The sequence below is a fragment of the Eutrema salsugineum genome, unplaced genomic scaffold (genome assembly GCF_000478725.1).
Source record: "Eutrema salsugineum unplaced genomic scaffold, Eutsalg1_0 scaffold_6, whole genome shotgun sequence".
In the NCBI taxonomy this organism is placed as follows: Eukaryota; Viridiplantae; Streptophyta; class Magnoliopsida; order Brassicales; family Brassicaceae; genus Eutrema; species Eutrema salsugineum.
In genome coordinates this window covers 469,584-729,539 of record NW_006256547.1, presented here as the reverse complement: position 1 = coordinate 729,539, position 259,956 = coordinate 469,584, and the positions used below count along the sequence as shown (strand labels likewise).

The 259,956-nt window shown below is 36.6% G+C and overlaps 67 protein-coding genes, 1 long non-coding RNA gene and 3 other non-coding genes across 88 annotated transcripts in view; 40 read left to right on the top strand and 31 right to left on the bottom strand.

The window, feature by feature from the left end:
* Positions 1 to 272, top strand: part of LOC18013367 — a 2,658-nt gene extending 2,386 nt beyond the window's left edge. The window contains exon 2 of the mRNA XM_006393937.2: positions 1 to 272. This exon is cut by the window's left edge and continues 1,781 nt beyond it. The gene's annotated coding sequence lies outside the window, so the exon portion shown is untranslated.
* Positions 273 to 3,749: 3,477 nt separating this feature from the next.
* On the top strand, positions 3,750 to 7,299 carry LOC18013366 (phosphoenolpyruvate carboxykinase (ATP)). The gene is made up of 9 exons (XM_006393936.2): positions 3,750 to 3,827; positions 3,930 to 4,237; positions 4,707 to 4,882; positions 4,986 to 5,139; positions 5,275 to 5,359; positions 5,479 to 6,297; positions 6,383 to 6,552; positions 6,644 to 6,812; positions 6,945 to 7,299. The coding sequence occupies exons 2-9, from the start codon at positions 3,939 to 3,941 to the stop codon at positions 7,086 to 7,088; spliced, it is 2,016 nt and encodes a 671-aa protein (XP_006393998.1). The 5' UTR covers positions 3,750 to 3,827; positions 3,930 to 3,938; the 3' UTR covers positions 7,089 to 7,299.
* A 475-nt stretch (positions 7,300 to 7,774) lies between these two features.
* LOC18013399 (probable sphingolipid transporter spinster homolog 1) lies at positions 7,775 to 10,868 on the bottom strand. The gene is made up of 13 exons (XM_006393935.2): positions 10,663 to 10,868; positions 10,219 to 10,350; positions 10,009 to 10,110; positions 9,784 to 9,888; positions 9,617 to 9,692; positions 9,454 to 9,528; positions 9,258 to 9,360; positions 9,057 to 9,156; positions 8,693 to 8,969; positions 8,483 to 8,602; positions 8,254 to 8,382; positions 8,087 to 8,165; positions 7,775 to 8,001 (listed from the first exon to the last, which is right to left on the bottom strand). The coding sequence occupies exons 1-13, from the start codon at positions 10,746 to 10,748 to the stop codon at positions 7,898 to 7,900; spliced, it is 1,488 nt and encodes a 495-aa protein (XP_006393997.1). The 5' UTR covers positions 10,749 to 10,868; the 3' UTR covers positions 7,775 to 7,897.
* A 166-nt stretch (positions 10,869 to 11,034) lies between these two features.
* On the bottom strand, positions 11,035 to 15,134 carry LOC18013351 (probable starch synthase 4, chloroplastic/amyloplastic). 3 transcript variants are annotated; one of them, XM_024151852.1, is made up of 19 exons: positions 14,970 to 15,134; positions 14,645 to 14,678; positions 14,500 to 14,569; positions 14,280 to 14,408; positions 13,973 to 14,180; positions 13,745 to 13,879; positions 13,559 to 13,663; positions 13,385 to 13,483; positions 13,165 to 13,294; positions 13,028 to 13,078; positions 12,827 to 12,937; positions 12,617 to 12,729; positions 12,345 to 12,513; positions 12,160 to 12,246; positions 11,995 to 12,066; positions 11,789 to 11,902; positions 11,629 to 11,690; positions 11,454 to 11,547; positions 11,035 to 11,350 (listed from the first exon to the last, which is right to left on the bottom strand). In XM_024151852.1, exons 1-19 carry the CDS (start codon positions 15,083 to 15,085, stop codon positions 11,246 to 11,248), a joined length of 2,004 nt encoding a protein of 667 aa, XP_024007620.1. In that variant the 5' UTR covers positions 15,086 to 15,134; the 3' UTR covers positions 11,035 to 11,245. The 3 variants fall into 3 exon arrangements, with proteins under 3 accessions (XP_024007620.1, XP_006393996.2, XP_024007622.1); XM_006393934.2 differs by having other exon boundaries at positions 13,973 to 14,177; XM_024151854.1 differs by having other exon boundaries at positions 11,068 to 11,347.
* A 3,738-nt stretch (positions 15,135 to 18,872) lies between these two features.
* LOC18013350 (leucine-rich repeat receptor-like serine/threonine-protein kinase BAM1) lies at positions 18,873 to 22,350 on the top strand. Its single transcript, XM_024151147.1, has 2 exons — positions 18,873 to 21,556; positions 21,656 to 22,350. Exons 1-2 carry the CDS (start codon positions 18,958 to 18,960, stop codon positions 22,078 to 22,080), a joined length of 3,024 nt encoding a protein of 1,007 aa, XP_024006915.1. The 5' UTR covers positions 18,873 to 18,957; the 3' UTR covers positions 22,081 to 22,350.
* A 7,492-nt stretch (positions 22,351 to 29,842) lies between these two features.
* On the top strand, positions 29,843 to 32,407 carry LOC18013438 (LRR receptor-like serine/threonine-protein kinase HSL2). The gene is given in 2 exon segments (XM_024151563.1): positions 29,843 to 31,785; positions 31,788 to 32,407. Coding segments are annotated over 2 exon segments (1,863 nt in total). The 5' UTR covers positions 29,843 to 29,972; the 3' UTR covers positions 31,838 to 32,407.
* Positions 32,408 to 33,938: 1,531 nt separating this feature from the next.
* LOC18013437 (cysteine desulfurase, mitochondrial) lies at positions 33,939 to 35,798 on the top strand. The gene has a single exon (XM_006393931.2). The coding sequence runs from the start codon at positions 34,120 to 34,122 to the stop codon at positions 35,497 to 35,499; it is 1,380 nt and encodes a 459-aa protein (XP_006393993.1). The 5' UTR covers positions 33,939 to 34,119; the 3' UTR covers positions 35,500 to 35,798.
* A 1,338-nt stretch (positions 35,799 to 37,136) lies between these two features.
* LOC18013377 (probable xyloglucan endotransglucosylase/hydrolase protein 6) lies at positions 37,137 to 38,618 on the top strand. Its single transcript, XM_006393930.2, has 4 exons — positions 37,137 to 37,411; positions 37,532 to 37,632; positions 37,754 to 37,950; positions 38,074 to 38,618. The coding sequence occupies exons 1-4, from the start codon at positions 37,216 to 37,218 to the stop codon at positions 38,456 to 38,458; spliced, it is 879 nt and encodes a 292-aa protein (XP_006393992.1). The 5' UTR covers positions 37,137 to 37,215; the 3' UTR covers positions 38,459 to 38,618.
* Positions 38,619 to 39,338: 720 nt separating this feature from the next.
* On the bottom strand, positions 39,339 to 41,576 carry LOC18012871 (E3 ubiquitin-protein ligase FANCL). Of its 2 annotated transcripts, none has more exons than XM_006393929.2 (11): positions 41,394 to 41,576; positions 41,244 to 41,315; positions 41,069 to 41,139; positions 40,860 to 40,938; positions 40,700 to 40,774; positions 40,492 to 40,606; positions 40,353 to 40,410; positions 40,195 to 40,275; positions 39,952 to 40,088; positions 39,746 to 39,869; positions 39,339 to 39,646 (listed from the first exon to the last, which is right to left on the bottom strand). In XM_006393929.2, the coding sequence occupies exons 1-11, from the start codon at positions 41,460 to 41,462 to the stop codon at positions 39,562 to 39,564; spliced, it is 966 nt and encodes a 321-aa protein (XP_006393991.1). In that variant the 5' UTR covers positions 41,463 to 41,576; the 3' UTR covers positions 39,339 to 39,561. The 2 variants fall into 2 exon arrangements, with proteins under 2 accessions (XP_006393991.1, XP_024007475.1); XM_024151707.1 differs by having other exon boundaries at positions 41,244 to 41,305; positions 41,394 to 41,413.
* Positions 41,577 to 41,672: 96 nt separating this feature from the next.
* On the top strand, positions 41,673 to 46,160 carry LOC18013355 (2-oxoglutarate dehydrogenase, mitochondrial). The gene is made up of 9 exons (XM_006393928.2): positions 41,673 to 41,748; positions 42,079 to 43,723; positions 43,850 to 44,076; positions 44,174 to 44,506; positions 44,592 to 44,838; positions 44,920 to 45,048; positions 45,149 to 45,364; positions 45,455 to 45,578; positions 45,668 to 46,160. The coding sequence occupies exons 2-9, from the start codon at positions 42,164 to 42,166 to the stop codon at positions 45,907 to 45,909; spliced, it is 3,078 nt and encodes a 1,025-aa protein (XP_006393990.1). The 5' UTR covers positions 41,673 to 41,748; positions 42,079 to 42,163; the 3' UTR covers positions 45,910 to 46,160.
* A 175-nt stretch (positions 46,161 to 46,335) lies between these two features.
* LOC18013240 (lysosomal Pro-X carboxypeptidase) lies at positions 46,336 to 49,254 on the top strand. Of its 2 annotated transcripts, none has more exons than XM_006393927.2 (10): positions 46,336 to 46,809; positions 46,885 to 47,071; positions 47,177 to 47,310; positions 47,402 to 47,514; positions 47,597 to 47,720; positions 47,931 to 48,080; positions 48,162 to 48,317; positions 48,411 to 48,490; positions 48,585 to 48,634; positions 48,881 to 49,254. In XM_006393927.2, the coding sequence occupies exons 1-10, from the start codon at positions 46,378 to 46,380 to the stop codon at positions 49,033 to 49,035; spliced, it is 1,581 nt and encodes a 526-aa protein (XP_006393989.1). In that variant the 5' UTR covers positions 46,336 to 46,377; the 3' UTR covers positions 49,036 to 49,254. The 2 variants fall into 2 exon arrangements, with proteins under 2 accessions (XP_006393989.1, XP_024007541.1); XM_024151773.1 differs by having other exon boundaries at positions 48,585 to 48,637; positions 48,885 to 48,964.
* A 444-nt stretch (positions 49,255 to 49,698) lies between these two features.
* Positions 49,699 to 54,426, top strand: LOC18013255 (protein CROWDED NUCLEI 4). Its single transcript, XM_006393926.2, has 9 exons — positions 49,699 to 50,067; positions 50,558 to 50,767; positions 50,851 to 51,104; positions 51,201 to 51,471; positions 51,585 to 51,668; positions 51,781 to 53,489; positions 53,588 to 53,813; positions 53,909 to 54,069; positions 54,162 to 54,426. Exons 1-8 carry the CDS (start codon positions 49,858 to 49,860, stop codon positions 54,002 to 54,004), a joined length of 3,060 nt encoding a protein of 1,019 aa, XP_006393988.1. The 5' UTR covers positions 49,699 to 49,857; the 3' UTR covers positions 54,005 to 54,069; positions 54,162 to 54,426.
* Positions 54,427 to 59,423: 4,997 nt separating this feature from the next.
* LOC18013254 (transcription factor RAX3) lies at positions 59,424 to 60,902 on the top strand. Its single transcript, XM_006393924.2, has 3 exons — positions 59,424 to 59,646; positions 59,815 to 59,944; positions 60,047 to 60,902. The coding sequence occupies exons 1-3, from the start codon at positions 59,511 to 59,513 to the stop codon at positions 60,900 to 60,902; spliced, it is 1,122 nt and encodes a 373-aa protein (XP_006393986.1). The 5' UTR covers positions 59,424 to 59,510.
* Positions 60,903 to 65,634: 4,732 nt separating this feature from the next.
* On the bottom strand, positions 65,635 to 66,650 carry LOC112083361. The gene is made up of 4 exons (XM_024151022.1): positions 66,224 to 66,650; positions 65,864 to 66,004; positions 65,742 to 65,815; positions 65,635 to 65,649 (listed from the first exon to the last, which is right to left on the bottom strand). Exons 1-4 carry the CDS (start codon positions 66,648 to 66,650, stop codon positions 65,635 to 65,637), a joined length of 657 nt encoding a protein of 218 aa, XP_024006790.1.
* A 769-nt stretch (positions 66,651 to 67,419) lies between these two features.
* Positions 67,420 to 68,334, bottom strand: LOC112083360 (glutathione S-transferase T3-like). Its single transcript, XM_024151021.1, has one exon. It carries the CDS (start codon positions 68,332 to 68,334, stop codon positions 67,420 to 67,422), a length of 915 nt encoding a protein of 304 aa, XP_024006789.1.
* Positions 68,335 to 73,095: 4,761 nt separating this feature from the next.
* On the bottom strand, positions 73,096 to 74,735 carry LOC18013230 (1-aminocyclopropane-1-carboxylate synthase 5). Its single transcript, XM_006393923.1, has 3 exons — positions 74,457 to 74,735; positions 74,165 to 74,325; positions 73,096 to 74,068 (listed from the first exon to the last, which is right to left on the bottom strand). Exons 1-3 carry the CDS (start codon positions 74,733 to 74,735, stop codon positions 73,096 to 73,098), a joined length of 1,413 nt encoding a protein of 470 aa, XP_006393985.1.
* Positions 74,736 to 79,240: 4,505 nt separating this feature from the next.
* On the bottom strand, positions 79,241 to 81,465 carry LOC18013280 (uncharacterized protein At3g49720). Of its 2 annotated transcripts, none has more exons than XM_006393921.2 (7): positions 81,208 to 81,465; positions 80,552 to 80,711; positions 80,416 to 80,455; positions 80,298 to 80,336; positions 79,790 to 80,161; positions 79,636 to 79,691; positions 79,241 to 79,542 (listed from the first exon to the last, which is right to left on the bottom strand). In XM_006393921.2, exons 2-7 carry the CDS (start codon positions 80,672 to 80,674, stop codon positions 79,390 to 79,392), a joined length of 783 nt encoding a protein of 260 aa, XP_006393983.1. In that variant the 5' UTR covers positions 80,675 to 80,711; positions 81,208 to 81,465; the 3' UTR covers positions 79,241 to 79,389. The 2 variants fall into 2 exon arrangements, with proteins under 2 accessions (XP_006393983.1, XP_006393984.1); XM_006393922.2 differs by having other exon boundaries at positions 81,204 to 81,336.
* Positions 81,466 to 81,539: 74 nt separating this feature from the next.
* Positions 81,540 to 83,525, bottom strand: LOC18013279 (putative pentatricopeptide repeat-containing protein At5g65820). Its single transcript, XM_006393920.2, is given in 2 exon segments — positions 81,540 to 81,590; positions 81,592 to 83,525. Coding segments are annotated over 2 exon segments (1,893 nt in total). The 5' UTR covers positions 83,443 to 83,525; the 3' UTR covers positions 81,540 to 81,548.
* A 263-nt stretch (positions 83,526 to 83,788) lies between these two features.
* On the bottom strand, positions 83,789 to 85,160 carry LOC18013176 (inactive LRR receptor-like serine/threonine-protein kinase BIR2). The gene has a single exon (XM_006393919.2). The coding sequence runs from the start codon at positions 84,823 to 84,825 to the stop codon at positions 83,995 to 83,997; it is 831 nt and encodes a 276-aa protein (XP_006393981.1). The 5' UTR covers positions 84,826 to 85,160; the 3' UTR covers positions 83,789 to 83,994.
* A 437-nt stretch (positions 85,161 to 85,597) lies between these two features.
* Positions 85,598 to 87,302, bottom strand: LOC18013175 (thioredoxin-like protein AAED1, chloroplastic). The gene is made up of 7 exons (XM_006393918.2): positions 86,917 to 87,302; positions 86,760 to 86,806; positions 86,555 to 86,669; positions 86,273 to 86,317; positions 86,130 to 86,189; positions 85,944 to 86,039; positions 85,598 to 85,841 (listed from the first exon to the last, which is right to left on the bottom strand). The coding sequence occupies exons 1-7, from the start codon at positions 87,238 to 87,240 to the stop codon at positions 85,722 to 85,724; spliced, it is 807 nt and encodes a 268-aa protein (XP_006393980.1). The 5' UTR covers positions 87,241 to 87,302; the 3' UTR covers positions 85,598 to 85,721.
* Positions 87,303 to 87,457: 155 nt separating this feature from the next.
* On the bottom strand, positions 87,458 to 89,021 carry LOC18013078 (protein arginine N-methyltransferase 2). 2 transcript variants are annotated; one of them, XM_006393917.2, is made up of 2 exons: positions 88,986 to 89,021; positions 87,458 to 88,530 (listed from the first exon to the last, which is right to left on the bottom strand). In XM_006393917.2, exon 2 carries the CDS (start codon positions 88,508 to 88,510, stop codon positions 87,530 to 87,532), a length of 981 nt encoding a protein of 326 aa, XP_006393979.1. In that variant the 5' UTR covers positions 88,511 to 88,530; positions 88,986 to 89,021; the 3' UTR covers positions 87,458 to 87,529. The 2 variants fall into 2 exon arrangements, with proteins under 2 accessions (XP_006393979.1, XP_024006678.1); XM_024150910.1 differs by lacking the exon at positions 88,986 to 89,021 and adding an exon at positions 88,780 to 88,977.
* LOC112083786 lies at positions 88,737 to 88,843 on the bottom strand. The gene has a single exon (XR_002897914.1). It is a non-coding gene; the product is annotated as a small nucleolar RNA snoR126 (small nucleolar RNA).
* Positions 89,022 to 90,192: 1,171 nt separating the features above from the next.
* On the bottom strand, positions 90,193 to 90,289 carry LOC112083785. The gene has a single exon (XR_002897913.1). It is a non-coding gene; the product is annotated as a small nucleolar RNA snoR8a (small nucleolar RNA).
* A 2,534-nt stretch (positions 90,290 to 92,823) lies between these two features.
* Positions 92,824 to 93,504, bottom strand: LOC18013077 (basic leucine zipper 4). The gene has a single exon (XM_006393916.2). It carries the CDS (start codon positions 93,453 to 93,455, stop codon positions 92,874 to 92,876), a length of 582 nt encoding a protein of 193 aa, XP_006393978.2. The 5' UTR covers positions 93,456 to 93,504; the 3' UTR covers positions 92,824 to 92,873.
* A 3,205-nt stretch (positions 93,505 to 96,709) lies between these two features.
* LOC18013076 (phytosulfokines 5) lies at positions 96,710 to 97,349 on the top strand. Its single transcript, XM_006393915.2, has 2 exons — positions 96,710 to 96,964; positions 97,088 to 97,349. Exons 1-2 carry the CDS (start codon positions 96,839 to 96,841, stop codon positions 97,202 to 97,204), a joined length of 243 nt encoding a protein of 80 aa, XP_006393977.1. The 5' UTR covers positions 96,710 to 96,838; the 3' UTR covers positions 97,205 to 97,349.
* A 686-nt stretch (positions 97,350 to 98,035) lies between these two features.
* On the top strand, positions 98,036 to 99,041 carry LOC18013257. The gene is made up of 2 exons (XR_002897675.1): positions 98,036 to 98,279; positions 98,719 to 99,041. It is a non-coding gene; the product is annotated as an uncharacterized LOC18013257 (long non-coding RNA).
* A 930-nt stretch (positions 99,042 to 99,971) lies between these two features.
* Positions 99,972 to 103,095, top strand: LOC18012960 (ACT domain-containing protein ACR1). 2 transcript variants are annotated; one of them, XM_006393913.2, is made up of 7 exons: positions 99,972 to 100,293; positions 100,867 to 100,951; positions 101,053 to 101,098; positions 101,185 to 101,299; positions 101,380 to 101,447; positions 101,544 to 102,019; positions 102,284 to 103,095. In XM_006393913.2, exons 2-7 carry the CDS (start codon positions 100,878 to 100,880, stop codon positions 102,930 to 102,932), a joined length of 1,428 nt encoding a protein of 475 aa, XP_006393975.1. In that variant the 5' UTR covers positions 99,972 to 100,293; positions 100,867 to 100,877; the 3' UTR covers positions 102,933 to 103,095. The 2 variants fall into 2 exon arrangements, with proteins under 2 accessions (XP_006393975.1, XP_024006668.1); XM_024150900.1 differs by having other exon boundaries at positions 100,830 to 100,951; positions 102,284 to 103,094.
* A 430-nt stretch (positions 103,096 to 103,525) lies between these two features.
* LOC18012959 (DEAD-box ATP-dependent RNA helicase 27) lies at positions 103,526 to 106,807 on the top strand. Its single transcript, XM_024151156.1, has 13 exons — positions 103,526 to 103,632; positions 103,735 to 104,197; positions 104,283 to 104,468; positions 104,555 to 104,740; positions 104,834 to 104,917; positions 105,072 to 105,113; positions 105,194 to 105,262; positions 105,350 to 105,652; positions 105,751 to 105,789; positions 105,870 to 105,974; positions 106,053 to 106,121; positions 106,242 to 106,367; positions 106,507 to 106,807. Exons 2-13 carry the CDS (start codon positions 103,829 to 103,831, stop codon positions 106,669 to 106,671), a joined length of 1,743 nt encoding a protein of 580 aa, XP_024006924.1. The 5' UTR covers positions 103,526 to 103,632; positions 103,735 to 103,828; the 3' UTR covers positions 106,672 to 106,807.
* A 60-nt stretch (positions 106,808 to 106,867) lies between these two features.
* LOC18013035 lies at positions 106,868 to 108,975 on the bottom strand. Its single transcript, XM_006393911.2, has 3 exons — positions 108,335 to 108,975; positions 107,868 to 108,055; positions 106,868 to 107,641 (listed from the first exon to the last, which is right to left on the bottom strand). The coding sequence occupies exons 1-3, from the start codon at positions 108,897 to 108,899 to the stop codon at positions 107,060 to 107,062; spliced, it is 1,335 nt and encodes a 444-aa protein (XP_006393973.1). The 5' UTR covers positions 108,900 to 108,975; the 3' UTR covers positions 106,868 to 107,059.
* A 775-nt stretch (positions 108,976 to 109,750) lies between these two features.
* Positions 109,751 to 110,451, top strand: LOC18013034. Its single transcript, XM_006393910.2, has one exon. The coding sequence runs from the start codon at positions 109,829 to 109,831 to the stop codon at positions 110,294 to 110,296; it is 468 nt and encodes a 155-aa protein (XP_006393972.1). The 5' UTR covers positions 109,751 to 109,828; the 3' UTR covers positions 110,297 to 110,451.
* Positions 110,452 to 110,705: 254 nt separating this feature from the next.
* On the top strand, positions 110,706 to 111,878 carry LOC18013118. Its single transcript, XM_006393909.2, has 4 exons — positions 110,706 to 110,941; positions 111,032 to 111,077; positions 111,163 to 111,429; positions 111,676 to 111,878. Exons 1-4 carry the CDS (start codon positions 110,840 to 110,842, stop codon positions 111,789 to 111,791), a joined length of 531 nt encoding a protein of 176 aa, XP_006393971.2. The 5' UTR covers positions 110,706 to 110,839; the 3' UTR covers positions 111,792 to 111,878.
* Positions 111,879 to 111,959: 81 nt separating this feature from the next.
* LOC18013117 (ruvB-like 2) lies at positions 111,960 to 113,864 on the top strand. Its single transcript, XM_006393908.2, has 2 exons — positions 111,960 to 112,797; positions 113,086 to 113,864. The coding sequence occupies exons 1-2, from the start codon at positions 112,049 to 112,051 to the stop codon at positions 113,744 to 113,746; spliced, it is 1,410 nt and encodes a 469-aa protein (XP_006393970.1). The 5' UTR covers positions 111,960 to 112,048; the 3' UTR covers positions 113,747 to 113,864.
* A 1,717-nt stretch (positions 113,865 to 115,581) lies between these two features.
* On the top strand, positions 115,582 to 116,815 carry LOC18012809. The gene is made up of 3 exons (XM_006393907.2): positions 115,582 to 116,122; positions 116,205 to 116,380; positions 116,584 to 116,815. Exons 1-3 carry the CDS (start codon positions 115,870 to 115,872, stop codon positions 116,695 to 116,697), a joined length of 543 nt encoding a protein of 180 aa, XP_006393969.1. The 5' UTR covers positions 115,582 to 115,869; the 3' UTR covers positions 116,698 to 116,815.
* A 1,276-nt stretch (positions 116,816 to 118,091) lies between these two features.
* LOC18012461 lies at positions 118,092 to 121,049 on the top strand. Its single transcript, XM_006393906.2, has 10 exons — positions 118,092 to 118,253; positions 118,584 to 118,797; positions 118,966 to 119,123; positions 119,242 to 119,387; positions 119,494 to 119,553; positions 119,660 to 119,752; positions 119,849 to 120,010; positions 120,099 to 120,205; positions 120,339 to 120,487; positions 120,575 to 121,049. The coding sequence occupies exons 1-10, from the start codon at positions 118,148 to 118,150 to the stop codon at positions 120,835 to 120,837; spliced, it is 1,458 nt and encodes a 485-aa protein (XP_006393968.1). The 5' UTR covers positions 118,092 to 118,147; the 3' UTR covers positions 120,838 to 121,049.
* A 401-nt stretch (positions 121,050 to 121,450) lies between these two features.
* On the top strand, positions 121,451 to 122,175 carry LOC18012462 (cysteine-rich and transmembrane domain-containing protein WIH1). The gene is made up of 3 exons (XM_006393904.2): positions 121,451 to 121,607; positions 121,700 to 121,856; positions 121,975 to 122,175. Exons 1-3 carry the CDS (start codon positions 121,562 to 121,564, stop codon positions 122,018 to 122,020), a joined length of 249 nt encoding a protein of 82 aa, XP_006393966.2. The 5' UTR covers positions 121,451 to 121,561; the 3' UTR covers positions 122,021 to 122,175.
* A 59-nt stretch (positions 122,176 to 122,234) lies between these two features.
* LOC18012758 (NADH dehydrogenase [ubiquinone] iron-sulfur protein 4, mitochondrial) lies at positions 122,235 to 123,886 on the bottom strand. Its single transcript, XM_006393905.2, has 5 exons — positions 123,661 to 123,886; positions 123,359 to 123,447; positions 122,970 to 123,099; positions 122,861 to 122,890; positions 122,235 to 122,490 (listed from the first exon to the last, which is right to left on the bottom strand). Exons 1-5 carry the CDS (start codon positions 123,814 to 123,816, stop codon positions 122,434 to 122,436), a joined length of 462 nt encoding a protein of 153 aa, XP_006393967.1. The 5' UTR covers positions 123,817 to 123,886; the 3' UTR covers positions 122,235 to 122,433.
* Positions 123,887 to 124,815: 929 nt separating this feature from the next.
* On the top strand, positions 124,816 to 127,279 carry LOC18012953 (telomere repeat-binding factor 2). Its single transcript, XM_006393903.2, has 6 exons — positions 124,816 to 124,989; positions 125,650 to 125,861; positions 126,000 to 126,223; positions 126,330 to 126,414; positions 126,488 to 126,571; positions 126,658 to 127,279. Exons 2-6 carry the CDS (start codon positions 125,712 to 125,714, stop codon positions 127,003 to 127,005), a joined length of 891 nt encoding a protein of 296 aa, XP_006393965.1. The 5' UTR covers positions 124,816 to 124,989; positions 125,650 to 125,711; the 3' UTR covers positions 127,006 to 127,279.
* Positions 127,280 to 127,316: 37 nt separating this feature from the next.
* LOC18012952 (pentatricopeptide repeat-containing protein At5g67570, chloroplastic) lies at positions 127,317 to 130,647 on the bottom strand. Its single transcript, XM_006393902.2, has 9 exons — positions 130,011 to 130,647; positions 129,720 to 129,911; positions 129,503 to 129,584; positions 129,197 to 129,388; positions 128,994 to 129,107; positions 128,784 to 128,877; positions 128,533 to 128,690; positions 128,044 to 128,451; positions 127,317 to 127,961 (listed from the first exon to the last, which is right to left on the bottom strand). Exons 1-9 carry the CDS (start codon positions 130,616 to 130,618, stop codon positions 127,374 to 127,376), a joined length of 2,436 nt encoding a protein of 811 aa, XP_006393964.1. The 5' UTR covers positions 130,619 to 130,647; the 3' UTR covers positions 127,317 to 127,373.
* A 140-nt stretch (positions 130,648 to 130,787) lies between these two features.
* Positions 130,788 to 132,667, bottom strand: LOC18012378 (ADP-ribosylation factor-like protein 8b). Its single transcript, XM_006393901.2, has 6 exons — positions 132,427 to 132,667; positions 131,806 to 131,887; positions 131,696 to 131,728; positions 131,476 to 131,597; positions 131,212 to 131,373; positions 130,788 to 131,129 (listed from the first exon to the last, which is right to left on the bottom strand). The coding sequence occupies exons 1-6, from the start codon at positions 132,462 to 132,464 to the stop codon at positions 131,012 to 131,014; spliced, it is 555 nt and encodes a 184-aa protein (XP_006393963.1). The 5' UTR covers positions 132,465 to 132,667; the 3' UTR covers positions 130,788 to 131,011.
* A 1,098-nt stretch (positions 132,668 to 133,765) lies between these two features.
* LOC18012266 lies at positions 133,766 to 136,437 on the top strand. Its single transcript, XM_006393900.2, has 9 exons — positions 133,766 to 134,222; positions 134,301 to 134,488; positions 134,652 to 134,927; positions 135,028 to 135,086; positions 135,220 to 135,256; positions 135,358 to 135,429; positions 135,508 to 135,658; positions 135,757 to 135,933; positions 136,054 to 136,437. The coding sequence occupies exons 1-9, from the start codon at positions 134,037 to 134,039 to the stop codon at positions 136,435 to 136,437; spliced, it is 1,530 nt and encodes a 509-aa protein (XP_006393962.1). The 5' UTR covers positions 133,766 to 134,036.
* A 542-nt stretch (positions 136,438 to 136,979) lies between these two features.
* LOC18012267 lies at positions 136,980 to 139,404 on the top strand. 3 transcript variants are annotated; one of them, XM_024151197.1, is made up of 3 exons: positions 136,980 to 137,339; positions 137,843 to 138,363; positions 138,450 to 139,404. In XM_024151197.1, the coding sequence occupies exons 1-3, from the start codon at positions 137,297 to 137,299 to the stop codon at positions 139,278 to 139,280; spliced, it is 1,395 nt and encodes a 464-aa protein (XP_024006965.1). In that variant the 5' UTR covers positions 136,980 to 137,296; the 3' UTR covers positions 139,281 to 139,404. The 3 variants fall into 3 exon arrangements, with proteins under 3 accessions (XP_024006965.1, XP_024006964.1, XP_006393960.1); XM_024151196.1 differs by having other exon boundaries at positions 137,774 to 138,363; XM_006393898.2 differs by having other exon boundaries at positions 137,204 to 137,339; positions 137,754 to 138,363.
* LOC18012360 (peptidyl-prolyl cis-trans isomerase CYP65) lies at positions 139,373 to 142,392 on the bottom strand. Of its 2 annotated transcripts, XM_024151195.1 has the most exons (12): positions 142,348 to 142,392; positions 142,086 to 142,257; positions 141,945 to 142,007; positions 141,731 to 141,834; positions 141,552 to 141,643; positions 141,380 to 141,469; positions 141,213 to 141,288; positions 140,748 to 141,112; positions 140,406 to 140,662; positions 140,030 to 140,318; positions 139,843 to 139,953; positions 139,373 to 139,742 (listed from the first exon to the last, which is right to left on the bottom strand). In XM_024151195.1, the coding sequence occupies exons 2-12, from the start codon at positions 142,211 to 142,213 to the stop codon at positions 139,521 to 139,523; spliced, it is 1,797 nt and encodes a 598-aa protein (XP_024006963.1). In that variant the 5' UTR covers positions 142,214 to 142,257; positions 142,348 to 142,392; the 3' UTR covers positions 139,373 to 139,520. The 2 variants fall into 2 exon arrangements, with proteins under 2 accessions (XP_024006963.1, XP_006393961.1); XM_006393899.2 differs by having other exon boundaries at positions 142,086 to 142,392.
* A 202-nt stretch (positions 142,393 to 142,594) lies between these two features.
* On the bottom strand, positions 142,595 to 144,515 carry LOC18012359 (adenylyl-sulfate kinase 4, chloroplastic). Its single transcript, XM_006393897.2, has 6 exons — positions 144,147 to 144,515; positions 143,721 to 143,852; positions 143,346 to 143,614; positions 143,172 to 143,256; positions 142,997 to 143,043; positions 142,595 to 142,915 (listed from the first exon to the last, which is right to left on the bottom strand). Exons 1-6 carry the CDS (start codon positions 144,385 to 144,387, stop codon positions 142,799 to 142,801), a joined length of 891 nt encoding a protein of 296 aa, XP_006393959.1. The 5' UTR covers positions 144,388 to 144,515; the 3' UTR covers positions 142,595 to 142,798.
* A 1,091-nt stretch (positions 144,516 to 145,606) lies between these two features.
* On the bottom strand, positions 145,607 to 147,708 carry LOC18012277 (mitochondrial outer membrane protein porin 2). Its single transcript, XM_024151759.1, has 6 exons — positions 147,546 to 147,708; positions 147,235 to 147,302; positions 146,681 to 146,791; positions 146,509 to 146,595; positions 146,198 to 146,406; positions 145,607 to 146,127 (listed from the first exon to the last, which is right to left on the bottom strand). The coding sequence occupies exons 1-6, from the start codon at positions 147,592 to 147,594 to the stop codon at positions 145,821 to 145,823; spliced, it is 831 nt and encodes a 276-aa protein (XP_024007527.1). The 5' UTR covers positions 147,595 to 147,708; the 3' UTR covers positions 145,607 to 145,820.
* A 278-nt stretch (positions 147,709 to 147,986) lies between these two features.
* On the top strand, positions 147,987 to 148,553 carry LOC18012030 (succinate dehydrogenase assembly factor 4, mitochondrial). The gene has a single exon (XM_006393894.2). The coding sequence runs from the start codon at positions 148,030 to 148,032 to the stop codon at positions 148,339 to 148,341; it is 312 nt and encodes a 103-aa protein (XP_006393956.1). The 5' UTR covers positions 147,987 to 148,029; the 3' UTR covers positions 148,342 to 148,553.
* Positions 148,554 to 149,463: 910 nt separating this feature from the next.
* Positions 149,464 to 152,145, top strand: LOC18012286 (BTB/POZ and TAZ domain-containing protein 4). Of its 3 annotated transcripts, none has more exons than XM_006393892.2 (6): positions 149,464 to 149,893; positions 150,368 to 150,654; positions 150,747 to 150,877; positions 150,988 to 151,294; positions 151,384 to 151,697; positions 151,811 to 152,145. In XM_006393892.2, exons 2-6 carry the CDS (start codon positions 150,406 to 150,408, stop codon positions 151,953 to 151,955), a joined length of 1,146 nt encoding a protein of 381 aa, XP_006393954.1. In that variant the 5' UTR covers positions 149,464 to 149,893; positions 150,368 to 150,405; the 3' UTR covers positions 151,956 to 152,145. The 3 variants fall into 3 exon arrangements, with proteins under 3 accessions (XP_006393954.1, XP_006393955.1, XP_024007107.1); XM_006393893.2 differs by having other exon boundaries at positions 149,485 to 149,893; positions 150,350 to 150,654; XM_024151339.1 differs by having other exon boundaries at positions 149,486 to 149,893; positions 150,365 to 150,654.
* Positions 152,146 to 154,386: 2,241 nt separating this feature from the next.
* LOC18012029 (formin-like protein 6) lies at positions 154,387 to 158,243 on the bottom strand. Its single transcript, XM_006393889.2, has 4 exons — positions 156,620 to 158,243; positions 156,331 to 156,530; positions 155,538 to 155,779; positions 154,387 to 155,446 (listed from the first exon to the last, which is right to left on the bottom strand). Exons 1-4 carry the CDS (start codon positions 158,128 to 158,130, stop codon positions 154,643 to 154,645), a joined length of 2,757 nt encoding a protein of 918 aa, XP_006393951.1. The 5' UTR covers positions 158,131 to 158,243; the 3' UTR covers positions 154,387 to 154,642.
* A 4,155-nt stretch (positions 158,244 to 162,398) lies between these two features.
* Positions 162,399 to 163,918, top strand: LOC18011984 (glucan endo-1,3-beta-glucosidase 12). The gene is made up of 3 exons (XM_006393888.2): positions 162,399 to 162,510; positions 162,583 to 163,668; positions 163,754 to 163,918. Exons 1-3 carry the CDS (start codon positions 162,459 to 162,461, stop codon positions 163,783 to 163,785), a joined length of 1,170 nt encoding a protein of 389 aa, XP_006393950.1. The 5' UTR covers positions 162,399 to 162,458; the 3' UTR covers positions 163,786 to 163,918.
* Positions 163,919 to 164,817: 899 nt separating this feature from the next.
* On the bottom strand, positions 164,818 to 164,889 carry TRNAM-CAU. The gene has a single exon. It is a non-coding gene; the product is annotated as a tRNA-Met (tRNA).
* Positions 164,890 to 166,532: 1,643 nt separating this feature from the next.
* Positions 166,533 to 167,684, top strand: LOC18011983 (zinc finger protein AZF1). The gene has a single exon (XM_006393887.2). It carries the CDS (start codon positions 166,638 to 166,640, stop codon positions 167,361 to 167,363), a length of 726 nt encoding a protein of 241 aa, XP_006393949.1. The 5' UTR covers positions 166,533 to 166,637; the 3' UTR covers positions 167,364 to 167,684.
* A 2,671-nt stretch (positions 167,685 to 170,355) lies between these two features.
* LOC18012070 (BTB/POZ domain-containing protein NPY3) lies at positions 170,356 to 174,005 on the top strand. 2 transcript variants are annotated; one of them, XM_006393885.2, is made up of 5 exons: positions 170,356 to 170,953; positions 171,745 to 171,865; positions 171,950 to 172,022; positions 172,121 to 173,269; positions 173,343 to 174,005. In XM_006393885.2, the coding sequence occupies exons 2-5, from the start codon at positions 171,804 to 171,806 to the stop codon at positions 173,820 to 173,822; spliced, it is 1,764 nt and encodes a 587-aa protein (XP_006393947.1). In that variant the 5' UTR covers positions 170,356 to 170,953; positions 171,745 to 171,803; the 3' UTR covers positions 173,823 to 174,005. The 2 variants fall into 2 exon arrangements, with proteins under 2 accessions (XP_006393947.1, XP_024007339.1); XM_024151571.1 differs by having other exon boundaries at positions 170,356 to 171,587.
* Positions 174,006 to 174,903: 898 nt separating this feature from the next.
* On the bottom strand, positions 174,904 to 176,420 carry LOC18011982 (probable N-acetyltransferase HLS1). The gene is made up of 3 exons (XM_006393884.1): positions 176,256 to 176,420; positions 175,998 to 176,170; positions 174,904 to 175,735 (listed from the first exon to the last, which is right to left on the bottom strand). The coding sequence occupies exons 1-3, from the start codon at positions 176,418 to 176,420 to the stop codon at positions 174,904 to 174,906; spliced, it is 1,170 nt and encodes a 389-aa protein (XP_006393946.1).
* A 4,683-nt stretch (positions 176,421 to 181,103) lies between these two features.
* Positions 181,104 to 182,668, top strand: LOC18011981 (LOB domain-containing protein 37). Its single transcript, XM_006393883.2, has 3 exons — positions 181,104 to 181,121; positions 181,441 to 181,781; positions 181,883 to 182,668. Exons 2-3 carry the CDS (start codon positions 181,598 to 181,600, stop codon positions 182,455 to 182,457), a joined length of 759 nt encoding a protein of 252 aa, XP_006393945.1. The 5' UTR covers positions 181,104 to 181,121; positions 181,441 to 181,597; the 3' UTR covers positions 182,458 to 182,668.
* Positions 182,669 to 188,585: 5,917 nt separating this feature from the next.
* Positions 188,586 to 190,219, top strand: LOC18011739 (scarecrow-like protein 32). Its single transcript, XM_006393881.2, has 2 exons — positions 188,586 to 189,505; positions 189,765 to 190,219. Exons 1-2 carry the CDS (start codon positions 188,610 to 188,612, stop codon positions 190,171 to 190,173), a joined length of 1,305 nt encoding a protein of 434 aa, XP_006393943.1. The 5' UTR covers positions 188,586 to 188,609; the 3' UTR covers positions 190,174 to 190,219.
* A 254-nt stretch (positions 190,220 to 190,473) lies between these two features.
* LOC18011738 lies at positions 190,474 to 192,233 on the top strand. Its single transcript, XM_006393880.2, has 2 exons — positions 190,474 to 190,592; positions 191,039 to 192,233. Exon 2 carries the CDS (start codon positions 191,058 to 191,060, stop codon positions 191,997 to 191,999), a length of 942 nt encoding a protein of 313 aa, XP_006393942.1. The 5' UTR covers positions 190,474 to 190,592; positions 191,039 to 191,057; the 3' UTR covers positions 192,000 to 192,233.
* Positions 192,234 to 192,324: 91 nt separating this feature from the next.
* On the bottom strand, positions 192,325 to 193,718 carry LOC18011935 (peroxidase 73). Its single transcript, XM_006393879.2, has 4 exons — positions 193,455 to 193,718; positions 193,162 to 193,362; positions 192,872 to 193,037; positions 192,325 to 192,749 (listed from the first exon to the last, which is right to left on the bottom strand). The coding sequence occupies exons 1-4, from the start codon at positions 193,668 to 193,670 to the stop codon at positions 192,343 to 192,345; spliced, it is 990 nt and encodes a 329-aa protein (XP_006393941.1). The 5' UTR covers positions 193,671 to 193,718; the 3' UTR covers positions 192,325 to 192,342.
* A 4,718-nt stretch (positions 193,719 to 198,436) lies between these two features.
* On the top strand, positions 198,437 to 200,142 carry LOC18011850. Of its 2 annotated transcripts, XM_006393878.2 has the most exons (3): positions 198,437 to 198,572; positions 199,363 to 199,536; positions 199,639 to 200,142. In XM_006393878.2, the coding sequence occupies exons 2-3, from the start codon at positions 199,456 to 199,458 to the stop codon at positions 200,083 to 200,085; spliced, it is 528 nt and encodes a 175-aa protein (XP_006393940.1). In that variant the 5' UTR covers positions 198,437 to 198,572; positions 199,363 to 199,455; the 3' UTR covers positions 200,086 to 200,142. The 2 variants fall into 2 exon arrangements, with proteins under 2 accessions (XP_006393940.1, XP_006393939.1); XM_006393877.2 differs by lacking the exon at positions 198,437 to 198,572 and having other exon boundaries at positions 199,266 to 199,536.
* A 697-nt stretch (positions 200,143 to 200,839) lies between these two features.
* Positions 200,840 to 204,006, bottom strand: LOC18011849 (BTB/POZ domain-containing protein SR1IP1). Of its 2 annotated transcripts, none has more exons than XM_024151188.1 (5): positions 203,704 to 204,006; positions 203,503 to 203,572; positions 202,784 to 203,401; positions 202,088 to 202,618; positions 200,840 to 201,586 (listed from the first exon to the last, which is right to left on the bottom strand). In XM_024151188.1, exons 1-5 carry the CDS (start codon positions 203,757 to 203,759, stop codon positions 201,047 to 201,049), a joined length of 1,815 nt encoding a protein of 604 aa, XP_024006956.1. In that variant the 5' UTR covers positions 203,760 to 204,006; the 3' UTR covers positions 200,840 to 201,046. The 2 variants fall into 2 exon arrangements, with proteins under 2 accessions (XP_024006956.1, XP_006393938.1); XM_006393876.2 differs by having other exon boundaries at positions 200,851 to 201,586; positions 202,088 to 202,615.
* Positions 204,007 to 205,241: 1,235 nt separating this feature from the next.
* LOC18011916 (casein kinase II subunit alpha-2) lies at positions 205,242 to 207,703 on the top strand. Its single transcript, XM_006393875.2, has 10 exons — positions 205,242 to 205,611; positions 205,944 to 206,073; positions 206,160 to 206,354; positions 206,423 to 206,580; positions 206,662 to 206,752; positions 206,846 to 206,911; positions 207,004 to 207,086; positions 207,179 to 207,242; positions 207,322 to 207,390; positions 207,487 to 207,703. Exons 1-10 carry the CDS (start codon positions 205,271 to 205,273, stop codon positions 207,544 to 207,546), a joined length of 1,257 nt encoding a protein of 418 aa, XP_006393937.1. The 5' UTR covers positions 205,242 to 205,270; the 3' UTR covers positions 207,547 to 207,703.
* A 310-nt stretch (positions 207,704 to 208,013) lies between these two features.
* On the top strand, positions 208,014 to 210,190 carry LOC18011695 (protein CONSERVED IN THE GREEN LINEAGE AND DIATOMS 27, chloroplastic). Of its 2 annotated transcripts, XM_006393873.2 has the most exons (9): positions 208,014 to 208,032; positions 208,117 to 208,434; positions 208,529 to 208,681; positions 208,774 to 208,851; positions 208,954 to 209,049; positions 209,353 to 209,388; positions 209,453 to 209,637; positions 209,729 to 209,934; positions 210,038 to 210,190. In XM_006393873.2, exons 2-8 carry the CDS (start codon positions 208,183 to 208,185, stop codon positions 209,889 to 209,891), a joined length of 963 nt encoding a protein of 320 aa, XP_006393935.1. In that variant the 5' UTR covers positions 208,014 to 208,032; positions 208,117 to 208,182; the 3' UTR covers positions 209,892 to 209,934; positions 210,038 to 210,190. The 2 variants fall into 2 exon arrangements, with proteins under 2 accessions (XP_006393935.1, XP_024007361.1); XM_024151593.1 differs by lacking the exon at positions 208,014 to 208,032 and having other exon boundaries at positions 208,100 to 208,434.
* Positions 210,191 to 213,222: 3,032 nt separating this feature from the next.
* Positions 213,223 to 215,884, top strand: LOC18011694 (subtilisin-like protease SBT1.7). Its single transcript, XM_006393871.2, has one exon. It carries the CDS (start codon positions 213,310 to 213,312, stop codon positions 215,584 to 215,586), a length of 2,277 nt encoding a protein of 758 aa, XP_006393933.1. The 5' UTR covers positions 213,223 to 213,309; the 3' UTR covers positions 215,587 to 215,884.
* Positions 215,885 to 219,319: 3,435 nt separating this feature from the next.
* On the top strand, positions 219,320 to 220,494 carry LOC18011734 (histone H3.v1). The gene has a single exon (XM_006393870.2). It carries the CDS (start codon positions 219,424 to 219,426, stop codon positions 220,354 to 220,356), a length of 933 nt encoding a protein of 310 aa, XP_006393932.1. The 5' UTR covers positions 219,320 to 219,423; the 3' UTR covers positions 220,357 to 220,494.
* Positions 220,495 to 221,271: 777 nt separating this feature from the next.
* On the bottom strand, positions 221,272 to 224,567 carry LOC18011733 (U-box domain-containing protein 2). The gene is given in 6 exon segments (XM_024151668.1): positions 221,272 to 221,513; positions 221,602 to 222,360; positions 222,362 to 223,360; positions 223,572 to 223,688; positions 223,783 to 224,070; positions 224,315 to 224,567. Coding segments are annotated over 5 exon segments (2,211 nt in total). The 5' UTR covers positions 224,059 to 224,070; positions 224,315 to 224,567; the 3' UTR covers positions 221,272 to 221,453.
* Positions 224,568 to 225,896: 1,329 nt separating this feature from the next.
* LOC18012572 (metal transporter Nramp4) lies at positions 225,897 to 227,872 on the bottom strand. Its single transcript, XM_006393868.2, has 3 exons — positions 227,291 to 227,872; positions 227,072 to 227,208; positions 225,897 to 226,982 (listed from the first exon to the last, which is right to left on the bottom strand). Exons 1-3 carry the CDS (start codon positions 227,809 to 227,811, stop codon positions 226,108 to 226,110), a joined length of 1,533 nt encoding a protein of 510 aa, XP_006393930.1. The 5' UTR covers positions 227,812 to 227,872; the 3' UTR covers positions 225,897 to 226,107.
* A 743-nt stretch (positions 227,873 to 228,615) lies between these two features.
* LOC18012571 (WD40 repeat-containing protein HOS15) lies at positions 228,616 to 232,943 on the bottom strand. Of its 2 annotated transcripts, none has more exons than XM_024151726.1 (14): positions 232,460 to 232,943; positions 231,893 to 232,038; positions 231,282 to 231,792; positions 231,060 to 231,148; positions 230,881 to 230,927; positions 230,649 to 230,796; positions 230,433 to 230,496; positions 229,929 to 230,087; positions 229,723 to 229,844; positions 229,546 to 229,620; positions 229,389 to 229,442; positions 229,231 to 229,304; positions 229,055 to 229,129; positions 228,616 to 228,971 (listed from the first exon to the last, which is right to left on the bottom strand). In XM_024151726.1, exons 1-14 carry the CDS (start codon positions 232,518 to 232,520, stop codon positions 228,752 to 228,754), a joined length of 1,845 nt encoding a protein of 614 aa, XP_024007494.1. In that variant the 5' UTR covers positions 232,521 to 232,943; the 3' UTR covers positions 228,616 to 228,751. The 2 variants fall into 2 exon arrangements, with proteins under 2 accessions (XP_024007494.1, XP_006393929.1); XM_006393867.2 differs by having other exon boundaries at positions 231,060 to 231,154; positions 232,460 to 232,939.
* Positions 232,944 to 233,369: 426 nt separating this feature from the next.
* LOC18011522 (transcription factor MYB44) lies at positions 233,370 to 234,612 on the bottom strand. The gene has a single exon (XM_006393866.2). The coding sequence runs from the start codon at positions 234,526 to 234,528 to the stop codon at positions 233,623 to 233,625; it is 906 nt and encodes a 301-aa protein (XP_006393928.1). The 5' UTR covers positions 234,529 to 234,612; the 3' UTR covers positions 233,370 to 233,622.
* An 8,716-nt stretch (positions 234,613 to 243,328) lies between these two features.
* Positions 243,329 to 245,227, top strand: LOC18011521 (putative oxidoreductase TDA3). The gene is made up of 2 exons (XM_006393865.2): positions 243,329 to 244,310; positions 244,683 to 245,227. Exons 1-2 carry the CDS (start codon positions 243,449 to 243,451, stop codon positions 245,051 to 245,053), a joined length of 1,233 nt encoding a protein of 410 aa, XP_006393927.1. The 5' UTR covers positions 243,329 to 243,448; the 3' UTR covers positions 245,054 to 245,227.
* A 3,062-nt stretch (positions 245,228 to 248,289) lies between these two features.
* On the top strand, positions 248,290 to 251,276 carry LOC18012815 (probable LRR receptor-like serine/threonine-protein kinase At4g37250). Its single transcript, XM_006393864.2, has 2 exons — positions 248,290 to 249,986; positions 250,420 to 251,276. The coding sequence occupies exons 1-2, from the start codon at positions 248,372 to 248,374 to the stop codon at positions 251,049 to 251,051; spliced, it is 2,247 nt and encodes a 748-aa protein (XP_006393926.1). The 5' UTR covers positions 248,290 to 248,371; the 3' UTR covers positions 251,052 to 251,276.
* Positions 251,277 to 251,731: 455 nt separating this feature from the next.
* Positions 251,732 to 253,790, top strand: LOC18012260 (microtubule-associated protein RP/EB family member 1C). The gene is made up of 6 exons (XM_006393863.2): positions 251,732 to 251,903; positions 252,181 to 252,336; positions 252,441 to 252,547; positions 252,846 to 253,074; positions 253,156 to 253,269; positions 253,360 to 253,790. The coding sequence occupies exons 1-6, from the start codon at positions 251,796 to 251,798 to the stop codon at positions 253,624 to 253,626; spliced, it is 981 nt and encodes a 326-aa protein (XP_006393925.1). The 5' UTR covers positions 251,732 to 251,795; the 3' UTR covers positions 253,627 to 253,790.
* A 382-nt stretch (positions 253,791 to 254,172) lies between these two features.
* Positions 254,173 to 254,500, top strand: LOC18012259. The gene is made up of 2 exons (XM_006393862.1): positions 254,173 to 254,193; positions 254,282 to 254,500. Exons 1-2 carry the CDS (start codon positions 254,173 to 254,175, stop codon positions 254,498 to 254,500), a joined length of 240 nt encoding a protein of 79 aa, XP_006393924.1.
* Positions 254,501 to 255,751: 1,251 nt separating this feature from the next.
* On the bottom strand, positions 255,752 to 257,382 carry LOC18013024 (cyclin-D3-2). Its single transcript, XM_006393861.2, has 4 exons — positions 256,762 to 257,382; positions 256,442 to 256,643; positions 256,230 to 256,360; positions 255,752 to 256,141 (listed from the first exon to the last, which is right to left on the bottom strand). The coding sequence occupies exons 1-4, from the start codon at positions 257,275 to 257,277 to the stop codon at positions 255,887 to 255,889; spliced, it is 1,104 nt and encodes a 367-aa protein (XP_006393923.1). The 5' UTR covers positions 257,278 to 257,382; the 3' UTR covers positions 255,752 to 255,886.
* Between the last annotated feature and the right edge of the window lie 2,574 nt (positions 257,383 to 259,956).

Here is a 259,956-nt window from a genome sequence, read left to right as displayed (position 1 = left end):
GATATGGTATATAATTATTATATCCAATAATTTAGTAAGATAGTATAAAAAAGTATAAAATTAATTATAGAAGTATGATTTTTAGAAAGGGACCCAAGGTGCATGATAGCGACAAGCAGTAGCCGACGGGTGTGGCCTTTTGTAATGCAGAGATTGGAACCCTACATGAGAATTAATTGGTCTTTCCACTCTTTTATCTTTTTATCTTTTTTCTTCCTTTTTGTAATTTTCAGAAAATCCAAATTAATGACTGAAAAAGTGGAAAAGATTGTAGAGACAAATAAATGAAGTATGCTTTTGGTATATAAAAGGAAGTAAAAAAAGGGAGGTGTTACAGGTGTAGTGGATTATTAGAGGGTGTGTTTGCAACGCTGGACTTCAAAATCAAAAGTAAAATATGTATATACTTTTCCTATTGTATTATTGTATATGATTTCATAGAAATGATCATCATTAGTCATGTGATGATCATCATTATTGCCTATTTGTTTATCGAAAACCTCAAAAAGAAGACGAAAATGTATTCTTGGTGGTTCTATAATGGTCCCGTTCTATATTACTGATAATGTGTGTTAGGTGATTCCTCTACATAATAAACCAGATTATAAGAAGTTGATAAATTCTTTATCAATATATTAACATTATATATTCTTTTATCAATATATTAGAAAGTATAAAATTGTAACTCTTTGGAAAATAAAAAACAAATCTTAAATGATAATTCAGATACTAATATATTTTTGTGTGTTATTAAATGGATTACATGATTAACTATGTGGAAAGTCCACCTCTCGACGTGATTCCAAACTGGCTAGTGGCCGAAGAATCTCGAACTAATTGTCAAATTTCACTTAAATACTATTATATCTTTCATACGCAATTACATACTGCATACAAATAATGACCAAATTCTAATTTTCTACTAATCAAGGAGAGAAATAATACTCTACATCAATTAGTTGGAATATCTTGCTTCAATGGTTAGATGTTCATTTATTACTCAAAAATCAACTTAACGAGAGTAGTATTAGGTTGGGTATGGTTTGAAGTTTTAAAACTCGGATATATTGCTTACAATGTTTAGCCGGAGATACTTGAGCATCCACGAAATGTTGGTGAAGCTAAGGTGTCCAGACAAGAGTCACAAGACATAACTGCATCATTGTTCGGATCGGATGGGTAACATGGGTTCCTTTACAACAATTCTCAAAACTATATCCGTTGAATTCGCTGAAAACTTAGCTGACACAACTCCGATAGTGTTTTTGGTTGTGTAAGCCATCATCGTATAAAATTTTGAGCTGAAATTTCTATACCAAAACATGTGTAAGCCCGCTAAGATAAAAATGGATCTAAACCCATTAATATACTCCTTCCGTTTTATAATAAGTTATGTTTTAGATTTTATTTTTTGTTTCAAAAAGAGTGTCATTCTGCATTTTTAATGTAATTTTTTACTATTATTTTCTGTTTTATCCCTTATTTAAAAATAATAGTCTTTGTAATTAAATGTTATAAAAATATATTAATTAAAGGTATATTTGTATATTTTATTAATTTATTAATCTGTGTGAAATGTGTCAGGACACTTATTATAAAACGGATGGAGTATGAGTTTCAAGCTTTAACTTAAATATATACGGGAGTGAGACATTAAGACCCACCAATAAGATGACCCCAACAAATAAGATAACGATAACTGCATGTACTTTACAAACCAATTGCCAAATAAATGGACCTAGCCCTAACGCATGTAATTTAAGGCTAGGCATTAAGAAAAATAAGGGTTTTGTAAACCTTTTTTCCTCAAGCCTTTAGCTAAGTATGAAAATGCTTCTTAAATGTAATATTTTGTTGAGCCTAAGTTATGACGATAGATATTAGAGAATCAATTTTTATGTTGAACATATATTGATTTTTTTATAATTAATTTTAGATAGTAATATAGTTGAAAATAATAGTTTTTACAAATATAGTTTATATATTTTCGTTAGTTTTATAATTATAATAGTAATTTTCAGGATAATAAATAAAACAAAACTTAAAATATATACGTAGGAACATCCAAAACATTAGGTTGTTTTAAAAAAAAAAAGCTTTATCTTCCTCTTTATAAAATGCGATGTCGATGTTACAATTTTTCTCACATCATATGATGCATTTTTTTATTAATTAAATGAATGTGTTTAATTTATGAACAAATAAATTGATGCGATTAAAGTATAATCTTTCTCTAACGGATAAGGATAAATTAAAAAGATAATAACTTTTTGTAGAAAAAAAAATCTGTTAAAAAATAAAATTTGGTAGGAAAATAAAATAAAGTTTTCGAAAAAAAGCTTGGTCAGGTCCACGTGGTATTACCGTCCTCGTAATGCGGCATAGAGATAAGGCAGCTGACGTGGTTGTGAACTGCGAAGCTGTCAAACATTGACCTTCCGATCGCCGTCCCTTGAAATCAACGGTTCAGATCAGCCTGACACTTGGCTTTCTAAAAGCTTAAACTATATAAGGGATATAATTCAATTTTGTCGAATTTAAGTAAACTTTGGTTTACTACAGCCCACGTTGGATCATCTTTCAAGTTTAGGTAATCAAGAAATTATTTCTGATATTGTTTATTATTGATTGCTTGTGCTTTGCAACCAGCGATATTATATATTCATATTAAAATATTTTTACATTAAATACAAAGAGAATTTTATACATATACTGATATACATTGTAGCAGTATGATCCCTAATTTAAAAATACTCATATTAAAAAAGGTCATACAGAGTACAGACATATACATAAAATACAAGATCGTAAAAGAATACGGGTTTCAACTTTTGCGTCATAAAAACTGAAGACAGTCCAAATATCCAATGAATCCATATAATTAATCACTGTTCACTAACTTTGGTCAACTACTGTTCATCTATTTTTGCAGTTGACTTTTAAAGAAAATGCAGTTGACTTTTAAAGAAAATATCTATTTAAATTATGTATTCTATCACAGTTATACAATATTGTTATATTTTGATTTGATATTCTTTAATCAAGTTTTCCTCTCACGAACAATATTTAGAACTGATCGAATCAGTTAAACAATGTATTTGTAAGAAAAGGAAAAAAACAATTTATATCAGGCTCAAAATCATATCCATAATGTAGACCAAATTTGTTTTTTTTTCATCATGTTAATCAAAACCTGAAAATTTGTCGAAAAGCACAACTGATCAGGAAAAAAAAAATCGTGCGTTAGATATATATGTTTGTACTCTGTACGGAACAGATTTTTGGAAACGACATTAACATAATTTCTTATTATACATTTGAAATCCAACAACATACTTAATCCAAGCGCATTTTAAAACAATGTAATGTATTTGCTGAATGTTAACGGAATTGTTTCTTAATTACAAACGTGAAGACATGTATACATTCTAATCCATCGGACAACGAGTATAATATATATGCAAATTAATCCACCCATGTGCGCAAGTCATTATCTAGTAAGCTAGTGAGAATTGTAAATCAAATCAACGTAATGTCTAGTCATCTTATCACATTGTAAGACTAATTATAGTAGTATGATCTAGCTAGATATAAATGAGTAACGTGATAATTACCATGTAATTAAAGATAAACCAGTACTATTCGTTAAATAAAGACGCGTATGTGATCGATCTAAAGAAACCGAGTCAAATGGAGGCTATAAAAGCGGCTCCTTCATCCTCTTTTTCATCATCAGCCATTAATCTCTCTTTCAGACAAATTTTGTTTTGTCGTCTAATCTAATTCTTTACTTTTTCTCCACACAAAAAGAAGAAGCAGACATTCGGGTATTAACATTTTTCTTCATACTTCTCTATAAATTCATATACGTGTATATGTACGTGTGGCGTGCTAATTAATCGTGTATATTGATCTTAATTAATTCCAAGTTAGCGGAAATGGCGGGAAACGGGAACGAAAACACGACCGATGGAGAATTCAGTTTCTCGGCAGCGGCGGCGCGTGATGCGCTTCCGAGGATCACGACGGAGAAGGGTGCCAAATCTCCGACGTCGAGAGACGTGTGCCACGACGACACCGCATCGAGGGTCAACTTTCAGACAATCGACGAGCTTCACAGCCTACAGAAGAAACGATCTGCTCCGACCACTCCTCTGAAAGAAGGAGGTGGCGTAGTGATGGGAACCAGTGGCCCTACCACTCCTGTTTCCGGCGAGACCATGCTTCAATCCGTCAGGTGTGTTACATTTCTTATTATTTCTACCATAACGTTCAAACGTTTTTAATCCTATGGCTATATATGGGGATGGAAAAAAAAAAAAGAAGTGATTATTAAGTCAATAAATATTTGGATCTTAACTGATGTTGATTCACACAAGAAGTTTGAATAACAGATCGTTAAAAATGATTATAATTGACTAAAACGAAACAAATTGATTATAGTTGGATCTTAATTTTTTTTTTTTCCGCCTAGTATTGTTTTTCGTGATTCATCGACCGTCATCATGTAATATATATGTTGTATACGCGTACTAATCAGATTCTTGATTTAATCAAATTAATTAAGAGACCTGTGATTTTGGTAATCAAACTCGTGAAACCACGTTAAGAATATAGGAGTTAATATAACGTGATAATATGTTATATATGAAACTTGAGGAAACAATGATAAATGAATATTATATATCTTGTTGATGAATCAACAGTGCATCGTTGGCTTCGTTGACGAGAGAGACAGGACCGAAGTTGATCAGAGGAGATCCGACATCGGCGGCGAAAGTGGCGCACGTGCCACACACTCCTACGTCGTCACTTCCGGCTGCTGACGTCAGCGACAGTGCCTTGAAATTCACTCACGTCCTTCACAACCTCTCTCCCGCCGGTAACCATCCAAAAATAAAAACGACACGCCATCCTTTTTTTTTCATTAACCCCATTTTTTTACACATTTCACATTTACGAATTTTACGACCGGTTGCATGCAGAATTATACGAGCAGGCGATAAAGTATGAGAAAGGATCGTTTGTGACGTCGACCGGTGCGTTGGCGACGTTGTCCGGAGCCAAAACCGGTCGGTCTCCTAAAGACAAGCGTGTGGTTAAGGATGAGACCACCGCCTCAGAGCTCTGGTGGGGAAAGTGAGTCCCTCTCTCTCTCTCTCTACATTTCACATAATGAAGATCTTTAGATTTTTGACAAAAAAAAAGAAAGATGATCTTTGGATTTAGTATTACCCACTTCTAAAGTTCTAATACATAATATTTGGGGAACAGAGGATCACCAAACATTGAAATGGATGAACAAACCTTTTTGGTGAATCGAGAAAGAGCTGTTGATTACTTGAACTCTTTGGACAAGGTAACCCAATCAAACAAACATATACATTTTAACTAAAGATTGTAATTATTGAAACCAACTATATGCACTATATTATTAGATGAGAAAACTTTGATTATATTATATATCTTTGTCGTCAGGTGTTTGTGAATGATCAATACCTAAACTGGGACCCAGAGAACAGAATCAAAGTAAGAATCGTATCAGCGAGAGCATATCATTCACTATTCATGCACAACATGTGTATCCGTCCAACACCAGAGGAGTTGGAGAATTTCGGAACACCCGATTTCACGATATACAACGCGGGGAAATTCCCGTGTAACCGTTACACTCATTACATGACATCGTCGACGAGTGTAGACATAAACCTAGGAAGAAGAGAGATGGTGATCCTTGGGACACAATACGCTGGAGAGATGAAGAAAGGACTCTTTGGTGTGATGCACTACCTGATGCCTAAGAGAAAGATCCTGTCTCTTCACTCTGGTTGTAACATGGGCAAAGATGGAGACGTTGCTCTGTTTTTCGGGCTCTCTGGAACCGGAAAGACAACATTGTCGACTGATCATAACCGGTATTTGATCGGAGACGACGAGCATTGCTGGAGTGAGTCTGGAGTCTCGAATATCGAAGGTGGTTGTTACGCGAAATGCATTGATTTGTCGAGGGAGAAAGAGCCTGATATCTGGAACGCTATCAAATTCGGAACAGTGTTGGAGAATGTGGTGTTTGATGAGCACACGAGAGAAGTGGATTATACAGACAAATCGGTGACGGAGAACACACGTGCGGCTTATCCGATAGAGTATATTCCGAACTCGAAGATACCGTGCGTTGGACCACACCCGAAGAACGTGATCCTGTTGGCTTGTGACGCCTTTGGTGTGTTGCCGCCAATCAGCAAGCTCAATCTCGCTCAGACTATGTATCATTTCATCAGTGGCTACACTGCTCTCGTAAGTCTTTCTATAAATATTGTTCCGGTTTGGTTCGGTTTGGTTATGATATTCTAACAGATGAGCAACTGATTTTGTTTTGCAGGTAGCAGGAACAGAGGAAGGAGTAAAGGAGCCTCGAGCGACATTCTCGGCTTGTTTTGGAGCAGCTTTCATTATGCTTCACCCGACAAAGTACGCAGCTATGTTAGCTGAGAAAATGCAGGCTCAGGGTGCCACCGGTTGGCTTGTTAACACCGGCTGGTCCGGTGGAAGGTAAACCATCCACCATAGACAATTATAAAAACGCTAAATAGACAAAAAAGAGGGATTAGACTTTTTAATGATTTGATGGTTGTTGTTGCAGCTATGGCTCTGGAAGTCGTATTAAGTTGGCGTACACACGAAAGATTATTGATGCTATACATTCGGGAAGCCTCTTGACTGCAACTTATCAGAAAACAGAGATTTTTGGTTTGGAGATTCCAAATGAAGTTGAAGGAGTGCCTTCTGAGATTCTGGAGCCTATGAACGCAGTAAGTTAGAGAGACGAGGAAAATCCTTATTTTTGTTTTTTTATTAATCAGAATAACCCTAAACCATTCCCTTATTTTTTCTAAAAAGGCTAAGAAAGCTGACATTTCTGTTTGTTTGTGTTTTGGGTGCAGTGGGAAGACAAAGTGGCTTATAAGGACACATTGTTGAAATTGGCTGGTTTGTTTAGAAACAATTTTGAGACATTCACAAGTCATAAGATTGGAGAGGATGGAAAGTTGACTGAAGAGATTCTTGCAGCTGGTCCAAACTTCTAAAGTGATGGATGATGATGATGATGAAAGATAAAAAAATAAACAATTTCCCCATTTTTGAATGAGAAAATTCAGCAAAAGTGGTAAATCTAAAACTAAGCGAATAATGTTTAGTAGACGAATTTCAACAATCCCATTTGTTTGGTGTCTCAATTATTTATCCGTCATATTGTTTTCCAATTGAAATGAGAACTATTCTTTTTCTTTTTCTTTCATGAATGTTATACCAAAAAATAAGTTTCCATCATCCTCTGTTCATGGAAGCCCTCGCTACAAATGAATCTAAGTACTTCTTTTTCAACTCGATTGTATTTCATGAAACTTCAAAAGAAACAGAGCAGAGCAAAATTGGCTTAAAAACAGAGCTTTCGAAAAGCCATAAGAATAAAAAGAAAAAAAAAAACACAATTGCCTATTACACGGAGGAGGTAACTGGCTTCTCCGCCGCCAACATGTCCCGAAGTGCTTCTGAGAGTTTTGAGTTAAATCAGCAATTTAGGATCTGAAGGCCGGCCAAGCTAGTGGTTTTCTAATCAGCAAAGACGACATGATCCACATGTATTCTATTTAGTTTTTGTTCTTAAAATGATTAATGTTATTATCAGGACCTGTATATAGTCTGAAAGGCTGAAAGGGATAAAAAAAAAAACAAAATTTTATTCCAAAAATTAGTTTATGTACACAATAGAAACTGAGAAGCTAAGTGAAGAAATTGAATCAAATGAATTGTTGTTCAATTGAACAATGTAGAACAAAATAATTTAAAAAATTGTTTGGTCATGGAAGAAAAAAATCATCAATGTCTTCAAAAATTAGACGAGAGTAGAGGCGTCTGTTTTGCTTTCAAGTTTCTCTTCTTCGACCTCATCATCGTCACTCTTTTCATTAGACCGGTCCACACTCTTCATACATATCCCTGCAAACAAGCATACAAAATTACTTAGAAAAATTATATATACAGAGAGATAAAAGCTTATGAGATGAATAAAAAATGAATTTACCAATCCCCCATATAATAGCTGCGAGGAAGAGGATTGAAGTAATTATAAGAGTTGATGTTCTCCAGTTTTTGAGACGATCCTGCAATTACAACATTAAGAGTTCGTAAATCTAATTCTGAAAAGTGGGGAAAAAATAAAATCTTTGTCAAAAGACAGAATATGCAAACCTGCATTTTTCCAAAAAGTGGGGAAGAAGGGACATCGCCTAAGACATGGATCAAAACAGTTGAAACAGCCATTGACAATGGTCTTAAGTTTGGTCTAACGCAATGGAGACACACAAAGTTAACTGGAGCCTGCAAAAGAAAACAACAAAGAAACAAATGTTTCAAGATCAAACTCGTCGTTAAAAAAAAAAAACCAGAAAAGTCTCAAGGATTCCCTTGATTATATTACCTGCGGTGCAAAGATTAGAATTTCTCCCACTGCGAACAGACCAATGAAGGCATACATATTCTTCATGCAGAAAGCAGCGAAACAGAACGCTGCGCCGAATAAAGTAGATGCTGCTAGTAACTGTATAAAAAGATCAATAGAAGTAATAATCAGAGAAAAGAAAGGATTATTCATTGTAATAAAAAGGTGTTTAGTGAAAAAAAAAAATACCTTGAAGGTGTTAGAAAGTGTAGCGTTTATGCGATCAAGCACATAGCTTCCGCCTAATGTTCCAATGATCCCACAGATGATTGTAAGCCCTCCAAAAATCATGTCTGCATTTTTCATTTGGTAGATGCCAAAACCAGCTTTTGGTCCCCAGTATGAGTAAGCTCCGATTACAAAGTTGTAGGTTATGTAACCAAGAACATTTACTACAAATACTTTCTCGCAGAAAAGAGTCTTCAAGTCTTTTCCAAATACAACTAACAGGTTCTGACTCTTAGATCTGCCCAAAAAAATAGGAGAATATATTAGTATATGTAGTTGCCATTTGCATAGGCCAGGACAGTGAAGAGAGGATAGAGCAACTCACTTGGGGGTCACGGTTGTCTGCTTCTGTGAAGCTTCTGCATCTGTAAGAGCGACTGTTTCAATAGATGTAGAGGGTTTCTTCGAATTTTTATCAGCAAAACCTATTACACAAAGAAGAGGAACACTTTAGTAAGAAACTGGCACAATTTCCAGAAGAAACTAGAGATGATACAATGACGATTAAAGGGTTTGATTACGATACCTTTTAGCTGTGGTGGTTTGATACACAAGGACAAAAGAACAAAGCAAGCCATTGCGATTGCCTCTATGTAAAACGCCCAACGCCATCCGATATGGTCTCCCACCTGAACATGGAAGCAAATAAAATATAAACATACATACATTCCCTCAGACTCAGAACACTTATAACCAGAAAAAGCGTCAAGCATTATACTTACATATCCACCAAACACGTAGCCTAGAGCAACTCCTGCTGGTATACACATGTAGAACAGTCCAAGCCAGAGGTTTTTCTGGAAAGAAAAGCACAAAAATCAGATAAATTTTAACGAGTAAGCTAGCTCAAAACGTAACAGTAAAGTAACCGAGTTAAATACTAACCCGTGCAACAGGAGCACTATCATCGATGTATGGTGCTGCAAGACTAATAAAGGAAGCCTCACCAACCCCAACAAACCTAGGCGAGTTATGAAAAGAGAAGATTTTAGTTAATATACAGAGACCAAACAGAAAAGGCTTAGAAAGAGTAAATCATAAAGAATACTCACATTCGAAAAACAGCAATCATCCAGAAGTTGTAGGAAAACCCGCAACCAGCAGCAGCTATAGTCCAAACAGATAATCCGACACCGATTAGTTTAAAAGGGTTGAATCTGCAAATCAATTATAGAAAGACAAGATAAATCAAAAACAATGACTTTTAAGTAATATACCCTTAAACAAGAAATTCGTGATTCTTCTGTCTGTTTACAAAGAAGAAAAAAAAAAGTAACCTTTTTGATAATCCAGCGAATATTGGAGAAGCCACAAGAAGGCCAACCATAAACGCAGATGACAAAAGACCATCTTGGAAGTTGCTTAAGTTAAACTCTCCTCTGTATCAAGACAAAACAAAAGTGTTTTTTAAGTCTTTCGTAATCGATCAAAGTCAAATAAATCGAACATTAGAAATCAGAAAGAAGGAAAAATAAAATCTTTCTTACTGTATTCCAGTTCCTGAGGAGCAAAGCCCTTTGGCATCACATGTTCTTGAGCTTCCGTTAACACCATTACTTGCGATCACTCCTCGATCCACGTAATTGATCAGGTTTACGATACACAAGATCGCAACGAATCTACAAATAGAATCAGTCAAGAGTTAGAATCAAGCCCAGAAATCTAGGGCAGAATTCGATTTTGGGAACCTAGACGAAATCCTCAATTCACTTATTTAGCTACTTCCCTAAACATGACAACGCTTAAAGATTCAAATCACGAAATTCTTGCCTTTAACTTTTTTGGAATACTAAATTCGCACAAATCCTAGATTTTTGTTTTTATCACGCTTTAATCGTGTTCACAAAACCAGAGAGGGAGGGAGAGAGAGAGAGCACTATCGTCATCATCGTAATTAGACTTAAAAAAAAGGAAGAAGGCTTCATTGTTACCTTCCCGGAGTCCAAAATCGTTTTTTAGGGATCGGCGTCGAAGCTTCAGCTATAGCCGGAGAATCTCTCTGGCCAACTTTCGTCATTATCTCTATCTCAGATTTCAATTTCCACACTCTGTCTCTCTTTACTAAAGGAGAAAAAAGAAAATATTTGTATTTATACAGCTCTGTAATTCCGATTCCTGTTTTGATTTGGAGTATATTCTCCTCTTCTCTGTTAACAACTTTGGGTTTTCAAACTCGAATTTCTATTCAGATTTATTCGATTTTTTTCAATTTATTTATCACTTCGAAATAACAAAAAAAAACAGCGATATCTTCTCTTCCTGATTTTCCTTTTTTACTCAACAGAATTTATAAGGATAACTGAAAAATGGTTTAATTTCCTTTTTTTATTCGCTGGTAACAAAAAAAAAAAAATTACTACAAAAAGAGTCAAATGATTGTTGGAAAAAAATCAAACATTACAACTAATCTCACTAAACACACGGCAAATACGCACGTGTGGGATAATTTAAGATGATAATTTTCCAAGTTTTATTCTATGATGACATGGACACTCACAGCTTCTTCTTCTTCTTTCACAGGTTCTTAAGTGAAGTATATGCAGACACGTGAACGTCACAGCACAAATCTTTCTCCATTGCTTCCATTATCTTTAACTTCCACAACCTCTCATTCTTCTTCTGCAATCATCATCCATCATTACACAACATCCAATCACCATCTCACCATTTACCATATAATAGATACTATATATTACTAGATGAATCTTCTCCTATTACTCACAATAAGATCCAATGCTTGACTTAAGGACATGCTTCCGAATAAGGAATTGATAAACTTCTGAGCGGTGGCCTCTTGTTCATGAGTTCCAAAATGCCTGAAACAAAGACTTGATCGTTTCTAACTCTATATTGACAAAAGAGCAGGTCACTACATCATACTCAAGGCATATTCTTACCCGGAAGCTTCGGTTTGGGGGTTAAGTTCGATTGGAGCTGTTCCGTATCTCAAAGCTTTAAGCTGCATCATAAAAAAACAGAGAGCTATATGAGAGAAAGCTGTTAATAGATTTTGCCAACTCCGATCTCAGAGAGCAATGGTGGAGTGTGGAAACCTACATGGACTTGGAGAACTGGATCATGGAAGTTCAGGCACAGCATAATGTCTGATCCCGCAAAAATCAAATGCGAAACAACTTCATTGTTTTCTGTCACAACCTTCAAGTTTCCTCCCTGTTGAAAGATTATACAAACATCTCTTTTCTAAGTGAAAGAATATAATAGATGAAAAGCAACAGAGAATTGTGGAATGAAAATGTCTTGACCTTAATTTCATCTTGAGTTTTCTCCAATTCCCTGATTATCTTCTGATCTTCATTCGTTAACATTATAACAAACTGTTCCGGGGAAAACAAAGGAATAAGAGAAAAAACGTATAGTTAGATTCTTGGAAAGTGCATTGCAATCCATGGAAAGATCGAGCAAATAACCTGGACATCAATCATAGCTGTACTCAGTACAAGTGACTTCAAGCTCTCAAGATCAACATCTGATATATCTGAGAAGATGCACCCTACCTTGAAAAAGTAGTAAATACGTTGTAGTTCTGATAATCACTATGAAATAAGAGCTAATGCATCTAGCTCCACTTATATCTTTGATCTTAAACACATACTATGGTGACTGAAGCATCCTCCACTAAACCAAGTCGACGTTGTAATTCAACTTTGCAGATTGATTTTCCCCGTATATCCTTAGAACTGTAGTTTTCAGGGAGATAAACATCTCTTGAAGGATCCCATGTTAAATTGTCCAATCCAAATGGAGCAAAAAACAACTTCTCCCTATATTTTAAGAGAACACAACACAATTATTACATACCGCGATCCGATAAATTTTAATTAAGATAGCTAAGCTAACAAAAAAAAAAAATTGTCAGGAACTAACTTGTGAACAGCTAAAGTTGGCTCGAGACCAGGGATTGATCTATGATAGAGTGTGCTTCCCTCAGAACATGAGGATGACATTATTACAACTTTGTTCGAGTAGACAATACCTCCCTATTTTAAGTAAGAACAAAGTAAAGACTATGTGAGAATAAGAGTGTAACTTAGAGTGATAACTAACTCTTGTGAACTGTATTTTACTTTCACTTACCTTCAAAATATTAACCACCTGAGGATTCGTGTTATCTTGTAAGCGATCAGCACGATGAAGGCTAGCTGGATCAAGCCCACACAGCTCCAATTTCTCAGGAGGCACAAGACACTAAAACACACAAGAAGACCATATGCTACACAAGTTCTTAATCGATCTTGCCAGTGTAGGATGTATAAAACAAAAAGGAAAATGGCTTGCCTTTGAGTCAAACTCTTGACATGTCAAGAGTATTCTAGTACCTTCAAGTCCCTACAATTCGCAAATATATGATGGCAATGAGAAAATTAAGGCCTGATGATCTTTTTAATTGTTTGAAGCTTTTTTCTTTTAATTACCTGATTAACAAAAACATCCCAGAACAGCGGTCCAACTATTGCAGTTTGCCAGTTGTGAATGTGTAACACATCAGGCTTCTTTCCAGATTTTGCAATGTAATCCAACGAAGCACGAGAAAAGTAGGAAAATCTGATTTTTTTTTTAACAGATAATAAACCCCCACAAATAAATCAAACTAGTCTAAGAACAAATGTAGATCAAGCTAATGAAAGTACTGACCTATCAATATCGTCAGGATAGCCATATACTTTATCACGGCTAAACATTGACACGTTATACAATGGTTGAATAAGTGTCACTCCTATTCCAGAGACAACTCTGCATAAACAAGGTGACCATTAAAACAGAGGAAGAATACCAACTTTACCAAAGAAAAATATCTCACTCACTCACCCATTCCATATTCGGTTTCCATGCAGCTGACCATTGAAATAAGAATATGCATCAGCTTCGATTTCCCTGAGCCCTTCAATTTCGTCCAAATCAAGTGTAGAATATCTATTAATGAAGAAAGTATTCATTAGTAGGATGCTGCTTCACGATTGAAGATGGTATCTGAAGGATTTGATTCATTCATACTTTGGCAATATGACTTCAACCAAGTAGCCCTTTCCTTGGAGTGCACAAGAAAGTCCTGTAATATATGAGGCTAAAGGGCCAACAGAAACTAATGGAGCCATTTCGGTGCAGATATGAATCACGTGGAGACCATTCCTGGATTCGAATGACAAATACTAACCGAGCATAAATTTTAAAAAATCCGACTTCAAGAGTTTGAAAATAAAGTACACTAGAATATAAATTCACCTTTTGCCTTTAGTTGGGAACCGTCTAATTTCTGCTAGAACTTCGGCATCTTCTTGTTTCATAACATCAAGAGGAAACTCAGAGATGTTCACTTCATGCTCCCTAACCAGATTCCTCATGGATGAAGCTTCTTCAATGCCGATTAACCCATTGATCACCATAGAATCAATACGAAGAAGCAACTCCCAGAGTAGAGAAGACTTATCTGCTTATATATATATATATATACATGGTAAAAGATAACTTCAGACTTATCCGCTTACATCTAATGAATCATCAAAAGTAGGACTTGCAGAAAATTAGAAACCTTTCTTGGTTACAGTCTGGCTTTCTGCTTCCAATTGGTTGATCCTCTCTACTAATTCAGATTTCTGTTTCTTCAGCTTCTCTAACTCCTCAACTGCAGCTAGGCGTTGCTTGTTTAAGAAAAGGATATCTAAATACACAACAAAGACGATACAACGAAATCGGTGAGTTAACTTTTAGAATATGAAATCAAAACCAATAGCATCCAAATATTAATTTACTTTGTTGAGCTTCTTTAAAGAGGTTCCATATGTCCTTATGTTTTGTAACAGAAGATAGTCCAAGATTTTCCTGTAAACTTACCAGTTACACACTCTGTAAGAAAAATCAGGCAAGATAACATACTTGAAACCAAAGAATACTAACCTGAGAATTCTCAAACTCTTCATGCCCTTCTGATCTGGAATGAAACCCCCAAAGAAAGGAAAAAAATATTTTTTTAAAGAAAAATTCAACAAAAACCATTAAGATTGAGACTTCATTGCATAGCTATCTAATAGTTTGTCATAATTCATGAAAATTTGCCGGCTGTTCAGTAAAATCTACATTTCAAATCAAAATGTATATAAACTCAATTATGCAAAAATGTTAATGAAATGATAAATGTTACTATCAACGTGACTAATACGGACCAAGCAGAGCAGAAGTAGCAATCTCACAAGTAAATAAAGAGACGAAACTCGAAATCAACCTCAAACAATGAAGTGTGTGAGCCTTTCGAGGCTTAAGGTTCAGTATTTGGACTCTCGAGGATGACCCGCGCAGCGACAGATTCCATAACACCGGAAGATTCGTCGCTGATTGCATCGTCGGCCGAGCTCGAATCGCTGGCGACAATTCTAGTGACTTCGGAAAATTTGCCGGGAACGACAAAATAGAAAAACCAGTATTATTGGTATCTTCAACATTCACCGCTGAACTATCATTACTTTCAAATTTAACCCCATGGTCAAAATAATGACGCTTCAAATATATGGAAAACTCGGTACTTACCCCGATATTATTGTTATTTTCAAAAAATCACCCCGTAATTTAAAATGGACTACATCTCACTGTTTTAAATCTTTTTGATGGAACTCTAATAAAATGGAAATTCGAAACTCATCCCTTAATTTTTGTATTGTGTGGCCAGATTACACATTACTTTGCCAGAAAGAAAGTCCACAACCCTTCCCAAAACAAGAAAGTCCACAATTTTTCTCTAATACTCATGGAAGATGAAGTTAAAGGAGGGTGCTTATGTGTTAACTTCAATCCTCAGTCCAACATGATCGTCTCTGATTGCTTACTGCTGTCGAATTCTTACGTAGTTGAATCGAATCAAAACAAAAAGTATTGTATTTTTGTACTATGAATTTACTCTGAAGAAAGACTGAACAAAATCACTTTCTTTTAAAATCCATCAATAGACCCAAGAAATCTTTGTATTTCTGTTTTGATTGTCTGATTATGATGTACATGTACGACACAGTTTTAAAAGAGACACAAGCTCAATCTGAGACCATTATGTCTAACTAACTGAGTCCTGCAAATGGAAAATGACTTCACAGAGAGAGAGAGAGAGAGAGGTAATACAGAAAATCTTAAGGACATGTCTCCTCTCTTCTTCCACAATACAAAATTACATTCTTCTAAGTATTTATGTGTTTAAAAAGGCTTCATACTATTGTGAGTAGCTCGCAGAGATAAGTTATGGGGATTGAGTCATTGGACCATGTTTAAGTCCGTGATGGTCGGGCTCAGAAACAGAGTGGTGATGTGAAGATGACAAGTTTACGGTCCCATTTTCACCTTTTATTGGGTACTCTTTCACCTTTCAAATGGACCACTGCAAACAATTGGAAGGAAAAAAAAAAACAAAAAAGCCTTTGGTTCTAATGACAATTTTCAAACCAAAAGAAAAAGATGACTTTGTTTAGACTTTCTAGTGCGTTTTATTTTCTTCGTCATGCGTCGCTTTCACAACATGTTGTCTCTATTATTACGTGGTTTCAAAAGAAGCAAAACATAACCCTTCCTAAATCTCAATTATGGACCAGAACAATACACATTTTCAAATTCCTAACTTTATCAATTCAACTATGGTTTTTGAGCTTTTTAACACTCTTTTTTCAACTATGGTTCTTGAGCTTTATTCTTCCGTTTAATCTTGGTTCCGTTTAACCCGAATATTGTTTTTTTACAATTTAAATAAACTTTACGTAATTACATGATTAACAAAAAGCTACGAACTATTCACCTATATATTACAACTAATCAGAATCACCTTTTTGGTGATCAAATATTTGCATCAAGATTATTTGGTAGTAGTAACCAGTGATAAGAATCCTTATAGAGGTCGTAAAAAAAAAAAAAAATCCTTATAGAGATGCGCGTTTAAGGAGACAAAAAGGAACAGTACACGAGACGATGCGATTAGAGAATAAGCAACAAAAATAAACAAAAGCTTGGTAATGGACACAACGTGCTTCCATGGTTGGATTAACTTATCTTTTGGCTTTGGATACTTCTCTTATTTACTCTTAACCCAATGTTTTTTCTCTTTATGCTTCATCTCATATACGTATATTTTTATGTTCACTTAAATTTCAATTTTCAAGGCAATTCAGATTTTAAAATGTTGGAAACAGGGAAGAGATATAAAATCAAGAAACGAATCTCCTTAAGCACCTACTTCCCACAACTTTCAGGTCGTCATCAAACCCACTAAGTTTTTCTTACATAAAGTTTCATTCACACGTGCTTAGCAAATCAGATTATAGATAATTTTGGCTCAGTTCCGAATTTGTTTTATTAATCGACTGACAGTTTATTATGATATTGCAAAGAAAATGTCCAAATCTAAGAAGAAGATTACAAAATCAACTGTATAATGTCGGAATCTATATATATATTTAGCCATTCTATTCACATGAAATGTACTATAAAATTGACATTGCAAGGAGTATTTAGTAAAAATGTATGTACATATATAAATATATCGACTGTGAAACGAGAATGCAGAAATCATTATAGATAGATCAGTGACAGTGGACTGTAGCAACTGGCGAAGAAACCTCGTTAGCTGGACTACTTACTACTCCCTCCTTTCACACTTGAAATTTACTATCATACCCTTGGCTCGTCTCTTTCAGACGGCTCCATTGATGGCTGCGAACGAATTAGAGGGTATGTTCGTCATTTCGTATTATCCCCAAAATCGACGAAGACGAAGGCTGATTTGGTCATTCCTCGCAGTGGACGACCACTCCATGACTCCATTAGAGTTCAAGGTCTCGAATGTAATTTTACTCCTTTTACCAGTCAAAACCAAGTAATTTGACCAAATGTTTTTTTTTTTGGTTATTTTATACAACCAAATATCATTAGCTTTTTAAATTATCAATCATATGCTGTATCTTTTTTTTTCATGTAGCTTTTTACTTTTAACCTTCTTTTTTCTACATATCTGAATTTCTTTAATAATGAGAAGAGATGGCATTGTAACGTGAAAAGGCACAATTAAAAAAAAACATAATAATTCCCTATCTGATTTTCAGACACACGGGCCCAAAGTTTACGGCCCAATTACTGTAAACCTCTCTTTACAAAGTGGGTCCTAGTAAACTTTTTGACTGACCATTGGATCCCCTTAGAAGGATAGCATCTGCACCGTTAAATCTATTTTAATTATTGGTTTATCGCTTTAAAGTTTTAAAGCATCATTAACTTCCGTATGGGATTAGATTACCAATAACGATCTTTTTAGCTATTGTCGTTTTCCTAAAAAAACCATAGGTTTAAGAATATTTACCTGTTATTTGACCAAAAAAAAAAAAAGAATATTTACCTGTCCTTTTTCGTTTTTCCGAGTGATTTTAATTTGCCCTACAATTACTCTGTTTATTTGCTTTACCAGATACTTAGGATTTATCATGTGCAGAAATTAACTGAGAGAAAAAAACACATGGACACATCGTTATTAGAATCTACAAAAGTATGTATTCGTATGAAATGGGAATTGATAGAATTTGGCATGACTTGGAAGACATCACCTCTCAAATGTTTCAAGAACAACATAGTTCCAAAATCAAATAAATGAACCTTCCTGCATAATAATATATTCTCCATCGTACAAATTTATAAATTCTATTCTTTAGTCAAAACATAATGGTTCGAATCTGAAATATTTGCAAATTTTACCCAGTTTGATTATTACACTGGATGACAAAAACCTTTTTTCTGTTTTTAAATGATGTAACCACTAAACGAAATAAACATAAAGCCAGTTTTTCTTATAACTCTGTTATTAATCTAGTAGATTAAAGAAGTGATATCGCTTTAATATCATTCACTGTTAATTAATCAGGACTACTATTCGAAAAAAAAAAAATCATCCAGAAGACTTTGTGTTAATCTACGTCCAATAACTATGAACACAGTTTATTAAAGTTAAGAGTCATTTATTAATATGGAAAATCTGACGTGGCTCCTATTATCTCCTTTTATACTATTCACCTTCGATCGCAGAAAAATACAATAAAAATTTTCAAAACATAAAGTAAAGTAATTTACAATTATAAAATAAAATCACTCCCTCCTCATCTTCTTCTTCACTTACTCTCACCACACTCACACCAATCTAAGTTCATAACTATAATCTCTCACAGAGAAGAGAGAGAGAGAGAGAGAGAGAAACAATGAAGCTTCTTCTTCTTCTTCTTTTTCTCCTTCACATTTCTCATTCTTTCACCGCCGGCCGACCAATCTCCGAGCTTCATGCTCTAATCTCACTTAAATCCTCTCTCACCGGCGCCGGAGAAGACCCAAACTCGCCTCTCGCCTCCTGGAAATCCTCAACCAGCTTCTGTACATGGACTGGTGTCACGTGCGACATCTCTCGCCGGCACGTGACCTCTCTTGACCTCTCCGGCCTCAACCTTTCCGGTACTCTCTCTCCAGACGTATCTCGTTTACCTCTGCTCCAGAATCTGTCGGTAGCTGATAATCAGATCTCCGGTCCAATCCCGCCGGAGATCTCGAATCTCTACGGGCTTCGTCACTTGAATCTCTCAAACAATGTCTTCAACGGTTCGTTCCCCGATGAGATTTCATCTGGACTAGTGAATCTCCGCGTTCTCGATGTCTACAACAACAATTTGACCGGAGATTTGCCGCTTTCCGTCACAAATCTGACTCAGCTCCGTCATCTCCACCTCGGCGGGAACTACTTCGCCGGTCAGATCCCATCGTCTTACGGAAGCTGGCCGGTTATCGAGTATCTGGCGGTTTCCGGCAACGAGCTCGTAGGCAAAATCCCTCCAGAGATCGGGAACTTAACGACTCTCCGTGAACTCTATATAGGCTACTACAACGCTTTCGAGGACGGTCTTCCTCCGGAGATCGGAAATCTATCGGAGCTCGTCCGATTCGACGCCGCTAATTGCGGATTGACCGGAGAAATTCCACCGGAGATCGGGAAGCTTCAGAAACTCGATACGCTTTTCCTGCAAGTAAATGTGTTCTCAGGGCCGTTAACTTGGGAGCTGGGAACGCTTTCGAGCTTGAAATCAATGGATTTGTCTAACAACATGTTCACCGGTGAGATTCCAGCGAGTTTCGCTGAGCTGAAAAACCTCACGCTCTTGAATCTCTTCAGAAACAAACTCCACGGCGAGATACCGGAGTTCATCGGAGAATTACCGGAGCTGGAAGTGTTGCAGCTTTGGGAAAACAATTTCACCGGAAGCATCCCGCAGAAACTTGGGGAAAACGGGAAACTCAACCTCGTCGATCTCTCCTCCAACAAACTCACCGGAGCTTTACCGCCGAACATGTGCTCCGGTAACAATTTAGAAACCCTAATCACTTTAGGAAACTTCCTCTTTGGTTCAATCCCTGATTCTCTGGGCAAATGCGAGTCTCTGAGCCGGATCCGAATGGGCCAGAATTTCTTAAACGGGTCAATCCCTAAAGGGCTATTTGGATTACCAAAACTAACTCAAGTAGAGCTCCAAGATAATTACCTCACCGGCCAACTACCGGTGGCCGGAGGTGTCTCAGTCAATCTAGGTCAGATCAGTCTGTCAAACAACCAGCTCTCAGGTCCATTACCTCCGGCGATCGGAAACTTCACCGGCGTTCAAAAACTTCTCCTCGACGGAAACAAGTTCGAAGGTCCTATTCCTTCAGAAGTAGGGAAGCTCCAGCAACTATCAAAGATTGATTTCAGCCACAACTTGTTCTCCGGTAGAATCGCGCCGGAGATCAGCCATTGCAAGCTCTTGACGTTCGTTGATCTGAGCCGAAATGAGCTGTCCGGTGATATCCCAAACGAGATCACTGGTATGAGGATATTAAATTACTTGAATCTGTCTAGGAACCATCTCGTCGGAACAATCCCTGGTTCGATCTCGTCAATGCAGAGCTTGACATCACTGGATTTCTCTTACAACAACCTCTCCGGTTTAGTTCCTGGAACAGGACAGTTCAGCTATTTCAACTACACATCGTTCTTGGGCAATCCTGATCTCTGTGGTCCTTATCTTGGTCCTTGCAAAGACGGTGTTGCTAAAGGAAATCACCAGAGTCATGGTAAAGGACCTTTATCTGCTTCCATGAAGCTATTGCTCGTTCTTGGACTACTTGTTTGTTCGATCGCATTCGCCGTTGCAGCCATTATCAAAGCTAGATCCTTGAAAAAGGCGAGCGAGTCACGGGCTTGGAGATTAACAGCTTTCCAAAGACTAGACTTCACTTGTGACGATGTCTTGGATTCTCTCAAAGAAGATAACATTATAGGCAAAGGAGGAGCTGGAATTGTCTACAAAGGCGTGATGCCTAACGGTGATCTAGTCGCGGTCAAAAGACTCGCTGCAATGTCTCGTGGTTCTTCCCACGATCACGGATTCAACGCCGAGATTCAAACCTTAGGAAGGATAAGACACAGACACATCGTGAGGCTACTCGGTTTTTGCTCTAACCATGAGACGAATCTACTCGTCTATGAGTACATGCCTAATGGTAGTCTCGGTGAGGTGCTTCACGGAAAGAAAGGAGGACACTTGCTTTGGGATACACGTTACAAGATTGCTCTTGAAGCTGCAAAAGGACTTTGTTATCTCCATCACGACTGTTCTCCATTGATTGTTCACAGAGATGTCAAATCAAACAACATCCTCCTCGATTCAAACTTTGAAGCTCATGTTGCTGACTTTGGTCTCGCCAAATTCCTTCAAGATTCCGGTACATCTGAATGCATGTCTGCAATTGCTGGATCTTACGGCTACATTGCTCCAGGTAACGATCAAATACTCTAAACAAAGAAAAAAAAGTTTCTAACTTTGCTCTGTATATGTTCTGTTTCGTAAGTTGTTTCGTTGTTTTGTTCTTGTGTAGAATATGCGTATACATTGAAGGTTGATGAGAAGAGCGATGTGTACAGTTTCGGTGTGGTTCTCTTAGAACTCGTCACGGGAAGAAAACCAGTCGGTGAATTTGGTGATGGTGTCGATATCGTGCAATGGGTTCGTAAAATGACTGATTCGAATAAGGAATCGGTTCTTAAAGTGTTAGATCCGAGACTTTCTTCGATTCCGATACACGAAGTGACGCACGTTTTCTACGTTGCTATGCTCTGTGTCGAAGAACAAGCCGTTGAGAGACCGACGATGAGAGAAGTTGTTCAGATCCTCACCGAGATCCCTAAGATGCCACCGTTGAAAGATCAGCCGGCGACGGAATTAACCGGAGTCGAGAAGTCAACGGCGGAGAATGAGCTCTCCCCGAAGTCCGGTGGTCCACCAGATCTCCTCAATCTCTGAGAGTTATTCCGAGGTAGAAAATTAGGGTTCCGGTAGGAGAGCAAATTTGTCCTTTACTTAAATGTTTTTAGCGTTGAGGTTTGGTTGTTAATTTACTTATTTACCGGTTTAGTTTGGTTTGTGCTTCGTTCCGGATAGCTAGTGTGTTTCAATTTTCTCGGGTTTTACCTCTTTTTTTTTTTTTTTTTAAATTCGGCTCTATTTAGTTTTGTAATCTGTATGAATGAAGATGTACAGTTGGTTGGTTTATTTTAAGGGGGGAAATGCTAATTTTCGGAGTTTAAAATTTTGTCTTGAAAACAGTGAATCTCAATGTGTAATGTGGTTACTCTTTGCATGTCTTGCTGTACCGCCACGCATCTGCAGCTTATCTGTAATTTTGTCTTATTTATTGTTTTCGGGTATTTTATTAACTTAGTTAAGAACCATCGTAAATACTTCGACCAAAAAAAAACCATCGTAAATACTTCGAACTCCGTTGCGTATAGCTACTATACAAAAAGTCTGGTATTATTAAGAAAAAAGGGATCTAACAAACCTTGATCAACGAGATGGTACTAATTTACCATCATTTTAAGTAAGAATTTATGTATTATCTTTTATTTGCAAATGTACTCTTCTAATATATAGAGGTTTGATGATGAATATATACATGCACGAATTGACGTATATATGTTTGAGAGCGAATATGATTGCGGTTGCGTTAGCGGTTTCCATGAAGTTTGAACTGAGAAGAATAATTAAAGAGAACAATGCATGTGAAAAAAGTCAGTCAGAGAGATCAAAGGTATAAATGTAGAGGGTGAATAATGATTGGTAATGAGTTAAAGGTAAGAAAGTGAAACCTATCTCACTCACCAAATTTTTCTCCCACATGAAAAATATATATACTATAAAAATCTAAAGTCTTAAATGTTGTTGATGAGATCTCCTAGTCTAACTATTTTCCCTTCTCATGAAGCAATTTCTAGTCTATGTGAAGCATTTATGGTTTCTCTATCATCAATATATATGTTAGCCACACCTAACTTACATTTATTTGGTCTTCATTTGGGTGTACGTATAGACTCCATCACTCCAAATTTCCAATGATGATTGTAGATCTTATAGTTCGTCTAGGTTATTTTAATCAGAAAATTTGGGTCAGACATACGAAATTGCAGCTATCATAATGTTTGCTCACATCTTACTGAGGTAATGCCCTAATTGTTGGGTTACCTCTTAACGACGATATTTTGTTTTTAGAAATTAATAATTTTAAAAAATAAATCGTCGTAAAATCGTTTTACGACGATTTTACGATGATTTACTTTTTTTAAAAAAAATTTTAAATTGTTTTTTTTTAATTTTTTAAAAAATTTGTTTTTTATTGAAAAAAACATCAAATCGTCGTAAAATCGTCGTAAATTACAATGATTTTACGACGATTTTTTTATTTTAATTTTTTTTTTAAAAATTTTGTTTTAAATTTTTTTTATTAAAAAAAAAATCAAATCGTCGTAAAATCGTCATAAATTACAACGATTTTACAACGATTTCATAAAATATACAAAGTCCCACATCGATAGTTTTGGAAAATTTGTTCTAGTATATATATACCTACTCATAACTATTAAACAATCAGTGTATCACTATCATCAGAGTAACCACCGGCCACCACGGATCACCAACGGCGACCACCGGCGACCACCACGGCGACCACCACCAGCGACCACCGGTGACCACCACCGGCGACCACTAGCGACCACCGGTGAGCGACCACCGGCGACCACCAGCGACCACCGGCGACCACTGGCGCAGAAAGAGCCACCACCGCCGGAGGAGCCACCACCGTCGGAGGAGCTATCACCACCGGAGCCACCATTGCCAGAAAAATTTAAAAAAAAAAAAATAATCGTTGTAAAATTGTCGTAAAATAAATAAATAAAAATAATAAAATAATAAAAATCGTTGTAAAATTGTTGTAAAAATAAAAAAAAAATAATAAAAATCATTGTAAAATCGTTGTAAAAAATTAAAAATTAAAATTAAAAAAATATTAAATATCGTTGTAAAATCGTCATAAATTAGCGACGAATATAAATCGTCGCTAATTACAACGAATTTCCGACGAAATTTGATTTACGACGATCGATTCACGACGATTTGATTTTCGTCGTAAAATCGATGCAAACACTCAATTACAACGAATTTACAACGAATATGGTCGTTGTAAATGATGTGTTTTCTTGTAGTGTTCCGTATACTGCTAAGTAAATAAACCAAATGGTTTTGTTGGTCGAAATCATACTAAAACGTGATGATTTATCTACATGCAAGTTATTATTCTTCTCTACATTCCTCAAGCACGTATCTGACTAGTAATACACTGCAAAATTGTTATATGGAAACTATAAAGTTGAGCTCACAAAAAGTATTATTTGCACACAAAAAAATATATATCACAAAATGTATTTTTTTTCCTTGATATACATGTTGGACCTAAATTATTACAAAGCTCAAAAATAAAATTTTTTAAGGTAATTTAAAATGTGAGGAACTTCATTTTATCCCACATTCAAGGATTGAAAAAATTTAGAGTCATATAAATATAGACACACACATAACATAGTTTAAAGTGTGTGAAGAGAACCAAAGACCCCTCGCGCGCCGCCGCTGCCGCCGAGCCGGGCTTGGGTCTTGTGGGCCCACAAAAGATGTTCTCTTTAAGCCAAATTTTGGTCAACATTTCTGGTCCAAATTGCTAAAGTTTTCGATTCAAATTCTTAACAGAATCACGACATTAAACTGCAGTCAAATGTCTATCCCGAAAATCACATCAAGATTAACGCCCAAATCATGTTATTAGCGCACAATTAATCACGTCATTAACACGCTGATTACGTGCGACGTTCCTCTCTCCTTCGCTATAGATATGACTTCTCCTCTTCCATTTTTCACTCATTGGTCTCAAAAATTTTACAGACAAAAAGTCGTTCACACTTTCCTTAATCTCTCGCATCTCTTTTCTTCTTTCAAGAGTAAGTGTCCAAGAGTATATCGTAGTTCGTCACATTCTATAATCGGGTGCTGCGACTATACGAATACTAGTGGTTGTATCCTGAGATTCATTATCTCATCCAACTGCCACACTGCGGGAGATATTTTAAATTAAGAAAAGAGATCATCTCGTCTCCACTTTTCATTTTCCTTAATCCGCTTTTATAAAACGTTTTTCTGTGTCTCAAATCATTTTCTTATATTGTAATATTTGTCTCCTTTAAATTTACTTCCTACAACACACATCCCTTGCGTGTGTGATAACGATTGCATCACATAACCACTATTCCCTTTATACTATGCATCCATTGAAAATTCATGTTCGATGGATCACAAAGGTGAAAAAGAAAAGGAATAGTTAATGTCTTTCCATCTCAGCTTTATATCTCACGTTATGCGTAATTTCCGGACAATGAAATAAACTATTTTAAACAACATTGCAAGCTTTCTTCTCTCAAAGAATTTTCGTCTGTGACAACTCATAAGCACTGAAAATAAGACTCTTTCATTTACCCTGTATCTACTACTACAGGCCTATCTGTTATTTAGGCGCATATAAACAATCCAACATTTTGATTCTTATGTTTTAGCTTTCTAGTTTTAGGGACGAAAATGCCACGTGAATATATGATTATGAAAAGACAGAGACACGTAGAAAAGAAAGAAAGGAGTGCACTGTGTTTGAATGGGTCCGTTTTGTCATTTTCTTGGTTTCATTGTTTTCCCCGACACAGTTATGTCCCATCCCTCGTAGTTGCTAAGAGAATCCTTACACAAAGGAAAATTACAATAACAAAAAAAAGTATATAATAAACTAAATTTATCCGTTGATTTGATCTGTGAAATACCGTCTATAGAAACAAGTAAAGTTTTGGTATTAGCCTGTAATTTTCTGAATCAAATTAGAGTGTATGTATCATTAATTGTTGGTTACCTTCTTTTCTTTTGGCAAAAATTGTTGGTTACCATCCACCAAAAAAAACTTATCTTAATCTTACATGCTACCACTAAGCCTACATATATATATAATATGCGAAAAAGTCTAATTAACTAGATAAAGTCATAATAATGGTCTTACTTATATGATTCATGTACTACAGCTAGTCCTAATGGATGTTGTGTTGCCCCAAATCTACCAATTAGTACTCTTTATATTTCTTCTTTTTATGGGGGTCGAGATACTCTTTACATTTCCTCAAATTACAATTAGTTGAGTCCAAATGCAATTAAGTTCTTAATCTTACGTCCATATATATAATGACATTGTTTTTCCGTGAATTGTGACTGAACGAAGTAAAAGAAATGACGTGAACAGCTAGTAGATGAAGTGATTCATGGTACGTAGGTCAAAAACAAAATCAAAAAATATTTCATATCGCAGCACATAATGTTAGGTAGAGATTCGTCCTTATATTTGCAATATAACACATTCATTTCGTTTAATCGACAGAATATCCAATAAAAAAAATTTGAATAAGAAGTTAGACCATTATAATTAATCAATGCTCGCAAATGAGACGGAACAATTCATTCTTCCATCACTAGTAAGGAAGCTAAATTAAATTATTTCATTTTGATTCAATATTCATATATTTAATTTTAGAAGATTACGTTTCTACATCAACCTCAATAAAATCATTTTGTGTACTTCAGAGTTTCATATGAGTGAGTAATAATGTACTTATCTATGTCATACTATTATGATTATAGTATTGGAGATGATTGTAACCATATATTTATTTTCTCCCAAAATAAATATATTGTTAGAGCATGTACATCAGTAAACTCTTAAGAGAAAGGTTCATCAGAATATAATAATTTTTTTTTTGGATTTTAGTTTTATTTTTTTTTTAATTTGAAAATTATAATTTTTGACCAATCAGAATGTTTCATTTTGGGATGATACCGTCTCGTAAATATTTCTTTAATATTAAAATTTTTTGTCTATGAACTATTCTTATCATCCTATGATGTACATGCTCTTATGCTCTTAGATGTAAGTAAAGTTGAAATAGTGAGGTGACGTTAGAAAAGACAAAAAAGAAGAAGAGACATTGGTTAGGGGTCCTCTTCTTTTTTCTTTAAAACTGATATCATGTCTTAACTCATATCGTAAATTAAGATAATACAAAATAAATTTAAATCAATCGCAGTTGTTAATGTTCGTTTTCGCAGATCGAAAAAAAAGACGCTCGTTTTTCTATCTCAATAACACCCTAGGTCCCTAGCAATGAAGAGAAATTCACATATCAGCTAAGAAAATAGATATTAAAACAACAAAAAAAACTAAAATTCGATTGACAAAAAAAAAAAAAAAAAACTAAAACTCCGTATTGTCTTTTATACTCAGTATAGTATTTTATCTTTTGCTGCATAGCAGTAATAATCACATATTCGATACTCTGCCAGAGAATTGTAGAGTATTTTCTATTAATTTATCAGCTAAAACAGTTAGTTTTAACAACAGAATTATAATTGCGAATCAAAAAACTTAAGCTTTCTTTGTCTTTGATTCCAAACTCCATCAGTTAATACTTAATATCCTCCAAAAAAGGAAGACAACCAACTTAAAACTTAAACGTATGTGGCCACACGTGTTTCATAAAACATTCTTTTCACCGCACGATAAATCTTTAAGCATCACAAGACTAATAATTAGATTTGGGTTTCTCTTCTTCTTTTTTTTTTTTTTTGTAGTTCTTCCCTTTTGCTACTATTTCAAGAATGATCACAGGAGAATAATGTACCGACACGGAATATTGTTTCTTCATATGGTGCCTATTTAACTATATCAAAACTTTAAATCTTGAGTTTGAGTTATCCTGATAAGAAACTTTCAATGTTTGATCCTAACACATACGACACTTTGTAGATTTAAATTATTACCTCGTCGTTTTTCATCTAAAAACATATCCTATATCCGTAATTTGTATATTTAAATTATTCTCTTGTTGTTGTTTTTACAACACTTTTTGTGTTTCGTTTTTTCTTTTGTTATTTTAGCGTTCGTATAAAATCAGTTCGGGTTGTCAAAGAAATTTGTTTTCGCAGACGGGCCCTAAAACCCAATAACTAGTATACTAATGGGCTATACTTTTCAAGAAGAAAGCCCAATAGATTCAGAAAGTGTCAGTGTCAGTGTCCCATCATGAGTCACACGACAATGGGGAAGCTCTGTTCTGTGCGGTTCCGTTCCGTTCCATTTTTTTTTTCGGTTCCGTTCCGTTTGTATCAGTTTCGAACACCCAGAGATTCAGGTGGCTACTTTTTTTGTTTTGAAACGGTTCAGGTGGCTACTTTATAAAAAGGAAAAATTCAAATGATCTTTTGGAGGAAATAACTGAGTTTTTTTATGCAACAATAATGGAATGTGGTCTTAATTATGTGTTGAAAAGATACGATAGGGGGCAGTTCAACAACCTTCTAAAGTTATGGTCTTAATTGATAACCACAAAGTATACATTATTATATTCTCTCACCAGTTTTCTTAAAATCCACACCACGAGTTCTTTTTCCAGCCAAATTTGCACTTTTTTTATTCAACAAAATTGATTCTATAATACTGTAATTGTTATTGTTAAATGACACACCGGTTATTATAATTAATTATTTTCTATATATATTTCCTCGCGGATAATATACTTCTTACTTAAAATGACCAAAAACGCATTCATTTAAAGTATTTTTTTATACGTAAAATGGTTTTTGGGAAAGATAAATGTTAACTAAAGTACACTAAATTCAGACAGAAGAGTCTTCACGGCGATTGCATATTCCAAAGCAAAAATAAATAGATGAACCGGTAGTCGGGAATTGGTAGTTGAATGGTAATTAAGTAGAAGCCTCAAATCCCGATGAGCCCGTGTGTGAATGTGGTTCTAGTGTCTCCTCAAATGGGTTCATTCCAGTTAATTACGTAATTATTTACACTTCCCATCAAGTTATAACATTTACCCTCATTACTTTTTCTTTTAGAAGATCGTTAATGTTTATATAAATTAAACTAAATAAAAACAACTTGGGGGTTGAGAGAGATAGAAAGAGCAAATTGCAAAGAAGTCTCGTTACAGTGTTAAATTATTAATCTTAGGATTAGACATTAACTGCGCCTAACTGAAGACCAAAGAAGAGTTGATCAAAGTCTACACAGAACCTAACATTCTCTGTTACCCATGCATCCATCTAAGGGACACTTACCATCCTCCAAGTCAATGCTACTGTTATTTAGTTTAAGTTTTTTCTTTTCTTTTCAAAACCATTGCAAATATAATTCCAAGCTTAACATAACAAGTCTTGAATATCGAAATATACAATTTTTAATGTTTGACAAGAATTATATTCGTTTTTTATATCAAGCATATGCCATCTAACAGTTTTTAGATTACTGATTTAATTCATACGAAGTAAAACATATAATTATTTTAAAATGTACATATCTACTTCTAGTAGAATCCAACTCTGATTATATAAATCCTGTTAGGTCCACCAAATTTTGCTTAACACCCAAAAAAATCTTTTGATTACATTGGGGTTTTGAAAGAGTGAACACTAAAAAAAAAGTTTTCAAGATTCCTTTTCAATTTATCTTTAGAATCCAGACACTTGAAAGGGGGAAAAAAAACTGTCACTAGACTGAACCTACTTCCCATGTGAATCAAGTAAAAAGAAAGAAAGTAAAAGAAGGAAGAGTCATTAGCAAACCTTTAGATCCATTCATCTTTAAATAACCATCTCAAATCTTTAATCGTTACTTAACTTTCTAACCCATCAAAAACCCATGAAAAGTTTATGAACAGATTCTCTCACATTCCATTGCGTTTCTTCTATCTCTCTCTCTTTCACTTCCCAAAACGATGATCACCATCACTACTCTTCTCTTCTTGTTTCTTCCTTTACTTGTTCTTTCTTGTTTTCTCCAAGTTTCTTCCAATGGAGACGCTGAGATATTGAGTCGGGTCAAAAGGAGCCGGCTTTCTGACCCGGATGGCAAGTTAAATGATTGGGTCATAACCGGAGATAAACGGAGTCCGTGTAACTGGACGGGAATCACATGCGACGTCACTAACGGGAATTCCATCGCCGTCACTGCCATAGATCTCTCCGGTGATGGAATCTCCGGTGGATTTCCTTACGGCTTCTGTCGTATCCGTACGCTCATCAATATCACTCTTTCCCGAAACAATCTCAACGGTACGATCAATCCTGCATCTCTATCCCTCTGTTCTCAAGTCCACGTTTTGATCCTCAATGTAAACAACTTCTCTGGGAAGTTACCGGAATTCTCGCCGGAGTTTCGTAATTTACGCGTCCTCGAATTGGAATCTGATCTGTTTTCCGGCGAGATTCCTGAGAGATACGGGAGATTCACTGCTTTGCAAATTCTAAACCTTAATGGCAACCCGCTCAGTGGAACCGTTCCGGCGTTTTTGGGTAACCTGACTGAGCTGACTCGTCTTGAACTCGCTTACATCGGATTCGAGCCTGGTCAGATTCCGACAACATTTGGAAATTTGACGAAGCTGACTTACCTTCGGCTAACTCACTCGAATCTCGTCGGTGAAATTCCAGATTCGATCGGGAACCTGGTTTCGCTAGGGAACCTCGATTTAGCTATGAATGGTCTCACCGGAGAAATACCTGATATTATCGGGAGACTCAAATAGATTTATCAGATTGAGCTTTTCGATAATCAGTTGTCTGGGAAATTGCCGGAGAGTATTGGAAATCTAACCAACATGAGAGATTTTGATGTCTCGCAGAACAATCTCACCGGTGAATTGCCAGAAAAAATCGCTGCTTTGCAACTCGTCTCTTTCAATCTCAACGACAATTTCTTCACTGGAGAAATACCAGACATCGTAGCTCTGAATCCTAATCTCGTCGAATTCAAAATATTCAACAACAGCTTCACGGGGACGTTATCTAGGAACTTCGGAAAATTCTCCTGAGTTTCTGAATTCGACGTCTCGATGACCAAATTCTTCGGTGAATTGCCACCGTCTCTCTGCCACAGAAAAAACCTTAAATGGATGATAAGTTTCAGCAATCAATTGAGCGGCAAAATTCTAGATTCTTACGGTGATTGCCATACGCTTAATTACATCAGAACGGCAGATAACAAACTCTCCGGCAAAGTTCCAACTGGGTTTTGGGAACTCCCTCTTACTCGTCTCGAGCTACCTAATAATGAGCTAGAAGGTTCGATTCTGCCATCGATATCCAATGCTCGTCATCTATCTCAACTCGAAATCTGCGGTAACAACTTCTCCGGTGTGATTCTCGCCAAAATCTGTGATCTCGGAGACTTGAGGGTAATTGTTCTTAGCCGCAACCGTTTCTCAGGATCTCTTCCATCTTGCATTAACCGATTGAAGAACCTGGAAAGAGTGGAGATGCAGGATAACATGCTCGACGGCGAGATTCCGAGTTCAGTGAGTTTGTGCGTCGAGTTAACGGAGTTGAATCTCTCGAGTAACCGTTTCCGCGGCGGTATACCACGAGAACTCGGTGACTTACCGGTTTTAAACTATCTAGATCTCTCCAACAACGAACTCACCGGTGAGATTCCGTCGGAGCTGTTGAAGTTGAAGCTAAACCAATTCAACGTCTCCGATAACAAACTGTACGGCAAGATCCCTTCTGGATTTCAGCAAGATATTTTCCTACCGAGTTTTTGGGTAACCCAAATCTTTGTGGCCCGAATTTGGATCTGGTTTAAGGTTTAGGGTTTAGGGTTTAAGGTTTAAGGTTTAAGGTTTAGGGATCTGGTTCGATCTTGCCGGTCCAAACCCAATACTCGGTATTATTTATTATCTCCGTCATTGGCATAGTTGCACTCACCGGAGCTTTAGTTTGGCTGTTTATCAAAAACCAAACCGTTATTTTGGAGAAAACCGAACCAGACCAACAGAGTAACCATTTTCCAGCGGATCGGGTTCACCGAGGTAGACATATACCCGCAATTAATAGAAGATAACATAATCGGGTCGGGCGGGTCGGGTCTGGTTTACAGAGTAAAACTCAAATCAGGTCAAACACTCGCGGTGAAGAAACTCTGGGGAGGTCTTGGTCAAAAACCTGAATCTGAATCTGAATCAGTTTTCAAATCTGAAGTAGAGACTTTGGGTCCAGAGCCGTGCTTACCATGTAGTGAAAAAGGCTTTTGTTTCAAGCCCCCAAAATATATTAATATTTCAGAGCCCTCATTTTCTTAAGAGGTGGTTAAGTGGTTTATGGTTGGCATGAAATCTTTTTTTACATAAGATGTTTTCTTATTTTTGTTTATAAAAGAGAAAAAAAGGAATAGATATAGGAAATAGATTAAGATTACATTCTCCCAATTGTTTTAGGAAATTGATTAAGATTTGTTTAGATTATCGGCTTTATAATATCTTAAAATAAGACCAAAACCCTAAAGTCCAAGAGAAAAAAAAATTCATAGATTGCTTATCAGATATTGCTGACGATTCCAGTTTCAGTTGCCTTGGCTGAAAGAAGTTTTTTAAAGTTGAAGTTGATAAAATCTTAGTTGCGATCAACTATGTCACAAGAAAGATTGAATGGCCTATCTATCATATCTATAGAAAGAAAACTAGTTAAGAATCTCGATTATGAGAGTTTGGTGAAAAAGTTTATTGAAAAAGAAGGAAGAAAGATTATGTCTTAATTAATTTTTTAGATTAAAATTTTACTTTTGAATATTTTATATGATTTTAAAATTATATTATATTTTTTTGTTAGAAAACTTTTTTTTTAAATGAAAAAGGTCTTATTTTTTTAATTTGTCCTAAGTCCCTATAAACCTTCGCACGTCATTTTTGGGTCGGGTCAGACATGGAAACATCGTGAAGCTTCTCATGTGTTGCAACGGCGAGGAGTTTCGTTTCCTTCTGTGCGAGTTCATGGAAAATGGAAGCTTGGGTGACGTTTTGCATTCAAAGAAAGAACATGGTGCCGTTTCACTTGATTGGACGACACGGTTTTCGATCGCGGTTGGTGCAGCTCAAGGACTTGCTTATCTACATCATGACTCAGTTCCGGCAATCGTCCATCGTGACGTCAAAAGCAATAATATATTACTGGACCATGAGATGAAGCCACGTGTTGCTGATTTTGGTTTAGCTAAACCGTTGAAAAGAGAAGACAATGATGGCGTTTCCGATGTTTCTTTGATGTCGTGTGTTGCTGGATCCTTCGGCTACATTGCTCCAGGTTAGAATTCAAAATTCTTCTACTATTTCATTTCTCATAAAATTCATGAGTTATAGGTTTGATAAACTTAAAAATCAAACCAAACCAAAATTACTTAAACTGTTGAGTAAAATAGTAGAGTTGCTCAAAGATAAGAAATCACTTGAGTGAATAATATGGTATAGTTTTCTTTCATCTTATTTAAATCCTAGGAATAGGATTGTGACTTTATTATATAGGTTGAATTTTTCTTGAAAGTTTGGGCTTTTAGAAGACTAACTTAAATAGCTAGTATTTCTTTTATTTCTTACTTAGACTTTTTAAGATGGAGAAGGCAAATTTTTATGCCATTTGTTGTTTTTTTCCCGAAAGTATCAAAATTAAATCTAGAGGAAAATCTGATGTTTATGTGTATATGAATGTCATTATCAACATAAGAGTAATTTATCTTCATTTTTCTAAATTCAACGAAAGATATATTTAAAACTAACAAAACTATAAGGAAAGAAAACTCTTCCGCCAAAGAGTATTGGATGGTATTGGGCATTTATATGAGGCCCATCATATATTAACAGGCCCAATTTTCTCATATCGTCTTCAATTTAGGGTTTCAGAGACGACCACGTCGCATTTGTCACGAAACCGACAGTGACGCTATCAGTTTTACCTCCGATAAGCATAGAACCTTTCGCATATTTTCTCTTGACCTCAGCTTCTTCTTCCTCTTCATCAACACCGAAAGCAATCGAAAGAGAAACCAATCAAACAACTAGGATAAAATTGGAAAATTCAGTTTGAGGTCTAGAATCAATGGCGTCTAAAGTTATCTATTCCACAATCCGCCGAACCCTAACGAAGCCACACGGCGCTGTTTCCCGGCGTCATCACTTGTCTACCGCCGCCGCTGCTACCACTACCGCGACGGCGGTGGATAATTACAACGATAAATCGGGGATCGTGATGAAAGGAGTTCGAATTTCAGGTAGACCTCTTTATTTGGATATGCAATCGACGACTCCGCTTGATCCTAGGGTATTCGACGCGATCAATGCGTCTTCAATCTATGACTATGGGAATCCTCACTCGCGAACGCATCTTTACGGCTGGGAAGCTGAGAACGCTGTCGAGGTCGCACGAAACCAGGTCGCGAAATTGATCGGCGCTTCGCCGAAGGAGATCGTATTCTTATCTGGCGCGACGGAGGCGAACAATACCGCGGTGAAAGGGGTGATGCACTTTTACAAGGAGAAGAAGAAACACGTCATAACCACACAGACGGAGCACAAGTGTGTCCTTGATTCTTGCAGGCATTTGGAGCAGGAAGGATTCGAGGTAACTTACTTGCCTGTGAAAACTGATGGATTAGTCGATGTAGAGATGCTGAGAGAGGCTATTAGACCGGACACAGGGCTAGTTTCTGTTATGGCTGTGAACAATGAGATTGGTGTGGTCCAGCCTATGGAGGAGATAGGTAGGATTTGCAAGGAGCATAAGATTCCGTTCCATACTGATGCTGCTCAAGCTATAGGAAAGATACCTGTTGATGTTGAGAAGTGGAATGTTAGTTTGATGTCAATGAGTGGTCATAAGATCTATGGACCAAAAGGAGTTGGTGCTCTGTATGTGAGAAGGAGGCCGAGAATCCGTCTCGAGCCACTGATGAATGGTGGAGGTCAAGAGAGGGGACTTCGTAGTGGCACGTTGTCTACACAACAAGTTGTTGGCTTTGGGGTTGCTTGTGAACTGGCGATGAAGGAGATGGAGTATGATGAGCAGTGGATTAAGAGGTTGCAGGAGAGGTTGCTCAATGGGGTTAGAGAGAAGCTTGATGGGGTAGTGGTGAACGGTTCAATGGAGAATCGTTATGTAGGGAATCTGAATCTGTCGTTTGCTTATGTCGAAGGAGAGAGTCTTTTGATGGGTTTGAAGGAAGTTGCAGTGTCTAGTGGAAGTGCTTGCACAAGTGCGAGTTTGGAGCCTTCTTATGTGTTAAGAGCTTTAGGTGTGGATGAGGATATGGCTCACACTTCGATTAGATTTGGGATTGGTAGGTTTACCACGGAGGAAGAGATCGATAAAGCGATCGAGCTTACGGTCAAACAAGTTGAGAAGTTGAGAGAAATGAGTCCCCTTTATGAAATGGTTAAAGAAGGTATTGATATCAAGAACATACAATGGTCTCAACACTGATTCAACAGTTCTACTGAAACCGTGCGGTACAAGAGGGAAACTCGGGTCTGTGTACGGCCGGGTATGAGCCATGCTGAGATGTGAGTATGACCCGATGATCTGATCCTGAGTTCTTACTATGAACTTGTTGGTAATTTATCTATATTTGCTTTTCTAGATAGTTTTCAAGTGAGAGTTTCTTGTATGGTTTTGTAATAAACAGAGCAGGAACAAAACTTGGGTTGGATTGTGATCGTTTGGATGATTAATTTCTAGGTGTTATGAACCTTAATAATAATAGCTATTTTTATTTTATTTTAGTTTTTACTGCCTTTTTGGTATTAGCTTACTACTATCCAGAAGGTACTACAAATTTTGTTGTTTTTTTATGAAAAAATAAAAAGCAATTATACATATATATATATTTGTATTCCGTTTTTAATCCAGTTTTAGTTGTTTAGCATAAATGGTTTAGATGTTTTCCGAGGATAAATTAATTTTGTTATACTAGTTGCGAAAATTCTTTAACCCAAATTACATTGAGTATTATGACTATTTTCACCATGTTTACCTGTTTATTTAACCTGGTTTATGGTTTTTTTTCCACCTATTAGGTGTCGGGCGACTCACCAAGACTTCGAAGTAACAAAACATCAAATGTAAATTGATTATATGGTCTAAACTAAACATCACGATTACTTTGGGCCGATATACTATTAATGTTTTGAGTCGAAGTATACCAAAATCCCACGTGATTTGGTATGATAGTGTATTTTTAAATCTACGCTCGACCTGACCTTTGTTACAAACTCAAATATGATCCGAAATATGTAATAAACTTTAATATTTTTTTATTTATTTATTTAGGCAGTTTGATAGAAACAATTTAGTAGGTTACAACTTCCAGGAGGCCCATGGGAGACATGAATTGATACAAAATCCCATATTATAAATTCTCTACGTCAAAATAATAAGAACCATAGATTATGTTACGTACCACAACCATCATTTGATTGTGACATCACACCCTTTCAAGTTTGTAAACCACACGTTCGTATACATTTTCTTCCCCAACGTTTCTTCGCATTGTTTCTTATATAAAAAAGGAATTGAAATATTTAATGTTTTGCAATTGCACGTTTTTGCATTGAGTTTAAGGAAGACTTTAAGTTAATTTGTTAGAAAAAGGTCATGATTAGTTAATTTATTAGAATATCTTATAACATATACTAGGTTCTATTTTTAGGCGTGTCAATAGTGTATATAGTCTACTAGCTTTAGTTCAACTGGTAAAAACGTCCTCAATTTTATCCAAATATCCCAAGTTTTAAGTCGTTAAGCTTATGTACTGCTTGTAATTTGAGTTTTTTTTACTGAATAATCTATTATAAACTTCCGATGACAAAAAAGGCACTTGCCGAAAAATGACATGATAACATAATTTGATTGGCTTCAAAATTTAGGTGTTTTGAATAAAAATTTAGGAGTAGTTTATTAAATGAGTAGGCCAAGAGACGGCTCGCAATTAGCTGTGTGGAAAGCTAAACTATGTCTCCTTGTGTTAAAATGCTACCGTCCACGTCATCGTCCTAAATACTCAATTCCATTTGGCAACAAGATTTGTGTATATAAATACATGCACACTTATCATTCTCTTCTCATCAACTCAAAAACAAACAAGTAAAACACAAATAAATATTTTCTTTGTCATTTTTTATTTTAATACAAAATCCCACCATGGCTAAGAAATGTTTCCTTTCTTTTCCCGAAGCTCATTCTCTTTGCATTGTCACCCTCTTTACGCTAATGTTCATCCAGATTTCCGCCCGGCCAGCAACATTTGCCGATGATTTCAAAGCCGCATGGTCCGAATCTCACATCCGTCAAATCGACGGCGGAAAAGCTATCCAACTTGTCCTCGACCAGAGCACAGGTAAACCAAAACCATATAAAAATAAATGAAACTAAAACATTATTAGAATTAATTAAGAGGCTTAACTTAATGTAAGACACTCTCACATGTTCATATTTTGTTTCCTTCTTTTAATCAAAGGATGTGGATTTGCTTCAAAAAGAAAGTACCTATTCGGAAGAGTGAGCATGAAGATCAAACTCATTCCCGGCGACTCTGCCGGTACCGTCACCGCCTTCTACGTAAGTCTTTTATTATAATACCACGCCACTAGTTTTGAACATTTACATTCATCAACCAAACATACCGGATTCTTGAAACATTAACGGTCGATATGGGGATCATTCATGTCTGTCTATATAGATGAACTCGGATACGGACACCGTGAGAGACGAGCTCGACTTCGAGTTCTTGGGAAACCGAAGTGGCCAGCCTTACTCGGTGCAAACAAACATATATGCTCATGGTAAAGGAGATAGAGAACAAAGAGTTAATCTTTGGTTCGATCCGGCTTTGGATTTCCACACTTACACTATCCTTTGGACACACAAACACATTGTGTAAGCTTCAACAAACAAATTAAAGATCCCTCGTTAATTAAATCGAATCATCCCCAAAAGTCCTTTTTTTCCACTGTCTAATAAAGCCCTTAATTTAACGTGGGGATATTTGGTTTTAATCAGTTTTTACGTAGACGATGTGCCAATAAGAGAATACAAAAACAAGGAGGCCAAGAACATAGCCTACCCAACCTCACAACCTATGGGAGTTTACTCAACATTATGGGAAGCTGATGATTGGGCGACACGTGGTGGATTAGAGAAAATTGATTGGAGCAAAGCTCCGTTTTCTGCTTATTATAAAGATTTCGATATCGAAGCTTGTCCTGTTCCTGGACCCACCTTTTGTCCATCGAACCCTCACAATTGGTGGGAAGGTTACGCGTATCAGTCACTTAACGCCGTCGAAGCTAGACGTTACCGTTGGGTTAGAGTAAATCATATGGTCTATGATTATTGTACCGACCGGTCTAGGTATCCGGTCCCACCACTCGAGTGTCGTGCTTGAAAAATAATACCATGTCCATACGTACGTACAATGATCATGTTTCTTCTTGTACGAGATTTTATCTATATAAATTGTGGTAAAATGTGAATTCTGTATTATCTTATATGCAATTCTGCATAATACATAAGTAAAGTGGTGTGTAATGGCTAACCTGTGGTTATTTGAAACTCTTTATATATAAGTATAACTGATTTTGTAAGAAGAAAACGTAAAATTATGTTACAAGGATTGGTTGCACGAAGAAGATATTATTGATTTGGCCATATGGTCCCATTTCCAACAAAGGAGTCAGTTTTGCATTAAACCGTAAGAAGAAAATGTCTAATCAAGTTCAGAACTTGTTGAAATAATGTTTAACTCATCGAGAAATGCCAAGAAGACCATTTAAAAATTAATGGGCGTTGATATGGTATCTAAAATTTCAACTTTAGGATCGAACTAGTTCTCATTTACTTATATTTCTTACAAGTAATACATGGTGTACGAAGTCGTCGTTCATACACAGGCCATATTTATCTGGTTTTTTTTTTGGTGTGCATAGTCGAGTATACTAGATTAGATTTTGTAACTTGTATGGGGTCAAAATAAACTTACTTGTTACAAGTAACCACATGTTATTTTGTTTTAATGGAATTTGGTTGGTTTGAAAAAGGAGAAGGCGAGAAGCTATTTTGTTTAAATTAGTTTCGTAAACACAGATTGATTAAGCCACCGACACTACTACAGCTGGAGAGGAAGGCTTGTAGCCATGGAGAAAAACTGTTTTTATTGGTTTTAATTTAGTTACTAAGTTAAAGAGTTATTGCGTCAAACTCCACATTGATGGTGAACTGGTGATTGATACATCAGCTTTGGAATTGAGTGGCCACAAGTGAAAAAGAAGAAGGTACATTCACATTACTCATTTGAAAGCTACATGAGTTCTATCTTAAACAATACATAACAAAAATAGTAGAAAAAAGGGAGTTTTGTCCTCAGTCCTCACTATTCATCAGTCAACAATACTAAGTCTCTTTTAAATCATGTTTCATTAGACCATCAGAATAAAGCTAATTAGGAAGTATGGCTTCAAGTGTTTGAGCCTAACTAAGAGAGTGGTTTGTCTAATCTATTTTGTTCACGTTACTGATTTTGACTGCGACTGGGTCTGAACAGTAAGGGCAGTTCCCAAACAGAACATCAAATGACCTGCAAGAAATTGAATCATACTTGAGCCTTAGAGCATAAGACTTTTGTGCGTATGTGTGTGTGTGTGAGAGAGAGAGAGAGATTAAGGTTCCCACTTACTGTCTTGTTGTTGTGATAGACCTTAACCAGTCTGTGAGGCAAAGGCTATGGAAAGACTTATTGCAACTGGTGTTTTCGCATGTGTAGTCTGTTGGTGTCCCACTTCTAGCTCCGAGCTCCACATCTTTGTTCAAGTAAACGAGAAGTTAGTGAACTATACTACTCTGAACTATGAAGAGTTGATATTTTGGCGGTTGAGAAATCACCGGTGGGTAGAAACTGAGCATAGCAAATTCCGCAATCAACTTGCTGTTGATCGTCTTCATCTTGGAGACCTTGAGGTCTTGGAAGCTCCGTACCTAGAATACATTCGAGGTTCTCAGGAAATGATTTTTCCTTTGACCTGTGTGATCATAATTAATTAAACGTGATTCTTGCTTTCAACAATCCATAAAAAGCTCACTTCTCTGCTGATTCCATGCTATAAGCTATCGAAAGAGAAATTTTACCATTTTTTGCTATTTCTTCTCCATAACATATGTAAGTTGTTCATATGCATAGCTGAAGGCACAGGACCAATAAACCGGCACCTGTCTAAGCAATTCACTAGTGGGATAATGTCGAAAAGACGAGACAGTCGTGAGAGTGTATTTGACTAGAAACATACTCTGGAAGGGATTTAGGGTCGTCGAAGTTGATATGAACGATGAGGATGCAATCGTTTCCTGTGAGCCAAGTAGATAGATAACTGTTAGAAAACATAATTTAAATAGGATAGATAGAGAAAACAGATAAAGGTGTTAAACCAGCATGAATTCGACGGACAGGAGAGGAACGAGATGGTTGCTTAGCATCAACAACACAGAGAGATTTGTCGATATCGTCCAAGACAGACCAAAATTCCTGAAGATTGTCCAGATGCTGTTAACACACACAAAAAAGAAAATCCATTATTTGTTTGCTGATTAATGATTACTAAGAGAGAATGTAGCTAAGTCTTTATAAAGCTGAAACCTTTTGGAATTGGTGCATCACATCCTTCAATCTTGAGCTTGTTGACCATTCTAGAGTAAACATGTACGGCACATCCTGCGTCAAGCAAACGTTAATCCCAAAGAAAAAAGGCCAAGGAGGAGAGTGGAAAAGTTGAAAGAGAAAGCATTTAACTACAAACCGCGGAAACAGAAGGTGGGGTTTTAGGATAGTCTCTATTCAGTTGAATCTCTAACATGTGTGCTCTTCCCTTCTTATCTCTGTTTATGATGATGATGATGATGATAAAATGTTGAGCATACAAACAAATATAACAATGGCCAGATAGAAGAGTAATCACATTCTCCGAAGAATTCGAAGAAAAGCCCAAAGAGTTTCTGGGGAACTTACGAAATGTGAAAGCTGAAAAACGTTAAATCTCCACCTAATCTTCTTAGCGGTTCCCATCCAACTTCCTCTATCTACAAACCCGATACATAATAATCGTTCATCAACCAAAAAATTGTCTAATGTGAGAAATTCGATCTTAGAAAGGAAATTAGAGAAAAGACCGATGATTATTAACCTCCGAGTAAACCTTCTGGTAAAACGAAGACGACTTTGCTAATTCCTCACATCTCGCACGTCCTATAGATTCCTGAGAAAATTTATTTCCAGAAGCATTCATGAAGGCCTACTTCAAGTATGTAACCTACTATAGATTCTGTTTCTGTACTCTAAAATCATCGAAGATCATCTTCAAGCTCCGAAACTTCTGCATCTCATCGAATGCTTGCTTCTTCATGTTGTAGGAAGAATTCGAGTGTCACGGTTTTGGGTCGAACAGCCCAATATTTTATAAATCTTATTTAGGCCCCAGTTAATTTTCTCGTTTTAGAATATTATCTCTCTCTCTCGACTCTCGAGTCTTCGACTTTTCATATCTTTACTCCGTGCTAAGTAATATACTTATCCTTGTAGCCAAACGTGGCTTAATTTAAGGCGGTGCACTTTCTTACTTTTCCTTCTTTCTCTGTCTAGTTTTCGAGGGGTAGGAGCCACTTCACTGAGCCTCCCCATCTTTGATCTAGGTTCGTCTTCTTCTTCTTCTCCGTCTTGCTGAATCATCCTGCTTAATTAATTTTTGTCTCTTTTTATCATTTGTATACTCATTTCCTCTGTTGCCTGTTGGAAATACTGAAAATTGTTGAGCCGATTGTTCTGTTCAAATTTTTTGGGGATTTTTCGATCATCTTACGGTCAGATCGCTGATAATATATGGAATTAATTGGTTATTTTCGTTTCAGATTTGCTTGCATGAGATATAATAACTTATCGTTACTCGTTTATCCATTTTTTTCTTACTTTATCCACTTTCTTTTTTGAGTATTTTATTGTGTTGTTTAATGGATCGTTTCCAGGTTGAGAGAAAAAAAAAGACATTTGAAAAAATTCGGGAGACCTGGGGTTTGTATGAATTGTTGTTGCACATAGAACACTTGAGCTATGGCTTGGTTTAGAACTGGTTCCTCTGTGGCAAAGCTTGCCATTAGAAGGACACTGTGTCAGTCTCAGTGTGGCTCTTATGCCACTAGAACAAGGGTTTTGCCTTCTCAAAGCAGATATTTCCACTCTACGATACTCAAATCAAAGGCAGAGTCTGCTGCACCTGTTCCACGTCCGGTCCCACTATCTAAGCTGACTGATAGCTTCTTAGATGGAACTAGCAGTGTGTATCTAGAGGAGCTACAAAGGGCTTGGGAAGCTGATCCCAACTGTGTGGATGAGTCGTGGGATAACTTCTTCAGGAACTTTGTGGGTCAAGCCGCTACATCGCCTGGAATCTCGGGGCAAACCATTCAAGAAAGCATGCGTTTGTTGTTGCTTGTCAGAGCTTACCAGGTTAATGGCCACATGAAGGCCAAGCTGGATCCTTTGGGTCTAGAGGAGAGAGAGATTCCAGAAGATCTCACGCCAGGTCTTTATGGATTTTCAGAGGCTGATCTTGACAGGGAATTCTTTCTGGGTGTATGGAGGATGTCCGGGTTTCTGTCTGAGAACCGCCCTGTTCAAACACTAAGGGCTATACTGTCGAGGCTTGAGCAGGCTTACTGTGGGACTATAGGGTATGAGTACATGCACATTGCTGATAGGGAAAAGTGTAACTGGTTGAGAGACAAGATCGAGACCCCAACACCTCGACAGTACAATAGTGAGCGACGGGTGGTTATTTATGATAGGCTTACCTGGAGCACACAGTTTGAGAACTTCTTGGCTTCTAAGTGGACCACTGCCAAAAGATTTGGACTCGAAGGTGCAGAGTCTTTGATCCCTGGTATGAAGGAGATGTTCGATAGAGCTGCAGATCTCGGGGTAGAGAACATAGTTATCGGAATGCCTCACAGGGGTCGACTTAACGTTCTGGGTAATGTTGTGAGAAAACCACTACGTCAAATCTTCAGTGAGTTTAGCGGTGGCACTAAGCCAGTAGATGAAGTTGGGCTTTACACCGGGACAGGTGATGTGAAATACCATTTAGGTACATCTTATGATCGTCCGACTAGAGGAGGCAAACATCTTCACTTGTCTTTGTTGGCAAACCCCAGTCACTTGGAAGCAGTTGATCCTGTTGTGATCGGTAAAACCAGAGCGAAACAGTACTACACAAAAGATGAGAACAGAACAAAGAACATGGGTATTTTGATCCATGGGGATGGTAGCTTCGCCGGACAAGGTGTTGTATATGAAACTCTGCATCTTAGTGCACTTCCTAACTACTGTACTGGTGGAACAGTGCACATTGTGGTGAATAACCAAGTGGCTTTCACAACCGATCCCAGGGCAGGAAGGTCTTCTCAGTATTGCACTGATGTTGCAAAGGCTTTAGATGCCCCGATTTTTCATGTCAATGCGGATGACGTTGAAGCAGTGGTGCATGCATGTGAGCTTGCTGCGGAGTGGCGCCAGACCTTCCATTCTGATGTTGTTGTTGATTTAGTATGCTACCGTCGCTTTGGACATAACGAGATAGACGAACCGTCATTCACACAGCCAAAAATGTACAAGGTCTGCCTATTTTACTGTCCATCTCTTGGAAATGTTTTAAACCAAATTCCAGTTTCATTCTGAGCTCCTTCCAATATTATTTTTCTTCTAATTTCTCTTTATACGGATGTCACCTGTTGTTGGTAGGTGATACGCAGTCATCCCTCGTCGCTTCAAATCTATCAGGAGAAGCTTTTGGAATCTGGACAGGTAAACCAAGGAGATATTGATAAGATTCAAAAGAAAGTAAGCTCAATCCTCAATGAAGAATTTGGGGCAAGTAAAGACTATATTCCACAAAAACGTGACTGGCTGGCAAGTCATTGGACTGGATTCAAGTCACCGGAGCAGATTTCTAGGATCCGAAACACTGGGTATAAACTTCTTATTTTATATAATTTGCCATTGCTTTTAACCTTTTTTGTTTCATTGTAACATTTTACTGGGTACAATTCCCTTGATTTCTTGCAGTGTTAAGCCAGAGATTTTGAAGAATGTAGGAAAGGCAATCTCAACCTTCCCAGAGAACTTCAAGCCACACAGAGGAGTGAAAAGAGTTTATGAACAGCGTGCCCAAATGATTGAGTCGGGAGAAGGCATTGACTGGGGACTTGGAGAAGCTCTTGCTTTTGCTACACTAGTTGTGGAAGGCAACCATGTCCGGCTAAGTGGTCAAGATGTTGAAAGAGGGACTTTCAGTCATAGACACTCAGTGCTTCATGATCAAGAAACCGGCGAGGAGTATTGTCCCTTAGATCACCTGACCATGAACCAAGACCCTGAAATGTTCACTGTCAGCAACAGGTATATGTATTTTTTAAATCTCTAGAGATCATAACCACTCTTCATTTGTTTTTACATGATCTTCGTGTTGTTTTTTTGCATGCAGCTCTCTTTCAGAATTTGGTGTTCTCGGATTTGAACTGGGTTACTCTATGGAAAATCCAAATTCTTTGGTAATATGGGAAGCTCAGTTTGGAGACTTTGCCAATGGCGCACAGGTGATGTTTGATCAGTTCATTAGCAGTGGGGAAGCAAAATGGCTCCGTCAAACCGGGCTAGTAGTTCTACTTCCTCATGGATATGATGGTCAGGGTCCTGAACATTCCAGTGGAAGATTGGAGCGTTTCCTTCAGGTAATGTTTATTATATAAAGTGATACTTACCATTAAGTTTCTCCCCACTTATCATAGTTTTTTTTTCCCTCTCAATTGTAGATGAGTGATGACAATCCTTATGTTATCCCTGAGATGGATCCAACTCTTCGAAAGCAGATTCAAGAATGTAATTGGCAAGTTGTTAATGTAACTACACCTGCCAATTATTTCCATGTTCTGCGTCGACAGGTAAATTAATGAGACGATGTAAAATATCTATCCTTGGTATATAAAAGATTGCTGCTTTACTTGTCGGTTTTTTCACACACTTGATGTCATCCATTTGCAGATACATAGGGATTTTCGCAAGCCGCTTATAGTGATGGCTCCGAAAAACTTGCTCCGTCACAAAAAATGCGTATCAAATCTCTCTGAATTCGATGATGTTAAAGGACATCCTGGGTTTGACAAGCAAGGAACCAGATTTAAACGGTTAATTAAAGATCAAAGTGGTCACTCTGATCTGGAAGAAGGCATTAGACGTCTAGTCCTCTGCTCTGGGAAGGTAAAAACAAAAGATGCAATCTTTTCCTTTTTACTTGGCTTAAAAAAAAAAACTCAGGTACTGTGAGTTTATTGGGATTTGTTGATCCAGGTCTACTATGAGCTTGACGAAGAGCGACAGAAGTCTGAAACAAACGATGTAGCCATTTGCAGAGTAGAGCAGCTATGTCCATTCCCTTATGATCTCATTCAAAGAGAACTAAAGCGATATCCAAGTACGGCTCTTAAAAAAATATCGAAACTCTTGCATTGTATATGAATTCTGTTAAAACCTATGTGACTCTTTGGTTTTGTGTTCTTACAGATGCAGAGATCGTTTGGTGTCAAGAAGAGCCAATGAACATGGGAGGATATCAGTATATAGCACCAAGGCTTTGCACCGCCATGAAAGCAATGAAAAGAGGAATCTTCAACGACATCAAATATGTTGGTCGTCTTCCTTCAGCTGCTACAGCCACAGGGTTTTACCAGCTTCATGTTAAGGAGCAAACCGATCTTGTTCAGAAAGCTCTTCAACCTGACCCCATCACCCCTGTCATCCCTTAGATCCGTTAAATAAACACAAAGAAAGCTCCCTTGAGACTCTCTGTATAAAGAAGAGAGTAAACAGAGATTCATGAGAATCTTTGGTTATCAAATTGGGAAAAAAAAAACATATGTTTGCTAGACATTCACACCGCTGTTTGCTAAACATATGTTTGGTTTGAAAGTTTTTCGGTTCAGGTTCATATTTGAGTTTAGTCCGGTTTTGGATGATAAAAATATACAAATTCAAAATAAAAATTCATAATTAATGTCTTGCTTTGTTCATCAAAATTTTTAGGTTTGGTTTATCCTTTTTCTACTTGGTTCTACTATTTTACAATTGGTTCGAATTCGGATTATTGACTACGGTTTGATGAAAAGTTCGGTTGGTTTATGCTCTCACAACTGGCACTAGTGACTGGTAATATATCACATTTGGTGGCGGTTGCTATCTTGTAGTTGTTGAGAAAGCTTTCAAAGCTGAGAAAAATGGCGAACCATTTCCGATTGCTTCTGATCATCACTTTACTTTTCATCATCGTTTTCTCTACTATATCGTCTCCGTCAAACGGATCGCCACTGTCTTCTTCTTCTTCTTCAGTGTTGTCCAAGCGTTTGCCTCGTTTTCCTCGCCACACTTTCAAGAACCCAACTAGAATCCAGCGGTTCCGGGGAGATGGAAGCGGGTACAAATACGAGACTAAGTTCTTCTCCCAGCAGCTTGATCACTTCAGCTTCGCCGATCTTCCGAAATTCTCGCAACGGTACTTGATAAATTCCGATCACTGGCTCGGTGCTTCTGCGCTCGGGCCTATCTTCCTCTACTGCGGCAACGAAGGCGATATCGAATGGTTTGCTACAAACTCTGGATTCCTTTGGGAGATCGCTCCCAAGTTTGGCGCCTTGCTTGTTTTCCCTGAGGTTCGTTGATGTCTTTCCTCTTTGATAGCCAATGAGATAAAGCAATTCGTTGCTGATTTTAAGGATTTGGTGTAGCATAGGTATTATGGAGAGTCGATGCCTTATGGAAGCAGGGAAGAAGCTTACAAGAACGCTACCACATTATCGTATCTCACAACTGAGCAAGCTCTTGCGGATTTCGCTGTTTTTGTGACTGATTTGAAACGGAACTTGTCTGCGGAAGCATGCCCAGTTGTGTTGTTTGGAGGATCATATGGTGGAAGTAAGTTAAAGGGAATCATATTTGATTATTCTGTGCTCAGTGGAATGACTTTGAATGAGACTTTGGAGTGACTTGTTTTTGCGTGTGTTGGTATTGACGCAACAGTGTTAGCAGCATGGATGAGGCTCAAGTATCCTCACATTGCAATAGGAGCATTAGCTTCCTCAGCTCCAATTCTTCAGTTCGAAGATATCGTACCTCCTGAGACGTTTTATGACATTGTCTCGAATGATTTCATGGTATTGATTTTTTTTTTTGGTTTTTCTTTGCTAGTCATTTGGCTTTGTCTTTTCTTATTGTGACTGTCTTTTTGGCTGGCAAACTTTGTAGCGTGAGAGTAGCAGCTGCTTCAACACCATCAAGAACTCGTGGGATGCGATAATAGCAGAAGGTCAGAAGGAGAATGGTCTTCAGCAGTTGGCCAAAACTTTTCACTTTTGTCGGTAAGCAAGAAAACTGGAGTTGGTTTAATGGTTTGTTATCTATTGTGTTTGAGCTAAATTGAGTGGTGAGCCTGTTTTGCAGGGTGTTGAACAGTACTGATGACCTTTCAGACTGGCTGGATTCTGCTTATAGTTATTTAGCAATGGTGAACTATCCGTATCCCGCTAACTTTATGATGCCTTTGCCTGGACATCCCATTAAAGAGGTATATTTTGCGAAGTGACGCTTTATGATATGCTAATGATATTTTCCCCTAAGATTGATATTTCGGAGAAAATCATGCATTCGTTAACTCATGTGGATTGTCATCTTTACATCAATGACCCTAAGAGCTTTAATTGCATCCGTTTATTGTTCAACCACGTCCGTTGAAGTCCTGATCATTTGTTGTTCAATGTGATTTATCTTTCTGTAGGTCTGCAGAAAAATCGATGGTGCTAGTAGTGATGCTAGCATCCTGGATCGCATATTTGCAGGAATAAGTGTGTACTACAACTATACTGGTGATGTTGACTGCTTCGAGTTGGATGATGACCCCCATGGTTTAGATGGATGGAACTGGCAGGTCTGAAGAACAACTGCTATATTTATCTTCCTTTTCCAGAAAATTTTGAATTAATCTCCTTTTGCCTTCGGTTTCCAATAGGCGTGCACGGAGATGGTAATGCCCATGTCTAGCAGCGAAGAAAACAGCATGTTTCCAGCTTATGCTTTCAATTACTCATCATACAAAGACGAATGCTGGAATACATTCCGAGTCAATCCAAGGCCTAGATGGGTCACAACAGAGCTCGGTGGACATGTAAGACATCTTTTTAATAAACTCATGCTTCTTTCTATGCCATAATCTGAATCTGTACTCTCTCTCTCTCTCTCTCCCCCTCCAATGTAAAAGGACATAGAGACCACCTTGAAGTCGTTTGGAAGCAATATCATTTTCTCTAATGGTCTGTTAGATCCTTGGAGTGGTGGCAGGTAAGAACATTTCTTGCTTTTACTCAAATCCTGAGAGCTATATTTCAAAACGTATCTCGTAATCTCGATGAATGATTGACTCGTAAAAATGCAGTGTTCTCAAGAACTTATCCAATACCATTGTTGCTCTTGTCACTCAAGAAGGTATAACTAAAAGCCTCAACTATCTTTCACCTGACTTATCTGTTCTTTCATTTGCATCGACTTTAACTTTTTGATCGTAGTAGCAATAGTCTACATTTCATATAATCACATGAACTCACGATTCAAATCAATGCTTTGAACTAATTTTGGTATTTATCTCAATACATCATAAATCATCATCATCATCATAAATCCTCTTTGAAACTCGCAAACTAAGTTAATAATGGTTTGTTTTTTTTTCCTCAGGTGGACATCATTTGGATCTACGACCTTCAACTCCAGAAGACCCAAAGTGGCTTGTGGAGCAGCGAGAAGCCGAGATACGGTTGATCCAAGGATGGATCAGAACTTATCGACTAGAAAAAGAAGCTCAATTTTCTCTGTTAAAACGGTCTTGGTAAGAGAGCAATGTAAAGAATCTTCTCAGTTCATTTCATTCCCACGAAACACAGAATCTGCAATCTCTGTAACACATCTTGTTTGGAAAATCCTTGTAAGCTCTCAATGTTCACTAGTCTTTTTTTTGTACTTGCTTGACTTTTTGGATTTTAGGAGTTTGTTGAAGTGATTATATACTGTACCTTGTAAGATTCAATAAAAGTGATTGTTTGATAAAAAAAATTTGTTTTCGATTACTGAAAATAATTATTATCACACACGCAAGAAGAAGGCCAAAATAAGATTTATGGGCTGGCTACAGACACAAACACATCTGTCAAGTAAAAGAAAGATCTTAAAGAATCATAATTTCTCAATATTTAATTTTCAATAACATTATGGTTTAAGTGAAGGACAATGAATTAAGAAATTAGAATTTTAATTACTATATATAGTCTTGGGAGACTCGACAAAAAAAAAAAAAAAAAAAAAAAAACTATAGTCTTGGGAGAAATCGGCAATTTTAATTACCATATATTATCACCTCTTTTAAACTCCAATGAAAATTTGGTTTTGGCCGCTTAAAACGAAATTGTGAGGCTTTAAACGCCATCGTTTTGATATTTTGACTGGTCGAATTTAAACCCTTTTGACTAAATTGTCGACCTAAAAAGCGAAGAGAGAGACCAGACTTCTCTGCGACGCAGTGTCACAGAACTCGTCTTTGCTTTGCGAGAGAGAGACAGAGAGAAAGCGAAAAAGTGAAGAGACTATTGTCGTGGTTTTGATCGGAGATCGGAGGAATTTGGGTTCAATTCTCCATCTTTGTAAGATTGATAGAGGGGATGGCGACTTCTCGTTCGGAGCGATTCCCGATAACACCGAATACGGCTTCTAATAGATTGACGATTACGCCTGGTTCTAGGGTTTTGAAAAGCCCTCTTACTGAAGAAGTCATGTGGAAGCGTCTCAAGGAAGCTGGGTTTGATGAACAGTCGATCAAGAATAGAGATAAAGCTGCCCTAATCGCTTACATCGCCAAGCTAGAATCTGAGGTTTGCTTCTTGATTCTTCGTAAAAATTCTCGAATTTTCGTTCTGTAAAATTACCTTAATCTTTAGGGTTAGCTAGTGTTTTGACTAGAGCAGTACGCGGGAAAACAATGGAATCAAACTAGGGACTGTTATAATTACTGGGAGTAGCTTGTGACCTAGAAGTTAAGTTCTAAGTTCTTATGAATTTAATTCTTCCGGGTATAGAGGAATTACACGACCGTTCGTTTTTCTGAATGCCCATGGTTTTTATTTCAGTCATAGTGTGTACCGTTTTGTTGCTCATGGGTCAATGCTTATAATTTATTGAATGGAATTAGTTTGCTGGAGTTATTGCTTTGCTTTTAGAACTTTAAAAGTCTCGATTTTGTTTCTCTTTTGAGCTTGATTAGTTGTGATTGTTATATTGTCAGTTTTTTTGTTCTTTCCTTTCGCGTGTTTCTTTATCAAATATCATATTGACATTGCTATGTTGATCGTAATTTGGATGTAGGTTTATGATTACCAACACAACATGGGTCTTCTAATTCTGGAGAAAGACGAGTTATTGTCGAAGTATGAGGAGGTTAAGGCCTCTGTGAATGAAGCCGACCTAGCACATAGGCGAGATCAATCTGCCTATGTCTCTGCCTTAGCTGAAGCAAAGAAACGAGAAGAGGATTTGAAGAAGGATGTTGGGATTGCAAAAGAGTGTATTTCTAGTGTAAGACCTTAACTTTGAGAGGGCCAGCAAAATACGTTCTTACAGCCTTTTTATTGATTTTCTTATTGTCCTTTTGTCCTCAGCTGGAAAAGACTTTGCATGAGATGCGTGCAGAATGTGCCGAGACGAAGGTTTCTGCTGGGAGTAAAATGTCTGAAGCTCATCTTATGATTGAGGATGCTCTGAAGAAATATGCAGATGCTGAAGCAAAAATGCGAGCAGCAGAAGCTTTACAAGCAGAAGCTAACCGGTATCACCGAATTGCAGAGAGAAAATTGAAGGAAGTTGAAAGTCGTGAAGATGATCTTGCTCGGCGCCTTGCATCTTTCAAGTCTGAGTAAGTCTTTTTGTCTCTGTTAACTGGACTACATGACTTGTAATATTAAGGTGCCGTATTAAGTTGTTGAGTTGGTTCTTTCATTCCATGGTTTAGTTCTGAAACGAGAGAGAACGAGATTGATATTGAACGGCAGACTTTAAGTGAGAGGCGAAAGAGCTTGCAGCAAGAGCATGAAAGGTTATTGGATGCACAAGCTTCACTAAATCAGCGAGAAGATCACATTTTTGGTAGATCCCAAGAATTAGCTGAACTTGAAAAGGGGTTAGAGTCTGCAAAGACCACATTTGAGGAGGAACGTAGAGCCTTGGAGGACAAAATCTCCAATTTGGAGATCGCATTAGCTTCGCTTGCTAAAAGAGAAGAGGTTTGTATGCACATAAATATCTGTTATTTCTGGTTTTGCTATCAGGTCAACCAAAAAATGTTCTAGGAGACGAGATAGTATTGTTTCATGTTTCATTTCCTTGCAAAAAACAGGCTGTCTCTGAAAGGGAATCTTCAGTACTTAAGAAGGAGCAAGAGCTGCTTGTTGCTGAAGAAAAAATTGCCACCAAGGAATCTGTGAGTTTACCTGTTCACCCTAACAAATTCTCTACTTATCATACATATGTTTCGTTGTGTGCTCATTTGTTTGTGAGAGTTCACAGAAAATGCTTTTAAACAACCTCCACAGGAACTGATTCAAAAGGTCTTAGCAAATCAAGAAGTTATCCTGAGGAAAAGAAAATCCGACGTGGAAGCTGAGTTGGAAAGTAAGTGCAAATTGGTGGAAGATGAAATCGAGAGCAAGAGACGGGCCTGGGAATTAAGGGAGGTTGATATCAGGCAGAGGGAAGACCTAGTTGGTGAAAAGGAACATGACTTGGAAGTTCAGTCAAGGGCAACAGCAGAGAAAGAAAAGGATATAACAGAGAGGTCTTATAATCTTGACGAGAAAGAGAAGAATTTGAATGCTAGAGAGAAAGATATTAACCTTAAGACCACTCTGCTGGAGAATGAGAAGGAACGGCTTAAACAATTAGACCTAGATTTGCAGCAGTCTTTGATGTCTTTAGAAGAGAAGAGAAAACGTGTTGACTGTGCAACAAGAAAACTTGAAGCCTTGAAGAGTGAAACAAGCGACTTATCTTTTCTGGAGATGAATCTCAAGAAGGAGCTAGATGACTTGAGGGCTCACAAGCTTGAACTGTTGGCTGAAGCAGATAGATTGAAGGTGGAGAAAGCTAAATTTGAAGCTGAGTGGGAACACATTGATGTGAAAAGGGAAGAATTAAGAAAAGAAGCGGAGTATATTACTCGTCAAAGGGAGGCTTTCTCGATGTATCTCAAGGAGGAGCGTGATAACATTAGGGAGGAAAGGGATGCATTGAGAAATCAGCACAAAAACGATGTGGAGGCGCTAAACCGAGAGCGTGAAGAATTTATGAATAAAATGGTGGAGGAACATTCAGAATGGCTCAGCAAGATACAGCGCGAACGCGCTGACTTCTTGTTGGGCATTGAGATGCAGAAAAGAGAGTTAGAGTATTGCATCGAAACCAAACGAGAAGAATTAGAGAATTCTTCGAGGGATAGAGAAAAGGTATTTGAGCAAGAGAAGAAGTTGGAAGAGGAGCGCATACAGTCCCTCAAGGAATCTTCGGAGAAAGAGTTAGAACATGTCCAGGTGGAATTAAAGAGGTTGGATGCTGAGAGGCTGGAGATCAAATTGGACCGCGAAAGGAGGGAGAGAGAGTGGGCTGAGCTAAAAGATTCGGTTGAGGAGCTAAAAGTTCAAAGAGAAAAACTAGAGACGCAAAGGCATATGCTTCGAGCTGAGAGAGAAGAAATCAGACGTGAGGTTGAAGAACTGAAGAAGTTAGAGAATCTGAAAGTTACACTAGATGATATGTCCATGGCTAAAATGCAGCTGTCCAATTTAGAGCGTAGCTGGGAAAAGGTTTCTGCTTTGAAGCAGAAGGTTGTTACTCGGGATGATGAATTATACTTCCAGAATGGAGTCAGCACTGTGAGTAATAGCGATGATGGCTATAACTCTTTTATGGAAAGACAGAATGGCTCAACGCCGTCATCCGGCACTCCATTTTCATGGATAAAACGATGCACTAATCTGATATTCAAGGCTTCTCCAGAGAAATCACCCCCAATGGATCCTCATCAAGAAGGAGGATTGCCTTTAGAAAACTTGAAGCTAGATTCATCGAGAAGAGAAGAAAGGGCTTACACCGAGGGTCTTTCTATCGCAGTTGAAAGACTTGAAGCAGGAAGGAAACGACGTGGTAACACTGGAAGGGACACCAGTGGGCCAAGCAGTAACAAGAAGAGGAAGCATGATGATGTTACCCAAAAACCAAAACCTTCTGATGAAACTGATCCCCACAGGTTAGGTTTAATCTGATCGCTCTATAGCAGATTTTATGCATTTTTCTCTTGCTTTTTTTTGGTATTAAAGCTTAATCGTGTATCTTCATTTTTCTCAGTGTAATTTCAAGCCCTCAAAATGTGCCTGAGGACAAACATGAACTGCCATCAAGCCAAACCCAGACACCAAGTGGTATGGTAGTCATCAGTGAAACGGTGAAGATCACAAAAGTAACATGTGAGACAGAGGTCATCAACAAAGTGACAAACATTGACTGCTCAGAAAATCCTTCTGAAGCAGGAACAACGATGGTAGAGGAGCAACATGATAGTGGTTGCAATGAGGTTGGTTTCACACACACCCTCTCGAAAGCAAAATGTCTCTAATAACTTATCAGCAAACAGGATAACGAATAAATACTCTTTGCCTTTTGCTGTAGACCGTGGTAAACGTTTCTGAAACAGTGACGCGGAAAGAAGCTGAATCTGATAACAGAAAGGAGCAGGATTCTGATGATGGTGGCGTTGTAGCATGAGTTAGCTTGGTGCAGAAGGAACAACCATTTTAGGAAAGCTGCAACCGAAGATATATGCATATAAGGTACATCTCAGTCTTCATCAAATAACCCCCCACATGTGAGACTGAGTTCAAATTCACTAACAAGAGTTATTGTTTCTTGTTTGTTGATGCAGAAACTCTATGAATCCTTTTGGGTTTGTTTTTAGATAAGATTTTAGTATGTAAATTGATTTGATTTGTTCTAAAAACTCTCTCTCTCGATGCGATTACTCAATAGTCATTTTTTCTTTCTTTCAGACTTCAAGTGAGTAGTGTTCGTAGGTAAGGCAGGTAGGAAAGAACTTTGGTTTCTTGTGTGTTGCAATGTGTGTGCGTGTCTGAAGATAATTTGTCGGTTTCAAGACTAAAAGTTGAAATCAGTTTCGGGTTTTATTTGTATTTTCCTCTTGTTGATGATGTCTTTTAGCTCATCAGTTAAGTGTCAACGTTATCATTATCTTCCCTTTTGTAACACTCGTTCGTCATTTTCAACTACTAAAATGGGCGTACCCGGCCCAGCTCAGTTATATACGTCTAATTTCTGGCCCATTTATATAGGTTCGAGTTAAACCCAAAACGAAGAACATATCAAAATAAATGCTAGTTTCATGAACTTTATGTGTAGACGCAGACGATCTTCAAATTTTATGCTTCTAAGGTTTCAATTTGATTCTTTAAAATTTAACAATATGCCTTCTGTCTTTTTAAACTTGAACATCATTGAGTTTAAAATCTTGTTAGAATATATTGTTCTCCATAGTCCAACTTTAAACTACAATTTTAAAGAGGTATTATTATTTATTTGGTTGATGAACCTATTTTAAAACCAGGAAAATTTTGATTTATCATATTTGATTGATCGAATATCAATTTCTATAAGTTTTACTGTAGTGTGCAAAAGTACTTTATCGCTCTTTTTAAAAATTGTTTTGTTAATGAGATATATGAAGAATGATGTGGCTATGGTAAGTGGCTTAACGGGTGAAGAATTGGAAGCAAATTGCGTGTGAAATGGGAGAAGAAATCGGCATTGATTTGTGGGGTTTTTTTTTCGCTTAATGACTGACAGCTTAATTCTACTTTGCAACTTGACGTGCATTAATTTTAATCATATACTAATTAGTATTTATTTACCCAAAATCAAAATCTAATTTAAACCCCACTATCTTTGTCTTTGGACCGACACATTTCCCTCCTATCCCGGTTCAAACCCTTAAGATTACTAATTTCTGAATATAATCTCCAAATAATCAAATTGTCTTTTCATGATTTAAAAAAAAAAATGTTTTCCTGATTTTTTTTTTGGAAATATTATACTAAATGCTATATACTTGAGGAAGATCTTATTAAACTCACTAAGCTTCTGGCGACAAGAGGAGACGTAGAACTTTATGCAAAAGGATGTCATGATTATCTTATGATTACGATATAATAACCTGTTTTATGGTTATTAATTATTTTTTAGAGTAGTGAAACAAAAAGAGAGTGTATACTTGTCACGAGAGTCATATCATAGAACTCACTTTTTTGGGCAAAATAGAACTCACTCATTTTTTAACTTTTGAATACTTCCAAAAAGTAAATGGATCCTAAAAAAGTATGAGCAAAAAAGAAGAAGATAAAATCATAGAAGAGAGAAAGATGCCTTGAGATATATATATTACAGTGACCTTCCTCTTCTCTACCTTTACCTTTTGTTTGACCATTATTTTCTCCTTTTCACTGTTTTCTTTTTTAGAAAATTTGTTTGTTTAATGGATCATTCCATTTTAGTCAATCATATTTGTTATCATCGAAAATATTTTAAAATTTGAGTTCCATTATTATTATTTTTTTGGAGAAACTTTTAATTTCCAATCTGGAGATAACTATTTAAATTAAACTGGAATTCATATGATTTGTTCCTGTGTGATTTCACATATGATTTTATTTATAATATAACTTTTATAATGAGTTTATACTGAAAAAAAAAGTTTATCACTTTTTATGGGAAAATTGATAAAAGAAGGGATGGCCTACGCTGCAAGACCAATTCCTATTTCCTACTAGTGTTCTTGAAATCTGAATACACTGTTTTTTATTTTATTTATTTTATTATCCTAGCTTCAAAGTTCAGACTTTATTTAACTTTTCCATAAATAAATATATTTTATCCATGACGGAACATATTTTATTCCACAAAAACATATAAACACAGTGATTTCTAGCTCAATAATTTGAAGACTTTATATTTTTCCAAGTGCTTTGACTTTTAACGAATTATTAACAATCACAAGTCAAGTCAACCTTTTTGTTTCCTCTAGAAGCCTTGGGTTCATGTATTAAACTAGAAAATTAGCCAATTTTTACCACTCAAGATTTATTTGTTTATGAGTTGCAAATTATGAATAGAGTTTTCACGATGTTAAGGAAGTATATTCAATCTTATTTCACTTGTTTTGCAAGAAGCTACATAATATATAATAAACAATACACCCAAATTGACCAACATTTATTTGACATAAAAGATTAAGATAAAAAATAATATTAACCATATACGTTTATACAAGAAGGTCCAAACATTGTGACGCCACTTAACAAGAGGTAGTGGGTTTTCTTGTTCCTTAATCTCAGCTGCCGTGGGAAATAAGTGTAATTAGTAAATTTATTATTAGAACGTAATTGTTAGATTTATAACATCCTACATCCCTATCAAATATTTAGTTAAATGTTGATTTCGGGTCCATGGGACAGGCGTCATTAGGTTCTATTTTAAAACTGCATGATCATTAAGTGGCTACATTTTTAAATGAATTAAACAATATCATATATCAAGTCATTATTGTCACCGTGAGTTTGAAATTTGTCATCTTATACCTTTTATATTATAGACAAATGTTTTGTGTTAGGAGATATCGGTAGATTATATCATACTTGATCCAGAAAACTTATAATATATAATATTATTTGAAACTCAATGTTTTATATAAAAATACTGCAACATTTAGAAAGGAAAATTAGGTGTTATAAAAGCTTATTATTAAATATAAAAAAACAACAGTTTAAAGTAACAAAAAGAGACAATATTTAAAAAAGAAAAACGTTTATATAATAATTACATTAAAAATAAATTACATATTCCCTCTCATCTTTTTATCATATATTTTATTTTAAAAAACTAATCAACATATCATCCATAATAAAAATATAGTACTATCAATAAAAAATTGTTTTATCAATCATCTATTCCACACAAAAAAAATGAAAAATAGTATAATTTTGTTTTACCGATCATCTAGTATCCATAAAATAGTTAGTGGTAACTTTTCTTCGAGGGTTGGCAAAATTTTGTTCACCAACCATAACGGAATTCACTCTTACAAATTTCAATATCTCTACCTTTCATTTCATCTCTTTTGGTACATATCATTAACTCCTATCCTTTTCAGAAGGCAAAAATATATATTAGATAGCTAGTGATTCATCATCCACCAAATGTGATCCTATGATTGGTGATATTTTGGAAAATTCTATTGATGTATTTGAAATTTATCTTGACTATTTTGATATATACACTGTGGATAAGTTGGATTTGTATTAGTATTTATTTATCCACAAACGTTTACGACAATTAGTCGTATAAGAATGGACAATAAGTATTCGATTACGATGCTTCTATTTTGTTAAGTTTATGCTTTGTTTTAAATATTTTTATCTTTGATCAAAAAAATATTTCTATGTTAATGATTATTTTTATTGGTATAACAAAGACGTACGAATAGTCTATATATATGTATATATATAGTAGATATAGATTGTATATAGATATCCATTATAAAAATTCAGTTAGGTTAGATGATACATAAAATATCAAGTCTTCTCATGTTTAATATATATATTGATCAGTGAGATATTGCTCAATTTATGTATATAAAAATGAATTATGAATTTTCTTAGTTGATTCACACATTTCCATCACCAAACATTCGAAGTATTTGTCTCTATCTCGACAACATATAATACACTCCTTAATTTGTACTATACTACTACGTACAAAATCAATTACTAAACAATATTGATATATATATATATATATATATAACTGTCTAATTTATACAAGTCTAATTTAACCCATACCCATTAGGAGTACCCTCACGAATGATTTGGTTTCAAATTTTTGGAGAGTATTGAATTGTGTTATTATTCTTGATGATCAATTCCATCACATGTAATAGTAGTACACATAATTGGTCTTTCTCTATTATTCGTACGCTGCCATGCAAGTGGGGCTTCAAGCTTTCGTAAAATATAGGTAATAACCATATATGCAGTTATATACACTTTTACTAATTAAATTATATGTGTTAATCACACTCCTAAACCTAAACTGCAGATTAGAAATGATCAAAATATTAAGTATTATAAAATAATAATCCACTACTTGCTATATAGGACATGAATCATGAGGAAACCTATAGCGTGTAATATCATACAACAAATCATAATTATGCGTATACATTTACTAGAAACATAGAATGGCGGATTTTTTTATTTTTATTTTTAAGAATAGCAGAAGTTAAAAGATTATTGACTGTAAATAAAACGATAGATTTCTTTGAAAAAATATAAATAAACAGTGATAGCATAACGATTAATTTTCAACAATAGGCTAGAGCCTATATAGTATACATTTCCGAGTCTTCTTAAGACAAAACTCAAAAGTAAAAATAAACTTAGAATTTGGTGCAACTCATGCACTCATAATATCATATTATATACATATGTTAACATGTATGTCCATCTTGTTCTTTCAACTTAAACTTGTTCACGTTCATTAATTGCTTTTTAAAATAAAATAAAATAAATCATCCTTATATGTAAGAAAATAAATAATTGAAGTTAGATTACCACAGCCTAAAATCGAGAATAGAAGGAAAACATAATTGCAAAAACAAAAATCGGAGAAGAGGAAGGAAGAGAGAAAGAGTCAAAGGGTGGCGGGCGGCTATGCAAACATTATCTTTATGGGGTTTATGAGCCAAAATTTTTTTTTTTTAAAAACTAAATGCTTTTCTTTGTTATTGAATCTCTAGATTCTGATGTAAGAGCAAAGACAAAGGAGAAAAACATTAGTCTCCCTCTTCTCTGTCATTTCTAATTCTAATAGTAGTTTATCACATAATTATCATGGCATTTTCCAATTCCATAAAGTCACTTTTTGATTGATATATATTTTTCTAATTCACTACTTTTTGACATCTTCAATCACATGAAGGACTCTCTCCTCCAGCTATTATATACATCTCTCCTTTTTTATTTTCTACATTCACATATACTTTTCTCCATTACACATATTTCCGTGTATGCATATATAAAAACCAAACACACACGCACCATCACACACCATCAATATCCTCCACCTCTTCATCATCAACATAATTGAGAAAGAGAGAATTAAAGAGTGAGAGAGAGATACAATAAGAACAAGATCAAGAATCAAGAAGATGGGAAGAGCACCGTGCTGTGACAAGGCCAACGTGAAGAAAGGGCCTTGGTCTCCCGAGGAAGATGCCAAACTCAAAGATTACATCGAGAATAGTGGTACAGGAGGCAATTGGATCGCTTTGCCTCAGAAGATTGGTATATATTAAATTTTACTTTTGATATGAAATTCTCACGAATTTCCAAATAGTTTGAGACGTTTTAATAATCTTAAAGTTACTTTTGATTTCAATATTAACCGTAAGTTTCATATAGTTACAAATTTTTATTTACTGGACATATAAATGTGTGTTGTTAATGCCTTAGGCCTACGGAGATGTGGGAAAAGCTGTAGGCTAAGGTGGCTCAACTATTTGAGACCAAACATCAAACATGGTGGCTTCTCGGAGGAAGAAGACAACATCATTTGTAACCTCTATGTTACTATTGGTAGCAGGTACGGTAATACTTATATATCATATGTGAATATTATCAATCAACACACTTAATCTTGAATTATAGTTTCATTATGTTTATATGTTCAATGAATTTCTTTAAGGTGGTCTATAATTGCTGCACAATTGCCGGGAAGAACAGACAACGATATTAAGAACTATTGGAACACGAGACTGAAGAAAAAGCTTCTTAACAAACAAAGGAAAGAGTTCCAGGAAGCTCGAATGAAGCAAGAGATGGCGATGATGAAGAGACAACAACAAGGACAAGGCCAAGGCCAAAGTAATGGCAGTACGGATCCCTACCTTAACAACATGTTTGGATCATCACCATGGCCATTACTTCCACAGCTTCCTCCTCATCATCATCAAATACCTCTTGTGATGATGGAACCAACAAGCTGCAATTACTACCAAACGACACCTTCTTTCAACATAGAACAAAAGCCATTGATCACACTCAAGAACATGGTCAAGATTGAAGAAGAACCGGAGAGGACAAACCCTGATCGTCAACATCAAGATTCTATCACAAACCCTTTTGATTTCTCCTACTCTCAGCTTTTGTTAGATCCTAATTACTACTTGGGATCAGGAGGGGGTGAAGGAGAGTTTGCTATCATGCGTAGCAGCACAAGCTCTCCATTACCAAACACAGGTGGTGATCACCATCAACAGCAGCAGCAAGACATTCTTCAATGGATCGGGAGTAGTAATTTTCAGACCGAAGCAATCGACGATATGTTCTTAAACAACAACGACAACAACAACATTGCCAATCTTGAGACCAACGAGAACACAAAATTCTATGTAGACTCATCAGTAGTTGGAGCTGGAGCAGCTTTGGCTGGAGGAACGACGAGTACATCGGCGGATCAAAGCACAATAAGTTGGGAGGACATAACCTCTCTTGTTAATTCCGATGATGCAAGTTACTTCAATGGGCCAAATCATGTGTAACTTTTTTTTATACAGTTCTATTTTTACTTATATATACATATATAAAGAGTTTTTTTGTATGAACTTATGTCTTTATGGGGTGGGGGGGGGGGTGGTCGAAAAATTATATGGACTGGGATTAATATTCATGCAGAGATTTGTTTATTTTAGTTTTAGCTTAGCTTTATTAAGAACAATGTATAAGGATGAATGGATCTTTTGAGGTGAAAGAGATTCTACCTTTTCGCTTCTTCCTTTTTTCCCCTAATTAATTAGTTCTTTAGATAATTTATAATCTTTTCAAATAACAATACATCTGACACATAAATGAAGGAAACAGCTATGAATCTGAAATTAAGAGCCTAAAAGAGGATTGTCTTTTAAACGCACCAACATGGCAACATAGATCACCAATTACTCATTATAAGTTATAAAAGTTCATTTATATATTTAAATGTACGTTAACATTATTAATTATCTTATACAAGCGGCATAGTCTTTTTATAGAGTAAACAGTAATTGTTAGGTGCCTTGTAATGGAGAATCCAAGGAGGATTTTCTGCCCTGTTTCCTATTCAACCCCACTCGAGTCAATATATATTATACACATTATATACATAAGATTATACATATATGTAGATGTATGAATTTATGATACAGACAACCAGTTTTTGCCAAATCGTTTACTCATTTATAACAGTGAAAATATTTATGACAGTCAAATTTTGCCAAATCAAGTGATATATAACCAACCAGTTTTTTGTTATACATATAACTATGGCTTCGGATACAGTCCTCAACACTTGAAGATATTAGGAATTTTAATCTATTATTAAGGAGCGACGGATCATACAAAATCACATAAATAAAAAAGAATCAACGTCGTCTAACTCGTTTCTTAAACTTTCTACCGCTATATGGTCAGAAATTAAGTAAAACCTAACTTATTCAATAATTTATATATTTTTTATGGTAATGCTCATATATGTTTATAAATGCGTACGTATATATAGTTGAATAATCATAAAGGGAAATTAGGAATTATTAATCAACTAAACAATATGGACACGTTCATGGTCGGATCTATATGGCTTCGTCTGATCAGAGATACTCCGACAAACACTCGAATACACATAATTATGTGTGTGTATTTACAACTAAGTATATGTTAGTGTTATCATATTTTTTTTCTTACATAATTAGTATTTTAGACTTTTAGTCGTATATACTTACTGTATAAAGGTATCTTTTTCCCCACGCTTAAGTAGGACTATTACTACTTGGATCTCTCCGGTTTGCAATGCAAAATTATGAAATGTTCCTCTTTTATAAACTGTTAGGCAATGGTAATAAATAAATAAATACCTCACAAAATGAAGAAGAGTTGTCTACTTGTCTTACCAATTCAACGCAAGTGTACGTACAGCTTCGAAACTCTCTCTAGTCAGTTTGGTTTTAAAGATCACAGAATCAACTGATGTCACTCAAAATTCTCTTTCTCTGTTTGAGTTTGGCACATATCTTTGCCCATTCAAACCTCCAAATAAAATAATTTTCATTTCTGCCCATTTTTATCTTAGAGTGACAAAGTCCTTCAACGAAAAAAATGTCTAGAGAAGAAGTCATGTACCACTGTTTTCATTTACAAATTGAAGGGGAAAAAATATCTTAACCATCATTTATTTTTCCATATGTCGTTATCGTTATTTGATATAATTTTCTATTAGAACTTGGACTTTGTCATTAAGCAATTTTATTGAAAATAACCTATAATTACATTTTCACTGTAGCAGACAAATATTACAGTCATACAATATTCAATTTTGATAAAAAGAAAATTGGACAAAAATATCAGCTATAATAATTTACTTTTACCAAATATTCAACGTGCCATCAAACGTTGGATATCTTGTTTATTAGAAGTTGAAACTCATGCATGTATAGTTAATTCTATATTTTAATGAGTATATAGGATTTGTGCTTATACCTCACGTAAACCAAAAACTTAAAACATAAAATTATCCACTAAATATTTAATTGATCATAATCTATGTTAAGGGACGAAATATTCGTATTCTACATTGACTTTGATAAGGCTACGCATGTAAATAGATAGGTTTATCATCCCACTCAAAGAAAGACCATAATTGTTTATAAATCTACGAGATGTAAACTTCAATAGTTCACATGATCTAATCTGTATACGACACTAACATGGTGTTCACATTTTATGTTATTTGTCTTAAAAAAATTAAAATCAAAATAATAAATAGCAAGTTTAAATTAAATTCAGATTAGGATATAGGATGATACTAGTACAAATCACTGTACTGCAAATATATTTTATTTGTATAGATTTTATGTATGCACAAAACAAAAACGGTAATGATATATGACGACCCGTTAACCAAACAATGTCGAAAATTCCAATACATTTAAAACCTTTATCGATGTTTTGAGTGCAGAAAAGGACATTTTTAATTCTGTCTTTTCAATCCGTGCTTGATTGATTTGTTTTTGTTAATCCCTCTCTCTCTCTCTCTTTTTTGTACATGCATACGCTTAAAGACAATAGAATAAAAGTGTGTTTTGAAATATTAATTGAAAAACTAGTAGTCTCTGAGAGACAAGTCATTGTGTATGTTCCAAAATCCAAACACTCTCTACAAACAGAAAACGACAAATCTTATGGAATTATCCCCCTCTAATTAATATACAAATTAAATCCAAAATTAGGATATCAATTACTGATTAAATAATCGTAATCTAGGGAGGAAAATTAGGAGATTCTAGAGATAGCGAGGAAGATTATGTATGTAAGCACTTGCATCAGTGGATGGCAAGACGTGGCATGGCCATGGACTTGTATGCTATACTTAGCTTAGCCGTATAACCTTTTTAGGTTTATTAAAGCGTTTCTCATCTGCCTACCAAAATACCCTATTGGACTATCATATACATTATATATAATTGGCCAGTGTGAAAAGCGTTACTCGTATTCCAGCTAGTTATTTAGAAAATACATCCACAGATAGCCATTCCAAAAACGAACCGTTCATAATTCAAATAATTCGGTTTTCTTTTCTATATATACTAACAATACGTAGTAAACAAAAAGACTGAATGTAAGAAAGTTATATTTAGTCCATGCTTAGTGAACAAAAAAACATATATAAAGCTGAATGATCAAATCGAAATTAAAGCAATATAAGGATGCTTATCTAAACCAGATTCAATTTTTTAATCTTTCTTACAGAAAAAGAAAAATTGAACCGAAATTTAACATCATTTAGTATCAAGATGAACTAATTATTATTTCCTTATATCCTTTTTGGGTCAAGATAAAGCAATTTATGAAAAGAAGGAAAAAAGAATAATTATCGTTGAGAAGAAATCAAGGAACAAAACGATATATGAACGAGAGACTGGTGATATGTGAATTATACAGACTCTCTTATGATTAATAATTTAATCCATTGAATACTGGTACATTCTGTCAAACCTCTAGACGATAAGTAAAACAACACCATATAAAACCTTGATTAGCCTCACGACAATTCGCCCCGCGACGACCTTGTTGTATAATTTTATGATTTATATTCTTTGTTTAACCTTTAAAATCGGACCATTGTCAAAAAGGAACCAACGTACTTAATAATTTATAATTTTCTATAATGCAGCTGATGCTGACACTCACTAACATGTTACTATTATTCACCCTGGTTTTATTTTGCATTTTTATAATAATAACAATCATCTTTCCAACTTTGTGTTTCTGTGTTCTGTCCGTTTAAAAGTTAGGAAATTTGTTTTTATTTACAGAAAATAATGAATTGTTTTATTGTGGAAATGGGAGTAATGTCGCGTCCGCCTGATTGTTTTCTACGTGGTGTTAACTTTTTATCAATTGATTTATAATATTGTTTCCATTACGTAGATGAGATTTGGCGATTTCTTGTTATCTGCTTATGGAGAAATGATATATACGGGAACATTTTTTTTAATAAAATAATAGTAATCTTAAAAAAATTACTAAGTATTTTCGCAAATATCTTTCTGATAATATTAAAAACAGCCAGATCAAATAATCCCCACAACCTTTTGTCTTTTGACTTCGCTTCAAGAGACTTGTACGGCCCATTAAAGCCGATTTAGACGGAAAATATATGGTACCTTATAAGATTATTATCAACAATAAATGTCTCATAACGCCCATAAAAGCCCATTTATGAGTTGACAAAAACTCATCTGCGATGGCTTTAACGAAAATACTCGAGTGGTGGTTTTGTTTGAGAACCAAGCATCAGACCATCTTCAATGGTGAGAGATCCATAGAGATTCTCATCTTGTTTTTTAATATATTTTATGTTATTTACACATATATATATATTTGTGAGAGATTTTTAGTTTTGAAATCTCCAATAGTAAGCTCTTTAAACAGTGTTTCTTTAGAAAAAAATTAATTATTTAAATTATAAAAATATTATAAAGTAAATTTAATTCATTAATTTAAATTGCAAACACATAGAAAAATACATTAATAAACACAGAAATACAAAACAGAAAAATCGAAAAAAAAAGTTGAAATTTTAAATTCCTCCAAATTTGTTCCAAATGTGCTCCACTAAATCATTTTTCAATCGTTCATGCGTCCTTCGATCACGAACATCGTCTCGAATGCCCATCAAATTATTGATATTTGACGGCATATCTGTTTCATATGCTAAATCCACTTGCGATGTTCTGTTTGACTCTACTTGTGTGAATTCTTCAACATTAAAACGAATGTACCCATTCCGTTCATCTTGAACTATCATGTTGAAGTATTATACATGCTCGCATGATCTTTCCAATTTTTACCTTATCCCAAATAAGAGCTGGATTTTTGACAATAGCAAAACGAGCTTGCAAGACTCCAAAAGCACGCTCAACATCTTTACGGACAGATTATTGACATTTAGCAAACAATTTTGCTTTTTCACCTTCTGGATGTGTAAAGGATCGGACAAATGTAGCCCATTTTGGGTAAATCCCATCAGTGAGATAGTACGCCAAACGATACTGATGCCCGTTAACAAAGTACTTCACTTTTGGAGCTTTGCCTTGTAATACATCATCAAAAACTGGTGAGCGTTCAAGAACATTGATATCATTTAAAGTACCTGGAAGTCCAAAAAATGCATGCCATATCCATAGATCATGTGAAGCGACAGCCTCTAAAACGATTGTTGGTTTCCAGAACCACGTGAGTATTGCCCTTTCCAAGCCGTGGGACAATTCCTTCTACAAATATATGATTCCTTCTACAAAATTTTCCAAGCATGAGATTGCAGTACTCTCACCTAGGCGGAGGTATTCGTCAACTGCATCAGCCGCACAACCATATGCCATCATACGAATTGCTGTAGTAGACTTCTGTAATGCGGAGAGTCCGAGTCTTCCGGTTGCATCTCTTTTTTGTTTAAAGAAAGGAACTTCATTGGAGAGGCGATCAACAATATTCATGAACAAGGGATTGTTCATTCTAAAACGACGCCGGAATATATGATCAGGGTAGATTGCATCTTCACTGAAGTAGTCGTTCCATAAACGAATATGCCCTTCTTCTCGATCTCTATCAATATATGCTCTTTTTTTCTTGGGTTTAGGTTGAGGAGCACAACTTTGACGCATAAGATTTTCAAACGCTTGGTCAAAAAATCCATCCCATTTTTCATCAAATTGTTGATCCATCATATCGTCGGTATTATTTCGGGAAGATGATGCCATTTAGACAAAATAAAGATTCTTTGATGAAAAAGAGGTTGAAGATTGTTTGATGAAAAAGAGAAATAAAGGAAGCAAGAATATTGAAGATCGTTTGATGAAGAAGAGAAAAAAAGGAAGCAAGAATAATGTGAAGATCGTTTTGATGAAGAAGAGAAATAAAGTAACCAAGAAGATTGTTTGATGTGTTTTAATTTATAGAAAAGAGTAGTATATATAGTGAAATATGTAAGAGAGAATTACACATGTGGTCTACAATTCAAATAATGTGAAGCCACAAGTATCTGTCGGCACATAAAAACAATGGTCGGCACATATGGACAACCAGCTATTACGGTCCCCTAAAACTTGATATCCTCGACTAAAAAAAAGGCCCAAGGAGTAAAATCTCCGACCAAACCAAAAAAGAAGGCCTAAAACTTGATATCCTTGACTGAACTTGATATCAACACATTTTTGGCCCAACTTCCATCTCCATGGTAAACTGCATAAAAAAAAAAAAGTGAACACTTAAAAACATGATATCAAACTTTAATCAACCACGAGATTGCCATATATAGAGACTAAACATGATATCAAACTAATAAGCATACTAAACATATGCAACAAGTACAAATAACACTACTAAACAACAATAACCGATCCTTGAAACAGACAACAACATAAAGCATTTGAAACAGAAATAGATAAAAAGGAAAACATCAGATAAAACATCAGCTAAAACATCAGAAATAGATAAAAAGAACACTACTAACCAAGAACTATATGCGATTTACCCATCTGCTAAAACCTCAGCTATGAGCTTGTTTTTTAAAACCACTTCCACCTCACTTAAAGGATCAGTTCTGGCAAGAAGATTCTCCAACATCCTCTTGTTACTTAACTTGTTCCTGCTGTCTAAATCCTTTTGTCTGATATCCCAGGCTTTTTCAAAGGCTTCATAATCCGGCTTAGTAGTTCCTTCGCCACTGGTCACATGCTTCTTCCCTTTTGCCTTTGAAGCTTTTACACCGATTGGACGCCTTTCAGCTTCATCTCCTCCATGGGTATGCGCAGCTTCCGACGGTGAAGACCCATCTTCTCTTCTTCTTCGTTTAGAAACACCATTGCCTTCCTTTGGAGCCCATTTTTGTTCATTTCTCAACTCTCGCCAAGCATGTTCCAATGTGAACTTTTTCTTTGTATCATTCAAGTACATCTGATTGGCAAGCTTCATCACATCATCCTCGTTTTGACCACTTGATCTCTGAGCCGATGCAGACGCATAGCAGCCGGCGAACTTGCAGAGAGCTTCATTGATTTTTGACCACCTTTGTTTGCAGTTATTTGGGTACCTCTTCTCCATGCCGACCAACTTTTTACTTGAGCCATAATATGTGGCTATCCTACTCCAAAAAGCTTCTAATCTCTGCTCATTCCCAACTATGGGATCCTTACTAGTATTCAGCCAAGCGCTGATGAGGACTAAATCCTCTAAAGGTGTCCATTTCTTCCTTGAACATTTCTTTGCTTCTTTTGGCCTGCATTCACCATCGCTTCCACCATCTTCCCATTGTGAACCAAAGACAGAATCTTCAGCATCACCGAGACAAATACTTGGTGAAACAGGTTCAAAGGCATGTGGTGTTTGTTGACTGTGAAGAAACTCCATGAAGCCAGAGTCAGGGAATGGATTAGTAGAATCCATTTGTTTCTTTTGAATCTCTTAAGGAAAGAATAAAGGACAATAGATAGCTTACTAAAGGATTACAAGGAAATGAATAAAAGGAGAAAGAAAGAGATGAATAAAAAGGAGAAGGAAAGAGATGAATTAAAGGAGAAGAAAAGAGATGAATAAAGGAGAGGATTAAAGGGTTTTGAGTTTTCTTCTCCTTGGTGTTGTTAGATAAAACAATCGGCCAAGTGCTTTAATAGAAAATGTTATTGTCTTTGTTGTTAGTTTTCAAAGCAATTCATGAACCTTGATGATGTGTGGTTACCAGTCTTATCAAACTTAACACTACACCTAACTACCAAGCATTAAACAAAAAGCTTCACCATCACACTAAGCATTGATTCACTATCCTACCGTTAACCTACCTCTAACTCTAACACAATGCATTGATTCCCCTAAACACTAACACAGCATCGATTTAAACAATCCATCACAAGCATCACTCAATCGATCATAACAATATATCAAGTGGTCCTGTAAAGTTCAGATAGGATTAAAATACTTGCGCATCATGAGGAGACACAACACGAGGAGAAGACTCAGTTCACCGCTTCCCACCGTGAAGAAGACTCAGCCAATTGCTTCTCATCTCGCCGCCGTAACGCCGCCGTTACACCACCGGAAAAAAAAAACACAAAAGAAACCATTCAGCGACGATTCCCTAATCACACCCATCCTAAACCTTTGATTCAACATGCATTTATAATTGAGAAAGTGTAATCGGATCCATGACCTTTCTTATATGTTCTTTGGATTCTGGAACGAATTCTTAATTCTCACCTAACGTCAACTCCGATGAGTTTAGGAGCCACAAGGTTGTTGATGTTTCGAATAGCCTGTAAAACACCTTTACCACCATAGACGCTCTTATCACCATCTCTAAGCTCGAGCGCCTCATAGATCCCCGTAGATGCACCACTGGGAACAGCCGACCGGTACAGATTATCAGTAATCAGGTCAACCTCGACCGTCGGTTTCCTCTACTATCAATAATCTGCTTGGCTTTGACTCCTTTCACTCTACACTCCTTAGCCACCACCGAGCATTGCACACCGCTGCGGCGGAATCTCAGGCATGACGACGGCGCAGATTCAAAATATCGCTGGCCGGAAACACGATGATGAGGACAGAGGAAAGATCTCTGAAGATGGTGAGGTTTTGTAATCGGACCCGAATCCAAAAAACCCAATTCATCTAATGATGAACCAAATCAGAAATTGTTTATAATTGAGAAATTCTTTGGGCGTCTTCTTCTCAGGAAGAGAAAGAAAAAAATAAAAAAGAGAGCATCGAGAGAGAGAGAGATAAATGAAAGTGTTTATAATTGAGAAAGTGTAAACATGCATCAATGAGAGCATCGCACGAAATCCAGGCTTCTCTCCTTTTTTTTGCCCTTGTTCCTAAACGAAGAAGAAGAGAAGAAGACTAAATGAAAAATGAAAAAAAAAAAAAATTACTCTCAACCAACCATATGCAGCCACGTCACAGTCTCTCATAGGTCTCTCAATTTCTCTCAAGAGAAACGGTTCTCTTTAATTAAACCATTTAATCTTTTTTTAATGCATAATTAACATGAGAAACCCATGAGAAACCTGCAATGGAGATGGTCTCATATATTCATATATCATTCATTAAATTACTTAGGTTGCGCAAGAAAGGAAGAGCCAACTAAATTAATTATCTTTATAGAAACAATAAGCAAAAATTCAATTAAAAGAATATATTATAAATAGAGATTAATTTGGGAGTAACAATGTTCGAAAATGTGGGTAGAAGAGGATGAACATTGATAGACTCCATGAGCATTATATCGACTTTATATTATAATTCATGACGGTGCATCTAAGCCAAAGAAACAAATATTTGTGCGATTTGATACTTGTTTCGTAAGTAACAAATGTGCGATGAATCTTCTTAATCGTGCACATATTAAGTAATTTAAGTGGATGTATACACGAAGCATCATTAATTTAAGTTATACTGTAAGTTTATATATAATAAAATCGAAAATATGCTCGTCTATAAAACAACAACGTTAAGTGACCGTAAGCTATATATGCATCGAGTACGAGAAAAGCTAACGTGACCCACATGCCATATTAGAGCTCATAATATACGAAATTCTTAATTCCGATTAATTCAATATGTTTATGTATGCATCAAGTATGTATGTGTCATGTGTAAGTAGCAATGCCATGCGTAGATGGCCCCTCATGCATAGATGAAGAACATCAGACGGGTCCACGCGTGTAATTTATGTAACTTGTAATCCAAATGATTCTTTTTTTTTTTTGATGGAAATTTCGATTTTGATGGAAATTTGTCCTATTGCTCTAAGTCAAAGATGGAGAAATATAAATCGTTACAGTTCATTCTTGTTATCCATGTGAAAAAAAAAAAAAAACCATATATAGGAGATGTTGTATACCAAAAAAATAAGAAGAGATGTTATATGTTTTTGTATCATGCCATGTGCAGTTATATGTCCTTACTCGTGAAGCCCACGTGTCTGAGAGCTTGGTTCAAACTTGTCATGTTACATAATCTATATCAACTTTACAATACGTGGATATATATAAACTTAAATTTCACTATACGCTGTTTTAGAAAAATTAGTACATTTTAACTTCTTCCTTTTTTGGTGGAAAACTAAATTTAATTCAAAGCCCTTGATGGGTAATAATCTCAAATTCTCAACAGAAGTGCGAAGGTTACTTTCATAAAGTTATATTTATCGGTTTGTCCCCAGTTTAGGGAGATTAAGTTGACGTACCAATTTATTTCTTATAATATCATATTATTATCATTCCATGTTGCTTAAATAATATTTTTGAAAGTAGTTCTACGACCATGACAAATGGCGAAAAACTTCTGGTACAACAACTACACAAATCTCAGCTTGTTTGTATACTCATGGTCGGTCATATGGCAATTAAGACTTTTAAGTACAGTACTCAATCAGTATTAACTCATCACGGATTCTCAAATCCAACCAAATTCTCAATCCCTTATTTCTCAAAGTACATACATGTCTCTACTACATTTTTTAATCGAATTATTAATTAATTTTGACAGATTTTTGGGGACTAGTACTCAACCACCACATTAATGCTCCTCACATGTAAGTATCATTAGCCGTTACGGCCGGTATAGCCGCGTATCATGCTCAAATTAAATAAATTTCGGTTATTGAAGTTGTGTTTATATAGTTCTTAATCTTCGTAGTACCAACAAAGCTCATGGCATTTTTCGATTTTTATTTTATTTTTATGATATTATTTATTCTAGTTATAATAATAGGCTTAGCATCATGATAACCTTTGACCGGTATCATATATAATGATTAGGCATTTAGCCTATGATATGACACTTTATCCCTCCGACAAATAATTACACGAAAGAAATAAAATGGTCATAACGCCTTTCTCTTCAAATGATTGGAGCCTTTTAATTTCCAAAATTTTCAGAATCATTGATTTCGGTACCCATGATTGGAATTGTATTGTATGTATAAATCTCTAATCATTGGGAAATATTAATCAACCATGGTATTTGTTATAGCATCGCTTTAAAGCCTTTAATAGTCGATCATTGTATAGGTTTTAGACGGTAGTAAAACGATCCACATATAGCATTATAGCTTTTGAATGGAGTGAACATCGATTAATGATTCATCTTATCATTTTGCTATATTAAAATTCTATTGTTACCTTTTAACTGATGTTGTTCTTGAAGGACTTAATTAACAGCACAAAAAGTTTAATTAGTGTTGTTTTTTAACACTTATGGCTTATGCCTTTGGGTATCTACAAACGGCCTTTGTTAATCGAACTGTATACACATCGATTGGCTGTTTTTTTTTTTTCCTTTCAATCCTGATAAAACTTAGTCAAATACTAGTCCAAGACTTTCACTGCGGTAGAAGGCTAGAAATTACCTCCCCCCCCCCTGTTATAAATATAATGAAGATTTATCCGTAAATTTATTCATTTCATTTATTCATTTGGCTTCATGGCACATTTTGGGCAAAGAGATCATGCCCTCCTCTTTGATTCACATAACAGACATTACAATTCTTCTTTTTTGAAATCACCTAAAAGACATTAGCTTTGCCTTTTCTCATTTGCTTTCTCATGAGTTGACCAATTCCCGCCATTGCTTAATTAGGTGATTGACATTAATTAAGCCTCCTTGTCAGATGCCTTGACTAAAACGTCCTTAACGAACTTTAACGATCATTATAGTCAAAGGAGAATGTATCACAACCAATTCAGAAATTATATCAAATGAAAGCTACAATTAAAAACTAAATCGTCAGAGAAAAGTAGAAAACACACACATATATATATATGTAACATATATAAAATATATATATATATATTAAAAAGAGGGAATTACATCTTATGGGTACAATAAATGCAAACTTCTCAATAAAATTACAACGGGATATATCTTTTATGTATATAGCCACTGCAAATCCACATTCGGACTGAGTGCATTTTTAACACATAGAACAACACTTATAGTAACAATATTACACCCGAAAAATTGCATAAAAACTCACCCAAACATTTATGAATATTACACATACATATATAATGACATTATACATATCTTGGAAAATGAAAAATACTTTTCCAAAATATAAAAAAAAAGAATGAAGGAAATAAAGAAGAAGAAAAAACCTTGAAATATTTTTTGTTCGTCGTCTCAAACTTAGGGAGATGAATAATTTCATCGCTCATCAGGTACACGGTCGGACCATGAAACCCGGAAAACCCAGTTAGAGACTGTCTTCTTCCTCAAACTCTTGAGCCTTTCATGGCTGCTTCTTGATATCATCCGTCCACAGTCTGTGGACTCTACGAAAGTTTTGAGCCGCTTCAAGGCCAAATCGAGTGTATCCTCGCTCAAATTAGCGAAACAGACCCTAAACCAACCCGGTTCGGTGCAGTGACAGGACGAACCGGGCGAGATGTTTAGTTTCACGTTGTAAACAATCTTTTTCCAGAGGTCAAGCTCAGCTTCGAATGTGTTTGTGTCCAAGAGGTGTCTCATGTCGACCCAACAGAATAACCCCGCGTTGCTTCGCAGGCAAGTGATCCCCGCGGACTCAAGACCAGACACGAGGCGTTTCTGTCTGGACTTGAGGCGTTTCTGGTTCTCTTCGAGGTATTGGCTTGTGAACTTCTTGTCTGAGAGCAATGCAGAAAGAAGGTATTGTGTTTGAGAAGAAACAAGACCGAAGCTTGACATTTTAGTAGCCGCGGAAACGATCATTTCATCGTTGGAGTAGATCGCTCCCACGCGGAAACCAGGAAGTCCCAAATCTTTTGAAAGGCTATAAACGACGTGGACTCGTTTCGAAACCTCGGTGTTCTCTAGTTTCTTGTCTTTCAAGACATCCATTACGCTTATGAACTGTTCAAACCCGTACATAGTGCCTGAGTAGATCTCGTCGCTAATGAGATGGATGTTCTTGGAAGTGATGAACTCAACGAGAAGGTTAAGTTCACGTCTGGTCAACGCAGTGCCAAGTGGGTTAGATGGATTCGTGACAAGAACTCCTTTGACTTTGAGATCAAGTTTCTGGGCTTGTTGGTAAGCTTGTTGCAGAGCTGATTCCGTGATTTGGAAGCCATTAGAGCTTGAGCAATGAATTGGCACAATCTCAGCTCCGGTTCTCCATTTAAGATCTCTATCAAATCTGTAATCGTCAAAAAAGCCAAGACGTAAGCAAAGAGTTTCAATGAGTTTACTTGGAATCCAAGTAAAGTGAAACTAAGTTAGAATTGTAATTTACCCAGGATAGTAAGGAGTAGGCAAAAGGAAAGCATCGCCTGGCTCTGCGAGACAAAACATGAGAGTTTCGTTTGCAGAGGTAGAACCAGCTGCTAAAACAATCTTTTTCGGATCGAACGTTACTCTGTTTCCTCTTATCTCTTCCATAAAATCAGCCATAGCCTATAGGAAAAAAAAAACAGAAAATGTTCATGAGAATGAGAAAATGACTCATTACTTGTCATACAGTAGAAGAAATTAGGTTAATCTATATTTTTTTTTTATCGACTTTGAAGAAAACAAACGAAGCTTACTTTTTTGAATTCAGGCATGCCGTGATAGTCTTGAAAGAGAGCAAGCTCTCTGAAAATGGATTGACCGTTCCTCTTTAGACTAGCTGCGTCTGGGTTTTTAGCTAACCATGACTCGATTAGGTCGAAACATAGCTGATTTTCGGCAAGACCCATCTGGATCATTCCATTAGGATTTTGGATCTCGTCGTAAGGATTCTTCTCGTACTCTTCCCATCCCAAAAAATAGGATGAGTCTTGTCCATGACCATTGCTTGTCACTTTTGTCGAAAGCTGTTTCATATTTCGGAGTTTATTTGGAGAGATTTTGGCCGAAGAGAATATTGATATGGGAAGAGAGAGAGAGAGAGAGAGAGAGAGAGAACTTGAATTAGGGTTTAAGTTGGTGAAGAGTGAGATATGGTTGGAGAAGCAATGGGTATGTTGAGAGATATATATAGATAAAAATCTTACGACATGTTATCCTTAAAAAAAAAAAGTGTGACAACAACAGAATCAGAAACTAGAGAGACTTTTTTGACCGCCCAGACATTAACATAGTTTAGTAAAATTATTCGTTAAGACATGTGAAATAACTTCTTTTATTGTATCTTATTACGTCTCTAATAATCATTCAGCTATTATTTGATGAAAAACAATTATGTAGTATATTGCAGAAGCTAGTTATATAATTTGAAATAAGAATGATCCATTATTGAACTTCTATTTATAATAATAGTTTCCACACACATCAGCAATAAATCTTAGTATTGGATGTTTTCAAAAGCATTCACACATAGTTACATACAGAATTTAAAAATTGAGTTTATTTACCTAATTTATTTCCTTGTTTTCTAAAAATAATGGGAACGACTGATGAGAAAGGTAAAGGAGAAATAGGGACGGATTTAAATAATGGTATTTATCGACAAAGAAAATTTTAAAAATAATGGTAGTTAGTATAGTTAAATGATTAGCCTTTACGCGTTTCCGTCACCGCCGGACCGTCCTTATTATGACCATCCTTTAGAGACCAAACAATTAAAAAAGCAAACTCTAAATGGTTTGATTGTGAAGCGTATATTATGACTGTAATTTTAAAATCCACTCATGAAGTCAGCACAAAGAAAAGCTTACTCTGTGGAGTAAAATATAAAGTCGTGAACTGATATCTATCTATAGACTATAGCATTTGTCCAATATTAATGCCTCGTAAATTCATAATTACTCTTATAAGTAGATGGTAAAATCATTTCACAAATGGTTGTGAGCATATAATTTAAATTTTCTTATCAAGATCTGTAATTGAATGTCAACAGTTAGACTTATATAATATGACTAAAATAAAAGGGTAAACGTAAAATTGAAAAACAAGGAAATGGCATACAAGAAAAGGGGAAGAGAGACAAGTGGGGATAAAGTGTAATGCCATACCGACATCAAATCGCTTTAAGAAGAAATTGGATTGGCTCATTAAACTGATCATGTATACGTATGCATATACGTATGTATACATTTGTACATCTAAAATACATTTACGGAAAATGGTAAGTCAAATAGGACCATTTATGCTCCCTTAAACTAGTAATCCCAAATGTGTTGGTCCGCCATTAATTTTCTTTATATATTTATTTCTCTACTCATTGACGTAAACATATTTCTTTGGTGTGATCATTTTCGATTTCATGCATAAACACTCTTTCACTGACCAATGTGACCATTATGGTTTCAGTTCGGTGATTTACTGATTTATCGGTTTATATCGATCTTCGATATCAATAGAAATATAAATCAAAAGACAACTTCTTAGCATCAATATATTGATCAACCAAATCCTCAGTTTGAGTAAGATCATTGACGTCTATGATATGTTGATATATTTTTAATCCTGATAATTAAAAAAAGTATGAAAAGAAGAATAAGATTATTTTAGGGAAAAACACTTTTACTGGTTAAATGAGGAATTTATATATTTTATATGGTTTTTGTTGATATTATTTTCTTCTTGAATGTATATAAATTATAAGAAAAACAATCGGAAAATTTAATCATATATTTAATAATCATTTATCTGAAATAAGCACCAGTCCGATGCGCAAATACTTGTGTGAAAGATGGGATTTAGAATGGCTAAATGAGTTAAGTGATTCGGACTTATATTAATATTTTAATAACTTTATCTAATCAGGTGGATGATATAAAAGTTCATGTTGGTAGCCGTTGGTTATAACTTACGCCCCCCGATTTTTAGGCGATGTTGTTCGATTTAAGTTTGACTCCAACTATTAACTGACTTAACTGGAATATTCTTTGGTAGGTAAGAATATATTTAAATTAATAAATTTTGACGTCAGACAATCGTTATATTATTTCACAATTTATAATTTTATATAATACTGCTTTCTTTGATACAATATTTTTTTTAATTAATTAATGAGACGATGTGATATTCGCAGATTATTTTCAAGATTTTAGAAAGCTCAAATTGATTTGATTGGTGCGACCAGAATGGGTCCTCGAATAACAACTCTTAATAATGATTAAATGAATACGACTCATTGAATATAACATGTGAAATAATATTGATGATGATGAAGCCCTATATTTCGGTATTTATCATATTATTCTTGATTGCGTTTTCTGAAACAATCTAAAAGATATCATATCAACTAATAAATGCAATCATATAATATATATCATAGAACATTTAGATTCTATTATTTCGTTAAAGTCATAATCTCTATTTTATGATTAATAATCGATGAAATAAAAAGGGACCCCGATAACAAATTAAAAAGCGCTTGAAAAATATATATAGGATTTCATGGTTACATACCATTTTGTACTTCATGACCATAATAACATTTTGTCTAAATAGCTTTAAAACAAAAAAATTCAGACTTCGATCAAAACAAGAACTGCAGACTATTTGTGAACAAATCGTAGTCAGATATTTTGATAATTAACCATGATAATAGTTCAAAAAATAATTATCTAAGAAAGTAATAGAAATTTCCAAATTGGTATGTATATGGAAATATTTCTATAATATTTTAGATGGTTACAGATATGAGAGAAAATTTATATATAACGCAAAAAAAAATAAAAAAAAAAAAGAGAGAGAGGAGGAGGTAGAGACGTGAGGGGAGGCACATGGAGATGCAGTAGAAATAGGGTTTAAGAATGCATGTGAAAAGTATAGGTTACAAGACCCTACCCACCCCAAAGTCCCTACATCAAACAACAACATTTTGTGACAACCATCGTGATCTTTCTTTTTGCCATTTTTGTTTTTCTTAATTTCCACTATTCATGTTCCAAAAATTGAAAACGTGGGTCCCATTTAACCTGTTTGGTGGTCGAATCTTCATTCCAGCTGATCTCTATCGTCTAATGTCAAATGAGATTGTTTATTAAATGTATACCCATAATGGAGTGATGATCAGTGCTAACTCTAAAAGCAAGATTTATGAATTAGAAACCAGTTCTTGGAGCCGTGGTTTGAATCCTCCTCCTACTACGTCAAGTCGTCAATCATGTTTTGAGTTTAAACTCCAATTCCAATCATGTATAGTTTCTATAAATGTGTTAAATATATAAAAATAAAATATTTGGTTTTCCCACAGATTTCAAAAATTATTGTAGATTTTAAAGATTCGCTTGTTATATATAAAAAAAACTTTGAGTTTAAGAAATGTATCATGTCATATGGCGAAACCGTTTAATTAAAATGATAGAAAGGATTCTCTTATGATGTTAAGAGCTCAACCAACGAATGAATAGTGGTTCAATGGAAGATTTTGAGTGGTGACAATTTCTTATAAATGTTAGTCAATATCAGGGATTATAAGGATTTTCTTTTTAGCTCTTTTTGCCATGGTTGATGTTTTAATTGGCAAGATATTGATTTTCTATATGTTTCAAGGATTACATATGTGCTTTGGTAACTGGTAAGAAGAAATTTCTCTATAGTTTAAGAATCTAGGTTTAGAGAGAGAGAGTTTAGTCTATAAACTGTTGATGTGTATATATATATATATACAATTTGGTCTTATATTACAGTTTGGTAGGTCATATGATCATATAAAAGCCAATAATAAACCAAAAAAATACTTGACAAAAGAAAATTCCCACCTGCATTGGATACCAAGTTAACAACAGTATGGTCGACTTATGTTTATGTCTTTATACCAGTCTGTGTTTGTCTCTCCCCTCTCGTTTTCCATATTTATATTATCTATGCTGTGTTTTTTGTTTGTATGTTATTTTTTGGCAAATGGCAACCAATTGTAAATTGTAGACATATAGGTTATCAAAAAATAAATTAACAAAACTAGCCCGTCTAGACTAGCTCAATTGATACCAAATAAGTAAAAAAATATATAAAAAAATTTGAAAACTTATGTATCGTGCGATACGTGCCCATGTATGTCTAATGTAACGTGGGGCACTGCCCATACATATCGAACGATCTAATTAACGTCTGGACCTATTATTGGGCTTGGCCCATTTTAACAGAGGGAAAGTAGTCGCGACTTGTAGAGTTGTATAAGTTGTAACCTTATTAGAAGTTAAGAACAAAACAAATTAGATTGCGAGAAACAGCGATGATGTCTTAATGCTAGAACAGAAAATACATAATATCTGTATACATACATGATTTTTTAACTTCTGTAATTCTCCTATTTTTTTCAACTTAATTTTATTTTTCATCTAAACTTTGATTTACTCGGCCAGAGCTATAGTTTATACTTTATTGAGTAGTAGATTCTATCAGATGATGTTAAAATCATATGAATGCGGGCTAATTTATTAAATAGTTAAATTATAAAACAAATAGTTGAGAATGGGTTACAATTTTGTATTTTCTTTCTATAGTGAAAAAGAAAAAGCATATAACAACGAGGAGATATATCTGGTTTGGTGCTTTAAGACTAGTAAAAGTAACAATACTGATCTAATGTAATGGCTTGAGGTGGAAGACTTGACAAGATGGTTTGTATGAAACCTTGGAAGCTGCTTGTTCGAACTTCTTGCTTGCTGCTTCGTTTTCCTCTAAACTCGTCTGTGAGAAGAAACGGGTCCACCACGACGAGCTACGCATTTTAGCCTGCAAAACAGCGAAATTGCATAAAGTTAAGCGAACGGGGAAACTGTAAACCTAAGCCATAACATTCATGAGAAGAACATTTAGTGAACTTACCGGTCGTCCAAATTTCGACAATTCTGCAACTTTAGCCTTTTGCTGACCAGGATTACCTATAGTTGATGAAGATTAAGTTCAATCAGAATAGGTTTCTATCTCTTCGGATACTTGACCTTAACCTTTTTTTTCTTAGAGGCCGGGTTTTAATTACCTGCAAAAAGAACGACACCATCCGAAGCAACCCGTGCAAGTTCAGGAACGGTTTTGTTCAGATACTTGGGTGAGAGGTAATCCAGAGCATCGGAGACGATCACAAGAGAAAAAGACTTTGACCGGTAAGGCAGAGGGAATTTGATGTCAGCCACACGTACAAGGCCTTTATGCAAAAGACTTTTGCAATTAGAGTCTGCATCCTCTACATCATATGGTTCAACGCCCCATGCTTCAGTCTCTTCTTCCATTAACAGACTAGAGACCACTGAGCATGTTTCAGGACCCACGTGCAAAACTTTTCGCATGCTATCTCCATAAGCACTCTTAAGAACAGGAATGGCTCTTTGAACTTCTGATGAAGAATAGTCACCTGTAGAAAGTTGTCAAACAAATTCGAGAGTTTATGTCAAGTGTCACGCATTCTTGCAGAAAAAAAAACGATATTGTTTGAGTGAAGACTAGCACTATCTTAAGCACATGAATTGAAGATGAGAAACAATAATAACCTGTGATCTTGCTGACTTCTCTGATACTTTTAAACATACCTGTTATTACAGGAATCTGCAATTAGGGTTTTAAAGTCGAAATCACAAGCAAAACATACTCGGTTGAAGATAAACAAACCTGGACCACTGAAAGCATAACCAATGAGAAGGCATGCTCCCTGGAAAGAAAAAGGATCATATTTTAGAAATGAGTCAATTTGTCTCCCATGAAACGAATCACTTAAGAGATTAGAACGAATCACGAATCACCATACCACGAGAACAAGGCAAATAGATACTAGAGGAGAGGAACGTGATTTTGAGTGCAAAGCTCCCACAAATGGGAAGCTTCCATTATCCCCTACACGCCTTGTCGAACCTACTTGCCTTCTTGACATGACTAAGAAGTAAGATCCCTCAAAGCTTTTCTTAGACCTTCAAAGCAAAATAGACATTAAAATAGATTCGTCTGTTTTTCTTAACTTTAATGTCTGTAAAACAACAAAGAACACATCCAACTAGGATAATCGCCACTCTCTACGTGGTTACAGGATTACCGACAAATTTCATACAGGGAGGTTTAGGAATTTAACGTTCGCTACTTCTTCCCTCAAAAATTTTACCAGATATGGAATAAATTTATTAAAAAAAAAAAAAAACAGATCCATGAAAATGAGCATCCCGAATCTGGATAACAAATTACCAGACGAACAAAACAGGTTTCGCGCAAGTTCATTGTAACATTCAGCAACATAATAGCAAGAAATCACAAAGCCGAACATGAATCCAGAGAAACAAATCAATGCCATCTATTATTGATCCATGGAACAGGGAACTCACGCTACCGAGGAAAACCGATAAAGCGGAAAATAGAACCCAAAAACTATCAACGAGAAATCAAAAAGGGGAGAAGGGAGGCATACATACCTACCTTGAATCAACGTTTTCGATTAAACGATGTTCGGATCTAAAGATCTCAGATCCGAGAAAATTCGTGTGTGAGCTTTCTTCTGTAGCTCTAAGCTAAAACATTTTACTAACGGAGAGCTTCGTCTTCTTGTGTTGTTATTGTCGAACATTCACATTAAAAAAACAAAGAAAAAAAAAAAAGCGAGAGAATGCTCCTCCAGACGGCGTCGTTTCTATTCTGCAAGTTTAACTAACAATAGACTTCTTGCCGTTTTGCCGACACTTGAAACTTTCAAAAATCAATGCACTGTACAACAACTCCTCAACAAACAAAAAAAAAAGTGTTTCCTTTAGAACTCACAGTTATCGAGTCCTCCGCTTCAACTTCCCTTCTCTATCTTTTTTTAGCTTTAGCTTTCTTAGTCAAATCCTCCACACCTCTCCTCTTATACATTTTAAAACTCAGCTCTCTTTCAGCTGCCATATTCCTCACTTTCTCAGTAATCTCAACAGCGAATTCTCTATTATACAGTTTCTTTAAACCCTTCATAAGCTTAGCAAATGTGTCGGGTTGAAGCATGAAGTCCATTTCCATCATTTCAAGACAATAAGAACACGCATCCTTTACATAACCTTTAGAAAACAATGCATGGATCCATATTGTCCAAGACGATACATTCAGCTCGCAACTGCCTTCACTCATGATGCAACTCCAAATATCTTTAGCCGTTTCTAGCTTCCCGTCTCTTAAGAGTGCATTGAGCAATGATTTCAGAGTTCCGTATTGTGGAACGGAGAACAGTCCTCGACTTACCATTACTTTGAAGTGATCGCAGGCTTCGAGGAGACAACCTTGGTTTGTCAATCCATCGATCATAATAACAAACGTATCTACTCCTGGACTCAAACCGCTTGCTTCCATTTCATTCCACAATCGAACAGCTTCCTTTACTTCTCCCAACTTGCAGGCCAATCTGATGACGACATTGTAAACACCAAGATCGAGGTGATAACCTATCTCCTTCATCTTCTCCATCAGCTCCAAACACTCTTCAAATTTTTCTTTCTTCTCATGAGCCGCCATGATATGCATATAGGTGAGTTGGGACGGCATGAGACATTTCTTTATCATATCATCCAACACACTATAACACTTATCGATCTTCCCCCATTTGCAAAACCCACTAACCAAAGCATTGTAAGTCACAATGTCAGCCTCACATTCATATCTCTCCATCTCAACAAATACTCTCATTGCTTCTTCCATTCTATCTACTTTACACAACGCCTGGATCAAAACAGTGTAACAATTTGCATTTGGTTCAAATCCTCTTCTTCTCATATCTTTCAAAAGATCATAAGCTTCTGCCATCTTACCAGCATGAGCATATCCACTTAGCAAGTTAGTGTAAACAACGACGTCAGGCTCAAACCTAGCTTCCTTCATCTCAACCAAAACATGTTCAGCTTCCATCATCTTCCCTTCCCTGCACCAACCATACAACAATGAAGTAAAATACCGGAGATTAGGCGGAAACCGCAATCTCATTTCCTCGAAAAGCTTTGCAGCATCCTTAACGCTACCGTTCTTGCATAGCGCATCTAACAAACACCCGAATACATACTCGTCCGGTTCTAAACCAAACTTAGGCATTTCGTCGAGCACCTCAATGGCTTTCTTCACCATATTCGAAGACGCAAATCTCCGCACCAGAACGACAAACAATTCCGGCTCAATCAACTGCGGATTCTCCTTCCTCATTTCTTCGATTAAAGCCCAGACGGCTTCAAAATGCCGCATTTTGCTTAGAATTTTCACCATTGATTTGTACACTTGATAGCTGTGGCAATAACCGGGTTGCTTCGCCGCCCAGACGAAGAATCTGTAACCTAGATTCCCAGCATCCCCGCAACGATTCAGAACCCGTTCGATTAACCCGGGTCGGAGTTCAACACCGGATTCGTTAAGCGCGAGCTCCAACTTCGGAACCCTAGAATGAAATTTCCGCAAAATTCTGTATGCCTTTTCGACGTCACTCGCGAATTCATCGTGGTTGGAGTTTTTCGTACGCTCTTTGTGGCTCTTGTCGAGACAAACTAAGCCGGTCCCGTTACTTCTCCGGAAATTATCTTCGAGAGCTCTAGAAACGTGAAAACTTCTGTGAAGCACGTCAAACCGAGACTTGAATTGGGAAGATGCTAGGAAGAACTGGCGTTTGCTGAGAAAACACTCGAGTATGTGAGAGATTCTATGCATCTCGTAACCGGCAGCATTGCATTGATGATTTTGCCTCCACTGTCGCAGTTGCTTGATTGAAAACGTTTTGAAGAAAAGAAAGATCTTCGGGCCTGGGTCAGATATCCGATGGGCTTTTATCAACACTTGTGCGGCCCATTAAAGTAATTGGAGTCATGAAGAACCGATGAAGCAGCTGGATGAGTCAAATGAAAGTTGACAAATGTTAGGCAACTGGTCGATAGTAGAAAAATAGAAATCATCCTTCTCTTCCGGTTATTGTTAAACTAATACAAAGTACAAACTGTAAAATGAGAAGTTTCCACAAATCAATATTTTTCTTGTTTTTGTTAATAGTATACCCAGTTACAAAGCATATTTCTTTTAGCCGAAGTAAACTAAATAAGGAGAAATTCCTAAAGATGAACAAAAACAAATAATCTAAATATGATTAGAGCATAAAGTAACCGTAAATGCGCATAATGAATACTCTAATTTTGTATATTTCCGTTTTGGTTTGTTGAAGTGAAAAGACCTAACTAATAAAACCATTAATTGTGTAATAAAAGTGGGTTAGTAATCAGGCATAGAGTGACTAATCTTTCCTTCTTCTTCCTCCATTTTCCGCTCAGTGATCTTCAACCAAATACAGACCCCTGTGAAGCTAATCACCAAGCTCGCGATCCCACTTCCAAGCCCAATCCCAACAATCGCCATTACTGATAATCCTTTGCTCTTCATCTCCTCCAACGGATATCCAAACAATTTCTTGTTCCCTACGAACGAGCTCGAGTTGAATCTCGGCAAGTTTCCGTTTCGCATCCCCAGGTTCGGCGGAATCTGACCGGACAATTTGTTGTTGGAGACATCGAACGTCGATAATCTCGCGAGAAGCCCCAATTGTTGCGGGATTTGACCGGAGAGACGGTTATCGTGGAGATCGATGACGTTTAGATAAGCGCAGAGAGCGAGCTGAGGTGAGATTTGACCGGAGAGACGATTAGAGGAGAGATTAAGCACAGCTAGGTTGGCTAAGAACTGTATCTCCGACGGGATCTCACCGGAGATCTGGTTGGAAGATAGATCTAGGGACTGGAGATTTGTGCAGTTTGAAAGGAAAGGCGAAATGGAGCCACGGAGAGAGAGATTGGTTAAGGAGAGTTTGTAAATTCTGCCGTTGTTGCAAGTAACACCGTGAAGATGAGAACTGAAGCCGGAGCAAGGATTGGTGAAGAATGGTTTAGTCCAGTTATGGAGGTTATTCGCCGGATCTTCTAAGCTCTGACGGAGGTTCGTCAGACACGCCTCGTCGTTTGAGTCACCGGAAGCCAAACGCCGCGCCGTTTCGAAACTCAGAAGGAAAAGTAAGAGTAACCGGCGGCTAAACCGGTGATTCGCCGGCATTGAAGGGATTTTTCCAAAAAGGTTGAAGAAGACGAAGAATTCAAAAATATTTTTAACAAGAAAGAAGGCAGAGAGGAAACAGAAGATGTGCTGTTGGAAAGAGAATTTTTGCTTGTCGGAGTGATCGTCTTTCGGCCGGATATTAATGCGCACGTTAGTAGTAGAGTCTTGGGCTGAGCGCAATATAGAGAGAGATTTGATTTTCTTTAAGTAGAAGTTTTGTATCAAAATAATACAGTCAGTCACTTTCAAAATATTGCGTTTTCATCGTTTTCAGCCTTTAAAAACGTTATAGGTATAGACCAAGGTTTAATGCTTAGTCATGTCACACCGCATTCGCAGTTTAATTTTACTATTTGACTATACTTTGAATTCGGTATTATTTTAATCGGAGGCGTCAAAGTATTTTTCGACAACTCTTTCTCTTTTTCTTATATAAATAATTAAATACTATGGAATTATATTTATATTGGGTGGCTTCCTAACTTCCTGCTAGAGCCAAGATAATATATGTTTCTTTTTTTTAACTTTGCTGATAACCATCAGTTAATTTTTTTTTTTTACTTTGATGAGAACCATCAGTTTATTCATTCATATGGAGTTCAAATACATACAAACACATTTTGTAAGCACGCACTACAGAAAAGACAGGATTTTTATTCCACTAACACACCAAACACTTGTCTTATCTTTCCCCAAAAAAAAGATATAGGTGGTTCATTGAATTGTCGACATCTTCAAAATCTACACGAGCGGAGAGAGATTGGACTTGTACATGTGGCTCTTCCAATTTATTTAGAAACTTGAAAAAGTATAGTGTATAGAGAGACATTAATAGCTGCAAATATACAGTGATCTAAGTATTAAGACAAATCAGAGAGACTTTAATCCAATGTTCAAGCAACAGTGGCTTTGCAGCAGACATTGATGACATCATCTATAGATGGATGATCTCCAGTACCTTCATCTTTTCGACCATACAACAGCTTCTTGCCTCTGAAAACAAACGTACCTCCCTAAAAAGAGAAGAAGAAAGAGAAAAGGATCAAACAGAATAAGTAAAGCAGCACCTATATCTGTTAAAAATCTTGTCTTGCGAAGAATCAAACAAAACAAACCTGTTGCAGCACACTGCTTCTGTCTTCAGGAGTGGCTTTGATGGTGTAATTCTTTGTAGCTTCTCGTAACTCATCAAATCTCGAGAAGACCTTAGCCTGTATTAATCAAAGTTTTTTAAAGATGTTCCCAGTTGGCATTAAAGTATATGTACAAACAAAGCCTTAAATAGTGGAGGCGGTTCATACACTTGCTGGGTTGAAGAAAGTGCGGCCTAAACCGTAGTATAAACCAAGAACATCATATGCCTGCAATCCTCTTAAAACTTCAATCACCATCTTCTCAAGACGAAAGATATCTCAGAAAAACAAGGTAGGTTTTTTCGCTTTACCTTGCGTTCAGGATCCGCGTAAAGACATTCCATGGGAAAAGGTAACTAAAGCAAAGAGAACAATCCAATTAGACTCATTATCTAAGTTTGTCATTCAAATTGTCGAGTCCTTCGGATTCTGTAAGTTTTCTTTTTGGGAAGAAAAACTTCCATATAACAACGACTTAACTAAAGCGAAATGTTACATATCTCTTAATGAACGTACATATTAATTAAGCTACTGTGACAGAGTAAGTCAGTATAAAATCTAAGAAGATGGAGAGGCAAATAAGGAAAATTTACCCGAGATGCAAGTATACGAGCCTTATCAGGAGTTCCAACACCAACAGCCACCAATTTAACACCAGCCGCATCAAATCTTGGCTTCGCCTCTTTCAATGCAGTAGCAAGTTCCCAGCTTTCATATTCATTGTCAGTAATTTGAAAGAAAAATCCTAGCTTTGAGAAAGAAATTGATAAGTTTGTTAAAGGGTTTCAATCAATTTACCAGCAAACGCATCCGAAATGCCTCAAAAGAACAACAGCGGCAATTCCCTGTGTATAATAAAATAAACTAAATTCAAACGCTAACATCCTGACAAGAATTCGTCATATGGATCCTCAAATACGGTTACTTGGATAATTAAGTTACACAGAAAACATACATCTTTCTGATCCCAGAGATCAGTAAATTGCACGCGCTGGCCGGAAGCAGTAAAGATGGAGACATCGCCGAGGATCTCGCCGATATCTTCTCTGTACTCAGTAACGGAACCAGCGGCTCCGGTCGCAGCGTTCGCGAAAACTAGACCGTCTCTGAAGATCGGTGAAACGCAAGTATTGTTGGATTTTAATCTGGTGGAAGGAACAGAGGCAATCGAAGATGAAAAATTGGATGGTAACTGAAACAAGGGTTTCGAGCGCATAGGAGAAACAGATGAACAAACGAGCTGCAACGAGCTTGGAGATCGTAGAGAGAGTATCGCCATCGGTGAGACAGAAACCAAATTCAGAACAAAGATGGAGGACAAGAGACGAATGTGAGAATTAGACCCGAGGAAAACGATAACACGTGGCGTTAAAATGACCGATAAACCATTTGACGTCGTGTTATTAAGGGATACGCACATCTAAAACCCATGTTTATTTTTGTAGTTCATTTCAAACTCTCAAGTCCATTAAAACTGGTTGCAAAGAGAGAACTGGTTAACAAACATTTTTTCTTTTCACTAAAAGTATATCAAAAAGAAAAAATTACATGAACTGTTAAGTTTAACTTCACTCACTAAACTGACAAACAGGGAGATAATAAGTATCAAGTTGCCAATACTTTTGCTTCACACCTTCCCAAACTTGATCCCCAAGACAATCCTTAACCGGCAAAGGAATCAACTGAGTGGTAAACCCTAGATTCTCAATCTCCAATGTCACCAGATTGCAATACACCACGTGAAAAAACGCATTGCTCCCACAAAACCCATTGAAATACGAATAAACCCCATCAGGCTTCAACAGCCTCGGAAGATTCTGATGAAACTCCCACAAATCCTCGTAATACTCTCCATAAGTATCAAAGAAGATCCCATCATAACCAGAGTCATCAAGCTTATCAAGAACATCTTGCCATCTTCCAAAGACAATCTTCACATTCTCTTTTTCACCCCAACCAGACTCGATCATGCGTTTATAGACTTCAGGATGAGCCTCGATGATTGTGTGTTTCGTTGGATTATACTGTTGGATCGCTGTATCGACGAGTCCCATTCCGAATCCAATGTTTAGAATTGAACCACCATTGATGCATATAGCCTTCGCGTGAGCTTCCATTAATGGTTTCTCCCATGCCATCATCACTCCTTTGCTTTCGTTGTCCATCAACTTGTCTTCGCTGAAACTAACTCGGTCTTGTAGGTATTCTTGATTCGAGTACTCGTGTTTGGTTTCTTTTCTTGCGATTGTTCCTAGGATTAGCTCCGATTGGATCCCGGTTTTGAGAAGAAGGTCGAATGCTTCTTGGTGTCCTGCTTCCATGGCGAGATCACCAGCTGACAGATTTGATGGGGATAAAGCGTTCCATGGGGCTCCTGATTCGAGCAAAGCGGCTACGATCTCGGCGTTTCCGATTTTAGCGGCGTGCATTAACGGAGTTAGACCGTCGACGTCAAAGTAAGAAACGTCGGCGCCGGAATTTATCAAAGTTTGAACCTTTTTCAAGTCGCCGGATTTAGCCGCCAAACATAGCTGATCTGCTTCTTCCATGCCTTTCGATTGAAAATAGACTGAACAAACCCAAAAAAAAAAGAAAAAAAAGCATAATTAGCAAATCGGTCAATCTCTACTTTAATTTTGCATAAGTGAATCATCGATTATGATAGTTAAGCCTAAATAAGAAATTGATTATTGTAAACGATGACTTCTCAGATCTCAATTACGGGAAAACAAAAAAACAAGTTCAAATAAAAGGAAAATCGCAATGACGGATTGAAAGGCTCAGACACGCACAAATAATAAACATCAAGAAAGATTACAAGAGTTTTTTGGTCCCTCGAGTAAGTTTCAGTATCGAGAAATGCTTTGATGTCATCATCGCCTCTAAAAATTGAAAACTAACTCGGACAAAAAAAAACAAGAGAGAAAAATGAAACACGAAATGGTAAAAAGAAATCAAGGTCTGAGAAAAAAGAAATGGCATTAAAATTGAAGACGAATTGGGAGGCGTTAGTGGTTACTATGCCTTTTGATTGCAGGACGAGTCTGTGAGAACGGAGACGAGTATATAAAATGATGTGTTTAATGGCGCTTTTATATCTGTAGGTGAAATTAGAGTTAGGGTTTCGATTGGGCTTTTAAGAGCTTATAATGTGATATAAGCTGGTACTTTTAACGGGCCTATTTCGATCGATGGGTTTTAAAAGTGTGATATTATAAGTTGGTCCTCGTCCAAAGAGATTATAAGTTAAATCTTTTTCATATTTTCCTAGCGTAAATTCCTAGCGTAATTAAAAGTGACAAGAGGGAAATAAAAAGAAAAAACAAGAGTTAATTTCCGTGTCCTCGAAAGTCGAAACATACAGTTGGAATACAACTTTTTTATAAGTAGCTGATAAATGTTTCAGCTACAGAACAAAAAAAAATGTTTCAGGTATAGTATAGAAACGGGCCGGACGGTGGTTAAAATCCTCAGTTTAATGTCTTTGCTCGAGTTTGTTATTGCGTGACGAGTTGTTTCTATAAGAGGTTGCAAGTTAAATCCTACCCCTTTTAATTTTACCATTTTTATTTGTTTTTAATTCTTATTTATTAAATTAATAGGTCCATAGAATTTACATTTGCTCAGGGACGGCTCTCGTTACACCCAAAGAGTAATCCCACAGTTTGTAGATATGTCATGTTCCGTATCATTGGTTGGTTATGCAGTAAAATGTTCTATTCCAAGCTCTGGCAAAAGAACTTGGAAGTCCACAATTGTTTTTTTTTAATTATGATTCGGTACACGCTGTCAAGTTATATAATTAATGGCTTTGGTAAATTTGCGGAATGGCAGAATTGCGAAAAAAATCTTGCGGAATAGATTAAGCGATTTATAAGTCGCTTTTTTGCAGAATGATTTTTCCTTTATATTTTTGTTAAACAAAAACACAGTTACGTTTCTGTGTGTATTTTTTCATTATGCGGATTTTTGTTGATTGGTAAAAAACTTACAGAATTGTGTTTTTTAAACACAATTCCACCATTCCGCACGTTACCAATCAGAACCTATGTGTCTAATAGCAGTTTTATAGAGTAAAAGAAATTGGTGGGAAAAAAAAAAAGGTGGTAAGGCCAACAAAGAGTCAAAGACCAAATCATAAAGCAAACGTTATCATGAGTAAAGATATATGAACTCTATTGATTTAATAGCTAAAAATTTGGTAACCTAAACACACAAAATAGTTTGAGAAGAGAGCTCATATTCTATGGGTGTATAATGAGTCTATCATGCCCAGATATGAGCAGATCAGAATTTTTATTCTTATGTTTTATAATCACTGCTCTCTTCTCCGACCGAATTTGAGATAATCAAAATCACAAAATAACAAGCTCTGGTAAGATCAAAAGAACAGATTGCTAAGCGAGGAATGACAAACAGAAAAAAAAAACAGATTAAAAACGGAAAAAAATGAAATTTGATACAAGAAAGAGAAAAAACTGATAATGGAGGCTTCTCTTATCTATTTCTGTTCTAGACGAGTTACAGAGATAAAGTGTTGAGTGGCTATTTATATACAAGACGGTGGTTTTAGTCTTTTGGGATCTAGGGTTTGATTGGGTTTTTTATGGGTTTTTCAATTATGAACTAGAATATAAATGGGCCTGATTTTATGGGGCTTCTTAGTTTATGGTTGTGAACTTGTTGTGATGAACCCTATGAAAAGCTCACGCTAACATGCTATAAGCTTCATTCTTTATTTAATTTCACATATATCGTACCAGTATTATTATTATACAGTGTTTATTGTTTTTTGGCTAAAAAATGTCAATTATTTTGGAATGTGTTTCTCATGTATATGAACTTTTTTGTATATTTTCAAATAAAGTATTGGGAAAACATTTTCAAAAGCATCTTATCATAAATAAATAAAGCAACTTTCAGTTGTTGAATTTTCTTGTTTGTGAGAAACAATTCAAAGAATAATTTCATTATCTCATTGATTGACGAAGATTGAGGAACCAAGTTCCTCTTTTCTTTTTATTTGTCATCAGACACGAGCTCATGTCAAAGGTTTTTGTAAGATTCTGGATAACAAGTAATTCACTTGTCCTTGAAAAGAAAAATTCAACGGAAGCTTTTTAGCTCCTTTTCCTTGAAACTTTTTTCTTGTGTTTTTCTCTACAAAGAACTATAATAAAGAGAGCCGATGATTGGATGGATTGACATGTTCCAAACAAATATAACCTAAACCATGTGCAAGATGAGTATTTGCACAGAACCCTATCGGTATTTTGTCTTGTTTTTGTGTTCAAATTTATCTTGGTCAACTTCCCTAACCATTTTTTTGTGTTTTTTTGGTTTAATAGTTGCAAGTTTTATGGGTTGACTATCAGTCGTTGAATTTTCACTAATTGAATTTATTTTGTGTGATTTTGCCTATGGATTCAAATACTAATTAGTTATGTAATGATTTAAACAAATATAAATTCACGAAAGGTCTTGGGGTAGGAAAGCAAAACATTTGAAAAGGAAAAGAAAAAGAGAGATAGATTTCTCGTGGAAAGTTAAAATCTGCTTTTCGTGACGAATTTTGGACATTTTGAAGCTCTTCTACCACCTTAAAAATTCCCATTATTGATGAAAGACTTGTCTTATATTTTGATGCCTTTTAAACTGTTGGTTATTGCTATACTTATATCATCACAACCTCGTAAACTATTAATCCATTAATTATATCAGTACTGAGAATCGAACGTTTTGGAGTGACGCTGTGAGGCCACGGTTTACTCTCTCTTTTTTTCCCGCATATGATTTATTTAATTGTTCAAATTCATCTAATAAATTGAGGAGTTAACTGAGGTACAAAGTGCGCTTAATTAAGATATGATCATGACGAGTGGGCATATGAAGTCATCAAGCCACCACTATCTTTAATATCCTAACTTGGTAAAAAATAATCCACCTGTTAAACTCGTATACAATAAAGCGAGTTTTGATCTCTGTCGCTAGCTAGTAAAAATGGAACATCATACCGGAAGCTTTAATAAAGCAATACGATAGGGATGGAACAACATTAGACTTTTTTTTTTTGTTATGCGATTTTTAAAAAAGTAAAATAGTAATATAATTAGAACGCTAATTCAAATACATTCAATGTTAGTCACATATTTAGATATACTCCATGTTTTATTTGTAATATTATGCGTAATGCAAGACTTGCTAGACTGACAAAATAGAAAAGACCACATATTGATTTATACGAATTATTATACTGTTACGATCAACGGATAGCAACACGTGTTTGAATTTGAACCACTTCCATAATTTTATGTTATCATGCATGCACATTCATTTACCCAACTAATATCAAAATTAGACGATTAAACCACTCAGTCAAACAAATCATTAGCTTCTTCCATTTTCTTATACCACTTATCGCATTTTATCATGCTGTGTTTCTTTTAAAAAGAAAAGTATTTTGTAAATAAGACTAAAATGTAAGGGGTTACTTTGAAATTTCATTTCCGTTTTAGACAATATATACATAGATAATTAAAATAATAGCGAATGATATTATTCTACTATTTATCAGCGAATTAATGATAAGTAACTATTTAATTCTCAGTACGTAAGTCAATACTAGAATCCGTTTTTTGTTTGGACAGCCGAATCCGTTTAAAATCATAAAAAGTGAGAAAACGTTTCTAAATAACATAATATATGGCCTAAACCAAAACATCATACAAAACTAAACTAACTAAACTATCCATACGTTTCTTTGTTCTTTAGTTCTCGAAACTTATTTACGAAAGTAACTTATTTATAAAAATAAAAAAAGACTCGTAGTGTTTCATACATATCTATATCGTTTGTTCTAGAACGTGTAACAACGCAGAGTCGTGTTTTGAAAATCTCAAATTACGTGATCCCTTATATGATCGACGGATTTCGATGGACCGTTGCAACGGTACTGTTAACGTACGACCACGAGGCACATGTTGAGCTCTGCTGGATTTGTCTCAGCACCAAAACCTGTCGTAAGTTCAAGAGCTTCTCCTGGAGAATATGGTGTTCCAATCGTAGACGATCTTTTTCAATCTTTGCATGTTGACAATGGTGCATAGCGTACCGGAGCTGGTTTTCTAGTTCGCGGTTATCTCTCTTGAGCTGGTGAAACTGGCTTCTGACGTCCTCTAGATGTTTTTGTTGCTTCATCCTGGACCGCCGAGCAGATTCCCGGTTTGATTTCTTTCGTTTCTCTCGTCGATCATCTTTATCCGGGAGGACAACGTTCAAACCGGTTTGGTTAAAAGGTTTATCTTTAAAACCGGGATTGGGATAGCATTGGTTTTGAATTTGACAAGAGTTTGTATTCCCTGGACCGGGGTTTACTTCCACGGGACATAACGATGTATCATCCAAAATAGTGAATAAATCTGATGCGTCCCATGTAGTGAATCCAGATGCCAAAGCCGGTTCAGATGAAAAAACCGGTGAAAGGGAAGACATCATGGTTCTAAAAAAAAACTTACACCAAAAAGGAAAGTAGTATTTTTTCTCAAAAGGGTTAAGACGAAAGAAAGGGTAGAAGGGGAAAAGGGAAGAATTGCATTGTAGGAGGCCCATATTTATGGACGGACTTTCACGAGGGTATATTCGTCTTCTGCGGCTTCTTTTACTTCCTTTGTCCCAGCAAAAAGAAAAAACAAAAAAAGGAGGATACACATGTGATGAATGGTACAGAGTTTGGACACGTGTTGTAAATATGGAAGAGCAATGCGCCTATGTCTTTTTCATTCTGGGTCATTACGCACTTACCCTTTATTTCGTATATCCGGTTCCAACATACTTGCAAAATTCGCAGACCCAAAAAAAAAATGATTCATACGATTTTTTTTTTTAAAATAATGATTCATACTATAAAACTATTTAGCGATTAATAATATCAACTGGAACGAGTACATTATTGATATGTGGTTCGAAATAAATTTGAAAATGATGGATTAATACTCATTTACCGATCTTTTGTGAGCCGATAAAACGAGTTTTGCTTTGGTTATGGATAACAGCTTTTTCATAGTGGAAAATGACTATTTCGTTTTTTTTTTCTAAACACTAACTATTTCGTTTTTTATCCTGCGTTGTTTGACAAATTGTCCAAACAAAACTTCAATACGGACAATAAAATGCAAAAATTGTTGGGTTTTATAGTCTTCGGTCCGACATAACAAAACTTTCAATACGGACAATAGTAATAACACATGTTTGAATATTATGTTTTGAAGACCCGTTAAGTTATCTTTTAACTTGTGTAACGGTCCATGAGAACATATTTGAAATATAGTGAATTTTTAATAGTATAACTTCTATGTTACTAGGTCTCATGCCTTTTGATATTACAATAAGAACTACATAACAACTTGCACAAAGGTATGGTTTATGACTACTAAACAAACAAAAATATCTCTTTGAATACTAAACAAAAATTTCATTAATTAACTAGACCAAAAAGAGAATATTCTTGAAAGATAGTTTTCTTAACTGCAAAGCTGGGTTCAAAGCAGCCCTACGCACCCTCAAAAATGCAAATGTTCAAATCAAAAGCATGACATACACTATCTACTAGTTATCAGCATACATGTGTACACCAAGGATAAGAGTAATTTTTTCCCCCAATTTTTAGGCATACATGTCACATATGCACAAACCGACCGAGGATGTGACTAATCTCGAAATTTCAGGAAATGAGAATCCCTGATAATATGAATTTTCAGGAATAGTGGATACATAATCTCGTAGAAGTTAATAATCGTAGCAAGAATGTGATTAACCTAATAAAAAACCCGATCGTAGCCGATTAATGAGATCATCAGAAGCCGCACCTTGTGAGTTGTGATCCTCTTTCACGGTTGATAAGCGGGTTCCTCTGTTTTGCGTTCCTGCTCTCTGGTCTTATGTTGAAGGCAGCGACAACATGTGACCTATACTTAGCTACAGTTCTGTAAATTTATATAACACGAGGTCGCAGGTTCGAAGTCTGTTATATAGGACAACTCAGATATTTGTTTCTCTCTACTTGCGAGGCTGAAATTAAAATAAAAGAAAACGAAAAGAGAAACACCAATACAGTTTTGCTTACCCTGAAACAACGTGTGCTAAAACGGCAGAGCATGTGACAAAGCGAACACATTATTCACTCAGTAATGAAGAGTGATTGGTCTCTGAAGTTTAAATTGAAAAGCATATGGATTAATTTGTTGTTCCTTTTTTCACTACTCAGACAGCAGAGAAAATCAAGCTATAAAAGAACATCATAATTCTGACGATATGATATTTTAAGGTTAACAATCTAAATCTTACAATTTTCGAAGAATCGAAACACTTGCACCGACAACATTTCATCATTAAAAGAACAAAAAAGAAACCTAATATAATGTCTGTTCATTGCTTCTGTGCCAATGCAATGAGACTGGTGTACAAACAACACAACATGCATTAGAGAAAAAGCTTCCTCCTACTTAGAACTCTTTTTCCCGATCCTTTTTTTTGTTTTCCTTTACTGCCGTTTTGATTGTGGTTTTATCCAGTGATGATGGCTTTTTATTGTACTCTTGGGGTTAACTGGAGTTTGTGTGATTTTGAAAACAGTCCACGCCGTTCCCAACTATAAGGAAAGAAAAACAAGAAACTGAAAAATAATTCAAGGAAATATGCAAGTGGTCCAAAAATCCAACTCATAAATTATTTAAAGTAAGAAAAAGGCACAACTGAAATGAAGGCCTACGGTCCACGGAGGATTGATATTGATTTTGATTTACAAGATCCATTACAAATTTAAGAGAATAAAATAAAAAATAGTTTAAAATAATGCTAATAACTAACAGACATATGAAATGCCGTATGTGTGTGGATAGAGCTAAATTATTTCCATGTTTGAAACGAATAATGCGAAGCCCTTTTTCACTCTATTATTGACCCGACCTTTTGTTTTGGCAGAATATGTCATGCGCCAGCCAAATGTTATTTTCTTTACAATGGACCCTTCTTAATTATTATATCAGCCATTTTAATTTTAACAAAAAGTGAACATGGGTTTAATACACTGTAAGCGGTAACTGTATATGATAAATAATGAAACACTACATTCATCAAATTTTGACAATCAAGAAAAAGGAAAAACACTACCTCAAATATACCTATAAGAAAATGTAAATAAACTATATATAGACATTGATGAAAAAGTCAAAATGACAAACAGTAACGTAAAAAAAAAAGGGAAGACAAACGGTACTATTATCTCCTTTCATTTTGTTTGCATTCGTTGAATTCAACTGTTGTACTGAAGCATATAAGAAATAAAGTCTACTATTTTTGCATTTTTTATGCTTGCAGTATACTATTTTGTTCAGAATTAATATATAGAACATATAAGTCAATTAGATTATAGTTGGAAGGCGTAAATTAAGTATCTAACTCATAAAACTCAATCTAAGCATATTAACTTTTGACATATTGAAAAATGGTTAAAAAAATAAACTCTTTCCATAGTGTATACTGCAAATTAGCTTCACATAAGCATATTAACTTTCTTTCAATATGTATTTTTTTTTTGTCGAAACTTTCGTCAATATGTATGCTTATGTAAAACATATAAGATTATAAATATATATACATGTGCGTGTTTGGTATGGTAATGGTTTCATGACGTACACTTACTCAAGATTATATATGGCTCTCGTTTCTGCTGAACATTTTACCTCATCTCAAGTTCTCTATAAATACGCCTCAAATATATAGCTTAATCTCATATATCTTCCTCCTCCTCATCTAACAACTCACATATATTCTTTCCATATAATTAACAAGATCTGTATAGTACTTAGTCATATCATAGAATGACTAAGTTTAGAACTTTCATCTTCATCACTGCTCTCCTCCTCTGCTCCACGCTAACATACGCATCAGCCCGGTCCATTCCAACCTCCGTTAATCCGGGAGAAATCTCCGCCGAAGTCTATCAAGTAGTAACCTAGCTCACTATTCTTGTTGTGCACATATCATATATGTACACTTAGTGAAATATATGATTATGATCGAGAAGAAAAATTTACTCACGTGCGTGATTTTTTTTTTGTTATGCGTAGAAAGTAGACCAAGGAGAGGAAACCTGCGACGGTGTTGGAGAAGAAGAATGCATCTTGATACGAAGAACTTTAGTCGCTCACACTGATTACATCTACACCCAAAACCACAATCCATAATGATTAATTTAGCTTCTAATATGTTGTCTCGTTTGTAATTTCTTATATTATTAAGCAAACTACTTCACATTTCAACTTATCGTTGTCACTTAGTTCGAATGTATCTGGAAAATATTTGATTATTAGTGAAAGCTAATTGCTAGTAGTATGTTTTCTTCTTCAGTCATAATAAGATTTGATACTTGGTAAGAGCCGTACGGCATGCAACCACACAAGTTAATTAATCTCATCTTCACTACTTTTTTTTGTTGTTGTCTTAAATGGAAGTAAGTAGCTGACTTAATTGTGAAGATTAAATCCCTACTTCTGATATAGCACCAGGTTTTCATACCTCACACGCGCATTGAAGATATTAAAAGCACACAGCTATCAAATAATGACACACCTCCATCTACATATACGTAGACATACATACTTTGAGATTATTGTGTGGATGTTAAAAATATAACCACAAACTTATCAATAACTAGCTAGCTCAATGACACACACACACACATGATTTAATAAATTCTTTTTTTTTGGTTATCAGTTTTGCTAACAAAAGCTTCAGAAATCGAAGAATGAAGATAAGATTTATTAAGTGATATAAAATGCTTAATACATTTGAAATATAGAGTTTTTACTACCAAAAATAAAAAAGAGAGAGTTAAGAGAAGAAATTAGGAAAATAATGCCATAGAGTTTTGGAAAGCGTCAAAATCAGACCACGAGTTTTAAAATTGAAAAGGAAAAAAAGACATGGAGGAGAAAAAAGAGTCGGTGACATTTATTTTTGGTCCCTTGTCTGTCTTATCGTTTCTTTTCCTTGTGTAAAGCGTTGACGAAAGAAATATCAAATAAAAGGATTTCTTAATGGGCCGATTTATTATTAGATTTTAATAGAGCTTGAGTTAAGCCCAGTCAAAGTTAGCACGTGATAAACTGTAATCTGAAACCCTAAGGCTTTTAAGGCGGAAGAGCAGCTCGAACGACGGCGACCGGATATTTGCTCGAGCGGCGGCGACCGATTTCGATCTGAATCAATGTTTCGGAGGAACAGGTTTTTGTCTTTCCCATTGGTGATTGGAGCTGCTGTGTAAGTGCTCGTTTTATCCTCAATCCCGAAATCTAACTTTTGATTGATAATGATTCTTCGCATTCTTCCTTTAGACTACAGTTATTCTGGAAGATCTGGCATATTTTTGCTTATCGGCTCTGCAGATATTGCGGGAATAGAAAATCGTACCAAAAATTTCAACTTGATTGATAATTTCGTTTTTTTTCTTCTATTTTAGCTAGATTCGTCGAAGGTTTCGTTGAAATCCTTAGGTTTTGTAAGATTCCGAGATGATTTTGGACTTCAATTTTCGAAAGTTGATACAAAACAATCATCATTATAGCATCTCAGATCAGGATTCGTGTAAATGTGAGATAAAGACCAAAATGTTAAAATCTCCTGGGGTTTGTTAATTTTGAACAAATGACTGATTCTGGAATATTATTCTGTAGCAAGCTGAGTAGGTTATGTTGTGCAGGATTGGTGTGGTATCAGGAAAAGCGATATTCGGACCTCCCCTTGATGACTACTGGAAGAAGAAGCTCGAAGGAGAAGCTGCTGCAAAGGAAGCCGTTGAAAAGAGCTCAGATTAAGCCTTAATTATGTAAATCACAGACCATAACTAAAGAGCTTCGATAAATGTTTGCAAATCGATAAAGAGGAAGGAATCGTTGTTTTATTGTAGGAGGCGATACAAAAGCCAGAAAGTGTAATAATAATGTAAGTGCCTTGTATGTCACGTCTTTTTTTTTTTTGCAATTCGAAGAAGAATGATAAACACTAAAAGCACCATTCTTGTTTCACTTCTTCTTCCTCTGAGCAAAGTCGTAACCCCGATTGACATATCAATTAAATTATTACAGACGAGAAAACGAACCAAAGAAAAGCTTTTAACATTGACCAAAAAAAAAAAAAAAAAAAAAAAAAGAAAAGCTTTTAACAGTTCACAGACGGACGACGTCCTGTATATAATAAACCTCATGAAAACATAATTTCGTCGATAAAATGACTGTAGAAGAAGTACTACTATTATTATTATTTTTTTTTTTGAGTTTTGGTTATGTACGAAATTTAAGAAAATCACCTGAAACGGAAGACAGCAACGTTGTTTCTTGCGATTGGGAAGAGGCGAGCCGTCGCGACTATAGTCCACCCATATTGCCACGTGGTTATAATACGTCATACGTGGCATATCTTTATGTTAGCCGCCTAGAACACGTCATCTCACGAAATTACACGTTTGATTTTCTCTACTCTTATCTTTATTTTCATTTTTTTTAATTGATTTCTAGGCAAATGTGGTATTCCGTAATCCGTATTTCGCTTCGAGCAAATCCTAGATAGAATTACAGATTCTAAGGGTTCGGAGAATCGAAGGCCGCCTTCTGGAGTATATATAATTTCTGGGAAACAACTGAAGGGAAATCAAATATAGGAAATATATATATATTTTTTTCAATGAATTTGTTCTTAATTTTTCCTCAATCCTATTAAAATCTCAATAACATTTAACACTTTTAGGCTTCAGCTTTATAAGGTCATCATAATCTCAGAAATTAATAATTTTTTTCTAAAATAGCAAAGAATGTATAAAAATAGATGGAATGCATTTGACGTCAAACAAAATATTTATGATGTACATTTTTATTTTTCTCCGTCGATACGACGATACATACAAGTTTGATAGATAGATACGATTTCACTTGTGTTTCTTTCCGCCTCTCTCTTTCTCGTCCACCAACGTAAGTGTATTTCTCCTCTTTTATAGCCAAAAAGACAATTTCAATATTTTCTTCCATAGAATCTCTCCAATTTTTGGATTCTTTTTTTCTTCTTCTTCTTCAATTAGTCTCAATTGAATCAGAATCTCACCCCAGGGCTATCTTTCTCCCTTCATTTTCTTTTCGTTTTCATCTTGAAATTCTTGAGGAAAAATCAAACTCTCTCTGCATTTTCAAGGCGATTCGGATTCAGATTCGGATTCGGTTTCTCATATATGGGCTTCTTGCGCAAAGATCGAATCTTTATTTTTCTCTCCTCAAGACAATTTTGGGTTCGTCTTCTGCTTTTCTATTGCTCTGCTCGTAATCGAAGTATTGTTTCCAATGCGAGTTAATTTTTGTCTGTATCTCTATAAGTTATACGAACAATATTTTCTTCAAGTGCTGATTTATCGTAATCTAGCAAAAATCCAGATTTCGCGAGAAATTTCAAGGAGGAATTTTGATCCAGAATTGGATTAAACAGAGCATAAGCTTATAATGTTAAATATCTTAAGCTTCTCTTATCTGATTTTTTAGCCGTATACACTTTTTTTCTATTTTTTAATTTTAAAGTAAAAGAAAGGATTTAGATTTGCTTCTGAAATCTGAACCGAAGATATCGGCTGCTTCTTATTATCTGAACTTTAATACATTAGACCTGTCATTGCTTTAATTATATCCTAAACATCGCTTACTTTGTGGAATTATACAATTGCTAGTTTGCTACCACATATAAATATTATATATACATATATAAATATATTGCTCCTCCTCGTCTTCCTCAACTTAAAACAAAAAACATATTTATCTATTTGTTTATATTTAGGTTTGAATATTGAGAGCTGGTTAGCCAATATTCGCAGTGGATAACAAGATGATGGAAATAGCTTATCAGCCTCGTATTGATTCCGAAATAGAATCACTCGTCGAGAGAATCAATCCTCCCAGGTTGGTACTTTGTTAACATACAAAATTCTCATCGATTTTAACCAATTATTATTATTATCATCGATAATCTTAAGTTGTTGCTGGTTTTGTGCTCTAATCAGGGTTTGTGTAGACAACGACTCAGACCCACAGTGTACACTTGTTAAGGTATTTAAAAGCTCTTTATAATTACCGGTGAAAAAGAAAACTCTTGATAATTTGCTCTGTGTTTGGTATATATAAAATATAAATAGGTAGATAGCGCGAATAAGTATGGGATATTACTGGACATGGTTCAAGTTTTGGCTGATCTCGATCTTGTAATCTCAAAATCTTACATCTCATCCGATGGTGAATGGTTCATGGATGGTAAGTCATCATCATCATCATCATGTTATTATGGTGGGCCATATATATGACATCACATCTGATATATTTCTCTTTGTTAGTGTTTCACGTGACGGACCAACTCGGGAATAAGCTCACCGACCGAAGCCTTATTCTCTACATTCAACAGGTGAAATATAATAAAAACAGGTTAAATTAATTTAAAGTTTTAAACAATTAATAAAATATTGTTTAATTGTTTGTTTGTTGTTTTTTTTTACTACAGGCGATATGTTCTAGCAGAACGGGAGGTATAACAAAAGAGATGCAGAGTAATCTAAAACGTGAAGTGCAACAGCGCCACGTGTCAACAGAGCACACGGCTTATGAGATAACCGGAATTGACAGACCGGGTCTACTGTCCGAGATCTCCGCCGTACTCTCCGACATTGGATGTCACGTGACTGCCGCTGTTGCGTGGACCCACCACGAGCGAGCGGCGATGGTGATTTATCTAGAAGACGGGTTTAACGGTGGGCCCATTATAGGCCCAGTAAGAAAGGCCCAAGTGAAGGATCATCTACTTACTGTCGTGGAGGCTCATCACAGAGTCGGCGACGAGTCTCGGGTCGTCGTTAGTGTGGTAGAGGCTAAAGGAGCTCCGGTCGGTTGGGCCCACACAGAGCGGCGGCTTCACGAGCTAATGTACGCTGAAGGAGACTACGAGAATTGCTTCGGCTGCGACTGCTTCAGTGGAGACAGGTGCGTTTGCGTTTTCTTTGTCGTTTATTTTGCGTTTTCGTTTTCTATGATAAGAAGTTCTATATTTTTAATTTGATCTTGCATATAAATGCATTTTAAAAAGAATTTTGGTTTGTGAGAACGGATTCGGTTCTACTAAGTTTGGTTCTAGATCAGTTTGGTATAGATATTGGGTAAATTTTTTTGTTACCAATCATATTTGTGATGAGTTTGGAAAATTTCGGTTCCGGTTGTTCAGTTTACATGCCACATTACATGTAACAGGTGTGATGCGCTGTGGAGGGGAAGATGCGAGAGGATACACGTGGCGATCGAAGCTTGTAATGGTTATTCAATGGTGACCGTTAAGTGTAGAGACAGACCCAAACTATTGTTTGACACGGTATGTGCATTAAAAGAGTTACAGTTTGTGGTGTTTCACGCCGTTGCCGGAGCTAGAGGCTCGACGGCGGAGCAAGAATATTTCATAAGGAAGAAGAACGGGTGCACGTTAGAGACGGAAGGGCAAAGAGAGAGATTAAGGCATTGTTTGGTAGCTGCGATTTCGAGACGCACTTCACGCGGTTCGAAGTTTGAGGTTCGGACAAATAACAAGATGGGTTTGTTGTCGGATGTGACGAGAGTTGTGAGAGAAAACGGTTTGTCGATAACGAGAGCTGAGATGAGCACGCAAGGTGATATTGCGGTTGGTTCGTTTTATGTTACGGATGTGAATGGTGGTGAGACGGAGTCGAAAGCGGTTGAAGCGGTTGTACGAGATCTGGATGTGTCAGCGGTTAAGGCGGTTGGGATGGTGTCTAGTAGGTTGAGTTCGTCGAGTGATACTGTGGAGCAAGACAAAGCTAAGTTGTCTATTGGGAGATTGTTTTGGTCGAAGTTGGAGAGATTATCGACGTCGATAAGATCGTTGTGAAGTACTGTCTATAGTTGATTGATTTTAGAGGAGATGTCTTTCTCTTTATTCCTTGGTGGTCTTTTCTCGTGATTGACTTTGTAAATATAAGCTGAACTAGGAATATTAAATGGGAATGATTGGATTTAGAGGTGATATAATCAAACGGAATTAACTCAACCAAAACTGTAACACTTGCTTTAACTATTAGTAGGATCTTATGAAATGACATAATGAAATGGGATTTATTTAATCAAAACTGTATAACAGTTTCCTATATTTAGCATGTTAAGGGAAACGAAAATCAAAGTTGTCCTCATTTTTTTTAAGATATATCATTTTCTTCAAATTTGTGTTCATCAATACTAAGGAGTAAGGATTAGGTATTTTAACATGTTAATTCCACTCCAGTATCTCGAATAGAACCGTATGTGTTTTCAGATAAATATTTCCGATTCGGTTTGGTTTAATTACTGAATTAGACCACCTGGCCGACAAAAAAAAAAGACCAGCTGACATGGACAATTGCTTTACATGGCGAGGGTATAACGGGAAACTTCCATTTTGAAAAAAATAGAGACCTTTATAAACCCTAATAATCTTCTATTCGTCCCACTCGAAGAGCATAAAAAAAAAATCATTCTCCTTCTCTTCTTAACTCGAAGAAGAAAAGCCTAGTAGTATTGACTCTCTCCAAGCCCATTCATCTCTAGTTTTGCAGGTTATATTTATTGTGTTGATGTGATTTTACTGTGCCGCTCTCTCCCCCAATTGTTTACGAATTTTGCTTCTGGGTGCTGATGTAATTTGGCTTTCTGGGCAGGAGTGAGACTGAGAGAGAAGCCCTGGTTTGTGTAATTAGCTTACACGAATTTGGATTTCTAAATCAGAGAAGAGTATTGAATTGAGCGGCGACCATGGCGAATTTGGATTTGGAGCAGCATTCATCCGAAAAGGAAGAGATGAAGAATGAGAAGAAGAAGAGTAAGAAAAGAGCCCGAGACGAATCGAAGAAACTAAAGCACCGAGCGATGGAAGATGAAGAGAGGGAAGAAATGACAGCGATAAGTGATGAAGAACCGAAGAAGAAGAAGAAAAAGAAGAAGAAGAATGAGAAAGTGAAGTTCGAAGAACAAGACAATGGAGAAGAAGAAGTAAAGGAAGGAGACAAAGTGGAGGAAAGTGGTGGGAGTGGTATAATGACTAACGAAACGTTTGAGTCATTGGGATTGTCTGATAACACTTATAAATCTATCAAGGAGATTGGTTTTTCACGCATGACTCAGGTAATTGAATATTATGTCTTTTGTAGAGCAAATACACTCAAACCATTTATTGTACCCACTTGTAAATTCCGTATCTTTTTGGCAGATACAAGCTAAAGCAATTCCCCCATTGATGATGGGAAAAGATGTACTTGGAGCAGCCAGGACCGGTTCTGGAAAAACCTTAGCTTTTCTTATACCGGCTGCAGAGCTTCTCTACCATGTCCGGTTTACTCCTCGCAACGGAACAGGTGTTATCGTTATTTGCCCAACAAGAGAGCTAGCCATCCAGGTCCGTAACATTTCCTCAGCTTTTTATCGATCTAGCATAGCATCATGCTTTGTGCTTTCTTATCAAGTACGTCTTTAATATTTCAGTCATATGGAGTGGCAAAAGAACTTCTTAAGTATCATTCGCAGACTGTGGGAAAGGTTATTGGCGGCGAGAACAGAAAGAAAGAAGCTGAAATTCTTGTGAAAGGTGTTAATTTGTTAGTAGCAACCCCTGGAAGACTTCTCGACCACCTTGAAAATACAAATGGATTTGTGTTCAAGAACTTGAAGGTACAACAAAGTCTGATTTCAATTTTTGACTACTATTCTTATTGTCATGGTTTTGAGTTAATGCACATTCTTATTCTGTGTTAAAAATTGCAGTTTCTTGTAATGGATGAGGCTGATAGGATACTGGAACAGAACTTCGAAGAAGACATGAAGAAGATCATTAAGCTCCTACCAAAGGTATTCTCGCTGCTTGCATAGGGGATTTACCAATAATTTTAATACGGAGACATTGTCTTAAGTTTAACCTGAATCATAGAGGATTAAGTATTCTTTTCATGTCTCACCATGTTGTTGATAATGGTAAATCGTTTTTTATTATTATTTGCTGCAGACAAGGCAGACGTCGTTGTTTTCCGCCACACAGACCTCCAAGGTTTGTTTCCCAATCAGTATAGTTCCCTCACTTATATCTTTAGTACAGTATCGGTTTATTAAGATTGGTTAAATCAACAGGTTGAGGATCTTGCTCGGGTGTCACTTTCGTCACCTGTTTATATTGATGTCGATGAAGGAAGAAAAGAGGTAGCGATTATTACAATTCTCTACTTACATTTTACTTCATTCCTCTAGACAGGTCTTTTTCATGTTTGTGGAAATTGGAAACTGTAGGTTACAAATGAAGGCTTGGAGCAAGGTTACTGCGTTGTGCCAAGTGCGAAGCGTTTAATTTTCTTACTCACCTTCTTGAAGAGATTTCACGGGAAAAAGAAAATCATGGTGTTTTTCTCCACGTGCAAATCGACCAAGTTTCACGCCGAACTCTTCCGATACATCAAAATAGATTGCCTTGAAATTCGAAGAGGGATAGATCAGAGCAAAAGGACTTCAACATTTTTCCAGTTCATAAAGGCGGAAACTGGTGTCTTGTTGTGTACTAATGTCGCTGCCCGTGGTCTTGATATTCCTCATGTGGTATGTATGCTTCCTTAACCATTTTAATTGTTGATACAATCTTCTTTGCTTGGTCTTTGATTGAATCTCATCTGTTTGATTATTGTCTGCTTGTTTAGGATTGGATTGTGCAGTATGATCCCCCAGATGATCCTACGGTATAATTTCTAAAAAAAAGAATTTCTCTACTTCCTTCTAAGAAATCAGTCAAATATCTTGCTTTTACCTATTTATTTAGGAATATATACATAGAGTTGGTAGAACAGCTCGTGGAGAAGGAGCAAAAGGGAAGGCTCTGCTTGTCTTAACTCCAGAGGAGTTGCAGTTTATTCAGTATCTCAAGGTAATTGTGGTTTCATCACATTGTCGCGCGGAGTATTATTGTGAATGAAAGAATGTGTTTCTGATTGAGTTATTGCAGGCGGCGAAAATACCTGTTCAGCAACACGAATTCGAGGAAGGGAAGTTGCTCAATGTGCAGTCTTTTCTGGTAAAACACATGTTGCTCTTCTCTCTGAAACTTTATTCACTCTTTTACACGTTAAAGAGCTAAAAAGCATGGAGACTTATTTATATATTGTTTGTTGTTTATATAAACAAAAAATTGCAGGAGAAGATAATATCTGAAAACTATGCATTGAACCTGTCAGCAAAAGAAGCATACAAGACTTACATTTCAGGATATGATTCTCACTCTATGAAAGATGTCTTTAATGTTCACAGACTAGATCTCAAGGTAACCAAATCTGCAGTGATATGTAAACAATTACCAAATGTCGTAAAATCGCAAACACAACCAGCTTTTTACTGATTTCTGCATTATGATTTAGACGTTGCAGTTTTGTGTAAACCGGAAATCTTTTGTTTTCCTGCAGGAGATTGCGGCTTCATTCGGTTTCTCATCACCACCCAAAGTAGCTCTGAAGATAGATCAGAGAGGAGAAGGAGGCGGCTACAGAAGCAAGAGAGAACCGGTTAATAAGTTTAACAGAGCTCGGGGCGGTAGAGCCGGCGGTAAAAGTAAGTTCGAGCGGTTCTAAGATGGCTGCGAATTCGGATAGTTCCGTTTTTTTCGGTTCGGGGAGAATTCTACCGAATTAAATTTCGTTCGCTTCGATTATCGGATAGTTCGGGTTTTTAAAATGCTACCGAATTAAATCAAAATTTCTAGTTTTTTTTTTTTTTTTTTTTTTATCAAATTCGGTTACACAATAAAGATATCTAGTAGATTATTAGAACAAAAAAAAACTGGTTTTGCAATAGAAATAATTAATCTAGATACATTAATACTAATACATGATTGAAAAAAAAAGATTATAAAACCGTAAATAAAAAAGCTATTCACAGCAAGTTTTAAAGGATCAGATTTTTGGAAGACGTAGAGATCTAAATTTATATAACCAAAAAGAATATTAGAGGTCACTTAGGTCACATTTCATCAACATCAAGCCAGTCGTTTGATTCTTTGTTCTCTTTTACCTGGCCGTTTCTGGAATTTTTTAGCCGAATCCATTCTGGTGAACCAGTGTTAGTAACTTTCTTGTAACTCACTGGCACATCTCCTTCCTCGTCTTCTTCTTCTAGATCACTGAATGATACATCTTCTTCATCTTCACCAAGAGGATGTTTGGTAGTTACTCCTCCTTCCAAGGCGCTAACAGATTGTGAAGTCTCTTCGTCGTTCAACCAATCATCCGCGTCGTCTTCTTCTCCTTCCTCGACTTGCAAATTGATGATTCTAGATGAAGAAACAGCTGATTTGTTTCTTTCTTCAACGACAGATTTGTCAACGACTTGTATCTCCTTGCTCTCAATTGAGTGCTTGTCTGTTTCAGAGTCGGGTGTTTCATTTGGAATTACGGTTTTGACAGTTAATGATTCCGGTGAAGGGTTATAAGGCACAGCGAGAGGTTCAAGCATCGCAGTGTTAGCTTCAGAACTCTCTGCTTCCACCGGTGCTTTGTTTCTTTTCTGCAACTCATGTGATATCATTGCTCTTGCTTCGAGTACCTTTATGCAAACGCAAAAAAGTTAGTAAATAGATCAGGTAACTTTACATTCCAGGAAGCCTGGCATGCTAGTGCTACTCCTTACTAAAAGAGGTTTGACACGAAAAATCGATTACCGTTATACTTTTTGCATCAACCTAAGGATTAGGTCAAAAACAAAGCCATAAACTTGAGATAGACGAAACACACAAATATTGGTAAGCAATGGAATTGAGAATCCAAGTTACCTGAGGAGTGGACAGAAGCAAGGCATCGTGTTTACTGAGTTTAGGATGCACAAGTACAAAGTAAATCCTCCAGAAGCAATTCTCACTCATATATTCTGGGCAAAGCTCAATCCTCAAAGAAGCCAGGCTCGGTGCAAGCCTTTCCACCGCCAGAGCGTGCTCGTGTTGATCATCGGTCATTTCAAGGTCTGAAAATTAAGGCATCAAATTCATTCGAAACAGAAACAAATTTAAACAAGAGATCAAAAGGTAAAGCTCGAAAATCAGTATTGTTGCTCAGAATAAGACAGATATATATAAAAAACCAATCTGATTTTCACAGAGAACTACCCTAGGAGTGATGATAGAGCAAGGTTATAAAGCACAACAAGGGAATATCTGAGACGGAAATAAGTTTCAGATTACGATGCAAAAGTGTGTAGACTATGAAAACCAGAAACCAAATCGCATATCCGAACGAAAAATACCATCGAATGTATCATCGTCATCAGGTAAAGGAAACTCCAACCAAGTCTCAGGATGCATCGAAAGATCCCTCACAAACGCAACTAATTCCTCGGTCACTCCGATTACGTTTCCAACATCGTAATCCTTGGGATCCACTCCATCTGAACCTAGTTGTAAGAAATTCGAAGCGATCTTTGTGAAATCAGACACCGGTAAGTTCTCAGAGAGCTTCGAAATCCCCGTCCTGAACCTCCCGCCAATCTCCGCGAAATCGTTCCTAATCCCAGCAATCAGATCCTCGTCGTCACCTTCCTTCGCATGATCGGGACTCTGATTTCTCTCCTGAACATCCGGAGATGAAGAAGGTTGCGATAGGAACGAAGCTACGCCCCAGAATTGGCTTCTCAAGCTCTTGGTAAGTTCGGAGATGTCTTCCTTAACGCCTCGAGGAGACTGTGACTCCGACACCGATAGCGAAGGCGATTGATTCGGAACGGACTCATCAAGAGATCGTCGCTTTTCATCATCTTCATCGTCCTCATCGAAATTGAGTGAGTTCGCAATGGATCTAGCTAACCAAGCCATATCTGGATCTCTGTCACACAAGTTGCTATCGTGATCTTTTACAGCTCGAAGCCAAGCAACCTTGACAGACTATGGTACCTCCGTCTTAATCAATCGTAATCATATTATTGTTAAACCAGCTTAATACGCTGTCGTTTTAAAACACGATACATATGGATTTTATATAAAAAAACCTTTAATAGGTTTCTATTGGGTTGCAAGGTACATCAAATATTTGCACGGGACTTTCGTACGTACCTATAGGATTTTTAAGGCCAAGTTATACAAAAATATAAAAGATGCAAAATTTGGGACTTACTTGTTGTTTGTCGAAGATGAAAATTTTTCAAAATATATCGTTTCCAAATATTATACGTACAAGTTTTAAATTGACTTCCGCAAAATTTATTATAGGTGGGGCAGTTATATATATAATCAGGCAAATATAAAACACTGCCAGCATAACATTTATTGCTGACATTTCAAACTGCGTACATAATGAATTCGTGTAAGTTGTTTAGAAAATAAACTTTGAGTTGAAGCAACACCTACTTGACCAATTGGTTTGATAATGAAATATGTTTCGCTATGTTAAAATCAAGTCGACTGTAAGTGTCTAGCGAGTCTTATATTTACAATTAATTATTTTTTTCTCTCTTCAACTGAGTTTTTCACTCCTCATCATAGTTTTCACCATCCCATTTGGACATGGACAGCCCAATTGACACTACTAACTATGAGTAGATTAGATTCATATTATATTGTTTCTTTTAAAGATAAGTATCACCAACCTGTAAACATCCAACTAGATACATTTATGTATACCCTTTATTATTTTATTTCCGTAATGAAAAGTACATTTAGAAAAAAGGCCATGGACGGCATCTTCTCTCTTATATAAAGTTTTCTCTTCTCGTTTCAATCCTCGGTTTTTTATTGCACTTAAAATCATGAAAGCTAAAAAGATGAAGAAAGAGAGCAACTTAGCAAGGTTTGTTAAATCTCCGGTTCGTTTCTTGATCATGGCACGTGACGCTTACATACGTAGCATGTCGTCATGCTCCGTCGGTTTTATCCACGGTGGTGGTGGCTCCGGCGGTTTCGGTTTACCGGCCGGTAATTACCAAATCTGCGAAGCAGCAAGCACCACTCTCCCTCGTAGCTTCACCCTAAATTCGTCCACGAAGACGACGGTGACACGTGAACGCTGCCGGTTTGTCTCATACTCACGTGACGGCGGCATCGGCGAGATCACGGCGATGGGGCAACCGTTGGATCTCCGGAGAAACTATAGTTGTGTGGTGATGGGACGGATCGATGAAGAAAAGGCTTGTGAAAAATTTGAAGAACAAGATTTGTTATTTGATCAATTTAAAAAAAGAAAATTCGGTGGAGTTTTGAAGATTCGTCAGCAATAAAACAAAATTAAGACCCTTTTAAACTTTCGTTTTTTGTCTCCCTTATATATTGTTAGTATTAAATTTGAAAGCAGGGGTTTGATTTGGTGTGCTTTGTTCAGTTGTGCTAGATTTTCATGTTTGTATATAAATTCAATATCTAGTCGGGATGTTTTCGTGTAGTATGTTTAATTTCATATTTTTTCACTTAAACATAACATAACGTTGTGTGGATTTCGATATTATTTTACTTAACGTTTACATAACTAGTCTTAGTTACGTTTTAACTAACACTAGTTTATTAGTAACTCTTACTATATGCGAGACGTATGAGAGATCATGAAACGAAATATGGTTATCCAAAAGAAGGTCAAACAAAATAAAAAAGGTTTATTTATTTAGGCTTTTTTTTCCTATGCGTTAAAGAAGTCCAAGTATACCTTAATTAGTACGTTCTCTCCCTTTACACGACACGAACGTCAACGTAATAAATAACTCAGTCTTGCGTGTGTCTTATGGATCGGGACGGAGATTTCGCCGCCGAGTGCTGAGCGATCTTCGAAGATGCGACGGCGAGAAGAAAAGCGACGAAAGTTACACGAAGCTCTTCTTCAAACACTATATCCTCCTTCATCGCCTTCGTCTCTTTCATCTTCTCCGTCTCCGGTAATATCTCATTCCATATCTGCGTCCATCCGTCTGTTCTCTGAATGTTTTCAACTGCATCGCGGTTTTTGAATCGATAATTGGTTCCAGACTGAGTTTGATGACGAACCGTTCGATGTGACACTCATAAACCCAGGTACGATTGTTTTGATTTTAACTTGATTTCGTGTTGACAATTATTAGAGTTGGATGGAAATGATATTTCAAATCGATTAATTCAGAGGATTACGTTAAAATCGACTCATCAAATCACGGCGACGAAAACGAAAACGAAGGCGAATCAGAGACAGCAGAGAAACCGAGTCGAGCGCAGAGGAAGAGGATAAGGAAGAAGATGCTCAAAGAGGAAGCAGGTCGACGGAGGAAAGTTATTGGTCCCCTACTTCCGACAGATATAACTCAGACCCGTGATGCTGGTCGGAGCAACCGTGCCCAAGAAGAGGAGAGTTGCTTACAACCTGCTCGACTAAATGCCCAAGAACAAGAAGGTACGGTTTTTCTAGCTTCTAACTATAAAATTCTTTTGTGAATATTCCTACATAATCTAACTGTATATCTCATAGGCATCTGTACGGAATTCAGATTAAGAGTTTGGAAAGTTTTGATTTTGATCAAATTCTAATAGCTCAAGTTGATTTGTGACATTGATGGTTTTGTACAATTATTCAACTATTCAAAGCTGTCTCCTTTGAATTACATTACGTATCTGACTCTCTCTTTTTTTTTGAGGTTAGAGAAACTGAGTTTCGCTGGCAACGATAAGACGAGAAAAGTCAAGAAGAGGAGAGAGGCAAAGAAACTGGCTAAAGAGACTTCTGAACCGATTCATGTCAATGATCCAACCTCATAAATTTCTTAACTAGTGTTCAAAAAGCAACGGATCTTAATGTAAGAGCTGATTACACTTTCATTAATAATACAAGGGTACGTTGCTAAATTAGTATCTCTCGCTTCGAAGTTTTTGTGAAATTCTGTTTGTGCCCTTACTAAGAGTAGTTAAATTACATGTACATCGAATTCGCCATTGCAATAGCAACTTCTCTATAAACCCTAAAACCTCAGAGCACTTCTTCCTCCGCCTCAATCGCCGAAGACGATAAGCGAAAAATGGCAGAACTAAAGCTATCGGAGAGTCGGGACTTGACCAGGGTGGAGCGAATCGGCGCACACTCACACATCCGAGGACTGGGTCTCGACTCAGCGCTCGAGCCACGAGCCGTCTCCGAAGGAATGGTCGGCCAAGTGAAGGCGCGAAAAGCCGCCGGCGTAATCCTTGAGATGATTAGGGAAGGGAAAATCGCGGGTCGAGCTATCTTAATCGCTGGCCAACCAGGAACTGGTAAGACCGCGATTGCTATGGGTATGGCGAAATCGCTTGGCTTGGAAACCCCTTTTGCGATGATTGCTGGAAGCGAGATTTTCTCCTTGGAGATGTCGAAAACGGAAGCCTTGACTCAGTCATTCCGTAAAGCGATTGGTGTTAGGATCAAAGAGGAGACGGAAGTTATTGAAGGAGAAGTGGTGGAGATTCAGATTGATAGGCCTGCTTCTTCAGGAGTTGCTTCCAAGTCAGGGAAGATGACGATGAAGACGACGGATATGGAAACTGTGTACGATATGGGAGCGAAGCTGATTGAATCTCTGAACAAGGAGAAAGTGCAGAGCGGAGATGTCATTGCCCTTGATAAGGCTACTGGGAAGATTACTAAGCTAGGAAGATCGTTTTCGAGGTCTCGGGATTACGATGCTATGGGTGCACAGACTAAGTTTGTGCAGTGCCCTGATGGTGAGCTGCAGAAGAGGAAAGAGGTTGTTCATTGCGTGACGCTTCACGAGATTGATGTTATCAACAGCAGGTAATTTAACACGTGATTGTGCCAGTAGTAATCATGATTTTTGGTATTCACAGGTCCAATGTAGGTTGAAAAATTGAGGCTTTTTACTGATTACATGATTTCAGATGAGGTGTGTCAAACTTGCAATTGTCATCCTTCATTTTCATTTCGACATCACTTTAGCTCAGTGTTCTAGTCAGAGCAACCTCTGTAACTATAACTAAGATATTCTGTTAATTTGTGTTGCACAATTGAGGTGTAGAACAGAAAGAAGTCATTTTGTTTGATTTCTTCTTTGTCCGTGTACAGGACGCAAGGGTTTCTAGCCCTATTTACAGGCGACACTGGGGAAATCCGATCAGAAGTCCGGGAACAAATCGATACAAAAGTAGCGGAATGGAGAGAAGAAGGAAAAGCCGAAATAGTTCCTGGTGTCCTCTTCATCGATGAAGTTCACATGCTTGATATCGAATGTTTCTCATTCCTTAACCGAGCTCTCGAAAACGAAATGTCACCAATTCTCGTCGTGGCAACAAACCGAGGAGTCACAACAATCCGTGGGACGAACCAGAAATCACCGCACGGGATCCCGATCGATCTCCTCGACCGTCTTCTCATCATCACAACCCAACCATACACAGACGAAGACATAAGGAAGATCTTAGAGATCCGTTGCCAAGAAGAAGATGTTGAGATGAACGAAGACGCAAAACAGCTTTTGACTTTGATCGGACGCGATACTTCTTTAAGGTATGCGATTCATCTTATAACCGCGGCTGCGTTGTCTTGCCAGAAACGAAAAGGGAAGGTCGTGGAGGTTGAGGATATTCAGAGGGTTTATCGATTGTTCTTGGATGTGAGGAGATCGATGCAGTATCTTGTTGAGTACCAGAGTCAGTATATGTTCAGTGAACCAATTAAAACCGATGAAGCTGCTGGTGAAGACGAACAAGATACTATGCAAATCTGAGGACCGGTCTTTGTTTTCCTATCTATTATGTTTTGTGTTATGTTTTGGTCAAAAGTTGTAGCAGAGTGTTGGGATTAAATGTGGATCCGTTTAATTAGAATTTTGTTTCTATTTTCTTCTTGTGTGGCCCATTAAGATATTTTATGGGCTTTATAAAACCCAGTAAACGTGACCGTAGTTTATGCGTGTTTACTTACACACACAACTTTGACACGCATTCAGAATAATTAATTACGAGTGTTCTCTTACCAGACTTTATCGGCTTTTGGTGGCGTGTTTCGGTGTAACGAATTTAATTTCTTGTTCGGTCAATTTCAACTTATTTAGTGAAAATTAACTAAATTTATGAAAATACGTGTGTTCTATTTTCTTGCTTAAAAATAGAGTTAAAGATAAGTCGCCAAACACATGGATCCAAAGTCCAAACTCAAAGATTGATTTCATTAACTAAATTTTATTTTGACTAAACGATTTCATTGCAAGTTGAAAAGGAAAACATAGCACGTTGGTGAATGACACTCAACCGATGGGTTTATTGAAAAGGAGAAACTCAAGGAAGAAATTTATTTTGGCTCACAATCCAATTCCTACGATAATTTCTACAAATTTTTTTTTTTTGTTTGCGTGTAAGGTAATGAAGTAACTTAGCCTTCTATGCCTCGTCTTGAACCCATGAGGTGGAGCTGAACTCTCAAACCAAATGAGCTACAAGTTCAGACGGTAATGAACTCATTTAAGCGCTTCGGAATGTAGATGGGGGAATATTATTCGAAAGAACAAAAAAACAAAACAAAAGTATCTTAAAAAGAAAATGGAACAGATCTATTGAAAATAGAAGAGTTGCAGAAAATGTTTTTTTGATACTGCCATTATGATAGGGTATCAGATACCTCGTTTCATAATCCGACGCTCTTAAATGAGAACTACGAGAATCCAACGGTCGTAAAACCATCTGATTCCGACTCGTTGTGGGTCCCATACTACTTCCTATCTCTTTCTCACTGTTACGGTTACTCCAAATCAACACGCTTCCCTTGTAAATCTATAGAATAACAATTATAATGTATTTTTTTATCTACTACAAAAATTTGGGTCGGTAGAAAAATAATACTTACAAAAATCGGCTTCAATTCGTTTTATTTGGTGGTTACATAGACCGCTTGCTGTACCACAAATCACAAATGGTATAATATTTATCAATCAAACCTAGTGTTTTGAATGATTATTACGTGAATATTTTGATGAAATTTGTATTTTTTTCTGTGTTCACATGAGTATTCAATAAATATTCTGTAAAATATTTAGCTACATTTTTTTAGCTCATATTAGCTACATTTAAACAAGTAAAATGGACTTGGGTTCGCGTGTTGCTCAGTATCACTCGTAGCGTCATATCGCACATTAAAACCATAAAACAGCAATCAATCCATACGAAACAATTAAAAAAAAAAACAGAACAACAAAACCTTTTCAAAATATCGATATGTGCATTTAACATATTTCTAATATCAAATCATCAATATATATATATATATACTTTCTAAAATTGAAATGTTGAATTAGCATCGGCAAAATGGTTCATCATTAATTTACAATCACTTTTCGATTTAAATTAGATACCATAAACTCTGGTCAACTTAATAATTCAAGAGAATTAAACATATGGCTAATCAGCTCATTGGTTGCGATGTGCAAGATCCTCAAATACCATTTATTAATTTCCCGTAAAATTCTGTCATTATCATTAGAGATCAAAATATAATAAATAGTTCCACCACCCTCCAACCTCTTTATTTGTTCAATCTCATTGCTTAATCTCCATAGACATCTTTAAGTTACAACTTCTCTCTGTTTCTTCTCCCCCAAATATTACTCGTTTGTTCTGTTTTGTTTTCTTATTTTTAAAATCTTCTAAAGATTTTATCGATCTCCAGCGACCTCTTTGTCAAACCTGACAATTCCAAATGATGAAGAATTTCTGACGTCACTATTTATTAAAACCACACGACGCTGTTTTTCTTTCTTTCTCTTCTTATATACTTCAGTTTCAGAGAGGAACCCAAAAAAAAAAAATCAAAACTTTAGAAAAAGGAAAACAAATTTCGGTGAAACTAAAATAAAAAATGGGGAATTGTCAAGCGGCGGAGGCAGCGACGGTTTTGATTCATCATCCGGCGGAGAACAAGGTGGAGAGGATTTACTGGTCGGTGACAGCGAGTGACATCATGAGATCCAATCCCGGTCATTACGTTGCGGTGGTTGTGACGTCACCGACACTGAAGAACGATAAAGGATCGCCACTGAAGCAGCTTAAGCTCCTTCGTCCTGACGATACTTTACTCATCGGACATGTTTACCGTCTCGTCAGCTTCGAAGGCATAATACATACATTCCAATTCTCTGTTTTTCTTATAACAAAAATTAAGTTATTTAATAACAAAAATAATGATATATGCAGAGGTTTTGAACGAGTTTGCGACGAAGAAGTGTGTGAAGCTTGGGAAGCTATTGAAAGAAGGAGGAGGGCTTGAGTTGAAGAAGAAGAAGAAACATAGAAAGAAGACTGATCAGGAAACGGGTCGGGTCAACCCGAATTCGGATTCGGAACCGAAAGAAGATGGGGCTAATGATACGGTAAGTGCATGTCCTTGCTCTTGACTTTTGATCATTATATATTTATATTAATGACCGGCGCAATTGTTGTAAACACACAGATAAATGTCATGTCGAATATCTTGTAATTCGTTTACGGTTTCATATTGCAAATGCAAATCTCTCACATGGCAAGATACTTTGTCCGTACACGGATGCTTGATTTAATTCGACCGGTTTTATAGGTCGCCGGAGAAGACGGTGGAGATGGGTTTGTGAGGCGGAACCACGGCGGAGGAAAAGGTGGCGTTGGATGGAGGCCAGCTTTACACAGCATCCCGGAATTTGGATCCTCGTGAGAAAACTCTTCAAAAGTGTAGTAGATATATTCGTTAAAGCACCATCAGACAACAGTGAAAGTTTCATGTAAAGCGATGTTAATTATATGCTTTAATGAAGATTCAGTCCCTTGGAATAGTTTCATGAACTTTAATTTAATTGTTCAAACCTTCTAAACATTTGAGATTTTAAAGCTCTTTTTTTTTTCTTCTTTAGCATTCAACACTCCATATGTTAAGCTATACCAATGCAAATAGGTTATCCTCTAATTAACAAACATTCCAACTCTAAATGACTTGCATGGGATTTTTTTTTTTTCCCGTGCTTGTGTTCTTTTATATAAGGAACACAGCTTCAGTTCCGACAAAGCTTTAGTTATATTGCAATTCAAGCTCGCACAAATCATTTATTAATTTTTGTTTCTCTGTTTATAAAGTCGCACTGACTTGCAAGATAAGTTCCCTTTTTTGTAACCCGACAGTTTGTTGTACAATTGTACCCTTGATGTTGTGTTCCGATCTAATTGAATTTTTACGCAATATCCATAAATTTTACGATACTTCCGATCACAACGTTTCATTTTAGGATGTTAGCCGTAGACGAGCGTTCAACTACATTTCTCGCAAAGTTAAATTCTTTAGCGGACTCATTGGCCAAGGAGGTCCTTCTTTGTACGAGTGTATAAATGTTTTCTTTTGAATTAATTTGTGAAACGTAGTTGTTTTAAAATCTGTTTGGCAGCTCATTTGGTCGGCCTCTTTGGTCAATCATAGTTATGAAGTCAATAAGCCAATGACTGATGCATAATTCCATTTGGTTCAGTTCACTCGACGAACGTAGTTAACGGCTCAATCATTTTCTGTTTCATTAATAATTAACGGCTTAGGTTAGTAACGAACCTACCTTCTTTTTAAGCATCACGCTTCGGACGTAACTCGTAGCTAAATATACGCACACAGACATCAATTACCAGATTAATTATTTTCGCTACAAAATTAAACCAAAGCATGAACTTCATTATGCCTTTACATTTTTATCACAACTTATTGTTTTTTTTTTCCAACGAATCCCGTCTTGCATTGAGCAATCTATTTTTAAAAAATTTTAGAACTTGGGTAAAAACTATTAATACAAACAAACAAATATCAACACTCCCGTTAAACCTCAGACTTTGGTTGAAAATAAGAAAATATGTGACACTGACTACGACTAGTAGTGTTCCATATATGGAAATGAAATGAAAGAAAACAAATGAGTTGAATAAGAAGAATCGTGTGATCCTTAACTGCAAAGTAATGGTCCATAGTTGGGCTACAAAGGCCCATTTTTCAATGCCGAGGATCGAAGGATTTTGCTTTTCAATTACCAGAAATACCCTCAGACTTTGTTGTTATTTGCGTTCGTTTCAAATCCGCGCCCTTAAACCTTTTTTTTTCATCCTCGTTCGTTCCTCTTGAAACTTAGAAATCGATGGGTGATTATCGTCTTCTTCGAATCTCCGGCGTCGTTATCGGGATTATATTGCTACAACTCTTTGCTTTCTCCTCTCCTGTTTCATCTGATGAACTTATGTTCGGTAATTTGTTTCTTACTTTTTTTTTTTCCATTCTCGTGCGGTTTGGGTTGTGGAATTAAATTAACGCAGGGTGAAATTTGAGAAGATCTAGGCTTTATGTTGTGATGTTTCTGTCTCGTTCTTAGTTAAGTATTACAATGGGTACTCGAATTTTGAGGTTAATTTGCTTGTTCTTTGTTCCTGTTTGGATAATTCCTCCGCTTTAGGTTGAGTTTACGAAAATTTTGATTCTTGCAACCAAATTAGACAAATTGGGTATAGATTATACATATAATTGATTTTTTTTTATAATCTTTTTGTGTGGATGATTTATTGTAACCTTATGGGCAGTTGTGGGAGAAACTGGGTCGCTTCAAGTGACTCCTAATTTAGAAGTTAAGGCTTCTCCTGGATTGAAGCCAGATAGAACAGCTCTATGTGAGAGGATACATATCCGTGGACTTCGAAGGTTTAAACATATAGACAAGTATGCACATTCACTGAAGTTGATTGTTAACGCTTCAACCGGCGGGAAAACAAGTAACGTGGACATATGCTTCCACAGGTGACTCCTTTATCTTTTGCTGTTGCGTTTCAGTTTACTCTTAATTTTTGATAATTTTAATCTTGCAGTCTCTGTAAGCTCTTTGATATACAAAAAATAGCAACAAGATATGATTCATTTATCATAGATCTATATCACTAACTGTTTCCACTATTTGTATGTTTGAAGGAATTTGTCGCGTGCAATTGGAATGTGCCCTCATAGTCGGTGGGAGAAAGTGTCTAAGGGTTCATGGGTTCAGACAATGTCACCCTTCGACCACAAAATCATTGATGTAAGAATAGCTAGCTCACCCAAGGTCACTCTGGAAATGTCTGCTGTAGAAGGTGGCTTTTCTGTTTCCTTTTATTGCATTTACTTATATGTACGATTTACTTTCTCTCTCCTTTCTGGTTATGTATGTTTCTACATTCTAATTTATCAACTCTGTATTCGGCTTTGCAGAATTTTTCATGTACCGCGTGGTATTCTTAATCCTTGGTACTGTTTTGCTGGCTTCCGCTTCTGTACTGAGCAAATCATTAGCATTTTACTACAGTAGTGCCATGGCTGTTGGAGTTATCCTTGTTGTGCTGCTTGTCCTCTTTCAGGTAACTCCAATTTTTCTTGTTCGTTGTGGTCTGTTGTTTTCTTAACCTCTAAAAGAGAGGGTATTCACTTCCAGATTTCGCTTTTGTTATGTGATGTGTAACACAGGGAATGAAGTTTCTACCAACTGGGCGGAGCTCGTTTGCATTGTTCATATACTCAACCCTGGTGATTGTTCAATAATTAATCTGTTTTGTTTGTGCTTTCCATATTTCTCCAACTTCCTTGATTTATCTAACTAAATATTATTTTCCCTTCTTCTTCTTCTGGCCAGCTTGGTTTAGGTGGTTTCCTTCTTCGCTACATACCTGGTTTATTTCAAAGTCTGCTAACAGAGATGGGAATCGACGAAGAAATGTACACCCCTGTATGTAAGTTTTGATAGTGTCAATATTTGCTGGCTAAGAAATGCCCATGCTAAACTTGTTATGATAATTTTTTCCTCGCATTTTTGGTTTTGCAGGTGGCGATTTTTGGCGGGGTGTTTCTATCTTTGGCTGGGGCATTTTTTGGATTTTGGACCGTGAGGAAACTGGTTCTGACCGATGATGGCTCCATTGACACTGGCACATCACTATTTGTTTCTTGGTCCATCCGGATTATAGCTGCCGTTTTAATTCTTCAGGTTATTTTCCAGTCTCCCTCAAACTATACGTTTTCCCTTTAATCAAATTGAAAATCGTCATTTGACAAGAATCTGTTTTTTTTTCCAGAGCTCCGTAGATCCTTTGCTTGCTGGAGGAGCGCTGATATCTCTGATTCTAATGTCATCGAGTTTAAAGAAGATCATAAAGTTGAAGTTCCTACTACGCTTATATGAGTGAGTCGCGGCCAATCTCTTTTATCCATTTTCTTCAACAGACTGAACTCTTTTTGTTCTTGTTCGCTTGATTACACACCCATATCTCTGAAATTTTCACAGTATTGAATGCAAGTTTTGTTCTTTTGCACAGGATTCCAATGAATTTACTGCTAGGAATCTGGGAGGCAATTCGTTATGCTGAAGTACCAACTGTCCCGGGATTTCTTCATGACTTCATGCAAAAGAGTCCTGATGCTTCTGAATTTCGCGACCGTGTTACTTTTGCTTCTCCATCAGGAGGTTGATTTGTGATCAGCTCTCTTAAATCACATCTCAAGATGTAAAATGAAACCAATAATAAGCTTTTTGTTTGATGGTTATTTTCAGGAATCAATGGGATGCGACAGTCTCCACCGTCTGAATCAGATAGTTTCCCTTCCTCTTTCCATAAAACTCCTCAACGAAGCAAACTCTCAAAAGAAGATTGGAAAAAGCTCACAAAGGATAGCACAACAAAGGCGGTTAAAGAATTGGTTTCGTCGCCTGATTTTAGCAAATGGGCAGCAGCAAATGCGGATAGGATCAATGTAACTCCAAGAAAAGAGTCCGGTAGCATAGACCGGCCACGGAAATGGCTGCGTTGGTTCTGAAGCAGCCCGGTTTAAATCTTCAAACCGTTTAGAGAGAAAGAACTCTTGTAGGTTAAGTTGCTTTGCTTCTTTATATGACTTTGTTAGTGTTTTAGCTTTTTGTGGCTGATATTGCCACGACTTCTTGTAATGATGCTAATTGGTTTTTAGGCTGTATCATGTTTGTGTGTAGACAATGCATTGTTTCTTTAATGGGTTCTACTTTTTCTATGATGATGTGAATCTTATTACTTATATGGATATAATTAGATTATTCGAATATTATAATAAGATCATCAATGTCATGGGAACCAAGACTAGCATGTGGGTGGAACTTTTTCGAATTTTGAAATTTCCAAAAGTTTTTATTCAAGCGAGGAGGTCGTTTATTTTAAGTTCTCTTCTACAATCTTTTACATTTTAAGTCGTCGAAAAAAAAAACAAAACTGTATGGTCAAGGTCAAGCACAGAAAATGACCTAATTTTTATGATGCAAAAAAGACTTTTTGTAAGAATATTTTCTTTTCTATTTGTTTTATTATAATATATATCACTAATCCATAAAGAAAGAAAATTTAAAGAAGAACCAATTATATTTGAGAAAAAGAAAATATTATTCCTCACCGGCATTACTTCGCTATAAAGGAAAGAAACAGAGATTGCTTACTAAGGAGAGAGAGAAACAAAGAGACAGCTCAAAGAAATCAAAAGAAGAAGAAGAAGAAGAAGAAGAAGAAGAAGAAAGATGTATAATCAAGAACAACATCCTGTCGGTGCCCCTCCGCCCCAAGGTAATGTTTCTTTTTCTTTTCTTAAAATTTGGTTATTCGGTTTTATCTTCTTCTCTACTGGTTTAAATTTGCTCTTGGATCCCGGTTTAAAGGGTATCCTCCTAAGGACGCTTATCCTCCGGCCGGTTATCCTCCGGCCGGTTATCCGCCGCCGGGATATGCTCAGGGATACCCTGCACAAGGATATCCTCCGCAGCAGTACTCTCAAGCTCCGCAACAAAAGCAACAAGTCGGTATGCTCGAAGGATGGTACGTTCTTGATTGATCCCATCTCTCTATTTTTTCATTTTTAATTTTTTGGTTTTTTTTTTTTTTCCTTTTTGAACGGCGGTTTCTTAATCGAATAACGCGGTTTCTAAACCCACAGTTTGGCTGCGCTCTGTTGTTGCTGTCTCTTGGATGCATGTTTCTGATCGGAGGATTATGCGTTGATTGATGATTCTATTTCATTATATGTAATGTAAAAGACAAAGACGTTGTCTCGTTCTTTGTTGTTTATCTTTCTTTCGTTTCGAACTATGTCTTTAAATTTTTGCATCTTGTGGATTATTGACTCGACCATGACCCATCTCGCTCTCTCTCTTTGCCTTGCACGAAATCGAAACTATCGAGAAGTAAACCAGTAAATTGATCAGAAAGCTTAATGAAATATCAAAGGAGTGTTTGTCGTCATCATATTATTGTAATAAGGAAATAAATCCAACCATGGATATCAGTTCAGACAAAAAGCTCACAGATGCTAAAGAACAAAGAAACATGAGAGTTTTTATATAAATCAAATGAGGTTTCTCGTTTTGATCGAGTGATGGAAGAAGAAGATGAAAGATCAATTTTCTGGTTGAGGTTTGCCTTTCCACTTGAAGTTGTCCGAGTAAGACTTTGCCTGCAGATGTGGTAGTTAAACCATCATAACGGGGTTATTTAGGTTATTAAAACTTCAAACTGAAGAATGAAAGAAAGAGAGAAAGAGGCTATCACCATCTCCAAATTAATTAACTTGTATGACGATGAGTTAATATCATAAATAAATCACTATTGAAACCCGTTTCTATGTCTTAAGGCAGCAAAACCAGTTATGATGAAGCATAAGCAGTTCTTTCTCTAATGGCACTAATCAGAAGCTAGAGATATAAAAACATAAGCTTTTTATAACATTCAAGGATTCCAAGCGTAGGCTTAAGCACCTCCTATGAGAAGAGGAGAGATCGTTAGTCACAAGTGGCACTAGCTGAAAAGATAGATAGTTTACTAACCTTCAATAACGGTGTTTTGGGCTTCTTGACCTGCCATGAGTCAGGCGTGCGTTTTTCAGTAATCTATATTAAAGGGGCTCGTAAAATGTAAAGGAGAAGGAAACCATACCACATAGTCCCAGCCATGACGCTCTGCAAATGACTTGGCAGCTTCTTCTGAATCAAAACCAAGAGCGGAGTCACCCACATTGGCATAGGGATCACCTGTAGAAGTCCATCCCATCAATGGATTCTCCCACCTACAACCATATCAAATGCCAAATTTACTGACACCAGAAGCTATTGGTCTGAACAAGGCAAGCAGAAGAACAGCGACGTTAAGCATAAGACTCATATGAGGATCCAAGAGGATGTAACATGTATCTTTAGGTGTTCGTTACATCAGATGAGCCACAAAAACTATACACTAAGACGATTCTCAATCTTCAATTTTTTTTTTATACAAAAAAAGACAAAAAAACTAAGAAATTAGGGAGATTGAATGGACAAAATTGTTACTTTAAGGTGGATACGAAGTTAATCTTCCATTTCCCAAGTTTTCCAGATCCTTGCTGGGTAGCAGTTCTAGCAGGCGAATATATTATCACCTGTAAATTCCAAATTTGATTAACTTAGATAATTAAAGAACAACCGATTGACAAATATCAATCCAAGAACACCATCAATGTTAGCTCGATTTCCCCGGAAAAAGACAAATTCCCGATCACGATTTAAGCTTTTCCGCACTTCAAATCCGTAGAAAACCTAATTCCTAAACTTAAATTTCATAAGAAACGAAGAAATCGAAAGAAATTACTTACCTTTCGTGTAAGATGCTCCTCTGGGATTCCGGAGACCTTACCGATCTCACCACGCTTGTAATCCGACTCAACAACCGCGTCTGTCGAGAAAGGCCGAGCGACACGCCGGAGCGCCGCCGCGATACGACCAGTCCCTTGAGTAGCACGAAGCGCCATTTCACGCAAATGAGAAATCTGGAAAATGTCTGAGCTCTTAATTTCGTTTCTATTCCGTAGATTTTTAGGAAAATGGTGAAGGGAAGGGAAAACGATAAATAATAAAACAGGGAAATTTTCAATTCAGCCATCAAACAATTTCTAAATTATCGTATCGGCCTTAGTACCATATGTAACTCTTTATCACCCCCTATATTATTTGTGAGATCAATTAACCCAAACCCAATGTACCTTTTTATTCAATTTCCTTTAGAAAAATCTCCCACAATCTAGTATTGTTTGCTCTTTATAAGTGATTTTTTGGATTTCATCTTTAATTTTTTTATTATTGCGTCAATTTTTTTTTGATTTAGTTCTTGGATTACATTCAAATTTATAAGAAATATTTGATGTGATAATTAATTCTTATGCACAATTATTTTTAAATATATCATATCATTGTCATCATTATGGATAATGATAATAATTTATTATAAACTAGCGGAAATTGATAATATCTTATTAAAAAAATTATAACTTTTATAAAAAGTTATAAAAAGTTATAAATTTTAAAATAAATCTTTTTATATTAAATTTTTAGTTTTATTGATTAATTAAAGTCCATAAATTAATAATCTCTAAATTCGTAAAATATCAAAATTTTAACACTATTATTTATAAATTTTTTACTATATCTTATCTAAAAATTATTGGTTTTAATATCATTGGATTTTTTTTTTTGAATAATAGAATACTAATGGTATGTTGTTTGGTTTATACTCTCTCTCTCACACATACACTGACACACATATGACTTATGTACAATTATCTTACTGTATTACAATTAATGTTAAGTTTTCTAACTTTTAAGTTAAATAATCATGTAGATAAATAATAATAGGCGTTATTGAGTAACTTGATACAACTTGAGGCAAATTTGTGAATCTGGAGAAATAAAGGGCTACATCCTTCGTAGCTCTAATAGGTTTTATTGTGTAATATTCATACAAAAGAAAGCTCAAGTTTTTCCATTTCTATGGATATTCAGCCTTGTACTACTCTATGGTCTTCTTCTTCGTTCGTTTCAGCGAATTTCTAAGATTCACATTTGATCCATGACACATCTGCACAAAGAATTAGCTTTCATCATCAATTGTCTCTCTGAAAAACTCTCCTTTGGTTCCATTTGATCGGGCATGCTTCTTCTCCTCCCTCAATTCTAGTTTTTTTTTTTTTTTTTTATTGGTTCTCTGGGTTTCCATTTTGAGATTTATCGTTTTCTCCGATCGTAGCATTTGATTTTTTTCGATGATTTACTTTTGTTTTTGGGTGATTTCGCTTATGATGTATATAATTAATTGTTGGCGGAATTTCCATATTCATGTCGATTTGAACAACGGCGTCACTGGATCTTTTTTTTGTTATTGGTGAAATCACTGGAAAACATGGTAGATTGTATCCTCTTCTGGTTAGAAATCGCTCGAATCACTCGTTGATTTGTTGAATTGAGCATTGGATGTATCTAATTCTCCGTCACTTTTTTTTTTCGATTTCTGTAATTACATTTGTATGTTTTGGCGTCGTGCATCTACTGGATAAGATTGATTTTCATTGTGCATTCACAAATCTCTTGTTAAATGAACAAATTTCCTCTACGGTCTAAGCACAAGTACGTAAGATTTTTAAGAAGCTTGTTTAAATTGAAAATATTAGATTCTTGTGGATAAGAATACTTTGGTACTCAAAATGTTCTTAAAATGGCGTAGATGTTGTTAAGCTTCATAGCTTTAGTCGTTTTGTTTATAACCCATTTCACAGATTCTAAGGTTTTGTAGTGTTTTCATCTCTTGGCAGAAAAAAGAAGGAGAAGAGTTTTCAACATATTAGAATTCTTTAGTTTCTTTTGATAACTGTGGATGGGTGCCCCAAAGCAGAAGTGGACACCTGAAGAAGAAGCAGCTCTTAAAGCTGGAGTACTTAAGCACGGGACTGGGAAGTGGCGTACAATACTCTCGGATCCTGAGTTTAGTTTAGTTCTTAAGTCTCGTTCAAATGTTGATCTCAAGGTAAACATTTTAGACCTCAAAACAAGAAACTGTGGCACTTCCAAGTAATTCATGGGTTTTGGCTAAAGATATCTGCTTTTTGTTTGGGTTTGTTAATTGCATGTTTCGGATTAATCTTGATAGTTCAAAGCGTAACAGGACAAATGGAGAAATATAAGCGTGACAGCGTTATGGGGTTCAAGGAAGAAGGCTAAACTTGCACTTAAAAGGACACAGCCAGCTCCTAAACAAGATGATAACAACACTGCAACGCTTAGCATCTTGCCTTTGGCGAATGACGAAGAACGGGCAAATCCAACTTCGCCTGGAGGTTCTGGTGGTGGATCGCCACGAACTTGTGCTTCAAAGAGATCAATTACAAGGTTTGATTCATTCTAAGTCCTGGTTTTTATGCACCACGTAAAGATCTTAATTTTTGTCTTATAAGTTCGTAAAGATTATATCTTGAGCTATTATCTGTTCTTGTAGTTTGGATAAAATCATCTTGGAGGCAATTACCAACTTGAAGGAACCACGCGGTTCTGACAGAACATCGATCTTTCTGTATATAGAGGTAACTCTAGCATTGATATTCTATGTTTCTTTGGGGGTTTTTTTCCGTATTCTTAGTAGCTGTAAAATTTCAGGAGAATTTCAAGACTCCGCCTAATATGAAAAGACATGTGGCAGTAAGATTAAAGCATCTATCATCAAATGGACCATTAGTTAAGGTAACATACAACTTTTTTGATTCAAGATTTTTTTTTATTACAAACTCTTCGCTATAACACTCTGATTTGGGATTTCTCACTTACAGATAAAGCACAAGTACAGGTTTTCTACTAATTTTAATAGCTTAGGAGCAAGACAGAAGTCTCATCAACTGTTTGTGGAAGGAAATAACAAAAAAGACGCACCAAAACCCGAGGAGAACGGCAACAAGTCCCGAGCAGAAGGGGAGTTATTTATGATAAAAGGCATGACAGCTGCAGAAGCTGCAGAAGCTGCTGCAAGAGCAGTTGCAGAGGCAGAATTTGCAATCACAGAGGCTGAAGAAGCATCAAAAGAGGCGGAAAGAGCAGAAGCCGAAGCTGAAGCTGCTCAGATATTTGCAAAGGCAGCCATGAAAGCTTTGAAGTTCAAAATCCGTAATCATACTTGGTAAAACACCATCATGGGAAAATTCATTCTATAACAGAGCAAACCCTTATATATATATACACACCGTTACCAGTTTGAAGAGTTTCGATCTTGAATCAGGCGATATCTCATCACCTGCAGAGTTTAAAAGTTTTCAAAACCTTTCTTCTCTTTTTTTTTGGGGTTAGTAACAGTGTAAATCCGCAAAGTTTGATCATATCTATGTTCATAACTCTGAGATTCTGTAAGACCTGTTTTTTTTTTTTTTTTTCTGTTTGAGGATGATTTGCTTAGTAATCTTGAAACTGGGTTGAAGAGCAATGAATAAAAAGTAAATTAGTTTTTGTTCTATTCTTTTACTAGATTGAAGATTCCGAGAAATTTACAAGCATTTCAAGTCTCTTTCTGACTACACTCTTCCCATTCTTTCAGAATGTCATAAACTGAAAGTGAATCAGATTCACTTGATTCCTCATCATCATCAATCTCGAGTTCTTCAAGACCCAACGTCTCGAGTTCAGTCTCCGTAAATTCCCAAGCTTCACCTTTGGCGTCATTCCCATCTTTCATTCTTGTATCATGAAACAGCAAATCTTCCTCCGGTTTCTCGCTATGAGTTGTTACATCAATGGCTAACAATGGCTCTGTTGAAGAAGAGGAAGAAGAAACCCCACAGAGAGACTTCAATGACTTTGAGAGGTTTGCGACCGTTGGCTCACTTGCATAATCACAGTCAAGGATATAATCACAGAGGTTCTGTAGATTCTCCTGAGTAAGCCAGTCTTGATTCTCCTCGAAAAGATCAGTCCATTGTTCTTCACTGATCTGGAAAGAAGCGAGAGCCACGGTGTTGATCAGTGTGATTGCTCTTTGGTAATCGCCTTTAGCTGTCGCATGACACAGCATTTCGGTGAAGAACAATGGGTGAGGGATTTCTCCATCTTCAAGAATTGCATCGAAGGCGTGCTCTAGAAGACTCCACTGCATTTACAAACAAAATTACATAGCTCAAGATGCTTCCATAAACACTAAACGAAAACCTAACTATGTGAGGATTCCTTACCTTCCCAGCTCTTGATGCTTCTATAAGCATTGGTGCATGTTTTGTTTGATCAATTTGATACCCGGAAAGAATCATCGTCTGATACACATGCTCAAAGTATTCCCATTGGAGTGATCTAGCTGAAGCTTCAAGCATAAAGCTGTATGTATACTCGTCGGGGACCAGATGAGCTTCTTTTTCACGGACAATCTCTTCAAACAATTCTTTAGCTTCAGAAAACATATCGTTCCTTCCATAAACTCTAAGCATCGTGTTCACGGTTCCTATATTCGGGTCGCATTTATCTTTCATATATTGGAATATAGACATGCAATCATCAACATGACCACCGTTCAGTGAAGCCGCTATGAGTCCTGTGAAGGTAATCTCGAGGGGTCTGCAATTTTCAAGCCTTCTCATCCTCCCCACCTGCAGTAAATGCATTCTGAAGAAAATTAATTTCGCGGGTTTTACTGAGAAGCAAAAATGGCAAAATAAGAGGTAATTTGCCTCGAGCATTGCATCACGCCAACGCCCGTTGTTGCAGAGACAGCATGCCAATTCATAGTAAACTGAACCTGTGCCTACAACTCCCTTTTGTTCCATATCCCTGACTGCTTCAACAGCTTCCTCGATTTTGTTTTCTCTCCAGAGAGCTCGTACAAGAACTGAGAATCAATCACGTGCCATAAGAATCATATCACCTCGTAAATACCAAAAAAAAGAAAAAAACCTAAATACAGTGAGAACCAAGAGCTAACCCTTGTACGTAATTGCTTTTGGAGCTTCGCCACTGCTTCTCATCTTCCTAAAGAATTCATGAACACGATCATACTTCCCTGACTCCAGCATAACCTGTCACAAGCCATATCTTAAGACAGCACTGAATACATATTTGAGTGTACCCGCTACAACTACACCGCATCTAACCCAAAATCATCTAGAACATTTCGTTTGAGTTGGAACACTACCTCCATCGCAAGTCCATATGTAGCTCCATTAGGTCTCAGACCATTTTTTCTTAACTCTATAAATACCCAGGAAACAGCCTTCCATTGGAGTGATGGAACACAAGCGTTTAGAATCTGGGGACCAGTTAAGCCAAGAATGGATCATAACGATTCGCTGCATGTATATATTGAAATTTTTTCAAAATTCGAAAATGCTCACTTACAGCATTGTACACAACCACGTCAGGTTCAAGCACAGGATCCCAGTTCTTTTGGCGCAAATTCTTAATGAGCATGGTTGGTTTCTGCCTCATGCGCTCGATTACTTTCAGCAACTCCTTCAAGAAACCCGCTTGCCCAAGTGTTACGGCAATACTGTGGTATGCCGCCATATCAGGATACAACTGGCGATCACCCTAAAGTGACTAAGCGATGAGAGTTAATCCAAAAACTGCAACGAAAATGCTTATTGTATGATGTTCATCTGCATCAACCTAATCATGAATTGACTCAAATCAGAAGTTACTTACAAGCATCTGATTGAATATCTGGAGAGCTTCCTGGGGTCTCCTTGCAAACCCAAGAACAGACAAAAGTTTGGTGTAAACAAACCTGTAGAAACCAGTGTTGTAAAGGTTTAAAATTTATATAAAAATGATGGCCATGAAAGTTTAAAATCTTTCGATGAATAGTCCACACTCCATGAAATCAATGAACAAATGGAGCTAAATCGCCAAGAAACATCACCTGCTCCTAAGATGTTTACGCTGCTTATCGGAATACACCCAATGAACAACAGCTAAAGCTTGTTTCCAGCATTTTTTACGTCCCAATCGATCAACAATCTTAAGCATTTGATCTTCAGTGAACTGAAGCCCTGATTGATTCATCATCCTCACAAATTTCCAGTGCTTCTCAGTGATTTCTCTACCACTCAACCTAATGGCAAATCAATTCCCTCGTGAGTCAACGCATTCTATTTCGTATAAGTTTCGAAATTATCCAGAAATGTAATTGTGAAAGGAAAAGAGAAATAACCTGTCAACGAGAACTCTCACAGCTTCTCCTTCATTGCGCCACCGCTTCGCAGGATCAAAGTCTCTATCCTCGATTCCCGTCATCTCGTACTCTTCCACATCAACGTCGTCCTCGAGAACCCAACGGAGATCCTGCTCGAGTATCTTCTTCAGCTCTTTTAGATTCTCTTTCCTCGGTTTACCGCCACTGACCTCTTCTCTACGGACACCACTAACGAGCTCCTTCAATCTCACCCTCTCGATTCCATCCCATGGATTCCCCACTATCAATCCACCGTCCATCCTTCCCCCATCGCCACCTCTTTTTCCCGAAATTGTCCTCGTGAATTGCTTATATTCCCGCCTCACGGTTTGGAAATGAGCTTCTTCCTCTATAGATTGTTTCTGCGCCTCCGTATACACCTGCGATGTCTCCCCCTCGGACTCGACTTGGCGCTTGGTTTTCCGATTGTGTTTTTGAATTTCTTTCTTTTGGAGATTCCTCAGGATTTTAGGGGTAGGATCAACACCGTACTTCAGCAGCTTCCGTTTAATCTTCTCCGTATCTGGTTCAAATACCGGTGGCACTCTTGCCGGCGATTGGGAAAATCTCACAACCGAAGCGTCCATTGTTGCGAGGAATAGTGCAAGTGAAGCGTAAAGTCTATCACTCTATCCTATCGCTAGTTTAAATCTCCGTTTTTGGCTTTAGGTTCTTCCTAATTATGAACTACGCCCGTATGTTTTATATTCTTTCAGATTATGCAATGAACTCGTAAAACTGAAAATTCTGACCCTGAAGGAAGGTAAATCTCATTGCTTGAGAAGAAGAAAACCAATCGAATATAATATACAGAGAACAGCGGAAGACGCAGAGAATTAGAAGAAAACAAAGACAAATCTTGTTTCACAGGATAATATAAAAGAAAAGAAAATTCTCTTCTCCCACCATCACCATCATCATCATCAAAGGAGCAACACACAGGAAAACTTGCACAGAGTTGTGTTCTTTTGGCGCAAATTTTAGCTTGCTGACTTCGAGTGCTTTACAAGCCAATCGATCACTGAATCAATGTTGGTAGAGTTCTTGCAAGATATCATAAAGCAACAGACTTCTCTATCTGTAAGCGACTTGAGTCCCCTGTGCAAACCATATAGAAAACATTTTCAGAATCGAAGTTAAAAAGCCGTGTCTTTTGTTGTGTTTCGGGTTAAAGGCTTACATTTCCTCGGTGAAGGCTTCTTTGGACAAAGAAGCAGGGTTGTCGATTTTGTTTCCAAGGACTAGAAGAGGGATACCACTAAGCGACGTCTTGCTCAACAAATCATGGAGTTCGCTTTTCGACACACTGAGGTTGTCAGCATCAGCAGCATCAACTACATACCTGGAATCAGTATCAAATTGTGGAAAGAGTCGAGAGTTTTTGTGATTTGAAAACCTAAAGCTGACCGAAATAGTGAAAATAACGAAATCATTAGATTCTTACACAATGGCGGAAACAGAACGGCAATAGCGTTCCCACATGCTGCGGAACCTAGGTTGACCACCGAGATCCCAAAGTTTGATTGTGACACTTCCTTTTACCACTTTCCTCATGTTGAAGCCAACCTGAAAGGAGTAGAAGAACCCTCTTTACGATTAATCCAAAAGCGAGCAAATCTTAGGTTAACTAAAAGTAAACATCATAGGGAGTACGTGTATCCCACCGTAGGAATCATGTCTTCGCTGTATCCACCGGTCTGAACAAGGAAAGACATCAATAGGAGTTAAGAGAGGTAAAGATAGAACGAAACGGTCTGTAAGAGAGCATACTTACCGCAACAACGTTAACAAGTGATGTCTTTCCTGCATTTTGAAGACCTATCAATGAAAGCTCCATTTCTTGCTTGAAGAAGAGGCTGCAAAAAGGCATATCGAGTCAATAGTGCGGAAAATTTGAGATTTGCCAAACTCGTTCGACACGCCTAAGAAACAAGAGGAGTTACTTGGAGGTAACAACCAAGTAGCTCTTGCTCTCAAAACTATGATTCTTTATACATCTCATTACTCACAACCCTATTCACTTTGCTCTTTGGGAAGCACTTTTCATCTTCTAATAAACCATTTAGATCCAAGATGGATTTTCCCAATTGTATTGTCTAATCAAAGCCTTCAAGATGGATATTGGGGATCACATCAAATTCAAAAGCTGGAAAAGCTAGAGAGTTTTGATTTTGGTACTCTCAGCGAAACCCATCATATATATATGAAGCAACGCATCAGTAATGAATTCAGCTAAAAATCCCTATTCGTTATAAAATTACAAATCAGAAATAAATTCGGTGGAAATAGTTTCATTTGTCCTGTCATTGAGCTCAAATACCAAGGAGAGACAATCCAAATCAAAATCCCACGAACCAACAAAGGCAGATTGAAGAAAGAAGAAATAGGAACTAACCTGCGAAGCCAATTGAGAAAAGCATCCCACAAACCCATGTTTTATGATTCAGAAAACTCTCAAGTTTCCGACAGAGAAAGAGATTCGTAGAAACAGAGACGACAGATCGGGTCTGCTAGAAATTCTCCTCAACGGATCTCTATGGGCTAAATGGAAGCTTCTCTCTTTTTTTTTTTTTTTTTGCCTTCTTCCGCTCTTCGCTGCTGATATTATTACCTCATCAAGATTTTTTGTTTCTGTCAAAATCGAAAATACAGCAAGAGAGCCGGCGAATTAAAATTAAAGTGTCACGAAAATCTGAACCGTTAAATCAGTGTAGGTCCCTCTGAGTCGTGCGATTAACGGTCCGGATCTGTTTAGGGAAACAGAAGCTGTGTGTGATAGAGCGAAAATCATGGAGCTATATTGTAATTATTAAATATGTGTTCAACCAATCAGAAGAAAGATTCGATGGGACAGAGAGAAGTTCGGAAGAAGAAATAGATTTTATAGGAAAACAAAAGAATGTGTAAATCACGCTACCAGTCGCGTTATGGAGGCGCGTGCTAGCCACCAATCAATGATTAGCTGGTGGTGTGGCGATTCCAGGAGATATTTGGCTGCGAGGTTTGAATATTTAGGATTATAAGCTGCACTTATACGCGCCGTTCAGGCCAAAAATGGAGATTTGGGTTTGATTTTGGGCTTTATAGCCCACTAATTATGGGCTTTATATCCCACTGTAAGACTGAATTACGTCCACAGGTCCCTTTTATGTTTCAGATTTTGTTTATAAGTGTAACTAAAAGTCTACAACTATTTAAACCTTCCGATCAAGTCATTCTTTTTTAAAAACAACAACGCAGAAATAGCATAGTTTAACTTTTCATATAATAAAGTTTTATTAAGATTCGGAATAGTTCTATTATACTATTGTGAGATAAAACTATTCCATCCTAGATCATCCATTGAAACATATGTTACGTAAAAAGTCTATAATTGTCTACTTACATGATCATCGCATTTTTTTCTTAAGATTCTCTGATATTTTAATTAGTAAAATGACTGAAAAATATAAGATAAAATTTGGGTTTGAGTAGACAACCGATATCATCTGCGCTTTTTGTGGGTGGTAAAGAAAGAAAGATCGAAGAGGTTGTTCTCATATAAGATAAGAAGACCTTTGTGTTTTGTGAGCAAGAGTGATGATATATCAAAAACTTTCATATGAGAAGGATGTCGAGACTCTTTCATATGAGTACAATATCAAAAACTCGTTAATAACAAGTAAAGTGTATATTTTGATATTTTTCCCCTTCTTTTCACTATTTTAGTAGAAAAGTTATTGTAAACAAAAAGAGCGAGTCAAGTTAAAACCATAGAAAACGGCTCCAGATACGTTACTCTAATCACTCTCCTTTCTTCAATTAAAAAGAAAAAAAAAAGACAAAATCTTTTAAGAACAATGTAGCCACAAGCTATCCTTACCTTAGGTAGTAAGCCAGAAACTCGAAGAAGAAAGGCAAAAATATAATAATAAATATAGTCTCGTAAATCTTTTTTTATTCAAAGAGTCCAGCAACAACAAAACAAAAAGAGTAACATGATTTTCGATCATCGACTTCTTCACAATGACAAAATCAAGAATAACCGGAATATTATCTCAGCTCCTTTTAACAGCCGTAATTTCTCCGATTTTGGCGGTTTCCGGTTTATCGGACGGTGGAGATCATGAGAGGTTTAAGAGACGTGATCCTCTCAACAGCTTTAGGTATTACGATGGAGGTTTCGATGTTAGAGACAAGCATTACTGGGCAGTGAGTCTCTCTTCTTCTAATTTTTGTGATCAACATTGACGTTAAAAAATGGTAATTTAAGAGTTAATGGAATCTCAGGCTACTGCATTTATCGGAATCCACGGTTACGCCGTCGCCGGAGTGTTGATCATTGCCGGCGTCTGTTTGGCACTTTACATAGCTTTCTCCGACAAAAGGAAACGCGTTTCTTCCACGCGCCGCAAATATCTCGACCGTTACTGTCTTCCTCTGTTCTTACTTCTCCTCCTCTTTATGATTCTCTCCATGTAAGCTTTTTTAACTTTTCTCGCTTATTGGCTTTCATTATTTTATTTTTTCCTGTCTTCCTCTGTTCTTATTCGGTTTCAATACTTTCGAATCAATTTTTTTTTTTTGTTGTACACGCACGACTAGTAAAATTCGTTTCGGTTTAAATCCGGTTAAAAACAGGGCAACGACAGGGATGGTGATAGCAGCGAACCAGAGCTCGAAGAACAAAACAGAGGGAATGAAAGAAACCATAGACAAAGCAGGAGAAGATGTTGAGAGAAACATCCGTACAGTGATAACGTCGCTGACGAAGATACAATACTTGTTGCTTCCCTACGATCACGAAACGACTCATCTTCTCAATGTCACAACCCATCGACTCGGCAAAGGATCTCGGCTTATTCATAGCTTCGTTCATCACAACGGTCGTTCCATTGATCTCGCCATCAAAATCTCGTATGACTCACTTAACGACTCATCTTTTTATTTGTGTGTGTGTATATACTCTGATTCAAAAATTCAACATTGTTCTGCTCTGTTTTTTTTTTTTTCTCAGGTATGTATCTCATCTTGTGATTACATCAACCAACTTGTTCGTTCTGCTTCTAGCCTTTGGTGAGATCATTTTCATTCACTAAAACTGTGAAATCTTTTTATGATTATTTAAAGGTTTAGTTATATAGGGGTTTTATTAGGCTTTCTTAGACTAAATTTTATCCATCTTGTTGCTTATGTCTCTCTTTCTCAGCTCCTCTCTTGCTTCATTGGCACCCTGGATTCATTATGTAAGCAATCGAAATCTGAATACAGCATTGTTTTTGCTCCATTGGGTTTTAACCTTTATAAGATCAATTACTTATTTTATTTATTCTTTGTTCCTAAAAAGGGTGATATTCTTGTGTTGGATCTTAACCACTCTTTGTTGGGTTTTAACTGGATTCGATTTCTTCCTTCACACGTAAGCAAATTAAACCCTAAAACCCAAAATTCCCATTTTGTTCCTAGTTCCTAACTCCTCAGTTTCCACTCAACGCAGATTCGCAGAAGACGTTTGTTCAGCTTTCACTGGTTTCGTGCAAAACCCACAAAACAGCACATTGACTAATCTTTTCCCTTGTATGGATCCTCTTCGTTCTGATAAAACCCTAATCGAAGTCAGCTTAATGATCCATAACTTCATCACCGAGGTATAAACCGATCAAATTATCTTTAATTCCAAGAATCAAGAATAGTAAAATCTTAAATCCTCTGTTTCTTGTTTTTTTTTTCTTTTCTTTTCTTTCAGTTAAACTCTAAAGTAGCAGATTCGATGCGTTCTAATGCGTTGACTGATGGGAGCAAGACAGTCTCGTCGGTGCCGGAATCTGGACTGATATGTGATCCGTTTGTCGGACAACAGATTAACAGCTACACTCCACAAAGCTGCTCCAATGGCGCCATTCCAATCGGCGAATTCCCAAATGTATGCCTTTTAAATCCGTTTATTAGAGTAACCAAGTTTAACCAAATTACTTCTGGATCGTTTAGGTTTTGTTCTTAAGACATATAACTGAACAAAGAAAAAACCTTTATGTGTTCTTAGATCCTTTCAAGATTCACATGCCACAGCAAAGATCCACCGGAAACCTGTAGAATCACCGGAAAATTCATCCCGGAAGCAGCTTACCTTAAGGTCTATGCTTACAGTAACTCAGCTCAAGGCATGCTCGACATCTTGCCTTCTCTACAAAACCTAACACAATGCCTTGCTGTGAAAGACACGTTATCAAGCATCGTCTCTAACCAGTGTAAACCTTTTAGGGCTTCCATGTATCGGCTTTGGGCATTGATGCTTGCTCTCTCTCTTATCATGAAGGTTCTGCTTTTGCTCTTCCTTGCTAAAGCCTTACAAGAGAAAGGAAAGAGTTTTGCTTGGTTTTCGATTAATCCAACGTCTTGTAGAGAGATACGACTAGTGAATATATAGTGGTGATTTTGTATATATATATATATATATATATATATGGATTTTTGTGTATTTACATTTTTTTTTCTTTGTTGAGAAAAAAAAAAACAGTGAAAGACAGAGTAAATTAAAAAATGTAAGTATGACACTGTATCAAACATGTAATAAGTGTGACTCAACAAGTATTTGTCTACTACATTCGATAACTATTACCAGAATACCATTGATCATATGTTTTATCTTCTAATTGAATCTTAAAACAGTTAATGAGAGAGAAGGGAAAGGTGCAAAACGAATTTGTCAACCACTCAACTCAGGAAGCCACAGTTCAAGTGCATGATATATAATTTTGAGTGACAAACTAAGACTATTAATTATGCATGTTAATTACAGTTAAATCAAGTGGGATTTTATCCTGAAAACAGAGTAATAATTATATGGGAAAAGAAAAAAAAAAGGAAAATTACTAATCAGTGATATCGTCATTATTGCACTAATTAATAAACTTGTTATAATTATAAAATCCAACGGGAAAAACTCGCGGAGAACGGAGAAAATAAATCTACGAGAGCTGCTGAATCAGAGGAGAAGGAGACTAGAATCATCAGTGTCGTCGTCGTTCGCACGTCGGAATCATCAAAGAATCTCTCTCTCTCTCTCTCATTCTCTCTTTCTCCCTCCTTTCATTCTCACTGATAGATCCATCTCAACTAGAACTTCATCACTTTACCCATTTCTACATCTCTAAAAAATTGATCTCGATTCAGCTTCCTAATCTCGCTCCCAGGACGAGATCCTTGATGCGGAACATCTGAGAGAAGTTCTGGATTTTGGTTCATGCTTCGGAGAAAGCTTAGATAGTTTTGAATCCTCTGTGTACATGTCGGGAAATTCGGCTTCTCTCGGTCTCCGGGGATTTTCAGGTAAGATTCCGATGATTTCGTCTTTTACTATCTTCGGATTTTTAGAGGTGATTCGTGTCAAACTTCTGCTCATTCGGATCTGATATCCAGAATTGAGCTCATAGCTTGCGTAGTAACAGCTTCAGCATAACTCATCGAGCCGTATTTGTTTAGTTTAGCAAATCAACACTAATGGATTCGAAACGCATCGAATGAACTTCAAGGTTCGATCCACCATGGAATTTTATTTTTGATTAGAATTGATAATTTTAATAGATCAATACGTAACTAAATTAGGTGAAAGAAATTGATATCGGGTAGCTTGATTTTCCTTTGCTGATTTAGAGTTCTTCAATCTCTTGCTGATTTTGAGATTCCTAAGATCCAATTTGTTGCACTAGATATTTGTTTGGATCTACAATTGTTTATTTACAGTGTTTTCTTGGCGGTAAAAGAAAGACTGAAGATAATGAAGAACAGCAAACACAATAAGAAACCAACATCTTGGCATTGCAATGATGCAGGAGGTTGCAGATATTCACTGCTTACTATAGTATGGACCGTCGTGGGATTCTTCCTCGTGGCTCATCTTATCTCGCTATATAGCAGAAAAGATAACATCGATCAAGAGCTTCCTTCTAATCAGTTACAAGTTCGTCATCATCATATTCATCATCCTGTTGTTCATGAGCTTGTAAGAGTTGAAGAAGAGATACTGAGAATGCCGCCACCGAGAAAGCGTTCTCCTCGTACATGCAAACGGAAATCAAGAAAACCGATCCCTCTGGTTGAGGAGTTTCTTGATGAAAAGTCACCAATTCGGCATCTTTTCTTTCCTGCCACTTCCTTTGGTCCCACCAAGGGTATGGGAAACGATACATTGCTGCATTACTTGCCCGGGAAAATTTGGATGGACACAGAAGGGAATCCAATTCAAGCCCATGGTGGAGGGATTCTACACGATGAGAAATCTAACACATACTATTGGTATGGTGAATATAAAGATGGACCTACTTACCATGCTCACAAGAAAGGACCAGCCAGAGTTAAGTACCACCATAATTTCACTATATATTAACGTTTCCCTTGTTGGTATTTTGGGATAAAGTTTCGATCTTGTGTCGTCTTCAGGTTGATGTTATAGGGGTAGGTTGTTACTCTTCAAAAGACTTATGGACATGGAATAACGAAGGCATTGTACTCGGAGCTGAAGAAACAAACAAGACCCATGATCTGCATAAATCCAATGTTCTTGAGCGACCAAAAGTTATTTACAATGAAAAGACAGAAAAGTACGTGATGTGGATGCATATCGACGACGCAAACTACACTAAAGCTTCAGTAGGTGTAGCCGTTAGCGATAACCCGACAGGTCCGTTCGAATATCTATACAGCAAACGTCCACACGGGTTCGATAGTCGGGACATGACTGTCTTCAAAGATGACGATGGTGTTGCTTACCTGATTTACTCGTCTGAAGTCAACAGCGTGCTTCATATCGGACCATTAACCGAAGATTACCTCGATGTGACGCCGGTTATGAGGAAAGTAATGGTTGGACAACACAGGGAAGCTCCGGCTATCTTCAAGCATGACAACACTTATTACATGATCACTTCTTGGTGCACTGGTTGGGCACCAAATGAAGCCTTGGCTCATGCGGCTGAATCAATAATGGGTCCATGGGAGAAGTTGGGGAATCCGTGTATTGGCGGTAACAAAGTTTTCCGGTTAACAACATTCTTTGCGCAGAGCACGTATGTGATTCCTGTACCGGGTGTTACCGGCGCGTTTATCTTCATGGCAGATAGGTGGAACCCGGCGGATTTGCGGGATTCGAGATACGTGTGGTTACCGTTAGTTATAGGAGGACCGGCTGATCAGCCTTTAGAGTCCAATTTCGGGTTCCCAATGTGGTCGAGGGTGTCTATATACTGGCACAGTAAATGGCATCTACCTTAAAACAGACAAACAAATAACTAGATATGTTTTTTTCACCATGTGCTGATCATTGTTGTTTGTATTGTAGATTAGGCGACATTCATACACCATTGTGAGAATTATAGTTTCTAATAAAAATCTTTTACTCAGCTTCAGCTTTGGAAAATCAAAGGTTCAATGTTGTCCTATAATGCTTTTATGATTCGGGCTTCTATCAAGACTAGTCAACAATTTTACAAAGTTGGTAGAGAATGTTTTCAGCTACCAGCTAGAGAAATCTTTAAAACCTGTGGAGTTTGAAGCAGAAGTTGTTTTTCTTTTCTTAGACACTCCAACGGTTGCAAGATCAGAGTCTATGGCACCACTAGTGTCTTTAGTGGCTATATTACTCTTAGCTTTCAAGTATTTTCCAACACCACCGGCACCGGCTCCAGCTTCTACTGTTCCTGATCCTGGGTTGCTGTACCACGACCCGACCTTCTCCTGAACACATTACAAATGTACATATATAATATCTTATCAGACCGATCGAAAGTAAAGAGAAAGATGGGAGAGAGTGTTTGGTGGAAGGGATGATACTAACAATGTCTTTGTCTTCGTTCTTCTCTTTCTCAGCTTTCTCTTTTTCTTCTTCTTCATCAGGCTCCGTGTATGGATTCACAAACACATTTGCCTCGATTATCTTGATCTCCTCCTGCCAAAAAAAAAAGAGTACCATCTCAGGAGGCTGAAACTACTCAAGAACACAGTGAGTGACTTTTGGAACTTACCAATGGACGGTCGCTATCATCTACAGGTACATTCTCCATTGCTGCTAGAGTTGCTAAACCACCAACAACTCCACCAAACACTGTGTGCTTGTAGTTTAAATGGGTTGCTGATTTGTACAAGATGAAAAACTGAGAACCATTTGTATGCGGACCACTATTAGCCATACTAACTACGCCTCTTCCCGAGTGAAGCAGCTTCGAGTTTGGCTCGTCTTTGAATGGCTTTCCCCAAATGGATTCACCTCCTTTTCCTGTGCCAGTTGGATCGCCGCCTTGAATCATGAAGTTCCTTCGTAGAAAAAGGTCAAAAGAACACGTTTAGTCGAGAATAACCTGACAAATTTTCTTAAACCGACAAAATAAACTCCATACTTACCTGATGCTTCTGTGAAAGGTCACTCCATTGTAGTAGCCTCGTTCACAGAGAGTGATGAAATTCTCACATGCTCTAGGAGCTATATCGCAATGAAGCTCAATGTTCAAATCGCCATGTGTTGTGTGAAACTGAACATACCCTTTCTTTTTCGGGTTTTTCTCGACTTTTATTAATTCAAATTCGTTTTCGGTGACAGGAGTAAACGCGGTGGAAGTGAAAGAACGAGAAGCAGCACCCGACGAATAACGGCTCTTAACCTGAGCAAAAAAAAAAAAAAAATCCAATCATTTCAACAACACACACAAAGCTAAAACCACGCTTACTCCGTACAAGAAAACTAACCATTTTAGAATTAACAGGTGCTCTATCTCCAGCCATATGCATAGCTATTCTTGCAGCTGTTTGATCACTAGAACCAGCTTTAGCTGCAGCAGCACTTCTTCCATGAACTGAAGCAGATGCAGCATCAACAACACTGTAAGTCTGCTTCGGTGTAGCCTCGTCTGCTTTAGAACCCTCTTTGATTTTCGACCTTGACTCTAGAATCGCAGCAATTGCAGCGGCTCTTTCATTACGTGCCTTGTTTCCACCTCCACCGTGTAAAGCAATCTCCTTAGCCTTTTCTGTTCCAAGATCTGCAAGCATCTGCTTGATATCTCCAGAGGCGTTTATATTATAAGCTGGGTCTGAGTTCATCTTCTTCAATTCTGTAGGGAAAAAACACAAGAGAATGGAGTCAAAACCCACTAAATCAAAACATAGATTGTGATAATAAATAACTAGCCCGAATAAAAAACTGCATCAAACCTTCATCATCAATCTTCAAACCGTTTTTAACGTGGTCAAATTCCACTGTTATTTTACTGTCAACTGCATTAGGATTCTGCAAAACATTATAAACACAAAAGTAAATATGCTATAGCGACACTAACCAGTTGCAAAAAGCATCAAGCAGAGAGAAAGAGGTTAGTTACCTGAATTGTTATAAGATCGGCTCTTGTGAATGGTTCTTCGGTTAAAAGCTCCTTCCAATTCTTGGTCTTAATATTCAATTCTTTGACTGCCTATACATATACAGACAACAATAAGGATCACTGAAACCAGAATAACTCCCCGCAAAAAAGTACGAAAACAATTCACACTAACCTCGTAGCAGAATACATTTCCGGTAGTCTTGACAGCAACTATATGTGTAAATTCAGTAAAGACTTTGTTCAGAACAGGACAATGATACTCTCCTACAATGGCAGCCACATAAAAATGTTTCAGCAAATCTCAACGATGAAAATCACTTAACGAATCAGATTAGTAAGAAAGAAGATAACCTTCAGAGTTTTTGTGAAAGACGAGAGGAATAAGATCTTCTCCTTTCAATGGTGCTCCTGTAACTGGATGTTTTCCAAATTTCCTAATGTAAGGCACTATCGTTCTGCAATTAAAAACAACAAACAAAAAAAAACTCAATTTCAAATTCAGGAAGGTAATTTTTTATTTTTTTTTTAAAGTAAACTCCAATGCTTAGACTATGAAACTACTCACGTTAACTCGAAAACACTCCCGTCGCTTGTACACACAGGATCTTCGAATGGCAGAAACGTAAGCCTGAAACAGAAAAATTTGATTGAATACAAATTCGGAAATTGCAAACGAGAATCATACAACATTGTTGAATCCACATACGCGCAGCAATAGAAAGGAAGACTCTTGAAAGGAGTACGATTCTCTTTGGATTTAGCGCCTCCCCATTCAGTTGCCCACTCCGTCTTCGTTATGAACATACGATCTTTGCTGTGCTGTTTCTTCCCCATTGTTTACTTCTTCTTCTTCTTCGACTCTGGTTTCTCCTAATTGACTGGAATAATCCAAATTAGGATTCGGATTCAGATCGAAATAAGACGAGCAAGTTGATTTCAAGTTCGATTTTAGAAGCTGAAACCCTGACCTTCCGATAGAGAGATCTAAAACAGATTTCCCTCGCCACCGCGTATATGTTTTATGACTTTATCATAGAAGAAGCAGTATCAGTCGCCGCCGTAGTGCCCGATTCGGCCCAAGTAGTATCCGACCCGGTTCTATAAAAGGCCTGCTTTTTAAACTTGGGCCGATGAATTTAAACCCAAACCATTGATAACGTTATTCACCCGGAGAGTTGGCGCCAAGTATATTATTAACTTAGCGGCCATATAGTATGTCTCATTCTCATTCTCATTCTCCACTTGGTCACATCCAAAAGGTTAAGGAATTTTACAATAATGATTTTTATTCTTGCATTTAAACAATTTAAACGCGGCTCAATGATTGATACATGAGAGAATTATTACTTTTGAGCCTATTACAAGTTACATATACATAAATCATATCCGTATGTGACTTTTTTGGAGTGTTTCAACTTTCTAGAACGGCTTCAGGTATCCATTTTGGTCTAAGTACGTCACAACGTTATCTGCCATTTCAGACAGAGATGAAGATGAAGAACAAAAACCATTGTCTCCGTTGTTTTGTATCACAATCTGCAGAGCATAGTAGGCCAATGATTCAGGAAAACAATAATTATAGGATATGATGATTCCCTATAAGATATGTATACGGACCTCGCAATCCAAAGGTGGTTCATATGGATCGTCTATTCCTGTGAAACCTGAACAAGAAATGTTTTGGGGAAACAAAAAAAAAATACATAAAATTAAAATAGGTTGGATCATGAAGGTATGACTAAAGAAGATCAAACAAATTGGGCTAAGTTGAAGACAGATGCATATAGGTTACCTTTGATTTTCCCAGCGCGTGCACGCTTGTATAAACCCTTTGGGTCTCTAGCTTCACAAACATGGAGTGGCACATCCATGAAAACCTTAAAAGAGAACATAAAGAGAGGAAGACTTTCAATATATTAACTATAAACTTATACGATTTTCACATTCCGTAAATATATATGATTACCTCGATGAAATCTCCTTCCGGTAACAGAGCACGGCAAGCAGCTCGTTCTTTCCGGTAAGGAGAAATGAGACTTGCAATACAGATGATTCCAGCGTCTGCAAACAATTTAGCCACTTCACCAACTCTTCGAATGTTTTCAGCTCGATCTTCTGCTTTGAAGCTAAGATCACTGTTTAAACCATGACGAACATTGTCACCATCCAGGATATATGAAAGCTTCCCTCGATTGTACAATGCTCGGCTAAGAGCACATGCCAAGCTACTTTTCCCTGAAAAATCAAAATAAATAAATAAAAAAGAGAGATTTGAAGGAATCCAGTAAAAAACCTGTAATAAATAGTTAGTAAAGATCAATCAGAGTAAGAAGACGCAAACCTGAACCACTTAAGCCAGTAATCCAGATAACACAACCTTTTTGCTTAATCAATTGTTGCCTGTCGGATTTAGTGATGGGACAATTATGCCAGACGATGTTGTTTTGCTTTCCGTTGATTAGCTGTGTTTCACCTAGTTAACATTTTCTGGGATTAGATCCATTCATATAAACGTACTTGATTACTTTATCATGGATCATATGTTCAAGATCCAAACTTTTTCTACGCCTTTGGTATTTTGTGGTCTTGTTATCTGAGTTCTGAGGATTCTATAGAAGAAAAATCTCACAAAGATAATGTAATAGAGACATGTGGAACATGGCAGTTGACATTAGCTTTTAAGTCAGATCATAAGGTCCTTAAGACTCAAGAGTGAAACATGGCAATCAAAACCAAAATCACAAGATCAGAAATGTGTGATTATTACCGGCGCAATCCGATGAAATCGACTCATCGGTGGCCATGATCGGACGGAAGAAGCTCAGTCTCCTCTCGTGACTTTGCTCGTGAAGCTTCAGAGATCGACTTACGGAAAGATGTGGGCTAAGCGAAGCAGACAACGATAATCTCAGAAATTGCCGATCCGATAACCGGAGCGGTTCAGATTCCCCGAACGCCGGCGAAACATAGCACCTTACCACACATCTCGCCACCGCCGCAACATCCATATCTCAAAACACACGATTTCGATTGAGTCGACGAAAGGATCGAAGCAGGTCACCTCAACGCGGGGTTCAATTGAACGGGCTATTAGATTATTCATGCGATTTATATTATGCAACGAATGTTTTTCTCCAGCTTCCATATAATTAATTAGTGTGGCTTATTCAAAAAATGAATAAAACGTGTTGTTTACTCTCTCCCTTGTCTGGAACGCCACGATGGACGCACGTTGACAAACAAAATTATATGATTAAGACCGTGGGCGGCACGTGACGACATCGGTGGGCTTTGTCCGATTCACCTAATCCAGTTGTTAGAGAGATTCTCATTTCTCGATTGTGATTTGGCAAGTTTTGTTTTCTTAGTTAAAGAGATAAACCTTATCAAATGATGTCAGACAAAGTATACTAATGTGTGGATTTATTCTTTTCTTTTTCTATAAAAGTTATTTTCAGAAATCCCACGAATCTTCCCTTTAAATTGGGCTTTGTAAATGGTTTGAAAAGCCTCTATAAAACTTCTTTAAGCCTTCTGAGCCAGGACTCAGGAGACCCTGAGTCTCTCAATTAACGCTCGAACGACGTCGTTCCAGACATTTTTTATAGCACATATTAATTAACCCCTGGTTTCTTCCGTCACAGAAAAAACCCGTCAATAGGGAGAAAGTCAATGGAACGACGGTCAACGTCGGCGTGAATGCATCGAATGTAGTGATCACCAAGCTCCGTCTCGACAAGGACAGGAATTCGCTTTTGGAGCGCAAGGCTAATGGACGCGCCGTCGTGGACCAGGAGAAGGAAATGAAATTCACGGCGGAGGATGTTATGCAGAGCTTAGATTGAAGAAAATGGCAAGTCCAGATTTATCTAGCTTTTTTATGTATCAAGTTTTATGAAATTCTAATTCCAAATCGATGTGAGGATGACGATTATTCAGAACACTAATTCGAATTTGTGGTTTTTGTACGAATGTACCATCCACCACTTATTACATATATGCTATTGAGGTTTAAAATATGTTACTTGCCTCTCGCATGGAGAACTGATATTTGATTCATACGCAAAATAATAATTTGAAAATAGAAAAAAAATTAGGGTCTGAAACTGGTCTAATTTAAACTTTATATTTTCACTGGTTTCACTTATATTTTAGCTAAGTAAATTATTTTAAAAGAAGTGACGACTTGAACTCATTTCTTTCTTCCTCGATATAATGGCATCCGCGTTTTAATGTACCAAGAAAAGAATATTGCTTAGTGAAAAATGTCAAAAAAAACCAACCATATCCGAAAAAGAATTATCCGTCAATTTCACTGCGGAGCTATTTATTCGCAAAACAAAAACCAAAAACCAAAACAAAAAAGAACAGAGACGTAAACTCTCGAGAGGATACGAGAAAGGTTCGGAGACTCATGCGAGTCTTATGAGTGTGTATATTCTCAAGGTTTGAGAGCAAGAGAGAGACCAAACCTTGGATGCTTGTCTAACGCCTTGGTGTCGATTTCACTGGAAACAGTCACTACTGATTTAGGCAAGACCTCGTGCTGAAGAAGAGCACCGAGCGTGCCATGGTTGTTGAGTTTAGCTTTCACTGTAGTCGAATGATCAATTGCATACAATCCACCCACAGTTATAGTGTTTTCATTTGTCGAGATCTTCCTGTAAAACTCACCAACAGCTGAGCTTCTCTTAAATTCGTCCAGGTGATGAAGGTAAGATGCTTTGATCGAGTCTCCTTTGTCTCCCCTGAAAAAAAAATCAGATCAGACCCACACAAGACACATCTAGTTAACTGAGATTGGAACACTCCTCTTACAGTATTATGGAAGCGCATGCGTCTGGTTTTGTCACGCTGATTCCGGCGTTGTACTTGGTGAAAGTTTTGGAGGTTATGTCGTATCCAGCTTCAGCACCAAATGAGATGACTGGTGAACCGAGAGTGGCTGTTATGTCGATTAATGGGTTCTGTTTCAAAGCTGCAGCAGCGGTAACTGTTGCATGGTCGTGGAAGTATTGGACCTCAAGCTGTTAATGGAATTCAAAAGTTGAAAGGGTCACACTCAGATATCAAACAGATGAAAGATAAAGATTGTGTCTTCATACAAAAAGGAGTCTATAGTTATAAACCTTGGCAGAACTGTAGTCGGGGACTTTGAAGGAGGCGATGGCTTTTGTCGATGGGAGGATCTCGGTGAATGTGACAGTTGTCAAAACCTGACAAGCAAAAACATACAAACACGCTTTAACGAACTCATATGGTTTTTATATGACAAAGTGCTTACTGGATCTATTGACTTACACTAGAATCAGTGTCGATTTTGACATCGAACAAAGCATTCTTGTACTTGTATTGTGTGGCAACGTCAGCAGCATGCACTCCTCCTTTCTTCAGAGCAGTAGACGTAAGGGCCTGAACAACAGAGCACAGACAAGAGAATAAGGCTCTCCATTCATGGAGTGGAGTTAAGCTGCTAGATTAATTTCAGACAATCATTAGGTTTCTGATGCTAGATATGGCTAACAACAAAAATGCCATTAGCTGCAAATAAATTTTAAACAGAATAACTTGTGTATCCAAAGTCAAAGTTACACAAGTTCTTAAACAGAATTAATTTCATCCTATACTCGTCCTGTTTCTCAGAAGTCAGATCCCTAGACGTGTACCAGAGATCTAATGCAGAACTAACGAATTTGATTTTCACTAGCGGATAAGATAAGATCAGGCCGGAAACATATGCTCTTAAAAGCAGCTAAATGCAAATGACTCAGAACGATATCACAAAACAGTACTCGATATATCATGGAAATCAAAATCGAACGAAAGTATGAAAATAGAATCGATATAATACGTACCACGCCGGAGGCACTGTAAGTGGAGATACTGAATTTCTGATCGGAGGTGTAGTCTCTCGTCAACAGATCTAACAACGAAGGAAAACATAAAATCAACAGAATAAGCTTAAAAATCAACAGAATAACCCAAACAGGATCAAAATCTAACAATCATTTTACCTACAGGAATAACAAATTTAAAACACCAGCACTTCGAATCTATGAACAAGGAGCAACATATTCCATAAATGCACGCAATAATTGCGCGAATTCAACCGGAATAAATATGACAAGAGAAGGATGATAGAGGAAGAGCCGTATGATGATGTTACCTTTGGCTTTTTTGCCGATATCTGTGAAAAGTCCCGGACCTTTGCTCATTGTTGATCGGAGATGTAGAGAGAGATCGGCGAAGATTTGGAGGAGGAGAAGCGGTGAAGATAGAAAAATACGACTTATTTTATTCTACTCCGTGGTAGACGAAATAAATAGCGAATATCGTGTTTTATAGTAACAGCCTGTGACTTTCTTTAGTGACGAACCACTCCCAACCATTGATGTGGCACAAAAGCAACAGATTTTACACTCTGAGATCCAGTTAATGGAATCGCTTTTGTTTTCACACTGAGAAAGTTGGTTCGAAATCAAGTGTTTTAATATTCAGCCTAGAGCCCATTTGACTTTTTTGCCGACTAAAGGAAAGCCCATTGGACTTACACTATCAAATTACGGCCCAAATATATGGCCAACGGAACCCTATACTGCTTAACACAAAATTGCCAAGATCAGTTTCTGTTCTCACCGACAAATCAAACAATGGCGACGAACAAAATCGTCCGTTTGATCGCACCAAGCCGATCCGCCTCCTCTAGATTCATGGAGCCTGTATCACGGTTTTTAAGCTCCAGTACATCTCCTCCGCCGCAGTCTCCATCTCCGTCTCCGAATCAGGATCAGATTGGGAAGCCTGATCAGAATCTTAAGGAAGAGGAAGAGGAAGAGGAAGAAGAGGAAGAGGGAGGTGGAGAGTTTGTGAACAAAGATACCGGTGAGATCGGAGGGCCTAGAGGTCCTGAGCCGACTCGGTACGGCGATTGGGAACAACGTGGTCGATGTTCCGATTTCTGAGACGATCCATGAATCTCAGTGCTACAGGTTGATTTCTTTTATTTTATATTTCTAGGGGAAATTATTTTATATGTTATGTATCTTGAAAATAATTGAGAACACCAAAGAAAACTGGGGAAACTTCGAATTCTATTCTCCTGGATTCGTTGTGTGACATTGCTTGGGCATGTTTAATTAGTTGAATACATAATTTCCATAGAGTTTTATACGTATTGTGAAAAAAAATTTCTTCGTTTCTTGCATTGGCTTTGATTTGTAATCGAATTCCATTCGTGAAACTGTGTGCAACATCAATCATCGTGTTTAAGCTGTTCCAAAACTTTGAAAATATACATGAGGAAATGTTTTGCTAGTGTACAGTAATCCGCTAGAGACCAAAGTATTTTAGCATGCACTGAGTTTCGAAAAGTACTAGTACAATATAACACTCCTCTAATAACTCGCCGTCAAAAAAACGTAGAAAAAACACACTAGTGTAACTTAAACTACTAATCAAATGTCATTTTGTCATACTGTGAATACTGCGAAAATTTTCCTTCCAAGTAAAATACAAAAAGAGAATACCAGAAATTGATCCTTAGAACGCATCTTAGTTTTTGGTTAGATTATTTGATGAAAAGGAGGAACATGTTAACATGACGAAAAAGGTTTGGCAACAATCAATTCAAGTGAACATAAGAAATAGCACACGTTTAATCGACCAATTCATATTTATAACGCTATCTTCTGGACCACAGATATATTTAACGTCTACTACTATTAGTTAACATTTCACTTGTAGTGATTTTTATTACTTGATTTACTAAATCAATACTACTACTATACCTGTCTCGAATTGTTATTAACTAAAATAAAAGCAGACAAACCAGGATTTCACCGCAACGTAATGTATTTGAAAGTGTAAAGTGGCCTAATATAGTAAACAGAAAGCCTGTGGATAAAAATAAAAATCAATCTAAAATTATTTGAACAGCTAATTATGAGCTGTGAAGCGCCGAACAAGAACAACACAAAGGACAGACCGATCTGTTTATTTGTACGGCTCTTAAATTTGATCAATTTATTTTTTTTCTTTTTTGATTAAAAGCATGCACAGTCGTGTCTCAATTGATAAAGCGATAATAAAACCACTTGACGAAGCTTTTAACGGATATCAGAAGGAGGAAGAAAAGCCGTAAAGGCGCGTGGATTCTCAGCCGCCCGTTTCGTATCCGTAGGCTCCACGCGCCTCTCGGTGATTTTCGCAGGTGGTGGTGTGTTGATGAAGAAGGAAATATCTTTTAAATTATTGACGAAAAGAAAAAAAAGTGAGAAGTAAAATAAAATTAAAATCCTTCTCGCTTGATTTTTTTTGTTTCAAAATTTTGTCGTGTTCCGCTGTTTTGAGAGTGTGTTTATAAAATGGCAAGAGATCTGTGATCTTTGAAGCTTCTCTGTAGAGTCTCTTCTTCCTCTCGTTCGACGTAGAAAGAGATAAATTTTGTTTTCTCGTAATTTTGATTATCTTGCTCTACGAGGTTCCGTCAGAATCGAGATTGTGGATCGTTTGAAGGTATGTCGCGAGCTTGGAGCATCAATTGATCCCGTTTCTTACATTTTCTGTCGATCTATTTTGAGTTTGCTTTCGAACTATTTTGAGTTTGCTGTGGTCGATCATTAGTTGTTTTGATTTTTGTTGATTGTGTGAGGAACAATTATGGTTTTCAATTGATGAAATCTCGTGGAATCGTGCAAAATGTTTGAAGATTTGATGTTCTTCTGTTTCAATTCCTAATCGTAATTCTTCCTTTGGAAAACTATGGAACATTTTTAAAAAATACTGGAATCTGTTTTCTGAATCAACATTTTTCGTAGAAACGAATCAAATTGTAGACAAGCAGGAAAAAAAAAAAGATTCTGATCATGTTTGGAGTGAAAGCAAGATCTGTCTTGACTTGAGAGCAAATATTACTATTCAGCTTCCAAAAATTTCAATGAATTTTTGTGACTTGACAATCAAAATTTTCAGTTCTGGTTGATGCAGCAGGAAGGAAGATAAGAAAAACAATCAGCCAACAAAGAGAAATGGTGACTGGTTGTGTTGAACTTCATCAATCCTTCAAAGCAGCAGATTCTACTGTGCCAATTCCTCCACCTGTTCCATCGAAATCTGATGGACACCAGAAACGATATGTAGCACCAGGGATCGAGCATAGCTGCGTTTCGACAGCCACAAGAGATATGTGGGATCGTCTTTTCAACGACGGATACAAAGCTAATGTAGTGATCTATACAGATAATGGCGGCATCATCTACGCTCATGCCAACATAATTGTAAGCTCTCCTTAAAACTTCTATGAAACTGTGTTGATAAAAAAAACGAATACAGACTAAGTCTCTCTGTTGCATGGTTTTTCAATTAACAGGGGACTGCTTCGACTGTGATCAAAGGCATGTTGAAGCAAGCCAAAAGACATGGCAAGTGGCATGCAATCTCAATCCGTGGTGTTCCTCATGATGCTGTCCGAGTTTTTATCCGTTTCCTCTACTCCGCTTGGTACAAAATCTAATCCCATTGCATCTACTACTTATTTACTCTGCCTCTTTTTAGCATTGTCTTATCTTAGTATACTGATTAAACCTGATTTTGTTTTTTGTTTCTTAAAGCTATGAAAAAGAAGAAATGAATGAGTTTATCATGCATTTGCTGCTTCTATCACACGCGTACGTGGTTCCTCAGTTGAAACGGCTCTGTGAATGGCATCTAGAACATGGTTTACTTAACACTGAGAACGTAATTGATGTGTTCCAGCTTGCGCTGCTGTGTGATTTCCCCCGGCTTAGCGTCATATCTCACCGTATGATCATGAATCACTTCAAGGAGCTTTATGCCACAGAAGCATGGATAGCTATGCAGAAAAGCCATCCCTTTCTCGAGAAAGAACTTAGAGACTCTGTGATCATCGAAGAAAATGTAAGTGCAAACACTCTTTTTCTTTTTGCTCTACCTCTGTCTCGTTACCAAATTCTAAAAACTTGTATACCTATAAAACATAAACGCAGATGCGGAAAGACAGGATCAGGAAATGCAATGAACGGAGGATTTATTCGCAGCTATACGAAGCAATGGAAGCTCTTGTTCATATATGCAGAGACGGATGTAAAACTATAGGACCACACGATAAAGATTTCAAACCAAACCACGCACCGTGTAACTATCAAGCTTGCAAAGGATTAGAATCATTAATCCGACATTTCGCAGGCTGTAAGCTTAAAGTTCCAGGAGGTTGCGTACATTGCAAGAGAATGTGGCAACTCCTCGAATTGCATTCACGAGTTTGCGCAGATTCTGATCAATGTCGAGTCCCACTATGCAGGTAAAACCCCCAAAATGAAAATAACACATTCTTAACTTTGTTGCATTTACTGTACTATTCAGACCAGAAAATTAGCTCCTGTGTTTGATATTTGTATGGATTTTTGGGATCAGGAACTTTAAGGAGAAGATGGAGAAACAGAGCAAGAAGGATGAGGTTAGATGGAAACTTCTGGTGAGGAATATGTTAGGGACTAAGATAATCGGACGCTCTCCTTTCTTTTTACCGGTGACTAGCTCTTCCTCCTCCGTGTCTTAAACCGTCAGCTCAAAATGGACATCGTTTTCTCAATCCCAAGAAGTCGAGTTTTAAGCGTTTCTTGTGATCTTCTGCTGGAAAAAAAAAGTGTAACATATTAAATTGAATAAATGAAAACATACGGTATTTTGGTCGGCAAAGGGTCAAGATATCTGTATGCTGGTTCTGAGAGTCAAATCCGGTTGGAGGATTTTTTTTTTTTTTTGTCTTCAAAACTCCATAACTTAAGCTTGAGGGGCAAAGCTCGCCGCGGGGGAGAGCCAGGGTGGAGCCGCTGAGCTAACATGGGAGAAGTGTATGCCTCGCGCTCTAGCTGCTTTGGCGAGGCTATCAGCACGGGTATTTCCAGTCCGAGGCACATGAAACAGATGAAAAGAATGGAAAGAACCCACCAAAGACTTGAAATCGTCCAGTTCTGAAGCAAAGGAGGGCCACTCATCAGGCCGATCAATCATAGAGATGAGGTCCATGCAGTCCGTTGCAAAGAGGGAGCAAGCCACACTTTCTCGGGAGATACAGAGCATAGCCCACAGCAACGAGACCAGTTCCGCATGTAGGGGTGATACACAACCATCCGATCCACGCAGACCTAAGAGAATCGAGTTGTCTCCTTGAGCAACCACCCATCCATGGCCGCTTGTTGGAGCTGAATCAAGCCCCGACCCATCGACATAACAAACTGTTTCCAGCGGGGAAGGAGACCTAAGGTCAATCCTGGATGCATCTTCCTCCGAAGAAGTATCAATTGAATTTGCCGATCTCCAAACTTCTTCCTCATAAACAGCGTGCTCTACAATCGCGGTAGGGAGCTCATCAGAGTTGTCAAAAACTTTTTGATTTCGTGCTTTCCACAAGTACCACATGACCCACGGAAAAACGCGAATGTCTTCTTCCCTTGCACCGGAAGCAACCGCTCCCTTATACAGATAGTCCAGGTTGCTATAGAGTGATTCCGAGGTGAAAATATCTGGGGCTGAAGGGATAGAGGATAAAGCCCAGACTTGCTTAGATGGGGGGCATTCAAAGATCAGGTGGTGTTAGGACTCTATCTGCTAAAGATGTCGACTTTCTTTAGCCTGAGACGCAACAAACCAAGATCTGAGACTTTGAATGACAGACAACAGAACACACTTTAAGAACAGAATTCTAAAACAGAGGAAAGAGATTGCAGAGATGATGAAAAAGCAGAAACAAAATGAAAGAAAAGGAGCACACACAGGTTTAACGAGTTCACGCCGTTAAAGGACGCTACATCTCGCCGAGGCTCACCTCGGAATCCACTAGAATCAATAGAGAGCAGCTGTTTACAACAAGAAGAATCAAGAGATCCGCCTATTGCCCTTCACTAGCACTTAGACACTCTTCGATTCTTACTTGTATCAAGAAAACTATTACAAAGTTTATACTAAATGGTTTTCTCTTAGCTACAATCTCTCTAAAACCTCTCAAGTTCTTCTTACATCTCTCTCTATTCCAAAGCATCTTCCTTTTATAGTGCTTAGGCACCAAGGGCTTCCACAAGATCCAGCCGCTTGCTCCAGTCGATCCAAAAACGCTAAACGTCAGTTGTTGTTTCTTGTTTTAGCTGTTGCAGACTGCAGAGCGTGACTTACTGCTTTTATATACACGCGACAATAAGCCCTTAGAGGATAGACAATGCTCTTGTTCTTCTATTTTAAGCAATCGCCATTTCCCCATGTATGTGGTCCCAAAAGTAAATTTACCTTTAGTTCAAAATAGTCACTGCAGTTAACTTCCATTTGTTACCGTTGGGTCATTCAACAAAGAAGAAACTTGCTCATCAAGACATTGTCTCCACAGGTGGTTTATCGTTTCTTCCTCGGCTCCGCAACGATGACAGCTTTTTTCCTTACTTGGTTATTCGTTTCGGTTTTGTGATTTTATCTTTTAAACCCAGTGGCAAAATTTATAATAAGCCGAGTCATCTTGTTGAGAAACAAACAGACGAGACAAAAGAACAGAAGAATCTACCAACTTTATTACGACCCTACTTGCTTTTGTTATTTTTAATACCTCCAAAAATGGGAAACAGAAACGAAAAGATCGTGGTGGGGAAAAAAAAAAATGTGACGCAGAACCGGACAAAAGCAATAAGAAAGAGATAGACGTGTGGTACAAGTTGTACAATAGAATCGGTCTCACTCACATCACATGTTTCTATTTCATTAAATAAGTAATGTTCGAAACATACATTGTCACAAGCCCAAATCCCTATACTCAATTTACACCATATACATATTTTTGCCTTTAAAAAACTCTTTTATTGTTACGTTCGTATTGGATTCTGATTCCTTCTCAACAAGAACCAAAATTCGGAACCTATCTTATTTTGTGATCATCACTTCTACTGAAGAAGACGAATTTTTTGTATTGAATACAGCGTTATGACCAAAAGAAACAATATCTCCACTAAAACGCAAGAAATTACAATATAGTTATATCTATCTATATAAATCTCAACGGCCAACAAAAAAAAAAACTAACAAAGATAAAAAAAGAAGGTTCCTTATTTGTTAACGAAAATTTGATCATTATCTATAGTGTGTTTGTTACTCTCTAAACTGGTGCAAATTCTCCGACTTAACCAACTCAATATCTCCTCCGGTTTGAGAAACACCAATTTAATCCTTGTCTCGGTGGAAAAAACTGTACAGCTTTGTGTTTCGTCACGTAGAAGAGTTGCTGCTTTGTTCATCATCTGAGCTTGTATCTTCTTGTCTTGCTTTATACCTATGAAGAACAGGTAACGAAGCTGTTGCTGAAATCCTGAACGATCTAGCTGAAGCCGAACCCATCGCTGTCGACATTTCTTGCATCGTCTTCACTTCTTTACAAACGTTATCGAGAACTCCGAGGAAGTCTCTTACGACCATGAAGATTCTCAAAGGATGTGCTTCCTCTTTTGCAGCGTCTCCATGGAAATACTCTGTTACTTCTTTAACCATTGACAGAGCTTTTCTTTCTCCTCCTTTGACCTTTCGAATCTCTTCTTCTGCTTCTTTGAGAAACGTTTTCATTGAATCAATGAACTTCCCTTGAGTCATTGTTGTTGTCTCTGTCTTGAGAAAAGATCGGAGTTTATCAAGACCCGTTTCGAGCTTTCTCACGTAACCACTCAGCACATCGGCATCCATTCCGGCTGACTTTTTCACGTTGCAGAGATCTCTACTGAGTCCAGCGACGACCTGTAATCCTTGCTTTCTGAAACCGTCTTTGCTTCCTTGGAGGATGGTTTCATCTATTGTTGCTGTTGTTGTTACCTCAGATTTTGTGATTTCTTGGACGACAAAGTGAAGCAATGTGGTTTTGCCATCAACTCCTTTTATGTCTACAAGTTTTAAAAGTGTATCGAGTTTGAAGGCTTTGGCATCTCCGCGATTAGTGCCAACGTTCATTCGGTTTCCTGTCCTTAAAGTAGCCTCGAGGAGCTTAAGAAATAGCCTGCTTGCTTTTAATTCTAAGCTTGCTTCCTAGAAAGCAACCAAGGGATGGAACAAAAAAATTAGGACAATTCGTTTTGGAAATTGAATTATCAAATGTCTTTATGAGTGACTAACTAACCTCTAGTGTCTGGAAAGAGTTCCTTAGATACTTGACTTCTGCATCAAAGTTGGCTCTATACAACATTGCTTCAACTCTTTTGAATGCAAAAGGGATATCGAGAATGGTTTTGAGGAATCTCTCGGCTGTTCCTAGTTTCGAGACATCACCAGAGTACTCTCGGAGTTTTATCTCTTCCTCCTTTGTTGGAGCCATTTTCACCAAAGTCTCTAGAAGCTCCGCACCTAAGCTCTCGGGATTACCTGTTACCACCGTGCCACGGATTTGATTAGATTGAAATAACAAGTACCACAAATGCTCATGCGTCTAAGAACAATGCATAACTGAAATCATTTTTGTTTTGACAGTCTTAATGATTGTGAACTATATAGCTCTACATCATGCTAGCCGCTCCTGTAAAATTACAGGATGACCCTTTTTCTCCCTCTAGATGCAGTTTTTTTCTTCATTCATAAGTAGCACAATCATGTTAAAAGCAATATAAAGCAGAGAAAATCATTTCATATGTCTTTGTTCTTTGCAATGATTACAACTTGTGGCCTAATCTTATTTAGTATTATCTAGCTTTTTAACATTAATACCTCTGATGAACATCTCTCTATTACCGTTCCTACGACTCAAAAGATCTCAATTTGCTCATCAAGGCATTAATACTCAAAATTTGGTTATGTACAGAACAGAGGAACCTAAATGTATATAGCTAATCACGATCAAGGCAAATGCCAATCCTTCTTTATGAAAATGGAACTTTACCCCAAGTAAGTAATGAATCAAATGGGAGACAAAAACTTACCATCTAAAAGAGCTTCTGACACCTCTTCACGTGTTACATTCAGAGCTCTTAAGAGGATTGCAATGTTCTGCGCTTTCTTTGGATCAAGTACTCTGTTCTCAATCTCAGCAGGAGGCATCACTGACCTTTTCACAGGTTCCTTTGAAGCTGCACTTCCTGAGTTGCAACCAAACAGATGCTCCATCCTATCCTCGTTCAATCTGTTTAATACCAATAAGTTCTAAGAAGTTATTGCAAACGTCAAACTCATGCCATGTGACACAACAATGTAGAGGACAGTGATACCCACTGGAATGAGCTTGATTTGAGCTGGTCCCAAACTGTGGCTCGATCAGAGCTCGCGCGTACTTTGTCCCAGTGGAGTGGCTTTAACTTTGGCCTGCTTGGATCCGTGTCCCCTTCTCCTGTTTTCTCAAGAGACCTGGTTGGTTCACTATTGGTCTCTTCAACAGCTTTCGATTGAGGACTTGGAGTCTTGAATGCTTGTTTTCTTGAAGGATCATCTGACTTTGTCGGATTGGTTGCTTCGGAATTGCTGAGTTTTCGTGGTAACTGGAAATCTCTCTGCCGTATCTGAGGAGGTGGAGGAGGACAAGGAGGAGGAGGTGGAGGTGGAGGTGGAGTATGGAGTGGAGGAGGGGACCGCCGTGGAGGACCAGGAGACCTATCCTGCGTAATCGCCTGAAACGCCGCCCTATTCGGTGGCGGAGGAGGCTGAGAGAACTTGGGCTTGTTCTGTGAATAAGGAAGCTGATGTTCATCACTTTCCAAGCCCCTTAGAGGTGGAGATTGAACAGACGGCGGTTTCTGCTTTATCGACGGGATGATAACGTGCTTCATCTCCGGCGATCGAGAAGCTGCGGTTCCAGCTGATCCAAACTTCGACCTCGGAGAAGTCCTCTTCGAATGAGGATTTGAGCCAAAGGAGTGGCCATTGCTGTTGCCGGACCGAGGAAATGCCGTGTAGTAACCGTCATCGCTGCTAATCGCAGATCCGTGCGGCGTGTAGAACGTCGTGTCGCGGCATTCATCGTCGGAAGATGGAGAAGAAGGAGATAAAGCCGACGGAGAGTTCTCAGACGGTTGCGGCTTAGCTAACGGTGGAAGTGGTTGAAGCTCTGGACTCGGCCGATAGCGATCCGATCTCTTAGCCGAATTCAATTTCCGGTACGGAGATGAATTAACATGTGCGCAACTTCCGCCATGAGAATCGCTCGCCGATTCACGGCTGGGTTCAACGGTTCCCATGTAGAGAAATGTAGAGGATGTAGTCGGTGGTCTTGGATCTTCTTGGAATCTTCGGGAACCGCCATCGCCTCCTCCACTAACGAGTTTCTGAGTATCGCTCGCGTGCTTTACTTTATGCCGGTACAAGAAGAAAGCTAGAGCTGAAAGCATACCTAGCGTGACAATTCCAACAGATATGACGATCGCAACTTTCTTCCCAGGTTTCGCCGGCTGAGTTGTAGCCGTCGGAATCGGTAACCCGCCATTGACAGCAGCGGAAGCAGGAGGCGGAGGAGGAGGATACTGACTCTGGTCAGGCGTAGACGGATTCTCTGGGAAAAATGGCTGATCGGGAGTGTCCAGAGGTATAGGAGGAGACGGTGTCGATTCGAAATCCGGTGGAGGAGTAGTCTCGGGGAAAAGCGGCTGATGAAGAATTCTTCGATGAATCTCACTACCAAGTCGAGTTAGCTTCACGCCATTGCTTCCAGCAAGGATAACAGAGGATGAAAATAGGGATACAAAGATCGAGTAGACAAGGAAGAAGAAGAATATCGATTGAGGAGCTCTCATGGCGAATTCTGATTAACCGTTTTACAATTCTCCTCTCTCTCTATATTCATCTTCTACCTTTTTCCTGCCTTTTTTTTTGTTTTGAGGTCTCTCAAGATACTTTTTTTTATGTTTTCCTTCTTCTTCAGATCGTATCTTCAATGGAAAGAAAAAAATAAGAAATAGTTTTTGAAAAAGAAGAAAAAAGGTGAAAAAGTGAAAGTTGTGAGAGCAGAGGAGAGGAAGCGAAAGTTCGTTTCGTTTCAAGATCTGAGATTTAAGCTGCTGACGTCAGCATTCCGGGATCGTTTAAGCTACTTTTACCTCCTTTAATTATCCGTTAATCAGTAACTGTATTAGAGTAATTTAATTATCCATACATATTCTTTAAAACCTAGTTGCATTATTTGTGTGCGACAAACATATGTTAAAAACAAATAAATATATAAATATGTAATATTACTATTTATTTACTAGTTGCAGTGTGAACAATTTGGAGGAGGTCGACGACAATAAAATGAAGAGTAGAGACAGCCTCACATTTCACATCAAAGCTTCGGGGATTTTGACTACTAAATTGTAATAAAAATTCAACCCTAATTAAACTATGGATGGACTCTCATGGTCATGTACTCATGTTGCTTTACATTTCATTTCATTTTGTAATTCCACACAAAAAAATATTTTAATTTGGAATCCTCATCTAATTTCGGCTTCGCTGCTTAAAGACGAAAATGTCCCTAAATCTCTGTATTAGTAAATTTTAACGGAGAATGTGACTGTCCTTTTCTGTCCAACGTAGAATTTTCCGACTTTGATTCGTTGATACCAAGACGGAGGAAAAAGACACGTACATACCATTCCATAATCGACTTTTCGATTTTATTTCTTCATTTCCCATATTGATTTTATTCTCATTATTAAATACTACAATTACAATTAGAAACAAATAATAACTCCAGCTTCAGACGCCAGGTTAAAAAAATTCCTGTTTAAGAACAAACAACAATAACTAAAATTCGACTGATTTTATAGCCGGAAAGCCAATCCTCTGTGGTCCACTCCACCGTAGGCCATTATAAGGGCCAACAATTCCAATTTTCATAAGACTTTCGATTACCACAAATATCTGTTTCGATTTTAAGATGAATTGTTAAGTTATTGGTAAATAGTAATTTTAGCTTTGTCTGAAATAATATACTATCAATTTTTTTCCTATGAATATAAGAAACAATACATCCAATGTATTGTTTATTTGTTTTGTTTGAGAATTCAAAAATGCAGCTTGAAAAAACTAAACAAACTTTACTTGCCTCGTCTTGCAACGAATTTCACAGACAGGGGGCTTTTTTTTACATGAAATGGGTTATACGTGTATAAATCAAGTTTATGACGAGTCTATTATATTTAGAATAAATATAAAAAAAAAGATGTGAATAAAAAGAAGAAAGAAGACCCAATCACATAATTTTGGAATAAAGTGACACAACGGGCTCAACGTTACATCCCTATCTTTTATCTTTCCTTTTGTTTTTTTTGTTTTTGCTTTTATTCTTTCAAATTTTCGTTTCTTTTGTGTTTTGGGTAAAAGAAAATAAATGGTTTATAGATCCACCGACTCTCAGGCTATTGTTTATGTTTATTAATGGTAATTGACAAGTATAGACAAAGGGGTAAGCATAGGGGTGAGCACGGAGTGGATATCCTGGATTTTAGGGATATTCGTGATCCGTTCCGCTCCATCCAGATAATCATGTTTTCGATCCGTATTCGTTCCGTAATTATTCAGATATCCGTTTTCCGGATATCCGCCAAAAATCTGAATATTTGCCAGATATCCGATCCGCTTCACAAAAATATTTAAATAATAATATATATAAAATAAATATTAAAAATTCAAAATTTAGTTAAAAATAACAATATTTTCTTTTAAAAAAATATTTTTTCTTAACTTTTTAAGTTTTAATATTTATAATAATCAAATTTATAAACAAAAACTTACAAAAATTATATTTATATATAATAATTATACATTTTATATGATTTATTATATATTTATATATACATATATATTTATACTGGAGCGGAGCGGATATCCGTCTTAATTTTTTTTAATATTTGTGATTTGTTTCGTTTTTAACAGATATTATATTTTAGTATTTGCTTTGCTCCATAAAATTACGGATATCCAGATTTTTCGGATCGAATCGAGACGAATAACGGATTAAAGCAAATATAACTAATATTTTGCCCAGCCCTAATCAAGCACACGCTCTCTAGCGTTTTCCTTTATTTTTTGCTTTTCCTCTTTTTTTTTTTTTAACAAGTAACTTTCTCATTATCTTTCATCTTTATACCTTTTTTCAATTTTCATTTTCATTTTCATTTGCGGGATGCCCCTTTTCTTCCACTTGGCATTTACTGATTTACATATGTGCTCTTTTTCAAATTTCACTAACAAACAATGCATGAAAGTTATGACTAGTGTTGGACACGGCGAGGGTATCCTAAAATTTAATGGTATTTTAAGTTGTTTTAACTATACTTCTAACTTTTAGCTGCTCTGTGTAAAAATTGGCTTGTACATAAGTACATTGTCAACAAGAAGAAACAAATTTTCTTCTTGGCAAAAAAATATTCCAAGGCCAAAGGAAAAAGGTTTTCTTATATTCCACGTAAACATAAAATCTACTGAGCACTTGTGTTATAGATATACTTAAAGCTCAAGATAAATAATATTCTTCAACACTTTTGTACTCATTTTTCTGTCATTATTGTCACTCTTTGATAATTCTATTGAGAGAAGCCAGAATTACGAAATGATTACAGTTTTTAGTTAAGTGTTATTTTTAAAGAAGAAAGAGTCGTGAATGTATTCAATACTAGAGTTTCAAACAAACAAAAATACTTACATGACTAATGTCGTAAAATAACCATATTTTGACCAACAACTATACTTCTGAATTAGAACGAAAAAAATACTTTTAAATCGAGTAAAGAGAAATTAACGTTGGATAAAACTATTAGAAGCATGTAATGAACTAATGATACCGACAGATCCGAGAAGATCACGGGTCGGATGGGTCAATGCTTTAAATTCACTGTCATCTGCTTAATTTTTAGTTCTATTTTAATCATCTGGTTTATTAAATATTAATAATTGGTGGTAATCATGACAAAGCTACTAGACAAATCCCTTCCTAGTGTTGTCATAATGATTATGACGGGATAATCAAAACGTTCAAAGCAATTTTAGAATCCCACACCGGGTTCACTCAATAATACCAGTTTAATCGCAACCTCTTAAATTAATTAACTCGGAATGAAAACAGCTTGTGAATCTTAGAACAAAGAACCGACGAACAAATGGTCTAATTTGGGCCATGGTTAAGGCTATATTTAAGGGCCTAAATGAAGCCTATTATGTGCCAATTCTACCGAACCACTTGAGGCCTTCGAATAATACGAATATATGAATGAACTACCATTAAAGTAATAAAGTCCATCAAAATGTTTACCAAGAGCTACTTTTTTTCCACGTCATCGAGGACCCACGATTATTATGCCTTCCGTGAATTTCCCTCTTCTACGGATTCCAAAGCCGATAACGTTTTGTTTATCCAATGATCTTTTATGTTCGGACCTCATTTCTTTTCTTCAAATAATACTCCAAAAAAGTATCCGTTTAAGCTGGATTATCAACTGATCCGATCCAAAATCTAATTATATTAATCAATCTGAAAACTGAAAAATGTTATATTCTAATAAAACAGATTTTTTTTGTTGTCTATATCCAAAATATTTAAACCCAACAAAATCTCCTTGAAAAAAAATACTAGTTAATAATAATCAAACACGGACTAAAACCGAACAAAACGATTTACACCTTATCGTTGTTTTGGTTCACCCCTGAAATTTGGAACCCAAAACATAGCCAAAACAAAATATGGATTAAAAGAAAACACATCTATCCAGTGAACAGTCAACAGTCAAACAAATGAACAATGTAACCAATTTTTTTCTTGTATGTGCCCACAAAAGACACGTGTCACAACGTTATGGTTTTTTAAAACCGAAAAATTCAACGTTTCAACGGCATTATTTTTCATGTCATTGTGAGACGCCATTTTTGTAGATATCCTGAAAATATCAAAATAATACAGATTTCCAACCCAATAATAACAACAGTCACTAAGCAATATTTCCCCCTTTTTCTTTTGCTCCCTGAAAGAAAAATTGTTTTGATTCTCCATCTGTACCCTTTAAAAAAACCATCTTTTTATAAACTTCTTATATGCTGAGAAAAAAATCAAACACAAGTAAAGAAAAGAAACTGTGCCAAAGCAAAAATGAGACATCTTCTTTACATTTTCTTCCTCATTCCCTTTCTCTGTTTTGCAGGTAAGAACCCACAAATAAATCGCTAAAAGATTGTTTTTTCTTTTGCAACTCATAGCTATAATCTCAATGCAGGAGCTGGTCAAGAATCAACACCCATTGAAGCTCTGAATCTCCATCAGAGAGTCCTTCAACTTCGTCAAACTGCTGATCTTGATCTAGCTGTTTCTGTGAGTGACAACAGAACCATTACTGAGATTTCTTCAAGCATCATTGAAGCTGAAACTTGGCTTAAAAACCATGTTCTCTCTCGCTACCCTTCCACCAAAATCACCACCATTGTTATCTCTCCCCCTGATTCTTGCCAAACCACACAACACAAACCCAGCTTTGATCTGCTTTTGTCATCTTTGAAGAACCTATACCATTCTCTTACAAGATGGGGTCTTGAGCAGAACATCAAAGTCTCCTCTGGCTTCTCTTACCAATGCTTTAACAAACCGGAAACCCTTAAATATCTTGAAATGTTCAAGCCTATTTTTGTCTTTATCAAATCCATAAACTCCACTTTCACCATAAACCCACCTCTAAATTTCCTTTCTTCACCTGATAATCATCTTGATTTGCTTCGTTCCGTGGAAAAGTTCGGATCTCTGAGATTCAACAAGGTGAATATCTTAAACCCTGAACCAGAAGAAGCTACAACGACGACGACAAGAAGAAATCTGAGATCTTTAATCGACTTTAGCAGAAAAATCACAGTCAATTTCCCAACACTACCCTCTCCATCACCGGAAAGCTCACCGATTCACTCCTCAATCGGATCTCCACTTAGAAACCCTAAACCCCCAGTTTCCTCCCCTCCCCAATATTCGCCGGAGAAATCTCCATCACCTCTTTCGAGTCCAGGGCTCTCACTTCCGCCGTGCATTCGTACTCCGGCGCCGTCTCCGTCACCGGTGAATAAGAAGGACGTGGAAGGGCTGTGGTGCGTGGCGAAACCGAGCGTAGCGGCGGAGACATTGCAGCAATCTTTGGATTTTGCTTGCGGGCAAGGAGGAGCTAATTGCGATGAGATCAAGCCACAAGGGATATGCTTCTACCCAGACACGGTCATGGCTCACGCCTCTTATGCTTTCAACAGTTACTGGCAGAAGACTAAGCGAAGCGGAGGCACTTGCTCTTTCGGTGGCACCGCCATGCTTATTGCAACTGACCCTAGTAAGTATACATCAGTTTTTACATTAACATTTCGATAGACAAAATAAATTGCAAGTTTATGATTCTCATCATTTGTTTTTCGCAGGTTATCAGCATTGCCGATTTGATCTGACTTGAGGTTTGTCGGACAATGGAAGATCTACATGGAAGCTAGAAGAAGGAATATTTTCTCGTAATTTATTAGTTTTAAGAATCTGTAGGTTTGTTGTTAATTGGGGTCTCTTATCATTCGGTTAATCAAAATGGATGGTCCTTCATTTTCACTTTTTCCTTTATTTTGAAGATAAAAATGAAAAAATATTCTCCAATGGTGCTTCAATTTCATCTTCATTTTTTTAAGGTGAACTTTTTTATTTACAAAATATATCTTTAACTTTGCAGATGCTTTGTTTTATACTCAAACAAAATTTATATATTTTTTTAATCCAATTAATTTTAAAACTGTTAAATTTTTTAATTAAATTATAAAATAAAAATACAATAAAACACAATAAAAATATACAATAACATATATTATTTAGAAAATACAAGAACATAAAAATTAAAAATGCATAATTAATACTGAATTATAAATAATAAACTTAACATAACATAAACTAACAACTTAATAATTTGGAAAATCACTTCCAGGTCCATTAAAATGATTAAAATACTGTCCAAATGAAGTTGATGCTGAAGAAGAAGTTTGCTGATTTTGTTGTTGTTCAGCCCTTTTCTGTAAAATCTGTGCTTGTTCAGCTTGAACATATGTACGAATATTCACATCTTGTATAGAATTTATGTCTTAAAACAAAATTTTGTTTTCTTCTTTAAATTCTTTCAAAGCATAATTCTTACTTTGAAATTTTTTATATATATAAAATTTTATTTTCTTTATGTAATAAAATTTTTATTAATATAAAATTTATAATTTGGTCGAATAATTACTTTATGTAAATATATAGGTGAAAATTTGTAAAACTGAAAAGTATAGGACCTTGTTAGCAATTAATAAAAAAATAGAGATAAAGTTTGCTTGGAATATTCTTTTTGAAGGAAAAAATGAAGAAACCATTCGAGATGCTCTAAACTATTTAGATTTAGCGCTTTTGTCTGTCGTTGTTCATGGGCTTTGTTTTCGCGGTATATGTAAACAAAAATTAAAAATTATATCAGAGCCAGGTTTCGATCCTGGGACCTGTGGGTTATGGGCCCACCACACTTCCGCTGCGCCACTCTGATTTCGGTGTTCTGTTAGTTTATATGATGGTCTTTAAAACTATTACTTCCTTCGGTCCATCTGTCTTTGTTGGTGGACTTTCTAGTTTCATATAGGTCTATTACAAATTGATCACTACTTATATTTTATCTTGACGCAACTTTTTAACTTTGCGATATTCAAAACTGTTTGTTTCCACGGTGAACGGCATAGAGAATTTCCGAATATTCTTCAGCAAAAAGGACAGCTTTTAGATTCATTGAAGCGTTTTTTGGCAGTTGAATTGACTAAGTAGACAAAACTCTTATGAGCAACGACGACCCACTTCATAATGCAACAACCCGAAGACTAAGACCCACTCCACTTTCCTTTTTATCCTCGTCAACGAAGCCCAATTGTTATTTAACGCATTATTTATTTTCTTTTTCTTTGTATTCTTTGTTTTTTAAACTCAGCATTTTCTCTTGTGTTTAAGTTGGTGACTCTGACTGACTAGTGGGCAAGTTTCACACACCAACAGAGACACATTAACCCCAAAATTATTTGTAATATCTATTCACCTCTTGTGAAAATCGAGTGTGCTAATTTATTTGTTAAAAAAAAATTAGAAGTAAAAAACAATTGAGAGATTTTTTTTAATAAACCAATAGAAGAGAAAACAGTTAGATAGTGTATATGATACGGTGTTGACGGTGGTGCAACGAACTGTCACCGTCATGTAGCCTGAGCCTTAAGTCTCGTACCGACTTTAACTATCCACCGAAAAGTTTCGCCATTCCTATTACGCCACGTGGGCCACCAGAAGAATCCAGCCTTCTTTAACCAATGAGAGAATGCCAGATAAGCAATGGCCCAATGCCACCACATATCACATAATCACAAAAACGAAAAGAAGATTATACTCCCAAAGTGGCAAAAGCTTCTTCTTCTTTTATTTATCTAAAATACAACTCCGAAGATATGGCACTCCATTTAAAGAACAACTGTCTTCCTAATTTTGATTATAGTTTACTCTTTATATTCCTAATCGTCGTTATTTCCCTATATTAAACTCAAGCAAATGAGTATGATGTTTGGGTGACCACCGCGAAAAGTGTGAGAACCAACTTGGAAGTCGTAAAACAAAAACTTTCCCAACTAATTTGTGAACACTTGGTCTTCTACGTTGAGAAATTAAAGGATGATTCATATATAGTTGAGAGGGATAGTTAAGGAAATGAAAGTGGATAAGAAATAAAAAGTTAGGGCCATGCTAAAATTTTAGAAAGTAACTAGAACACCCAAGAAAAAGTTATAGGATCGATAAAAAGTTTCTACTTATGACATAATTAGATTGGTAGGTCAACTCGAAAGTGCTTAACTAAGGCATTTATATAGATCGTCGTTATTTTACAATAAAACATACTGTTGTAAGAAATTTCTCAACAAGTTTGGCAATTTCTAACTAAAAACAATGCATTGACTTGGTAAAAAAAAATACCAATAATATTCCAAAAGTAATGACAACATACTACATAAAAATAAAGGAATTTAAGGGATAGGAGAAAGCAAGAGCAGCACCACTTGATCACTCATAGCCCACGTTCCCACTCTCAATCCCAATTCTAAAGATTTCTCACAAAAAATATATATATATATAAATCAAACCAACTCCCAAAACACACACAAACACAAACACAAGACGTGCTCACAATACATCACACACACTTCACTCTTTCTTCTTAAATACCTCAAGATCACATCTCAAAAATTCAAAACCATATATACATATATGGCTCTCGAGACACTCAATTCTCCGACTTCAGCTACCGCCACGGCTAGCCCTCTTATCCGGTACCGTGAAGAGATGGAGCCGGAGAATCTCGAGCAATGGGCCAAAAGGAAACGCACCAAACGACAACGTTTTGATCAGAATCATCACAATCAAGAAACGACTCCTTCGGAAGAAGAGTATCTCGCTCTTTGTCTCCTCATGCTCGCTCGTGGCTCCACCGTACAATCTACTCCGTCTACGCCGTCACGTCCGCCGCTGTCCGATCACCGTGGCTACAAGTGTACGGTCTGTGGAAAGTCGTTTTCGTCTTACCAAGCCTTAGGTGGCCACAAGACGAGTCATCGGAAACCGGCGAATAGCGTTCCAAGTAACCAAGAGCCGTCCAATAACAGTCACAGTAACAGTAACGGCGGTTCCGTCGTTATTAACGGTGACGGTAACACGACTAACGCTGTTAGTCATAGCGGAAAGACTCATACTTGCTCAATCTGTTTCAAGTCGTTTTCGTCTGGCCAAGCGTTAGGTGGACACAAAAGGTGTCACTATGACGGTGGTAATAACGGTAACGGTAACGGCAGCAGCAGCAACAGTGTCGAAGTCGTTGCTGGTAGTGACGTCAGCGATGTGGACGATGAGAGATCGTCGGAACAAAGCGCGATCGGCGGCCACCGTGGATTTGACTTAAATCTACCAGCTGATCAAGTCTCGGTGTTGATTTCTTAACGTTGACTTGGTTATAAAAAAGTCAACTTCCAAGCGAGGAATGGGTTAGTGGACGGTGAAGATTAACGGTCGTTTCTTTCCAGTTGCTTCGGCTTGACTGAGTCTGTAATGAAAATGATTGGAGTGGACTTGGCGCAATTGCAATTGCATTAATTTTTATTATGATTTTTTAAAGAAATGTTTATTTGTTGTTGGATTTGTTTATAGATAGAGGAAACAATTGGGATATTGCATTATTTTTTCCTAAAGACAAAATAATAATACAGAGATGGATGATTGGATCGTACACGTTAATGTATAGTGGACCGTTCTGTAATACTGAATGCATATCTTTTTTTTATCTTTTTTGTCAAATATATTTTATATATTTTCGTAATCTATACTTCATTTACTTCCGCAAGCAAAGGAAAGCCACTTGAATTCTGTTACTCACAGCTCCTAGTGATCTGTTCTTCACATTAACTACTTTAACTAATAGTCAATTAATACCTGTCATAATTTTCTGTTATAACATGATTTGCAACGTTTCATAACACGGATTAGTCTGTATCCATTAGTAAAGATTTGGTACGCTCTCTGACTTGCTCAGAATGTATCTCCGGTCTCCAACATATAATATCCTCACGTATTAAATCCCATTAACTATTTTAAATCCAATTAAAACTTATAAAAATATTTCAACCTACACCAAATTTTGCCACAATGAATCCTATTCAACGGAACGATATAAAACTCATTGTGGCAAAAGATGGAAAAAATACCAACTTTTGTGGACCGTCATCGTATTTACGAAACGGGTCCTCCACCTCTTGATATTCAGAAATAAATTCTGTGATATCAGAAAAAACCAGCCTGCTTAATAGGCCCATATAATCGTTTATTGGGCCTTGTTCTTAAATGGCCCGCTACTGAAAAGGATAGATGGATACTCTGTCAGTCGACCTGATGACTGAGAATAATATTTTTTTTTTTGGTCAAGGATGAGATTGAGAATAATTTTGATCCAGAGATTAGTATAGATATTTTCATGATGACGAGAAAAAAAAAAAAACAAAGCTATTAGTTATAGGGGAGTAAAATTGAAAATTACGACAGCTTTGACCGTAATGATTCTAACATGTTACCACACACGGAGGTGAATCAGCAAATATGCATGCATTTGATCTTGTTTGTCTATGAGAATCTGCGTCTCCCATGTGCTTTCCGATATCTGTTTACAAATTATAAATCTTGTTTAATTCATTAATTCGCGTTTTACAACAAAACCGATAACGATATTAAACACTATTAATAATGAAAAAAATGTTGGTTTCAAAGTTTTTTGTATCCATATAAAATATTGTTTTACAGAACTTATTTGATAACTAAGAAACTCATTTCTGACCGGTTTAGGTTTCCAAACTGTTATAGGCCTCTTTTCTATAACTATAAACAAACAAAAGAAAAGCTCTTACTTAGTAGACACTGATTTTTACTCCCATAATCCCATTGTGTTCATAATATATACTATAACAGCATTGCCAATTAGAAACAGAAAAATCTTGATAGTTTACAATTTGACCAATTGAATTTTAAACTGGTATAAATTGAGAAACGAAACTATGACTTGGTATAAATTGAGAGATAAGACGTTGAAAAAATCCAGGAAGCACATGCGATATGTAAGTACTAATGTTCAATCTGTAAAGTCCATTTGACCAAAACCGTTGGAAGTAATCATCATCAACTTTCCCCCTAACCGACCAAACTCTTAAGGATGCCTTATCTTTCTCCATAATCATGTGACCCTGATCAATTTTATGTGCTCTGTTTTTATAATTGAATGTAGTGTAATTATTATGCTTTTTTTTTCTTTTTTGAAAATCAATGGGAGTTCTTCATGTTAAATAGTTTTTATTTTAACAAACAAACAAATATTCTTCAAGAGCTACCGGATAACATCATCAAAAGTAATAAATTGTGCATAATGACTGAACAAAACAGTCAATAAGACAGGTTTAACGCTTTCTCCAAAAAAAAAAAAAAAAAAAACATTTACATGTTTAAACTAATTACGTAGCCTTACAGATTAGGGTGATGGCCTTCAAATTCCTCACAACAGGAAGGTAAACAATTTTTTTTTTTTTTTATAATTCCTTGAATAGTTTATGAAGCACATTAATGGGGATGCGCCCGAGAGTGACGTGGTACAAGTCCAAGTTAAAATATTAGAATTGCTTTTTATAATATTTCGCTACATAACATATTTTTCAATTAACATTGGATCCTTTTGGATTTCGGTGTTGAGGTCTGTAGAAAGAATTAAAAGGCAGAGGAATAAAACAGGTTTGATATATAAATAGCATTGAATTGATATACATAGTTTTCTTAACGTAGCTGCTTCGTATTTATGCAGTATAGATATATATATATATATATAATCTTGAATGTTAGATATAAATTGATAAAAAAAAAAGAATGTTAAATGTAATATGTATTGTCGACAAAAAAAAAATATAATATGATATTGGGAGTAAGCTTATATTTTAAGAATGTTGCGTGCGGTCCTCTTTCGTCCACTAGAGCAAAAGACGAGTTCACTTGTTTTATCGGTCATCAATTTATTATGGAAATCAAAAAGTACAAATAGGTTTATTTCTCTTTGTAATAAATAAAAATGAAAATTGTTATACATTTTATAATTTGATATACATTTTTCAGTAAAAATATTCCTGCGAATTTATTAGAAACACTAATCATTATTATTTTTTGTTTGTTGGTCAAAAATGAAAGATAATTAAGTTTGTCAAAAAATAAAAGATAACTATTAGCCTCATAATTCGTGTTTAGTTTGACGGAAAAAAACATTGGTTCCATTAGCCAACCCATCAGATCACACTCTTGTCATCAACCCATGAATGACTGAATAAACCTATTCATATTCTCAATGAATATATATTTTAAATATTCATTTTGCGAAAGAAGAAAAAAAAAGGGAAGAGAGAGAGCCAGAAAAAAAATGTGGATATTGATGAAGGAAGCAGACTAAAGTTTTACTTGTCAGATTTAGCGTGACTGAATATATAAATACACACATTAAATCGTTGCTACTTGCTACTACTTTTAAAGTTAAACCATTGATTCGAGGTTTTGTCCATTAGAGAAAAGGAAAAAGCAAGTAACATATCACTGAATTCGATTGAAAACAGTGAGACAAATCCTGGGTAATTATCAAAAACAGCTTTTTCTTTAATCAAAATTAAATAAGGCTGAGTGGTGGAGGCGGTGGTGCTGATTCAGAGAGTGGGACATTGGGAGGAGAGAGAGAGAGAGAGAAAGGGGACAGAACATTCTGAGGGTTTCAGATTTGCACTAAGGCGAGAAGGAAGAAGAAACAGCTCATCTTCTTTGATTCTCTCTGTTTTTTACTTTTAAGGGTTTTTTTTTTCTTTTGTTCGATTGCTGTTTTGTGTTTTGTCGGATTTCTCTTGGAACAGAGTTGTGTGTTTGCAAACAGCTGCAATATAGCCCACACTTTTTCCCCTGTCTTTGTTTTTCTCTCCATAATTTCATCGAATTGATCCTAAAGGAGGTTTCTTTTGCCACCAAAGGTATGAGTTTATGTTGATTACAATTCAATCTTTTCTTTCTGAAATTTGCAGTTTTCTTTTGGTGTTAGCCATCAAAAATTTTCCGTAAATTTGGTCAAAAATCGAAATAAAAACCTAAAAATCTTTTTTTTTTCCTTTCTTTCTTGGCTTTGAGAGTAAACTTCTGCTGATATCTACATGTTTTATATTCTTAACTCTGTAGATTTGAAACTTTAACCACATGTCAAGGTATCTAAAGAACAAAAATTTTGTTGATTTTCTATAAATGACACAGGATTTGGGTTATTGATTTTTCTCACCAATATAACAACTTTTTGCTCATTTAGCAACTCTCCATCTATCTCCTTTGTTTGTTTTTTTAATTTCTCTTTACTGCTTTTGTTCCTCAACACAAACCAAGAACTGCTTTATTCTTCTTAATCGGATATTCGCACTTTTTTCTAGGGTTCTGGGTTTTTGTTTCTTCTTCCTTTGATGCTTTCTGAACCTGAAAAGATTCGGTACAAAAACAGAACATTGAAAACAAAAAAAAACAGAGAAATTGATAATAAAGAAATATGCAACGTGCCTGATTTATAAGCAAGTGGAGCATCTCTCTTTTGTTTTTGCTCTTTCATGTTTCCCGCAAAAATAGGTTTCTTCTCTTATGGTTTAAGTCTAAAAATTCTTAATTTATAAAGTTTCACAGCTTATGCTTCAACAACACTCTGCTTGTTTATACTTTTGCATCCAATAAGGATCTCATATGTTGAATCCTTAATCCTCATGTGGTGACAACAACTATTTCGCAGGTTCGATTTGAGAGCTTAACAATCTTCAGGAACCTCTCTATTTGGGTGTTTAAGGAGAAATGAAGTTTATGAAACTTGGATCCAAACCGGATTCGTTTCAGTCTGATAAAGATCGCAGAAGGTAAAAATGTCTTCAAGATTCGAGTATTTCCATTGCTTTTTATCTTCATATGAAACTTAGTTTTTTTTTTCTGGCTGCTTACAGGTTTGTAGTAGCATCGGATTTAGCAACCGATGTAGTTGTAAATGTTGGAGATGTTAAATTCTATCTTCACAAGGTAAATGATAGTAAAAACTCGTTGAAAACCGACCATTTTTAATGTTAGCTTCTGATTTATAGTGAAACAAATTCTTGTTTTTGGGTTTTTTAAAACAGTTTCCTCTTCTGTCGAAAAGCGCTCGTCTTCAGAAACTGATCGCTGCAACAATCGATGAAGAAGCAGACGATGAAATCCGCATTCCGGATATTCCGGGAGGGCCTCCAGCGTTCGAGATATGCGCCAAATTCTGTTACGGTATGACTGTGACTCTCAACGCATACAATGTTGTAGCCGTGCGTTGCGCTGCTGAGTATCTCGAGATGTATGAATCGATTGAAAGTGGGAATCTTGTCTACAAGATTGAGGTTTTCTTGACCTCGAGTGTTCTGAGAGCCTGGAAAGACTCCATCATTGTTCTCAAGACGACAAGATCCTTTTATCCGTGGTCCGAAGATGTGAAAATCGATGTAAGGTGTTTGGAATCAATCGCTTTGAAAGCTGCAATGGATCCAGCAAGAGTAGATTGGTCTTACACGTATAACCGAAGAAAGCTTCTTCCACCTAACAATGGCGTGCCGAGAGACTGGTGGGTGGAGGATCTCGCCGAGCTTAGCATTGATTTATTCAAAAGAGTGATTTCGACTATCAGAAGAAAAGTCGGGGTTAGGCCTGAGGTTATAGGAGAAGCTATCGAGGTCTATGCAGCGAAGAGAATCCCCGGCTGCATGATCAAAACCAACGATGATGATGATGATGATTGTGATGTGGAGGAACACGGATCTTTGTTGGAGACATTGGTTTCGTTGCTGCCTTGTAAGAAACAGAGTGTTTCTTGTGGATTCTTGATCAAGCTGTTGGAGTCATCGGTCTCTTTGGACTGTGGAGAAGAAGAGAGGAAAGAGTTAAGTAGAAGAATAGGAGAGAAGCTTGAGGAAGCAAATGTGCCTGATCTTTTGATCAGAGCTCCAGAGGGATGTGAAACGGTCTACGACACTGACATTGTTGAGACTTTAGTCGATGAGTTTGTTACACAAACACAGACAAGAGACGAGCTTGACTGTTCAGACATCAACCAAGGAAATGGGTTTGTTTCAGACAGCTCGAAAGCAAACGTCGCCAAGTTAATCGACGGATACTTGGCTGAAATCGCGAGAATGGAACCCAATTTGTCTCCTTCAAAGTTCATCACAATCGCAGAAAAGGTTTCGAATTTCCCAAGATCTTCACACGATGGAATCTATCGTGCCATTGACATGTTCTTAAAGGTAATGCCTGCTCTCAGAATTTCTCTCTTTTCCTCTATCAAATATTCTAAATTTATCTATGATCATTTAACAGCAACATCCAGGAATAACAAAGAGCGAGAAGAAATCGATATGCCGATTAATGGATTGCCGGAAATTATCACCGGAGGCATGTGCTCATGCGGTGCAAAACGAGCGGTTACCTTTACGAGTCGTTGTTCAGATCCTCTTCTTTGAGCAGGTTCGTGCCGCGTGTCCGACCACGAAACCTTCTCTACCACCGAGCGGCTCCCACGGGAGCTCGAGGACGACGACGGAAGAAGAGTGTGACTCAGTCACGGCTACGGAGGAGACGACGACGACGACGACGACGAGGGACAAGACGAGTAGTTCTGAGAAGACGAAAGCTAAAGGAGTTGTGATGTCTCGGATGTTCTCCAAGCTTTGGACAGGTAAAGACAGAGACGGTGTCCGAGATGTTAGTAGCTCAGATACATCTGAAAGTCCTGGCTCAGCCACCACCGTTGATGATAAATCCACGCCGTCGACTCGCCGGAGAAGATCATCGTCTTGACTGTTGACTACTTGTTTTTTTAAAACAATTTCTTACTTAGTGCTTTCTTTTAAGCTAATTTACTTTAGATTAAATTTGGGTTTGTTTAGATAATAGTTTTGTTTTGGTAATTAATTGTAACGCCAAGTTTTTTTGGTTATGTTAACCGTTACAATTTTGAGAAATCCAACTTCTAATGATGCCTTTACTTCTTTTTTTTTTTTGATAAAATGGTAACCAAGAAAGTAGATAAAATCTTTTGAAGATTACACACTTGCAAAATTCGTATGTATTGAATATTAGTGGAACCTGTTCCTTCTTAATTTCTTAATAATTATACTAGCAATTTGCAAGAAATTATTTAATTTGAAAATAAAGAAGGCTTTAGCCGGCCAGATTTGACCATAAAAACCATAAAGAAAAAGTTGGTTAGTTTTCCATGAGCTTCTTTGTTCTACGTCATCCAATTTATTATATACTCTCAAAAGCTTACGTTTGTTCCATTTTGGGTTTATTAATCTATTTAGTTTGGATTTATCAGCCTTTTCCTCGTTGACCAATAAAAACCTTTTCCCTCTAAAAACAAAAGAAGAAGCGATAACAAAAAACCGAAGACTTTGGTTTTGACTTCCTTTCCTATGGGGAGATAGAAATTTACATTCAAGTGGAGATTTATTCAAATATTATCATTGTTCAGCTTGAATTAACTGATTTATTTTAATGAAAAATAAATAGAAATTTAAAATTTGCTCTACACTTGACTTGCACCGTGAAATCACTAACTTTTCAGCGATAACAAATCCAAGAACCTATACAATCTACCCTTGGAACAACAATCCGTTACGCATAGATTATAGAGCGATATATAATCAAATTAAAGTAACACTAAAACCATTGTACATATACAGGTTTTACTAGCTCGTGCTTGTAATACAATTTATTTACAGTTTATTCAGTATGAAATTACAGATAAAACTAAAAAGCCTAAGAGCGATCGCAATCGAGTATAACACTGAGATTTAGTATTGGGTTTGTAATTTTTGTTTTTGCGAGTTGGTGGTTATATTCCTCGAAGATAACAATAGTATATATGTACAAAATTTTATATCTCTCTAGGGTCAACGAAAACGGACAATCCAGGGGTTGACTTAGTCCAATCGACACCGTCATTGTCTCGGAGGCGTTTCAAGCACCATAAATCCTCCGGCGAGAGCGCCTTCCAATGAGGGATACCAACTCTGAGTGGCTCACAGCACGCCACCTCAGCAGCCACGACGGCGCAACCGCTTTTTCGAGCTATGTTATGAGCGTGTGAGCAAAGCGCTTCCACCATCTCCGCCGCGCGTGGCCCTTCTCCGCCGATACCGTACAAAAAATGCATCGCGAACGGTTTGAAAAGGTTAGGAAACGAAGGGATTTTCAGAAACTGAAACGCGCCGTCGAGAACGCGCGTTGTTTTGGCTAATGTGCGTTTGAGACGCGAAGTTCCTTGAACTTGTAGCCTGTACACGTCTTTGCTGTTCCAGATACTTATAACTGCCCATGACCCGGTCGGGTCAGGTGAATATCCGGAAACGTAGTCACTGCCACGTGGCAAAGCGAGGAAAGTGCCGAGTGAGAGTTTGTTGGTGAGGATTGAGTTAATGTCTGAAGGGAAAAACTCGGTGGAGGAGAATCGGTGGCGGTAGAGTGACTCGGCGTCGGAGGGATCGAGTTTGACGATTTTGACTCGGCGAGATACTGTGACTCGGTGGTTGAAAACCGGGTTGACCAGGAAAACAGGTGTTCGGTATTTAGAGTAACCGCTTTTCTCGGTGAAGAGTTTGACCGAAGCTGTGTTGTCGTTTTCCGTTTGCACGTATGCGTAAACGGCGCCGTTTAGTCTAAACCATTCTTCGAGTCTGTGCACCAATTTCAGTCCAATTCCCATCCTCCTACAATATTTTTATTTAATTAGCTCAAAATATTTAAATGTCGTTAATAAACTATTCTTAACCTCCTTTTTTTGTTTGTCAGATTCTTAACCTCCGTTCCGTTAGGCGTTATGTATCATCAAAATATTATAATTTAACTAGTAAGCATCATATATATATATTTTTTTAAGAAAATATAGAAACCAGTAGTGTAAGAAATGTGTACTTAATTCTTTGCTTTTGTTATAATGATATTAATCAAGATCACACTAAGAACTCGAACCTGTAAAACGTAGAAACTCGGAGGCCGGAGACGAAGGCGAGTTTGGTGGTGCTTATTTCGGGCGAAACGCCGTCATCTTTGCTACGTGGATCAAGTAATGCATTTCCGCCACGTGTCACAATCTTGATCGTTCCTCTGATCATTCCAACTATCTCGTTACCGATCTCTGCCACCTGTCTCATGCATTGCCCAAATTAAAAACGAAAATAAGCAGCTGCAACACTAACAGAGCAAATCAATAATATATGTAAAACGTACGAGCATGTGGAAAGAAGGAGACTGTCGGATCCGGGCAAGCGGGTCACCCATGAGATCCACTACTAAAGACCCGACTTCACAGCTTTTCTCAAGTTCTTCCACTCTCCTTAAGTCTCTGTTTGGATCATAATCTCTCACCACAACTACTTGAAACCCTTTCCCCATGACCTAAAAATCAACTTATCTGCTAATAAAACTTTGCTACGGTATTATAGAACCGTACGGAGATCTAAAAAAGTGTTTACTTGCAAATATTTCAGATTGTTTCTTTCACAAAGTGGGTATTGTCATTAGCCTATTTATAGTTAGTATTTAGGCTATTTAGCTTTGTTCTCCTAGTTAATTAGTATACGACTAGCGTTTTATTTAATTATCACTATCTCTCTCTCAGTCTCTCTCTATGTATTTATATATGTATACTTTAATTATAATTTAAATGTTGTTGTTAGTGCTCTTTCTTTGGAGCTCTTTCGATTCTTCCTCATTTCTGTTTGTTATTTTAATTCGCATATCTGGTTATATTATATGTTGATGATTCGGTTAGGATTCGTGTATAGCAATATTTTCCGGGAATATCACGACTCATATGTTAATTCCGTTTAAAAGTATATAGATATGGACGGATATGCAAAAAAAAAAAACTAATTACCCACAATTCTAACTTCTATCATAATTAATTTATAGTTCTTTCTTCCAATCACATGGCACTGCAACTCCGTTATATACTTAGATCATATAGGAATACCAATTTGTGCTTTTCATCACGTCTATAAAGTATAAATGTTACATCACAAACTTTATATAAAATAAAACTAATTGCTATATGTTTATGCTCTCCATCACATCTGTGTATAAACAATCTTCTGACCATTTTATTATTGCTCTTCAATCACTTATGCCGCTGCGTATTATTTACTATTTAGAGCGAAAAAAATACAAATGAAAAACAGACACACATAAAAAAAAATTATTAAAGGTAATTAGGGATTTAAGAATTATAAATATATCGATCGAACACACATACACGAAAAGCTGAAATGGCGGCGGTGATACGTGGTGGGTTTAGGATTAGCTACGATCTTTGATCATTTGCTTTTAGGTTTGTTTTAACATATAATTATAGTCAGCTAATAAGCCTATATCATTTGCTGAATTTATAAATACAGAGCTATTATATATTTGTAATTGATGTCATAATGATTCCACATGATCATCACTGTAATCACCTCGATATCCCTTTCCCTTTCGAAGTCTTTTTAATCTTAAGGTACAGTCTTACTCGATTTGATTCAATAATCATTTGTTGTCTTTTACGCAACTCCATTAAATGTGTCTTATGACCAAAACAAACTCAGATTCTAGTATCCAAACAATACAAGGGACAAATTAATATAGTGTAAATGTAGTGTAAATGAAAAAAAAAATGTATAGTGTAAATGTAAAAAATAAAAGTTTCCAAAATACAACCCCGTGAATATAAGAAATAACCGATTAAACTAGATCAGTATGATCCATACGTATATACATATATAGGTATATCGATGACAAATGCTTTATGCTTATATCCGTAGTCCGTAGATATTTAAGAATCCGGGAAAAAATACGACAGTTCAACCAGATTCTACTATCTGGGTTAATTATTTATTTTATTTGTGTGAAGCACACTATAGTTATTAGTAACTGTGTATATATACTGATATACATAGACTCACAACCAGTTGTGTATAAATAACTGTGTATATATACATACATTCACAACCAGTTTCTACTACCTTAGTTATGCTGATCACACATAAGTTAATAGCAATGACAATTCTATTATAGTAATTTTTTTGTCAAGAGTACAAGATATGATATTCTTACAATGAAAATAGCCGAAAAGAGTAGAGTTTCAATCAAAAGAGGTAAAACAAACCTTGATTACTTTAGAAATAGAACCTTTTAACTAAATCGTAGTAGATCTTGTTGATAAATAATAAAAATAAAATGATTAAAAACATAAACTAATAAGAATGAAAAAGAGATGGGTTCGGAGTCGATGAACAAAGCGAAGGGAGAATCTGCAATGTGGCGCAAGGAGACTGGTGGTCCTGAAATTCTCTCCTGAAACATAGGCCGTCGATTTTTCTATACGTGGGCCCAATTAGAATAAAAGCGATTACCTTTCTGGCTTTTATATATTTTTCTTTAACATCCATAATTTAGAGAAATGCAGAGGGTTTTTTTTTTTTTTTTTTTTTAAAATGGGTTTACAGAAATGCAAAGGTGCTTCGCAATCTTTTACCTTACAGTGGAATATCATCTTTCTGCGCTAATCATAATATATCGAACGTGATCAGACGGCTTACTTTTTCCACAATATTCTTCCACTTTTTTTTTTTAACATTCTTTGGATTGGATTCGTATCTCCAGTTTCTACTCTATCTCTTCGCAGTTTCCTTTCCTCACTTCCATTAATTCGTTAATATTTAAAAGTATATTTTCCAGTTAAAATATTTAAAAATTATCTGATACTATATCTAACTTATTCATCGAATTATCTCTTTACATTGTCCTTTATTTTCTCAATAATGACGTTTTCTGATAAAGTTGATGAGGGATTCGAAATACAGTTAGAGTTTTGAAAAAAATATTTTAGTGAAGATGATCGAATATAGAGACAAATAATTGATGGATATCATTTTGTTATATTGTTTAAATTTAATATTACTTAAAACTATCGAGTATCAATATTATAAAAAAATTTATGAGTGTGGACTGTCGAGCGACTGGCTCGAACATTACATTGGAATATTCACGAATTTTATTAAAATCTTCTTTGTTGTCCACATAAAAGAGTTGAAAAACTCTTTAAGAAATGACATATTGGAAATAATCATAATCAAAAGGACATGATTAGTTGTAAACCTCTAGGGGATTTCCTTTTATTGTAATATATAAAAAAGTTAAAATGCCAAAATGTGTACATCACGCTACGGAGGTAATGCAATTGCTAAAAGACATAAAATGTCTGCTGATGTATTGGACTTTGTGACCTCACTTACTTCTCAAGAAAAATGTTATTTATTTACTTGATTTCTTCCTTGTTATAAGGGTCAAGCAGCATAATTTATATAACACAGAAATTAAATAACCCGGTCCGAAACACGTATATCATCAATATAATTAATATATGTAGATTACCATCCACATGAATGCATGTATCTGCGTATAGATTATAAGTTTATTATCTAACTAAGAAAAAACGGGCATGTGAAAAATTCAGGAGGTAAACGTATGATCTATATGTTTTATCTGTACTGCACTTGTTTTTTTTTTCCATTATTCTGAAATTATGGTCTACAAGATTTTGACCCAAAAAAGATTTTTATACAAAGTGAAATCAAATATACCATGGATCTAACATCTAACAGGTATACTGTTTCAGCTACGAGCTATTTTAAATTTTGAAAGCCAAAAAATTTTCCTTATCTTTTAGTTTCTGTTTGATACCTTGGATATACCTTCTTTTTTTTTTTTTTTTTTTTTTGGGACTTCAATCTCAGATATACTCTGTCTAAGGAAAAAATATAAAAATTGATATCAAATTTCGATAAAAGGTTGGTCTGAAATCACGGGCCATGGCCCATGGTAATTAGCTCATTTATCCGGAGAATCCTGTTGTCTGCGTTAGCCAAATTCGAGACCAACATCGTCGTCACCCGTTTTCATTAAATACAAAAGAAAAGAAGTAGATTTCATTAGAACGGATCGGTTCGCGAAACCCTACAAATCACAAGACTCATAATTATTGGATGAGTGCAGAATTTAATGGGCCGATACATTAATTTTATTAGCCCAATATTAATGGACCTAATAAGAAAACAGTAATCGCAGTTTGGCTATTGATAGAAGATACCGCGTAAGCCTCGAACGCAACACGGCGGCGTTTTATCGCATTAGTTTTATCCCAATTATTATCGAGTACAATATATGTGAGAAAAGAAAACGTTGATAACGTCACCCATGACATCACTGCATGCAAACAGGAGCCTCACTTTAGCTGTGTGGAGAGTGACCATAGAAGAAGACTTGGTATTGCAAAATTAATATTTAATTATGTAGGTAGGTCTCTTAAGGATGCTTTAGGGTCATTCGCTTCTTTCTTTCTTTCAGGGGTCGACTTAGCGGTGAGTCCCCTAAATTTCTATAAATTTATTTATCTTTGTCCTTTTTAGATCTTGTAATATTACGTTCTTCTTTTATATCCCATTATTATATAGTATATGATTGTCAAAACGGTAAAAAAAATGAAATATTTACACTAATCATCAAGTGAGATGATTAGTGGAGATTAGGGGGGAGGGGGAGACGCATACAATTAACTCCCTACCTCTATTGCATTGCATGTGATATTATCTCATACAAAAAAAAAATGATTGTTATGATTAGCATTCCTTGAAAAAAAGATAAGATTGCTAAAAAGTCTAAAATCATTATTAGATATTATTTCACCCACTTACTAACCAGATATGGAAGCAATTATTGATGCTATTTTGCAAAAATAGTCTATATTTATCAACACAGGATATATATAGCAAACAAATTACAATGAGAAATGTATTTTTTTATTTATATTATTGGACAAATAATAAGAGGTTCCAATTTCACTTCACAGTTGTTGTCACCAATTACAGGCTGCGGATAATTCCTGACGCATCATCTTAAAGAAAAGGGGTTATCCTAATTATCACAACTAATAAAATTTAATACTAATAGTCTAATATAAAGAATGAACGGCTGAGAGAAGAAGACACAAACCTTTTCGCGGAGACACGGAGCCGCTCACACCCATCATCTTGGAATCTTGACTCCTCCCTCTCTAAGGTCACTTCATAATAAAACGTTTCAACAAAATGCGTCCAAATCATTATTTTCTTTTTGAAAAATAAATCGCAGTAATTAATTTTCATTTTGCTAATAAAAAAAATACACTAGTGTAAGAAACTTCTACGGCGGCGAGCCTCACACACCAAGACCTTTGAATTCCTAAGTTTTTCCGTCTCTTAAATATTTGCTTTTGTTAAATCCCAATTTGGGATATTTAAATTTGTATGTATTAATGTGTGTGTATATAAATATATGTTGGTCTCCCCCTCTATCTTCAGAACATTTACTCTCTCTCTCTCTCTCTTTCTGTGCAAAGATCACTTTCTTGCTCCCAAAGCAAATCTTCTTCTTTCTTCATCTTCTGAGTTTCTCCCAGACTTCAGCAACAAACGAGGAAAGAACAGCGAAATTAAAAGCTCAACAAACACAAAAATACGCAAGAGAAGATTATTTATATATCTAATCGGAAAAAAATGAGTTGCAATGGTTGCCGAGTGCTCCGGAAAGGTTGCAGCGAGAATTGTATACTCCGGCCATGTATTCAATGGATAGAAACCGCCGATGCTCAAGGACACGCCACCGTCTTCGTCGCTAAATTCTTCGGTCGCGCCGGCCTCATGTCCTTTATCTCAGCCGTACCGGAATCTCAACGTCCCGGTAATTAATCTAAACCAAACCAAACCAGATCTCTACCGTTTTCAAGTTTTTTTTTTATTTATTTGGTCGTCGTTTTCTGATGTTTTTCGAGTTTTGCGCAGCTCTGTTTCAGTCTTTGCTATACGAAGCTTGTGGAAGAACAGTGAACCCGGTAAACGGAGCAATCGGAATGTTGTGGACTGGAAACTGGAATATCTGCCAAGCGGCGGTTGAGACGGTGCTTCGCGGCGGTTCTTTGAGACCGATCCCGGAGCTCCTCACTCACGGTGGCGGATTCGCCGGGTTTCCATCGGCTACATCTGAAGAAGCATCTGAAATCTGTACGGAAATGTTGAATCTCCAGCAGAATAATTCCAGCGATCGCAACGTCTACCATCATTCCCGATTCTCAAGCTCTAGGTCCAGATCTACCATGGATTCTTCTCCGACGAAACGTAAACGATTAGCATCGGAGCAACAATTATCTTCGGAGCTCGATCTATCACTGATCCCTAATTTCCCCATTAAGACAACGCCTTCTTCAACACGGCGGCGAGTGGAATCACCGTCGATGAATTCGGAGGAATCAGTGACGACGACTACAACGACGTCGTTTTGGGATAACACTGCAACGGCAACTGATGATCTGTACGGGAAGGGAGGAGAAACAAGCAAGCTGCTTAACCTTTTTGTTTAAACAAACGGTGTCGTTTTTTTTCTTCTCCAGTTTTAGTTAGGGTTAAAAATGTTATTTTTCACATTTTTCTCCCCGTTTCCGTGGATAAATATTTGGCAGACCGGCGAGTCAATTGTAATACTAGTTGATTTTGTTCTCTCGTTTTAGAGTCATTAACCAACCAATGTAAAACTTTATTGAGTGAACTTTTAGATTTCCGACCGAATTAATTTACCTTGATTTATATTTACCTCAATGACACAGTAACAATGCGTCCCGATTCCTATAACGAAGATAATTTTAATCACTAGTATCGAGTTATATACATAGAATAAACTCGAAATCATTACCAACACCAATCGATTCTTCACGTATAATATTTTGTTAGATATTCCAACGTCTAAGAACATTATTTTAGCATATATTATTTGAATGCAAACGAATTTTTCACACGCAAAGATGCCAGGATGCTACATGTATATCCAGTATACACCTGTTTTTTAGCAAGCAAAATTTCCAAACAAAAAACAATTTCTCAACCAGTATAGTGGGCTCCTAACATGGTGGAAATAAAATATCGAAAAAAGGTTTCGCCGTACATGTATATTATATTTAAATGTGTATACAATTAACAAAGTGGATATACGATATCTAAGCATGTGGTTGGACCAAATGGCTTGAGAGGAGGCACACATGACAGAGAGCCCTTTGTTTTAGAGGCGGCTTTTGGACGGCACAAAGAGCCATTTTTCGCCCATGGACTACTCTAAAACACACACTCCTTTTTCTTCACATCTTCATATTTATTAATATTCGACTTTGGCCAAAGGCTATTTTATATAATTAATCAAACCGGTGATCTTGGATAGACTGTCCAATATAATTGGACGAGGGCTATTTGATCACTAGTTCTTTCACTATCTGTGATCACAAATGAGATAATAATACTTATAACATAAATCGTTTCATTTGTAGTCTATAGATACAGTAATAATAGAATTTGCTTGGTTGTTGCCAGGTAATATTAATTATTACATAAAGGGAATAGCTTGCTGACTAGCAAAGAATTCTTGAAACCAACTCGTTCTTTTTTCACTTGATCTTTTTGTTTTGCAGTTTTATTCCATAATGGGAAAAAGAAAATTAAATCACAATTACCTAAGTTTAATTAGCGTCAGTGAGGTTTTGGCGAATTTATATAGAAGCGCAATTGGAAAAGACAGAAGTAATTCTCGGCTCTAATGATATACAGACAGATATAGTCTACTTGGCGTTTTATGATAATCATAAAAGGGATATTATGACATGAGACCCACATTTATTCCTGTGCCAATGGCAAGCAAAGGGCAGTAGTCCACCTCATCTTTCCTTCGACCTTTATGACTTCTTTAATACTTTTAATTTTTAATTTTTAATTTTGTAAGTTACCTATTTCTCCCAACCATATTTCTTTTTTTTTTTTTTTTTTGTAAAATGTTAATATTTTATACCAGTTTTTTTGAATTTACAAAAGAACCAAATTACAACGAAAGCAGAAAAGCGAGAGCAAGATAGCCAACCATATTTCTTCTTGCCTCCAAGTATCGACAATTTTTAATAATAACCGGAATTTATATATTTTCAAAATTAAAAAGGTCATCAAACAAGAGTAAAAACAATATATTTTTCAGCAAGGCCAGAGATTAGAAGGATCGATATGCTTTTAATGCTTTGTTCGTCCAGATTCATTTATTAAAATTGTTATGTATATTCCCTTTATTATATTTGACATATTGCATGATAGAAGAAATCGATGTCGTTAATAAGATGTCCCTATCTCGTCTAATCAATTCCCTCATCTGAGGATTTATCTCCACCGATATTGGGAACGTCATCTCATCCTCCAGCCTTCAATCTGCTCCGTCCGTTCCACTCACAATAATTAGGTCCACCTAATTACAATATCTCTTACTACCGTAAAAAAAAACATATTTGAAATATAATGACATTCTGAGGATATAATAATTAGTTACACCTAAGTACTACAGTATCTTTTGTTTTTCATGTCTTAAACTATTAATTAATATAATGAACCATTTAACCAGCTTAGGACCATACATTGGTTTCAAGTTTAATACCAAAAAAAATATGAAATCCGATAAAGATAATGAAGATTTTTTTTTGTTAATACACTAATGAAAAAAGACTAAGGATTTTTCACTTTTTTTAATGTTTACCAGACCCATATCCAAAGATGATATCATCAACGACTTGTCTCAAGATACAAATTCAAGTCAAATCGATAAAAGGATTAGAACGACTCGTGCTGGATGTAAAAAGCCGTAGCTGTAATTGGACTCTGGTAGGGCCTATTAAGTCTTTTTTCTGCACCGAGCCCACTTGCTGACTTAATAATATTTAGCTTTATCCAATCCATCACAATATTGACATATGGGGAAATAGTTTTATCAAAATTGTAAACATCCTATCACATTGAGCATTATATTTTATTTTGCCCGATTCTGAAAATAAATAAATTTGAATTACTCTAAAAAAAATATCAAAATATCAATTAAAACTCAGTACTTAGACATAAGGGCGAGATGAATGATTTGGTTTTAACTTTTTTGGCGTTTTCATATAATGTTATAGGAATATAGTCGTTGAAAGATTTTACATGACGTAAGATGATTTTAAAGACAAAAGCCATGTCACTGGTGTTGTTTCTGCCACTATCGAACAGGCAAAATTTAGTATATAAAACGATCCTTGGTCGTGGGAGAGTCCAAGAGACATATGCCCCTTCAACAATTTTATCGGTCGCACTCGTGCCCTAAACTCTTTCCATCTCCTCCTAATCCACGCACTTTGTATTTTGTCATATTATTACGTTATCCACTAGAGATATTTTTAACCAAGAGAAATTAAACTGATACTAATATATACGATTGTCTATTGATCCCTTCCACACATGTCGGATCTAATTTAATGCAATTAATATATACGTTTTAAGGTTTATAATTCCAGTGACATCATGTGGGTTCAGTGTTTAAAAAATAAAATTGATGAGCTTTTGTCGTAATATACCAACTTACCAATTATTGTTCATATCGGTGACATAAACAAATGTAAAACAAATAACGGAATTAATTAGCAAAAATAAAGCGATAAAATGATGTAGCATTGGGTAGTTTTTAAAAAATATAAAAATTCGAAACACCAATTCGTATTTTGTGGAACACAGGTCATGATCTATAGTATTAATGTAGAATAAATAAACATAATTACAGAGTCCGGACATAATATCCAGGTTTGTTAAAGCAATAGTATACACTTGCGTATCAATAAGTCAAAGCACGTCAATACTAAGAGATAATGCAAGATGATCGAGAATGTTCTGTTCTGTCGGGGGTAATTTGGTAAGTTACGCGAGAGGAGGCGTACAAAATCTGACGACTTGGGACCAGCGGAGATTTAGAAGCGATGGAGACAATGACCGAACGGTGTTCGAACACGTGAAAGTCACGTGAATGTCTCCCGCATCGCCGGAACTTATATCCAATCTTGGCCTCTTCTTCACCCTACTACAAAGATATTTTGACAGCTTTTACTAATCTTTTCTCACACCCTATATATTACGTATGAAACTTAATCAACTACATATACACGTAAGTGAGGAAACAGTAACATAAAAAAATCGACTAATACACCCTCTATTTGATATTGTAACGAAAATAAAAAAAATTTCCGTGTGGAATCAAGTGTTTAGATATGTTTTGGGTGGGGGGAACTTCCACAATTCTTTTTGTCCATTTGTTTTAAAAGTGGGGAACTTGGGCACATTTAAATCAATTTTTTTTTTTCTTTTGGTTGTCAGTGAAGCCCAATGCACTTTAGCCGTTTATATCATTAACTGCTTTGATAAGCCCAATGTAATTTGGGCCAATTGATATGCCTGGTTCTTTTTCCCACGAATGCGCCGATAGATGCGATCATACACGATCCTAAGAGCAATGCGAAAGCTTAAAAGGAGTGCTTAAGTGATGTTTTTAAAAAAATAAATCTAAATATTCAATTACTCTAAGCATCGAAACTCAAACAAGCGTCTTAAGCATGGATGCTTACCCGACACGTGTCAAAATTGATAGGCTTCAAGTGTGAATGCAAAAAAAAAAAAAATTCTGTGTTGGATAAAATTTTATTCATTTCTTCTCTATCGAAAAAACCCGACCTTCGATTTCTCCGTCTCCGTCTCGATCGTTTAGATTCTAGGTTTTCTGGGAATCTTGCTTCTCGCGATTGCTTTCTAAGGCTCTGTTTTCCCAAATTCTGTTCAGATGTTTAGGCGTGATGAGGATAATCACCGTGAAACGGTGTCGTTTGTGTTCCCTGTGTACCACAAATTGAGAGCTGAGATCGAGAGATCCCTGACCAGAATTTAGCAGAAGTTTTGGATGTTGAAGAGAAAGAGAATGGAATCTTTGTGGAATCAATTGAACAAGAGCTGGTAAACCCTGTAAAAGTTAACGTTGTTTTTACTGTAAGCGCTGGTTCTTTGGACTCCTCCATTGGAGCTTACAAAATCAGAATTGTTTAACAAAAATTTTTAACTTCAAACTAATAATTAAATAATACTTAAGCACTCCTACCATTGAACATGGTCTAAGCACTTTGATGCGTACCAACTGTTCTATAAATTTTTAATTGCAACATTTAGGGTCAAAGTGATACTCCAATCCAGGAGAACAATACTATCAATTTCTGCTGTGTGTAATTCAGTTTTAAGAAAATATTATTATGATAATTTCTTTTGTTAATTGTAAAATCTCTCGTGTTTTATTGTTAAAATAGTCCAATTTTGTTTGTTTATTAGTATCTTTGGAATCGATTCTTAACAAAACACTATCAAGTCAGCCACGTAGACTGTATACTAGTACATGCGATATAAAGTTATTAAAACTATGCGTGGCCACTTAATTGCTAACTAAACACGTGAATAAAATAAGGGTTTGAGTAATTAGCAGTAAAATCATGTTTGATCAAAGTAACTAGCCAGTTGAGCTGACTAAAATTGACACAAATTAACTCTTATGGTTGACAATGTAGTATTTGTCGTGGTGTCTAATTCAACATCGGGTAATGAAATAAAACCAAACCCTATCATGTCCTCTAGTCCCTGTTATCTCAAGGCCTAAGGAATCATCCACAGAGATTCCAAAACTCTCTGAGGAGCGTGTGCGTGTGTGTTTGTAATGTATATCTTGGATTTATTTGCCCACATAATTACATACTTTGCTCGGATTTTCCTTATACATGTTAATATACATACGGTGTTTTAATATCCATCATGCATATACGATGTTATATATTTCCATCATGCATTAATGCATATACGGTATATTCCGACACACATGTATATAATATAGAGATACTGGTTTGCTTAGTTATCATATGACTATTATTTGTAACACTAACATACAAAAAATGACAATATCTCTTTCGAGTTCCACATGGTATCAAAGTTATGAATTCGAATTTCAGTCGTTAGGAAATAAATAATAATCTGCTATAATAATCTGAGATTATAGACAAAAACTTATATTTTTGGTTCTTACAAAAATGGACGTTTTAAAATGTAGCTAAGTCGGGAGTCGGGAACATTGTTTTTGTTGAAAGAATAATACTTTATACAAGGAAATAGTTATCTATTAAGTATAACTATATATGGAGCGTACGAGAATTTGGAGGGCAAGACGACGTCATAAAATGGTAAAAACTTTTACGAAATGAAAGATGATTTGTCCATATACATAGAGATTGCCACCATAAATGCTATACATAAGTTTAGCTATTTTAGAGACATATTAACGCCTATATCAATTAAGACCCAGAGAAACGAAAACGAAAGCACATGACCAGAAAAAAGGCTGTACACCTACGTTTTGTCTCGATTCAGGTTCAAAACGGTGCGTTTCATACTGATAAGGTACTACTCAACATGTCTCGTCTCTTTCTTCCTTCTTGCCTTCAACACTCTCTCATCCTTCTCTTCTTTTTTTTTTTTGTTCTATCCTCAATACATACACATTTGCATTTAATGTTATTCCCATCTATCGTTCGTTTGCCTTCATCTTCTTAAAATTCTCATAATGTTCTTTCTGTTCGCCTTCCCTAATTAAAACATCTAGTAATTAATGAACAAAACCATGATTCTAAACCCGACCCGACCCGTTTGGTCCGGTTTCTCATCTTCCAAATCTCTTTGCGGCGATGCAAACTGCATGGAGCAGCTTCTCCTCCACTGCGCAAACGCCATCGAATCAAACGACGCCACGTTGGCTCAACAGATCATTTGGGTCCTCAACAACCTCGCTTCCCCTGACGGCAACTCCACTCAAAGACTCGCTTCCTCCTTACTCCGCGCGTTGATCTCACGCGCCTCCACCAAGTCCCCCGCTTTCGCTTTCCTGTCCGCCGCTTCCCCACTATCCCAGAAAACGCTTCACCGCTTCTCCGTCATCGAGCTCGCCGCGTTCGTCGACCTCACGCCGTGGCACCGTTTCGGATTCATCGCCGCGAACGCAGCGATCCTCGACGCCGTCCAAGGTTATTCCTCCGTTCACGTCGTTGACTTAAGTTTGACTCATTGCATGCAAATCCCTACTCTTATCGACTCCATCGCAACCAAACCATTCAAAGAACTACGACCTCCTCCGCTTCTCAAACTCACCGTCGTCGTCGCCGAATCTCATCCGCCTCCACTGCTCGGAATCTCCTACGAAGAACTCGGGTCAAAGCTAGTAAACTTCGCAGCCACACGTAACATAGCAATGGAGTTCAGAATCATCTCTTCTTCTTATTCCGATGGCCTCTCTTCTCTTATCGAACAGCTACGATTAGACCCTTTCGTCTTCAACGAAGCTCTCGTCGTTAACTGCCACATGATGCTCCATTACATTCCCGACGAAACCCTTACTTCTTCGAGTCCTCCCAGATCAGTTTTCTTGAAAGAGCTCAAAGATCTAAACCCTACGATAGTAACTTTAATCGAAGAAGACGCAGATTTCACCTCCAGAAACTTTATTTCCAGGTCTGTGTTTAATTTGGTTACTCACCAATTAATGCTTATAACTTCTACTGTTTTCTAAAAAAAAAAAAAAACTCTAAAGAAGAAATTTTGACCTTTTTGATCGGATTATAAAAAACTTAGTGAAATCTTGGCGAAAAGGTACTTATTATTGGAGATGCTTACTTTGACACTTATTGACGATGAAAGTGATATTGATAATACATATATATGAGTAATTATTAAAAAGGTGAAATACTAAAATGTGTGATCATATGTTCAGGTTAAGGTCTCTCTTCAACTACATGTGGATTCCTTACGACACCGCCGACACGTTTTTGACACGTGGCAGCGAGCAAAGGCGGTGGTACGAGGCGGATATAGGCTGGAAGATAGATAACGTGGTGGCCAAGGAAGGTGCGGAAAGAGTTGAGAGATTGGAGCCCAAGAGTCGGTGGTTCGAGCGGATGCGAAAAGCGCAGTTCACCGGAGTTGGCTTCAGCGAGACGGCGGCGAGGGAGGTCAAAACGATGCTAGAGGAACACGCCGCCGGGTGGGGAATGAAGAGAGATGTTGATGATGATGATGACGTGGACCGTTTTGTGCTGACGTGGAAGGGACATAGTGTTGTGTTTGCCTCGGTTTGGGTACCAATTAATGGAGTTGATGATGTTACGTATATAGAAGCTTAAATTGGATAATGATGTTTATCTTATCATTAATCAAGGATTAGTAGTGCGTAGTAGTACTTAATTAGTAGGTGATGCGATAAAAAAAGTGTTAACCCAACCCGACCCGACCAGTTGTGTCTAGATGTGCTGACTTTCAAACTTTGTTTTGCAAATCAGGTAACATGATTGGTCCGTTAGCTATATCTCCAGCTGTGTAGATTTTTGCACGTGCCACGTTGACTAAACGTTGACTCTCTCAAAGCAGAAGCTTCTAAAAAAACCAAAAGAAATTAGAATATGCGATCTATCCGTCTAAATTTTCCCAAAATTCCTCTTCCTGTTTTTTTTTTTCCCCAGTCGAAGTCGCGATTAAAATCGAATCATTACTGTTCAATTCAAGCTCGATTCGATTCTTTGTTTTCTGCTCTCTTGTTCTCAAGGTAAGTTAAATTCGGCAATTCAAATTTTTCTTTTTGGCTCTCCGAAGCTTTTTCCGAATCTGGTAATCTGTAGAAAGGAATTCATGTTTCTCTATTGTGATTGAGAAATTATGAAGTTTAATTTCTGTTTATCTCGGGACTCGAAACTGGTAAAAAGTCTGGATTTTTAGTTTATTAGGCTACTGTTCAGTCTTCATTTGTGTTTTCGTTCTGGGAGATTACATGGTTTTTTAAGTACCAATCATGTCAATGAACTTGAAAAAGTTACTTAATTCATCAATTCCCAATCTGAGTTTCGTAATTCGGATCTCAATTTTGGTTTTTCGTGTGTATGGCAACTGGAGTTGACCTCTTTATCTCTTGATTTGACTTATACGGATCCAGATTCGAATTTTACAATTAGGTTCTTGTGTGAATTTTCTAATTTTTTCCATTTTTTTAAAAAGGGACATTCGAGGGACCCAAATGCCAACGGGTCAGCATCATATCGTTAGAACAGACATTTTGGAGTTAAAATCTCAGATAGAGAAGAAGATAGGTCGGGCCAAAACTGAGAGCTATCTTAACCTATTATCAAGATTCCTGAGCTTGAAAATCAGCAAATCTGATTTCGATAAACTAATCATTGCGACGGTGAAGAAGGAGAATATCAGTCTACACAACGCTTTGCTAAGAGGGATAGTTAGGAATGTATGTCTCTCAAAGGCATCTCCATTGATAAAGAATGAAGACGTAGAGAAGAAGAAGAAGAAGCAACTGAACGGTGTTTTTCAGACAAATCCTAGTTTCAAATCTTTATGCAAAGACCTTCCTAAATCGCCTCGTAAAGGAAGGACTCAACGGAGGTTCAAGGATTGTAATGGAAGCAAAGGAAAGAGTCAAATCACTGAGGTTGTGTCTTCTAGTTGTAAACGACAATGGTCATTGGAAGATGGTGAAGAAGTTGACCAATCGAGTCGATGTTCGAGAAGTCAACCCGTTGAAGCTCCATTTGGTGTTAATCTTAGAGATGTGATCAAGAAAAGACATCATCATCATATAGGGACATGTTACTCCTCTGGTGAGCTTCCTGACTCGATTTCCTTAAAGAAGAAACTCGAAGACGATTTGGGAATAATGGAGGAAGGACTAGAGGTTTCCGTTGGGTTTGCTAACTCGTTGAACGCGGGACTCAATGTCTTCTTGAAACGATTAATCAAACCGTGTCTAGAATTTGCGGCTTCAAGGTCTAGTAGCCGAGGAGAAGCATGTTCTTCAGCATCTATGGTAGATTTTCAAGTAGCTATGGAGTTAAACCCGTCGATACTCGGGGAAGATTGGTCTGCAAAGCTTGAGAAGATCCGGTTAGACACACCTGATTTTCCTGCAGATTTTCAGACAAGACAAGCTAACCCTATAACTAGATAGATCTGATTTTTCAATTGCAGAGTTTGTGTTGAACATCATCTTTAGGTTTTATGTGTATATATGTCTTGGTGCACTGATTTTGTAAGCTTAGGTCTGATTTGATAAACAAATTTAATAGAAATAAGGTAGTAATTGTTACAGCCAAAAGCATAAAAACACGATATAAAATTGTTAATGTTTTTCAGGGATACAAGAAGCAGGAACAGACGGAAGATACCAAAAAAAAAAAAAAAACAAAATCATACATATTTTGTCAAGAATCAATTCTAGAAAACAGACTCAGAAAACTCAGAAAAGAAAATTCCTTTTTTTTTGTTTTGTTGGCACTGATTTTTTCCTCTTACTAGTTAAACGCTCCACAGTCGCGACGGATGTTACCGTTGCGTCCAGTCTTAACGCCAACACGGCCGAGTTTGGTCATAGCTCTTCCAAAGGCGGCGTCGAAAGCAGCGGAGTTCTTGGCCCAAGCGTCAACGGTGGGCCTAGAGCGACGATCGGTGTAGAGAACTTGATCGGAAGTGAAGAGTCCTTTGCCGTTTTGCAGATTCTTGAAGTAAATGTTGTCGAACTTTCTTGGAGAGACTGGGTCAATGTTAATAGCGATTCTTGGATCAACGTTCTTGGGACAAGCCGCTTGAAGATCCTTAGCGTAGGCTTTGTTTAGAGTTGGATCAACGGAGTGTGTGCGGTTGAAGTTGTAGATTCTGTTGAATACTTTGCTACAGTGAGCGAATCCGACGGTGTGAGCCGCTGCATCGTTTGGAGAATATTTTTAACGGTTAAGATCATTAAATGGATCACCTTTCATTTTCATTTGTTAGGAAGTCTCATATTAAGATAGAGAAACGCATGAGAGTTATATAATTTGGTACCTGAAAGGGCGACCATATCCTCTTGAGTAAGTTTGTTTTTGGCAAAGAGCTTGTTGAGTTTGTCAACGTTGTCATTTGGTCCTGGCAAGTTTCCGTGGACGCTTGCAGCCGTCGACACCAAACCGTCTCGCCTACCGAGTTCCACTGGGTACGACTTTCCTCCAGCCTAAACACATCCAAAAAAGCTACATTTAATAGTTATAACCAAAAAGTTTCGTACTTTTGACCTATATTTTTTTTTTTTTTTTTTTTAAGATTGAACCGATAATTGTTTTTATAATATAACTCACCGCGACAACAACATCTCGGGTGGCCAAGGCAAGGATATCAGCACAAGAAACTTTGTTTCTGCAACTTGGGATTGCGTCAAGGGCTTTCTTGGCTTTGATCACAACATCGAATCCATCTCCGGCCAAAGACACGTTGTCTGGATGATCCTTCTCGGCTTTGTTGTCAGGCGTTGATTGAATCAGGACTGACGCATCACATCCCTATATATTGAAACAAGTAAAACTTTTTAACTAATCATACTAGCTATAGGTTTCAAATATAGAAAAAAACCACCAAAAGTTTTGAGCGTTACGTTGACGAAGCAATCGTGGAAGAAGAGACGGAGAGTAGCTGGGATGGTGACGAATGTCTGTTTGACTTTTTGTTGGACAACTGTCCTCACTGTACGTTCAACATTTGGACATGAGCTTTTGTAGAAATCGGTTTTGAGCTGAGCAGTGGTTGTGTCCGGAATCACGGAGATGGTGAGGCAAAGAGCCACGGCGAGAACCATACCAAACCGCGCCATTTCGTGTGGAATTACAAGTTGCTGTGTTTATGCCGAGAGGTGGTCCTTGGTTAATGAGAAATGAGGAAACTATGGAATAATATTTATAGAAATCGTCAAATGGACTTTTATCATATATTTCTATTTTTATAATCTGTACGTGTTTTGAAGAAACTTTCAATTTGTGGCCGAAGAATATTTATATAACTTGGAGCCACGATCTTGGTGATGGCCGACGAGTTGCTTCTCCAGTAATTTGGGATTTGAATTAGTAAAAGAATATGACATTTAATCGTTGACTTTGTAGAATGTATACGTATATTTACTTCTCCCGGTTTTTTTCTGCTTTGGGCCCATTTCGGTATTTTGTCTTCAGTGGGCTTTTTATTTGTTTATGAATTAAGACCCATTAGAACTAAATATACTTTTTCAAAAGGGTACATCAGACAATTTCAACGGAAAAATATGAATATTGAATACTCTTTAGGTGGGTCCATCCCAGGGAATCTAAAAGGCTCCTTTAACAGCAACAAGAAAGATGACATTTGGCACTTTGAAATTTATAATGGATGTTTTCTTTTTTATGTCTAAAAAAGAAAGAAAAAAAGATAAGATACTCAATCGTGACCTTCGTGCATAGCAAAAATCGTAACAATTTTTTATAACTTATAGGAGTCGGTGACCAAAAATCATTTGTACTTATATTTGGATAAAAAAGACTCTCATTTATGACCATTTTTTGTTTTTTTTTAATGTAATTGTGCAGCCTGCACTTACAAACTTACAAAGTAAAATTCATGGCCACGGATCAAATAAACTAAGTTATACGTTTACCGGCAAGAGTTTGTAAAATTTACATGTGGCATAAAGGTAAATGTGATCACAATAGTGTAGTATAGTTTTGAAAAACCTATATATTTCATCAAAATTATAGTGAAATTGTAAGATTATTTTGATAGTTAGATTGTGGATATAATATACTTTAATCAGTGTATATTGTTATAATTTATTTATTTTGTTAACTACGTGATATATATTGACGAACCCAACTCATCCCAAATTAAGTAAGACGGCCAAAATATTTTATAGTGGGATAGAAACTCATTAAATATTCGAACTTATGCTTTTTCTGTTATAGCTACAAATCCCAGTGATCTAACCGAAAATGCGTGAATATATTTGTAAATATTTCTCTCATCGAAAGGAATCGATCCTGAAACTAGTCGACCACGAGCTTCTTGGTTTGTAAAATAAATTGAAAAAATGAGTACTGTTTTTTTATAAACATCAAAGTTGAAACTGTTACCCATCGCCATTGGTCATCATAATTGCCCTTAGTCACACACGAACTATAAATCACTTGTTTAATCATCTTTTTTACTTTCAAACTCTAATAATTAAGCTCGTGATTATGAATGGGAAACCCGAGGTTCAGAATTTCAGAAGGCCGTGATCCTTGATTTTATCAACACGTCTCAAAACGAAATTTCATCTCCTCATTAAAGAAATCCTTTTTTTTTTCTTTAACAGCATCATAACAAAACAACTACTGTTCGAAATATAACCTATAAAAATTAATAATGTTAAAATGCGAAGAGCAACTTTAACTTTCTTTCATTGCACGTCAATTTTATTTTTCAATTTTAGTACAGTTTTAACCATTAAGATTTCTAAATCAAATTTAGTGATGTATTTAAACGAAAACTTGTTAATTTCAAATTAAATGTTAACAAACGTTACAAACTTACAATATACTTACATAACTAAATGCATGCATTTCGATGTTTATACTGTTACTTATTGTTTGAAAAATAATAATCTCAAAGCACACAAAGACACGCATTAGTGAAAAACATACACATTTACTTGTGTATAATAACGGTAAACCACAACAATTATAGATCCTTTATTAAAAAAAAACATCATAGAGTCTTATTAGTCGCGCTGTTTTAATGATATAAAATGGGAAGTTTAAAGGGACCTATTTTAGAAAACCGAAGTTAATAAACAAATTAAAGGTATTCGTCGAAGGCGCATGATCGTAGCATAGGAGGGACAAGACATGACTGTAGGAGTCAGTGTCTCGTTTTCATCGAGAACCTACGAAGAAAGACACTTCTTCATCTTCTTCACAACTCTCGATCGTTATTTTAGACTTTATTATGTATATCTAATTGTGTTGCGTCCGATCCACATATTTTTCTAGTGATAAAACAACAATTGCCCTTTAAATAATTGTGAACAACAATTTCCGAGGAAGGAGTGAGAGAGCACTCCACAAACGCGGGCGTCGATCGGACGCACGGCTCCATGCCATTGCCTCTCCTCTCTCCGGCAACGCGTGCCTCTCTCTCCAATTGCATGATTTAAACCCACATTTCTAAGCACGTTTTTTTTTTGGTAACAGAAATAAAATTAGTAGCTACTTGTCACATGTTATGTATTAACATAATAGATCGTTACATATGTAGGTAGCGATAGGATTATTATATGAGTTAGTGGTTAGGCTGTCAAAATGAAAAGACGGAGAGGGTTAGTGGCTAGGTATTTTATCTGATATCTTTTACATTATTCTATTATGAACCTAAATACCTCTTTTCAATTGTACTGCTGATACGTAATTTTGGTTCATCTTCAGTAGGAAACCCACTTGAAATTACCATGAAAAAACTAGTTTAAACTTCACATAACAAGTTCTTAAGAACTAAATTCATCTAATTTTATGAAGCAAAAACTAACTATTCATCCGGACCATATTCATCATGCGAACCAAATATATTGATTTTATCACGAAGACATAGCAAACAGAGTATAATGAAAAGGGAAATTCATCGTCCAGAACAATATAAAATTTAAGATGAAGTATATATTGAGATTCCCTGATGCCTTTTTCTAGAATCCTAGTAACCATCTCGAATTAGCTTAATTATTATACCTTAAGACCCAAAAATATAGCTTAATTATATATATGTTAATGAGTTGTAAAGGATTTGACATTGTTCCCGTTACGGAATACATAAAAAAAAAATTGACTTTATATAGAAGATAAAAATAACACAAAACGGCCAACTAGAAAGCCATGCCTTGTATTAATTTAAATTTGACATAACATGCAAACTCAACGGGATAATAAAGTTTCATTTTAGAAAATAAAAAGTCGGTCCAGGAACATTTAATCAGAAACCATTTTTATATAATAATTGCGATTATTACTTGTAGAAGAATTATTTGGTCACTTTTATGTGTGTTTCGTAGATACGGTGGAGATCAGATCCTGTTGGGTCAGTTTTAAGTCCTTTGAACAGTTCGAAAGGACATCCTTAACCGAATCCAACGGCTAAGATCTCTTCTCCTATACTTGTAGGACCCACGACATGCCACCTATTCTCAGATTCTGATTCGCCCCTTCCCTAAATATACCAAATTATTCCCCCAAAAAGTCTGTTCTAATTATTTTAGCATATGTTATCAAATACTCTCTCTGTTCAAAATGATTGAATGTTAAGATTTTTGTACACAGTTTAAGAATTCATTTAATTTTTATTTTTTCTATACTAAAAATATTATTCATAATCCATTTAAATATCATTACTCCCTCTATTTCATTATAGTTGATTTTCTGAATATTTACACATAGATTAAGAAAATTATAAATACTCAATTATTTACTATTTATTTTTATTAATTAAGTTACTTTTATAACTGATTTCATTATTTATATTATTACTTTTTCTTTTTTTAACTGTGCATTAATGAAATAAAGCAACATACATTAATATTATTCATTCAATTTAAAGAAGAGACATGCATTTATTAGATGTAGGAAATCAAATATTATGAAACAAGAAAAAAAACTTAGAAAATCAACTATAATGAAACAGAGGGAGTATAAAAGATCAAAAACTATAAAAATTCATTAAATTTTGCATTGAAAAGTGAGAACATCAAATAATTCTGAAAAAAAACCTTCTAAAGCATCAAATAATTCTGAACAGAGGGAGTATTAATAATCATACTTCTTTGTATAATGCATAATTATATTAATTATAAATATATTACGACAACTGGGTTTGTTGATTAGTTAGTCTGGGTTGCATGTGATTCAAGCTCAGCAAGATATAAGATGTTCCCCGTTATTTTTAAGTAATAATTATTATCGAATCATAATTTTCTTTTTAATTACTATAAGGTTTATAAGATATTAAGTCTCCAACAACCACTAAATTCTCATTTAGTTTGCGAAGAATTTACAAAAAGTTTACTAAATATTCCAAAACAATTTCGATATTCATGATATATAGAGATGATTTCAGAATACGAAGTGAAGTCTAAATATTATAATTGTTTTTACGAATTTATTATGCGGGTATGTGATGGATCCGAATTTGAATCTAGTATTGTCTCATCTGTCAAGCATGTATCCATATGTATACGATTATGCAGAAATACATATATACATAGTTACATATATATGTATATATAAATTAAAATGAAATATTATATGGATTGTAAGTGAAGCTTTGCTGGAGCTGTCTGGGGAGATGGCAAATGGCATATTTCTTAGAAGAACCTTTGAAGGCTATTGGCTAAAGACACTGTTGTTTGTTTTGGCATGAGTATGCAACAATCACTTTGGTTTTTGTGATATGTGAGAGAAGGAGATTAATTAATATTTTTAAACAAATGATTACCTAAACCCTTTTTTATAATCATTATATTAGTGAAAGGTTTTTTTTAAAATAATTTATCTGCAGTATATATAACTACGAAGAATGTGACGCACCGATCCATATCTCTTCTCTAAAGCTCATAATCATCTATTTGATCTCAAGCTCATTATTCTCTTACTAAAAAAAGTCGCTTTTAATTCTCTTCATCATCTTCTTCCCTCATAGAATCAGCTTCTAAACCTAATTGTTCCAGGTTAGTCATGATAATCCGATCCTAATTATCTTTTTTTTTAATATGATTTTTTTTTTTATTGTTTGTCATTTCTTCATCAGCTAATATATAAGTCAAAGGTTAATGGATCCCTTTATTAGATTATTTTTGTGAACCTATCGGTCCGATTTTGTATCCTCCAAGGCCCCAGTGAAAAACCTCTAGCAATGCAACAAGTTAAAAATACACAGAAGAGTTATAAGCTAATATTAGGGGGGGGGGGTGTTGAATGTGGGTTTCGGTTTCGAATGATTAGGTTTTTGGATTTAAGTCAAAGTAAACCGTCTATATTATCAATATGCAGGTTATACGGGTTTTTGGTATAGATCTAAATTTTATTTATAATCAAATACATTTTTAGTTTATAAAGAATAACTAAGTTTCGGGATTTGTACGTTCAGTTAGGTTCAAATTCAATTTTCTAAAAACCAAAATATAAATTTGTTCGATTTCATTTAGATTGAACACCTATATTATTATTCCCACCAAACGTGACATCAGTTGTAACTCTAAAAACCAGAAAAGTCCATAAGAATGTAAAAGAGTCTTATTAATGAAAAGACAAGATTGACATGCGTGTAAGGGAAAGAACATGAACCACCAAATTGGTTTTGAAAGTACGATAAATATGTGTGAGATTTTGTATGTATAGATATATGAAGATATTTTTTGTGCATGTGTGCTCAGATTTATAACATTAGTGGCTAAAAATTGCAGAATCTAAATAGAGTACTAGCAGACAAAATTCAATTTCTTTTTCTTTTTGTCACAGGTTATTACAAAGCGAAGTTCCAAGTTCGTCATATCAAATCTTCTTGAGATCTTCTTGAGATCTTGATGAAATAAAGTCTTAATTTCTTGGAACATGGAGAAGCTTCTTAACCCGTACGAAAAGCAGTACATGAAAATGGCTATGCTTAAACACGAAGAAACCTTCAAGCAACAGGTAAATACTACTAATTAGTAGATTCTGATCTTTTTTATCTTATGTCATATAAGATACATATGAAAACTAAAGTATGGTTTTGGTTTTTAAATGCATTTTCAGGTATATGAACTTCATAGGTTATATCAAGTCCAGAAGATATTGATGAAGAACATGAAGATCAACAAAGGCAATCATGTAACTCCAGGACCAGGGACTTTCATCAGACGAGTTGACCATGAGATTGACCGGCCGGTGAATTTTCCCGCCCGAGGTGAATCCGGTGGTAATGATATAGAGATTATGGACGAGAGTGAGATCGAGCTAACGCTTGGACCGTCGTGTTATAGTGGTGATTTGATGAGAATGAACAAGAAGAAGAAGAATTCTTCGCCGGAGGTGATGGGCAGGAATTTAAATTCCGGTCGCCGGAGTTTCTCGTCGTCTTCAACAGGGTCAAGCAATAATAATCACAACAATATTGAAGAACAATTGAGTCAAGAGAGATTGACGAAACATCAAAAGCAGAAGCAGCCGTGGCTTCAAGCATTGACCTTGAATGTTATTTGATAATAAATAGTATTCATATTTAACTATATTCTGAAATAGATTTGAGTTTCTTTCCAATTTAGTATTTCTTTAGTGCTTCATCATCATGCCTCTTATCAGGTGATCTTTTTTTTTTTCTTTCAAAAAAATGCGTATCAATAGTTTTCTTCTTTTGTAGTCCTTTTTAGGTTTCTTGTAAAAAAAATCAATATGCATGTTTTAATTTGTTTTCGAAGATAAATATTAATTATTTTCGAGTTCAACATAATTTTGCATTCCCAGAATCAATCATAGTAGTATGAGTATCTACACAAGGTTCGATCTTTACATTCTATTATACAGATAAAAAGGAAAAAAGAAAAAATTGGATTATTATTATTAATGGTAAACAATAAATAAATAATAGAGGAGAAGTTATAAAAGGGGCCAATGATGAATTAGTTATGGGACAAGAACATGCACTATCTGCTGGCATGTTCCCTTCAGGCTTCAAGCATCACCTACTTCCCCTGATTTAACTCTGATTTATTAGAAAATCAAAATTCTGATTTATATATTCTTTTCTAATTTCCCAATAAAAGAAGAAATGAAAACTTATCAGTAATTTCTGATACATGACCCCACGATCTTGTATGATCATTATCAGCTTTAGAATCCCAAGTTCTCTGAATCTATGATCTATCCTCAGAAGCTCCTCAGATAAAGGTTATCTAATAGATATCAAATTGTATACATATGCGTGTAAATGGTGTATTTGTACTATTAGATGAAAACAAGTTGAAATACTTTTCATTCAAAAAAGATATTACCAGCTTTATGTACAAACAAACATCATAAACACACACAGACACACACAAAAAAAATCAAATGTTTAAGAGTAGAAAACAAAAAAAAATATCCTTGAATCAGAACTTAAAAGTCCCAACAAAAATTAAACATGTACTCATTTTTATATATTATATTATATATGATTTTTGTTTTTTCAAGAAATAGAGTGTCTCCGATCTTTGGGTGGTTTGGTTCTGCCTCTAGCGTTGTATGGTGTGATGTTAAAAGGGTTTAGCTTTCCGAGTTTTCTTGAAACAGAGTTTATGAATGTCTTTCTTGGCAATGGAGGCTTATCCATGGAAGCAGTTGAGATTGGAGAACTGGGATTGCTGCTCATGGTTGTTGATGATTTCTTCTCGCTCTCTTTCTCAAACTCTTTAAGCTTCATCTTCATTTTGAGAAGTTCAAGTTTCAAGTCCTGGTTTTCGCGTTTTAGCTTGGAGAGTTCGTCGTTGTAGGAGCTGAGTTTAGGAGGAAGAACAGTTGCTGGAGGTGGTGGTGGTGGTGGAGAATCTGAATCGTTAGTGACTTCACCTCGTAGACGTTGTTGCTCGTAGTAAAGGACTTGAACAATGGTCTGAACGGGAAGACGATCGTTCTGAGCTGCGTGAGCGCAGGCTTCTCGTGATAGTTTCTGGCAATCCATTAAGCTGCATACTTTCTTCCTCTCTACATCACTCATATTCGGATGCGCCTGCAAGAAGAACATATTTCACCAGAGATCATTGTGAAAATCCTGAAAAGGCTTCGAAATCCCCCAGAATAATGGGAACTTGATCATTAAACAAAATCCTTCAACACAAGATTTTCAAGTTTTCTAAGTAATGGGTTTTCATCAGTTTCTGTTAAGTCTAAGATCTATCAGTTTCAGGAAATGGGTTGGCATCAATTTCAGGAAATGCTAAGTATATCTCAGGTTTTTAGTAAGGCTTTTTTAATCATTTTCTGTAGATACTCAAGATTTATCAATTTCAGGAAATGAGCTTTCATCAATCTGTAAAGACTCAAGATTTATCAAGTTCATGAAATGGGATGCTAAAAGTTTTTGCAAACGATAGGTCATTATCCAATTTCAGGAAATTGTTGGTCACCACTTTCTGCAAATGTCAAATATTTATCAATTTTTGTGGTCATCAAAAAAGGATTTAGTATTTGATCAATAAAGTTGTAAATGGTTTGCAAACTTGATAATTACCTTCAAGTAGATGTCGACGGCTCGATACATCCCATCTTCAGTAACTCTAGACTGTTCAGGAATAAGTTCAGCTAAACCGATGAATTTCTGCAAGCTCACATTTCTATCAGAAGCAATTTCAGCCAAATAATTCTCCATCAATTTACCAACACGTTCCATATCACCAGCAAGATCTACACCATTGTTGCTTAACCGGACTCCTTCGACTTCAAACTCAAGATAGTTCATGAGAATGCGTTGAACAGTGTCGGTATCAAACAGTGAGTGTTCTCCAGTGAAAGAATAAGAAGGAATCAAGAGATCATCAAGTACGGCTTGTGCCAATTGTAGTCCCATTCTCTTCTCCAAGTCAAGCCTACAAGCAACCGTTGTTTCGAGGTATATTGCTGCCCGTAGAAGCATCGAGAGAAAACTAACTGACATTGGGTTTTTCTCTCGAGGAAGAAGGCTTACGATTGTTTCCAGAATCACTCTTTTCTCGTGTTCTTGTTTTGGTTCAATCTTCTTCATTCCTTTCCCGAAAATCTCCTGCTTTTGCATAGACAGAACAAAGATGTTTACACATAACAAGCTGAATAAATCGAAATTTCTAAATGATAAGCAAAAATCTCTGTTCTCAACCAATGAGAGCTCTCCAACGGATCAAACCGAAAAACAGTCATTTCCAAATGGTATGAGTGTTTGAAGGAAACTCACCAACCCTCGAAGAGATTTCTGAGCATAGAGCATAAGCACTGGACCAAGTCCATACTGCTTAAACCCTCTGGCCATCATTGCGATCAGAACACGTTGAAACAAATCAATCCTAAGAACGGTTAAGTCTTCAGCCCACCAATCAACCACAGGCTGCTTGCTCTGCTGCTGAACCACAACCTCATTGTTACTGTTATTACTCGAAGAAGAAGGACTGCAAAATAAGCTCTCTTGACAAGTCATATAAGCAATTGCATCGATGCAACGGCTCACAAGTTTCACTCTTTCAGCAACTGGCAACAGTTCCTCTGATTTGTGCAAGACTGTGATCGAACTCGATAAGCTCTTGAGAGCTACTTCGTTCAAGTAAGCTTCGGCTCTTACGACGAGATTTTCTACAGAGTGTTCCTCTGTCATCTCTAGATACTCTGCTGCACATCGCAGCATGGCAATGTTCTCTGTGCTCATATCAAAATTGATACCGTAGCAGAACTTAGCCGTTAGCTCGAATGCTTCAGAGCCTCCAGGGATATCTGGTAATTTGATAACAGTAGCATCTGAATCGCTTTTTGATTCAGACACAAGTTTTTTGATAAACCCACATTTTGACAAGAGTGGGAACTGCAAGATACAGAGAGAGAGAAATGATTGGGCAAGAATGTGATCATGTCTTTGGTTTAGCATCATATCGACTAATTGGCGAATTTAGGTATAGATTTTACCTTGTGCAGTGAAAACGAAGCTTCTCCTACATGAACGGTGACATCACTGGAGACTTCCTGAGAAGAAATCCTGAAATAATAATGTAAAAAGATTGGATCTTTGTGTTTTATTAGAGAAAAAGAAAGGATTTTTACTTCGAAACTGGAAACAAAAAAGGATTGAGAGAAGTAAGAAAATCGAAAAGTAAGAGAATTAAAAACCATTCACTGGTTCTCTTCATAGCTGAGGAAAAATGATCTTTCTTCTTTGCTGACATATTACGAACACTAAGCTCGTAGTTTCTTCTCACTCAAGAAATCCACCATGGAACACTATTTCAAGTCCTTCTCATGAAGATGATGTGCCGTAACGTAATAAGAAGAAAGAATAAGATCAACGAAAAGAGTTTCTTTCTCTCTTTTCCTCTAATAATTGCGACCCAACAGAAAAACAGAACCGAAATTCCCCAAACGAAGAAAACCACAAACTACCCTTAACACAAAGAGTGAAGAACAAAACAGAGCAAGAAGCTCTATCTTCACAGAGAGATTCAAGAGATCGCTGTGTGATCTGGGTTCAACTGTTAACCTCATGCCTTATTCAGTAGCTGGTTTAAAGATTTTAGAAGGGTCCAAGTGGATCAGACAAATCTTCGGACGAAAACAAATAATTCCAATTTGAAATTAAAAAAGATTATCGCCTCCTCTCCACAAATGTATATATCTCTTACATGTATAATATAATGTTTGCTATATACTGGTTTATGGTAAGGAGAAGCGAGGGAAGAATCTTGATTTTGTGACAGAGTATGAATGATGGATCTATGTCCCTACAAAGAGTCTTATCATCTTTAAATTCTTCCTTTTTATTGATAATTGAAGGTCACTATATGCCCCAACATTTTGATTGAGACTCAACTCAATCTTACAATAAATGGTGTCTTCGAATAATATAAGACGTCCGCAACGAAAAATCTAAAATTTTGAAATAGTGACGATAACAAGACAGAAAATGCCACATGTATCTGAATTTTTTACCTATACTTGTTGTTCTCATGGCTTGGTCACTTAAAAATGGAAACACTTCCTTCATGTAAATATCGCTCTTGTCAATAGATTCACACTGACCTCTCATTTTAGCTTCTTCATCCATCACATGCCTCAATATCTCTGAAACACCTACTCTAATCAGGAAGCCTCAACTCCTGAATCTCCTTCTCGTTAATGGGCTTCGGAAATCTCCACCATCTAAAATAACTGTAGCTGTAGTAATCTTCGAGTGTGTATAAAAGGTAACAACCAATGAGCTGTCGCATTTGTGATAGGATTATGATCGATCTTTAAATGACTTCGTCGCTGCCCCGCGAGCCCCCAAATCTTTGGTCAGAGAAATCGTGGGGACACAAAACAGAAAGTTTCGACTTTCCACCTTTTTCTTGCCCAATACCGCAGATTTTCAAGAAGAATAGCCCCAAATTACTGAAACTACTGAACTTATAACTATTTACTGATATACCCTCCAATCCCTTTCACCTACCTAGGAACCAGAATTCAAAAACTTTTCACCAAATCTTACCTGCAAAAACGATGTCAGAAATTTCCAAAATTTTCCAAAAAATCCTAACAAGCGTAAGGCCCAAATCGTTCGGGTCCAATTATACATATTGGGCCTTAAAAGTCCATATGAGTGATTTGTCAGGCCTATTTTGGCAAATTTTGTTGCGCGAAAGAAAACTACGCAAACGGCAAAAAAAAGGAAATCAGAATCTGGTGCGGAAGAGCGTAGTGAATGATACATGCGCTAATCGTCTTCTTCTTCCTCACCTGCTTCCTCCTCTTCGAAACTCCTCTTCTTCTTCGACGTTTCTTGTTAGTGTGCGCCGTCTTGACCATACGTGCGCCTTTGGCGCACTCTCCTATCCTACGCTCACCTGTCTTCACTCCCACAGAGACAGCTGGTTCTGTCGTCCCCGGTAATACTACGATCGAGCGCATCGATCCAGATTCTCTCATCGAGATCTCTGCTTTTGGCCAGACGCGGGCGATGTCAAAAGCTCGTGTTTACACCGACGTTAACGTGATTCGACCCAAGGATTACTGGGATTACGAGTCGCTGAATGTTCAGTGGGGGTAAGATTGTTAAACCCTAGAAAGTCCCCTTTTCCACTGTAGCCGTCACGGAGTTTAATTTAGTGTTCATTTTTGAGATCAGCTGAATTGGTAGTAAGGATTCGAATCGTTCTTTCCAGGGTTTGTAGTGATAATGATTTCAGTTTGCTCTGGATTTACTTCCAGATAAAGCTTATCTAATGAAAGTTTTTGATGCTTATGTAGAAGAAATGCTTAATGAATGTTGTAACTCAAAACTCACGAATTTGAATCTATTAGATAATGAATTCGGTTTCTTCTATTATGGTAAAGCAATTTAGTGAAAGTTTTGATCTCCTTCGTTGCTCTCTTAGGGAGCAGGATGATTATGAGGTAGTAAGGAAGGTCGGGCGTGGAAAATATAGTGAAGTTTTCGAGGGTGTAAATGTGAACAACAAGGAGAAGTGCATTATCAAGATCCTCAAACCTGTTAAGAAAAAGAAGGTGAATTGTCTCACAAGGTTTTGCTTTTGATTATTTTTATTTGTCCACGGTGGTTTCTTGTATTTATGTGATCCTTCTTTTGGCAGATAAGAAGAGAGATTAAAATTCTTCAGAACCTATGCGGTGGGCCAAATACTGTCAAGCTGCTTGACGTTGTTAGAGATCAACATTCGAAAACCCCAAGCCTAATATTTGAATATGTTAACAGCACAGATTTTAAAGTTCTGTATCCTACGCTGACTGATTACGACATTCGTTACTACATCTATGAGCTGTTGAAGGTAAATGTCTGTATATATACTCCATTTGACTTCTAGTCCACATTATCTATATAAACTACTTGTTGCAGGCACTGGACTACTGCCATTCACAAGGAATAATGCACAGAGACGTCAAGCCTCACAATGTTATGATTGACCATGAGCTGCGTAAGCTTCGCCTGATAGATTGGGGTCTCGCTGAGTTTTACCACCCTGGAAAAGAGTATAATGTCCGCGTTGCCTCCAGGTATGGTTTTACTTTATATTCTCTATTTCCCTTTTCTCTGTAGCCAAGCTCACTCTGATTTTATCTCCCAATGCGTATCAGATACTTTAAAGGACCCGAACTTCTTGTGGACTTACAAGACTATGACTATTCATTGGATATGTGGAGTCTTGGTTGTATGTTTGGTGGGATGGTGAGTGCATACTCGGGAGATTTTCCTTTTTTTCCAGAATGTTTCTGAATTGTATTGTGGTGATCTGATTTGGCCAATTCATTGCTCGTATAGATATTCCGTAAGGAACCTTTCTTCTACGGCCACGACAATCAGGATCAACTAGTGAAAATTGCCAAGGTAAAACTTGTAAAACTCAATTTTTTGAATTTGATCAGATCTCCCGTTTCCATTGTCGACATGAATATATCTCCTCTACCTCTTATGCCTAGGTACTTGGGACAGATGATTTAAATGCGTATCTAAATAAGTACCAGTTAGAACTTGATCCACAACTTGAAGCACTTGTTGGGCGGTATGTGAATCTTCTGATTTTTCTTGTAATGAGCTTAATGCTAAGATAATAGTTGTGCTGAATCATTCTGGTTCAATGGAACACAAACACAGACATAGCAGGAAACCTTGGTCAAAATTCATCAACGCAAACAATCAGCATTTAGTCTCACCGGAGGTGTAGTATTTTTCTTGATTTTCATTCATTAGAAAATGGTTTGTTTGGGTTTTAAGTGGATGTATCTTCAACCATGTAGGCGATTGATTTCCTCGACAAGCTACTCCGGTATGATCATCAAGACAGATTAACTGCAAGAGAAGCCATGGTACGTAGAAACAAAAGGCCGACTTTTTCATTTTTTTATTTTTCAATCACATATTATGAAGTAAAAGGAACATACGCTTTGTTGATTTGATGACAGGCGCACGCTTACTTCGCGCAAGTTAGGGCAGCAGAAACCAGCAGAATGAGAAGTCAATGAGGCTCAGAGAGATCTCTTTAAAAAAAAAAAAAGCAGCACTATATCTTTAACCTCTCAGATTGATTGTTCGGTAATTGAAGATTTTAATATTCTGGGTTGTCCAAATTTATGGTTTTATCCTCGATGTTATTGCCTTTTCGTAATTATGTTTTTACCATCTGGCTGTCCATAATTTTTGAAAATGTTTGTTCTGTAATTATGGTGGTAACTCTACACTCTCGTTATTGCTAAAAAAAAGAAAATCAAACTAAAAAAAAACAAATATATATTAAAAACAATAATGGTAATGGTAATGGGCTAATGACAGCTCGTATGGACACCTACTGGGCCTTTTTTATTGAAAGCCGATTAAATCAAAATGGGCCGAGTGGCCCAGTGATGTAAATACTATCAAAGATAAGAGAGGCTCGTGGAAACAGAAGCAGATGCCCGGGAAAACTGCGTGCAAGGAAGCATCAGCCACGTGACGAGAGAGAGACGCCACAGGTCAGAGGAAACAACAAAAAAAAATAAAAAAACTAAACTGATTAATATAATTTTTATGGCTCTGCAGTGTTTGCCGTCTTTCAGGTGCTCTGCTCCACTTACCTTTAATCCTCAATCGAAGCTACTCACAAGGAAAACCATTCGCGAATCATGCTCAGATTAAACGCCAATCATCCTTCGATTCCGAAGATATCCCACAGGGTTTGTAACAGAAAGCTCGGGAATCACTATGATTCTTCGTCGATCGTTAGATATGGCGGAATTGGTACGAAGAAGGAGCTGGTTCTGAGCGTTTCGGTGAAAGCAATGGAGGACAAAGGTAATGGCAGTGGAAGCATGAGTTTCTCTGGACAAAGCTGGGATCCAAGTTCGGAGATTCAAGTTCCTTCAGACCAAAGACCGGTGAGTAAATGTTTCTGGTTTTTTTTTTAAAGTAATGATTAGCTTTTAGAAATTATACCTTTTGGTTTTTAAAAAATTTTGGTTGGGTTTTTAGGTGAATGAGTATTCGTCTTTAAAGGAAGGGATGTTGTATTCATGGGGAGAATTGGGTCCAAGCCAATTCTTTCTTCGTCTCGGTGGTCTTTGGTTGGTGACTTTCACTGTTCTTGGAGTTCCCATCGCTGCTGCTAGCTTTAATCCTTCCAGAGTGAGCTTCGAATCCCAGCCTCTGCAAAATAAGATGTGTTTACACTGTTAACTGATGATTATTATATGTTTTCTTTGAAAAAAATGTTGCAGGAACCTTTGCGGTTTGTTCTAGCTGCAGGGACAGGAACCTTATTCCTCGTCTCATTGATTGTCTTGAGAATTTACCTGGTATTAATTTAAACTTTCCCTGTATCTCTCTACTTGAAACTTTCCGATGGATTTGATTGAGTTGTTCTTGACTCTGTTTTTTTTTTTTCTTTCTTTTTCCAGGGATGGAGCTATGTTGGAGATAGACTGCTTTCTGCAGTTGTGCCATACGAAGAGAGTGGATGGTATGATGGCCAAATGTGGGTGAAGCCACCAGAGGTTTGCATTTTAAAGTCCTTTCCTTTGCTAAATCTACAAAGTTCCCTTTGAAAAATAAAATAATAAAGAAACCCCGATAAGCTCAATTAAAAAATGTGTTTAGTCGCAATAGTTGTAGTCATTTGTGGTAGCTTGAAATGGAGACCTATAGTTCTAGTTTAAGCACTACAAAGGTATCACCGGTTCTAATAGTTTATGCATTTTGTTATATAACACTAGAAGAAAGGAACATGCCCTGGTCCAAATGCATCTTTGCCTGTTGAATCGACCTGAGACTGATTGATTACTGTGACTTTGCATCAGGTATTGGCTCGCGACAGGTTGTTAGGTTCTTACAAGGTAAACAATAAACAGATGCTCAAAGGGCAAAGAAAATCAGCTAACTTTTTTTTGTGCATTTCAGGTGAAGCCAGTAATCAAGATGCTCAAACAAACATTAGTTGGAACAGGAGCTTTACTGGTTTCAGCATTCGTGCTGTTCGTTTTTGCAACACCAGTCGAGGATTTCTTTAAAACCACCCTAAGTTCTAAGGATAACCAACCAGAAGTTTCCATCTCCAGAACCAACAACAACAAGTTCAATATGAGGTTATAAACAAGATCAAATCATAAATTCCTATCTATCTGGCTTTTGTTGAAAGGCAAACTAACCTCTTTTCACTATAAACAAAACTTTCAGAAAAGAACAATTGCTTCGGTTGCCCTTAGATGTTGTGACCGACGATGACTTGGCAGCGGCGGCGGCTGAGGCTGCTGATGGAAGACCTGTGTACTGCAGAGACCGTTACTACCGTGCATTAGCCGGTGGTCAATACTGCAAATGGGAAGATCTTGTTAAATAGCTGTCATACTAGAATAAGAACGAGAACACATATATACACCAAAGTAAATTTTCTCAGTCTTGATCAAATATGGCTGAATAAGCCTAAATCCTCTCACTAAAAGTTAATAATATTCAGATTATTGAGATTTTGTGCTAAATCGGCAGGTATCTGAAGAAATCCATAAAGCGAAGTCATAATGGAATCTCAGATGAAGAACAATCTAGTCAGGTGATAATCTATCACCTTATCAGGTTACAGAAAACTGAAAATTGAAATCGATGCTTGCTTATTATATCCGATAACCGACGAGTGGATCTCAATCGAAGATTTCAGTCACCTGATAAACATTAACATCAGGAAACTTAAAGAAAAAAACTATACTCAAGCTTCGAAATCGTATCGGAGATCTATCAGATGAAGAATAAAAAAATGAGATCAATGCTTACTTTTCTTCCTCCAATAAACCGAAGAATGTATCTCAAATTCTCAACCAATAATCTCAATCGCCAGATCAATTCGTCTTCTTGGATTGCGATGACTACGAAACCTAATCGATGAGTTAAATTGCAAGTCGGAGATATCGCCTCGCGCCTAATCGCAAAAATGTACAAAATTAAAGACCATTTTCAACAGAAGCGATAACGGTAATAACGATCGTTCTTTTACTCTATTCTAGTGGGCTGCGGGGGCCTGTTAATGGCCTGATTTAAAAAAATAAGATCTTCAATTAACGGCCCACTTATATGACGACTTTTTTGATAGAATGCGTGAGTTTTTTTAATACTAAAATCCTGAATAGAATAAAAATTGTTTCTGAAATAAATTTTTGGTAGGCACACAATTCAATTTCCAAAACAAGAAAAGGTTGGTCTAATTAAAAGCCTGATATATACTATTCTTTTCCAAGTTTTATAGTATTAGAAAACAAGGACATGGACAAGATTCAAATGCTCATCGTGGCATTATTCACTAAGAAACCAGCCAGTGCCAGCTTCCGCTGTTGCTATCGTTTTCTCCTTTATAAAAATTGTTTAATGTAATGAGAAAATGTATCACTGTAATGGTTAATTATTCGGATGGGACTTGTGTTAGGTCTGATTGAGAGACACGTTAATTCATGTCGTACCATGCGAACCAAAGTCTCTAATTGCCATTTTGCCACTCACATTATTTGGATCCCAACCGTCAAAAGAATTGGTTTTAGTTGAATGCTTCGACCAAACCCAATCGAGATCTAGAAAAGCAGTTCGTTATGTACGTTCTCATACGTAACTATTCATGTGTCTGTGTGTGTGAGAAATATTGATTTCCTTTACTATTCTCTTAATTTCTGAAGATAAAAATTTGATGCTTATTTCCGCAAAGTTTTCAACATTTTAACATTAAATTAACGTTTTGTTAATACTATAAGACAGCGTAAAGTATGTAAAACTATGTAAGTTACGAAAATATAAGTCCTAATTTTATACGCAATCAATGTACGCAGAATTGAAGTATGAAGTAAACAACTTGCTGAACAAAATAAACCTAAGCGTTAATGGCATCCACGGACCGTGACATAGATTTTGATGTAAAGCATATATACATAAAGACTGTCTCTGAATAAAGTGTGTACATAAAGACATTTTGATGTATAATGTGGACATGCGTATAATGTACTATTTTGCTGTATACAAACAAAAGAGAGTCACGAGTACCTAGATTCTTGTATAAACGTAGTTCGAGGTAAGACAAAATTGTTGACTCCAACACCTAATGGATACATCGAATGTGGGGGTATCGTACCGTTTTTCTGGAAATTTAACCGGACTAGACACGTACCGTACCGTACTCAAGCGAACCGGAGGTAAGACAATTACTCGGTTTAATAATACTTTTGTCTTTATCAATGAATATCGAAACAACTGAAATTATTAGGACATTATCTACAAGTGAGGAAACAGATTAAATTACTTGTGTAAGCTGTATTAGGCAGGAAAATAGTATGATGTGCCGTTGAGAAAAATAAAAATTATGATGTTTTCGAAGATTCATTAGTACTTTAATAAAGTAACTTAATCCGCGTCACATGTCGCGAATTAATATCTACTTGTTACGACTCATCTGTCCTAACTGTCATAATTGAATCAACGTTAATAATACCTCAGTACATCAACCGGAACAAGATAGTTTACTTAATAATTTCATATTTAGTATGATATACTCTTTTAAAGTCGTAGATGTTTTCTTATTTATAAGATATAGTTTCTCAGATAATGAATATCAGTCCCGGTTAGAAAAAAAAAAGGTTACACATAATTGGTTGTAATTGAGATCGGACGGTTGAAAATGGTTTGAGTTTTGCTTTTAGCTTTCTCTTTTGCAGAGTTGAGATCTGGTTCGATTTCGCAATAAAACAACACATAAAGAGATCTGAGAAATGGCACGTTATGACACGTGGGCCATAATCCCAGAAACTGTGCTTAGATCCAAATATAGTCGTATGCGTGTTCTCACTCGTAGCTTCGGTTACAGCTTCGGTTATATTCTATCCTCTTTATACAATACCGAAATAAAATTGTATTTGATACATTAGAATATGGATATAGAAATATACCATGTAATCCACATCGTATAATTATAAACCAACAAATTAAACTCAATCCCAAAACCAGACTATACCTATTTACATCATGTCTAGAAACTATTCCAAGAACACTTGAAAAAATAAAACTACTGTTTTTGTTTTGACTTGAGTGACCATTCGATTCAAACCCATTCAGAAATCTATTTATCCTTTTTTAATAAAATATTATATTTAGTGATTTTTTGATTAAACCCTTTAATTTGCCCCTTTGGTGACCAATATATAATTTATACACACAAGACATTGCCTTGGTGAGTCATTACCCACTCGTTAGTCATCTTCCAATGGTCGTTTATTTCGTAACGCATAATAAGATTTACAAATTCGAATGTGCATGTGGAAACCAATGTAACATATATTGGTTAAATGCAAGCGAACTACATAAGTACACAACCAAACGAAGAAGTCTCATGCATCGCAATCTTCTAATTAGTATGAATTAAAAGGCTAATATACAGTTAGTCATAATAGTTGTCGTCAACATCATAATGTTTTTCCCGAACCACACGGCACGATGATGATTATACCATTACCAGTCACAGTAATAATCAGGGGAAAATGGGATAATTAGAATACTAAACAGAAACAGAATCTCGAGATAATAAAGCAAACAGACTTAAAACAACAAAAACAAAAAAAAAGTAAGTCATCACTTTCAAAGAAGAAGAGTGGACACAAGAGTCTCTAATGATTCATTCGTACGCATCCATTATCTCTTCTTCTCCTTCTCTCAACTGTATTTAAACCCTCTCTCATCTCCTCCTTTCTTCTTCGACTCAGAGAGAGAGACCACAAAATTATAACACAGATATGACTTGTTCGTTTCTCTCCTCCACTGCTTTCTTCTTTCTCGTTCTTCTTTATCTGGGTTTCTTCCACGTGTCAGATGGAGCTCAACAAGGAACTTACATCGTTCACATGGAGAAATCTGAGATGCCGTCGAGCTTCGACCTCCACTCACTCTGGTACGATTCCTCTCTCAGATCCGTCTCAGAATCCGCTGAGCTTCTCTACACTTACACCAACGCGATTCACGGATTCTCCACTCGGCTTACTCCAGAAGAAGCCGACTCGCTCATGACTCAACCGGGTGTCATCTCGGTTCTACCGGAGCACCGGTACGAGCTACACACCACTCGGACTCCACTCTTCCTCGGCCTCGACATACACAACGCAGATCTATTCCCCGAAACAGGCGCCTCAAGCGACGTCGTCGTCGGAGTTCTCGACACCGGAGTCTGGCCTGAGAGCAAAAGCTTCTCCGACGAAGGATTCGGTCCGATTCCGTCTACCTGGAAAGGCGGCTGCGAGGTCGGGACTAATTTCACCGCGTCGCTCTGCAACCGTAAACTAATCGGAGCAAGATTCTTCGCTCGAGGTTACGAAGCAACGATGGGACCTGTGGACGAATCCAAAGAATCGAGATCTCCTAGAGACGACGACGGTCACGGAACTCACACGTCATCAACAGCAGCTGGATCGGTAGTGGAAGGAGCTAGTCTTTTAGGCTTCGCTAATGGCACTGCTCGTGGGATGGCTCCACGCGCTCGCGTAGCTGTCTACAAAGTTTGTTGGCAAGGCGGTTGCTTCAGCTCAGATATTCTCGCGGCGATCGATAAAGCCATCGACGATAACGTCAACGTTCTCTCGATGTCTCTCGGCGGTGGAATGTCGGATTATTATAGAGACGGCGTCGCGATTGGATCATTCGCCGCCATGGAAAGAGGGATTTTGGTTTCTTGCTCTGCTGGTAATGCTGGTCCCAGCTCCTTCAGTTTATCCAACGTAGCTCCCTGGATTACTACGGTCGGTGCTGGTACTATAGATCGTGATTTTCCGGCGCTTGCGATTCTCGGCAACGGGAAGAACTATTCGGGAGTTTCGTTGTTTAAAGGAGATGCTCTTCCTGCTAAACTGTTGCCGTTTGTTTACGCCGGGAATGCTAGTAACGCTACTAATGGGAATCTTTGTATGACCGGAACTCTGATTCCAGAGAAAGTCAAGGGCAAAATCGTCATGTGCGACAGAGGAGTGAATGCTAGGGTTCAGAAAGGTGATGTGGTGAAAGCGGCTGGTGGGCTCGGAATGATTCTGGCGAATACCGCGGCCAACGGAGAAGAGCTTGTGGCGGATGCTCATTTGTTACCCGCCACCACCGTGGGAGAGAAAGCCGGTGACATTATCCGGCACTACGTCTTGACCGATCCGAATCCCACCGCTACGATTTTGATCCAAGGGACTGTCGTCAACGTCCAGCCTTCTCCGGTGGTTGCAGCGTTTAGCTCCCGGGGGCCTAATTCGATTACGCCAAACATACTCAAACCGGATTTGATTGCGCCGGGAGTCAATATCCTCGCCGGTTGGACCGGAGCTGAAGGACCTACCGGACTCGCTTCCGATTCTCGCCGCGTGGAATTCAACATCATCTCAGGGACGTCAATGTCTTGCCCTCACGTGAGCGGTTTAGCGGCTCTTATCAAGTCGGTGCATCCGGAATGGAGCCCGGCGGCGATTAGATCGGCTCTCATGACCACCGCTTACAAAACCTACAAAGACGGGAAACCGATCCTCGACATCGCCACGGGGAAACCTTCAACGCCGTTCGATCACGGTGCAGGACACGTGTCCCCGACAACCGCCATCAATCCAGGACTCATCTACGATCTGACGACGGCGGATTACTTAGGTTTTCTCTGCGCGTTGAACTACACATCGTCGCAGATTAGAAGCGTGTCGAGACGCAATTACACTTGCGATCCGAGCAAATCGTACTCCATCGCTGATCTGAACTATCCGTCGTTTGCCCTTAACGTCGACGGAGCCGGCGCGTACAAGTACACGCGCACTGTTACGAGCGTGGGAGGAGCTGGGACCTACTCGGTTAAAATAACTTCGGAGACGACAGCAGTCAAGATTTCGGTTCAACCGGCGGTTTTGAATTTCAAGGAAGCTAACGAGAAAAAATCGTATACGGTGACGTTTACCGTAGATTCGTCTAAGGCGTCTGGATCTAACAGCTTTGGGAGCATCGAATGGTCAGATGGGAAACACGTGGTAGCAAGTCCCGTGGCCATTAGTTGGACATAGTGGGATTTGGTGAATTACGAGAAATTCAAAGGGCTCTTATGAAAAGAAGGTGTCACAGATATTTTGTAATGCCGTTTTAATATAAGACCTCTGTTTAGCAAAAACGGCATGCATTCTATTGATGGCTTATCTATATAGTTTGTTCTTGGAAATCAGCGCTGTTTTTTTCTTTTCTAATTTTAAAAAGAAATATTCCCCGGTCACAACTTACAGTCACAACAATGGCTGGGTTTCTAGGTGTTTCTCTTTTCATGTAACTTGAATATTTAATGAATAGCAAAAAAAAAAAAATTATATATATATAGCACCATCATTTACTGTTTCACCTCCGAGTGAGCTACGGACTCATGACTATTTTGATTTACTAAACTGTTTCAAATTGAAGTGTAGATATCTAACGAAAATCATGATTAGAGTTTTCTTCTCTGCCATTTAGATATTTGTTTCTAATGGAGTTTTCAAGGATTGTATACGCTAATGGGCCTTATAATGATGGGCCTATTTGGGATTGCCAGTTTGACTTTTGTGGGTCTTTTGTTTATTGTACTCTATTTCTCCGGTTCCAGAAAAATAGAGAATTTTAACCGATTTTATAAAGGTGATGTGGTGAAATCGGCTAAAATTCCGATGTACTCTATTTCTCCGGTTCCAGAAAGCTACATCAGAATTTTAGCCGATTTCGTTTTCTCGAGCTAAATCTGGTGCAATGTTTAAGTAAACGAAATTTCAAAGATGATTACACACTGCACAAGTCCATTTCGCATCTTGCCTTCCATAGCCAATTGGTTCACGTTGCATGATTGTAAACATCTCTAAGATTTTAAAACCAAACTAAATTCTAACCCCGTGCATCTGCACGGGAATATTTTTTATTGTTTAACAAATTTTATAATATAATTTGTGTTTTTGAGTTTAGATATAATTATTTTTATAAATATAGTTTTTAATAAGTGAAAATATTGATTTTTGTGTTTAGATATATTTTTATAGTATTAAAATTAATTATGATTATAAAAATATAATTTTAACCGGTCCGCTAATATTAATTCAAAATGAACTATTATAAAAACATAATTCTAACTTTTCCGTTCATATTACCGTATAATATAAATATTTGTTAAAAGTTTGAGATGTATTAACAATATTATTTAGCATTATAGTTTTCTAAAATTTAATCAACGAAAGGAATGTACAACTGGTTTTTCAAACCACATTTTAATGTATGCAATAATTTTTAATTTTTTATGTTTTTATTTTGTATAAAAAATATATTTCCGATATACATGTATAATTCAAAATTAGTGATTTTAGTTACCAAAATATTTTTAATCCGGTTTTTATATATATTTTTAGTTCTATGAATTTTTTAAAATATATTTTTAATATTTAAATTATACATTTGAATTTTATCTATTATTTTATTATTAATTTGTAAATAAATCATAATCGTAAATATATTATATAAACAACATAAATATCATATCATTTACATCATTATAAATATTTTATATTTCAAATATAACCATTATTTTCATATGTGAATTATTTTGTTTTCAAAAATTCTACATATTTTTGATAAAAATGTTTAGTAGTATAGAAATTATTTAAATTAAAATCTTTAAATCAAATCTAAATTAATATCTGATTTATTATTTTTAATCAAATCAAATCAAATCTAAATTACTTATATTTAAGGAACTCTAAAAATATTTAAATTAATAACTAATTTTCGAAATTAAATATAAATCATTATTAAAATTATTTTTTAAATATTTAAAAAAATTAGGAGTGTTTGGAAGCAAGTATTAAATGTGCTTCTGTTTTAATATAATAGATATTAGGCGCACACAATTAAGGATATCCACATGCCAAATTTATCAAACCAAACATCTTTACTAGCATATTTAATTTTCTTTTACGGCTTTCATTAGCATGTACCGTACGTGTAATGTTCAAAATTACCAATATATCTAAGAAAGTTAAGGAACAAATTTTTGTTGTAATGATAGTTGTGTGGGAAATTCAAGTAGTTCAATATTAATGATAAACAGTGTGATTATGAGTTTGAAAATAAGGAAAAAAAAGTCGACACGACAATGAAACACGTCGCCCTTTATTCATAAAACCAAAAAAAAATACAATCCCACGAGTCACGCATGAATCAAAAGCAATGAACATTGAACTATAGTGCCATCAAATATATAAAAAGTGTGCTAGAAAAATCGATAAAATTAGAAAGAACAAAAAGTTGACAAAAGCATATAATTATGAATTTCACCGCAAGTTTCAACTATGATGGTACCAACCTCGCTTTATTTTGTTTTTTCTAGTACTTTATGTCAAAAACAGCTTTCCTAATTATACAATTCGACCTAGACGTATCATATGATTTCAAATCCATTCTACCGTTTATTTCGTAGATGAACAATTTGTCTTGACTATGATGAGTAAAGTTTCCTATTTCATGAATATAATTAGCCCACGTCCTCTTCTAGAATTGGACATCAAAATATAACTTTTAATTTAATTATGCAAAAAGTCATTTTCAGATTGTATTTATAGTTTGTAATTATATATGTGGTCAAACTCTAATGTCTCTACAATTAATGGAAACAATTGTAGACCAGTAATACGCGTTTGAAAAAGAGAAGAGACAAAAAAAAAAAGAGTTATGCAGAAAAATAGATGTTAGATCATTCTAGTCGTATTAAAGCTAGAAATTAGCTAGGAATTTAAACAATCAAAATTAGAAAAGGATGCATAATTTATTCTCTACACATATATAGAAACAAATTAAACGCTCAACATTAACAACAAAGCAGCAAAAGAAATGAATTAAAAAAAATTAGATAATAATCATGATAAATGTATGCCTGTGGAAGATGATGGTGATGGTGCTGGGTAAAGCGTAGCTATCGCGTGCCAAAAATAGTGGCCTAGGCCCACTCCTCCACAGACCCAACCTTCTAAGCTATTCTTATTATTTTTATTTTCTTGGTTTTTGTTTTGTTTTTACGTATCTAATGTTTTATTTATCAGAAAAAGTGAGTAGAGAGTCTAACAAAAGCCTGCCCTATCTTGCAGCCTCTCAGCTTTGTCATGTGTGTGTATTTTTTTTTGGGTCAAAGCTTATCATGTGTATTTGTTAATAGAAGAAAAAAAAACATTTTTAGTTTTACCCGCCAAGCAATATAAAACGTTAAGCAGACTGCTAGTAAACTATTAACCAGTATTCAACTGGTTTTGTTATTTCTAAATTTTGACTAAAATTTTAGGTTTATAATTTAAATCACAAAGCGGACGGTTTTGAAGTAGACTCTTGGTCCTATGCAAGTTGACCATTAAAAGACGAAACAGTAAAGCATTATTTTCAGGATTCAAATTACGCATAAAAATTATCATTAAATTTTACTCGATGGAAAGAAATAATCGTAGATGATCGTCACGATACTGAACGAAAAAGAAAAAAGAAACAACACGTCTAGTAAACTAGGACTCATACTTCTCATGATGATTTAGTCAAGTCATGGTTAGAGCGAAAAAGGAGAAAATAACTTTCGGTGTAAAATTTACTTTTTCTTTCGATGGCTTATGTCTAATGTCTGGTTCCAAGTATAACTTATGTCCATAAAAATATGAATTAAGGGGCTATAGGTTAAATGAAAAATAATACTAATGAGTAATAGTAATAATAAAGGTCGATATCGTTATTGACTTTTTCAACCGAAACTTCTCTTCTTTAAATATTCAAATTTGTCGCCCACTCAAATTCATTATGTGTTTAAATTAAGAAACTTTACCTCTCTGTCTCTTGTTGGAAACTCGGAAGCTTCGAAAATGGCGAGGACATGTACGGAAGAAGAAAAAGCCCTATTGATCTCTCACGGCAATCAAGATCAAGAAGACGAAGAAGAAGATGACAGAGGAGAAGAAGAAGAAGAAGAAGAAGCGTTGTCTCTGTGTGACTTGCCGGTGAATTTATCCGATGAGAAAGTTCCGTTTCCGAAACAATCCAAGAGGGAAGAAGAATTCGAGTTCGATTCCGGGTTCGAATTTGAAATCGGGTCATCGTTTCGGGCCGGGTCAGATTCGTGTGAACCGGCTCCGGAGATGACTACGGCAGACGAATTATTCTTCAAAGGCCAAATTCTGCCTCTTCGTCACTCCGTCAGTTTAGACGCCGATTCGAACCGGTTAATTTCCAGATCCGAATCGGTCGAATTCCGACGAACCAGAATCGGATCGGACCGGAAAATCAAAAACACTTTCATCGATTACAGCCAGCCGAGTCCACAACCACAGATAAGAAGATCATCGAGCATGACGGCTCGTGTGAATCCAATCAGAAACCCCAAATCATCTTCGATTTGGGATTTTCTCCGGCTAGGACTCGTCCGAACGCCGGAGATCGAACTTCGAACCGCCGGTAACGCGAAAATATCAGTGAGTCGAAACAGTAGCTGCAGTAGCACGAGCACGAGCTCGAATTCGAAGAAAACAGGATCAGGAGAATCGAGATCGAGGAATCGAAGAAGAAGTTTCTTTTTCGCGGATTGTAAGTGTTCGGTTTCGACGGAGACGATCGTACCTGTGAAAATGAATGTCTCCGGTGAGACGGAGGAGAAACAGAGGATGGTGGAGAAGAAGAAGACGGCGAAGAAAGAGGAGAAAACGGCGATTGCGCGTAAGAGAACTTTTGAGTGGTTAAAAGAATTATCACAGGTAGGATCTGCAGTCGTCGTCGATCATGGAAGAAGAAGCTTGGCGTGATGACTCCGGCAAAAACTTTCATGTTTCACTTTTCTTTCGTTTTTCTTTATTTTATTTTTTGTTTAATCATTTCGTACGTAATTATCTTTTTGTATGTTAGTGTTAATTGTCAATTATACTTAATTTTTCCAAATGATTTATGTTTTTGGTTTTCATTCTGCTAATCTTAGATTTCATCATCTGAGTTTGAGTGTATTTTTTATTTCCAATTTTTAGGTTTTTGCCTTTTTTGGGTGTTTCGATTTTCAAAAATTTGACAATCGACGAAACTAATTATAATATCCAATTGTGTGTCCGTTACTAGTAACGAAGTTTACTTAAATAAATCCCAATATATATTTACATATATTTCTAGATTACATTAATTCAACCAAACAAAAAAATTCGCACACACGCATTTAGTTAAAATACGAGAATCTAATTCGACTTCATCGTATGGCAAGGGGATACGTTCATAATGACCTAATGTTAATACCAAATGTAATAGAAGTTTTTTTAACTAAGTTAAATTTCATACGAATAGATATGAGAGAGGCATACACGTATATGATGGTATGAAAGCGAAACATCATTTAAAAAAACGAGAATGATGTGAAAGTGAAATATCATATGGGTGTGCTTACTTTATTTTGTTTTCCATAAAAGATTCTTATAAGGAGTGGTGGTTGACATGATTAAAGCAATGATGTTTATATATCTAAGACGTGAGTTTATCACCATATCGTATAATATAATGTTTTTTTTTCTCATTATATAGTATACATGGTTTTACTACTAAAATGAAAATCCTCAACTCAAAGGTCTTTAGTCACTTGTATATGAGCATAGTTGGCTAAAAAGTTTTACCCAAAACTTGGATGCACATCTTGCTGGAGACTATCAAATGGGCCGCCCATCAGTTCAATAACCACTATATATTAATGTCATTTCAAAATATTTGCTCCAATGAAATAATAAAATAGTATACACATATTTTTCAGCTAGAGAGATTCACAGGTTCACCTTATATTTGTACAAATATTTTTTTCCGTAAGAATCACTATATAATATAACATCCATATATACATATAGATATCAAGCTGTGCAGGAAACGAAGATCAGGCTCTCCTCTGGTTACCTTGTTTTTGGGCTTTAAAGTACTTAAGAAGATTCTGTGCCTGAAACAAAGCATAGAACAGTTATCACTTTAACCATGAGACATAAAAGAAGAAGATGAAACCAAAAAGAAAAAAAGTAAAGGAAAACCTTCTCTTTGGCTCTAGCTGTTCCTGATTTGGTAAGAGCCACAAGAGGTGGAATAGCTCCTTCTCTAATGACAGTGTTGCAGAATCTAGGGCTATGCATACAAAGCTGCAAAAGTGCTGCGGTTGCATTCTCTTTGCCTCTTGCTGAACCTAACTCCACAACTTCCACCAGCACAGGTATTCCTCCTTCTTCCCCAATCGCAATCTTTCCTTCTTTCGTGGTTGCAAGATTCGCCAACACAACCACAGCTCTCTCCACCATTCCAGCCGCAGGATCCATTAACTCAACCAAGTATCTAACTGCTCCTGCTTCGATTACTCTCGTTTTGTTCTCGTGGTGTATCGAGAGGTTGAACAGAGCCGTGGCTGCGTCTTTCTTTCCTCTGAGACTCCCATATCCCAAGAGGTCAACGAGTGGCTCTATAGCTCCTGCTTCTCCTATCTTTGTCTTGTTCTCTTCGATCACTGATAAACTGAACAGAGTCGCTGCTGAGTTCTCTTTGGCTTCTATGCTTCCTGTTTTGAGGACGTGAATGAGCGGCCCTATCGCTCCACTATCTGCGATCACTGATTTGTTGTTGTCGTTGATGGATAAGTTTAGTAAGCAAGTCACAGCGTCCGTTTGGATTCTCTCATCCGTGGAGTATAGCAGATCGACTAGGGAGTTGATTGCTCCACACCTTGCAATCACAATGCGATTTTCAGTACTGGTTCTTGATAGGATCCTGATCCGAGATGTGGCCTCTCTTTGTGTATCTAAAGGAAGGACTCTTGAGATCCTCCACAAGTTTCTTCACCTCTGCTTCGATACTTGAACTGCTTCCAGTTTCTCTTATGGTCGCTGGGATGATCCCGGGGTGACGAAAATGCCTCACTGATGGAAGTCGCCAAACAGTTTCCACCGGTTCTTGTGAGATTGATGTATCTGCAGCATCAGTGCTTCTTTGTTGGACTTTGGAAACCACTTCAGCGACAATGCCTGGTGCAGAAGTTGACCTACTTAGGACCTGATGCTGCTCCTCGCATTTGGTAGCATCTAACGATTCTGTATGGCCCTTTCCGGAAACCGATGAATCCTCTGATGACGAAGCTCTCTCTGACTCAAGTGAATCATCCAGTGAATCATCCAGCAATGGAGAGAGAGGCAGAGAACCAGCCGAGTCACCTGATTCAACAAGAAGAGGGAATGGCTGACTTGACTGAATCAACTCCAATGGGTCAGGAGGGTTGACATTGTTTGATTCACACCAGTTGGCAATGAAAGCCTTGACACTGAAGTTAGGTGTCAGAGTGGTGTGAGATAAAGCCTGCCTTGTCTTTGGGCAAACCATGAGTCCCATACCGATCCATTTTTCGATAAAGACCCGTTCGTATGTTTGACCAGATGCCACGATGACTGGATCAGTCATAAGCTCAAGAGACAGAGGGCAGCAAAAGTCGGAAGGCACAGGGTCCGGACAAAGTAACTGAGACTGCTTTATGTTGGAAAGGTAATCATGCATTTGTGTCATTAGAGAGATCAATCCGTCTATAAACTCAGCTTCGGTGTCATTCTCAGCAAGCTCGGCGTTCTCCTTCAAGTTTGCAAGAACCACACCTTCAATCAGAATCTCCTGGTTGGATCTCAAACCAATGCTCTCAGCAATTTTCACCAGAACCTCTGAACTAGGCCCAACACCTTCCTTTTGATCTATCAAAGCTAGATCAATAGTATACGATATCTCCTCTCTTCCCACTAACTTCACCAGTTCTATGCACTCCTGATATATGAACCAATGTCACAACATAGAGAAGCCTGATCAATTAGTAGGTCCTAAAGAAAACTACACACAGATTAATGAACAACACTTGTGCATTTTCAGTTTGGTTCTATGAAGATAAAATATCAACTGAAAAAAAAAAAAAACTGAGCAAAATTATCTAATTAATGAACTCTAGATGATTCAAAAGAAGCTAACATTGTGATATTACCTCAAACGATGGTGAAATCAGATCGACAGGTAAATGTTGTTCGCAGTGTTTGAGCAGCTGAAAGACTTCCAAACTGGATTCCCGTAACTGTGATGCTAATGATTCGATTCGAAGAACCTGGTGATACGCAAGATAGGTAGGCAAATAAGAGCAAACGAGTTAGCTCTGTTAAAAACGGGGAGGAGATTCTACATATGTTTTCTTGACTTACATAAAAGATTCTAGAAGAAAGAGGTTGCCAGCTCTCAAACTGCTCTCTCAGTTCGTCAACGTATTGAGATAACTCTTCAAAGCCGTTGTTAAGCAATTCGCTAGGAGCGGCATCAGAGCCAACAAGGTCCTCAAGAACAAGCTTAAGAAGCTTTCCTATCTCTTCCCCTCTGGTGTAGTACCTATGTGCTGGGTTTGATTCTAAGTTGTCCATCGTTGATATACTCATATATGATGAGATGTTATCTAGCAGAACTCTTAACCAAGACACCTCCATATTTACCTTCACCTACCAAAAAAAAACACTGAACAAGAATTACGAGTTTATAATAACTAATTTGTAAGAAATTAAGCAAATCCAAGCCCCTGAAACAAGAACTGCAAGAACACCAAGTAAGAAAAATTTCAACTTTTCACCCAAGATTTTTAAAATGACCTAAACGCTGAGCTGAAAATCAACCTAACATTAGTTTCACAACGTTGAACATTTGCTTTGCTTCATTTATTGATGATGCTTTAAAAATAATTCGAACCAATTTCTTAAGCTGAGGACCCAGCAAAACCCAGAGACGCTTCTGTATTTATCTACAAAGAAGAACGCATTAACCTATAAATTAATGCTTAGTCAACTCGAGTCAATATAATAAAAAACCATTGAAACTCTGAACCGAACAAAGAGAACATCAGCTTGAGCTTCAATTAGTTGTTCAAATTCATAAACTTTTAAGCTACCCAGAAAGTAAAACGAACTTTACACAATTACGAAAGTGCAGAAAAACGTTTCTATCCCGAGAAAAAAGAAAAGAAGAAGCAACAATCAGCCAAAGCAGAGATTATAACGAAAGAAAGTAATCAGTTGATGACGATGAAATTACCTAGCGGTTATGGCAGTTTCAGCTCTCTCTCTCTCAGAAGAAGGAGAAGAAGATGAAGAAGAAGAAGACGAAGAAGAAGGGAAATTACAACAGTGGAAGCGCGGTAAGACCGAATCCTTGATCGCCAAGACTTTCCTCTCGATAATGTTTAATTAAATTAGTGTAGTCTCTACATAGTCATTAATTAGTCCTTAACAACAATGCTTCTTGGTGTTCTCTTCCCAATAAATGCGTTAGGCTCTTAGCGAGTCTTACGTCAAACCTTGTTAGGTGGGTTATGTAATTTAAATACATTTTCAAATTTTTTTTGTTTGAGACTTTTATTATTCTTTCCGTTTCATAAATGTCGTTTTAAATTTCATTTTTTGTTTCAGAAAGAGTGTCATTCTGCATTTTCAATATAAATTTTTACTCTTATTTCCTGTTTTATTCATTTAAAAATAATAATCTTTGTAATTAAATATTATAAAAATATATTAATTAGAGGTATATTTTTATATTTTTTTAATTTCTTAATTTGTGTGAAATATGTCACACATTTATTATAAAACGGAGGGAATATTAAATTATTAGGAGAGGCTGCTCCTGTTTTGGTGGTATTCATTTACCTTTGATAATTTTTTTTGTTATTTTTGTAGTCAGTGAACTTTTGGTAATTAATTAAACTTTACAAGATGTATAAATACCTCGAGTCGTTAAACCAGAAAATTTTCATAATCAAATGATTAAACAGTACGCTAGCTTCCAGACATTATACCCCCAAAAAAAGAAGAAGTACTAGCTATCTAATTAACTAATCGTCAATTATAGGATGAAATTGTGCATGAATTTCCCTAAACGACTGAGAATTTGTTTGACTATAAACATCAAAAATTAAATGCGAGCGCGTTTCCATTAGGCCGCTTCCTTTTACATTTGACTAATTCTTCCTTCGTCCCATTTTTTATTCTTCTATTTTACTGAAATCCCCCCACCCCCACAAAAAAAATATATATATTCAGCTAAAAATTCATAAAAAAAATATATCATTTGGGTCTGAAAAGAAGAGGAGAAACGTGGCCATATTTATAAATTTGCGTTAAATATGGAAATGCAATCTCACGAATAAAATTTCATTTTTATTAATTTGATAGAAAACGGGTGAATTAAAAAACAAACTTCGTATTACCGTTTTATTCTGCCGAAATTCCAAGAACAATCGGAAGTTTCCAACCGAGGATACATTTCAGAATCTTAAAAATAAAATTCAAAAGTTCCGAGTACCTTCTTCCAAAACTATACTCTAAACCATAAACACTATATTACAAATACATCATGATATTATGTTACCATACTGATGAAACCAACTTTCTATTGTTTGTTTCAGTTTCCAGAAATGTTTGCTATCAAGTAAAAAAAGCCAGTCTGCTCTTCTTCTTCTAGGAAGGAAAAGTCTCTTTGATTTTTTTTTATTACTCATCACCCCGATGTGTTACTTTCGGTGAAGCCACTAATTGCCAAGGAGTGTACGTGAGGCCTCTTGAAATAAGGTAAAGCACAAACAGAACATACGCAACAGCAAATATGATCACGAGCACGAGCAAAACCACACTCGTCGCAGCTCCTGAGAAGAAATCCACCATTAGATACCCATTAATGGCAATCACAAGAGCAGCTACAATCCACGAGATTGTTTGCACCAAAGGTTGGATTTTGAAGCTGCCCATGATTTGCTCATTTGAGACCAAGCAGAGGAGAGGGATAACGGCAAAAGGGATCTGAACAGATTGAAGAACGTTTAGCCATTCGTTAAGCTCGTCGAGCATAGAATCTGAAGAGTCAAAGACAAGCGCGACAATCATAGTCGGGATGATCGCGCAGCTTCTAGTGATCAAGGCTCTAACCCATTTCTTCATCTTGAGATTCAAGAACCCTCCCATTATAAACTGTCCTGCGTAAGTACCTGTGATTGTACTACTCTGACCAGCAGCTAAGACTCCGATCGCCCATATATAGAGTATGGGGAAAAACCCGCCACCGTATTTGTCCTGCAAGTACTGTCCTGCGTTTGCAAGACCGATAGTGTCCGCTATGTCTGTCCCGTAAAACGCTTTGGCAAATACCGTTGTCACGAAGACGTTGATTATGAAGGAAACAGCGAGAGCACCAGTGGATTCGATGGAGTAGTATTTCAGAGCTTCTTTGACCCGGAATCTCTTTTTCGGATCAACTTCTCTCGATTGCACAAGTGCTGAGTGCAAGAACACATTGTGAGGCATGATAATACATCCCACAATTCCAACAGCTTGTTTTATAGTCCTGGAGCTGAGTTTTGGAACCAATGCTCCTGTTTTTAAAGTCAAAACCGTTGAGAAAGTTGCCATTTTTACTCTCCAGCAAAATGAAAAACACAAAACGAAAATAAAGAGGTCTAACCAACAAGGAGTTCAGTTCCACTGGGTTTTGTCTGACCAAACATCCAAGCAAACGCGAGCGCCATTGTTGCAATCAAGACAGCAAAGACAGCTTCTAGTTTCCTTATTCCGTAGTTCTCCAGAAATAAAAAGATGAAACTGCAATGAACAAAACACACATCAAGGATCCAAGATTAAGGGGGTTTTTCAATGATTAGATTACAAAATTGAGAAAGATTACCAATCGAGGGCAGTGATGACAACTCCAGCCCAGAGAGGAATCAATCCATTAGACAAGATCTTGATAGCAATTGCGCTGCCGATGACTTCCTGAATATCGGCACCGATCAAAGCAATCTCAGCCATAATCCAAAGCACCATCCTCGCCCAAGTCGGATACTCTTCCCGACACAACTCCGCCAGATGTCGACCGGTCGCGACGCCGAGCCGAGCAGACAGAAGCTGAATCAGAAGCCCGATGGCGGTTGCCCACATCAAGAGCCAGATCAACGAGTAACCAGCGATGGCTCCCGCTTGGAGATCGCTCTCGAGGTTACCTGGATCGAGGAAAGCGATGCTCATCAGGAACCCAGGTCCGGTGAATAGCCATAGCTTCTTCCACGAGAAGCGAGGCGAATTTCCCAACTCGTCGTATTCGGCGTCTTCTTCTTCGTCGACTCCGACTATGTGAACTTTCTCCGTTTCTTCATAAGCTCTCTCCTCCGATGCTAGTAACGGACGCTCTCTCTCAGTCTCCGGCATCTTTTCCCGGCGATTTCACCCTCAGGAATAACTAAATTAGAGTGTTCGAAATCATCTCTTGTTGCTACTGCTTTATTGCCTTATATAATCAACTTAATTATAGATATTAATCCAGTTTTGTCCCAATTATATTACGCCATGTCGATATTAATGAATGGTAATATTTTGTGATTTGTGAAGAAGCGCAGGGATAGATTTGTCAACAAGTCGCGAGATCGTGTGTGAAACTTGGGATTATCGAATCTGCTTGGGAGTATCACTTTCCTCTAGAGAATTCAATTCTTAATATTTAATTTATCGTCGGAATAAAAAAAAAATTAGTCATAACGAGCACACTAAAATAGGCTCAATCGTTACGCCATCTATTAAACTTTTGTTTTTAATGAGAAAAAGAAACATTGCGACATCGACGATGACGAATCTTCATTTACAATATCCACAGTTAATCTTGTTCCTCAAGATTTTGGAAATAGTAGGATCAAAGATTGAGAAACAAACAAAAAATAGAGGAGGATATATCTGTTAAGAAGAAGCGCACTTTGGCGTGGGGGTTGTACGACTCCGTCAGCTCCCACCACGTGCCCCATCTAACGTGTGTACGACGGACATAAAGATAGACTTTGTCTTTATAGTTGGTGTCTTCAATAGCCCAATAAAATTACTCACTTTCATTTCTAGCTTATGGACTAAATTCGAAGATAATGGATATGTATCCCTATCTTTTATTGTTATTATTATGCCGTTTGTTTTCTATCAATTTATCACTGTTACTCGTCAGTCAACCAAAATTAAAATAAATAAAAAAACAATGAGAAAAACATCTGAAGTACACTTTTGTCTTGTGCCTTTTTTGAATTTAAAGGGTTATAACTATATGTGCAACAACCAAAAATAAGGCTTGGACTGAGAGTGTTGGGAACACTACTACTACACTTTAAAACTACATTCTGAAATCAAGAACGCAAACCGAGTTATCAGCGAAGCAAGCTGCGATTTTGTTACCTTCTTTATTCCAACACACTTCGAAAATTCCTCCATTTCCTGTGTACGTCTTTACGATTTTCCCTTCTTTTATTGACCATATGTGTATCGATTTGTCCAAAGACCCACTCGCTATGTACTCCCCGTTTGGACTAAACGCCAACGAGTAAACCGGTTCCCTTCAGATCATCAATTCAGCTTTAGTTAATACAACCGGCTAAACCATTAACCACACAGATCATATCTTGAGGGTCGAGTTTACCTGTGGCCGTTGAAACTACACAGCATCTTTCCCAGCTCTGCATCCCATAGCTTTACTGTTGAGTCAAATGATGCACTGTTCCATTCACAAAAAAACATAGAAACAACACAAAGAGATTATGTTACAATCACCCTACTTTGTTTTCAAAGGAGTATTCCATTGTTAAATGACCTCACCTCGCAAGAGTAAGCTGTTTGTTAGGATTGTTAGTTCCCGGTCCTGTAGGGCTCCATCTGATTGTATATATTTCCTGAATAAAGTAGGATATCGATACGCTTATTAAACAACCAAACCCATTCTTGAAATTCTCAATACTTGGTGGATTTTTGTTTACCTTAGTATGCTCTCGAAGGTCATGAACAAAGTTGTGTTGTTTTATATTCCATATCTGAAGAAAAGAAAGAAAAAAGATATTTAGATAATAAGGAGACACAGAAAAACTCAACACAATTGTCAATCTAAGTCGATGGAAATTAGTAAATTCAAAAAACCTTAGCAGTACTATCATCTGAACAGGAGGCCAGTAATGAACCAGTAGGATCCCATTTCACGCAATTAACCTCACCCTGCAATTGTGGAAGCACCGAGTTTGCTTAGTTAAGATTGAGAAAACTAAACATAACGATATGTCGATAACATATGGGAGAAACTTGGATAAGAGACACAACCTGATGACCGGCAAAGACTTTGACAGGCCTAGTTTCTCCAATCTTACATAAGTATATCATGGTGTCCGTGGAACTCGTTGCAAAAGACACATTGTTGCGCCAATCAACATCAAGTGTGGGGCCTATATTCGCAATTGTATTCAATGTCATATGCATGAGAAAACTTGATTCAATTTAACGTTTCATCCCCAAAAAAAAAGGGCTACCTGAATGAAATTCGAATTGTTGCTTCCATTCCTCTGCCTTTACATCCCAAACAACAGCAGTTCTATCTACACTTCCGGTTAGAAGATAATCACCCTTCTTGTTCCACTTTAGGGAAAAAATAGGTCCCTTGTGTTTGCTCAGGGTACTTATCAGGTCACCTGAAAATGTAAAAAGAGTAATTTGTCATTCAGAAGCTAACTCCAAAAAACATACTAAGAAGGTGAGTAAATTTTGTGGCCAATGATCCAGAGTGATAATGTTTTCAACTAGCTGATAGCATTTTTTTTTCACTCGCGGAACTCGTATTATTATCAAAGCCCTCACAACTTGAACTCTCTCAGATCTGTAGTTCACACTAAGAGGAAAGATAGAGACATTAATTTAGACAGCCCCAGAATATTCATCAGTCATAACAAAACTACGATTAACTTCCAGAAAAAAGAGATGCAGGGTGATACAATGGCTGATTCATACAAGGGGTAACACCAGAAACGTGGACATACCATTTGTATTCCATATTCTTGCTAGACCATCACATGAACCAGTTGCAAGTAAAGTCCCTTCACCCTGAAACAATCAGAAATCAGAAAAGGTATATTAGCATAAACTAAGGCACGAATCCAGAAATGCTTCATATATTCTCTACCTTAAGAAAACCAGAAATAAGCAGTATCCAAGGCTAGATATTTTAAAAAAAGTGAAAATGCAGCAGCCCTCACATTCCAATCAAGAGTGGTCACATCTTTGCTCTTCTCGTTTGACTTTCCTTTTGCATGTTTCAGGATCAAAGCGTTGATACTACGATGGAATCCAGATTTGAATGGCCCTTCCGGAATATTCCAGATACGTGCTGTTGCGTCACCAGACCTGATATTTGGCAAAGGTATAGAAATGGAATAAGAAAAGAAAATTCTTTGCAAGTGCATTCATCTTTCTTAGCAAATTACTTACCCTGATGCAAGCAATGAAGCCGACGGACTCCACGCGCAAGCACAAACCTAAATCAGCAATATAGCCAGAATCGTAATCTCAACATAAGAGTGACATAGGATTAACGAATAGATACAAGTGAAGATGGACGCAGCTATAGAAAATGTTCATTTAACGGAGAAAATGACATAATAACGTACCTCAGAAGTGTGCCCTTCCAAAATCCTCACATCAGAACTAGGAATGTGACATGGCTGAGATGTAGAAGTCATCGTGATATCCATAGGTTCTGCAGCTGTTCAAATAAAAAATAAATAAAAACAGACACACAAAGATAAATAATGGAAATTAGATGTTGAGCCTCACCAAGTATCAGCAAAGTTTTCAACAGAAACAAATAAAAGAAAAATTTGAGGACTGACCTGTCGAACCCCCATGTTCTTCATCCCCAGCATTTTCTTTGTCACTTTGGTCAATAACCATGTCCCGATCACCACCTCCAAGCTGTTTTTCATGGGCCTTTTCCCTCTCTATCTTCTCTCTTTCCCTCTCCCGTTCCATTTCTCTTTCCCTCTCTAATTTTAATCTTTCCCTTTCCCTCTCGAAAGTTTCTCGTTCCATCTTCTCCCTTTCCCTTTCCTTTTCTCGTTCCATCTTCTCTCTTTCTCTCTCCTTTTCTCGTTCCATCTTTTCCCTTTCCCTCTCTCGTTCCTTCTGCTTCTCATGCCTATCCTTTTCCTTCATTCGGCTGCGATCTCCTTCATGTTCGCGTTCGATCTCTTTATCGTTTTCTTTAGATCTTTCTCTATCCTTCTCCTTATCCCTCTCTTTCCTCTTCCTTTCTCTCAGCATCTCCTGCAACTCCTTCACATCCTTTGAAATCAGATCCAGCGGTTGAAAAAATGAGAAATCCTCATCAATGTCTACTTCTCCCTGCAAATAAAAATAACATAACTCAGTCTAGCTAGACCAACCACCGTATAGGAAACACAAGAGATCCAACAAAATTTAAAAAAAGACTTGAAATCTATACATTGCTCAAATTAGCTTCCATCTCCATGTACTGGAGTCCTTTTTGAACAAATTTGATAAGAGCACCAGGTGGGACCATATTCCCATCAATGTTGGATTTATTTATCCCTGCCTCGTAACCTAGAGTGAATGCAGCGTGTGTAAACCCTGCAAAAACGAAGTTAGGAAACTTCAAGAAAAAATAAAAGCAGAACAACATAGATAACAATAGAGCTTCTAGAGAAAGTCTTCAGAACAGAGAAAACTCAAGCTCTCAGACCTCGACATGGAAAAACTAAACGAATATCCAGAGAAACCTACAGTTTTCGTATGAACTAGAAGATCTAAAGGATCCTGAACCAACAGTCCTAAGAGCTACAGTTTGTACAATCGGTGAAACCCTAAGACGAAGAATCCAGGAAAACCCCTAAGGAATGTTTAAGTTCGTAGGACCAGACAACGACATTCACAATTCGAAACCAAATCAAAACCCTAGCCTGTAGATAGCGGAGCAGACTCAAATTCATAATAAAAAAAGGAAGAAAAATCTGTAAGAGCAAGGAAAGAAAGAGAATGCTAATTATCGCACCTGATTCCTGAAGATATCGGAAAACTAGAAAATTCAATTCAACGGAGGTGAGTGAAGACATCTCCGGAAGACAAATTCTCCCTTGGAATCACAAAGATACAACTAAAAAAAAGAGACAAGAATCGAAGAAAGAGCTCGAGCAACAACGTCGCCCAAAAAGAGAGCTCGAAATATTTCTCGAGATTTTTATTAAGCTCTTCTCACATGATAATTTTTCATCTTCGACATATCTAAAAATAATCCTCAACTTAATCGGGTGTTAAGATGATCCTAATGGGCCTAACATTATCCACACAAAAATCATCTTTTGGCCCAAGCCCATTTAATATGTCGTCATCGGTTTATCACTTCCGACATCAATAAATGTAACAGCGGAACTAGCCTCGTACTGTATAATCCTTGACGAGTCTCCATCAGAAGATATGTTAAATTTGGCTTTACAGCTTTACTTGCTCTATCGCCGGATTAGTTGCAGCTGCGTATATTAAAAAGCAGAAGAAGAAGAAGAAGAAGAAGAAGAATTTACCGCCAAGTCCGGTGGGTTTTCTGGTGATCGGACTTCTCCACCTCCTAAAATTAGTTTCAGCTGCGGACGAGTTCTTAAGTAATCAAAATGATGTCGTTTTTCCCAACTGGCCAATCAGTAGTTTGGGTGACTACGTTGCTTAAAACAACAGCACCGTACGGCGAGTTGATGGCGTGGCAGTTGACATGTCGGAAGGAGGGTGTCTTACTAACCATGCCTAAAGCTGTGCCTTTATTTGTCAAATGCAAGTCTTCACCAATCCTCCACAATGTTGTCCTTTGAGTGGATGGATCCTTATCTTAGCTTATTATATTTTCACTAAATGACTGTCCGATCAAAAACATTGCAACGATTTTATCGACTGTATATATATATATATATATATACGATTAACCTAGTTGACAAGAAAATTTTATTAAATAGTCTAAGAGAAAATTTGAACTTAATTTTCGTCTTCGTCTCTAGGTCCATGAATCGAGAACATTCTTCACTCGATTACTTCTATACATTTCTTGAAATAAACCCCAAAATTCGTATGCCTAATCCATTGGAGAAAAACAGAGCATTTTTTGTCCTTGTACAATTTTTCCGTGACGATTTGATGATCTTTTGTAACATTTCCTAAAATCTCATTTCCCTACTCGATTCTCCCAATTCCAATTTGACTCATCGGAATCATTCCCATATCCCTGAATCCTCCGACAAATCCACCACCAACATTGCTGTTTCTCTGCATCTCCGCCATGTAACTCCGCACCTCCGCCTTTATCATCTCCTGCACTAACGCCATAAACTCCCCGCCGTTGCCGGCGAACGACTTCCCCATCTCCTCAATCGCACCTCGGAATCCACCAGAAAACGGTAAAAACGACATCGTATTGTTGTTTTGGCGGTTCGGATTCTTGTTATTAGTTGACTCGTGACTACGGTTTGACTCTTCGCTTACGTCGGCACCAGGAAGCGACAAGCTTAACGAAGTCGGTGGGCCATCAGAAGACGACGACGTTTCGATGGGAAGCGGCAACACAACGCCTCCAGCACGAGGCACAGGCTTGAAAAGCTCAACGGATGGCAAAACCGGAATTGTGCTTGAATCGCTGACTTCGGATCCAGTTGGGCTTCCTGGGCTCATATAAAGCCCAGTAGCAACAGGAGGAGTACCGTCGCTCACCGATCTCTTCGTTGGCCGATGATCCTCTTCGAAACGATGGTCGTAACCACCGCATTTCCTCTTGAGCGTCGAGTTCCAGTGATTCTTCACGGCGTTGTCCGTACGACCATTGAGAAGACGAGCAATCGTCGCCCATTTATTACCGAACTGCGCGTGAGCTCGAGCGATCGTCTCGTCTTCCTCCGAAGAAAACGGCCGGTGCTCAACCTGCGGCGAAAGCTGGTTGCACCACCGTAACCGACACGATTTCCCCGATCTACCAGGAATCGATTTGCTAATCACAGTCCAATTTCTCGGACCGTATTTAACCACGAGCCTACGAAGCTGCTCGTCTTCTTCAGGACTCCATGGACCTTTAATGCGATCCGCCATTGAGGATTTCGATAAAATGAGATTTAATCTACGAGTATAGTAATTTTCTCTCCGTTTTGTTTTAAGATGACAAAACAAAAGAAGTTCGAGATGTTATAAGAGAGGACAAAAGTATTTATACTGCAAAGTTTTTAAGTAACCGGGAACCGGTTTAGACGGTGGAGAAGTCATGGGCAACGCTTCTTCCACGCAAGCGGTATTTCAAAGTTTGCGATACAGCTGTAAGTGAACACGCGTCGTAACTTGACTACGTCGATGTGTCTTCTTTTGTCGTTATCGTAATGATTTTATTATAAAAAATGGTAAACTTCGTACACTTGAGCGTGGATATCAATCGAGGTCAATGTAAGAGGGGGTTTGAGTTCACGCGCCTTAAAGATGCGTGGCGAAATGTGGAAGTTGAAAGAGACAAAATCACGAAACCCAACTATCAAAGCTATTGATAATATTCGCACAATTTGAGGTGGTTTTTAAATTTAGGGGGAAATATATATAAAAAAAAAAAAAGAAATATCTGAAATAAAGACTAGAACGGTTAGGTTTGGGTAAGGACAGTTTTTATTTTATTTATGTTTAGTCTGACTTTAGAATAGCGAAAGCCAGGCTGTATACCACCACTTCACATATACTTTCTATAATAGTATCTACTTTACATAACCGATTTCCGGGATAGGGAAGAAAACTAGCAAATTATTTGACGAGTTCGTATAAAAAATTACAAATGATTACTAAAAAAATACTCCTAATTACTAGACAAAACACAAACATTACCTAATTCATATGTTCATAACTGTTCTTGACAAGACTAATGTTTAGTTTGGTTGAATTGAACAAATCGATCGTTTAAAATCTGATTGTTCTATTTCACTTGTTATTTAGATCTAATGTACCGAACTTAAACGAAATCTAGAACCGAATCAAATTCCTTTTTCTTTGAGAACTGCTAAGATATTTTTAAGACTAAAAATCTATTAACCAAAATAAAATCCGTAAATAAATTGGCTTTATTTTATTTTTTAAAACAAGAAACAGAGAAAACTAAATCTAAAACTCGATAAACAAGCCGAATCTAAATCTGGATTGAGCATTTTTATATAGAACCGTGTGTGCAATTTTCACAAAATGGTTTGATAATTCAAATTTATATGAATGTATAAATATGGTTAGATATTAATGCTCAGATAAAGAAACGTGATGTAAATGAGCGGCTATCAAAAGATAGCTGTTGGTGACGTGGTGGTATAAACGACAAAACAGATTGCCGAATTGGAACGCAAAATCATCACTGCCTTTATTTCCTTTTCATTTTTTTTCTTACATCGCTTCCTTATATATTATTATTTTCGGAAAATGAATCTAATACAGGCTGTAAATCCTTGGTAATAAAACACAATTAGTATTTAAAACTCATTAGTGTAATCCAATCAAGAATCGCCATGTGACACGTTTCAGTTACAAATGCGGGATTAAGGACTCCTTTGATCGATACGGTACGGGTAAGCTCGGTAGATATCAGGTGTTGTTAGCCCGCCGCACGCTCTCAACGCATCTTTTCCCTAACATCTCACAAACAGTGGAGGAGCCACATGCAACAACATGGGGTCATTTGACCCCAATGAAATTAAAAAAAAACTGATGTATTTTAGTAAGCTCAATATTAATGCTTCCACTTATAAAATTATGTATACTCCTACTTGCCCCTAATAAAAAAAATTATACCTCCGCCACTGCCCACAAATTGTATTTCTTTTATCATATCGTAAATTCTTATTTCAAATTTACGATTAACTCTTTAAGTGAATTTGTGACTTTGTGCAACTGTGGTAAGTGATTATTGGGATGGGAACAATAAGCTAGCTGTACCTTGCATGTTTATGATTAAACCATTTTAACCTATTGATTTAGTATTGGTTATGTGTTATTTTCCAAAACCTAACAGAATATTATATACTCTCTTGGCTCGTTGTTGCTACGATCAAATGTCCGAGTGTCGGTTTTGGTCTGCTAATATTCATTGTATTTTATTGGAGCTGTTTACATATACAATCTTCCTTACCAAAAGTAATAAAATAATCGAGGGCTGATTTGTTGACAATGTAATTAGATGTAATCACACTAATTAATACTCCAAAATTCATGGAAGATTTTAATTATCATTCCAAAACTTTGATCAAATATTTTTCCTTTTTCCATATAACTCACTATAGAGCACAAACGCCAGTTCAGTATTTTGAAAATAATTTGGCTAATTCATAAATTAACGTCGCAATATACAGATATAATTAATACTCGAGACTATAATGTAAATTGAAAACATAACACACCAAAATCTTTAGTAAAATAAAACATACAACAATCTATGGAAACTTGAAGACACAACAACGTACACAGTCTAATAATTGGCGCAAAGTTTTAACAGTTACAAGAATTATTGGAGCGAAGATATTTTTATTGGTTATGATCTATGTTTTCTTCCAACACATAGTGACCACCCAAAAAAAAAAAATCATACTAAGAACATTGAAAACATTAAATAAAAGGAGACACCGCCATATGTTATTTTATTTATCACACACCGTCCAAGATTACAACTGTATATAATAATTTGGGTCCAGAAAATCATTGCCCCTCTTGTAAAAAGAGAGTGGTGCAGAAAAAAAGGCACGTGGAACATGACCTAATTCGGCAAAATACAGTTTAAAAAAAGTTAAAAGTACGAAGAACTGGACAAAATTTTAACAGCTGTTTTCGAGTATGGACACGTCTTATACTTACACGTGTAAGTTTCTATGACGTGTCATGTTCATTATTCTTAAAGAAGGCAAAAACCCTGGGCATAACCACTCTTGTTTTGTTCCTCCTGTCACGTAAGATTGTAAGCTTGCAAGTCTGCAACTGTAATTGCGATTGGTCTACGACTACGTGGTTAGATATTCTTCCACTTGTTTGTTAAAGTCTTCATTATAAAAATTGACGTGGGACATGTAACATTCATTATGCTTTAAAACCTGATATTTATAACCAAACCTTATAATTGCAGTGAACTGGAGTGTATTAGTTTAGGACTTTTGTTTTTATGTTGCCGATTGGTTTTTTAATGGTATTTTTTTTCTTGCCGTCAGTGTTAATGGTATTTAAACATTCGTTTTCATTGTTTTCCTGCCAATTCGGAATACCGATAAAATATTTTGAACTAGGGAAAACGATGCTCTAAATGTAAAATCATTTTGGTATATAAAAAATGTAAATGAATAAAAGAATAAAAAAGTTATAGAGACAACAACAAGGGCGCATGTGGTTCGTTTACTTTAGTAGCATAGAGAAATACACAGAGAGATGCTGTTTCAAAATATCCTTCCGTTCGCTCTTATCCTAAGCCGTATGCACATTTTGTACCTTCCCTTCCCTTCCACACGTGTGCATGTACGTATCCACACGCACACATCTGCATTTAATGGTCATCGTTGAAACGACTGCGTTCAGTGACCTTCGCGCTTAAGATCAATTATTATTGGTATTCTGATGTGTGCTTAAGCCACGCACACCTAACACCTTTACTAGCTTGATTTAAAAGTGATTCTTTGTTGGAGGAAAATTAAAAGTGGCTCCTTTTTTTATGCATCGAGTCAAAACGTTTTATTTCAGTACCTGTCAAGGACCCTTTAATTTGATATGTAACTCGATCTATACGTTTATTCCACTTTTAGAATCCAGAACTCATGTGATATATATATATATATAAGAAAAACTTGTGTTCGTTTGAAAGAGTTGTTCCGTGGCTTTTCCTTTTACAAATCTCAGTATTCTTTTAGTCGGGAGTCGGAAACACTTATGAAGGTATATATACAACTTAAAATTCTACCCAACAAGAAAGTGATCAATAAATGAATTTCATCGATTATCTCGCTATTCCCAATTATAAAATACATATTATAAAAACAATCTGTGTTTTTCATCAATAGTTTTATAATTTTTTTTGTTTGTTTGAATACTACTCCTTCTGTTCAGAATTATTTGATGTTTTAGAAGGTTTTTTTTGTTCAGAATTATTTGATATTCTCACTTTTCAATGCAAAATTTAATGAATTTTTATAGTTTTTGACTTTTTATATTCTGCAGATAGTCTTCTTATTGGTTGAATGATATTTAAATGAATTATAAATAATATTTTTAATATAGGAAAAATAAAAATTAAATAAATTCTTAAACTGTGTGCAAAAACCTTAAACATCAAATAATTCTGAACAGAGGGAGTATATATCAATATTTATGATTTCTTTTAGCGATTGCATGTACTATCAATCATGAAATTTTATGTTAATAGAATGAAAAAAAACTTAGTGATGAACAACTTATTGAATATACAAAAAATTAAATTACTTTTAATATATAATCTTAGGATTATATATAAACTATGAACGATTAATATAGCAATTATAATAAATCGAATAGCTCAACGATAAAACGTAATAGCATATCTTCTTTATATAAAAGGGTTTACTTTCCTGGCTTTTAAGGCTGTTCACGTCAGCAAAAAAAATAGGGAAAATAATCATGCAATAAAATCATTAAAACTTACCACATCATTAGAATAAATTCTCAACTTCGAAATAGAGCTCATCACCAAAACCATAATTATGATCCAACAAAGGTATTGCAACCCAGAAAGTAGAAAACACATCAGTCCATTAAATTTAGGCCCAAATCCAACCCAACTAAAAATCTCTACCCCTTCGATCATCTTTATCGTTGCCGTTAAATTCGCAGAAAATACCAAAAATATGAATAGACAACTTCATCTAATTTACTCGCCTCCTTTTCTCCAATGAGGCCCTCTAACGATTCATCTCCCTCCCATCTGCAATACATTGGAAACAAAACATCAAGTTCAAACGACAAGCTTTTACTTCTACAAAGACGCTCTCTCTTCCAACTTTTTATTTATTTATTTGATTTCACATCTCACTTCCTACTTTTGGTTATCAAAGACTTTTCATTACTTCAATCACATAAGCTCCTATGTTTCTTATTGTCATCTCATAATACCTCTCCAATTCCTAATTTTGCAGATAAAATCCACTCTGAAATCAATGATTTAATGAGTAGCTGCGGATTCAAAAGTTTTGAGGGTGGACTTTGTGATGATTTGTTGTTCAACAATTATCGATATAGAGTCGAAATGTCAGTTCATCTCCATTCTCCAATTGTCAAGGCGACAGGTCTGTGATAATATTTTTGCTATATTGAAAATGAAAGCGAAGGAAAATCAGCTTTATGATCGATTATTTTGGCTACATATTAGGATCAAGTCTGCATACTATCTTTTACATCAAATCATCTTTAATCTGTTGATTTCAGTTCATTTGGTAATTTACGTTTCTTTCTATTTCACTTAATGTTCATAGTTCATACGCTATCTTAATCTCTAGATTAACTACGCCTATAGTGGAAAGTAAAAAAAAAAACCCCAAATCGACAGCGGAACTTATCTTGCAGATCAACGGCGGCACCACTTCCCCGGAATCTACAATAGTACTTCCCGCTTTCTCCTATCTCTCAATCTCCGTTTCTGAACGTCTCTTTTTTAAAAAATTTTCCTATTTTTGAGTTTGATTTTAAAGTTCCAGTCGTAAGTGTTCTGTCTTTCCAAGTATAGTTAATCTATTTTTCTAGATATTGAGTGAATTCTCGACTTTTTGGTTTTGGGTTTCTGGGTTATTCGTTGTCAATAAGTCTCGGGTTTAGATTGTGAACCATCTGTTCTTAGTATTTTGGGGTTGGATTTTGCTTCCAATGTTGATTCTGAGATTAAATCGTAGTGTTTGCAAGGTACTGAACTGATTGCTAGAGGTAAATGCAGGAACACCAAAAAGACATCTTCAAAGTCCGATGATGTGTACTCAAGCTTACTATGAAAGCCAAATTTTCATCAACTATGTATGTCCTTTACCTTTTTTTCCCTTCCATCAAAAAGGTTTTTATTACGGTGAATCGTACTGAATATGAGATTTGTAATTTTGTTTAGAAATTTTGCAGCTTTAACGGTTGATGGTAAGGAGAACACAGAACAAGTCCAATGCAGTGCCAGTGATATTGAAGAGGCATTTCATGAGTAAAGTCAACAAAACTTTACTTTCTCTAGGGGCAAAGTTTCATTTTGTTGAATCATGTTCGGTCTTTTTACCTTTCATGTTGAAAGTAGTCCTTGAATCTCTTCACTTTCTTTAGAATCAGTTTTTCAATATGTGAAACTAAAGTGGTTACTATAGGAGTATAAGATTGCAGTAACCACTTTAGTTCAAAAAACATTGACGCGTCCGATGTCTGATTGGAGTTCTCTAATCTAGACCATATTTTGTCTATGTTATGAGTTTTGAATGTACTTTTTCATGTTTTGATACTATAGGAGATTAAGATTTGCTCTTCGTTGGAACTGTCACCGAGATTCCAACTATCAAAGTTATTGTCATGAGGTTCACAAAAAGCTGGTGGAGAGTGCTAAACCTTTCACTAGCTCGCCCCCAGAGCTCCGTTGGGCTAAAACATGGTATTTATCTAGACCAACCGCTCTTCTCCATTTCCAACTTGGTGTAATAAAATGGTGAAGATTAGTTATACAAAATGTAGTTTCTATTAAATGGGGAAAAACCTTAAAATAACATTCTGTGAGCTTAAAAAAAGTGTATTTCACCCATTTTTTTACATTTGATTTTTCATGTAATAAGTTATTTTGATACCATTTTTTCTCATATAAAGGAGATATGTAAATTGTAATATAGGGTTTACCTTTATTAAAGTGATATTTCATAAATTAAGTGTTCAAATTAGTATGATTTTCTGAAATACTACTATATTCATTGTTAATTTGGCAATTTACTATATATTTTATTGTATTAATCTTTCAGAAAAAATAGTATTGATACATGATATTAATATGAATATTATGAACACTATAAAATTAAAATATATTATAACAACCAAAAAACCTGCGCGTAGCGCGGAACAACCAAAAAACCTGCGCGTAGCGCGGAGCAAATACTAGTAAATGAATAAAACTGAAGTCTTTTATTTAATTTGCATGCATAATAAGGCATGGCGAATCCTAGGATTGAGTAGGTTATCAAATAAAATGAAAAAATGATTAAGTTGATTTAATTTCACGTACAATTAAAAACCTTGTTTCTGAATTGTCTAAAAATAAATCATTTCATAAACAAGTGATATCTTAGTGAAACGCATGGTTTACGATATTCAAATTGATAAGTACATGTGCTGATGTGCAAGGAATCGCGTTTTTAGAAACCAGCATCATACGAATCATGAACAGGCAAAAGTGAGGAGGCCAATAATACTTTATTATACACAAAGTTAGAATCGACAGATAACATCAAAGTGTGAAACTTTTTCCCCACATTGCCCGCCGGCTTTTTTTGACTTTCTATGAATAATTTCCAAAATCTTACACCAAATTATAATAAAATATTTAAAGTAATACCTCTACACTGTTTTTTGGGTCATTAACATATAATAAACATTGTTTGTGTTGGTTAGTTTGTTATTATTTTTCAGAAACAATAGTTGTCGAGAAAACATCGTCCATATCATCAACTTTAATTTATGTACAAGCACAATGGCAGTGGATCTAGAACCACACCTGATCCATAAGAACGACATAAGAAAACAATGCTGCAAATTATAACTAAACAATTCATTCTCTAATTTTTTTGTTTTTATAATTGTTTTCTTGACGATAACTCTCACCCATTATTAAATTTAGATAGATATGGTAACACAAAGGTAAACGACTAAGCTAAATTTTTGTATCCGGTTAACTATAGTTAACTAAACGAGAAAAAAATACCTTACTGAAACCACAAACTGTAAGTACAAAATAATAATTCATGTTATAAATTATAACTACCGATAACCAACAACGGAAATGAGACCATTCTTTTATATACCTGATCGTCTTTAGATGTAAAATTCGTAATATGTCTTTTAAGATATTGATAATTTTTTATTTACTGTCTAATAATTGTTTAGGTCCACTATTCAAGGAAAACTTGAGAGGGTTCCATCTCGCAACTAGTTGAGTATCTATAGTGAATCCACGATTATATAGTGAAACTTTTTTATAGAGAAAACTAGTTCAATGAACACACAAAGAGGTCCCTGTTTAAGTACCCGAATGAAATGTTTATATAATAAGAAAAGGTGTCCCGCGGATCTAAGTGAAAGTTGACAACATCACAGTGCCTATTATTGTTCATATATTATACAGATATTATAATCATTAGGAGTGTATGTGTGGTTGAAGAAAATCCGAAGAAAGCCGCCCTATAAATGGGCTTTTGTCGTCAAAATGGTGGAGCCCGAAATTGGAATGGCCTGTGTGTGTGTGATTGTAATTAGGTCAGTTGTCTTTTTCCATAATTCTTTATTTTTCCAAGTCTTTTTCAATCTTCATCTCCATCCAACATCTAAATCAATCACATTTTACTATTTTAGTTACGACTTACGAATAATGAAGTACTACAGTATAAGAGTGTAAATGACTGTCACTAAAAAATAAGAGGATTAAGGTGAATAAAAATAAATGGAATAAAAATGAAAGGAAAATAGTAATAGTAGTTAGAATAATAAAAAATGTGTTTTAGTCATTCCGCTACTATTTTTTGATGTGGAATCATTCCACAAGGATTTTGTTTTGTTTCCTTATTATGCTAGTGTAGGAGATAAATGCTAATTTTTGGGAGGAAAATAGAGGACCAGATTAGGACGAAAACACATACAAGAGGTATAGAGAGAATGCAATAGGCTTTAAAAGATAGGCCCAACAATAAATTAAGCCCATTAAATAGTTTTTTCTATCTCACGTACGCGTGTGGACTCGTTGACTCATCCACCTCATCTCGCTAATATGGCGGTGATCTCATCGATGTTATTCCCTTCGACGTTATCCCGACGACTGAGTCACCCACGAACACTCACTATCTGCTCTACAACATCAAAATCAATGGCGAATAACCTAACTGATGGAGAGACGTCGAAGCGGGTCGTTGTATGCGGCGGAGGCGTTATCGGCGTCTGCACGGCGTACTTCCTCTCTAAGAAAGGAATCGCCGTCATTCTCGTCGAAAAATCAGCCGTAGCGTGCGCCGCTTCCGGTAAAGCCGGAGGATTTCTCGCTTTCGATTGGTGCGATGGAGGTCCCGTTGCGCCCTTAGCACGCGCGAGCTTTAACCTCCATCGATCGCTAGCCGAGGAGCTGAACGGCGCCGAGTCGTATGGATACAGACCCCTCACAACGCTTAGCCTCACCGTGAGGGAATCGAAGCCAGGATCCGGCGATTTGGGTTTACCGGCGTGGGTCGACGGCCCAGCTAAAAGCCCATCGACGATTGGTACGACTCAGACCACAGCACAAGTGCATCCTCAGCTTTTCACTCGCAAGGTGTTATCGACGGCGATGGAGAAGTACGGTGTTGAGGTTGTGATTGGGAAATTGGAAGAGGTGAGAGTGGAATTAGGGCGAGTTGACTCGGTGGTGCTCGAAGGTGGAAGAGTTATCGAGGCTGACTCGGTGGTTCTGGCGATGGGCCCGTGGTCTGGTAAATTCGAGATGTTGTCTTCGATTTTTAGGATTTATGGCACGAAAGCTCATAGCATCGTTCTGGAACCGAAAGAAGCAAATGCTATAACACCTCATGCTCTTTTCTTAACTTACTATCCTTGCAACGCTCGTGAAGCTTTGGACCCAGAAGTATATCCTCGTCCCACTGGTAAATATCGCTTCTTTTATCTTTGTTTGGACCCAGAAGTATACGAGTTAGCCTTAAATTAGATCATTTGCTTTCGATATCTTATTTTTACTGCGAGATGGGGTTTTTTTCGTCTAGGAGATGTTTAATATAATGCTTCTAAACTCTGAGGATTGCTGAAAAAATCTTGTTATTTGCTAATGCTGGAACGGTGAATTTTTTTTTTTGGTGGCTCTTGTATCTGTGGGGCTTTAGGCTCTACATAGAAACATAGAGTGAGATCATTGTTGAATCTGTGAATTCCAAGTTGAAAAATAAAAGAAGTGCTACACAAGTGATGAAAGATGATAAGTGATAGGCCTTGGTTTGTTTGTTTTTGTTATCTTTGGACAGGTGAAGTGTACTTATGTGGAATGTCATCACAAGAAGAGGTACCTGATGATCCGGATCAGGTAACAAGTAATCCTGAATCGATCCAGGCTCTCAAGAGAGTAGCGAAAACTGTTTCGAGCTATCTAGACGAAGAAAACGCTCGAGTGAAAGCAGAGCAAGCTTGTTTCTTACCCAGCACGGAAGATGGTATCCCTGTAATCGGAGAGATCCCTGGAATCAAGGGTTGTTATGTTGCCACAGGACATAGTTGCTGGGGAATTCTTAATGGTCCAGCCACTGGTGCTGCATTGGCTGAGCTTATTGTAGACGGTGTAGCTACTAGTGTTGATCTTAGCCGGTTTAGTCCCTCTCGGTTTAGCAAAGGAAGATGAAGTGTTTAGTATTTACTAAGAGATATACTCTTCTAATGGATATTTTAGAAAAAACAATTGTTCTTTAAGCAAATCCAGTTGTGATTACTAGGAATCCTATAATGTATTTGTAATCATTGAGGATTTGTAATTCGAAGTTTCTATTGTAATTTGTAAAGTTTCGTTTGTAGGTTTTTGTAAATGCCGTAACGGCTTATCACACACTATTTTCATTAATCTTTGGGAGAAATTATTTCCCCTGATTTTTTTGTCAGCGTTTATGCATAATCCAAAATGCTAAATGAAAACTGGAAATGGTTAACTATGACTTAATTCACTGCTTGTTTTTCGTGAGAATAAAAATGTATTATCACCAATTATGAAAAATAAAATAAGAAAATCTAGATCTATTTGTGTTCTTCGTAGATAACTAGATAAGTGATTACTGATTATAAATATTTTAAAGCTAAAAGAAGAACAGAGAATCTTGTGCCCAACCAATGGAGACTAAATGACTGGCAAAGCTTCACTTCACATCAGTTTTTGCTTATCCGTTAAGGGACGCACATAACCAATCCAATGAGAATAATATCCCTTTAATAACGTATAAAGACATTAGCATAAAAGTATCTTATCTTTTATATTTTTAATAACCCTGAATTCCTCTTACACGTGTTTTTCTTCAGTTTTTATTCTATAGCTTTTTCCATATTTAAAGCTCTTTTTGAGCTTTTAATTTTGTGCCCAGATCCTTTACATCTTTCTAGAAAGGCTCCATACAAAAATTATAAAGGAAAAATCTAAGAGAAAAAAAAAAGGAATAAAAGGAAAGTAGGAAACTATTAATGTTACGAGATCCCTTTAAAAAATTATACCGTCAAGACAACACACCTCTTTGAAAAGATAAATAATAAATGACTCAAAATTTATTACTCGCCAGAATGTATATAGTTATTTCTATATAATTTTCTTTATCACATTTTCTGTCTCTTTAATATTGTTCGATTAGTTATGATAACTAATAAAAATTAAATATAATTCTCTATTTTAATCACATCATTAACAAAGCAAAGGCGTTTTAAACCTTTTTTTTTCTTCTTTAAATCTCAATATATACTTAAAGAATCACGACCCGTTTCACTTTACTCATTCTAACCATACGTCGTTGTTAAAAGCAACTAGATAGTAGCAAAACTACCAAAATGGCTTCGATGTGGTCACTGCATTACTAGATAGACCTATCAAGGAAATATAAATATTATTGGCATAATTATTTCTTGACCGATGAAATTTTCTTTTTATAATTATTAAATGGTTTTTGTTGAGAGTCAAAAAAAAAAAACGCAAAGTCGTAACAGATATCATAATGTATCCAAAAACACCCGACCGATCAAGTGACGTTGCTCAGTATTCTATTATTATATGTTCACTATTTGAAAAATTGTCGAATCGGGATCAAAATGTAATTTTGTAAGACAATCAATAATTAATTTGGAGTTTTGCAAAATGGTAAATAGAAAACGCCATTTTTCATGCATCTCCTGTCTTTGTCCACCGCCAAACTAGTAGCCATTCTCTAATTAATTATTCATTGGTATCAATTTTGTATATCGTATAAACATTTACAGGTTACTTACGTATACGCCCATATGTTATGTTCACGATGAAAAGAAATATAGTAAATATTTGAATAACTGGTGTGTGTCAATCTTAAATCGCTATATTAACGAGCTCAAAGTGTGAAACTTTTGGGGTGGGGGGTTAAAACCAATGTGTGAAACTTGGACTACACTACACTCATATGTTTTATCGTTTCACACCCTCGCAGGTTTTTATTTTTATTTTTTTAACTGAGAACAGTTATAAGTGGTTTTATTGACTACACATTAACCATTCTTTTTGTGAAGCACACATACATCATCGTGCACGTAAGAAAATACTCCATTAACACAACCGTATTATATGAAATAAACTATGGCGGTCAGGCATTTTGAAGTTTCTTAGATTTCAGTATAAGCATTTTAAGTATTGGCAACATTGTTTGAAAAAGTTACATTGCTAAATTCAGATGAATAACGCAGTTGACAGATTAAAAAATGTTCAGACGTAATTTTGACACTATCAATATTAAATTTATCAAACTACTCAATCTATTGTTTCAATGGTTTCGTTGGTTTACCGAAAGTTCTGTTTTGAAAAAATATACAAAATATCCATATATAATTATATACAGTTATTTTTTTTGGGTCTAATATAATTATATACAGTTCTTGAACGAAAGGTAAAAGAAATTCCAGCATAAAATGAATCTTTCTCTGTCTATATAATTTGTGATTTGGCAATCAAATACTAATGTATGTAAGTTTGTAACAAGGACCACGATGACGCTCGCGAAATTTAATTAAAATGGGGACCGGTTTTAATTAATTTGACCGGTTGTACATTAATCTTGACATGCATTCAATTTACGTGTGATGTTGACCTCTGCTCGAACCAGTACTACATTTATATCTTTTTGATGGAACACATAACCGTATAGTTTTTGATATCTCCTCTTTAAATCGGTTTTAGTCACGGATCGGGATTATTGCCATTCATACGGGAACCGAATCTTTTTTCTTTTGTTGTTGTTAAACTATTAAAATCATATACTAATTTCAACATTATTACCAAATCACTATAATATTTTAATTAGCCTATCTCTACATGATGTACGATGATTATAAGAAAGACTAAGCCTAACGAAAAATATAAAATAATGAACGGTCATATGAAAGTAAATCCAAGTCAGTGAGAGACCTGCAAAACTTCGAACTTTATCTGAATGTCTTATAGCAAAGATACTATTCTCCCATCTGATCATATGATAATTAATTAATAATACAACTTATTCACACACCACATGACATGTATCATCATCTCACGTCACATTTTCTTGTATCATCGCAAAATCAAAAGGAATATACAAATAATATATTATATTGTTTTGTGATCTAGCAAAGATTTGTATAAGAAACTATACAGATTCATATGCTATATATTGTTACGTTCTTTGAAAAACCAATGTAAATAATGATGAACCATAATACATATAGGGTCCATGTTGAATATAAACGTAAAAACGACAGAACTGATGTCAGCATAAATAGGAAAATAGTTGTAATTTTTGTTATCATATTCCGTGCAATTTACATAGGATACAATTTTTAATTACAAAATTCTTTTTTGCAAAATCAAGAATTCCATAAAAAGATAAACACTTTCATATCGCTCACAATCACATGGCCTTTTCAAAAAAATCTCTCTTTTAGTGACGATGCATAAGCCTGAAGAACAATCATGACGACAGTCGCCGCCGATATCCGCCGTTATTTCTTCTTTTTTGCCGTTTTGCCTTTCTTTCTGATCTGTGACCAATCTCTTGCCTTGAACACAGACGGTGTTCTTCTCCTCTCCTTCCGTTACTCAGTCGTCGACGATCCTCTTTCCGTTTTGCGAAGCTGGAGATTCGAAGACGAGACTCCATGTTCTTGGCGTGGCGTCACGTGCGACGAGTCTTCCCGGCACGTGACTGTTCTGTCACTTCCAAGCTCGAACCTTTCCGGTACTCTTCCTTCGAATTTGGGTTCTCTGCTTTCGCTTCAAAGACTCGACCTTTCCAACAACTCGATCAATGGCTCTTTCCCGGTTTCGTTATTCAACGCGACGGAGCTTCGGTATCTTGATCTGTCGAGTAATCACATCTCCGGCGAATTACCCGCAAATTTTGGCGCGTTTTCTAAACTCAGAGTGTTGAACCTCTCCGACAACGTTTTCGTCGGTGAATTACCGAAGACTTTGGGTTGGAACCCGAACTTAACTGAGATTTCACTGAAGAAGAACTATTTCTCCGGCGAGATTCCGGGAGGTTTTAAGTCGACGGAGTATCTTGATCTGTCGTCGAATCTAATCAAAGGTTCGTTGCCTTTACATTTCGGAGGTGATCGTTTAAGATATTTCAACGCCTCGTACAACAGAATCTCCGGCGAGATTCCGTCTGGTTTCGCCGACGAAATCCCTGAAAATGCCACCGTTGATCTCTCCTTCAACCAGCTCACGGGTCAAATCCCGGGTTTCCGGGTTCTCGACAACCAAGAATCCAACTCTTTCTCGGGTAACCCGGGTCTATGCGGATCCGATCCGGCAAAACACCCTTGCCGTGACCGTGAAGTAACCTCTCCGCCTCCATCGCCAACACCAAATTCTCCTCCTGCTTTAGCCGCTATACCGAATACCATCGGCCTAACCAATCACCCAATCGGCTCCAAATCCGGTTTGAAATCCAAATCGGCTCTTAAACCGGTGATTATCGTAGGCATTGTTGTCGGTGACATCGCCGGTTTAGCAATCCTCGGGATTGTGGTTTTCTACATTTACCAGTCGAGGAAACGGAAGACCGTAACGGCTACGTCAAAATGGTCCACGTCATCATCAGATTCCAAGGTCTTATCAAAATGGTACTGTCTACGCAAAACCGTTAACGTTGACGGTGACTGTGAAGAAGACGAGGAGGAATCCGAGACATCGGGATCCGAATCCGATGAAGAAATTCGGATCGCACAAAATAGACGGTCAGGTTTAGAGGAACAAGACAAGAAAGGGACGCTAGTGAATCTCGATTCAGAGAAAGAGCTTGAGATCGAGACGCTCCTCAAAGCCTCGGCTTACATTTTGGGAGCCACTGGTTCGAGCATAATGTATAAAGCGGTTCTTCAAGATGGTACGGCTGTGGCGGTTCGACGCATCGCTGAGTGCGGTTTAGACCGGTTCAGGGATTTCGAGACTCAGGTTCGAGCCGTGGCCAAACTGGTTCATCCGAACCTTGTTCGAATACGAGGTTTCTATTGGGGATCCGACGAGAAGCTTGTTATTTACGATTTTGTCCCTAACGGCAGCCTCGCTAACGCCCGTTACAGTAAGTCATTTTTTCCGTTCTCTCTGATTTAACACGCTTACTTTAGTAGGATTATTTATAAATAGGCTAACATGAGCGGGCGAGTTAAAAGTGTCGGTTTCGGAGTAAGAGTTGGTTCCAACTAAAAAAGTATGTCAGTTAATGATCGGAGGAGAGTCAACGGCAATTCTCAATACTGATTTTATTTTTTTAACTTAATCGTAAGCTATCTCAAGCGCAAGATAGCGACAGTTCCGTTTCTGTGAAATCTTACTGTTGAGTGACTTGAGTCCATAGATAGAGATTTTGTAATTTTGTATTGATAGATGCAACTCTTTTGCTTTACTTTTGTCTTTTTGTACTGGTAAGAAGCAGTAAGGGATTTGCTAATTTGCGCATGTACGTCTTCTTCTGATTTTCGGAACCGTGTGTTTGTTCTTTATTTTGATTGCAGGGAAAGTGGGTTCCTCGCCTTGTCATTTACCTTGGGAAGTTCGGCTCAAGATAGCAAAAGGTATAGCTCGTGGGCTAACATTCATACACGACAAGAAGCACGTGCACGGTAACCTCAAGCCTAGCAATATCCTTCTGGGCTTAGATATGGAGCCCAAAGTTGCAGATTTCGGGCTTGAGAAACTTCTAATTGGCGACATGAGTTACCGAACTGGTGGATCGGCTCCAATATTTGGAAGCAAGAGATCTACGTCATCTCATGATTTTGGGCCGAGTCCGAGCCCCAGTCCAAGTTCAGTTGGGTTACCTTACAATGCGCCGGAATCTCTCCGCAGCATAAAACCAAATTCAAAGTGGGACGTGTACTCATTCGGAGTTATTCTGCTTGAGTTATTAACAGGAAAGATCGTGGTAGTTGATGAGCTTGGACAGGTTAATGGGCTTGTGATCGACGACGGTGATCGGGCTATGAGGATGACGGACGCGGCTATACGGGCTGAGTTAGAGGGCAAAGAAGATGATGTGTTGGCATGTTTGAAAATGGGCCTAGCTTGTGCTCTTCCAATACCACAGAGAAGGCCCAGTATCAAAGAGGCCTTACAAGTTATCGAGAGATTCCCTAGCCGACAGTAATGATATTATATAATTAAGACCAAGAAAAAGTTAATAGCTTGACTGTGTGTACTTAGAGTTAGATTGATAGGCGGATTTTATGTTCTTTAAATTATCGTTTGGCTATCTGATTTTTTTAGTTTGTCTTCGGTTTTATGATTCAGTGACAATAATATCTCTGGGCTAGTAACAAATTTATTCCTGTTGTGCGACAAAAAAAAAATGCTAAATAAATGCCTTTCTTCTTTTTGTTCTCTTTCTTTAAGAACTTGCTTTTTTCCTTCTTATGAATAATTTGACCCAAATCCAGTTCTCAGAGAAAGAGAACAAAAAGCAGAGTACAGAAATCAGAACCATCGAAAAGACGTAGCATAATAGCCAGAACTATAACAGAGGACTTTTCTGAACAATATACAAAATTTGGTTTATAATAGCTTTATCAACTAAAATAAGATAAAAATGTTATTGCTGAGAAAAAAAAAAACAGGGGAAATAAACCAAAGAAGATAAGAAAATCACATCTTGGGCTTTTGTAAGTAAGCCTATGATAGGCCCATTAAAATTACCCGGATCCGAAATATTCAGAGCGGGTAAAGATTCAGATATTTGCATTTTGAATTGAAAACTCCGCTCTAGTCCAACCTTTAAGTATCTTTGTTCTCTTCTCTAATTTCAAAAGAGCCGTTAGAGAGAGAGATAGAGATAGACAGAGAGAGAGAGGGAGAGAAATAGAGAGTAAACCAGTTGGATCTGAGTAAATCGAAGATGGCTACGCACATTGGGATGATGGATTCAGCATATTTCGTAGGGAGATCGGAGATTCTCGCGTGGATTAACTCCACTCTGCAACTTAATCTCTCCAAAGTTGAAGAGGTAATCATCTATTGAGTAATTTCTCTTCTCTTTACAATCCTAATTTTGGATTCGGATCTTACGATGTCATCTTCTACTTGCAATCATCGTGAACTTGGATGATTTTTTGTTTGATTTCGTCAGGATGATCCTGGATTTGAATACGGATTCGATGAATTCTTCTCTGCTTTGTTTTGTTGATCTGGATTTGTATACGGATTCGAAGAATTCTTATCGGATTGTTTTTTTTTTGTTTGTTTGTTTGCTCTGGATCTGAATACGGATCTGTGGATTATAGGCATGTTCAGGTGCTGTTCATTGTCAGCTCATGGATTCGGTGCACCCTGGAACTGTTCCGATGCACAAGGTTAATTTTGATGCCAAGAGTGAGTATGAGATGATTCAGAACTACAAGGTGCTTCAGGATGTGTTTAACAAACTCAAGATCACTAAGGTCCTTTTTCATCTTTCTATTTCTTTCTCTTTTAATTTCTCCTCGATTTTTGTAGACCTTGCGTTGCAATCGAACTGATTTGTCTGGTTAATTTGGCTGTGTAGCACATCGAAGTGAGCAAACTCGTTAAGGGTAGACCACTGGATAACTTGGAGTTCATGCAGTGGATGAAGAAGCACTGCGATTCTGTGAATGGAGGGCAGCTTCAGAAGTAAGTTTCACAACTATCATAGCCTTGAACTTTGTTTCCTTAACTAATGTACTAGGGAAATTTCCAGAATCTGTTTACAACTTTTGCTTCTTGATTCTGATTGTCGTTGGACTACTGAATCCAACTCATTGAGATAAACCAACGTTGACTATCTGACTATGGTTCCGAGATGAGGAAAATTTGAGTTCACTTATCATTTGTGCTGGCTTTGCTGAATAGCCTAGTGCATTATATTATTGATCCAAATTGATGAAATTATTTCTGAAGCTGCTGTTTGGTATTTGGTTTTTATGGCTAGTTATCACGCACTGGAGAGAAGAGAAGCCAGCAGAGGAGGGAAAGAAGCAACCAAGAGAGCTGCAGCTGCACAACAATCAGGCAAGGGCTCTTCTTCCTCAGCTGCACCTAGGCCTTCCTCTTCAAATGGATCCCGTAAACACGAACCACAATCCTCCAACACTGGGAACCACCACCCTTCAAAAGCCGCCTCTAAACAACCTAAACCTGTGCCTGCTTATGATGAAAAGGTTAGGTGTTTCTCTCATCACACTACTTTCTAAAATTATACCAAAGTCAAGCTCACTAACTCACTTTCTTTATTACAACAGATCACAGAGCTGAAACTCTACATAGACAGTTTGGAGAAAGAGAGAGACTTCTATTTCTCTAAACTAAGAGATGTAGAGATTCTCTGTCAGAATCCAGACGCTGAGCACTTACCTGTATGCAAAATCTTCTCAATCCCTCGTTCCACTAAAATGTGTCAGAATAATTATTTGTTTTTTTTTCCATATAATATTTCTTTTCTGCAGCTTGTTGGTTCCATAAAAAGAATCCTATACGCAGCAGATGGAGAAGACGTCGGAGCAGCAGCAGAGACAACAGAGACACAGACCTTAAGCCCCATCGCTGAAGGATCGGAAGAGAGAAGGAACAGTGTAATAGAGTCACAGAAGAGGAAACTCATAGTGAATCTCGACGTTGAAGCTGCCGCGATTACAACACTCTCTCCAAGACAACGCCTTTCTGATTCTTCTGATGTCAAATACAGTGGATCATCTCCTCTTTTGACCTGCTGAATCAATAAAAGCTACTTACTACTGTTATGCTTAGTACTCTCCTATAAAGAAAAACATAAACATTCACTCTTAGAGAATTTGCTCTATGTTTGAAAAGTCCTCATCACTCTCTGATAAACCTCTTTTTACTCTGTTAAAAATATCATTCATGTGATGTTTTCTGATCGTTATGGTATAACATAATATGTTTTGGTTCCTATAGTTGTTCTGTGCAGAATCATAAAGTATAAAAAAAACGTTTTTGCATAATTGTGTGATTAGAGCCATAATCTAACCTGATAATTGTAGAAATTAAAACTTCAAAGTACAGTATTAGAAGCTAAAAGGTTTCCTAAGACTCAGGCTGGCCAATCACTACATTGGAAAAATTAGAAAGGACAAACGTAAGAGCCGGACGTTTCCATTACCCAAATTTAACGATTGATCTGCTCTTTTGAAAGCCTTTTTTTAATAAATTTATTTTCTGTTTATACAAGTTGTTTCTTGCTTTTCTTAAACTCCAATTACGAAAAACCTTGTCTTAGCGATTTAATTTTATTATCAGGTATGAACCTAAAAGCCATGCAGGTATGTATGTACGTTCTGTTAGTTCTTTGAATCTTTTTCGGGGTATACAAACTGTAATTTGATTTTTTTTTTTTCTGAATTATTAAAGGAAATGGACACTAAGAAAAGACAAGAAGAAGATGGTTCAAAAGCGGTGGTGGAAACGACAGAGCATCGTTCGTCGGGAGGGAAAGGCACTGAGCAAAGAAATAATGTAGAGGTGGTTCATCAATCTCATCCCAAAACTAGTGGCGGCGTTCTCGTCGGAGCCGCCGCCGCCGTCGAATCCACCCTTGAATCTGCCAAAGAAGTCATCTCTAAAACCTAAAAATTGAAACAGGCTTTTTCTATTTTCTAGTACGTAAACAATTATAAAAATTTCCCATAATAATCAGACCCATAATATTCATCTACTTCACCGATTTCTTTTGTCCCTTTTTAATCTATGAGCTTCTCATTACATATTTTTTAATCCAACGCAGACACTACTATGACATAAGACGATTCACATATCTTTATTGGCTCCAATTACCATGACATAAACAGAAAAAAAAAATCATAGATAGATTTTTTTTTTATATATATATAGATTTTAATAAAACAAATTTTGTTCTTCACCACCAGCTAATAACCATCCCAAATTCTCTCTTAGTATGTTAATTGGTTTTTTAAATTATTTTTTTGAAGAAGATTATTATCTAAAAAAGAGTGCTGGCAAGACCACCATTCTTTACAAGACCCGAAATCCTTATCCAACTGAAAACATCACAATAATTCAAAAATATTTGTCTGAAGCTGTGATGGCTACTCAGTATTCACAGATGGTGCTTAAAAGCTATAAACATATTTATTGTCTTGTCAAATTGATAAGACATGAGACAGTCATTTAAGTCATAGGAGTGGAGCATATATATTTCCAGCAGATTTCTTTCATCTTCAAGAATAAAAACAAGACAAGTACTTGAACCACCCTTTGTCTGGTCTCAAAATCCTTTCGTTTCAAATCAAAAAATTTTACCCCCCAGAAGATAAAGAATAATTTACAGAATCAATTATGGGAAAAAAACCAACCACTCTTATTCTTTCTGCTTGGGTCTCTCAAAAGGTACAACTGAGGTTTTCTTTCACATGTTTTACTAACCCAACAGAAGACATCAGATGTTCCAGGTTTATTTATTTATATCAAACACTCTTTTATCTCCAATCTTATCTCCCAAAAGTTGAAGAGGTCCAAGAGTTTTCATAATCAAACAATTGACATATCAGGGGAGAGAGAGAGAGAGACATTTTTCACTCACTACTATTACTGATGGTTATTTAGTGTTGTTTGTGGAGTTCGTTGAGATTTCAATGACAATGTAGTTAGTAGTAGTACTCTTACTTATGACTTTTGAGTTCTCTCTTTAAAACTTTACTTGAACATGATCAGAAAATATCAAAATTACAAAAAACATCAATAATTATATAAACATGATCTTAATGTTTATCTTCTGTGCAGATGGAAGGGCATAATGATGTAAGAGGCAGTGTTAGCTTTTGAACAAAAAAAAAAAAAAAAAAAGAGAGGCAGGGTTAGCTTGGAACTGGCTTTAAAGTTAACACAATATGTTCTACCTTAAAATTGTAGCCATAACCAGATGATGATGATGATACGCAAAAGATAGACTGAATTTTTATGTTCTTCTAACTTGACACATTCGAACAATGAAAGGTACTAGCGAGGACTACTAAGCACATCGACAAACATATGGTTTATTGAAGGCAACTTCATTTGCTGCTCCTGCACTCTTCTCCTCTTGAGCAAGGGCTCTGGAGATGATGATGAAGCCGCAGAGACATTCCAGGAGCTATTTGAGCTGTCGTCGAAGCTGAATACACTGCTTGGACTGTCCTGATCGACCCAATTCATCATCCTCTCCTTGCTCATATTGTGCTCCAACATCAGTTCATAGCATTCATTAACTTTCTCCTGTGAAGTCAATGATTAATCAGGTTTCGATTTTCAAGGTATAGCATTGAGCATTTTGGGATTAATTACAAAGGTTTTAAGTACAGACCTGATTAACTTTGAGTAGAGTCATGAGCTGAGACTGGTATTCAACTTCTTCACATGGCTTCAAATCTTTGATTACATATATCATTATTGCAGTAGCCAACACAGAAGGGATGTAACTCATAAACCTTGCATCTGTAACGACGAATATTCCAGAATTTAGCAGCAAAAATTCAGCTAAAACATCTGAAAAAATATTTTAAATGGAAACCTCACCAGCAATGACGGAGATCAAAAGACGCTCACACTTCCTAAAGAAGTCCAATTGCTGGTGACATTTAGAGCCGAATCGCCGTACAATGTGATCAAAGAAGGAGATTGGAGTCACAGGGTGCATCCTCCACTGGAGAGTAGTAAGAATCAAAAGTTCCATTCTTTGTATAGTTTTAGCTTCAAAGATATATCTTGCTTCTTCCACCTAAACCACAACAAGAGGATTTCGTTAGAAAATGACTTTTTAACAAACACTTAATTACACGACATTTTTTTTTTTGAAACCATTAATTACACGACATTTTAACAGCGAAGAAACTAACTTGGAGGTCAATGAGCAATGGAACATGGATCTCTTCAACTTTAGCCGCTAAAGACAAGCACGCCACAGCAACAAGCTGAGACATCCATGGCTTATCTGTCTCAAACTTAATACTTGTGATAAACCTATCGAAGTAGTTCACAGCAAGCAAAGCCGTCAAGGAAGTTAACCTGAAATGAGACTTAACCCTAAAAACCCAATCTAATGCCTCTTTCCTACAAGAAACCAGAAACCCATCTAAGGTTTCGTCACGAAGAAAATGATTCGTTTCATTTTCCTTTGAAAGTAGAGACAACAACTCATCGTCATCCCATAAAGACATATCCATAAGAGGTAAAAACTGAAACTTTTCGACATTTTCATCGGATTTCTCGAGCAAATCTAAACCCCCACTATCAATCCCCACCAGATCCTCCTCCACAAACCCACTTTCTTCCTCACAATAGAGCCCATCAAGTACACAAAACGGTGCGTTTAGACCGTTTGGCGACTCCTCTTCTTCTTTCTCCAAAGCCATCTTCTTCTTCCGAGAAGAAGAAATTGTAAATGTCTCTGCTCATTCTGCCATTGCACCTAGTTTCATCTACGGATTCTAGAATGAGAAAGAACGAAGAGACCGGACAATTGCTAAGAAAGCGAAGAGTTTATATTTAATCTCACGCTTTGTCTTTCTTTATTTGTTTTCCAATATATTGTTTTTTTTTTTGGGTGGGGTCAAATATTGTTTTTACTTGTTTCTTCTCTCTTTTTTTTTTTTTTAATTCCTCCTTTTAGTATTCGGAGCGCGATAAAATATAAATGAATTTTAATTTTAGAGAAATGTTGATGCCTTTATTTAATTTGTCTGAATTTATTTGATACTGTTATAAAGTTGTCTGAATTAAATAGCGTAATGTAATTAAAGAAGATGAAAAGATACGTATTTGATGCCTGCAAAGTATTTTTATGTATATAAGAAAATCACGCAACAGATCGTGAGTGACTACACGCTCCTACTCCCTGTCCGTAGGATTTCGACGATCGGATCTCTTGATCGGATTTGTGATGATTACGCTCTTCTCTTGCGTAGCGAGCTGAAAACATTTTTTTTTTCGAAAGTTGAATAAAAGTATTCGTTAGATTTAATAATTACTACTCCCTTTATTCAGAATTATTTGATGTTTAAGGTTTTTCACATAGTTTAAGGATTCATTTAATTTTTATTTTTCCTATACTAAAAATATTATTTATAATTCATTTAAATATCATTCAGCCAATAAGAAAACTATCTGCAGAATATAAAAAGTCAAAAACTATAAAAATTCATTAAATTTTGTATTGAAAAGTGAGAATATCAAATAATTCTGAACAAAAAAAACCTTTTAAAACATCAAATAATTCTGAACAGAGGGAGTATATTTTATTACTAATTAAAAACATATATTTAACCTTTTTTCCTTTATTGAAATAGAATAAATAATATGTATCCAACAAGAACATTTACCCTAACAAAAGGAAATCTGTGGTGTATTTTATTTTGTACCTGTTTTAATTTGAAGAGGCATGCAAATTATGAACATGTTAGGAACGTGGGAAGTGGGTAAGATTCTAATTACAGCATAAGTAAAAAATTATGAGATGCCTGTACTTTGAGAAATATATATCCATATGGTTTTGGATAAAAAAATCGTAAGGTGAATAAATTTTTTAACAAATAAATGTAGTTATTTATTGATCGTGGTATTTATTATAGTCACGTCTTTCTTGATACATAGCTTCAGATTCTCTGTGGTCCAATCTACATAAATTAAAAAAAAAAATCGCTAAAGTAAAATGCTCGAGCCTTTTTTTTTCCTTTAAACAGTTTGGTTTTTAAGTATACTATAAAGATCTCTTTATGGTGTTTATTTAATTTGAACTTGTCTCACTGCTTTATATGCTAAAAACTCGGATGTAAGGCCAAAAAAACGATTAGCAGATAAAGAATTCCCATTCTTTTTCTCTCAGAATAAAATTACATTATCCAAAGAGATGTTTAAAATACAACCACGTTGAGGTGAACCTGATAACCTCGTTATATAGATAATAATACAAATAATTTACTTTCTAGCTTGTTTTAGTAGATAATTTCCTTTGAAATATTGTGACATAAAAATTGAAAGAGAGACAAAAAAAAAAAGGAAAACAACAAAATAAATGGAAGAAGTGGGAAAGAATATTATGTAGGTAGAGGAAACAAATTACGCTACACATAATCTCAGTTGTTATTTCAAGTTGGTCCATAGTTTTTCATATTGGACAAAAATGTTGGTTTAAAAATAAAAACTGACGATTCATATATATGTATACATACATGGTCATAGTCTCATAGATATAAGAAAATCACGAGAGCTAAAGATGTGAGGCCATATGGGTAACAAGCGAGGTCTGAATCTGAGAGAGATTATTACAAAAGTCTAATAGCGACTTCTCATTTCCTCCTTTCACATCTTATATTTTTCTTCTTATAAATGTCCCCACCTCTCTGCATTTCAATCTTTTATCTTTGTCTAATTCAAACGATGGTCGCTGTGAATCAATCAAAGTGAAATTGTAATGTGTTAAAAAAAAATTGTTCGTAGACCTCGATGGGAGATATATAATTACGGTCACGGAAAATATAGTAAGAAATTATGTCAATCGAAATAGACATTGATCTAAACAGAGTGTTAAAATGGGAATAAACCTTCTGACATTATATGAACGTGATCATTATCACATAATCCAACGTCATTAACATAAATCTAAGTTAAAGTACTCATTTTATGATGTGGAGTGGAACATGGAAATAGTTGTCGATTAGAGAAAAGTCATCATTCCAAGGAAGAATATTTATTGTTTTTTTTTGGTGTGTATTGAGTATTGACTATTGATTTGCCGGCCTGATTTATTTGTTTTATATCTGTTTTCGGAATCTGAATATTCGTCAATGATGTGAATGAATTGTCATGTACGTTGAATTGTTTGACTAATATCATCTACAAGATCTAATTAGGATAATAACGAATTACTAGAAACAAAATTATATGGAGCCATGGAGGTGGTAAAGAAAATGTGTAAAAATAATGAGTGGTTTTAAGAATACAGTAGGTTGTTTGGCGCGTCGATATTTTGTTCTTAAGTCAGTTAGTGATAATTGAAGGTATGTTAAACTTCAAATGGTCCAGACAGGTCCTCT

Bases quoted from the DNA above. Each gene is read 5' to 3' on its own strand.
- LOC18012266 (XM_006393900.2), top strand. From the start codon at position 134,037: ATGACAAAATCAAGAATAACCGGAATATTATCTCAGCTCCTTTTAACA. The intron at 134,223-134,300 runs GTGAGTCTCTCT...ATGGAATCTCAG, and splicing joins GAGACAAGCATTACTGGGCA to GCTACTGCATTTATCGGAAT. The intron at 135,934-136,053 runs GTATGCCTTTTA...ATGTGTTCTTAG, and splicing joins CAATCGGCGAATTCCCAAAT to ATCCTTTCAAGATTCACATG.
- LOC18013399 (XM_006393935.2), bottom strand. From the start codon at position 10,748: ATGACGAAAGTTGGCCAGAGAGATTCTCCGGCTATAGCTGAAGCTTCG. The intron at 9,889-10,008 runs GTTACTTTTTTT...ATTGATTTGCAG, and splicing joins TTCGCTGGATTATCAAAAAG to ATTCAACCCTTTTAAACTAA. The intron at 8,383-8,482 runs GTAATATAATCA...TTTCTTTTGCAG, and splicing joins TTCTAATCTTTGCACCGCAG to GCTCCAGTTAACTTTGTGTG.
- LOC18013366 (XM_006393936.2), top strand. From the start codon at position 3,939: ATGGCGGGAAACGGGAACGAAAACACGACCGATGGAGAATTCAGTTTC. The intron at 4,238-4,706 runs GTGTGTTACATT...ATGAATCAACAG, and splicing joins ACCATGCTTCAATCCGTCAG to TGCATCGTTGGCTTCGTTGA. The intron at 6,813-6,944 runs GTAAGTTAGAGA...TTTTGGGTGCAG, and splicing joins TTCTGGAGCCTATGAACGCA to TGGGAAGACAAAGTGGCTTA.
- LOC18012030 (XM_006393894.2), top strand. From the start codon at position 148,030: ATGGCGACGAACAAAATCGTCCGTTTGATCGCACCAAGCCGATCCGCC.
- LOC18012758 (XM_006393905.2), bottom strand. From the start codon at position 123,816: ATGGCGCTTCGTGCTACTCAAGGGACTGGTCGTATCGCGGCGGCGCTC. The intron at 123,100-123,358 runs GTAACAATTTTG...ATATGGTTGTAG, and splicing joins AACTTCGTATCCACCTTAAA to GTGGGAGAATCCATTGATGG. The intron at 122,491-122,860 runs GTTAGTAAACTA...CCACATCTGCAG, and splicing joins CCAAAACACCGTTATTGAAG to GCAAAGTCTTACTCGGACAA.
- LOC18012960 (XM_006393913.2), top strand. From the start codon at position 100,878: ATGATGGAAATAGCTTATCAGCCTCGTATTGATTCCGAAATAGAATCA. The intron at 100,952-101,052 runs GTTGGTACTTTG...TGCTCTAATCAG, and splicing joins GAGAGAATCAATCCTCCCAG to GGTTTGTGTAGACAACGACT. The intron at 101,448-101,543 runs GTGAAATATAAT...TTTTTACTACAG, and splicing joins TTATTCTCTACATTCAACAG to GCGATATGTTCTAGCAGAAC.
- LOC18011734 (XM_006393870.2), top strand. From the start codon at position 219,424: ATGGCGAGGACATGTACGGAAGAAGAAAAAGCCCTATTGATCTCTCAC.
- LOC18013034 (XM_006393910.2), top strand. From the start codon at position 109,829: ATGAAAGCTAAAAAGATGAAGAAAGAGAGCAACTTAGCAAGGTTTGTT.
- LOC18013024 (XM_006393861.2), bottom strand. From the start codon at position 257,277: ATGGCTTTGGAGAAAGAAGAAGAGGAGTCGCCAAACGGTCTAAACGCA. The intron at 256,361-256,441 runs GTGAGGTTTCCA...TCGTCGTTACAG, and splicing joins TTTGATCTCCGTCATTGCTG to ATGCAAGGTTTATGAGTTAC. The intron at 256,142-256,229 runs GTCTGTACTTAA...TTGACTTCACAG, and splicing joins CTCTACTCAAAGTTAATCAG to GAGAAAGTTAATGAATGCTA.
- LOC18011522 (XM_006393866.2), bottom strand. From the start codon at position 234,528: ATGGCGGATCGCATTAAAGGTCCATGGAGTCCTGAAGAAGACGAGCAG.
- LOC18013176 (XM_006393919.2), bottom strand. From the start codon at position 84,825: ATGCCGGCGAATCACCGGTTTAGCCGCCGGTTACTCTTACTTTTCCTT.
- LOC18013230 (XM_006393923.1), bottom strand. From the start codon at position 74,735: ATGAAACAGCTTTCGACAAAAGTGACAAGCAATGGTCATGGACAAGAC. The intron at 74,326-74,456 runs GTAAGCTTCGTT...TTTTTCCTATAG, and splicing joins GCATGCCTGAATTCAAAAAA to GCTATGGCTGATTTTATGGA. The intron at 74,069-74,164 runs GTAAATTACAAT...TGACGATTACAG, and splicing joins CCTACTCCTTACTATCCTGG to ATTTGATAGAGATCTTAAAT.
- LOC18013350 (XM_024151147.1), top strand. From the start codon at position 18,958: ATGAAGCTTCTTCTTCTTCTTCTTTTTCTCCTTCACATTTCTCATTCT. The intron at 21,557-21,655 runs GTAACGATCAAA...GTTCTTGTGTAG, and splicing joins TTACGGCTACATTGCTCCAG to AATATGCGTATACATTGAAG.
- LOC18012815 (XM_006393864.2), top strand. From the start codon at position 248,372: ATGACGACAGTCGCCGCCGATATCCGCCGTTATTTCTTCTTTTTTGCC. The intron at 249,987-250,419 runs GTAAGTCATTTT...TTTTGATTGCAG, and splicing joins CCTCGCTAACGCCCGTTACA to GGAAAGTGGGTTCCTCGCCT.
- LOC18011694 (XM_006393871.2), top strand. From the start codon at position 213,310: ATGACTTGTTCGTTTCTCTCCTCCACTGCTTTCTTCTTTCTCGTTCTT.
- LOC18012952 (XM_006393902.2), bottom strand. From the start codon at position 130,618: ATGGACGCTTCGGTTGTGAGATTTTCCCAATCGCCGGCAAGAGTGCCA. The intron at 129,389-129,502 runs GTAAGTAACTTC...TAGTCACTTTAG, and splicing joins AGATATTCAATCAGATGCTT to GGTGATCGCCAGTTGTATCC. The intron at 128,878-128,993 runs GTAGTGTTCCAA...GGCTTGTGACAG, and splicing joins CATATGGACTTGCGATGGAG to GTTATGCTGGAGTCAGGGAA.
- LOC18013351 (XM_024151852.1), bottom strand. From the start codon at position 15,085: ATGCAATCAGCGACGAATCTTCCGGTGTTATGGAATCTGTCGCTGCGC. The intron at 14,181-14,279 runs GTTTCTAATTTT...TATATATATAAG, and splicing joins CCAGACTGTAACCAAGAAAG to CAGATAAGTCTTCTCTACTC. The intron at 12,247-12,344 runs GTATGTGTTTAA...TACTTTTTCAAG, and splicing joins AGGATGCTTCAGTCACCATA to GTAGGGTGCATCTTCTCAGA.
- LOC18012462 (XM_006393904.2), top strand. From the start codon at position 121,562: ATGTATAATCAAGAACAACATCCTGTCGGTGCCCCTCCGCCCCAAG. The intron at 121,608-121,699 runs GTAATGTTTCTT...CCCGGTTTAAAG, and splicing joins CGGTGCCCCTCCGCCCCAAG to GGTATCCTCCTAAGGACGCT. The intron at 121,857-121,974 runs GTACGTTCTTGA...CTAAACCCACAG, and splicing joins GTCGGTATGCTCGAAGGATG to TTTGGCTGCGCTCTGTTGTT.
- LOC18013035 (XM_006393911.2), bottom strand. From the start codon at position 108,899: ATGGCTTGGTTAGCTAGATCCATTGCGAACTCACTCAATTTCGATGAG. The intron at 108,056-108,334 runs GTATTTTTCGTT...CTTAATTTTCAG, and splicing joins TGACGATGATACATTCGATG to ACCTTGAAATGACCGATGAT. The intron at 107,642-107,867 runs GTAACTTGGATT...GTTTGCATAAAG, and splicing joins TGCTTCTGTCCACTCCTCAG to GTACTCGAAGCAAGAGCAAT.
- LOC18013254 (XM_006393924.2), top strand. From the start codon at position 59,511: ATGGGAAGAGCACCGTGCTGTGACAAGGCCAACGTGAAGAAAGGGCCT. The intron at 59,647-59,814 runs GTATATATTAAA...TTAATGCCTTAG, and splicing joins CGCTTTGCCTCAGAAGATTG to GCCTACGGAGATGTGGGAAA. The intron at 59,945-60,046 runs GTACGGTAATAC...AATTTCTTTAAG, and splicing joins TATGTTACTATTGGTAGCAG to GTGGTCTATAATTGCTGCAC.
- LOC18012260 (XM_006393863.2), top strand. From the start codon at position 251,796: ATGGCTACGCACATTGGGATGATGGATTCAGCATATTTCGTAGGGAGA. The intron at 252,548-252,845 runs GTAAGTTTCACA...TTTTATGGCTAG, and splicing joins AATGGAGGGCAGCTTCAGAA to TTATCACGCACTGGAGAGAA. The intron at 253,270-253,359 runs GTATGCAAAATC...TCTTTTCTGCAG, and splicing joins CAGACGCTGAGCACTTACCT to CTTGTTGGTTCCATAAAAAG.
- LOC18011695 (XM_006393873.2), top strand. From the start codon at position 208,183: ATGCTCAGATTAAACGCCAATCATCCTTCGATTCCGAAGATATCCCAC. The intron at 208,682-208,773 runs GTGAGCTTCGAA...AAAATGTTGCAG, and splicing joins CTAGCTTTAATCCTTCCAGA to GAACCTTTGCGGTTTGTTCT. The intron at 209,050-209,352 runs GTTTGCATTTTA...ACTTTGCATCAG, and splicing joins TGTGGGTGAAGCCACCAGAG to GTATTGGCTCGCGACAGGTT.
- LOC18013118 (XM_006393909.2), top strand. From the start codon at position 110,840: ATGCGACGGCGAGAAGAAAAGCGACGAAAGTTACACGAAGCTCTTCTT. The intron at 111,078-111,162 runs GTACGATTGTTT...CGATTAATTCAG, and splicing joins TGTGACACTCATAAACCCAG to AGGATTACGTTAAAATCGAC. The intron at 111,430-111,675 runs GTACGGTTTTTC...TTTTGAGGTTAG, and splicing joins AAATGCCCAAGAACAAGAAG to AGAAACTGAGTTTCGCTGGC.
- LOC18012286 (XM_006393892.2), top strand. From the start codon at position 150,406: ATGGTGACTGGTTGTGTTGAACTTCATCAATCCTTCAAAGCAGCAGAT. The intron at 150,655-150,746 runs GTAAGCTCTCCT...TTCAATTAACAG, and splicing joins ACGCTCATGCCAACATAATT to GGGACTGCTTCGACTGTGAT. The intron at 150,878-150,987 runs GTACAAAATCTA...TGTTTCTTAAAG, and splicing joins CGTTTCCTCTACTCCGCTTG to CTATGAAAAAGAAGAAATGA.
- LOC112083361 (XM_024151022.1), bottom strand. From the start codon at position 66,650: ATGGCATCATCTTCCCGAAATAATACCGACGATATGATGGATCAACAA. The intron at 66,005-66,223 runs GTGAGAGTACTG...AACGCTCACCAG, and splicing joins TGACGAATACCTCCGCCTAG to TTTTTGATGATGTATTACAA. The intron at 65,816-65,863 runs GTGAAAAAGCAA...CTGTCCGTAAAG, and splicing joins ATCCTTTACACATCCAGAAG to ATGTTGAGCGTGCTTTTGGA.
- LOC18013255 (XM_006393926.2), top strand. From the start codon at position 49,858: ATGGCGACTTCTCGTTCGGAGCGATTCCCGATAACACCGAATACGGCT. The intron at 51,472-51,584 runs GTTTGTATGCAC...TGCAAAAAACAG, and splicing joins CGCTTGCTAAAAGAGAAGAG to GCTGTCTCTGAAAGGGAATC. The intron at 53,814-53,908 runs GTTGGTTTCACA...CTTTTGCTGTAG, and splicing joins ATGATAGTGGTTGCAATGAG to ACCGTGGTAAACGTTTCTGA.
- LOC18012029 (XM_006393889.2), bottom strand. From the start codon at position 158,130: ATGAGAGCTCCTCAATCGATATTCTTCTTCTTCCTTGTCTACTCGATC. The intron at 155,780-156,330 runs GTAAGTTTTTGT...CGGTGGTAACAG, and splicing joins GTCAGAAGCTCTTTTAGATG to GTAATCCCGAGAGCTTAGGT. The intron at 155,447-155,537 runs GTTAGTTAGTCA...GTTGCTTTCTAG, and splicing joins ACTCTTTCCAGACACTAGAG to GAAGCAAGCTTAGAATTAAA.
- LOC18013077 (XM_006393916.2), bottom strand. From the start codon at position 93,455: ATGATGTCTTCCCTTTCACCGGTTTTTTCATCTGAACCGGCTTTGGCA.
- LOC18012953 (XM_006393903.2), top strand. From the start codon at position 125,712: ATGGGTGCCCCAAAGCAGAAGTGGACACCTGAAGAAGAAGCAGCTCTT. The intron at 125,862-125,999 runs GTAAACATTTTA...AAAGCGTAACAG, and splicing joins GTTCAAATGTTGATCTCAAG to GACAAATGGAGAAATATAAG. The intron at 126,572-126,657 runs GTAACATACAAC...TCTCACTTACAG, and splicing joins CAAATGGACCATTAGTTAAG to ATAAAGCACAAGTACAGGTT.
- LOC18012360 (XM_006393899.2), bottom strand. From the start codon at position 142,213: ATGGGGAAGAAACAGCACAGCAAAGATCGTATGTTCATAACGAAGACG. The intron at 140,319-140,405 runs GTAAGTATGGAG...TTTTCTACGAAG, and splicing joins ACCTTTCACAGAAGCATCAG to GAACTTCATGATTCAAGGCG. The intron at 139,954-140,029 runs GTAAGTTCCAAA...TTTTTTTGGCAG, and splicing joins ATGATAGCGACCGTCCATTG to GAGGAGATCAAGATAATCGA.
- LOC18013377 (XM_006393930.2), top strand. From the start codon at position 37,216: ATGGCTAAGAAATGTTTCCTTTCTTTTCCCGAAGCTCATTCTCTTTGC. The intron at 37,412-37,531 runs GTAAACCAAAAC...TTTTAATCAAAG, and splicing joins TGTCCTCGACCAGAGCACAG to GATGTGGATTTGCTTCAAAA. The intron at 37,633-37,753 runs GTAAGTCTTTTA...CTGTCTATATAG, and splicing joins GTACCGTCACCGCCTTCTAC to ATGAACTCGGATACGGACAC.
- LOC18012267 (XM_024151196.1), top strand. From the start codon at position 137,297: ATGTCGGGAAATTCGGCTTCTCTCGGTCTCCGGGGATTTTCAG. The intron at 137,340-137,773 runs GTAAGATTCCGA...TGGCGGTAAAAG, and splicing joins CGGTCTCCGGGGATTTTCAG to AAAGACTGAAGATAATGAAG. The intron at 138,364-138,449 runs GTTAAGTACCAC...TGTCGTCTTCAG, and splicing joins ACAAGAAAGGACCAGCCAGA to GTTGATGTTATAGGGGTAGG.
- LOC18012070 (XM_006393885.2), top strand. From the start codon at position 171,804: ATGAAGTTTATGAAACTTGGATCCAAACCGGATTCGTTTCAGTCTGAT. The intron at 171,866-171,949 runs GTAAAAATGTCT...GGCTGCTTACAG, and splicing joins TCTGATAAAGATCGCAGAAG to GTTTGTAGTAGCATCGGATT. The intron at 172,023-172,120 runs GTAAATGATAGT...TTTTTAAAACAG, and splicing joins TTAAATTCTATCTTCACAAG to TTTCCTCTTCTGTCGAAAAG.
- LOC18013175 (XM_006393918.2), bottom strand. From the start codon at position 87,240: ATGGCGATACTCTCTCTACGATCTCCAAGCTCGTTGCAGCTCGTTTGT. The intron at 86,670-86,759 runs GTAAATTGATTG...TGAATATGAAAG, and splicing joins CATTTCGGATGCGTTTGCTG to CTGGGAACTTGCTACTGCAT. The intron at 86,040-86,129 runs GTATGAACCGCC...TGATTAATACAG, and splicing joins CTTTCTTCAACCCAGCAAGT to GCTAAGGTCTTCTCGAGATT.
- LOC18011850 (XM_006393878.2), top strand. From the start codon at position 199,456: ATGGAGAAGCTTCTTAACCCGTACGAAAAGCAGTACATGAAAATGGCT. The intron at 199,537-199,638 runs GTAAATACTACT...ATGCATTTTCAG, and splicing joins AAGAAACCTTCAAGCAACAG to GTATATGAACTTCATAGGTT.
- LOC18012259 (XM_006393862.1), top strand. From the start codon at position 254,173: ATGAACCTAAAAGCCATGCAG. The intron at 254,194-254,281 runs GTATGTATGTAC...GAATTATTAAAG, and splicing joins TGAACCTAAAAGCCATGCAG to GAAATGGACACTAAGAAAAG.
- LOC18013240 (XM_006393927.2), top strand. From the start codon at position 46,378: ATGGCGAACCATTTCCGATTGCTTCTGATCATCACTTTACTTTTCATC. The intron at 48,491-48,584 runs GTAAGAACATTT...GTAAAAATGCAG, and splicing joins GATCCTTGGAGTGGTGGCAG to TGTTCTCAAGAACTTATCCA. The intron at 48,635-48,880 runs GTATAACTAAAA...TTTTTTCCTCAG, and splicing joins TGCTCTTGTCACTCAAGAAG to GTGGACATCATTTGGATCTA.
- LOC18011739 (XM_006393881.2), top strand. From the start codon at position 188,610: ATGAACAAAACCATGATTCTAAACCCGACCCGACCCGTTTGGTCCGGT. The intron at 189,506-189,764 runs GTCTGTGTTTAA...TCATATGTTCAG, and splicing joins TCCAGAAACTTTATTTCCAG to GTTAAGGTCTCTCTTCAACT.
- LOC18011849 (XM_024151188.1), bottom strand. From the start codon at position 203,759: ATGTCAGCAAAGAAGAAAGATCATTTTTCCTCAGCTATGAAGAGAACC. The intron at 203,402-203,502 runs GTAAAATCTATA...TGTATCTTGCAG, and splicing joins CTTCGTTTTCACTGCACAAG to TTCCCACTCTTGTCAAAATG. The intron at 202,619-202,783 runs GTGAGTTTCCTT...TCTATGCAAAAG, and splicing joins AGAAATCTCTTCGAGGGTTG to CAGGAGATTTTCGGGAAAGG.
- LOC18012359 (XM_006393897.2), bottom strand. From the start codon at position 144,387: ATGGATGTTGCGGCGGTGGCGAGATGTGTGGTAAGGTGCTATGTTTCG. The intron at 143,853-144,146 runs GTAATAATCACA...AATGTTAACTAG, and splicing joins GATTTCATCGGATTGCGCCG to GTGAAACACAGCTAATCAAC. The intron at 143,044-143,171 runs GTAACCTATATG...TTTCTTGTTCAG, and splicing joins ACGCGCTGGGAAAATCAAAG to GTTTCACAGGAATAGACGAT.
- LOC18011916 (XM_006393875.2), top strand. From the start codon at position 205,271: ATGATACATGCGCTAATCGTCTTCTTCTTCCTCACCTGCTTCCTCCTC. The intron at 206,074-206,159 runs GTGAATTGTCTC...TTCTTTTGGCAG, and splicing joins AACCTGTTAAGAAAAAGAAG to ATAAGAAGAGAGATTAAAAT. The intron at 207,391-207,486 runs GTACGTAGAAAC...ATTTGATGACAG, and splicing joins TAACTGCAAGAGAAGCCATG to GCGCACGCTTACTTCGCGCA.
- LOC18013117 (XM_006393908.2), top strand. From the start codon at position 112,049: ATGGCAGAACTAAAGCTATCGGAGAGTCGGGACTTGACCAGGGTGGAG. The intron at 112,798-113,085 runs GTAATTTAACAC...GTCCGTGTACAG, and splicing joins ATTGATGTTATCAACAGCAG to GACGCAAGGGTTTCTAGCCC.
- LOC18013076 (XM_006393915.2), top strand. From the start codon at position 96,839: ATGACTAAGTTTAGAACTTTCATCTTCATCACTGCTCTCCTCCTCTGC. The intron at 96,965-97,087 runs GTAGTAACCTAG...TGTTATGCGTAG, and splicing joins TCTCCGCCGAAGTCTATCAA to AAAGTAGACCAAGGAGAGGA.
- LOC18012572 (XM_006393868.2), bottom strand. From the start codon at position 227,811: ATGCCGGAGACTGAGAGAGAGCGTCCGTTACTAGCATCGGAGGAGAGA. The intron at 227,209-227,290 runs GTAATCTTTCTC...TGTTCATTGCAG, and splicing joins GTCATCACTGCCCTCGATTG to TTTCATCTTTTTATTTCTGG. The intron at 226,983-227,071 runs GTTAGACCTCTT...CTTTAAAAACAG, and splicing joins TGGAACTGAACTCCTTGTTG to GAGCATTGGTTCCAAAACTC.
- LOC18012461 (XM_006393906.2), top strand. From the start codon at position 118,148: ATGGGTGATTATCGTCTTCTTCGAATCTCCGGCGTCGTTATCGGGATT. The intron at 119,388-119,493 runs GTAACTCCAATT...TGTGTAACACAG, and splicing joins TGCTGCTTGTCCTCTTTCAG to GGAATGAAGTTTCTACCAAC. The intron at 120,488-120,574 runs GTTGATTTGTGA...GGTTATTTTCAG, and splicing joins TTTTGCTTCTCCATCAGGAG to GAATCAATGGGATGCGACAG.
- LOC18012378 (XM_006393901.2), bottom strand. From the start codon at position 132,464: ATGGGTTTGTGGGATGCTTTTCTCAATTGGCTTCGCAG. The intron at 131,598-131,695 runs GTGGGATACACG...TACTCCTTTCAG, and splicing joins GCGAAGACATGATTCCTACG to GTTGGCTTCAACATGAGGAA. The intron at 131,374-131,475 runs GTAAGAATCTAA...TACTGATTCCAG, and splicing joins CGTTCTGTTTCCGCCATTGT to GTATGTAGTTGATGCTGCTG.
- LOC18012809 (XM_006393907.2), top strand. From the start codon at position 115,870: ATGGGGAATTGTCAAGCGGCGGAGGCAGCGACGGTTTTGATTCATCAT. The intron at 116,123-116,204 runs GCATAATACATA...TGATATATGCAG, and splicing joins CCGTCTCGTCAGCTTCGAAG to AGGTTTTGAACGAGTTTGCG. The intron at 116,381-116,583 runs GTAAGTGCATGT...CCGGTTTTATAG, and splicing joins AAGATGGGGCTAATGATACG to GTCGCCGGAGAAGACGGTGG.
- LOC18012871 (XM_006393929.2), bottom strand. From the start codon at position 41,462: ATGAAGAAGCAAGCATTCGATGAGATGCAGAAGTTTCGGAGCTTGAAG. The intron at 40,775-40,859 runs GTTTGTAGTTAA...TGCTTGACGCAG, and splicing joins CCCCACCTTCTGTTTCCGCG to GATGTGCCGTACATGTTTAC. The intron at 40,089-40,194 runs GTAAAATTTCTC...ATGATCACACAG, and splicing joins AGAAGAAATAGCAAAAAATG to GTCAAAGGAAAAATCATTTC.
- LOC112083360 (XM_024151021.1), bottom strand. From the start codon at position 68,334: ATGGATTCTACTAATCCATTCCCTGACTCTGGCTTCATGGAGTTTCTT.
- LOC18013078 (XM_006393917.2), bottom strand. From the start codon at position 88,510: ATGGAAGAAGCAGATCAGCTATGTTTGGCGGCTAAATCCGGCGACTTG.
- LOC18011982 (XM_006393884.1), bottom strand. From the start codon at position 176,420: ATGGGGAAAGGGTTTCAAGTAGTTGTGGTGAGAGATTATGATCCAAAC. The intron at 176,171-176,255 runs GTACGTTTTACA...TGCATGAGACAG, and splicing joins CTCCTTCTTTCCACATGCTC to GTGGCAGAGATCGGTAACGA. The intron at 175,736-175,997 runs GTTCGAGTTCTT...AAAATATTGTAG, and splicing joins CGAGTTTCTACGTTTTACAG to GAGGATGGGAATTGGACTGA.
- LOC18011984 (XM_006393888.2), top strand. From the start codon at position 162,459: ATGAGACATCTTCTTTACATTTTCTTCCTCATTCCCTTTCTCTGTTTT. The intron at 162,511-162,582 runs GTAAGAACCCAC...ATCTCAATGCAG, and splicing joins TCCCTTTCTCTGTTTTGCAG to GAGCTGGTCAAGAATCAACA. The intron at 163,669-163,753 runs GTAAGTATACAT...TGTTTTTCGCAG, and splicing joins GCTTATTGCAACTGACCCTA to GTTATCAGCATTGCCGATTT.
- LOC18011521 (XM_006393865.2), top strand. From the start codon at position 243,449: ATGGCGGTGATCTCATCGATGTTATTCCCTTCGACGTTATCCCGACGA. The intron at 244,311-244,682 runs GTAAATATCGCT...ATCTTTGGACAG, and splicing joins AGTATATCCTCGTCCCACTG to GTGAAGTGTACTTATGTGGA.
- LOC18013355 (XM_006393928.2), top strand. From the start codon at position 42,164: ATGGCTTGGTTTAGAACTGGTTCCTCTGTGGCAAAGCTTGCCATTAGA. The intron at 44,077-44,173 runs GTATAAACTTCT...GATTTCTTGCAG, and splicing joins TCTAGGATCCGAAACACTGG to TGTTAAGCCAGAGATTTTGA. The intron at 45,049-45,148 runs GTAAATTAATGA...ATCCATTTGCAG, and splicing joins TCCATGTTCTGCGTCGACAG to ATACATAGGGATTTTCGCAA.
- LOC18012959 (XM_024151156.1), top strand. From the start codon at position 103,829: ATGGCGAATTTGGATTTGGAGCAGCATTCATCCGAAAAGGAAGAGATG. The intron at 104,469-104,554 runs GTCCGTAACATT...TTAATATTTCAG, and splicing joins CAAGAGAGCTAGCCATCCAG to TCATATGGAGTGGCAAAAGA. The intron at 105,263-105,349 runs GTAGCGATTATT...TGGAAACTGTAG, and splicing joins TCGATGAAGGAAGAAAAGAG to GTTACAAATGAAGGCTTGGA.
- LOC18011981 (XM_006393883.2), top strand. From the start codon at position 181,598: ATGAGTTGCAATGGTTGCCGAGTGCTCCGGAAAGGTTGCAGCGAGAAT. The intron at 181,782-181,882 runs GTAATTAATCTA...AGTTTTGCGCAG, and splicing joins ACCGGAATCTCAACGTCCCG to CTCTGTTTCAGTCTTTGCTA.
- LOC18013437 (XM_006393931.2), top strand. From the start codon at position 34,120: ATGGCGTCTAAAGTTATCTATTCCACAATCCGCCGAACCCTAACGAAG.
- LOC18011738 (XM_006393880.2), top strand. From the start codon at position 191,058: ATGCCAACGGGTCAGCATCATATCGTTAGAACAGACATTTTGGAGTTA.
- LOC18013280 (XM_006393921.2), bottom strand. From the start codon at position 80,674: ATGTCAAGAAGGCAAGTAGGTTCGACAAGGCGTGTAGGGGATAATGGA. The intron at 80,162-80,297 runs GTTATTATTGTT...AACTTTCTACAG, and splicing joins AGAAGTCAGCAAGATCACAG to GTGACTATTCTTCATCAGAA. The intron at 79,543-79,635 runs GTAAGTTCACTA...GCTGTTTTGCAG, and splicing joins TGTCGAAATTTGGACGACCG to GCTAAAATGCGTAGCTCGTC.
- LOC18012571 (XM_006393867.2), bottom strand. From the start codon at position 232,520: ATGTCTTCACTCACCTCCGTTGAATTGAATTTTCTAGTTTTCCGATAT. The intron at 230,497-230,648 runs GTGAGGGCTGCT...TGATTGTTTCAG, and splicing joins TGACCACTCTTGATTGGAAT to GGTGAAGGGACTTTACTTGC. The intron at 229,845-229,928 runs GTAGCCCTTTTT...TTGCGAATATAG, and splicing joins ACAATTCGAATTTCATTCAG to GCCCCACACTTGATGTTGAT.
- LOC18011935 (XM_006393879.2), bottom strand. From the start codon at position 193,670: ATGGCGCGGTTTGGTATGGTTCTCGCCGTGGCTCTTTGCCTCACCATC. The intron at 193,038-193,161 runs GTGAGTTATATT...GGATGTGTTTAG, and splicing joins CCCGAGATGTTGTTGTCGCG to GCTGGAGGAAAGTCGTACCC. The intron at 192,750-192,871 runs GTACCAAATTAT...CAAACGATGCAG, and splicing joins GGATATGGTCGCCCTTTCAG to CGGCTCACACCGTCGGATTC.
- LOC18012277 (XM_024151759.1), bottom strand. From the start codon at position 147,594: ATGAGCAAAGGTCCGGGACTTTTCACAGATATCGGCAAAAAAGCCAAA. The intron at 147,303-147,545 runs GTAACATCATCA...CTTCGTTGTTAG, and splicing joins TATCGGCAAAAAAGCCAAAG to ATCTGTTGACGAGAGACTAC. The intron at 146,407-146,508 runs GTTTATAACTAT...TTCCATTAACAG, and splicing joins CCGACTACAGTTCTGCCAAG to CTTGAGGTCCAATACTTCCA.
- LOC18011983 (XM_006393887.2), top strand. From the start codon at position 166,638: ATGGCTCTCGAGACACTCAATTCTCCGACTTCAGCTACCGCCACGGCT.